At 44.6% G+C, this 249,587-nt stretch overlaps 1 protein-coding gene across 1 annotated transcript; it reads left to right on the top strand.

The window, feature by feature from the left end:
* Window positions 1-72,508: 72,508 nt before the first annotated feature.
* On the top strand, window positions 72,509-231,913 carry XPR1 (xenotropic and polytropic retrovirus receptor 1). The gene is made up of 15 exons (XM_056844010.1): window positions 72,509-72,582; window positions 97,583-97,634; window positions 163,881-163,982; window positions 172,323-172,546; window positions 177,622-177,771; window positions 179,378-179,461; window positions 181,296-181,377; window positions 193,856-194,043; window positions 195,959-196,138; window positions 198,796-198,952; window positions 201,548-201,742; window positions 224,235-224,401; window positions 226,395-226,534; window positions 227,932-228,153; window positions 231,620-231,913. Exons 1-15 carry the CDS (start codon window positions 72,514-72,516, stop codon window positions 231,678-231,680), a joined length of 2,073 nt encoding a protein of 690 aa, XP_056699988.1. The 5' UTR covers window positions 72,509-72,513; the 3' UTR covers window positions 231,681-231,913.
* Window positions 231,914-249,587: the final 17,674 nt, after the last annotated feature.

Raw genomic sequence — 249,587 nt, 5'->3', positions numbered from 1 at the left:
TTTCTGGCAGGGATATGAGCTTTCGTGAGCCACAGCTCACTTCTTCAGATACAGCTACAATGTGAGTCCATCTATCCTTAAGTAGACACACAGTGGCAATGTAAATATCAAAAGCAAGTAAATGACATTAGCACGCGTGTTGCTGTCTCTGTGATGAAAGCCCTGGTTGCTGTGGATTGAGAGAAATGCATTGTGTTTCTGTGGCGAAAGGTAATGTAGGGTGCAGAGGCGATTCCCACTGCAGTAACATAGGAGGACTAACTTGATGGCGTTGTTAGTTTTGTTTGCCACCCTGTTTCCAAGTGAACACAGCAGAGACTAGCACGGTTTATAAAAGTGCTATTTATTATACAGTGAATCAAAGTGCTTTGCCAGTATCCTTCTCCATACACCCCACACCTTTGTACAGGTATCATACAGTTATATACAATACTGACCCAGTCTATCAGCCAATCCACTGATAGCTGCCCAACTCCCAAGTAAAACCTGTTCAGTCCAGTTTTCTTGCAGAGTCATGATGAGCTGGCATTAGTCATCACTTAGTCATGTGATCCCAGCTGTCACTTAGCTGTCATCTGGATCACCACAATCTGCTTACTGTTACTAGTCTAATATGCCAACACTCCTCCTAGACTAGAATAGTAAGCCCCAAAGATTGTCTGCATTTTACAAACTTTTCAGCATTTAAACACTTTGTAAAAACATCAGCAATATTGTCACAAGATGCACAATGCATTAATTCCATAATCCCATTGTTTACCTCCTCTCTGACATTCTGGTACCTAATGTTAATGTGCTTACTCCTTGTTCTCACACCTTGATCCCCTGCTAACTTCTGTGCTGCAGTACTGTCACAGTAAACCCTCACAGGTGAATCCCATCTTACATGCAAGTCTGTTAGTAGTTGCTGCAACCATTCTATCTGTTGGTTCTTGTAGGTTATCCGGGCTGTGTGACCGTGGTCTTGGTATTTTCTTTCCTGACGTTTCGCCAGCAGCTGTGGCAGGCATCTTCAGAGGAGTAACACTGAAGGACAGTGTCTCTCAGTGTCAAGTGTGTAGGAAGAGTAATATATAGTCAGAAAGGGGTTGGGTTTGAGCTGAATCATTGTCCTGCAAAAAGTATCAAAGGTAATGTGCTAATCATTGTCCTGTAAGTATCAAGATAATGTGCTAATGAGGGTGTGGTATGTTAATATGGAACCATTGTTTGTGTCAGTCCATGTTCAGCCACTGCTGATTTCTCAGGTTGGCAGTGGCTGAACATGGCAGTGGCTGAACATGGACTGACACAAACAGGACACAGGGTCTTATTCCAAGACACTGAAAGACTGGACAATTCTACCAACTATTTTGTCAGATTGCACAGAGAAGCCATTGAAATTCATAAACATCAGCGCAACTTTAACAGAAATGAAGAGAGTTTAAGAATGATTAAGGCTTGGCTTCCTGTCCTTTTCTATGGGAAAGACCATAGAGATTGGGGAAATTCCTAGAGCACCATGGGCACAGTGACTAGAAGTGCTGTTGCTCCCTTTGCAACATCATCCGTCCCACAGGGTTTTCTCCTGCACAAACAGGGTAAAGCCAGCAGGGGGTCACCTGCCACAGTGGACATCCTGATAAACCGATAATGTGTGTGTGTAAAGTGTCGTATAATAGTGTTATAATAATAGCAAGAGGGATTATTTACCTCCCTCCATAAAGAGCTTCACCTGCCCATTTTCAGGCATGAAACCGCTATTAAAGAGGCGGCACTTTCCCCTCTCCTCCAGGTTGTTGGTAACCCTGTTTGGTACATCCTGCAGTACCTTGCTTTTCCCCCAGTTGATTCTCAGCAGTGCTTCTGAGGAATGAGTGGTTTACAGCTCATGGACTAATTCCAGTAGCCTCCTTAGTATGCTGGAACAAAGGGCCCTGCGGCACCCTCAGAATTAATCTTTATTGCAGCATGAGTTTTCCCAGGCAACAACTAACCATGTGTAGGTAATATATACATGTCATTTCAGGTACAGTGGGAGATAAATCAAGTGAACAAGGCAGGCAAGAACCAAAGATAAGGGGGGATAGAGCAGCCTAGTTACTGGAATACAAATGCAGTGCAGATGTTAAACGTTTGCTTGAACATTAAGGCCAAATGATAACTGAAGTCAAAGCAATGCAAGAACAATTAGGAAGCAATTACCATGACAGGATGATTCATCATTCTTCTTTAAGCCTTGAAAACACAGTCAGATCTGAGCCCTAGTTCTGAAGTCTTTCTGCTTTAGCAGACAAAGATCAGCCAGAGTGCCCAAAGAGACCAACAATGCAAACCAGTGCAAGGTTACTAGATAAGATAAGAGGAAAGGTTGAAGGAGCTGGGTATGTTTAGCCTGAAGAGGAGAAGACTGAGAGGGGATATGATGGCCATCTTCAAGTACTTGAAGGGCTGTCATATAGAGGATGGTGCCGAGTTGTTTTCTGTTGCCCTAGAAGGTCGGACCAAAACCAATGGGTTGAAATTAAATCAAAAGAGTTTCCATCTAGACATTAGGAAAAAAATTTCTAACAGTTAGAGCGGTTCCTCAATGGAACAGGCTTCCTCGGGAGGTGGCCCCATAACTCGGGACCCCCTGACCCAATCTTTACAAAACTTGGGGGTTCTTGCAAGAAGGGTCCCCTCAAGCTACACTGAAAGTGTGGGACCTCTACCTCCAAAAATGTCCCCCCCCCGGAGCTGTGGAAAGCCACGAATGTTTTTGTAATGGCTTTATTGCAATGGGCAGATGGGGGGACCCCTTCCGGGCCCCATATCTCGGGGGTCCCTGACCCAATCTTCACAAAACTTGGGGGTTCTAGCAAGAAGGGTCCCCTCAAGCTACACTGAAAGTTTGGGACCTCTACCTCCAAAAATGGGGAGTTCGGACTTCGGCATTTCCCGAATCAAAACGGGCCAAATTTTGCCGAATCTGAATTTTACTGAATTTTTTTTTCAACAGCCCTAGAAGCATCTGAAATATGTTTAGTTGGGTGAAGCCTTGATAGGGCTCAAGGACCTGAAACAAATGCAGTGCTTCTATCGCCCCCGAGAACAATGGAAGGTGACTTTGTGAGAGTGGTTTGGAAGCTGGCTTGGTGTAGGGTTGCAGCAATACGTTGTCTCTTCCCACACCCAGGATACAGTAAGAAGGCCAAGAATCATTGGGACTTCACCTCAGCCTGTTTTCAATGCCCAGTAATAGCCATGAACAGAACTACATGGCTAGAACATGTGCAGAGTGCATTTCTGTTGAGAGGAGGAGGTTTGTATACAGTATTTATTTATTTTTTATTTATATCCTGCCCTTCATCCCCAGCCAAAGGCCAGGGTGGCTAACATCAGTATTTAACAAATTGTGAAATACAGTTATTTCCAGTCCTAAACTTCCTGATCTAACACATAGTTAAGAACCTCAGCAGAATTGCCACCACCCCATTTGTTCATGAGGAAGCTTCAATTATTATTATTTTTACAAGAAAATAATTCCAACACTATCTCAGTTTATACTGATAGCATGAGGGGTAATATTGGACAGGGTGGGAAAAAGTATAGGATGAAAAATGGCAGGCACGGAACAGTTCAAAAGCCAGAATTGTGAGAGTGAAAGGAATAGATATTTACAGATGGAGTCAATCTTATAGCTTGGTTCTAGCCAAAGAGACAAGGAGAAGCAGTAAACAAGCACACATCTCAGAGCTCTTCAGTCTCTGGCAAAGCTGTTGGAAATCCAGGGGCTTCTCCTTTTTGATGGGGTAGAAAGAACCCTTTAGCCAATTAGGATTCAAGACTTGCCAACTAACCTCTCATAGAAAAACTAGGCAAATCCGATTTTGAAACCTTCAAAGAACCTTAAAATCAAGTGTCTGTGGAATATGGAGACTTTACTTTGAGGAAAGCAGGACATATACCACATCGCTTAGAAATCTTCTCACAGGAAGAAGGACATTTCTCTGAAGCATTTTCCACATTCTCGTGATGTGAGCATAACACGATCAGGATACTTCTGCCGGTATTGACAAACACAAAAGAGATTTCACATTCATATATCAGCAAGCAGGCAGTTTGAACTAGAACAGGGGAGGTCTTTAGACAACAAAAAAGACAAGAGAGATTTAGCTGACCATACAGACCAGTATAGTCCTGTCACTACTGCCTGCACCACTGAGGAACGATAACCAATTCCCAAGCATCTGACATGAACACACATGAAGCAATTTTATCCAGAGTAGGACTCTTGGTCTATCAAGGTCGGCATTGTCTACTCCAACTGGCAGCAGCTCTCCAGGGTCTCAGGCAGAGGTCTTTCACATCATCCCCTACCCGATCCTTAACTGGAGATGCTGAGGACTGAACCTCGGACCGTCTGCATTGAAAACAGATGTTCTACCACTAGGGTTGCCAACCTAGGTATCCAGACCAGGAATCAGTATGCTGTAGAGATTATGCAACTAGCCCATTTAGGCAGAAGGACTAGCACCTACCCTATGGGAGACTATACCAAATAAATGCTGCATGGCATAGATGACATACTAGAAATGACCATATGTATCTGAAGGGGAACTGATGAAGACATAAGAACAGAAACGGCCATCTTCCTCTTCAACCTGACATTTGTTGATTAATCAAGGAATTTCATTCCTGTAACAAGACAAGATTGTATTATTAGAAAGTTGGATTGAACATATATGGACTTGCCTCTATGTATACTCACCTTTGTAAACATGTTTTTGCATGATACTCTAGGACAGGGGTGGGGAACCTTTTTCCTGCCAAGGGCCATTTGCACATTTATGACATCATTCAGGGGCCATACCAGGTGTAGATCTCCCGGTGGGGGGGAAGAGGCTAGGGTTGCCAGGTCTCCAGCCACCACCTGGAGGTTGGCAACCCAGGGGAGGCCACACAGAGAAGGCCTGCAGGGTGCCCCCACTCCCCCCTCCCAGGCGGAAGGGCAGCTAGCAGTGGGCCCGAGAAAACGAGGTGCCAGGGGGCCGAGGCCCACAGTCGATCGGCAAGGGAGGAAGGAAAACAGAGAAAGAGGAAAAGGGAGGGAAGGAGAAATGGAGAGAAAGGGAGAAAGAAAGAAAAGGACAGAGGGAGACAAAGAAAGAGGGAGAAAGAGAGGGGAGAAAGAGTGACAGAAAAAGGAAGAAAAGAGAGAAAAGCCTTCCCATACACACACACCCGCGCACGCTGGCCCCATGCGACCAGGCCCCAGCCTCCCCTGCCCAAACACACCCGGTGGCGCACAGAGCCCCACGCAACCGGGCCCCAGTCTCCATGCCCTCTCCTCCGCAGAGTCCACAAAAGGGCCCCCCTGAAGCCTGATCGGCTCCTGCATGCATGCTCTGCTGCCGGGAGCTGCCAGCCTCTTTCCCCCTCCCTCTCGCTGCTCAACAGCCGACAGTCGGCGAGAGGAGGTCCAAAGGGCACCGCAGCGCCGCTGTAAGCCGTGGTGCCAGGAACACCCTCTGGGAGGGCCACCCTGCGCCCCGCCTCTGCAGCGGGGCCCCGGAGCTCCCGAGGGCCACAAAAAATGTCCTCGGGGGCCGCATACGGCCCCCGGGCCTGAGGTTCCCCACCCCTGCTCTAGGATATGAATGTATTTTCCAGTGAATGTATGTTGACTATATGGAAGAATTGTATTTTGGATTATAGAATTGGCTTATTTATATAATTGAGTTTCTGTGTGATTTGGGTTGAACTGTAAGGTACACAGAAGTGTCTATTTTGATATAACCTCCAGGTGCTAGCTGGACATCTCCTGCTATTACAACTGATCTCCAGCTGATAGAGATCAGTTCCCCTGGAGAAAATGGCCACTTTGGCAATTGGAATCTATGGCATTGAAGTCCCTCCCCTCCACAAACCCCACCCTCCCCAGGCTCTGCCCCAAAAACCTCCCGCCGATGGCAAAGAAGGACCTGGCAACCCTATCTACCACTGAAAACAGATGCTGTACTGCTGAGCCTACAGTCCTAACCTTTAAGAGAAGAGGTCATATGGGAACAAAGCTTAAGTAAGCAATGGCAACAGCTCCAGGCTCAGTTCAACTTTGGGCATCATGATATTGCAAAGGGAACAGGAAGCACACATTTCTCCATTTCCTGTCTTCCTGTATCTTCCCCACCACCTCCACATACACAACAAGCACGTGCTGTCTGTACATCAACAGCTGTCTCTATTTTGATGGGTGAAGGAGTTTAAAAAAATTATTTCTGACATGTCCTTTTTAGGATGTGCAAGTTTCATCATTCTTCGCATCCCACTCCAAGGTCCTGGTATGTTTGGCTTTTCAGCACAGAAGCCAACAATGAAGGGGGGGGGAACTTAACCCTAAAAACTACAGAATTAAGTAAATTGTTTGGTTGGGATTTTGTGTCTAATTGTGTTTGACGTTCATATTTAATAGAAGTATAGAGGCCATAGTAGGGCTGTATACAAGTTGTTGGTTTTTGTCGGTAATAAATTTATTATATATAATTACAGAAGATCATTAACCCTTGGTATTAACTTTGGCCCTTATGCAGGTTTGTCCTTGACCCCAGGGTACTTAATTCTGTTTTTCCATCGCAGAATACATGATGCATAAGAAGCCCTCATTTGCCTGGCCAGGGACCAGGGTGCTATGCTGGATGGTGCCACTTGAGGACAGTCAAGGCTTTCCGTGTGCCGCCTCACTGTTAAGCTGTTTCAATAGATGACAGCTTGCTTTCAGAAACACGGTAACAGCTGAACGCCACCCGAACCTGGGACATCAGCAAATCAGGATTAGGGGGTCAGTAATGCCAGGAAGCTCCAGGAGTTAATGGCCTCAGAGTGCCAACTGTCACTCCGAAGGAGCTGTCCAAAGAGCAAGTAATTCACTACCTGGGGTCAAAAGCCAAGCTGCAGTCCACAGGAGGACACCAGACCGATTGCAAAGGAAGGTAAGAAGTCAAACAAACAAGGCTGGGCTGGGCTCAGCTTTAGCCTGGAAGCATTTTATGATCAGGTCAGGTCAGACATAGCCGGTGGGACTCGGAATCACACTGGATCCTGAAGCAACAGAGGCAACAGAAATATGCCTACAGGAAAGCGCCAGCAACTGATTATAAAAGAAGCAGAAAATATAAATGCATAAAGCAAGATGCATATGCAGGGTCAGCAGGTAAAGGTCTTGAAATCACGAGGCCATAAAAAGCTTGTGGAACTAGACACGAGAGAGGAATGGACCCAATAACTAAATGCAGCTACACGCTAGAGCAGTCTCCATCTGGTGCCCAAAGCGCAGTAAGTTTGGTGCAAGGTGAATTGCTTAGGGGAGGGTATTCCACACCTTGGGAGTTACCACTGACAAGGCCCTGCTTCTGATCCCAGCATGTTTTGCCTCAAATGACTAGGCAAGTACATAACAGGAGTCCGTGGTTCTTAAAGTATCGTAGTTAATAGCCATTTAGGGCTCTAAAGGAAATAATCAGCACTTTTTTAATGCAGAAATTCGCAGCAAATTTTTAGGCCCTATTTTGACAAAAAAGTCAAATTCCCCTGATTTTCTTAATGCTCTTTTTTTTTTTAACTGAATAACCACTCTCCTGTTACATTGGAGAAAGTGGCACAGTTTGTGAGACTTGGAGAAAATGGCCGCTTTGGCAATTGGACTCTATGGCATTGAAGTCCCTCCTCTCCCCAAACCCTGTCCTCCTCAGGCTCTGCCCCAAAAACCTCCTGCCAGTAGCAAAGAGGGTCCTGGCAACCCTAGAGCTGATTGACCCCAGTGGGGCTGGCCTGTAACGTCATAGGGGCCTCTCAACGTGGCTTGCTCCAGGGCCTTTTTTCTTTCCCAATCCACTCCCCTCCCCACTCCCAATCTGTTTAATGATGGTGTGTATATACACTAGGTTTGCCAGCTCCAGGCTAGAAAATACCTGGAGATTTTGGGGCAGAGCCCGAGGAAGGTGGCTTTTGGAGAGGGGAGGGACTTCAGTGCCATAGAGTCCAATTGCCAAAGCGGCCATTTTCTCCAGGGGAACTGATCTCTGTCGGCTGGAGATCAGTTGTAATAGCAGGAGATCTCCAGCCACCACCTGGAGGTTGGCAAACCTAGTATGCACCCAACCGCTGAGGTCACTATTTCACACATCGGACCAAAGTGGACTTCTGACCGCAAAAGCTTCTGCTGCAATCATTTGATAAGCCATAAAACTAACTCTTTCTTGTTCTAGATTTATGGTACACTGCAGGCCACCAAGGACACGAAGCAGCTGAGGTTAGGGGGAGAATTCCCAGTGGGGAAAGTGGAGGAAGAGAAGGCATTGGTGTTGCAGTGTGAAGAGGAGAGGGTCTCATTGGTAACAGAGAAGCTACAGTGATAGAGGAATTCCTGGTTGGGGTGGGGGATGAAGAGATTGGGAGGATGGAGCAGGAGAGGGTAGAAGAGAAGGAATGCCCCTCCCACAGCAGACTTATTAATCTTTCAAATGTCTTCTTTGACATTTTGATTGTTTCTTCTGTCACCTCAGGTCACAGCCAGAGGTGACATTGGAACATTTAAAAAAATTTTTTTTTTTAAAGTCAGTGACTTCTGAACTAACTGTTGATGAAGTGCTGTGCTCACATTTGGGCCGTGCCATGTCAGGCTGCAGGTAGAACGCTCCTCTATTCCCCACAAAAAAGTACACGGAAAAAATCCCATGTCAGAAGCTAGTGTAAAACCTCTAGGGCCAGCCCATCCATCACTTAGGGCTCCAGAGGTGGAGGGGTGCCAAAACCACATCCTTGCGCTGTGCGGCTGCTGCTGCCAAAGCAACTGTTTAAAAATCTGCACAGCCAGCCAGATCTCCAATAGCTAGTCAGAAACCCTGCTGGGCAAAGGCCCCACCTTTTCCCTTTCTACAAACACTTGCCAGGTGCCAAGAAAGGTGCATCACATTGAGGAACCCGATACTAGAGCCTAATGTTTCATCTACGGGTTGGTGCGTCTCTCATTCACCGAGACCTGCCTAATGGGATGTCTCTGGTCCATGGGAGGAACTGCATGGTTGGATATACCCTAACAACATTCTGTTGTCAAATCTCTTCTGTCAGGGCCTGCGATTACAGATGCAGGCCTGTGCTAAGTGCTTTAGGTTGTCAGTGGGTTTTCTGTCGAGCACTTAACTTGCTGCTGCAGACAACGGCACAAGCCAGCCTTTCTGTAGCTTTCGAGTGCTCGGCGACAAGATCAGCCTCCAGTGCAAATGGGATAGAGGCAATTTATGGCCTCCAGAGTCCTGGCTCAGCAAGCTCTCCCTATGAATATTAATGTCTATTTTGGGCTATGGGCATTTATTCATTGCTCTCATGGAGAAGTGATTGGATTATATTTGGGACTGGTTAGAGCCAAACATGATTTTCCGAGTCTGAGTCAGAAAATTGGTTCCCCGTTATAATGAGAAACGGAACGGAAGAACAAAATAGAAATTCTATTTGCTTCTCGTTTTTTACTGTGTGATGTTTTGGGGTCTAAATTCTCCTTGCAGTGGTAAATCCAAACCACTTCAAGCTGGCTGTCCCACTCTGGAAGTCGCCTGTCCCAAGGAAGTTTACAGACAAGACAGGATGTCTTCTTTTATCTCCAACATCTGGTAATCAGAGATATAATGCCTCTGAATATGGAATTTCCACCCTTACCTGAAGTCTTTAATCATTACTTATCAATCTGCCCCTCGTGCATTATGAATTATTCTAGGCACCATCACAGCATCAAGAAACCCATGAAATCCTTAAGTCAATTAAGTGAAGTGTGGGCAATATTTGTTTCTGTCCATCTGGACTGGGGTCGCTTATGCATGGGAGTTTTACTTGAGGTTCATTGCTTGCTGGACCCACACTTTCCTCTTGCAAATCTACGCACCAGCAGCCTCCAAGCTCAAATCAAGAAGCATTTGAGTCCCCACACCTTGAAACACTGGTTGTAGTGCTTGCTGTGAGAGAAAATTCCCCACTCCTGCGGAAACCCACGTGCCATGTCAAAAAGCATTTTAAAAACGAAAACAAAAATGGAGCTCTCTAATAAAAATGGGGGGAGGGGGAGAAACCCAAGCCTCATTTTTAAAATCCTTTCTTCTGCTCAGAAAGAACTCCCAAAAAGCAGGAAGCATTTGAATCCCCACCCTTTGACACACTGCTTTGTAATTGGCTGTAGAGCTTTCTGTGAGAGAAACGTCACTCCCCCAAGCTTCCATGTCCCGTGCTTTGCCTTATGCATGATGATTTCACCCGGGATGATCTCAGGGGAGATCGAAGACTTGGGTTATTTGGATCGTTTATGCATGGGTACTTCCACTCACATTCGCCCCCAGTCTGTCTCGGTTGTTCCTTGGAGTAATGCATGAGTTTTCCGCCCATTAGAGATGACCTTCAGCCAGACCTGAAGGAAATAGCTGACATTCTGCTGAGTTAAAAAGGACCAGCCCCTACCTTTCCCAAACCCCACTCAATGTTTCTTCAAAACTACTCACAGATTTTTTTTCAAATGAAGCTTCAAGTCTTATTTTTTATTTCAAGGAAAAGTTTAAATTTCAGCTGTGCTCCAGCATCAGCAACCAGGTTTTAGATTAGAGATTTAAAGGTTTTATTCCACGCCATGCAGCAAGACATTCTGGAAAGGTTTCCACTAGGGATGCCAGCCTTGAGGTGGGACCTGGGGGGTCCCCTGGAATTACAACTCATCTCCAGACTACAGAGATCAGTTCCCCTGGTAAAAATGGATGCTTTGGAGGTCAGACTGTATGGCATTGTACCCCTGTCCTCTACAGGCTCCACCCCCAAATCTCCAGGACTTTCCCAACCTGGAGCTGACAACCCTATCCCCCCTCCCCCACTGCATCTTGCTCCTGTGAGAAAAAGAGGTTTCCAATCTCCTAGTGGGGTCTGGAAATCTCCTGGAATTACAACTGATCTCCAGATGACAGAGATCAGTTCCCCCTGGGGCAAATGGCTGCTCTGGGGGCTGTGCCTGGGGAGGGTGGGCTTTGAGGAGGGAGCTAAACAAGGGTGTAATTCCAAAGAGTCCACCTTCTGAAGTTGCAATTTCTTCCAGAGGAACTGATCTCTGTAGTCTGGAGATCAGTTGCAATTCCGAGAGAACTCCAGGTCACCCCTGCCGACTGCTCCAGCGCTTGGTTTTGATTGTGCATACCTTTCCTGACCGTCGGAGGTCGCCTCGCTCTCCCCGTGCATTTCCACGCATTTTCTCACTACACACCATTCAGAAAACATGGGCAAAGCACAAGCAAATGCGCAGGGAGAGCGAGGTGACCTCTGACGGTCGGGAAAGGTATGCACAAGCAAAACCAAGCACTGGAGCGGTAGGCAGGGTGACTGTGAGGGAGACAGCCCTGCATAAATGACCATATATTCAGCAGGAACTTTGGGGACGATGGGAAGGTTTGAACTGGAGGTTCCAGACTGACACCGGGCACTTAACATCTTAATTGCGTTAATGGTTAGTGATTGTGTAACATGTAAAAGACAAGACAGGGAGAGGCATCTTTGTCTTCTTGCCTGGCGTGGCTCAGTTGCTGTCATTCTAATGGCACGCCCGGATTTCTCCCAGAAAGACTTCCCTGGAAATATTTGCTGTACTTGTCCCAAGATCCTCTGCTGTATTCACCACTGCGAGAGTCTCTGTGAGACCATGTGCAATCTGCTCTGTGAGCAGTTGCTACCCATGTTCTGCATGTGCCTCATAGGACTTGCTCACAGTGTTACATTAGGGTTGCCTGGTCCCTCTTTGCCACTGGCAGGAGGTTTTTGGGGCGGAGCCTGAGGAGGGTGGGGTTTGGGGAGGGGAGGGACTTCAAGGCCATAGAGTCCAATTGCCAAAGCGGCCATTTTCTCCAGGTGAACTGATCTCTATCGGCTGGAGATCAGTTGTAATAGCCGGAGATCTCCAGCTAGTACCTGGAGGTTGGCAACCCTATCAATAATGTACACCAGCAAACAATATATATTGCATGCGTTTGATCCTGGCTGAATCCTGGCTGAAACAGGGAATAAAGGAGGCTAAAGCGACCGTGCTTTTTTGCCCAATGTCTATGTTTATAATGGAAACAAAAGAAAAATTGTGTTTATGTTGCATCAGCCCTTCACTGAGCAGGGTTATCGTCGGCCTTGGGGCTGGTTCAGAGGAAATGACTTTATCTCTTCAAGGGTGCAGCAAACACAGATCCAAGGGGATGTGGAGGCTGCTGCTCCCTCAGTTTCCACACAGCTACGTCGGGGGATTCACATTGGCCTTTTCCCCCTGGCATGTGCGTATCGGATTGTCGTCTTGCGATAAGCTTCTTACGATACCAGCTTTGCTGTATTCTGTGCACCCGGAGTATAAGTCCAGAAAAGCACTCCAATCTTCACTTCTATATATGTACTTTAACAATTGAAGGGATTTTATAATCCCTTTGTGATGTTGCTAATGCAGTTTTGTGTGCTGTGGGCATAGGGTTGCCAGGTCCCTCTTCACAACCGGTGGGAGGTTTTGGGGCGGAGCCTGAGGAGGGCGGGGTTTGGGGAGGGGAGGGACTTCAAGGCCATAGAGTCCAATTGCCAAAGCAGTGATTTTCTCCAGGTGAACTGATCTCTATCGGCTGGAGATCAGTTGCAGGAGATCTCCAGCTAGTACCTGGAGGTTTTGGAAATCAGCACAGGAGTGAATGAATATTACAAAGTGCAAATATTTATATAAATCACTACAACATATAACATAGAGTCACAACTATTCACTTACTGACTGCTACACATTTGTGTTACCCTACGTGGGAACTGGCTGAAATTTATCCTGCTTGAATTTTTAGCAAATATGCAATATGTAAGCTAGAGATATTACATGATGACTGATTTTTGAGGGACTGATGAAGAAATTTAAAGCCAAAGAATTCGAAACGGCCGTACCCCCTCATCAGTTTTTGGTATCATCTCATGGTAACGTCAGAAATACTATTTAAAAGCTTGGAACCAAGAACTTCCCTGTGATGACTGAATATGACCTAAGGACTATACCTATACTTTGAAACTTCAGTCTGGTTTGTTCCAGCCTGATTGTTGTAACATACATTGTATATAGTAGGATAGATTGCTTAGGTTGTTAGTTTCAGTAAGTGAATAGTTGTGACTCTCTGTTATATGTTGTAGCGATTTATATAAATATTTGCACTTTGTAATATTCATTCGCTCCTGTGCTGATTTCCAAACCCTCCAGGTACATGCACAGTGGTGTCTTTTTTTTCCCCAGTACCTGGAGGTGGGCAACCCTATGTGGGGTGGTGCCTTTGGGGGCATTTGGAAAGCTGCTAGCCAACCACAGCTGAAATCCTGTTCTCAGCGCTTGGCTCCAGCAGGAATATCGCAAGCTGTGGAATCAAAAAGTATGAGTGACAAATGAGCTTTCAGCGCCGAGCTCGGTTTCTTCTTGGTCTCCATGGTGAAAATGGCTTTGTTGCCTAGGTGCTTTACCTGTACAAAAGCACTTCTAATCAGCAGTGTCACACTGTTGTTTTCTCTAAATGCGTATTCAGAGCAAAGTCACGTTTCCACTGAAATTGCTGCATTGTGCATGCAGTGGCAACTGCTGACTTTTTCGTCCGCTTTGCATGTCGGGAATACACCCAGGGTCTATGCAAGGAGTGCCGCGTGCTCATGTGTGAAATGGATGGCTGGTGCTGGTACCAGAAGGAGGAATAAGTCTAGGAAAGGAGCCCATGTTCAAATAAGTTTGAGAGTCATTTGTCTAAATGTAAACATTGATCCTACAACCTGGGGCTGTGGTGCTCCCCTATGTTGGCTGTTTGATTTGAGGGGACAAAAAGAAACATTTGGGAGATAAGGCATCTCTGTTTATACAGGATATGGAAGGGACAGCCTGGTGTAGTGATTACAGATTATGGTCTGGGAAACCCAGGTTCAAATTCCCACTCTGCTTTGACGCAAAAACACTTTCCTGGGAGTAAGAACTATTGAACAGACTTGCCCAATCCAGCCGACAGATATCAGTTCACCGGGAGAAAATGGCCGCTTTGGGAATTGGACTCTATGGCCTTGAAGTCCCTCCCCTCCCCAAACCCCACCCTCCTCAGGCTCCGCCCCAAAAACCTCCCACCGGTGGCGAGGAGGGACCTGGCAACCCTAGTAGACCTAGCAAACGGCACCGAAAACATCCAAAGTCTGCAACATCAGATAAACCTGAAACACAGGATGTCCGGAAGTGACGTAACTGCGTCGGCACGGACGTGGCGCGCACAATCCCACCCCGCCTCCAACCTAAAAACCTCCCGCCGAAGGACAGGAGGGACCTGGTAAGCCTACTAATGGGTGATGTTGAGGAACAAACTTTCCCAAGGGGCTGGGGCCCAATTTGGCTCAGGGGCACTACAGGTGGGACAGGAGGGGCTCCGGCCCTTCCTCCGGCACCATTTTCTGGTGCTGAAACAGCCACAGGGGCATCAGAAGACCCCTGACATTTTGGGCCACAGGTAAAAATTAGGGTAAAGGTTTGTGTTTTTAAAAAGTATATATATACACACCACTATATATATAACCACGGGCTGTAACTAGGCATGAGGAGCAACGCATTCATCTGAGAGGAATGACAATACCTTGGTATAATTAAATGGCCCGCAAGTCAGTATTGAAACCTATAATTCGGCGTTACAGAGAAAAAGACAGAGATTTGTTCTGTGTTGTTTTAAATCCAGGACCGTTTGGGAACAGGTCAAAGCGGGGGCCCTCCTGTCCTTGCCTCCCTTCTATAAACGAAGGGATTATTTAAAACATTTCCCACAATCCGAAGCGGGTTGTTAGGGGAGCTTTTGCAATCTCTTGTTTGCCTCCTTCTCGCCTCCCGCCATCACTGTGTGCCAACGACAGACCGTGGAGAGGGTTGCCAACTGCCAGGTAGTAGCAGGAGTAGGGTTGCCAACCTCCAGGTACTGGAGAAGAAAAAGGCACCTCTATACTATAGCGTTGATCTTTAATAGTATCATCTTTAATCTTTAATAGTATAATTGAATGTACATTTTAACTAATAGGAAGGACTGAAGAAGGATTCCATATTATTGTGAATCTGAAACGGCCGTATCCTATGGAAGATTGTGGCTTCTTATGAAATTTTGTACCCAGAAACTGGATTGCTACTGTTACTCTGTTGAGACTCCTGAAAATTATTGCGGCTCCTGGCTGTATATATTGTACATATTGATTGTTAGTTTGTTGTGTGGTTACCTTGTTGAGTACAATATTGTACATGCTTTCAGTAGCTTTTATAAATTGCACCTTTTGTACATGACTGTTGCCCCGGTACTGTTTTCCTAACCTCCAGGTACTAGCTGGAGATCTCCCACTATTACAACGGATCTCCAGCCGATAGAGATCTCACCTGGAGAAAATGACCTCTTTGGCCATTGGACTCTATGGCATCGAAGTCCCTCCCCTCCCCAAACCCCGCCCTCCTGCTAATTCAACTGATCTCCAGCCGATAGAGATCAGATCACCTGGAGAAAAATGGCAGCTTTGGCAGTTGAACTCTATGGCACTGAAGTCCCTCCCCTACCCAAACCCTGTCCTCCTCAGGCTTCGCCCCAAAAATCTCCTGCCGGTGGCGAAGAGGGACCTGGCAACCCTAACCGTGGAGCATGTGATGGTGTGGGCATGTTCAGTGGTCATAGATGGGAGGAGCCCAGTTGCTTTACACAGATGCTCCAGAGCAAAAGGCCAGGCTGTTTGCTGTACTTATCTATCTGCTGTTTCAGCCGAGGTTAATAATGTATTAAGAAATCCTTGACCCGCCATAAGAAAACCCAATTTGCCTGTGGATTTGGGATCAAATATTTGCTGGATATTCTCTGACTTACTTAGATTTGTGCCGAAAGTGTATCATCCAGGTGTTCACATTGGATCTCTAAATTGTTTCCACACAGGGGTCTTTCCCTGTTCCCTGTTCCCCTCTCAACGCCAAAGCAAATCCAAAGGTCTGTTTTCTCCATTTTGTTCCATTTTCTACACTCTTTCCCCTCCTGCCTGCCTGCCACTCCCCCGCCACCCCACGATAACTAGTGTTGGTTATTGTGTTAGCTATGGTGCTAACACAATAACTAACACTAGCGCATAGCATATAAACAGCAACTGCGCATGGATTTATTTTTAGATATTTGGAAACTGTTTATAGAAACTTATGTGTAGATCTGCCACCACCATTGTTATATATTTGTCTTTATTTATATCCTTTTTTTAAAAAAGTTTATTTTCTTTTTTTCTGTTTTTTAAGGAAATAAAAAAAGAAATAAAAAAGCTAACACTATTTTTAAAAAGGGTAAGAAGACCACCATGGAATGTGTTGCAGCTTATCTGGCTATTGCCATAATAATAAAATCATTCACCATGGAATGTGTGTGGGGGTGGGGTTGGGAGTTATCCACAGTTCCACATTTTCTAAAAACCCTCTTTGGCTACAATCTTTTAGGAAAGACTTTACCAAAGCAGGTTTGGGTAAAGTCGCAATGCAGCTGCGAAAACCCAGAAAGGGGATGACCCTACACATATGAACACATGAAGCTGCCTTATACTGAACCAGATCCTTGGTCCATCAAAGTCAGTATTGTCTACTTTGACCAGCAGCAGCTCTCCAGGGTCTCAGGAAGAGGGCTTTCACATCACCTACTTGCCCAGTCCCTTTAACTGGAGATGCCAGGGATTGAACCTGGGACATTCTGCATGCCAAGCAGATGCTCTACCACTGAGCCATGGTCCCTCCCCACTGCCCTACTGCCATCTGGAGCCCTAAGCCAATGACATAGGTCCACCTAGTGGGCTGGTTTTTCAAATAACCCCATCCAAAGCAGGTTCTGCACCTGCCACATCAGCTCTACTCCCAGCTGACAGCACTTCCATCTTAGCATGGTGGAGAGCCACTGTGGTGTAGTGGTTAAGAGCGGTTGGCTCTAATCTGGAGAACTGGGTTTGATTCCCCGCTCCCCCACATGAGTGGTGGACTCTAATCTGGTAAACTGGGTTGATTGCCTTACTCCTCCACATGAAGCCAGCTGGGTGACCTTGGGCTAGTCACAGTTCTCTCCAAACTCTCTCAGCTCCACCTACCTCACAAGGTGTAGGGAGAGGAAGGGAAGGTGATTGTAAGCCGGTTTGATTCTCCTTAAAAGGCAGAGAAAGTCAGCAATAAAAACCAACTCTTCTTCATCATCTGGATTAAGTTTCAGCTTCTTTGGGAAGCCAGTTAAAGTACCTCCCAGATGAAGATTAATAACCCATTACAAGGATTGTTTGATGTGTTTATGTGTCATTTGAAGAAAGAGAAGAACTGGATTTTTGTCCTCTGACTTTTAGCCAAAGACTTTCCAGATGTGGTCAATTTTATAGTATGTTTGACAATTGCGTTCTTGCCAACTTCTGCCAGCTTCCAATTTTAGAGTGTTTCATTCGACAGTTCCTAAAACGCTGTTGTTACTGTACATTTGAAGACTTCAAATGCAATCTACAAAAAACACTTTCTTGGCCAGAGATAAAACATGCCAGCTTTCCCCAAAGAGGTGACTTTTGATTTTGGGGCCAGGTTGATAACTGCACACATCGTATATGAGAGACATATACAAACCAGTATTACAACTAGAACCAATCTGACCACATGTTTGAGTAATTGATAATAGATTTTACAACCTATACCCATGCCTGGTTTGATTTAAATTGTTTGTATATGTATTTATTTCTGTAAATGTGTGCAGCCTTAACATGGGTTTTAATTGACCACTGATGAAGACCCAATAGGCCGAAATGCATCTGGTATGTGATTACAGAGATCAACCCTAGGAAATGCCATTGTGCTATTTTAATGTTTTTAAATATTTTTAACCTTTACATAGCGCTTCGAATAAATTATATTTTCAGTGTGTGTGTGTGTGTGTGTATATATATATATATTCTTTCTACCCAACCTTGGGTACCTTTTTTCTTTCTCTCCAGAGCTATTGGTTGTTCAGTGGCAAATGGGGACATTGAATCCTGGGGTGAAATTCATACACTGGTCTCAAGCAGTTCAAAATGACATGGGTGATCGTGAAAGCAGCAGTTCTGCCTCTCTTCCTTTGCCTCTCCCTCAATGTCCACCATTGCAAAATGTGTCACGTTCATGTAGCATCATCGTTCTGGACTGTGGGGGGAGGGGGAGACAGTCCCACTCTACAAGTAGAAAACTTGCTCCCAGTGGTAAATGTCAGTGGGATCGAAACCATAGAATCTACAACTTAGAGACATTCTCTTATATTTAACAGTGTTAAGGAACTAGTAATTTGGGGGACTTGCACCAAGATTATTTGATCTTAGTTTTTTTCTATAGCAATATCGAGATTTAGCAACTGCAGTTGCTCTTCACATTAAAATTGCTTTAGTAGGGTTGCCAGGTTCCCCCCCCCCCCCCGCACACAACCAGCATGGGGTGGGGGCAATTGGGTTGGCAACTCCAGGTTTGGGAACTCCTGGATATTTGGGGGTGGAACTTGGGGAGGACAGGGGTACAACGCCATAGAGTCCACCCTCGAAAGCATCCATTTTCTCCAGGGGAACTGATCTCTGTAGTCTGAAGAGGAGCGCTGTAATCCCAGATCCTTAGGCCCCACTTGGAGGCTGGAAACCATAAGCGACCCCTCATTCTGTCAGTTTTCATATGTGGACCCAGTAGGGTTGCCAAACTCCAGGTACTGCCTGGAGATCTCCCGCTATTCAACTGATCCCCAGACAACAGGGTCAGTTGTCCTGGAGAAAATGGCTGCTTTGGAGGGTGGATTCTATGGCATTATGAGGTTTCTTCCCAAACCCCACCTTCCCCAGGGTCCACCCCCCAAATCTCCAAGTATTTCCCCACCCAGAGTTAGCAGTCCTACGACCCAGAAATATTATAGGTGTTATTGGGAACATCAGAGGAAAAGATGCAGGCCTGCTGAATTCAGCAATATTCACTGATGTTCTCAGATGCTTAGTTCTGTCCTGGCTTCCACATGTATCATTCCTAAATTGCCCAGGAATTATGAACTTTACATTCACAAATGGATTTCCTTGGGTGGACAAGTTGAACAAGCAGCTTGGCACAGGGAACCCCAGCTGAGAATGATTGACACAGCAATACAAAAACGTAGTATCTAATGATATTGGTTTTATAAACCCACATTCCAGTTCCTCATGTACAAGTTTAAATTGTGACCTTGAGTTTCTAGCCAAGCACAGAAAAACTTGCCTTTCCTGGCAAGAAGAAGAAGGAGAGGAGGAGGAGGAGAGTTGGTTTTTATATGCCGACTTTCTCTACCACTTAAGGAAGAATCAAACTGACTTACAATCACCTTCCCCTCCCCTTCCCACAACAGACACCCTGTGAGGTAGGTGGGGCTGAGACAGTGTGACGTGCCCAAGGTCACCCAGCTGGCTTCATGTGTGTAAAAGTGGGGAAACAAATCCAGTTCACCAGATTAGCCTCCGCCGCTCATCAGGAGGAGAAGGGAATCAAACCCAGTTCTCCAGATCAGAGTCCACCACTCCAAACCACCACTCTTAACCACTACACCATGCTCGCTCTCTTAGATTACAGCCTCTACTAATTTGCCTGGGACAGACGGTTGGCCATCATGGCTTGTAATTTCTTGGTTCCCCTCTGGATCCTTAAAAAAAAAAAAAGCATAATGTGTGCTATTCTCCAGTACTCTGGTACAGTGCCTCATTTTAGTGGCACATCACATATACCAGAATCAATATCACAATAATGCTTTACAACGTCTACCTTGCCATCCTTCTTTTTCTAACACTCCCCCCTCTCCTTTGGCACCAAAGACTGGCCATCTGTCAGTTCCCTTATCCAGGTTGGCAAAAAAAAAGTGACTTTGGCACCAGTTCTCAGCATTTCCTTCCTTAATTATCGGTGACAAGCCTGACGCAATTCCAGCAATTTCTAGGGAGAAGCAGAATGGGTTGGGGAGGTGGATAAAAGACACAGAAGAAATCTGACTGCAAAATGTATATATAAAGGGTTGCCAGGCTTCTGTTCTTTCTGTCAGAAGTCTAGTAACGTGAGTACTAAGTTGTTGCATCGGTAGCAGCTGCACATCAAAGCCACCCCTTTCTGAAAGAAGAAAAGAGCCGATGCTGTTGAGTTACTTCCTTTTGGCCTTGTGTTGTGAAATACAAGGCAATGCCATGTGATACCCCCAGTGAGAAACTCTGAGCACAGTCATGTCATAAGAATTCCCTCGCTCAATCAGACTAAGACCATATCTTGGCTAGGTTTCTGCCAGCTGACCCTGGGAGGCTTACAACTTGGGCATGATGGAAATACCCCCTCCCTTTGCTTGGTAATCCAGTGTATCACTTCTTCACATGGGGATTCTAGTCTTAGGGCCAAGCTACACATTATTTCTTATGCGTAGGATGTGGGGTTCTCCTAACCTGACTTTAATTGGGACAGTCAAGTAGAAGGGGTGCATTTCCCAAGTGTGTGGGCCCCTGGTTTGAATTGGGACTGCGGCTCAGGGGGAGAAGAGACATCAGCCTTCCTCTGAACCATTATCTTGATGCAAAATGGCCCCAGGGGGAGTTGTATTGCCCTTAAGGGGGCTATACATGATGGGCTACATGTACAAACTCCCAACAAGGTAAATAGTGCTCCCTGGGGGAAATATTTTGTCAGGGACTTCAGCTAAGTAAGTATAGACTTCATCATTACTACAGGATGTGGTGATGGCAATTACCTTAGATAGTTTTAAAAGAGGATAATTTCAGAAATGGCTATTAGCCATAATACCCCACCCCACAAAACCTTTACACTGATAGAGGAAGAACACTTCTAATGATGAAATACTGTTGATAATCTACAGGTAGGGCTATTTCCATCTTAAAGGTAAAAGTACAGGTCCCCTGTGCAAGCACCAGGTCATTTCTTGACCCATGGGGTGACATCACATCCCAACGTTTACTAGGCAGACTATGTTCACGGGGTGGTTTGCCAGTGCCTTCCCCAGTCGTCTATAGTTTACTCCCAGCAAGCTGGGTACTCATTTTACCTACCTCAGAAGGATAGGAAGCTGAGTCAACCTTGAGCCGGCTACCTGAAACCGACTTCCGTTGAGATCGAACTCAGATCGAGAGCAGAGCTTTTGATTGCAGTGCTGCAGCTGACCACTCCTCTTTACAAGCTTCCTAAAGGCATCAAGTTGGCTACTGCTGAAGACAGATTTACACATGATGATTTTTACAGGAATTGAAATCAATAATGTTGTGGTTGGTGACTTTTCTTATGCTACTTGGCCAGGATGGTGGGCTGATTGTTTCTATTCTGAGTACTAATTGTTAGGAAAACAGCCTCCACATGACTCTGGTCGAGGATCTATGAGATGCTAGAGAAGATGGCCAGGCTGGAGGGATGGGGAAGATGTGCATGTGTAAGAAAAGCAGGCAGAACTAGCGTTGACACTTCAAGTGTATGGGATCTCTTTCTGTGAATCTGAGAAGCAGTACTGGATTTGCCTCTGTAAAGCCCTGAGGGCCCAAGTTGCATCCCCTGTGGTAGGGTTGCCAGCCTCCAAGTGGCAGAAAAAATATTGGCACTGATGACTAAATGCATCTAGCAATTAAAACTGCATATATACAGTAATATCATAAAGCAATTGCATCCCAACACATTACACAATATGAATGACAATATGTACATTAAAGAATCTTTGCAAAATTATATGGTCATCGTGTATATGTATTGCAATATGCATAAGAACATCCAAATCAATTCATAAATGCTCATTGACAAATCATCTCAAACTCATCAATAAGACATCATGGAGACATCAAAAGCAAATAGTTCAACGAATGGCGATAGGGGAATCCGGTAAAAATCCCCTTTCAAAGACAAATTTCTTCAGTCGCCCAATCGTTTGCTTCAAAGAAGAAGAAGAAGTTTTTTATATGCCGACTTTCTCTACCACTAAAGACAGAATCAAACCGGCTTACAATCACCGTCCCTTCCCCTCCCCACAACAGACACCCTGTGAGGAAGGTGGGGCTGAGAGAACATGACTTGGCCAAGGTCACCCAGATAGCTTCGTGTGTAGGAGTGGGGAAACAAATCCAGTTCACCAGATTAGCCTCGGCCGCTCATGTGGAGGAGTGGGGAATCCAACCCGGTTCTCCAGATCAACTGCTCCAAACCACTGCTCTTAACCACTACACCACGCTGGCTCTCCAAGGACTCAAGAATGCTCAGTGTGGAGCGCAGGAACCACTGGATACATAATTGAGTAAAATTCACGCTAGCAGATCATCAGTCCTGTATGTGTCCTCAGATGGACAGCGTATTGTTTACAATCTTGTTACTTGGCACGAGTGCCCCTTTTTGAAACTTATCTTGTGTAACCTCCAAGGGGTGGCTGGAGCTCTCCTGGGATTACGACGGATCTCCAGGTGACAGAGACCAGTTCACATTCGGAGAAAACGGCAGCTTTGGAAGGTGGACTCTATAGCATTATACCCCATTGAAGTCCCTCCCCTCCCCAAACCCTGCCCTCTTGGAGATGGCAACCCTACCCTGTTGGAGATGCCATCTCCTTCCCATGGTGCCAAAGCAACAAGCCAGAAATGTAACAGCAGCACTTTAATTATTTTGCTCATTTGCAGCGCCAGCTCCAGTGGTTAAAGCCACCCTGTAGCCTGTGGCCAGTTCAACTCTCATCACCCCCACTTGCTCACCTGCAGATGCTAAGTTTTTCTCCCATCTCCTTAAGCTCCTGTCCTGGCCACTGCACCTTTACTGCAGGGTTAAGCCCAGGGGAGCCGGTCCGCTTGGGTCAAGTGGGAAAAGTTCCTCTTGGCTTCTCTCTGAGCCAGGAATGCCATCAGGATTGCCAAATGTCAGAAGACAAATGTCCTGTCCCCTTCAATATAGCCTTAACTTGTGGAAGTGGGCAGTTGAGGACTCTGATCTGGAGAACCGGGTTTGATTCCCCACTCCTCCACATGAGCGGCAGACACTAAGCTGGTGAACCGGGTTGGTTTCCCTACTCCTCCACATGAAGCCAGCTGGGTGACTTTGGGCTAGTCACAGCTGTCTTAGAGCTCTCTCAGCCCCACCTTCCTCACACGGTGTCTGTTGCGGGGAGGGAAAGGGAAGGTGGTTGTAAGCTGGTTTGATTCTTCCTTAAGTGGGAGAGAAATTCGGCATATAAAAACCAACTCCTCCTCTTCCTCTTCATGCCACAGAGGTAAATAACATCATCTGGTATTTGCTGTGCCTCAAGCTGATATTAAAGAGAAAACCAGAGGGACCAGTTTAAATGTCAGCTTCCCATGGGGTTGCCAACATCATATTGCAAAATTCCAGGAGATTTCAGGGTAGTGCCTGGTGAGGGCAGAGTTTGGAGAGGAGGAGAGAGCTCAGCATGGATGCGATGCCACAGAATCTACCCCCCAAAGTGGCCATTTCTTCCAGGAGGACTAGGGTTGCCAACCTCCAGGTGAGGCATGAAGTTCTTTTGGATTATACGTGATCTCCAGATTGCAAAAATTAGTTCCCTTGGAGAAAATGGATGCTTTATATGGTGGAATCTGTGGTGTTATACCCTGCTGAGGTTCCCCCACCCCAAACCTCACCCTCCCCAGACTGCCCAGGAATTTCCAAACCCAGAGTTGATAACCCTACTATATGGTACACTACAGATTATTTGGGAAGGGGGGGGGGACTTCAATGCCATAGAGTCCAATTGCCAAAGCGGCCATTTTCTCCAGGTGAATGGATCTCTATCGGCTGGAGATCAACTGTAATAGCAGGAGGTCTTCAGCTAGTACCTGGAGGTTGGCAACCCTAGTAACCCTTGACCAAGGGGACAGGCAAACATGGTCGCATATACTGCAGGGAGGGGTGATGGTGACACGGAGACGCCTCTTTGCTGTGACAAACTAGAGGGTCTCATCCAGTAAGCCATTTCTTCTGTGTTTGTTTTCAAATCCCCTCAAGCAGTTTTTTTTTCTCTCCGGCCACAGACAGAGATCTTAAAATCTGTTACTGCACAGTCTGCTTGTGGCTGGAAGGAAGGCAGTCTAATAGATAACATTGCTGGAATTACTGTATGACAAAAGCAGGCTGTAGAGAGGCTGCCTTGGATCAGACACATTCCCGACATATACGCGCACACATATAAACATGTGCTGATCCATAGTAAACAGATGCTCAAAAAGTATTATTTTGCCTCTTTCTCTCTCTTACCAGCAGCCTTATTAGTTGAGCAAGGCCCAGTACTGCCACTTTCCAATCTGAATTTGCAATTCTCTGGAGCATGCGGCAAAGCCCAGCCATAGCTCCCCCACACCTGGTCACAGAGCAGATCTAATCTCAGCCTTGGTGGCATTTCCGTCAAACAGGATGCCTGTCTCAATTGCCTCTAACCTTTCTCCAGTAAAATCCTCCTTCCGGCCAAGAATATTTTAACACAGATTTTTCTTTTTTTTTAATTTAATTTTATATAAGCATAACACTTCCCCTCCCAAAAAGATAACTTTCTCATGACTAACAGAAGTGCCGACATGGTATAGTGGTTAGAGGGTTCAGTATGCATCTGGGAAGGTGAGGTTCAAACCCCCATTCTGCCATGGAAGCTTACTGAATGGCCTTGGTTGCTCTTGCTCAGTCTAACCAACCTCATAGGGCTGTTGTAGTAAGGGCAAAAAAGAGGAGGTGAACAACAATTAGGTTGCCAACTTCCAGATGGGGTCTGGAGATTACCTAGAATTAAAACTGCTTTTCAGACTACAGTGATCAGTTCCCCTGGAGAAAATGGCTGCTTTGGAGGATGGACTCTATGGCATTATATTCCCCTGAGATCGCTCTTCTTCCTAACTCCTCCCTCTTTCCTTCATCTCCACCACCACCCCAAATCTCCAGGAATTTCCCATCCTCAAGTTGGCAACCCTAGACGATAATGTAAGCTGCTTTGGGTCTCCATTAGGAAGAAAAGGAGGGTTCAAATATCTAAATAAAATAATTTACTTAGGTTTCATAGTCATATTCAAGCATCAGACTCTATAACTACATGTCAAATAAATCAATAACAACAACCAGAAGTCACTTAGACACCAATCACTGAGAGACAAAAGAAGAAAAAGACTAAATTTTATCTACTGGATTCCTCTGATTCCAAAACTGTACAAAGGGACTTTTAGAGGGTAGCTGTGCTGGTCTACAGTAGGAGAGTAAAATTCAAGTCCAGTATCACCTTAAAGTCCAACAAGATGTCCAGGGTATCAGCTTTTGAGAGTGTTGACTCTCAAAAGCTTATACCCGGGACATGTTATTGGTGTCTAAGGTGATACTGGACGCGAACCTTGTACAAAGGGAGACCATCTTTAAATAAACCAGGTATTGTTTTGTATTTATTGATACGGTCTGTTTGACCAGTCAAAAGTTAATACATAAAATTATCTGACTTACTAGAACTGCAAAACTAATATAAATTACAAAATTAGATAAAAGATTAATGATATTAAAATGGAAAATATTAAAAGGTATCACGAGAATCAACTTAACGTCTTAATATTTCTAAAAGTATGGCAAAGTTTAATAATTTTTTCCATCCTATTTTTGCGAGTTTTAATTGCGATGGCACAAAATTTGGCAGTTGGGAATGAAAAGTGTGACGTTTCACCCATCAGGAGCCTCTTAATTAGGAACTCTACTGGCTTATCGGGGAATCCACTGATCAGGGGAGCAATAAATTTAATATGGGCCTCATGATAAAACGGACAGCTGAACAATACATGTTCGGTGGTTTCGATGTCTCCTGACCTGCAAGGGCATAGCCTTTCTGATCTTGGAATCTTCTTGTATTTTCCTTCTAGGACAGCCAAAGGCACAGCATGACATCTGGCCAGAGTGTAGGCCTTCCTATAGTTGATAAATTCCAAATGGGAGCAATATGCTGCAGGGGTAACTAGCTATCTAGATTTTTCTGGAGCCACGAAGAAGGGCGAATAAACCAGGCTTCTGCAACCTCTCTAGAGCCAAATATAGCTTTAAAAAAGAAAGAAAATAAACTCTTTAAGGTATAGTGGAGGGTTTTGCGGGATGCTAGCATAACCAGAATTTTGATGTCGTCTGGCTCATTAATTGTAGTACGCTGCTGGCCCCTGTGATAAACTATTCTTGAGATCAGTGTTTCCTCTCCCCCATACACTTGTAAGTTGTCAGTTTCGGTGTCTGTTTTTTAAACCAAGTAGTTCTCTCCTAAGATACATTTCTCCATCACTGGTTAACTATGTGGGGGTGTTATTAATGTCTCAGCAGCTGGGAAGACAAAATGTCTTTGCCATTGCTTGAGAAATGGGATTTAAGTTCATCTGATTGAAAGGTATGTCGTATCCTGGAACTGCCGGGAGGGGGGTGGGGGAACTAATTCTACCTTTCCTGATAATTTCAGATGTGAAAAGCGTTGGTTTCCTTGAATAAAACAAAGGGTGGAAAATGACAGCCAGAAAAACCCAGTGTTTACTCGCATGAATCTAAATAAAAGAACCAGCGGGCTGTCTTGCCAACAAACAAGGTCAAATATAGAATTGGCAGAAAGGTCTCCTAAAGAAAGGCAGTTCATATGTTGCATCAAGAGAAAGTATTCTCTGCTCAGGGGAGCTGTGCAAATAAGCAAAAATCTATGCTAACTGGTTTATTTTGTACAGCTCTTCTCTATTTGCATGCTTTATCATGGATATTGATTTCACGATGTGGAGAGAATGGAGACATAGGCACGGGCCCGCAAAGGACATTAAGGATTTCCAGTCAAGGAAACGTTAGTAGCATCTTCTTGAATACTGATGTCAGAATGACAAGACTTGAATTCAGAACCCCATGGCCTTAGGTTAGAACCTACCTGGTGGTGGTGGAAAGAGGTCTCAAGTCACAGCCAACTCATGGTGATCCCATAGGGTTTTCAGGACAAGAGACAAACAGAGGTGGTTTGCCATTCCCTGCCTCTGCATAGCAACCCTGGACTTCCTTGGTGGTCTTCCATCCAAGTACTAACCAAGGCCAACCCTGCTTAGCTTCTGAGATCTGCTGAGATCAGGATAGCCTGGGCCATCCAGGGGGCCTAACGCACTCAGTATATACTACGTTTAAAAAAACGTGTTATCCAGGTTAGATCGCACTTCAGACCTCCCATTTTGGCTTGGAAATGCTTTGGAAGCGCCAGACATCTGTTTTTTTCCAAAACGCCTATACCACGATGTATTTCGTTATGTCGTTTCAAAACCAGCAATCCAAGGGGTGCGTTCAGTTACATACACTATTCAGTTCTCCTCCCCTCTTTTTGCAACACCCAGTGAAAAGCCTTTCTCCTCCCATCCCACCTTTCCCCTCCCCTCCTGTTTGCATCCACCAATCATTATTGTTACTTAATCCCCCCCCCCCATAAGTGCTTGTGGTCTTACAAAGGAACACGGGAACGTTGGAACATTAGACCAACCATTTTTATTTGTGCAGGGTCCCAATCAAACATTTCCCTCATATGGAATGTCCTTGAAGTGGATTTTGTAAACGGTTCGTGGGCTTGAGGGGGAAGGAACGCAGAGGAGGGCGAGGGCTGGAAAAGTAGCGAAATTGCTGCGAGCAGCAGATGGGGGAGGGGGAAGCAGCAGGAGGAGGAAGGGAGAGAGACTGAGGGATAGAGAGAGCGCCCACCCGCACGCACACACACACACACATGTCAGGACTCTCCTGCCAGCACATAGTTTCTCCCCACCTGTTCCTCTCTTTCTCCTGCTGCCAGGGTTGAGGTGCCTCCCTGCTCTCAAAAAGTTTTTTTTTAATGTGCTCGTCCCAACGAAAAAATGCAAGATCGTTCGAAGAACGCCCGAAAAGACAGCAGCTCTGTGATTAGCACTGTGCAAGGAATGGCTCATTTTGTTTTTTTGTTTTTTTGGGGGGGGGGGAATGCCTACATAGGTTGTGATTAGGGTTTCCCTGCCATGTAAATGAAGCAATTCTTAATGGCTTACAGCTCTCCTTCGGATCAATGATATTGCGCACACTTGAAAAAAAGGGGAGGGGAGGCGGGGAAGCATCAGTGACGTAGACATGACGCAGTGCTCCCCCACGCTCCTCCTTGCGATATGATGATAAACCATCTTGAGAGCAGTCTTAACAGGCACGGTGCGATCGGAAATGAAGAATACGCATCCAAAACACACACACCGAGCACGGTGATAATATGTTGTAAATTGTTGGTGCGATAAGCCTCCAGGTCAGGACTGAAACCACCTATTACCTATTAAACATTTATTTCTCCTGCCCTACTTCCAAGGAACACTGGGTAGAATACATGGATTTCTTCCATTTCCAACTGCACCTTGTGAGACACTTGGAACTGTGCATGCTCAGGCTTTAGAGACCTCTTCAGGTACAGAAAGGAACATCAGCTCCTATGATTAGCCAGCAACATGAAGACTCTGGATTGGCTAGATTATGGGCCTTAACGCATGGCGGTTCCTGGGGTGGTTTGTTGCTGGTCCATTGCTTGCCTTTCAGTTCCGCGATCAAAAACTTGAATGCATGGCCTGAAGGTACACCAGTAGGAGCCGCCGCCACGCTCCCCCCCCCTTGGAAGGGTTTCTCTGATGGGTGGAGATGAGTGGAGGCGGTGTCAGGGAGTCTCCCATCACACCTTTCTTTTTGCCCCTTCGCAGACTCTCTGCCCATCGGAGCACCCCTTCCTAGCTGGGGGGCAGCGGCTCCTACACTCTTACAAGCTTACCTTTCTCTTCACCCCCTCGGCAGACTCTCCACCTGTCACTTCCAAGCCGGGGTGGGGGGTGGGGTGGCGGACACAAATGCTCCGATAAGAACTCGCAACTGATGCAAGTCTTGCCTTAGATTCGGGACAACCCAGGACCTGGAAAACCCGGGGAAGTTTTCAGAGGGAGGTGGGTTGATCTCACAGGCGGGGGGTGGGGGGGAAACAGGACCATACGTTCCGCCTGTGGAGATTCACTACATTTGCGGGAGAAGCCATGCGTTTTCGATTGTATAAATACTACAAGCTGGCCTTTTGTCCTAGTCTGGTTAACAGGGCAATATCTTCTGGCTCCTACAGACTGACTTTGGGGGTCCTAGACTGAAGAACATTCCAAGCTTGGAGTTGGGTGCAGATAATCGCATGGTTCTGGTACCTGGTGTTGTCCTCCTATGTTCAATCATTTTCTCAATCAGGTTAGAATATACTCTGCCCATGAAAAACATCAAACAAGAACTTCTTACAATCTTTTTTTCTTCTTCTGATAAGCACAGATCTTGAAAGGAAAATGCTTTTCACGAAAAATGGTTGAATAGCACAGGACTGATAACAAGGACAAGAAAATCCAGTATTTATTTTATTTATTTATTTTATTTGTTCAATTTATAACCCGCCCTCCCTGGCCAAGACCAGGCTCAGGGCGGGGAACATAAAACATATCAATATTAACAATAAAAGTAATAATTCTAAAACCAAACAATAAAACCCAATTAAAAACCCTTTAAAAACCCTTTACCAGAGAGATGCTGCATAAACCTGCCGGACTCTCTGCCCTGCTGATAAACAAGGTCAGAGGTGGAATCCTGGAATAAATGGGGAGGGGAATAGATGCTGGACAAGCCATGCTTATATTGGGCATGACATCATCTGGATGCTTCCTTTCTTTGTTCAGAAGATGACATCTTCTGAATAAACTGGCCAAGTTTATCTGTACCACATGAGGTCTGTGCATGCCTATCTACATGTTACGTTTCATAAGTTGGATGCTTGGGAGCTTCAAACTCCATAAGCAGTCAGAAGACCAGCCTTCCTTTCTGACCTGGTCATGTATCTTCCAACCACGTCATGGGTATTTTACATGGATCTGGATTTAGACCATGTTGGCATATATTCCTATCCTTCACATGAAAAGCCTGACATGACTTTATAACCCGAAGCTGCAGAAACAACTTGTTGGTATCGAAAGTACTATTTGCTAAATGGAACTGGACCTTGTTCAAAGTAAACACAACGGTATCTGTCAACCAAAGTGTGTTTGTCTGATAGTTCCTCCCAGCCTCAAGTCAAGAATTGCTTAGCTGGTTCAGACAAAAAGGCTTGTTATTTCGGCTGTTGTTTCGTGAACTCTGGAAGAAAGAGCCTGCTCAAGGAAGTCTAAATTAGGGTTAAAGGCTACTTAATCTTTAGGATGAACCATGCACTTCACATTAGTTAATAATTTGTACTCTGCTCTGGGAAGTTTGGTGTCAGCTACTTTTCGAACCAGACTGACTCTGGACTGGAACTCTGCGGAAATATGTAACGTGTGTAATTTTAACATGAAATCTGAAAATGGTCCTTCAAACTGTTGCCAGACCCACGCAGGGAAGCCAGGTTGCCCATTCTGTTCCTGTGCTCCTCCCCCCACCCCGCAGCTAGATGCAACAGCAAGAGCAATAATAGGGGGAACAATGTAACTGTATTCAGAGACGTTCTAGGAATCCCCCCAATCTTTATGGTATTTACCATAGAGATTGGGGGGATTCCTAGAGTGTCACTTGACACAGTGATGTCACTTCCAGATCTTCATTTGGAAGTGATGTTGCCATCTCGCACATCACTTCCATCCCCATGCGCCGTCCACCACGACTCCCAGGATTGCCAACCTGGCAATGCTGGTCACAGGCCAAGTTATCCAGGTGCTTTCCCTCCACAATGAATGGTTTCAGATAAAGATGTCCAAGCCTGCATCCACATATCACTGGATATTGTCTTATCGTTGTACCAAAGCAACCATTCATCTCCTTGATTTTCTTGTCCACACAGAAAAATCCAGTTGGAAATTATTGATTCAGCATATTAATAATGCAATATATAACAACATGCCGATGCAACCCAAGCTTTATCTGAATCACTGGACGTCTCTGTCTGAATGACTTACATCTTATTCCCTTCTTAATGACAGAACTGAGGGGGGGGCTGTACGTTGTGCAAACTGAGGACCCCTGGACTGTGCAAACATGCTATCTTTCAACATTTGATACAATATATCCTTTCCAGGTACTTTTTCTTGCCAAGTAGAAATAGGCCTTGTTGTAGTTTCAGACACTGCTTATTGAAATGAAGAATATTGATAGGTAAATCCCTGTTTGAATGGATCAATCAGAAATAATTTTAAAACTGGGGTGGCTTTGTAACCACTGCATATATGTAGAAGGCTGTGTTAATGGGTTAGTATTACATTAAGCTACATTTTTCAAACCCCTTTTTAACGAAACCAGTCCACTTAATTGCTCATAACAATAGTTACTCAGGCTGTTGAACCGGTAAGCTGACCAGTAGTATAGATTTTCCTGAGAATCATAATATGAAATTTGGAACACAAATTTGGAAATGTATGCATTTATTTTTGCATGCATTTATTTATTTATATCCCGCTTTTCTCCCCGCTTGGACTCAAAGCAGCTTAGAACATTGTTCTCCTCTCCTCCGTTTTCTCACAACAACAATCTTGCAAGGTAGGTCAGGCTGAGAGTAGGTGAAAGGCCCAAGGTAGGGTTCCCAGCTCCGGGTTGGGAGATTTTGGGGGCAGAGCCTGAGGAGAGTGAGGTTTGGAGAGGGGAGGGACTTCAATGCCATAGAGTCCAATTGCCAAAGCGGCCATTTTCTCCAGGTGAGCTGATCTCTATCAGCTGGAGATCAGTTGAAATAGTGGGAGATCGCCAGCTACCACCTGGAGGTTGGCAACCCTAGCCCAAGGTCACCCAGTGAGCTTCCATGGTAGAAGTGATGCTTCTGATGAATATGCACAGCAAAAGCAAAGGGCAGGCAGCTATCTATACAGCACAGTCCTATGCAGAGTTACTCCAGTCCAAGCCCATTGAAATAAATTGGCTTAGACTGGAGTAACTTTGCATAGGATTGCACTGCAGCACTGGGAGGACCTTAAAGTTACTGGATCTTCCTATGCGAAGATGTTTTACCAGTGCGAAGATGTTTTACCAGTTACAACCACCAGGAGTGCTGGTCACTGTGCGCCACTCATAGGGTTCACAGCTCCAGGTTGAGAAATACCTGTAGACTTTGGGGGTGGAGCCTGAGGAGGGTGGGGCTTGGGGAGGAGAGGGATTTCAATGGGGTATAATGCCATAGAGTCCATCTTCCAAAGCAGCCATTTTCTCCAGGTGAACTGATCTCAGTTGCCTGGAGACCACTTGTAATCCCAGGCGATCTCCAGCCACCACCTGGAGGTTGGCAACCCTAGATGGGGCCAAAGAGACACAGACTGTCAGCAAAGGAGAGACTGGAAGCTGCAAGTGCCAGCCACTGACACTAGGGTTGCCAACCCTTAGGTACTGGAGAATCTGCTTAGATTAAAACCTTTAGGTACTAGCTAGAGATCTGCTATTACAACTGATCTCCAGCTGACAGAGATCAGTTCTCCTGGAAAAAATGGCTGCTTTGGCAATTGGACTCTATGGCGTTGAAGTCCCTCCCCTCCCCAAACCCCGCCCTCATCAGACATGGGGGCTCTTCCCAGATGTCTGGGACTGAAAAGTGGCCCGATTTCTTCCTGCCCATTAAGATTACTTGGCGGGGGCAGGCTTAGATCTCTTCAATTTATCCCTTACTATTCCCCTACTCTGACAAAATGAAGATTATAAACTCCTTGGGGCAGGAACGCATGAAGCTGCCTCATGCTGAGTCCATCAAGATCAGCACTGTCTACTCTGACTAGCAGCGTTCTTCCAAGTCTCCGAGTTCTTTCATACCCCCTACTACTTGATCCTTTTAACTGGAGATGCCGGGATTGAATCTGGGACCTTCTCCATATAAAGCAGTACTTTATCACTGAGCCACACAACATTGTGGTGTTTTTTTTAACTGTTAGTCTGTAAGAATCGAGTACCATTGATGGCACTATATTACTTGCATTTCTGTTACTAACAACAATATTGATAATTATATAATCTTAGATTGCTAATCAAGCTCTTGTAGCCGGAATCAATATTTCTTTGGGTGTAATAAAATTGGATCCGGAGCCATATACATCAATGTGTCCGCTTAAAAAAAATCAATACAACATCAACTGGCTTCTTTCACCATCACCATGATTATTACAAATCATTTGCCATTAGAAGGGGGAAAATACATTAAACCATCAAAAGCACATAAATCCAGTCCTTAGCATATAATTAAATCTCTGTTTAAATAACTGTGGTTAAAGGCATCGTTCAGCTGCGATCCATCACCAGGAAAAAGAGCTTGGCATCGCTGTTCTCATGGGGCAATCTGCCAGCTCACCCACATGTCTGGTTACAACAGCTGGTTAAATATTCAGCTGGACAGAGGTCGTTTATGCATGGGTACCTTCACTCATGTTTGCCCCCGATCTGTCTCGGTTGTTCCTTGGAGTTATGCATGAGGTTTTCATCCACTAGAGATGACCTTGCTGCCAGCCCTTGCAATGTCCGGGTCTTCCCATTCCTCTGTTAACCCGACTCTTCCATCTTCCCTGAGCAAAGCCCGGGTGAAATCCCAATGCCTAAGGCAAGCTTGGTTTCACTCACAGCCAATTACAAAGCAGCATGTCCAGAGGCAGGGACTGAAATACTTCCTGCTTCCTTGGAGCTCGTTCTTTCTGAGCAGAAGAAAATCTTTTTTAAAACCGAGGCTTGGATCTCTCCCCCACCCCGCTTCCTTTCAGATCGCTCGGGTGTTTATGTTGTTATTTTTTTTCTTTATTGTTATGAAATTAAATCATGATTTAATCACTTCCAACATTTGTTGCCTAGTTAAAGAACCTGGCAGTCAGTTTCACACACTGGTAAAAAGTGACCATTCTGTAAGTCATGTAAAGTAGTCAGAATTACAATTCAGCATCCCTGGATCCCTGGATCCATTTGTTTTGTGCAAAACCTCCTTAAGGGGTTTTCCTTATCAAAACCAACTAACAGAGTGATTATTGCATACCAGCCCCTTATCAAGTAGATGCAGAATGATAAGCAAGGAAATGTTTAAACAAAAAATGGGCGGGAAGGCAAGCGACTGAATAAAACAAGCTGAAAGTGGTTTGAACTGTACAAAGAAATATGGATATAGAATAAATTAAATAATTAAAACAACAAGGTTTCCGTCGACACGTTTTCCATACACCCTCAGAGGGAAGACCTCGCAAGTGCCTTTTAAAGTCACACTTTCTCCTACTGTTCATATGGCATATCTGTATTACAGTTTGGCTTTGCTTCCCCTCCCCCATGGTTATGTTTAGAGAGGTAGGGTGTAAATAGGAAAAAGTGAAAAAAAATTGAATGGCTATCCCCCACTCCCAACAGAACATCCTGATTTGAACTACACAGAAAGAATGGAGTTATTTTTTAAATGCTTTTTTATGTGGCAGTTGGGCTTTGGTGGGGGAATTTTCTCTCCCAGTAAGCACTACAAGTAAGCCAATTACAGAGCAGCGTTTAAAGGGGCGGGACTTGATTTGAGCTTGGAGACTGCTGGTGCAGAGATTCCCGACAGGGAAGTGTGGGTCCAGCAAGCAACGAACCACAGGCAAAACTCCCATGCATAAACGACCAGAGTCTCTCGCAAACCCTCCTACCCCCATTCTCGCATAGAGATTGTCTGTAGAAACCTCCCTTCCTCTCTCTTGCGCTGCTTCTTGTTCAGCCGGTAGCATCTGTTATTGAACTGGCGTTGCAGGTCAAGGACAACCGGTTCATGTCGCTTAAAGTCTTGGAAAAGCATCGCCCATCAGCAAAGGATCCATCCCAGCCTTGCCATCTGATCGGTCACAGTAATGTAACAGTAGGCCGGGGAATACAAATAGCATCCCGAGGACAGGATTGGCCGGTGATTTCTTTAATTGCTCTACATAGGAAGAGTCGGGTTTCAGAGGTCACAGAGTTGTGCCCGCTCTGCCTCTGGCCACAGTGAATCACCCCGGCAGCAGCTAGATATTTCCTTTGCCTCAGATCAAAATCCTGCCGTCACTTGCAGAAGGTTCAGGAATAGTGGGCGTGTGCCTATGACTCCCACGTCGGGGCCTGGCCTAAACATTATCAGAGGTGAGCCAGTGGGGAACATGGGAGGGCAGCCATCAGTGATGGTGTGATGTCATTTCTGGGGGAAATCTGGAAGGGATGTCATGCCTCTCCAGAAATCGCCGGAAATGCTATGGCAAATGGCCTCATGACCTCAACGGCATTTTAATTTTTTTTTTTTTTTAATCAAGAGGTGGGGACAGGAGGCTCTGTCCTGGGGGATTGGTAGGGTTGCCAACTGCCAGGAGTAGCCGGAGATCTCCTGCTAATTCAACTGATCTCCAGCCGATAGAGATCAGTTCACCTAGAGAAAAATGGACGCTTTGGCAATTGAACTCTATGGCATTGAAGTTCCTCCCCTCCCCAAACCCCGCCCTCCTCAGGCTCCACCCCCAAAATCTCCTGCCGGTTGAGAAGGACCTGGCAACCCTAGGGATTGGCAAACCTGGGTGAACTGGCCCAGGGACCACTAACCAGGAGGGCTGCAGGCATCTGGTAGCAAGCAGCACCATAGGGGTTTTCAATCTCTAGCGGAGGTCAGTTGTAATAGCAGGAGATCTCCAGCTAGTACCTGGAGGTTGACAACCCTATGGTGCTAGTTTGCGCTAGATTTGGATTGGCATCCTGGCATTTGGCAATGCAAGTTTGAATCCTTCCCACTCGTTCTGTTTTCCTGATCTGAAATGGCCCCGACCCATTAGCCTTCGTAGAGTAGTAAATGCCTTGGTAACAACCAGCACGGATTTCTTTCTGTCACATAAAAGTGTAGGAGGAGGGAGGGGAAATGAAAAACAGAAAATGAGGGATTATAATTATAGCTGTCAGCACTACCAAACATTATTGGCGTAAATTGCTCTTTTCCAAGTTTTATTCACGTGCTATCAAAGTGAAGTTATCACATGCACTTTATTCACACAGTTCAGCTGTAAAAAATAAAACAGGACGGCACCAAATCTTCTCTGATTTTAATAATCACCTCAAAATTAACACAGCCAAATTAAATGCTGGGGATAAATACTAATCTTAATGAATATTTGCATTTTTCAAGGCTGTTCAGAAGTCTTTTCCCCATGGCTGCTGCCGTTTCTTTTTAGCACTGTTTTCTTCCTTCTTCTTAACCCTTACTGTCCTTGACTTCATTTGCCCATAATAATGTCATTAACAATTGTGGTGACTTGTATGGGTGTGTGTGTGTGTCCATGATTTCATCTTGTTAGACGTAACATTGTGACACCAATCACGTGGGTTGCCCCAACCGATCAGATTATATGACCGTGAGGGCAGTTGAGGGCAGGGACAGTGTCGGCAAAATGAAACGGGAAACAGTGCAAAGAACAACATCCCAAAAAGGAATTATGTTTTCATTAAGAGGCAAGAACACTTATTGATTTAAAACGTTTTAAAGCTGCCTTTCCATGCAACTTAGGTGGAACTGCTGAAAACAGGTTTTTTTTTATATTCTTATGAAAACAAACATGAAATGAGGTAAGTAGTTTGAGATCAGCCCAAGGAGGAAATACTTATTCTATAAATGACATTTATAAACCACACCAAAAACCTACGCAGAAAATCGTTTGTAGTAGAATACATTTCCTGGAATAGTCTACGGATAATTGATGGCAATGGATGGAGCAGGGGAACGATTGTAATTTAATACATGACCTTTCACCTTGCCTTTGCTTGCCAAGAATGTGTTTGGCTTTACGAATCAATGAATGTCATTAGCAACTGAAGGTTGCTCAGTGATCTATGTGAAGTGTGTGTGATCTTAATCTAGATCCTGGTGAACGGGTCTCTTGAACATAAAGATTGCCATAACAGCTGCGACCCTGGGTAGAATTCCTATCAAGGAGACCATGTCATCTCGCCCAGAAGTAAACACTTTCAAATATGTGGAAATAAATCAAGGATGCTGCCCCTTTCTCTGTTGTGATGGCGACTCTCCTGCATTTAAGAACAGTGGCCATTAGAAGAAACCCACAGGGGCCGTTTCCCCCCCACCCCACCCCATTGCTGCAGGACCATGAAAGAAGTGGTGGCATCTGATTAATTTCTCGGAGCCACAAATCTACAGGACCCTGGCCCTCCCAACCTGCTCTGCTGTAACAGTTTGGCTCATTAAAGCTGAAGAGAGAGCTGACTGGGCTAGTTATTTTTTGTAGGGAGGAGTTCAGTGGCTGGGGGACATAGTAGAGAAAGGCATGTGACAGGTAGCCATCCACCACATCTCAGGTGGTGGGAATACTTGTGTATTGAAGAACAAGAAGAAGATGCCTGCCACAGCTGCTGGCGAAACGTCAGGAAAGAAAATACCAAGACCACGGTCACACAGCCCGGATAACCTACAAGAACCAAGGAACTCTGACCGTGAAAGCCTTCGACAATACAAGAAGAAGAGTTGGTTTTTATATGACGACTTTTTCTACCTTTTTAAAGGACAATCAAACCAGTTTACCATCTCCTTCCTTTCCTCTCCCCGCAACAGACACCTTGTGAGGTAGGTGGGGCTGAGAGAGTTCAGAGAGAACTGTGACCAGCACAAGGTCACCCAGCAGGCTTCATGTGAAAGAGTGGGGGAAACAACCCTGTTCAGCAGCTTAGAGTCCACCGCTCATGCGGAGGAGTGGGGAATCAAACCCGGTTCTTCAGATCAGAGTCCATCACTCCAAACCACCGCTCTTAACCACTACACAACATGGATCCGGTATTCTTCCTGTTTCTATTGCAAAATCTTATTCAGAACACAACATGGACTGCTACGTAGCTTGTTCACATGTTTGTGTGAGAGAATCTCTCCAGGTGGTGGCTGGAGATCTCCCGCTATTAAAACTGATCTCCAGGTGACAGAGATCAGTTCCCCTGGAGAAAATGGCTGCTTTGGCCATTGGACTCTATGGCATTGAAGTCCCTCCCCTCTCCAAACCCTCCCCTCCTAAGGCTCCACCCCAGTTCACCAGATTAGCCTTTGCCGTTTATGTGGAGGAGTGGGGAATCAAACACGGTTCTACAGATTAGTGTCCACCGCTCCAAACCACCACTCTTAACCACTACAGCACACTGGGTCTCAGGTGCTTCTGGACTAAAATCTTGCTCTTCAACCGGTAAGGTTACTTTTAAACTGGTACCTCTAGCTGTCCCTGTAATATCAGTTCTACCTGCAAGTAATTATCAGGACACCTGTCTGCACTGTCTTTTCCTGTTTTATTTTACAAGCAAAAGAGATCTTTTCTTGACAGTTGTTCCTTTGCCCAGCGCTGAGAAGCGCTTCCTGCTTCTCACTTCTTCCATTTTTTAAAAATAGTTGCTGCCCTGCTTAGTAACTGATCTTTCTGAAAATAGTTTCTTATTTTGTTCTCTTGGAAAACAAAGTGACATGGAATCTTTAGCAGTACTAGCTTCTTTTCTTTGATCCTAAATTTGCCCTCATTACATTTTAATTACTGGCAATTGTTTGAAAAAACTGGACCCGGTGTATTGATTCCATCCTCCCCACTTTAATCAGGAATGTCACAGCAGTTACTGATGCCCAGAAAATGTGGATTAGGATAACCAGCTCAGGAAGGCTTGCACGCCAACGGTGGTGACTTTCTCTGCTGGGTTTTGTCAAGAGAGCCAGTGTGGTGTAGTGGTTAAGAGCAGTGGTTTGGAGCAGTGGACTCTGAACTGGAGAACCGGGTTTGATTCCCTCCTCCTCCTCCTCCTCCTCCTCCTCCTCCTCCTCCTTGCCACAGCCCTACCTCTCCAGGGTTCCTTTATACCTTTCTGTTTAATACCCTGCCCTGACCTGGATGGCCCAGGCTAGCCCGATCTTGTCAGATCTCACAAGCTAAGCAGGGTCAGCCCTGGTTAGTACTTGGGTAGGAGACCACCAAGGAAGTCCAGGGTTGTTACACAGAGGCAAGCGATGGTATGTTCTTGGAGAACGGCTGTGGTAACAGAGAGAGATCTCATGGTGACGGCCAAATTCTGGCTCCATCATCAACTCACTCAGGGCCAGCTCAAGCATTTTGGGTGCCCCAAGACTTTGGCCCACCTCCACGAGGAAGATGTTTCTTCCCACTCAGGATGCTTTTCACTGTGGGCCAGGGCTGTGGTACTCCCCCCCACCCAACACAATCCCCGGGTGCCTCAGTGTGCCATGGCTGTTCCCAGGCCCATGGCTTTCTGCAGCACTATACCTCCTAGGCCTGGCAATGGAAGAAAGCGGCACTTCGGGGACTCAGCACAGTGCTACCCACCACAGAATTTGGCCACAGCGCATCCTGTGATACCGCTGGAGGGCTGCCTTGATGCTAGGGTTGCAGCTCTGGGTTGGGAAATACCTGGAGATTTTTGGGGCGGAGCCTGAGGAAGGCAGGGTTTGGAGCGGGGAGGGACTTCAATGCCATAGAGTCCAATTGCCAAAGCAGCCATTTTCATCAGGGGGGTTGATCTCTATCAGCTGGAGATCAGTTGTAATAGCAGGAGATTTCCAGCTAGTAGCTGGAGGTTGGCAATTCTACTTGGTGACCTTCCAACTCTGGGAAAGACTGGCACCCTCGGCGATTGCGTAGGTCCGCCTAATGGACCGGCTCTGAATTCTCTGTTGCCATCCGTCCAGCAGATGCCCATCTGTTCCTATCACAGTGGTGACTGTGGTGGTAGTTCAACAGTGGGAATGTCAATAGGGACAACCTGCTAAGTGAAACCTCATGACCACAATGCTAACATCTACCATGTAATACCCTTTATTAAGACCAGCCCACTAGTGTGCAAACATCTAAGTTCTCCAAAACTTTTCATCGGGCTGGGTGTGAAAAAAGAAACCAAAACAAGGGGGAAAGGAGAAGGGGAAAGGGAAGGCTACTTCCCAGCTTCTTTTTCTTCCCATTGGAGAGCCTCTCTCTTTCTCTCTCTTGGCTAAACTCAGGTACTCAAAAGCAGACCAAAGTGTAAGCATAGCCGCATGGATCCATAGTAAAATCCAAAAACAAAAGCCATGTAATATATTTTATTACAACCTTTATCGTAGAATACCTTGACAGTGTAATACTTGTTATTACCATCAACCAAAATAACCTAGCACCAGTGTGTTATTTTGATGGCTCTGAATTGAGGCTATTGTACGGCTTTTGTTTTTGGAGTCTACTGTGACTCAATGCGGGTATGTACATTTTCCAACATTTGTCATGCACCAACAGTCTCAGCAGGAAAGACTGTCGGAAATTTTCCAGAAACCATTAAGGAGAAAAGATGCAAGGGGGTGCGGAAGAAGCCTTGGGGCTTTTCGAACACAGTCATCTGCGACAGCTTTCGTGGTCGTCGTCAAGATGACTTGCAAGAAGGCCTGCTGTGCGGCCGGTTCAATCCAAATCACGTCAGTCCATCACTGTGAGGGAAAAAGGCAGCCTGCCCATCACATAGCATCAATCCAGCAACACAACTGTTTTGATGAATCCAAGTGGGGGGGAAAGGGCGGTACAAGCCGCAGCTGGGCGTTTTGCAATTTTGGACGGGGCTGACCTGGATTAAACGCAAACTGCCTCAGGGAACCTCCTGAGTCACAAACGCTAAACAGAGGATGGGCTGTTTAGCCCTGTGGGCTGCTCAAGTCTCATCGCTGCTCAGCCTTAGAGTTTCTTTCAAGAGACCAGAGGCTAGGGTTGCCGGGTCCCTCTTTGCCACCGGCGGGAGATTTTTGGGACGGAGCCTGAGGAGGGCAGGGTTTGGGGAGGGGAGGGACTTCAGTGCCATAGAGGCCAATTGCCACAGCGGCCATCTTCTCCAGGTGAACTGATCTCAATCGGCTGGAGATCAGTTGTAATAGCAGGAGATCTCCAGCTAGTACCTGGAGGTTGGCAACCCTACCAGAGGCAGACCTGGCAATCGCCTGGAATCACAGCAAAATTCCAGATGACAGCGATCAGTTCCCCTAGGGAAAATGGCTGCTTTGGAGGGTGGACTGTATGCCATTATATATAGGGTTGCCAACCTCCAGACACTAGCTGGAGATCTCCTGCTATTGCAACTGATCTCAAGCCAATAGAGATCAGTTCCCCTGGAGAAAATGGCAGCTTTGGAAGGTGGACTCTATGGCATTATAACCCATTGGACTATATGGCATTGAATTGGACTCTATGGCATTGACATCCCTCCCCTCTCCAAGCCCCGCCCTCCTCAGGCTCCACCCCGAAAACCTCCTACCGGTGGCAAGGAGGGACCTGGCAACCCTAATTATATATAGGTTTGCCAACCTCCAGGTGGTGGCTGGAGATCTCCCGCTATTACATCTGATCTCCAGGCAACAGAGATCAGTTTACCTGGAGAAAATGGCCGCTTTGGAAGGTGGACTCTATGGCATTATAACCCATTGACATCCCTCCCCTCCCAAAACCCCGCCCTCCTTAGGCTCCACTCTCAAAATTTCTAGGTATTTTCAAACCCAAAGCTGGCAACCCTAATTATATACCAATGAGGCCCCTCCCCAAACCCCACCCTCCCCCAGGCTTCACCCCCTAAATCTCCAGCCAAGAATTTGACAGGTCTATCTGATGTGCCAGTCTGCCTGAAACGCCACTCCTCAGAGTTTGTGCTGGACTGGATCGGCATTTGTCCAAATTACTCTTTATATCTTTATTTTGATTGTGGTTATTGTTATGCAAATCAGGAGTTTTAGCAGAGCTTCATTGCAAGAAGGAGATGGAAACAGGAGCTTCTCTGAAGGGTATCTCAGTGTCTGAAAAGAACAGAAGGGATCCACAATAGTTGTGACAAAAAACTTTATTGGGAAGTAGGGCTGCCAACCGCCAAGTGGGGCCTGGAGATCTCCCAGAATTACAAGGATCTCCAGACGATGTGGATCAGTTCCCGTGGAGAAAATGGCTTCTTTGGAGGCTGGACTCTGTGGCAACGATCAGTTCCCCTGGGGAAAAAACCTAGGGTTGCCAGGGACCCGCTGGTGGCGGGCAAGCCCCCGGCAATTGCCCCCTCTGCCTGCCGACCACCTGAGGGTTGGCGGGCAAACGTGCATGCGCGCGGTATCTACTTACGGTTTAGAACCTGAAGTTCCGCCTCGCGAGGGGCCTTATACCTCTTAGTTTGAGTGGCAAAGGGCTGCTTTACCACTCAAGCTAAGAGGTAAAGGCCCTTTGAGAGGCGGCACTTCCGGTTCTAAACCAGAAGTGCCACGCGTGCGCCAACGCACACGCCCGCACGCTTAAACTCAAAAGCCTCCCGCCGGAGGAAAAGAGGGACCTGGCAACCCTACTTATACCCCACTCAGATCTCTCCCATCCCCAAACATTGCCCTCCCCAGGATCCTCCCCCAAGCCTCTACAAATTTCCCAACTTGGAGTTGGCAACCCGATGAGGAAGGTATGTTCTTCACTGACAGAGAGTGTCTTCTGGGCAGGAAATTGTCTAACAAACACAAATAAATGCAGACCTGGCCTATGATGCACCAGAATGAGGTGGTCAAGTGTTGAAGTGGTGGAATGGACTGTACAACTTCAGTCCGCAGGGGGGTATTTAGGGAGATCAGGGCTCCTGCTATAGCAGGAGATCTCCAGCTGCTACCTGGAGGTTTGGAAATCAGCACAGAGATAACAGTACAAAGCGGCCACATAAATAACGTGTTTAAACATATATTCAACCAAAGTGCAGTGATACATATAAGAAACACATACAACTATGTACACAAATGTATAATGCTTTCTCCAATGCAGTCTTTATGCAAAAAGGTTTTCTGTTGTAGCAGTAGTTGTAGAAAAATTCTTTAAAAAGTCCATAAGGTACTTGTAATAATTATTCAAATCTTCAGAAGAAGGCAATGGCTGGGGGATGGCCGTTTCAAGAAAATTTCTTCAGCTGTGAATGCTAGGTGGATTTTATGCGAGCTTAGCTTTTACGCTTGGGAGTATCCTACGGAAACCAGCTAACTTGAATGCATGATATATAATATTGTAAGATTGTAAGTATGAAAGTTTTGTATATTTATTGTATTTATTATGATATATTATAATGCTAGATTTTATATCAGCATATTGTATTAATATAGGAATGAATTGGGGCTGTTTAAACACGTTATTTATGTGGCCGCTTTGTACTGTTATCTCTGTGCTGATTTCCAAACCTTGTGGTAGTAGCGCAGGAGTGCTTCTTTTTTGTGGTTTACTACCTGGAGGTTGGCAACTGGAAGTGAAGTGTGTGTCACTAGAATGCTGTAGAAATCCCTTAAAACTGTATGGCTTACCATAGAGGTTCAAGGGCATGCTATAGCATCCCAGTGACTCATGATGTCACTTACGGTTACGCAACCAGAAGCGATGTCACGTGATGTCCAGGCCTGTCCCCAGAAGCTCCCAGGGGTTGCCAGCTAAGGAGGATCACATTTTTCAAAGTCCCCCCACTTTTATCATTCCTTGTATGTGGATCATTAAGATATTCACTGTAAACCATTTTAAGGTTCCGGCAGCTTGTGAGGGGCATCGCGGTCTCTGCCATGTAGGGAATGCTTAAAGAGTATTGGTAAGGAAAAATCCATACTGGAAAGGTATTTTTATCTCAGCAGACATAAAGAGGATTGAGCTGCTCCTGAAAAAAAGAAATATTTTAGAATGCTCTGTGACTCAGATGACTCATTTTCTATTTCCTTCTTCACACAGGGCAGGGTATTTTGTTTAATGTCAGAAATGCCTCCATACTTTGTAGGTACACTTTCCACACATATTTGCAGGCAAATAAATTTAGATTGAATATTATGGTTCTGTCACCTGGATCTTGACCCGGAAACACTGTTGGCCATTCTAAAAACCTAATATGCCTTCAACGAATCAACTGAAGAATTATGTTTACATGAATGAGCATCATGCCTTCTTGAAACATTTTAACTGTTTTGTGACAAAGTCTTGGTATGATATTTTTATGAAACATAAACATGTAACAGCAACCATCCATGTGCTTTCTTGAAACACATACATAAAATAACCCAGATCCTTACATTTAGGTGAGCAGTTGACAATATTGAAGAAATGTTGAATTTAAAGAACAGCCCAAAATGTGAACAGGCAGATTATTTTTTCCTGGAAATCTGCTTATCGAATTTATTTCTTTTTTATTTATAACCTGCTTTCCTCCTGGATCGGGACCCAAAGGGACTTTTCACCCCTCTTCTGCTCTTTCCTTGCAACAACAACCTTGTGGGGTAGGTCAGGATGAGAGACTGTGATGGGCCCAGGGTTACACAACAAGCTTCCATTTGATCCAAGTCGATCTAAGGGATTCGAACCAAGTCGTCCCAGTTCCTAGTCCATCCGTCCAACCACTACACCATACCAACTCTTAGGTCCAAGAAAAAGGAACTGTATGTGATAGTCAGAGAGCCAGCATGGTGTAGTGGTTAAGGTGTTGGACTAGTACCTGGAAAACCCAGGTTCAAATCCCCACTCGCGCCATGGAAGTTTGCTGGGAAACCCAGGTTCAAATCCCCACTCGAGCCATGAAAGTTTGCTGGGTGATCTTGGGCCAGTCACACACACTCAGCCCTGACCCTGGCTCGTATTTGGATGGGAGACCTCCAAGGAATACGAGGGTTGTGACCCAGAGGCAGGCAACGGCAAACCACCTCCAAATGTTTCTTGTCTTGAAAACCCTACAGTCACCATAAGGAGGGTTGCCAAGTCCGTCTTCACCACCGGTGGGAGGTTTTTGGGGCGGAGCCTGAGGAGGGCGGGGTTTGGGGAGGGGAGGTACTTCAGTGCCATAAAGGCCAATTGCCAAAGTGGCCATTTTCTCCAGGGGAACTGATCTCTGTTGGCTGGAGATAAGTTGTAATAGCAGATCTCCAGCTAGTACCTGGAGGTTGGCAACCCTAAGTCAGCTATGACTTGACAGCAAAAAAAAAAAAGTGACAGCCTAATCTGCCTTCTGATAACAGCCTTGCAGAAGTGGAGTATGAGATACCAGTACAGAAATTACTAATACATCTGCTTTCTGGCCAGCTCAGTTCTTCTGTCTGGTGACTTGTTCACAGCTGCCCTTCCAGAGGCGATGCCTCTGTGTGCCGAGAAGAGGGAATGTGAGTAATGGGGGGAAGGATGAGCACTTGTGATTCTGGGAACTTAATGCAGGAGCCACGTGCTTGCCGTGAGTCATCTCCTGCTACACATCTGCCTGAGTATTGTCTCAGTTGCCAGATTAAAGACAGCGACTTCCAGCAGATGTGTATTGCAGGGAGACGTATCAGCATCTCTGGGGATGCGGCCTTCTTGGGGATACTTGTGATTGCATGCACATGACTGACATCACTATCATGCACCATTTAACTATATGCACGATTGTATTTGGGAGATAGTTGGTTCCTGGCCTCTGCAGTATTTTTTATTGTACATCAGCTTGATTGTCTACATGCCTACAAGACACCTTTCTGGGCCACGCTAGGGAGGTGGGGTAGGTGGTGATGCCCATACTTACACCTGGAGTGAATGTTCTCCAACTTAGAGTTCTAAGGTAGAGTTGCCAACCTCCAGGTAGTGGCTGGAGATCTCGCTATTACAACTGATTTCCAGGCAACAGAGATCAGTTCACCTGGAGAAAATGGTTGCCTTGGTAATTGGACTCTATGGCATTGAAGTCCCTCCCCTCTCCAAACCCCACCCTCCTCAGACTCCACCCTCAAAATGTCCAGGTATTTCCCAACCCGAAGCTGGCAATCCTATTCTAAAGTCATCCTGGGACTGGCCAATCCAAAAGCATCATACTGCCTCCCAGTCATGGGGGCTGGTGTTGTACTTTCCTATTCCCTTCTGCGTTTAAAGGAGACTTTGAGACCTGAGTACACCCAGCCTCCGGCAGTTCAGTACTGGCTATGGATTCCTCTCTTCAGGCCTACATTAAGCAGTCTGCTCATGTAGTCAGAAGCCTAATGCTGCCATGCTGTTCATATCTATGTGGCTGAATTTTTTTTTAAAAAGATGATAGAATGAAACCTTCAGCAATGATTGACTAAGCTGCTTCAGTGTCTGAGAAGGGTTGGATATGCAACAGCAAAATCTCTGGCCAATACTGGCTGAACCCTGGGAGGGGCAGGAGGCTGAAGTTGGTTCCTTATTCCCAGTTCGTTCCCTATTCCCAGTTCCTTATTCACATTTCCTAGTTCCTGAATGATTTTGCGGACATTACAAAAGCTCTACACCCCAAGATATGGATTGGACCACCACATATGATACACCCCCACATTCAGGGGACCGTGCCCTTCGAGATGGCACATGCTGGGTCCTGGTCCAAAGTTCGGTTCTTGTGCCAGCGGCTCCCAAGTGGGGTGCCCCCAGGACAGATGCCCATACAGGCACTGCACCCCAAAATAATCTTTGGACCACCCCAAATGACACATCCCCACACTCCAGAGACTGTCCCCTCCAAGAAGACATGCAGCGGTGCCCGGTCCAAACACTGGTTCTGGTGCCATTGGCTTGTTTTTGGGTTCCCCCCCCAGAAACCTGTATTGCAAAGAGGTTTTGAATAAGGAACTGGAGCTCTGCACCCCAAAATATGAATTGGACCACATTAAACCACTGAGGGAACTACATTTGAGGATAGGAAAGCTGAGAGACAGAGCTTTTCACTCTAAACCACTGGTTCCCAACCAGGGGTCCGTGGACCCCCAGGGGTCCGCGAGAACTAAATTAAGGTCCGCGAAACAAAGTTCTAAACCCATAATAAATTAATATTTTCAATTAAAAGTTCTCTATCATAAAAATATATATATTCAAATATTATTCTAAATTTAATGTTTAACTAACAGTTATGATTAAAGTTTATTTTCAAATTCTCAGAATTTTTATTTTGAACTTTGGGGTCCCTGCACCGAACAAAAAAGTCCTAGTGGTCCCTGGTCAAAAAAAGGTTGGGAACCACTGCTCTAGACATTGCGACTGTTCTAACACAACCTTCACTGGCAACTAAACATTGCCAGGGACAATGAACTTTTATATTACCTTTGAACATTTAGTTAGAAAGGACAGGTGATAGAAACAGATGCAGAATACCCAGATTATTCGGAAAAAGTACTGTTAAGTATTACCTATACATTTCCAGATGAGTGAAATGGTTTTGGGTGGAGTTTTCCCAGGAAGAAGGAATGATTCCAAGATCCCTGAATAGAATAGTAATTACTTAGGTAACTGCTGTCAGTTACTAAGTCACCTGCAAGTGGACCTTTAACACATATGCTAAGGGGGCTGATAACTTCTCATTTGTCCTGGAGCCACCACACTTAAGAGCAGCTGGCAGAAGAATCGGCCTTTGTCCCAGGACCCAGCACATACCCCCTTGAAGTTCACAGTACTCTGAATGTATGATATGAGGTGTATGATATGTGGTGCTCAAAACTTAATTTTGGGGTGCAGAAGGCTCACAAATGTCCAAAACATTTCTTCACAATACAAAATTTTCAGGGGCCATCCACAAATAGAAACAGGTGGTACCAGAACCAGTGTGTGGACCGAGCACCACTGTATGTCCACTGTATGGCACAAGAATCGGACTTTGGACCAGGACCCAGCATGGGCCTTCTCAAAGGGCACAGTCCCCTGAATGTGGGGGTGTATGATATGTGGTGGTCCAATCCATATTTTGGGGTGCAGAGCTCCAGTTCCTTATTCAAAACCTCTTTGCAATACAGGTTTCTGGGGGGGGGGACCCAAAAACAAGCCAATGGCACCAGAACCAGTGTTTGGACCGGGCACCGCTGTATGTCTTCTTGGAGGGGACAGTCTCTGGAGTGTGGGGATGTGTCATTTGGGGTGGTCCAAAGATTATTTTGGGGTGCAGTGCCTGTATGGGCATCTGTCCTGGGGGCACCCCACTTGGGAGCCGCTGGCACAAGAACCGAACTTTGGACCAGGACCCAGCATGCGCCATCTCGAAGGGCACGGTCCCCTGAATGTGGGGGTGTATGATATGTGGTGGTCCAATCCATATTTTGGGGTGCAGAGCTCCAGTTCCTTATTCAAAACCTCTTTGCAATACAGGTTTCTGGGGGGGGGGACCCAAAAACAAGCCAATGGCACCAGAACCAGTGTTTGGACCGGGCACCGCTGTATGTCTTCTTGGAGGGGACAGTCTCTGGAGTGTGGGGATGTGTCATTTGGGGTGGTCCAAAGATTATTTTGGGGTGCAGTGCCTGTATGGGCATCTGTCCTGGGGGCACCCCACTTGGGAGCCGCTGGCACAAGAACCGAACTTTGGACCAGGACCCAGCATGCGCCATCTCGAAGGGCACGGTCCCCTGAATGTGGGGGTGTATGATATGTGGTGGTCCAATCCATATTTTGGGGTGCAGAGCTCCAGTTCCTTATTCAAAACCTCTTTGCAATACAGGTTTCTGGGGGGGGGCCCAAAAACAAGCCAATGGCACCAGAACCAGTGTTTGGACCGGGCACCGCTGTATGTCTTCTTGGAGGGGACAGTCTCTGGAGTGTGGGGATGTGTCATTTGGGGTGGTCCAGAGATTATTTTGGGGTGCAGGGTCTGCATGTGCCTTGGCCCTGGGGGCACCTCACTTGGGAGCCGCTGGCACAAGACCCGGACTTTGGACCAGAACCCAGCATATGTCATCTCGAAGGGCACAGTCCCCTGAATGTGGGGGTGTATGATATGTGGTGGTCCAATTCATATTTTGGGGTGCAGAGCTCCAGTTCCTTATTCAAAACCTCTTTGCAATACAGGTTTCTGGGGGGGGAACCCAAAAACAAGCCAATGGCACCAGAACCAGTGTTTGGACCGGGCACCGCTGCATGTCTTCTTGGAGGGGACAGTCTCTGGAGTGTGGGGGTGTGTCATTTGGGGTGGTCCAAAGATTATTTTGGGGTGCAGTGCCTGTATGGGCATCTGTCCTGGGGGCACCCCACTTGGGAGCCGCTGGCACAAGAACCGAACTTTGGACCAGGACCCAGCATGTGCCATCTCGAAGGGCACGGTCCCCTGAATGTGGGGGTGTATCATATGTGGTGGTCCAATCCATATCTTGGGGTGTAGAGCTTTTGTAATGTCCGCAAAATCATTCAGGAACTAGGAAATGTGAATAAGGAACTGGGAATAGGGAACGAACTGGGAATAAGGAACCAACTTCAGCCTCCTGGGAGGGGCAGAACTGGTAGAAGAATCTAAACTGAGCCCAATCAAGGTATTTTGTCATCCTAAACAAGGTACAATTTCGCCTTCCCCTCACTCCCATTAGTTCCTAAGGAGCGCAGCGTGGTTCATGGAAAATAACCTACAGCTTCCCAGGATCTAATGTTCTTTTCTTTTAATGTCTAACATTAAATATGTAATGCCTATTAATTCATTGCAGTGGATCATAGCTCCATGGCAGAATCCATTCTCAGGGATGTTACAATTCTCCTTCCTTATAAACAAAAAAAGAGAGAGTTTTGTGGCAACCTCAAAGACTGCAGCATCAATTATTGTTGAATTAGAATTTAACAACAGATGTCTGGTGCAGTCCTAAGCACATTTACACTCTTCTATTCATTGAAGTCAAGGGGTTTAGGAGGTGGTGGCCCTGTTGCTGTAGCACCCCAAGCACTTACTTGCAGATAACCAGCCCTGAGTTGAAGAAGGAATAGCATAAGGAAGAAGGTCATGGGGGCCTAAAAATGAAGGGGGCTTAAACAAAGAGAAATGGAGGAGGAAGTAGTCTAGAGAAATTGGGGGGGGAGAAGACCAGAGGAATGAGTCTGAGTGGAGGAAGGAAAAGTGATAGCACAAATGGGTAGAGAGAACAATGACACACTGGCCGAGAGTTGCAGAGATGAGGAAGGCAAAGATAGTGGTTGGAAATAACCTGACAAATCCTTGGCTAATGGGTCATCTAGTATCACAATACTGAATGTGATTCCCATTTCCTGGGCGTTAGTTCCGGATGAAATGAGTAAGTGGTGTGGATGGGTGCTGCCGGTTGAAAGCAGACAATGTCTCCAGCCCACAACAGCCTGTGCGGCTGACTATGGAATTTCCTTCTTCTTCTTCTTCTTCTTTGTGGGTTCAGAAGTTCCTTGGTGATAGCGCTTGCTAAATCCTCTCGTAATTCCTGGCTCAGATTGTCTGCTTTTTAAGATCAGCCCCATAATTACCGCCTTGCCTTTCCTTCAAATCTTTGTCAGTCTCTGGAACACCAGTTCTTCACTTCAGGCCAAGCAACAATTGTCTCAGCAGGTAAAAATCTCTCTTGAGGCTGGGCACATGAGGAAGAGTTGTAGCTCCCCCCCCCCTTCCTCTGATCCCTCTGGCACTCTTCCCCACCCCTTTGATCAACACAAAGTCTTCCTCGGCGGGATCAGGAGCTTCGAGGGTGGCGGAGTGCAGGCGGCTTGGTTGTCATGGTGGGCAACTACACAGTCGTGCCTTTTTCTTTGGGCTTGAGCGCTGGTGGTCTCGTTTTCTTTTGTTCTACCTTCAGCTGGCTCAACAGATGTCTGAACAAAGTCCTTCAGGATCAAGTCTTTGAAAACAATTCTCCATTAAAAAAACACAACAACATTCATGAGCTTAAGGTAGATAAGATAAAATGGAGACCAGGGATCAGCATTGTACAGATCACAGTACACTGTACTTGCTGGGGAGCCAGCGTGGTGTAGTGGTTAAGAGTGGTGGTTTGGAGTGATGGACTCTTATCTGAAGAACCGGGTTTGATTCCCCACTCCTCCACATGAGTGGCGGAGACTAATCTGGTGAACTGGATTTGTTTCCCCATTCCTACACGAAGCCAGCTGGGTGACCTTGGGCTAGTCACACTCTCTCAGCCCAACCTACCTGACAGGGTGTCTGTTGTGATGAGGGGAAGGGAAGGTGATTGTAAGCCAATTTGATTCTTCCTTAAATGGTAGAGAAAGTTGGCATATAAAAACCAACTCTTCTTCTTCATCATCATATGGTGCACAAGTTAATTTCTCTTTTGGCATTACAACATCTGGACCTATAGCTGCCAACAGATCATTCAGGTAACAGGTCTTGGACATTGTGGTTCGCCAGACAGCTCCACTACAGAGATGATTCAGGGATGGGTTTTGTGAAACCAAGAGACACCAAACTGACCCTTGATCCTGATCCCAAGGAGAACCTTTTGCAGGTCAGCAAGAGGAGGTGTCAAGATATAACCTTTGCCAGCCTCAGCATGGGATGAAGATCCCTCAGATCTCCCGAGGGAGGATCCCAACCATCACAGTAGCAGACTCCAGTTAAGGATCAGGAACTTATGAGCAGATCAGTTTGCCTTCAAAACCCCACATTCTCCCTTGGGGATCCCAGGATCAATGGTAACAGTGGGCCCAAGCAGAAGACTGGGCCAGGTGGAGAATGAACATCTGGCAACTCAAGGTGGATTCTACTTGGGAGGAAACCACTGCATTCTAGTTTCAGGATTAGAGCTGCTGCTATAGTGACAGAAAGAGTAGAGCTATACATTCCCTATAAAACTCTTCAGTTGGGATCTAACTCTGCTGTTTAGCATACTGTAAAATCAGCTCATGCACCAGCCTGGGTAGTTTCCTGCTGAATGTAGATCAGCTAGGGATGCTCAAACACCCACTGGTTCAGCTCATGTCCTCTTTGCCAGTTGCAAAATTGGGAGCTAATCTTCTAATTGACTGTTCATCTGTATGTCAACCCTTTTTATGGCTGTTCAGCAGGTTGCTTTGCCATGTTCTTTCCTGAGATACACCCATGAGATGCCAAGAAAGGCTTGAATGGAGGTCAGCTGAAGCATTACTCATTGAGAATCAAGGCAACAGAGACCGGATTTCAGGAAGATCAAGATAGTGGGGACTGGCCAAATTTTACAGGACCAAGGAGAGCTCTGAAGCAAGCTATACATTGCATAGACAGGCAACTGAACTCCACTGAATATTTACAAAAAGAACAAAGCTGTTCTGCTGAGTGTCCAAACACCGACCACTAGTTGAGAGCAAGCAGAATCCTGATGTAAAGGGTCAGAGCTTTGCAGAGAGGCGTTGCTGGATAGCTTCTGTGTTCATCCTCTGTCCCCTCTGCTGAGAGTTTATGGGGGAGTGGAGATCTTTGGGCAACTGGTGAGAAAGAGACTCTGCAGTTCATTGCAAGAATCATCATCATCATACTGGCTTACAATCACCTTCCCCTTCCCACAACAGATACCCTGTGAGGTAGGTGGGGCTGAGAGAGCTCTATTAGAGCTGTGACTAGCCCAAGGTCACCCAGTTGGCTTCGTGTGCAGGAGTGGGGAAACAAATCCAGTTCACCAGATTAGACTCCACCGCTCATGTGGAGGAGTGGGGAATCAAACGCGATTCTCCAGATCAGAGTCCACCGCTCCAAACCACCACTCTTAACCACTACACCATGCTGGCTCTGGAGTCCTCTTCCTATCCTGTTTTTCACCTGTGAGGGTTGCAGGTTGACAGGCAGGCAACCAAGACAAAGGAGTGCCAGAGCTATCTGCAGATCCAGGAGTAGGAACAGAAAAATACGGAGATGGAAGGGCCTGCAATTAGGGATGCTGACAATTTTTTGCTCTGAACGTATTTGTCCGTCGAACCTAGCTTGTTCAACTGTGATGATCAGGCACGAGTTGATCAGAGGTTCTGTTCAGTGTGACATTGAATGACTCAAAAGCCTGGCAAGTTAGTGTTCCCAGTCTGTGATTATTTACACTTGTAGTTTTCAACCTAGTAATACTTTTAGCACCAACGTTCAATCTTGAACCTACTTCATGTAGACTAGGATCTGGGAGACCCAGATTCAAACCCTCACTCTGCCATGACGCTTGCTGGGTGACCTTGGGCCAATCGTGCACTCGCAGCCTAACCTATCTTACAGGTTAGTGAGGATGCTGTGGGGGGAAAGAGCGCAATCCTGAAGGGGGGGTGAATCCGCATGGGAGCTGGCATGACCCCGTGCTGATGTAAGTGCTCATTTATCCCAGGATAAGGGGCACTTACACTGCCATGGGGAGCATTCACGCTGGCACTAGTATGCCACACCGCTGTGCGGGGCTCTGCCACTAGCACAGCCACACCAGGAGCAAAATCCCAGAAACGGGAGCCCGTGCTGGCATGGGGGGGAGGGGGGTGTTCCAGGGGGCGGAGCTGCCTTTGGGCAGCATTCTAACCCCTTCTGCCCCATGAACCCCCCCTAGAGTTGCAGAGTTGCTACACCACCTTTTTTGGGTGGCATAGCCTCGCTGTTTTCTACGGGGGCATTTTCCCCATTTTACATTGTTTTATTTTCTCTGCAGTGGCTCTGTGGAGGTGTGCGGCTGTGCCGCTCCCAGCTGCCACGCATCCACACACCTCTCAGGAATGTGCTGAAAATTTACGAGACTGATGTAAACCATTTTGGGTCCCCATATGGAGAAAGGCAGGCAGGGTATAAATGAAGTGAGTAAATTTTATTTACTATAAATGCATGTCTTTCTCCCTGTTTGTTTCCTTCTTTTCCTTGCTTTATTTCTTTCCCCTCCTCCATCCATTCCTCCTTTTCTCCATTTTTAAAATAGTCGGTAAATGAAATGGTGGTGGTGGAGGATACCTTTAGTGAGGATACAACCCTTGTGAATGTTGTGATCCATCAACTGAAGACCAGTCATTTCAGTTATAGATTCAGTGATACCTATATGGATCTGCCCCAGTATCCCATATGTGAAAATCAAGGGCATGTTTTTATATACATAACGGAAGAGAAAGATGTTTCTCTTTTCCTTTCCCATTTGAATCGGCTTGTTCGTAAACTGCTTTCCTCTAGCAGCATGAAATCCCTAAAAAGTGTAATTACTTTAAAGACCTCTTCTATTTATAAAGAATTCTATAAGCTCTTGACAAAACAGGTGTGAGACTTTAAAGTAGCAGGAAGCCAATTTCTGATAGCTCCCTGCAAATTCTTAAAATGCAAATGATTTTTTTTTAGGGTGGAAAATGATGCAGCTGAGAAATACAATGGAAATAATGTACTAGGAGAAAAAATAAAGCTGAAATGTGTGCGAGAGATCTGTGTTATTCCGAATGCCCCCTTCCTGCCAGTCTGCAAGCAGAAGGTCCTTGAAGTATGCCAGAACCTTTCACAGCAGCATGGAGGTGTCAGAAAGAGACCTTGCTATCTCTTCTGGTTTAGGGAATGCAAGTGAAATATAAAGAAAACATATGCCGGCTGAAGGGCCATGCCCAACCCTACAATCAGAAATGGATGATCACCTTGGACCATTTTGTATCCTCAAAGGCCAAATACAGTGGATGATGCCTGCAAGCTAACGTAAATGTGTTGTGGCAAATTTGTAGCAAATTGGAGGGTGTTGAAATGGACAGTCCAGGCTACCCCGATTTCACCAGATCTTGGAAGCTAAGCAGGGTCAGCCCTGATCAGTATTTAGATGGGAGACTGCCAAAGCAGTCCAGGGTCGCTATGCAGGGGCAGGCAATGGCAAACCACCTCCGAACATCTCTTGCAAAACCTTATAGGGTCGCCGTAAGTACACATTTTTGGATGAAATGCCCCATTGAAATCAATAGTTATGTTCATGGGAAGGGTTTTCCTACCTCCTGACTCCTAGTGCTTCTGCTGTAAGCTTGCTTCTGCCAAGGCAATTAAGATTAATTAAAAGGGAACCATGCTCTGAGTAGGAGTATACCTGGAGATTTTGGGGGTGGAGTCCCCTCTTCAAACCATGTGGACAAAATCGAGCGAGTGCAGAGGACAGCGACGAGGATGATCAGGGCCTGGAGACCAAGCCCTATGAGGAAAGGCTGAGGAACTTGGGAATATTCAGTCTGGAGAAGCGGAGGTTGAGGGGGGGATATGATTGCTCTCTTTAAGTATTTGAAGGGCTGTCACTTAGAGGAGGGCAGGGAGCTGTTCCTGTTGGCAGCAGAGGATACGACTCACAGTAATGGGTTGAAATTGTGGGCAGAAAGGTACCGGCTGGACATTAGGGAAAAATATTTTTACAGTAATAGTTGTTCGACAGTGGAATCAGCTACCTAGGGAGGTGGTGAGTTCCCCCTCACTGGCAGTCTTTAAGCAGAGGCTGGACAAGCACTTGTCAGGGATGCTCTAGACTGATCCTGCATTGAGCAGGGGGTTGGACTAGATGGCCTGTATGTCCCCTTCCAACTCTATGATTCTAAGAAATAGCCAAGGGCTGGAGGGCCAGCAACACTGGTGATGTCCACTGAGTCACTCCCACAAGAGCTGTGACCTGGGCAAAGGGCTCTTTCATCTTCTTCCCCAGTGGGAGAGCCTAAATCCTTAAGATGCCCCCTCACTCTTTCGCTTTTGAGTGTGAGCCAAGTAAGACACATGTAAGGGAAAGAAAGCCACTCCGTCAAAGCCTCTGAGCTTAACTACAAGTTATGTTTTTTCTCCTTGGCCTTCCCTACTGCTGTTTTCCTGACCTGAAATGACTCTGGGGAGTGTCATTTGCTTACTTGGGAGCTCCATATATACTGATGGTGTACTAGGTTTCTCCAGTGGGGCAAAGGGCGGCCTTCTAGGGCTGTATTGGGTTGAGGAAACAGCACAAGGTGCAAAGCTAAAGTCCCTTCTCACGCACTGTAGTCCCAATCCAAATCCGGCACTTTGGAATTGCGTTCCCAACATGAAACTCCAGGTGCACCATGAGGGCCTTGGGGAAAAGCCCCTAGTGCCTGGATTCAGCTAGCCAGCTCCAGGTTGGGAAATACCTGAAGATTTTGGGGGTGGAGCCTGAGGAGGGTGGGGTTTGGAGAGGGGAGGGACTTCAATGCCATAGAGTTCAATTGCCAAAGTGGCCATTTTCTTCAGGTGAACTGATCTCTATCAGCTGGAGATCAGTTGTAACAGCAGGAGCTCTCCAGCTAGTACCTGGTTGGCAACCCTAGATTAAGCCCCTGGGCCATCAATAGCCTAGGGAGCATTTGACTCCATCAAACACATCTCAATAGGATCTTGGGAAGGACCACTGTTTTTTAAAAATTTGCCCTATATCAACCTGTCTGTAAAGAATGATCTGATCCCAGGCAAGGCTTCCTTAAGATCTTTAAGGACCTGGCATAAGAAATACATTTGACTTTGTTTTCAAACAAACAGTGTTCTTCTTTGTTGTCATAACTAGCTGGGGAGGAAGGTGGAGGAACATCTTTATGGCAAGTGAATGAGATCTGGGCTGTTCCTCTTCATATTGCAGGTATTTAGCATTGACACAGCCAGAGGTATGATCCAAAGGGCTCTTGTCTCTTGTCTCTTAGCTACAGCTTGCAGCCTAAGACCCTAGGCGAGACTAGGGTTGCCAACCTCCAGGTGGTGGCTGGAGATCTCCCGCTATTACAATTGCTCTCTAGGCGATAGAGATCAGTTTCCCTGGACAAAATGGCCGTTTTGGCAATTGGACTCTATGGGATTGAAGTCCCTCCCCTCTCCAAACCCCACCCTCCTCAGACTCCACCCCCAAAATCTCCAGGGGCTGTGGCTCAGTGGTAGAGCATCTGCTTGGCATGCAGAAGGCCCCCGGTTCAATCCCCGGCATCTCCAGTTAAAGGGACCAGGCAAGTAGGTGATGTGAAAGACCCCTGCCTGAGACCCTGGAGAGCAGCTGCCGGTCTGAGTAGACAATACTGACTTTGATGGACCAAGGGTCTGGTTCAGTATAAGGCAGCTTCATGTGGTCATGTGTCCAGGCATTTTCCCAACCCGGAACTGGCAACCCTAGATGAGCAGGATTAACAGTCCAGGACTAGCCCAGTATGCGGTGAATTGTATAGTATCATTCTTTGTCCATTTGTTTATCTGAATTGGCTTTTCACAAATTGTATTTTGTAAGTTGCTTTAGGTGGCCAATGGAAAGCAGAATTTTTTAAAAAACAGGTAAATAAATTATTACAGAGGTTAGTCTAGCTTTGTACGTTTTTTAATTGCAACCATTCTTCTGTTCTCTAGCCTAGATTTAATTTTGATCCATGTAAGGCAGCTTTGCTTTCCCATGCGCTTGAGTGAGATTATTGACTGCAGTGTAGCCGTGTCGTTGGTTTGCCTGGCCTGGGTTTCTGTTTGCAAAAGTGATATATTAAAATGACATGTGGCCAGGAAACGTGCTTCAAATGGCAATAAAAATCCTGTTCCGTCTAAGCTCATTGCTTCTTGAACTGCTGACTCTAAAGTTCCTTTTGAAAGGCACTAAATCATCATTAATGAAATGTTTTCTGCAAACATAATAAACAGATAATATCAACAAACTAGTCTCGCACAAGCTAATCTTCCATTGCTGCCAAGTAATCCTACGGCAAGGGTTTTGCTCACAAATCAGAAGGAATGGAAATTGTGGCAGCATTTGACTAAATGCTTATAGCGTTTTTGCGGTTTTGATGAGACTCATTAAAGTCAATTGCTTTCCTTTGACATCAGTGGGAACAGAACTAGAATTACTGCCCTTGTACAAGGGCTTGGGGTGACTGTTTACATTGGTGGGGCAGTAGAAAATATTCTGCTGAATGGTAGCTCAAAGACAAATAAGGGTCACATCGTTCCTGGATAACCCAGGCCAGCCCGATCTTGTCAGATCTCAGAAGCTAAGCAGAGTCAGCCCTGGCTAGTATTTGGATGGGAGACCACCAAGGAATACCAGGGTTGTGATGCAGGCACTGGCAAACCACCTCTGAATGTCTCTTGCCTTGAAAACCCCACAGGTTAGCCATAAGTCAGCACTCTGTCTCAAAATTCTAGGGCTGTCGATTTGGTTCGGCCTGAACCGAAAAACAGCCGAATTTCCCCTGATTCGGCGGTTTTTAGTTCGGGACGAACCGAACTCAAAAATGGCGGGAAAACGGGGGAGCCAAATTCAGCGAGTTTGGGAGTTCACGAATAAATTCGGCAAATTCGGGGCGCAGCAGCATAACCGTCAGTAAGCAGCATTCTCCCCCGGCCAATCGGTGGCCAAGCTGGGTCTTCTTCTGGCCAATCAGTCAGGATTGAGTACTGGAGGAATCAGCTGCTGCGCGGCCCGGCTGGGGAGAGAAAGAGAGATAAATCCTCGTGTGTGGGGGGGGTGTGCATATTCGCTCCTTTCTGTGGCTGCAGGGGGCGCATTTTTTGGGGTAGAGACCCCAAACTTTCAGCAGAGCTTCAGACGAGCCTTCTTAAGAGACCCCCCAAGTTTTGTAAAGATGGGTTCAGTGGGGGCAGAAATATGGGCTCCCCCCTTTTCTCTTTCCGTGGCTGCAGGGGGCGCATTTTGGGGGTGCAACCCCCAAACATTCAGCATAGCTTCAGACGAGCCTTCTTAAGAGACCCCCCAAGTTTTGTAAACATTGGGTCAGGAGGTCCTGAGATATGGGCTTTCCCCTTTTCCCTATTGGGATGAATGGATCACCCGATCCTGTATGCATCTCCAGAGCGGAAAATCCAAGGCAAAACCTCCCTTGCTTAAATAGAATCGTATTGGATTACCCATTCCTCCCAGCCCCTCCTGATGGAACAGAAGACAGCTTTAATCTATAATTTTTCTCCTGTGTGTGTGTGTGGGGGAAGCATAGTCTGTGTGTGTGTGGGGAGGGAGCAGTTTCTGTGGGTGGGTGGGGGAAGCCAAAGGGGGCTTTCACCCGTTCTGCCTGGGGGGGGGTGCCCCCTCGAGTCTCTATGTTGATGCTTGCTCAAAACTGGTTTTCAAATGGTGACTTAAAGAATGCATTTGCCTGGTCCCGACTTGAGTCCGATGCAAAAGGGGAAATTCCACCCCCTCCTGCTCATTATGCATAGCTAGCTGCCTCTGTCCCTTTCCATGGTTTGCAAACTCCCAGGTGTCAGGTGTTGCTTTGCATGGTTGCAAACGTGTTGCTTTGCAGTTGTGTTGCTTTGCAAACTTCTTCGCACCTGCCCCACCCTTGCTCCCGCAGCTCAGCTGTTTGTCGGGGCTGGGAGCTTTGTGCATGGGCGGCAAGCTCTGCTCAGAGATGCACATTAAGGGTGGGGGGACCCCTTTCAGGGCCCATATCTCAGCCCCCCCGACCCAATCTTTACAAATCTTGGGGGGTCTGACAAGAAGGGTCCTTTGAAGCTCCGCTGAAAGTTTGGGACGTCTACCCCCCAAAATGCCCCCCCCGGAGCCGTGGAAAGGCGCGGCTTTGTTTTTAATGGCTTTATTCGGCCAAATTTTTTCCCCGAACTTTGAATTCGCACCCAATTGCACGGACCCGAAGCGGGGGAGTTTGGACTTCGGCCGAATTCGGCCCAATCTGAACTATACCGATTTTTTTTTTCAACAGCCCTACAAAATTCCAAAGGTGCCCGCAGGCTCAAAAAGGTTGGGGAATAGGGTTGCCAACCTTCAGGTACTAGCTGGAGATCTGCTACTACAACTGATCTCCAACTGATAGAGATCAGTTCACCTGGAGAAAATAGCCATTTTGGCAACTGGACTATATGGCACTGAAGTCCCTCCCCTCCCCAAACCCTCCTCAGGCTCTGCCCCCAAAAACCTCCCTCCAATGGTGAAGAGGACCTGGTAACCCTATTGGGGAATCCTGCGATACACTGTCTGAATAGTGGCAAAACTGGAGGCTGGGAGGAATATTAAGGGATAATAAAGTGGAACGCAGCAACTTGTTCCAAGTTCAGGTTGGTTCAATAAAGAATTAGACCCAGTGAGAATCCCAACATTATGAAAAGATGGGGTTCAAACTAGTAAACCTACCTATCCAAAATCTTACAAACCTAGCTAATGTTTCAGGATTCTAATTTGTTACAATAAAATATAGTTTGCTCAGTTAAATTTAACTGCAGGCTTATAATTTCTGCAATGCACAAGTAACTTCATCTATAAAATGTTTTAAGGCTAATAATTATAATTATGCCTTGCCATACCTTCTAAAATTGGAAAGGTACATGACCAGGGCCCAATTCCATCATGAGTCAGTGTTACAGGCAGAACAAGCCTGGCAGATAAATACTGGAAGATTTGCAGCTATGTTGTATTAATGGGAATCGGAGACAGAAGAACCTAGCCCATTACCGACTTTTGAATAGGAGTCCGAGAACCTAAGTATTTTATCGGCCTGCCTATATAATTCTGCTGTCCTAAGCAGAGTTACACCCTTTGAAGCCCATTAACTTCAATGGACTTAGAAGGATGTAACTCTGCTCAGGATGGCACTGCAAACTGCTAACCCTTCTTTTGTTTCCCTGGATTACGCTGCTAATAGAAAAAAAGTTTGTAAAGCTAAGCCCAGCATTAAAATGCAACAATGTAAGAAAGAACATAGATGTAAGTGATTTGAGTCTTTCCCCCCTTTTAATCTTAACATTCCTGCCATTTAGTGTGTGGGAGGCTTTCTGCTGAAATAAAAAGAAATCTTTGCAGTTTGGCTGTTTCTTCTTGGATGGATGAATAGCTAGATAAGAAAACGTTTAGGATCCAGTCACAATTATTTGGGAGGTTTATTGTATTGTCTGTGTTTTGAGCTTGACTTTGTAAGCTACCTTGAGTCATGGGGAAAGGCAGGGTATAAATATGTTAATAAAATAAATTAAAATCCGCCAAGTAGGTCTTTTGTACAGTGACAGGCTTTGAAGGAAATTAGAACAATACTGCTGAACCAGTTCAAAGGCCCTTTTAGAACAACATCCAGTTTCCCATTGTGGTGAACTGTTCCCTACAAGGGCCCAGGTCGCCATGGGCCAAGAATAGGGTGGCCAGCCTCCTGGTGGTAGCAGGAGATCTCCTGCTATTTCAACTGATCTCCAGCCGATACAGATCAGTTCACCTGGAGAAAGTGGCCTCTTTGGTAATTGGACTCTATGGCATTGAAGTCCCTCCCCAAACCCTGCCCTCCTCAGGCTCCACCCCAAAAACCTCCAGCCGGTGGTGAAGAGGGACCTGGCAACCCTAGCCAAGAAACAAGCTTTCCACAACAAATGTCCAAGTGATTAGGAGCAGCTTTTTCAGTAGAAGAATGAACAGCAGTGGAAAGAGTTTTCTTCCTCACATTCAGGCTATTCAACATGAATGTGATCTCAGATTGGAAACCGGACCACATTTATTTGTTTATTCTTAACGTTATTTATAGTCCGCCTTTCTCACTGGGACTCAAGGCAGATTACACAGAGTAAGTGAATATAATCAACAGGATGGGCCATCACTTGGGGCCATCCAATAAACAATGCAATAGGATTGGGATTGAGAAATCTGGAGCCAACCAGAACTGATTGAAAGCTTAAATATTAACACGATGCATAGGGTTGCCAACCTCCAGGTACTTGAGCAATCAAAATATACACCACCACACTATTACACACAGTCAGGAACTTAGTATGGAGTCGGCTCATTAATTTCAAGTCAATCACAGACACAAAGTAATCCAGAACTTGACAATTTATCACATAGGTGCAAAAGTGCAAATGTGCAGTGAAAGACTTACAACATACAATTCTATATACAATCCTATGTTCTCAATCCTATAAGGTAACAATCTCCACAATTTTCTCTTGGGTAGGGCTGTCAAAAAAAAAAATTCGGTACAGTTCGGATTCGGCCGAATTTGGCCCTTGTGGGTTTGGTACGTGCCGAAGTCCGAACTCCCCCACTTCGGATCCGTTCAATTCGGCGGGAATTCAAAGTTCGGAAACAAATTCGGCCGAATAAAGCCATTAAAAACACAACCGCGCCTTTCTGCGGCTCTGGGGGGGGGCATTTTTGGGCTTAGAGGTCCCAAACTTTTGGCAGAGTTTCAAAGGACGTTTATTGAAAGACTCCCCAAGTTTTGTAAAGATTGGGTCAGGGGGGGCTGAGATATGGGCCCTGAAAGGGGTCCCCCCACCCTTAATGTTGTGCATCTCTCAGCAGAGCTTGCCGCCCACGCACAAAGCTCCCAGCCCGACAACAGCGGAGAAATTAGCAAAACAACTGCAAACACAACCTTGTTAAACAACACCTTTGCAACACACAACTGAAACCTCCCCCCTCAAACCAGGGAGCGAGAGACTTGAGGGGGAACACACACCCCAGGCAGAACCGACGAAAGCCCCCTTTGGCTTCCCCCCCACCCACAGAAACTGCTCCCTCCCCACACACACACAGACTCTGCTTTCCCCCACACACACACACATACACAGGAGAAAAATTATAGATTAAAGCCCCCAAAGGGGTCTTACTGTGGCTGTCTTCTGTTCCATCAGGACGGGCTGTAATCCAAGATGATTCCAATTAGGCACGGAACGTTTTGCTCTGGAGAGATGCACACAGGATCCGATCGGCTGCCCCATTCATTCCAATAGGGGAAAGGGGAAAGTCCATATCTCGGGACCCCCTGACCCAATGTTCACAAAACTTGGGGGGTTCCTTAAGAAGCTTAATCTAAAGTTCCAGTGAAAGTTTTGTGTCTGCACCCCCAAAAATGCGCCCCCTGCAGCCATGGAAAGAGAAAAGGGGGGGAGGCGATATTTCTGCCCCCACTGAACCCATCTTTACAAAACTTGGGTAGTATCTTAAGAATAATTCACTGAAGCTATGATAAAAGTTTGGGGGCTATATCCCCCAAAAAGCGCCCCCTGCAGCCACATAAATGGAAAAGGGGGGGAGGGAAAAGGGGGAGAGCCCATATCTCGAGACCCCCTGACCCAATGTTTACAAAACTTGGGGGGTATCTTAAGAACACTGGTCTGAAACTCCGCTCAAAGTTTGGGATTTGTACCCCCAAAATGCGCCCCCTGCAGCCATGGAAAGGAAAAGGGCGGAGCCCATATCTCGGGACCCCCTGACCCAATGTTTACAAAACTTGGGGGGTACCTTAAGAAGCTTCATCTGAAGTTCCAGTGAAAGTTTTGTGTGTGCACCCCAAAAAATGCGCCCCCTGCAGCCACAGAAAGGAGCGAATGTGCACAAGCACCCCACACACACACACGAGGATTTCGCTCTCTCTCTCTCTCTCTCCCTGGCCGGGCCGCACATCAGCTGATTCCTCCAGTACTCAATCCTGACTGATTGGCCAGAAGAAGACCCAGCTTGCCCACCGATTGGCCGGGGGAGGAGAATGCTGCTTACTGACGGTTATGCTGCTTACTGACGGCCGAATTGGCCAAATTTATTCGCGAACTCCCGAACTCGCTGAATTCGGCCCCCCCGGTTGCCCGCCAGTTTTGAGTTCGGATCCGTCCGAACAGAAAAGCAACGAATCAGGGGAAATTCGGTTGATTTTCAGTTCGGACCAAACCGAATTGACAGCCCTACTCTTGGGTAATCTTCACAAAGGTAACTGGAGAGCAAAATTCAAAAAGTCCCGTGAGGGTAAGGTTTCAATAGTATTTCTAGAAGAATGAAGAGGGGAGATCTCCTGCTATTTCAACTGATCTCCAGCTGACAGAGATCAGTTCCCCTGGAGAAAATGGCCGCTTGGCAATTGGACTCTATGGCATTGAAGTCCCTCCCCTCCCCAAACCCCGCCCTCCTCAGGCTCCGCCCCAAAAACCTCACATTGGTGGCGAAGAGGGACCTGGCAACCCTAACGATGCATTCAGTGATGCAGAAATTACATAGTAGGATCCTACTAACGGCAAGTGACAGTACAAACTATACACAGTCGTACAGACCATAGTCCCTAACCCCTTACCCAAGCATCTTTCTAACCATTTACACGCATAACATGTCCAAGGAACACAGATCTTTAGTCCTCACATGCTAATAGAACCAGATGTCTCCAGGAAACCCACAGGCAGGGCAAGAAAACAATAACTGTTCTTTGGTGTTTCCCCTGCATCCGCCTGTTTTCAGAGTTACTCTGCCTTTGAACACGGAGGCAACATTCAGCCTTCACTGCTAATGGGAGTTGATAGATCACAGATTTTCCCAGCACCCTTTTAAAGCTGTCTAAACTGGTGGCCATCATCATACTCTGGAGCTGTGAATTCCATACATGAATTATGCATTCGGGAAGAAGAACTTCCTTTTATCTGAACAGTTTCCAATGCCAATTAATTTAATTGGGTGAACACAAGTTCTAGCATTATTTATTTATTAACAAGATTTTTACCCCGCCTTTCTGCCCTCATAGAGCCACCAAGGCGGCTAACAGATTAAAACATGCAAATTAAAATGTCATTTTAAAAACCATTAAAACCAACACAAAAATTCATCATAATGTTTTTTAAAAAAACAGAGCTTAAAATAAGTACAAAAGATAAAAGCATCAGTTAAAACATTGGGGAGAAAAGGAGGGATCGCTGTGGACAGGTGAAGCTCCCTCAGGAGAGAGTTCTAGAGTTTTGGTGCCACTGTTGAGAAGGTCCTCTCCCAGGCTGCCACCCACCTAATCTCAGGAGGCAGAGGGAGGCACCTAAGCAGGACCTCTGGAGATGACCACAGTGGTCAGATGCTTCATAAAGGAGTAAGTAGTCCTTCAGAAGTAGTAGTAGAAGAAGAGGAGGTTTTTATACCCTGCTTTTCTCTACCAAAAGGAGTCTCAAAGAGCCTTACAATCACCTTCCCTTCCCCTTCCCCACAACAGGCACCTTGTGAGGTAGGTGAGGCAGAGAGAGTTCAAAGAGAACTGTGACTGGCCCATGGTCACCCAGCAGGCTGCATGTGGAAGAGTGGGGAAACAAACCCAGTTCACCAGATTAGAGTCCGCCGCTTATGTGGAGGAGCGGGGAATCAACCCCGGTTCTCCAGATTAGAGTCCATGGCTCTTAACTACTACACCACACTGGCTCTCAGATATGCTGGTCCCAAACTATATAGCACCAGATGACATTATGGGAGAGAGGTAGAGTTGCCAATCTCCAGGTGGTGGCTGGAGATCTCCTGCTATTACAACTGATCTCCAGGCGACAGAGATCCGTTCTCCTGGAGAAAATGGCCGCTTTGGAAGGTGGACTCTATGGCATTATACCCAATTAAAGTCCCTCCCCTCCCCAAACCCCACCATCCTCAGGCTCCACCCCAAAAATCTCCAGGTATTTCCCTACCTGGAGCTGGCAACCTGGAGAGAGGGAAAAGTTATCTTTACCCACTTCCTCCATCTTATGCCTGAATTATCTCTCTCCTCCAGCCATCTTCTTTTTAATGAGCCCCCCACACACAAATGCACTGAAGGGGTCTGAGTGGGGGGTGACCAACCAGAAAGAGATCATATGTCCCTGGCGGGTGGTCAATGAAAACATCTGCTTAGTGTGCAGTGTTGGCAAAAAGTCCATGCTAGGGATTATTAGGAATTGGACTACACCAGTGTGATGTAGTGGTTATACTGTTGCACTAGGATTTGAGAGACACAGGTTTGAATCCCTATACTTCCATGAATGCTTGCAGGGTGACCTTGACCTAATCACACACTGTCAGTGTCACCTACCCCACAGTAGGTTGTTGTGAGGATAAAATGGGGGCTAGGACACTGATGTAAGCTGCATTGGGTTGCCACTGGGGACAAAGGCTGGGCATAGATGAAGAAAATAAATAACTCTCAGCATTGTTTACATAAATCTATGGTGCACCTGTACTAGGAATACTGTGGACAGTTCTCGTCGCATCATCTCCAAAAGGATGCAAAGTCCTTTCCAAGAGAGTGGGCAGGAAATCACCACAGCAATAATAAAACAAATGCCACATGTTTGCTGGTAAAATCGGAGAGCCAGCAGTTTGCTGGACATGATTTATATATTGCCCTCTTTATGGCAAGCCGCACGTATTTGCATACAATCCTGCCAGCTTTAAGTAGGTCGAAAAGAACCACTTGGCAATCCATTAGTGGCAGTGAAGAGCCAGAAAGTGGTGGTGTATAGTGTCGTCAAGTTGCAGGTAACGTATGGAGAACCTGTGAGGTTTTCAAGACAAGAGACATTCAGAGGTAGTTTGCTATTGCCTGTCTCTGTGTAGCAACCCTGGACGGTCTCCCATGAGTCCTATATGCATGGGAGTTTTACCTGAGGTTCGTTGCTCGCTGGACCCACATTTTCCTGTTGGAAATCTATGCACTGTCAGTCTCCAAGCTCAAATCAAGTCCCGCCCCTTTAAATGCTGCTTTGTAATTGGCTTACTTGTAGTGCTTACTGTGAGAGAAAATTCTCCCCCCAAACCCAATAGCCACATAAAAAAGCATTTTAAGAACAACAACAACAACAACAACAAATCGGAGCAATCTGAAAGGGGGGGAATTCAAGCCTCGGTTTTAAAAAGTCTTTCTTGCTCTCAGAAAGAGCTCCGAGGAAGCAGGAAGTATTTCAATCCCCTCCTCTGGACATGCTGCTTTGTAATTGGCTGTGAGCGAAACCAAACTTGCGTGTCCCGCACTTTGCCTTATGCACGGGGATTTCATCCTGCTTTGCTCAGGGAAGATGGAAGAGTCGGGTTAACAGAGGAATGGGAAGACCTGGACATTGCGAGGGCTGGGCACAAGGTCACCTCTAATGGACAAAAAACTCATGCATAACTCCAAGGAACAACCGATTCAGACCGGGGGCAAATGTGAGTGAAAGTACCCATGCACAAACGACCATGGAAATTGTTAAGTCCGCATGGGGAGGACACACGAGGTCGAGACGGAGTTCCAACACAACACGTTTATTGTAGTACAGAACAGAACAAATGGCCCTGCTTATATGCCCCCCTGGCCACCCGCGGCCACTCCCCCCCTGATCCGTAATAGGGGGGAAACAACCCTGGGTCACCAATGGCGCGTGCCGGCTTAGGGCCAATGGCGCGTGCAGGACTTAGGATCCTTCGTTCAGGACTCAAGCGCCTAAGTTCCCCCTGCATATCGCCTAACTATATACATACATAACAGAAATACTAGCCAGGGGCGACCCTGCTTAGCTTCTGAATCTGCCAAAATCACGCTATACTCAGCCATCCAGGTCAGAGCAGCTGGAAAGTACCTTGCTGTATTCTCACATCAATCATGAATTAATGGCCTTTGGTTAGTCCGTCTCTCAGGCCAGAGGGGTGCCAGGGGAGTTCTGTGTTCCTAGCTTGCAGAGATTTTTTTTACAAAGTTAATTCTCAGCTGTGCGGGAGCCCAATTTGAATAGGGACTGCTAAAGTTGAGGGGTTAAGTCTCTGCCCATTCCATTTAGCATAGGGGAGGCTTCCCCCCCTCTCCGTGGTCATCATCCAAACTGGACTCTGCATGCCTGAAAATTTATTTTTCTTTAATGGCTGGGAACTCTGAATATATAACTTCCAGCACGTGTCTGGTTTGGCTCTCGGCCTCAGAGCTCACATTTGCAGTGTGGGAATCATAACACTGACCAACTTTACAGGACTGTTACAAGGTTAAGTAATCTTGAGATAGTGTATGTGAAGTGCTTTGGATACTCAAACCACAGTCCATAAATGTTAAGTAATATTGTTGTGGAAGAACTGGATGAGTCACTTTGAGAATGCAAGGACGATGGCATTGAAGAGCATTTCAGCTTTATGAAACTGTGCTCTTAAATGTACTAAATCTTCTACTCTTCCCCAACACAGAAAACAGATCAGGATGCTATGGTTGGCTCTGTTGGGTATATTTGGTTAATACTGCAGTTTTGCCCAGCCATGGAAGTGTGATATTGAGTGCAGTAAATAATCCTCCCAAGAAGTAAATTGCAAAAAGTAAAACTTACATGCATTCAAGTAGGTTCTGTTCACAGAGAGAGCCAGCGTGGTATAGTGGTTAAGAAAGGTGGTTTGGAGCGGTGGAGTCTGATCTGGAGAACCGGTTTTGATTCCCCGCTCCTCCACATGAGCGGCAGAGGCTAATCTGATGAACTGGATTTGTTTCCCCACTCCTACACACATGAAGCCAGCTGGGTGACCTTGGGCAAGTCATTCTCTCTCAGCCCCACCTACCTCACAGGGTGTCTGTTGTGGGGAGGGGAAGGGAAGGGGATTGTAAGCCGGTTTGATTCTCCCTTAAGTGGTAGAGAAAGTCGGCATATAAAAACCAACTCTTCTTCTTCTTCACATTCAGGTTGCTGTTATGTATGTATATAGAAATATAGACACCTAATCTAAAGAGAACATTTCCCTGTAACAAATGGCCAGCTGGTCTGACATAATTCGTGCGCAAGTATGAGATATTGTTTCTACAAGAGAGGCCTGCAGAAACGTCTGTCTCCATTGCAGTCCATGTGGACAGGAGAGAAGCAACAACGCCTACTGAGAGAGGAGGGGTCAGACGGCAGCTCCCAGGTTCAGACAAAAAGAGGGACATCCTATGCAAGAGATTATACTCTTAGGGCGAAAAAGCATGGGAGGTTTTGCCTTGGATTTGCCACTCTCTAGATGCACGTTGTCCCCATCTGAATTCTCGAAACTCTGCATGGGGGCTTATTTTTGAGTTTTGAGAATTTGGCTGGGGAAAATGTGCATTTATGGAGCGGCAAATTCAAGGGAAAACCTCCCTTGCGTTTTTTGCTCTTAGAGACACCCCCCCCCCAGTCCAGGCATGCTGAGTTGCTCACTCCAACAGGCTCAACCATGCTCTACTTTCTTGGAGAGCCAGCATGGTGTAGTGGTTAAGAGCGGTGGTTTGGAGCGGTGGAGTCTGATCTGGAGAACCGCGTTTGATTCCCCACTCTTCCACATGAGTGGTAGAGGCTAATCTGGTGAACTGGATTTGTTTCCCCACTCCTACACAAAAAGCCAGCTGGGTGACCTTGGGCAAGTCACACTCTCTCAGCCACACCTACCTCACAGGGTGTCTGTTGTGGGGAGGGGAAGGGGATTGTAAGCCGGTTTGAGTCTCCCTTAAGTGGTAGAGAAAGTTGACATATAAAAACCAATTCTTCCTCTTCTTCCCCAGCCACCTGTGTCTCTATGCCACTACAAAATTGGTCAGGGATATATATTTGTTTATTTAGATATTTATACCTTGCTTTTCTCTCCCGGACAGGGTTGCCAACCTCTAGGTAGTAGCTGGAGATCTCCTGCTATTACAACTGATCTCCAGCCAATAGAGGTCAGTTCGCCTGGAGAAAATGGCCGCTTTGGCAATTGGACTCTATGGCATTGAAGTCCCTCTTCTCCACAAACCCCTCCCTCTCCAGGCTCCACCCAAAAATCTCCCACCAGTAGCGAAGAGGGACCTGGCAACCCTACTCCTGGACCTCAAAGCAGTTAACAGCCTTGTTCTCCCCTCCTTCATTTTATCCTCACGGCAACAACCCTGTGAGGTAAGCAAGGCTGAGAGAGGCCGACTGGCCCAAGCTCACCCACTAAGCATCCATGGCAGAATGTGGGTTTGAACCCAGGTCTCCCAGATCCTATTCTGATTAAAATATTGTCGAAGGCTTTCACGGTCAGAGTTCATTGGTTCTTGTAGGTTATCCGGGCAGTGTGACCGTAGTCTTGGTATTTTCTTTCCTGACGTTTCGCCAGCAGCTGTGGCAGGCATCTTCAGAGGAGTAACACAGTGTTACTCCTCTGAAGGTGCCTGCCACAGCTGCTGGCGAAACGTCAGGAAAGAAAATACCAAGACCACGGTCACACAGCCCAGATAACCTACAAGAACCTATTCTGATTGTTTAGCCACTACACCACCTGACTCTCTATAAACCACCGGGGCCTCTTGCATAGACTTTCTTAAGCAGAAGCCACTGGAAATATGACTTACGTTGAAAAATATATCTTCCCTGCAGCTACAGATTCTTTTCTACATACAGCACATCTCACAGAATTATGACACCAAAGATGACTAATGAATGAGCACACCAGATGTTTAGCTATTGCTTTGGGTAAGTGCCCTTACCCAGTTCCATAGCAATTCTGATGCAGAATTGAAGTGCTGGTATTCCACTGTCATGGTTTAAAATGGACATGCACCAGATCCTGGGAAAACAGGATCCAAAAGGGTCTGGAATTACAGCTGATCTCCAGACTGCAGAAATTAGTTCCCCTGGAGGAAATTACCCAACATGAGATGGATTGACTCTATAAAGGAAGCCACGTTTTGGATGATATTAATTCATGAATCGGAAGCAACTTGACAAACAAAGGTGGTGATTGGTTCTTGTAGGTTATCCGGGCTGTGTAACCGTGGTCTTGGAATTTTCTTTCCTGACGTTTCGCCAGCAACTGTGGCAGGCATCTTCAGAGTAGTAACACTGAAGGACAGTGTCTCTCAGTGTCAAGGGTGTAGAAAGAGTAATATATAGTCAGAAAGGGGTTGGGTAATATATAGTCAGAAAGGTGGTGATTGTTTTGGTATTTTTGCTTTGGGCCAACATGGCTACTCACAATCTCTTTATACACTGGTGGAAAGTGCCATCATTTCGCACCCAAGTTATGGTGACCTCATAGGGTTTTCACGGAAAGAGATGTTCAGAAGTGGTTTGCTATTGCCTGCCTCTGCATAGAGTCCCTGGAGGTCCTTGGTGGTCTCCCGTGCAAGTACTAGCCAGGACTAGGGTTGCCAATTTCCAGGTGGTGTGAACTCAAAGTTATGCACTTGCCGAAAGCTCAATAAAGCAGCTACACACAAAAAATAAATTGCAAATAGAATCTATTCAGAGGGGCAAGCCTCTAAATAAAAGGGACAGAGTCCAAGAGGTACAAAACATGATACAAGAGCAAAAGAACATGAAAAATTCACAATTCAGACATCCAGATACAGGTGTTACATAAAGCAACAGAATTATTTACAGGTGCTTCAGCGCTTACAACGTGAAAGTCCAGGAGTGGTAAAATTCACACAAAGCAACGGAATAATTTTCAAACGCAATGGGCTTCCAGTAAAGTCCCCATTTCATGAATTTTTTCAAGCTTCAAGTGCTTCCGTATGCCTGTAAAACCATTTTAGGAGTAAGAAGTTTATTGGTTCTTGTAGGTTATCCGGGCTGTGTGACCGTGGTCTTGGTATTTTCTTTCCTGACGTTTCGCCCGCAGCTGTGGCCGGCATCTTCAGAGGAGTAACCCTGAAGGACAGTGTCTCTCAGCGTCAAGTGTGTAGGAAGAGTTATGTATAGTTATCTATAGTTTATTCTTCCATTAAATCTGGACAGCTTGGTAAGGCGTCTTAATGATTTAATGGCAGAACAAACTTCTTACTCTTAAAATGGAGTAAAATTCATGATAACATCTTATAAAACATTTTGCGCTTTTATTTGATTCTACAAGACATCTTGTTTTTCAAAACTGGTTAGCAATTGGGGGGCGGGGGGGGGGTTCACAAGTCGTTAGCCTTGCCTAGGGCACACCAATGACTGGCACCCGCCCTGGCTGCGAGTGTGTGTACACGCACATATCAAAACCACATATATTTGCATGGTGCACAGCTACACGCATACTCCTCTGCAATGCATGAATTGCCATCTTTATATTCATTGAAAGGACGAGACCTAAAGGGAGACCCTCCCGTCCTCCCCAAGGTCGACTTCCAGAGCTTTCCTCCGCGGTTCCCCAAACCGCTACTGCAGAGCCCGAGCAACAGGGGCGTGTCGCCCTCTAGGATCCCTTTGAATAACAGGGACGCCGGGGGGCGTGGCGTGGGCGTGGCTCACAAAGCACGAGCCCCGCCCCCTCCGCGCTCCCCCCTTTCCTTTTTTGCTTTGAATCCAATGGGAGGGAAGGCGGGGGCAAGAAGAGGGTGTCACGTTGCCAATTTTCTAGCGGATGCGATGAAAGTTCAAAAAAGCCCAAAGTTTGTAATTTCTACTTTTGGAATTTACTGGCCTATGTTTGTATCTTAATGAATGCATATTTTATGTACCTTCTACTTTTGTATCTTAATGACTGCATATTGTTTGTATCTTAATGACTGCACATTTTATGTACCTTCTACTTTTGTATCTTAATGACTGCATATTGTTTGTATCTTAATGACTGCACATTTTATGTACCTTCTACTTTTGTATCTTAATGACTGCATATTGTTTGTATCTTAATGACTGCATATTTTATGCACCTTCTGCAACAATTGTAATATCGCTTATGCCATTAAAGGTTTTTCATTCATTCCAGAAGAGGGGGTGTGCGTGCGGGGGGGGGGAGGAGGATGGGCGTGGCCAATCGCAAGGTTCTCTCGCGCTCTCCTCTCCCCCCCCTCCCCTCTTTCCTTTACGTCTCCTTCTGGAGGGAGGCGGTTACCATGGCGATGACGTCGAGCCCGGCTGGTATGGGAAGTGGGGGGGGGGAAGGAGGAGAGGAGGGGAAAAAATGGCGGCGGGAGCTGCCGCAGCTGCAGGCGCACCGGGAGAAGCGGCGGGGCCGCAGCGGGCGGCGGAGGCGGCGAGGAGCCCCTGAGGTGGGGCGGCGGCGAGGAGGGCCCTGCGTGGAAGGAGGGCAGGCGAGGCGAGGGGGCCCATGTGCGGTGGGGGCGGCGGCGACGACCCCCCCGGCCGGTCTGCTCCCCCCCGCAGAAGCGCCGCCAGGAGGCACCTCCGCCGGGTCCCGCCTCCGCCGAGCCGGCTCCGGGGCGGCCGAGTGAAGGGGACGGGCGAGGAGGCCGGCGAGGGCTGGCCGGCGAGGCGGCGGCGGCGCGATGAAGTTCGCCGAGCACCTCTCCGCGCACATCACCCCCGAGTGGCGGAAGCAGTACATCCAGTATGAGGTGAACTGGGGGGGGGGAATAACCGACACGGGGGGTAAGGGGTGGGTGAGCTTTTTTAAAAAAATAATTTTAAACATTAAATTTATTACAAATTAATTTTAATTTTGTTATTAATTTGATATATTGACACATCTGATATATATTGACATATGGGCTTTGTGAGGGGGGACCTCTTGGACCGAGAGGGGCGAGGGGTGTGGTGGAGGTGAGGCGACTGTCGTTTGAGGGGATGCTCCAGTGTCGGGAGGGGAAGCCGAGAGGAAGGAGGTGGGCGGTTTTTTTTTTTTGCGGGGGGGGGGAAAAGATAAATTGGGGGGCCAGCGTGGCGTGGTGGTTTGGAGCGGTGGGCTCTGATCTGGAGAACCGGGTTCGATTCCCCGCCCCTCCACCAACGCGACCGGTTCTAATCTGGTGAGCTGGATTTGTTTCCCCGCTCCTGCCCCCCAGCTGGGCGACTTGGGCAAGTCGCAGCTCTCTCAGCCCCACCCACCTCACAGGGTGCCTGTTGTTGTGGGGAGAAGAAGGGAAGGGGATTGTAAGCCGGTCTGATTCTCCCTTAAGTAGCAGAGAAAGTCGGCATATAAAAACCAGCTCTTCTTTTTAAACCCCCCCCCTTTCTCTCCTTCTGGGGTTCAGCCTCTGGGGCAGGTAGGAGGGTCGGGGGGGGGATGATGATCGTGGACCCTGCCTCGGTTGGCTCTGCTCCTCCCGCCAGCACCTGTCTGGGCGCCGCATTCTCCTGTCACCTGGTTGGGATCCGCTGGGGTCCCTCCCATCTCTCGGTGTTGTTGTTGTTATTCTTCGTGTCCCCTTCGCCTGCATTCCTCCAAGTTTGCAATGCTAAATTGGAGCGATGTAGCAGGGTTTTTTTTTAACCCTGTTCACCTGTCCCCATTTTTGTCTTGTCTTAACTGCCACCAGATTTCCTAAAAGCCCACCACCACCACCCCAGCACACACAGCCCTGGTTGCTCTGCTTTGGGGGGGGGGAAGTGCAATCTGGGGTGCAGTGGGTGTGCTTGTCCAGAAGCCCCTGCCCTTCCCTGAGCCAAGCTCTTCCTCTTCCTTTGTTGTAGGCTCAAGCTAGGTCTTTTCTCCTGGACAGAGAATGTGTGTGTGTTTAATAGATTCAAGGTCCTTCGATTGGAATACCATTGTTACCAGCGGGCTCCGAACAAATACCACCTTAAAGATTATCTGTCAGGCACCGGGGAAGGAAGCTAGGTGGCATACCATCCCTGGATTACTCATGCACTCTTGTTCTGACACTTGGATTTTCTGGATTAATTGTACATTGCTGCCCACAGTCTTAATCAGGGGTCTGGTTTCAGTATTCCAGTACTTTGCTGCCTCTTCTGAAGGCAGGGCTGCTGAGAGTCACAGTGGGCACCCAGACAAAGAATCCATCATCTCCCCCACTCACCACACACACTGTCTAGATCAATCCCAAACATCATAGGAAAACAAATAATGTGATTTTCCTGTCTCCAAGGGTCCCCAGAATTTTGTTTTCCTATTCTCTACCCCACATACTTCTCAGCCACTGTGCTTAGGCAGTTTTTGAGGATTTTGAAATGAGATGTCCTTGCTGGTATGGGGATTTTACAATCCCAGAGACAGAGAGAGAGCTTGTCTACTCTGTGGTTTGAGTATCCACAGTTTCCCCCTGGGTCTTTCTCTGGGTTTGATTAATGTAGTTTTTCTGTAATTTGTAGGGCTTTCATTAATAGCGTAATCTTCCTTCTGTCCCCACTTGCTGTTGCAGTCTTGAATGTTTGCTCTGCTGTATCCCTTTGAGGCTTCTGCTAACATTACTCTTCCATTTTTCATGGAATATTGTGGCAAGTTTTTCTCTCCTCCAGGTCGTAGCTTATATGCGCATCTTGAAGATTCTCAATATCCCCTGTTCTTGTGAATCAGAACTGTCATTTGTTCCTATCATTTGGGAGTCACCCTCAATGGTTGTTCTGCCTGCAGCATTTTTTAACCAGCTTGGACACTTTCTATGATCAGATGGTTCCTGTTGCTCCATAGATATTTCCTTTTGCAATGCCCTTGCTGCTTATACCTGTACTGTCCTAGTAAGCCCATATAACAGAAATAGTTGCTGAGGGGAGTGATTTTTATGTGTGCATTTGGGGAAAAAATTGCCCGTTTTAAGTAAGAGAAATGATAGAAACCATACTTAACTATGGATACCTAGTAGAAAAGGGCAAGAGTCCAGTAGCACCTTAAAGACGTTAAGGTGCTACTGGACTCTTGCCCTTTTCTACTACTGCAGACAGACTAACATGGCTACCCACTGAATTATCTTTATGGATACCTATTTTGTCATCTCCAGATGTCTTAAAAACTATGTCTAAAATTAAAATTTCTGTTAGTGGGTTTTAAAATCAGGTGATCTGACTCATTCTAAACATGTTCACATATATTCAGGTCAGTTCTCCCTGTTTAGTGATGTGTTTTTCCCCTTCTTTGGCTTTGTGTTGTGTTTCCTTAGGACCAAAAAAGAACTCCAGAAAATACCTGATGAGTATTGGAAACACAAAGTTTGAGAGTTTGCTGTGCAGTACTTGAATTTTAGTGAAAGCAGATTTTGTGTTTTCCAGTTTTATTTACTACGGTATTTCAGGGATTTTCATTTAGTTTTCTCTGGAGGAGCACTATGGTCAAATGTATGTCTAATCTAAGTAGCAGCTTGAATTTTTTTGCTGCCATTGGAAAGTGGGGAACAGAAATGCTGTAAGAGCTGCCTTTTATTAAGGAATAGTACTGATGCTTTGATGTCAACATGTATTGTAGCAAATGCCTATGGAAGCAATTGGTACATTTCACAAATTGTAATTATTCTTAGGCAACTTCATGGTTTGTGTTCTCAGTTTACAGCATGCATAGGTAAAACTGATTCAAGGGCTGTAAGACGGGTGTTTTTTCTTCTTCTTCTGTTTTTGAGATGATCTTTCAGTCAGTCTAGAGACCCAGCTGAATTTTGCTAAACATGGCAGTAGTTTTCAGCACCACTGTCAGTTCTCTGCACTCAGCAGCCTGGAATCGTTTTGTGTGTGTGTGTGTGTATTTTTTTACAACTCACTGAGCAAGTTGCCTCTATACTTTTGGCATAACTTCCTCCAGAAAGGAAGTGATTAGAAATGGGAACGAGGAATAGAATTCAGAACTGAAAATATTTACCTTATTCATAGTAATGCTGCTGTCCAAAGAAAAAGCTACATGTAGTAGATTGTAAATCAGGATGCATTCTTCCAGTGCCCTAGTTTTCCTGAAGGAAAGGTGGTGGGTTGGTGCATGAATGATTGCTGCCAAGTTCTTTTTACGTTTCAAGGCTGCCAGTTTTTTGGGGAGGGGGGTATTGGGAGGTTTGATTCCGTAGTTGCCAGTTGTTGATCCCTGTTTTAGACATTTTTGGGTACAATGGTTTGTTAATTAGAATAACTTATTTTGGCATCATCTGCATTAATCTGTAAACTTTAATATAAAGTTTCAGAATCTTACTTGAAGGCCCAGCTCTGACATCCTTCTCATATGTTTATCATCAGTTGTTGAAGAAAATGACATTTTCTGTTTTCTGGTTTGGAAGGGGGAAATCAGTGAATTATTACAGTGGGTTATAATAAAGCACATTATAGGAGGCCCCTGTTAGGTCTTTTTTGATATGTCTGTCCAAAATTTAAAAACTGAATTTACACCAAAAGGCCTTCACAAAGAAAAGAACTTAAATATCAGTATTTGATACGTCTCTAAAAGTGCATCAAACACAAAACATTGTTCATAAAGCCTGTTAATAATTTTCCTGTACATAGTACTCAGATTGCTGTGCAACAGTGGTCCAAATGCTGTTCCATGGAAAACTGATTTCTGCTGCTTTTACACACCTTTTGCTTCATTAACACCATTCCTATTTTGCTTATTTCTGTTGTCATGGGACGGAGCATCTAGTCCAGCATTCTGTTTCCCATAGTGGCCAGTTAGATGCCCCCAGATGTCCTACAAGCCAGGCATGGAGTCCAAAGCCTCCAGGGGTAATGCTTCCCCCAGCACTGGTATTCAGAGGGTCACTGCCTCTGAACCTTCCATTTACAGAGCAATCCACAAGAAGGGAGCCGAATGCCCTTAGGAGACGGAGTGACCCCTGTGCTGGCATTAGTGCCACTTGTGCCAGCTAAACTTACACTAACGCCAGCACAGGTCCACTTACGCCAGCACTGGGGAGCAATGCAGTGGCCGCATATCTCTACTGCAAGGGCTTGCGCTGGCACCAAAGGGTCTCTTCCTGGGGGCGGGGCTGACTAGTCAGCTCTCTAAGGCCTTTTGCCCCAGGAACATGCCCTTTTGCTGGTGCGAACTTGCACCTGCAAAAATCATGGCGTAGTCCCATGAAATTCTGTGGAGCAGTTTCACAGGGCTTGGGGGTGGGGATTTATTTTATTTTACCTTCTGCACTGTTGCAAGCCGCTCAGGAGGTGGTGCGGCAGCACTGGCCCCGGGCACTTCTTAACAACCCCCCCCCTTAGGATTGCTCTGTAAGTCATCAAAGCTAATAGCCCTGAGGTTGTGTTTAGTTCATTAGGGCAAATAGCCATTGATGGGCCTGTCCTTCATGAATTTGTCTAATTCCTCCTTAAAGCCAACTAAACCAGTGGGGATCACTACACTGTGTCGCAGCGATTTCCACAAGTTAACCAGTCTTTGGCTGTTACCGCACTAGGTATTCCCAGTGATGTATTAAGAGTTTGAAAACGTTATAAAAAATACTGTTCGCACTTTGTTTGGCCCCTTTAGCTGTGAAGACGTCTTCCAAACATTTTTTTTGCCGTGGCATCCAAAAACCCTTTTAAAGCGATGGGGGTTACTGCACTTTGTATTCCCAGCAATGTATTAAGAGTTTGAAAATGTTATAAAAAACATCGCTTTAAAAGGGTTTTTGGATACCACGGCTTATAAATGGTTGGAAGACGTCTTCACAGCTAAAGGGGACAAACAAAGTACGAACAGTATTTTTTATAACGTTTTCAAACCCTTAATACATCGGTGGGAATACATAGAAAGTGCGAACAGTATTTTTTATAACAGTATTTTTAATAACATTTTCAAACTCTTAATACATCACTGGGTATACCTAGTGCGGTAACAGCCTTTGTCTATCCTGCTTCTATTGCCAGTCAATTTAACTGGGTTCCCATGAGTTCTAGTATTATGCTAGGAGAAAAAAATTATCTATTTTCTTCACTGTATGCATAATTTTAGGAATTTCTCATCGCATTCACCCTGAAGCCATCTTTGCTCTAATATAAAAAGCCCCAGATTCCTTAGGCTTTATCTGATCTCATCAACCTCTTGATAGATTTGCTTGCAATTTTGAGCACATCTTCAGGACCAGTCAAATCCTTTGAGCTATGGTGACCAAAAGGGTGCACAGTGTTCCACAGCTGTGCCATAGATCTGTATGGCAAAGGGGATTTTGATGCTGAATTTTTTTGTTTTGTTTTCAATCTCTGTCTTAAAAATCGCTAGCATAGAATATACCTTTTTGTTGCTGCCATGTGCTGTGTCTACATTTTCATCGAACTCTCCACCATGACCTCAAGAGCTCTTTTCTGGTCAGTCACCACCAGTACAGACCCCATCAGTGTAGATTCAATGTCAGGAATGTTTGTTGCCTCAATATGCCTTGATTACACTCACATGAAACCTCATTTGCTATGTTGTTTCCTGCTGTCCCAGTTTGGGGACATCTGTACAATCTATTTTGGTTCTTACCATTTTTAAATTATCACTGACACATGGGAGATGAGTAGAATTCATGGGGTCAGTGCTGACTGTTATAGTAACAGCTTCAACCTTCCAAGGTCTCGGGCTTTCACATGAAGCTGCCTTCTACTGAATCAGACCCTTGGGTCCATCAAAGTCAGTATTGACTACTCAGACCCGCAGCAGCTCTCCAGGGTCTCAGGTCTTTCACATCACCTCCTTGCCTAGTCCCTTTAAGTGGAGATGCCGGGGATTGAACCTGGGACCGTCTGTATGCCAAGTACATGCTCTGCCACTGAGCCATGGCCCCTCCTGGTTCACCATTGAGCAGGCTTGGCGACTAATGCAAGAAATGGGGCAAGACATCCCAGAGATGTGACAGTGGTTTCCTTGTTTTGAATTTGCTCTTGCCTCACATATGGTGGTGTTCAGATAGAAATCAGAATAATTTATATGGACCATTGACACCATAATCTACACAGGTGGCCTCTGCATGAAGTGGCCTCTGCATGAACATTTATATTATTCCAGGGGGGTAGCCTGGAACTCAACAAAATCAAGGCTGTGAGGCCATTTGAGTGAGTTTAGCCTTGGTTCTAAGGAAGGCAATACCTAGTTTGGTCTTTAGTTTCCATCAAGAATATAGTGTCATAATCTGAAAATCTGTGTATCCATCAGGAACTGCCCTGAGCCATCATTGGTGTGGCATGCCCTCATTCAGGCAACGGGCTAGTGGCACCTCTGGTGTAAGACTCCCCAGTTAACAGTTTGACCTCTGCTGGTTCAACATTCTTGCAGATCAGCTTCTGCTTAGAGAGCTGCACTGCCAAATAGTCTTTAGCTGTCCAGGACCTTGTCTGCTTTACCAGTTCCTGATTCCCCCAGACAGATCCTGCACTGATCCAAACCACTTGCTAGCCTTCAACTTGTGACCCCCTTTTCTGAGCGACAGTATTGTCAAGTTTAGAAATCAGACAGCACCTGATACTCCATATTCAGTAAACCTGGAATGGGTGGCCATGAAGGAGCTAGAAAAGCTTCTTAAGTGTAAGGATGTGTCACTGGCAACCAAGATCAAATTAATTCATTCCATAGTATTCCCTATTACTATATATGGGTGTGAAAGCTTGGCAATGAAGAAAGCTAACGGGAAGAAAGTAGATTCCTTTGAAATGTGGTGTTGTAGGAGTGTTACAGATACCGTGGACAGCCAAAAAGACAAGTGGGTTCTAGATCAAATCAAGCCTCAACTGTCCCTAGAAGCCAAAATGACTAAACTGAGACTATTGTACTTTGGTCACATTTTGAGAAGACAAGAGTCACTGGAAAAGACAATCATAATAGGAAAAGTTGAAGGCAGCAGAAAAAGAGGAAGACCCAGCATGAAATGTATTGACTCTATAAAGGAAGCCATGGCCCTCAGTTTGCAAGATAGGCTGTTAGCGATAGGATGTTTTGCAGGTCATTGATTCATAGTCACCATGAGTTGGAAGCATCTTGATGGCATGTAACACACACACAAACCTCTAAAACCAAGTGCTAGGAGGCAACAGTGGGAGGAAGGCCTTGGCCTCTGTGTGCTGTTCTTTGACCTTCCAGGGCAACTGGTTGGCTGCATCCAACAGGATGTTGGTCTAGATCAGTGGTTCCCAACCTGTGGGTCGCGACCCCCAAGGGGGTCGCGAAGTGTTTTCTGGGGGGTCGCCACGTTATTTTCGCCTGCCTCTCCCCGCTCCCGTTTTGTGAGTTGTCTACGTGAAATGTCCGTCCCCCCCCCACCTACCATGCACCCCCCCCCCAGTCGGGCGCTCCGGCTGTCCCCGGCGCTGGACCAAGCACAAGCCGCCGCTGACGCACCGCCCACCCGTGACCTCACTGCAGAGACAGAGGAGGAGGAGGCGGCGGCAGAGGAGGAGGGGAAAAACCCCACCATGACTGAAACGGCGGTGGCAGCAGCAATCGCGGCGGCGCGCGGGCACGAACCCGCCAGAAGCGCGCGCCTGGCCGAGCCCTCCTCGCGACAGTCCCCGCCCACTGTCTGGGTAGGCAGCTGGCTGGCGCTGGCTGGGAATGTGTGTGTGGTGTATTTTTATACACGCAGGAGAAATGTATATACTGAGTCTGTACATACACGCTCATGCGATAAATAAAAACTGCTGGAGGTTTTAAAGCAGAGGCTAGATGGCCATCTGTCAGCAATGCTGATTCTATGACCTCTTGGCAAGAAACAGACTAAATGTTGAGGATGACAAATGTGGCGGGGGTCGCAGGTTACTTGGCAATTGTAAAAGGGGGTCGCGACTCGAAAAAGGTTGGGAACCACTGGTCTAGATGGACTGCTACTGTCATGCAGCAGGGCTCTTCTGAAGTTCTTATGCTGACAAAGGGGGGAGAGTTGTTGCTGATAATGATGATTCTGCCTGCTTGGCCCCTATTCCTACTTTGCTGTATCACTGAATTGAGTCTTTGTATTATTTATTAGCACCCCCTTAGCAACATCCAGCCAAGTCTTCGTGAGGCAAGTTGACGACCTCATCTAGAATTAAATAATTGATATTTTATTTGATCCTAATCTCCTTGACCATTCCTGGTCTTAATTTTGGCATTATTTTAAGCCTATGATTTAACCTTAGAATATATAAAGTAGAAATAGGTAAAAGTAGATGAAAGGGATTAGACTGCATTTCATTCACCAGTGAGTAACTACAGATCCCTATACTTCAGAGTTTAGGGGAAAGGTCTTATAGATAAGAGGACACAACAGCTAGCATAAAAATCCCCTTGTATAGACAGATTTAACCCCCCCCCCAAAACCAATTAAGCCCTACCCTATATCTAGTGTTGACTGTCTATATTTTATTATGGTTGTGATAGTGTAGCCTCTGACGTTTGACTTTCAGAGCTGGTGTGGTGGCAGGGAATATTCAGGAACTGAACTACACAATCTACAGTCAGTATTTTGTCAAAGATGGTTTAAATAGTTTTCTGTTTAAGATACATTATAATCCAAAGTTTATTCATCATGAAATAAGGATTAGTTTTAAATTATGTAGTATGAGACTGTATATTCATGTAATGTTTAATTTTTTTGGTAAATGGGACAGAAAAAGTGGACTGGGAACTTTTTCTCCCTTTCACATAATGCCGCATAATACTATAACTCAGGAGCACCCAAAGAAGCTGATGGGTTATAGGTTTAAAACAGACAAAATGTTTCTGCCCCATCCATAATTTTATAAATGTCTATCTAGTCTTCCTTTGGCTGTCTTTTTTCTGTACTGAAAAGTCCCAGACTCTCCAGGTGCTCCAACCCCATAATCATCTTGGTTGCCCTCTTTTGTACTTTTCTAGCAGTTCAGTATCTTTTTTGAGATACAGTGACCAGAACTGCATACAGTTTCCCAAAGGAGGCATCATCATAGCTCTATATGCATTACAGTATTGGCTATTATAGTTGTAATGCTTTTCCCTAACAGTTCCTAGCATGGAATTCGGCTTTTTCACTGCTGCCATATACTGGGTCAATATTTTTGTTGAGCTTTCCATTACAAAGCCAAGATCTTTCAATCTCAGCCAATTCAGCATATATTTAAAATCAGGATTTTTTTTTGTTCCAGTAGCCATCACCTTACAATCATGTTGAACTTGCCACATTGTGGCCCACTCACCCAGTTTAGAGATTTCCTACTGTGTGGTAGTGGAAAGGGTTGTCAAGTTGCAGCCGACTTGGGTCATTCGGTAGGGTTTTCAAGGCAAGAGACATTCAGAAGTGGTTTGCCATTCCCTGCCTCTGCATAGCAGCCCTGGATTTCCTTGGTGGTCTCCCATCCAAGTGTTAACCAGGGCTGACCCTACTTAGCTTCCGAGATCTGATGAGATCAGGCAAGCCTAGACCGTCCAGGTCAGGCATATCCTCCTGTAGCTCTTCCTGTACCCTCCCTGAGCCTGGTTATGGCCGGGGAGGGTGGGCTACAAATATAAATAAATTAATTAACAATGCACCTTGGTTTTCACCATCCTGAATAATTTGGTATCATCTGCAAACTTGTCTACTGTACTGCTCAACTCCAATTCCTTTATGAATAAACTGAACAGCAACAGTCCTGCTGTTTGTGGGACTCCACTGCCTTCCTTCCATTGCAAGAGCTGTCCATTTATACCCAGCGTGGGTATGTGCCCCACAGTTCCTACAGTGAAATCAGATGCAAGAAGTTAATTCCAGTTTCTCTGCCATGTCATCTTCCTCAAGCAATCCTTTTATTTCTGTGCCATATATTTGAAGAAATGTTATTGTTTGGCCATCTACTCCTCAAAATCTTTTGCTCACCTCATTATCTTTTGCTCATTATCAACTTATTTTTGTTCTCCTAGAACCTGTCCTCCTCCTTGTTTACCCCTTTAGGTGAACTTTCCACTTTTAAAAATGAGCATTTTTGCCTTTTATGCCTTGGTGGTGCCTTTCCTGATTTGAGGTATGCATTCTATCTGGGCCAGAGTTAGTATAGTTCTGAATACCGTATATACTCGTGTATAAGCCGACCCGCATATAAGCCGAGGTGCCTAATTTCACCCCAAAAATGGGGAAAAATTAGGCACCCGCGTATAAGCCGAGGGTCGGCTTATACAACGGGTCGCCCTCCCGCCCGGCCTCCCGGGCCCTCCAGACCAACCCCAGTGCCACCTCCTCCCGGGCCCTCCAGACCCACCCCGACCCCAGCGCCACCCTGGGGGGGGGAGGGGGAAGAGCCCCTGAACCCCCAACTTACCAGGAGAGGTGGGAGGAGGAGGCCCGCTGATCAGCTGGAGGCGGCAGCGGAGCCCTTCCAGCGCTGGAGCCGGTGGCGGCGGCTGGCCACTTCCAGGCGCTGGCCACTTCCCCACTGGCCACTTCCAGGCGCCCAGAGAGCGCGCCGGCCGGCGGCGGAGGCGGCGGCGGGGCCCAGCCTGCGCGCAGGCAGGCCCCGCTGGCCGCTTCCAGGCGCCCAGAGAGCGCGCCGGCCGGCGGCGGGGGCGGCGGCGGGGCCCAGGCTGCGCGCAGGCAGGCCCCGCTGGCCGCTTCCAGGCGCCCAGAGAGCGCGCCGGCCGGCGGCGGCGGCGGGGCCCAGGCTGCGCGCAGGCAGGCCCCGCTGGCCGCTTCCAGGCCGCCCAGAAGTCATGCGGGCCAGCGGTGGCGGCGGTAAGTTCCTCTTCCCTCCTTCCCTCCTCCCCCCTCCCCCCTCCCACCGTATTGACCCGTGTATAAGCCGAGTTTGGTTTTTTCAGCCCTTTTTTTGGGCTGAAAAACTCGGCTTATACACGAGTATATACGGTAGTTTCTATGCATGCTGGAAGGATTTGACTCTTCTAATTTTCCTCATTAACTTTGTTCTGATTAGTCCTCTCATTTTAGCAAAGTTCCCTAATTGAAATCAACAAAGTCCAGAGTTGTTATCCCTCTATTTGGCTCTGTGCCAAAATCTAACATCATCTTAACTGTGAGAAGGTTGGTATGCTGGCAGTAGAAGGGAGTGGGGAGGGAATATGAGGTTTGCACTGGGCGAGGCACACTAGGAGCAAACTGAGCCCCCACAGCATTGCTAGTGCCTCAGGGGCTTGCCTTGTTTTCTCAGTCAGAGAATCTGTCCTGCCCACCAAGCAAAATGGTGCAACGTGCTTCTGTGTAGTGTTCATATTGGGGTTCCCTCTTCCCTTCTAGGCTGTGAGGAAGGAACTGTGCAAGATGTGGCTTTTACAGTCAAATGCATCCTTTTGACTTGGCAACCTTAAGGAGGCTATGAGAGCTGGGAAGCTGTGTGAGAGGCCAAATTTCAGATTGACTGAAACTAGTTGTCCTGGGTCGCCCTCAAGTCCCATCCCAGGACTACGCCGGGAAAACCCCGAGGAGACTCCCGCCGCCCCGCTTACCTCCTGGCCAGCAGGGACGGCGGCGCAACGAGGAGAGCCCCGTGGGACCCTGGACCAGGCCAACGCCCCAGGCACATGGTGGCAGCTCGGGGCCAGGAAGCGGACGCCTCGGCGTGCGGCCACAGACGGGGGGCCGTGGGCGGGCAAGGCGATCCAGCGCTGCCCACCGCCGCAGCTGAGGGGCGTGGCCGCGAGGATGGATCGGGGCACGGGGGTGCGTGGGCAGGGGAGTGCGGCCATGCCAGGGATCCCAGTCCGCGGCAGCCTCTGCCCCAGGCAAGCGGCAAGCAGAGACTGGGCGAGGGGACGGCCACAGGACCGGCGAGCAAGGGGGCGTCCCAGCAGGGAGGCCGGGCTCAACCGGGGCCGACAGGCGGCGGGCGAGCCCAGCAGGACAACCTCCTTGGGGCGCGGCCCACACTGCCACCAGGGACGGGAAAGGCGGAGCCCGAAGGAGGCACGCCTACTTATAAGGTCGGAGGGGCGGGGTGAGGGGGGCGGACGGGTAGAAAAGGGGGGAGAGAGCGGAGGCCGAGGAGGAAGTTGGAAGCCGAGGCGAAGGAGCAGCAGTGGCTGGAGTAAGCGCTGCAGGCTGACACGCTGGCTGACACAGCAGGCGAGGACAGCTCAGACTCTCCTGCTGAATGGTCTGAGGCCGAGGAAGCTCCTCCCGGGCAGACCAAGGGACCCGCAACTAGGGAGGAACCCCAGGATAAGGGCCGCCGTCCTCACACTAGTCAACAACTTGTTTGGCTGCAGGCTTTAAATTGCCAATGGCAGGGAATGTGTCCCTTTAGTTAACAAGGTGACTTCTTATATTTTGTTCATTATTTCATAACAAAACTTTGCTGCTTAAGATCTTTTTGGCAGAATACTAGAATGTCCCCATCAAGTACTATTTCGTAGTTCTTTGATCAGAAAAAAATCTCATCCCACTAAATTATAATTGTCAAATTGTGCATATACCTAGCTTGATTGACTTGAGTGTTTTTTAAAAAAGGGCAGCCAAGTTACTTATCAGTGATAATTTTTGTTAACAGAAAGCTTCTGGAAAAATCAAAAGTTTTTAGAATTCCTAGCAGCCAACTAATCAAATAATTTTAGTTGTAGTTGCCCAGGTTGAAAATCTGTTACCTGTTTGCACCACTTGAAATTGTGTCCCATCCTTTCAGGCTCCCAGCCATTCCTGCTCAGATAATGGATATGCCAAGATCTGCTTAGTTCAGAGTGGATGCTACACAAGATACCATTGGATGCACCCTGCCTAAGGAACAGTGTAGACCGGGGTGTCAAACATAAGGCCTGGGGGCCGGATCCAGCCCCTTGAGGGTTCTTATCCGGCCTGTGAGCCAGTCAATACAGCCACACACACCCCGACCCGATCTGGGCTGGCCAGCACACTCACCAGCCGGGGCAGCCCCGTTCCCGAAGTGTCAATTATCAAACACTGTTAAATAAAAGAATATTGTAAAAGTGTTATTGTTTTAAGCATGTTTGTATTGTAAGTAAAAAATAAAGGAAAATTAATATAATTAATTGGCTTTGCCTGTGTCTTCTATAAAGTTTGTATCTCTGGTACCTGGCTAAGTGACTTAAGACTCGGACTGTAAACCTTTGTCGGTAAGACCATTTTAGTCCATGTATCTTGTTTTATCTGGTCAAGGGCCGCAAATAAACTAACTATCTATCTATCTGGTACCCATGGCCTGGCCCAACCAAGTGACATTTATGTCATATCCAGCCCTTGTAACAAATGAGTTTGACACCCCTGGTGTAAACTTGACAGCAGAGCTATACAAAGAATTGGGTCTACTGTTGAATCCTTGTTAAGCTTCAAGGAGGAGTAACTTAAAAGCACAGCATGGGCAGGCTGAACCTGTACTTCCCCCTCCACCAAACTGTTTTTAAAGTGATTTAAAGTAAAGTTGTTGTCAGACCTCAGCAAGTCGATGTGTTCCTGGCAATAACTTTCCTCCAGACGATGCAGCGAGTTAAAAGTTTATTTCAGAAGAACAGCAGGTCAAAGACTTAAGGCTAGCAAAGACTTAAGGCTAGGTATGGGGGAATATTGACACATATATAGGGTGGATACAATGGGGTTGATTGGACATTGGAAACAAAGACACAATACCGAAGCAAGCTAACGGTAAAGACTTGAGCAAAAGTATTCAAAGTTAAATGCGTGTGTTAAGTGGCTGATCTTCCCGGGCTCCCAGTATTGTTCTGCGGGACCCGGTATCAGATCAGCCATTACCGGGGCGGGTCTCCATTGAGCTGCAGATCTTGGGCAGGAGACCAGGTGCAAACGGGGAGGGGCGGAGTGCAAACGGACTCCATTTTGTCCGTGGGGGAAACCATCTTGTTTCTACCCGGGGCCGGTGGAGAGCCTATCTGACAGTTGTCCTCCCCTCTCCTGTAAAGTTTAAGATTTTTGTTGCCATAAGTCAAGTCACATCTGACTTATGGCAACCCCTGGTGGGGTTTTCAAGGAAAGAGATGTTCAGAGGTGGTTTGCCATTGCCTGCCTCAATGTCACAACCCTGGTATTCCTTGGAGGGCTCTCATCCAGGTACTAGCCAGGGCCAACCCTGCTTAGCTTCCAAGATTTGACGAGATCAGGCTAGTCTGGGCTATCCAGTTCAGGGCAAAGTTTAAGATATACCCTTGAAATGGAGCTGTAAAGCTCAAAATATGTTGGGTCATTTTTGAAAATAAAGCTACTGTAGGTTTGGATGTTCTCCCCCAAGGTTCAACCTCATCTGGGTAATAGATTCAGTCACTACTGTTTAAGGGTACAAGATGTGTAGTATTAGGGCTGCTAACTAATTAAATAACTTGTAGTTGATTACCTTTTCACTGATTGATTACAGTTAAATACATTTGCATACCACCAGCACACTGTTAAAGTTTCCTTTTTGGGACATTAACTTAAGAGAACTTACAGTTTAGTAAGGAAAGCTCCCTGTTTTTTTTGGGAGGGAAAAATCTTCCTCAGTATTTTCTGTTTTTTATTGTCTATTATGTTAAACACTGGTAGTAAAATAGCATGAAAAATGAAGACCCCTATGCTTAACTCTAAGCCCCCCCCCATTCAAAGCTACTAACATCAATTAAAATAGCCCTCCACTGGACTATTTAAATCTTCAATTGGTGAAAAAATTAAAGCTTATGCCTTTAGGTAAGAATACATAGGAGAGATTTGAGAACAAAGCATGTTGATTTTTATGAGAATAGGACTCGGGGGGCAGTCAGGATACTAGTTTTGAAATATCTTAAAAGATTTAATATGTGGATTATGGGAGGCTATGGTAGGGTTTCATTGGGGCCAGTATGGCACAATGCTGGCTGTATATCAGTTGACTACCCTGTGAATGGGGTTCTGTGATGCTGTATGAGCGGCATTCAGTGAGTGGTGCTCATTCTTTCTAACAGTGGTGCCTACCATCATCACAAAGAGCCTTACTTCAATGTGGGAGGTGTTCCACTGTCAGAAGGCTCCTTGCACTGAAAGAAGGCTCTACCAGGTAGCGCAGCTTTCCTAGGACCCAGCTATTGAGTACAGGAAACTATGAAGACTTAGGTTAATGATTCTGTGAGATCTTAGGGCATGATGAGCAGTGGTGGTGGAAGATCAGGAAGTGCTACAGCTACAGTCCTATAACTTAGGCCTATCAATGACTGTACAGATGACAGTAGTTAGTTATTTTGTCTTAAGCATGTCAGATTGATTTTATAGTAGTAGCAATCTCAGTATTATCTTTATTTTTTGTTCATTTTTGCTGTCATTTGTATCTTTCATAATTAATTTTTTTAAATAATAAATATTAAAAAGGAAATGTTTGAGTATCTTTGCTAAAGTGAAAGGGTGTGTGTGTGTATGCACATGTGCAGTTCCTATGCAGTCGTTCTTTGTACCTTTGTTAGAGAAGAACATGCATTTGCTGTGTTTCTTTTATGTGCTTGTAGAAAAGGCATTTATCTTGACTGAATCCATATGGAGACAACAGATTGTAGGGAAGAGACAGAAGGTTTCATGAATGTGTTGACTTATTTTGACATAAAGAAAAGTTGGAAGGGAGAAAACTCATTCTTGAAAATCATGACTTTTATAATTGCCCTTTATCACCAATTCATACTTAATTTTAGCTCATTAGTAGTTGATAACTCTGCCTACAGGCTACATGGTGAATTCCTAATGCCAAATTAATGCCACCTTGTCAAAGAAATAAATAGTTTAGTGAGTTGAATCTGAAGCAAAGAAAGTAAACCAGGCAGGCTCTTAGCCAATTTCTAGTGTAATGCGTAGACTGTTTATATCACATGTTATTACAAGTGAAAAATAGTATGATATGTAATGTCAAATTTGCTAAAGATCTGTTTTGATTGGTGACGTCAAGCATGGAATTTTTACAATACGGGGAAATAAGTAAACCAGATTATGCATTAGTTTGTCAATTTAGCTAAGTCGTCCTATCATGAAAGGTCAGGGTGGATTTACTACATCAACACTCATGAAAAGCACTAAAAAAGTTTAAAGCCCCGTTATAGAATCCCACCCAATCTTAGCTGCCATGTCCTGCCCTGCCCACAGGGCTGATGGGATCACTGATTATGCCAGTGACCATATGTGTGACTCTTTTGCCTGAGGTCCTAAAAAACGAGCTGATGTGCTAATGAATCCAGAAGTCATAGGCTGCTAGCATGTTTTCTCACTCTCTGTTTTCTCCTTTTAAAGGGAAATGTTCTTTCTGGCCCTTCTTCCTGCCGCCCCTTTTTGTTCTTGATTGGGTAACCTTTTGCAGTCCTGATCATCCCCATTCTTCTTTCATGCATGAAAACTAAATAATTCCGTGGGCTTAGCACCCTTCCACTTCTAGTATTGCTTGATATTTGACATTTCATTAAGTGTCATTTACAAGTAATTTGAGTATGGGGACTGGCAGTGTAGCACGTATCAAGCTCTGGTACTGGATGAAACGTTGGAAATTAAAAACCTTTCATCGTAGTATGTTACATATTCTGGAGCAGGTAATTACCAGAATTGTGGCAGGAAGTGAGTTAGCGTAGCATTGGGGTACAGGAAGCTGGGGTGTGGGGAATCTGAAACTGTACAGAAGGATAAGGGCATTAGAAAGGTAAAAGTCCCCTGTGCAAGCACCGGGTCATTCCTGACCCATGGGGTGACGTCACATCCCAACGTTTGCTAGGCAGACTTGGTTTACGGGGTGGTTTGCCAGTGCCTTCCCCAGTCATCTTCCCTTTACCCCCAGCAAGCTGGGTACTTACTTGACCGACCTCGGAAGGATGGAAGGCTGAGTCAACCTTGAGCCGGCTACCTGAAACCAACTTCGGTTGGGATTGCCCTCAGGTCGTGAGCAGAGCTTGGACTGCAGTACTGCAATTTACCACTCTGCGCCACGGGGCATTAGATATTCCTTTTCCCTGGCTGCTAAAAATCCCACTTAACACCTTTCTTATCCCAAACCTTATTGTTTTCTAGTGTCTTAGCAGATACTGCCTGTTCAAGGTTTTCTTCAGTTACAGAGACTAGATTTTCATTATTTTTTTTTAAGAACAAAATTCAAGTCTAGTAGCACCTTAAAGACCAGCGGTTTTTTCTGGGGTATATAAACTTTTGAAAGTCAAAGCTCCCTTTGTGAGATATCTGATGAAGTGAGCTTTGATTCACAAAAGCTTATACCCTGGGAAAATTTTGTTGGTCTTTAAGATGCTACTGGACTTGAGTTTGGTTCTTCTACTATGTGTGTGTGTGTGTGTGTGTGTGTATACAGTGCCTCCAAGTCATAGCTGAGTTCAGGCGACCCCGTAGGATAGGGTTTTCAAGGCCAGTGAAGTTCAGAGGTTGTTTGCCATTGCCTGACTCTGCCTAAGATCACCCAGCAGGCTTCACGTGGAGGAGTGGGGAATCGAACCTGGTTCTTCAGATTAGAGTCCGCCGCTCCTAACCACTGCATTATGCTGGCTCTTGTTGTTGTTCTACTACTATCCACCTAAAACTTAAATTTTTAATAGTTGCTGTAGATTTTTTATTATCTGTGACAGGCTTTGTGATCATAATTGCCTATATTACATGAGTCTTTAAGATGCTTGGCAAGTCATACTACAGTGCAACCAGTTTATTGCATGGATACTTCTAAAGGTAAAGGTCCCCTGTGCAAGCACTGGGTCATTCCTGACCCATGGGGTGACGTCCCATCCCGACATTTACTAGGCAGACTTTTGTTTTACGGGGTGGTTTGCCAGTTCCTTCCCCAATCATCTTCACTTTACCCCCAGCAAGTTGGGTACTCATTTGACCGACCTCGGAAGGATGGAAGGCTGAGTCAACCTTGAGCCGGCTACCCGAAACCGACTTCCGTTGAGATTGAACTGACGTCGTGAGCAGAGCTTAGACTGCAGTACTGCAGCTTACCACTCTGCGCCACTGGGCTCTTTTATGGATACTTCTAGTGAAGGTCTATTTAACAAAATAGCAATCCAGCTGTACAAATATGAATGGAGTTCTGCCGTTTACTTCAGGAGGTCATTCCTTATTCTCTTCATATTCTGTCCTTAGCAGAAAGGAGATTAATAAGAAAATTATTTAGCAAGGTTTTTTTAGGTTTACATTGTCTCATTAGATGCAGCTTTTAGGGTTTGACATTTCAGTTTTAAAGCAAGGAGGTAGTACTCAGTGTTGTTGTCTTTTATATAAAGGATTATATGTTGTCTTTTTCTTCTTCTGAAAAAAAGTCAGAACAGTGATGTCTTACTTGAGCTTCTCTAAATCTATATTCTTAGCTCACATCAACACATTGAATCGCCTGGTTCCCTTCTACCTGCACCTAAGCAGCTTCAGTTTAGTGTTTACTTAAGTAAAAGTGAAGAAATGAATCTATTTATTGCACAACTTGATCATAGAAAATGCTGCTTGGAATGTGACGGATTAGTGCACCCCTCAGCATGAGCAGTGTGAATGCAGTGCTAGTTGGAGCTAGGCAGTGTGAATTGCTGTTGCAAGGTGTGAAGTTAGCAATACGCAATTAAAAAAAATAATCTTGCTATGGTGTGGACAGCAGTTCCAGCTATCCTTGCTCTTGCCCTTTTAGTATTCTAAGTGGTTTGTCTGACTCCGTAGAAATGTAATAAGCAGGCAATGAGGTGTTAGGGCTTGGAGCATCGGCGATAACATTTCTACCATTTGGGAAATTAAACTGGAATCCTGCAACTTTTTCTTTATGTAATGCAGCACCGTTCTCAAAATACAAGTTTGCTGGGAAGCAATTAAGGTGTAAATTAGTAAACAGGACCTTGGGGCAATGCTATAACTCCTTTTGGCCTGGAGCATTGTCTGTGGATTTAGCTGCTAACCCTTTGGGAGATACTTGTCATCCTCCAGAGCACTGGTTCCCAACCAGGGGTCCGCGAGAACTAAATTAAGGTCCGCAAAACAAAGTTCTAAACCCATAATAAATTAATATTTTCAATTAAAAGTTCTCTATTATAAATATGTATATATATTCAAATATTATTCTAAGTTTAATGTTTAACTAACAGTTATGATTAAAGTTTATTTTCAAATTCTCTGAATTTTTATTTTGAACCTTGGGGTCCCTGCACCGAACAAAAAAGTCCTAGTGGTCCCTGGTCAAAAAATGGTTGGGAACCACTGCTCCAGAGTACACTAACATATACAGACATGTCCTTTTAGATGGTTGCATTAATGTAGCAAAACTGTAAAGTCAGTCAACAGTGTTCTAACTTTGAGCTTTGACTCTTGAAAGCTTATGCCCTGAAAGTTTTGTTGGTCTCTAAAGTGCTTCTGGACTTGAATATAGTTTTTCTACTGCAGGCAAACACGACTGCCTTCTGAAACCAGCTTTTAATTTATTTATTTTTGCATGCTTCCCTCTAGAAGTATGGCTGTGAGACATTTGTGTACTTGTTTTTCTTAAAGGACAAGAGTTCAGGTATGAAAGGTGGAGACTCAAAACATGGGTTTGCCTAGCTGAAATTCATAGTTCTAAAATGGTTAAAAACGAGCAACACTGAATCTCCAGTTTCCCCCTCCCCTGGCGTGAATTATTGGTTTCAATAATGCTTGCAACTAATTCAGTGGCAGCCCTTTTCCAGTTTGTCAGCTGACTTTGCTCCATCTTAATCCAGACATTTTTGGTCCTCTTCTGAGGCTCGTCACAAGACCTAGGTAAAGGACACAGATTCTTGGAAACTGTAGGAGGGGGGCATAATTTTCAATGATTTCCCCCTTCCACTGTAGATCTCTGTATCACATTCAGCCCTCTTCCTGTTGGTCCCATCTCTTGGGCATAGCATTTTGAGAGGCACAGTAGGCTGCAGGAAAGGGGAGGCTGGAAAACTCCCGTTTCATAAGCACAGCTTGTTTGTAGCACTTTGGATGCAGCCTCTAGCATTGAGTCTAAGCAGGTGAAGGATAAGTCCTGCATAGAAAAAAATGAAAGTGTCCTCCAGAACAACAGGCAGCTGGTCCATTTGTTGAGTAAAGTTGGGCTCACATATCTTAGTTTTTGTAACCTGAGAGGTAGAAAAATTAAAAAAATAGAAAGCAGAAATTTTGTAGCAAACGAAAGAAAACATATTCTTTGGAGAGAGGCAGGAATGGTGGGGGAGGAACAAAGCAGGGGCTGGGGGGGGGGGAGAAATTATATTTCCCCCTCCTGCAGTTCTGGTGGATCTTTAGCTTTTGGACAAAATGAATCGTATTTAAAATAATAAATACATGATTGAAACTGAATGGATAGACAACATGCACAGAAATTTTAGTTCTTGAATGCTGAATGTTAAAAAAAATCTTCCTATTACTCATTTAAGAGCCTTATGTTCAAGCATTTTACTCATGCTAAAAAAGATATGTCAAGAGTATTTTTAGTAATCCCCTAGATCTCAGATTTTCCATATGGGAAAAATTAAAGAAAGTCTGAAGTGGGGGGAACTGCATGGCCATTTCTTCATTTTTCCTGGTCCCCCCATCTCTAGGATTTCATATTGCTCCTGAACTTTCTTCCAGCAGTTTGAAAAACTGGCTTACATTTGTCGAAGGCTTTCACGGTCAGAGTTCATTGGTTCTTGTAGGTTATCCGGGCTGTGTAACCGTGGTCTTGGAATTTTCTTTCCTGACGTTTCGCCAGCAACTGTGGCAGGCATCTTCAGAGTAGTAACACTGAAGGACAGTGTCTCTCAGTGTCAAGGGTGTAGAAAGAGTAATATATAGTCAGAAAGGGGTTGGGTTTGAGCTGAGTATTGTCCTGCAAAAGTATTGTCCTGTAAGTATCAAGATAATGTGCTAATGAGGGTATGGTATGTTAATATGGAACCATTGTATCCTGAAGTGATCTGTTAATGTGTGTAATCCAAAACTAATCTGTATGGCTATTGTTGAATGTTGTCTTTGTCTGGAGGTTTTTCAGGGCAGGAAGCCAAGCCTTATTCATTCTTAAACTCTCCTCTTTTCTGTTAAAGTTGTGCTGATGTTTGTGAATTTCAATGGCTTCTCTGTGCAATCTGACAAAATAGTTGGTAGAATTGTCCAGTCTTTCAGTGTCTTGGAATAAGACCCTGTGTCCTGTTTGTGTCAGTCCATGTTCAGCCACTGCTGATTTCTCAGGTTGGCCAAGTCTGCAGTATCTTTCATGTTCTTTTATCCTTGTTTGTATGCTGCGTTTTGTGGTCCCGATGTAAACTTCTCCACAGCTGCAAGGTATACGATATACTCCTGCAGAGGTGAGGGGGTCTCTTTTGTCTTTTGCTGATCGTAGCATTTGTTGTATTTTCTTGGTGGGTTTAAACACTGTTTGTAGGTTATGTTTTTTCAAAAGTTTCTCCATCCTATCAGTGACTCCTTTAATAAATGGCAAGAATACCTTTCCTATGGGAGACTGTTTTTCTTGAGTTTTCTGATTTTTGTTTGGTTCAATGGCCCTTCTGATTTCATTCTTGGAGTAGCCGTTTGCTAGCAGTGCGTGATTTAGATGGTTAGTTTCTTCCTTGAGAAACTGTGGTTCACAGATCCGTCTTGCACGGTCCATTAATGTTTTGATTATTCCTCTTTTCTGTCGGGGGTGGTGGTTGGAGTTTTTGTGTAAGTAGCGATCTGTGTGAGTTGGTTTCCGGTAGACCTTGTGACCTAACTGAAGGTTTGATTTACGGATGACAAGGGTATCAAGAAATGGGAGTTTACCCTCAATTTCCTTTTCCATGGTAAACTGAATGTTTGGATGGATATTATTAAGATGGTTTAGAAAGTCCATTAATTTTTCTTCACCATGGCTCCAAATGGTAAATGTATCATCTACGAACCTGAACCAGACTGTAGGTTTGTAAGGTGCTGATTCTAATGCTGTCTTTTCAAAATATTCCATGTAAAAGTTTGCTATTACTGGACTGAGTGGACTTCCCATAGCTACTCCATCAATCTGTTCATAAAATTCTTGATCCCATAGGAAATAACTTGTTGTCAAACAATGGTGAAATAAGGCTGTTATATCTTCTGGAAAAATCTGGTTAATCAATGAGATTGTGTCTTTTACTGGAACCTTGGTAAAGAGGGATACAACATCAAAACTGATTAATATATCCTTTGGATTGAGTCTTAACGGACTGATTTTGTTGATGAAGTGAGTTGAATCTTTGATGTAAGAAGTGGTTTTTCCAATGTGGTCTTAATAATATCCATCCAAACATTCAGTTTACCATGGAAAAGGAAATTGAGGGTAAACTCCCATTTCTTGATACCCTTGTCATCCGTAAATCAAACCTTCAGTTAGGTCACAAGGTCTACCGGAAACCAACTCACACAGATCGCTACTTACACAAAAACTCCAACCACCACCCCCGACAGAAAAGAGGAATAATCAAAACATTAATGGACCGTGCAAGACGGATCTGTGAACCACAGTTTCTCAAGGAAGAAACTAACCATCTAAATCACGCACTGCTAGCAAACGGCTACTCCAAGAATGAAATCAGAAGGGCCATTGAACCAAACAAAAATCAGAAAACTCAAGAAAAACAGTCTCCCATAGGAAAGGTATTCTTGCCATTTATTAAAGGAGTCACTGATAGGATGGAGAAACTTTTGAAAAAACATAACCTACAAACAGTGTTTAAACCCACCAAGAAAATACAACAAATGCTACGATCAGCAAAAGACAAAAGAGACCCCCTCACCTCTGCAGGAGTATATCGTATACCTTGCAGCTGTGGAGAAGTTTACATCGGGACCACAAAACGCAGCATACAAACAAGGATAAAAGAACATGAAAGATACTGCAGACTTGGCCAACCTGAGAAATCAGCAGTGGCTGAACATGGACTGACACAAACAGGACACAGGGTCTTATTCCAAGACACTGAAAGACTGGACAATTCTACCAACTATTTTGTCAGATTGCACAGAGAAGCCATTGAAATTCACAAACATCAGCACAACTTTAACAGAAAAGAGGAGAGTTTAAGAATGAATAAGGCTTGGCTTCCTGCCCTGAAAAACCTCCAGACAAAGACAACATTCAACAATAGCCATACAGATTAGTTTTGGATTACACACATTAACAGATCACTTCAGGATACAATGGTTCCATATTAACATACCATACCCTCATTAGCACATTATCTTGATACTTACAGGACAATACTTTTGCAGGACAATACTCAGCTCAAACCCAACCCCTTTCTGACTATATATTACTCTTTCTACACCCTTGACACTGAGAGACACTGTCCTTCAGTGTTACTACTCTGAAGATGCCTGCCACAGTTGCTGGCGAAACGTCAGGAAAGAAAATTCCAAGACCACGGTTACACAGCCCGGATAACCTACAAGAACCAATGGCTTACATTTGGATGACCAAATTGGTCCTGGTTCCTTAAGCTTGTGTACTCCCTTCTGTCACATTTACAAGCCAGTATTATTCCAAGTCACAGCTTCATCCTGCTTGTAAGCAAGAAATAAACTGTGATTTGTCATGCCATCTGATCCAGCAAATGCAAATTACTGACCAGAAATCTGTGAGCTGCATGGGTCATGGTAAGAAAAAGTCTGGGAGCCCACAGAATTCTGTTGTTGGATCAACCTATCTTTTGAATGTATCCTGGGTAGTACAAGTCCTGGTCAAGGTCTTAAAACACAAGGGCAGGTCTTCATATAACTGATACAGTTGCAATTTTCTTTAAGATGTGTTTTCTTGTCAGGCACTAGAATCAGAATAGAATCATAGAGTTGGAAGGGACCACCAGGGTCATTTAATCCAACCCCTTGCACAATGCACTAATTCCAATGTAGTATTTCAGCCTTCTGGTTTGGAGGCGCAAACATTGTCTGACTCTGCTGAAGCCATCTCTGAGGAAAGTCCTCTTGCATGTTTAGTGCAGCTTTGAATTACTAGCCTGTTCCATCTTCTTATACGTATCTCATATTTCAAGTTGTACTTTACTTTTACTGATCTTTACTTTTAACCTGTGGTGTCTAAGGCTGGCCTGTTTTAAAAATGTTTGCATTTTAAGCATTGTTCCTGGGACTTTTCAGGGGAGCAGCCACTAGGTTGAAAGTTGGCTTTCTGAGGTATCTATGTGGCCTTTCAGTTGCCAAGCCAGAAGCAAAGGATGGAGGCAGAGGACCTATTGCTGGGGCAATAACCTCCTAGCAGGCCACTTTGGAGGATGCATAAGAGCTTCCAATACTTGCTCCCTGCACAAAACTACTGACTAGGGAAAGTCCTTAAATTAAAAAAGCATGACAGATTTTTTGATAAAGGAATGGAATCCGTTTCATTACATACTTTTCGTAGTCCAAAATGTGGCACTTAATTTTGCAAAACGATTCTACATGTTATCAGAAGTTTTGGAATTCAGGTAGCTGTGAGTTTTACAAACCTTGGTTGCAACATTGTTAATTGAGTCCACCTGCTTTTGTTGTAATTCTTTGGCTGTCAGGAAGTAGTAGTAAACTTAATTACTTGTATAAAATCAGAGAAGCTGTTGTGTCTTTCTGGTAACTAATTCTGCAATGGTAGCAATTCCTAAACGTTTACTTGGATAAAGATACAGAGAAATTGAAGATTTTAGAAAGCTAGCAAAGGTGTGTCTTTCCACAGAGATCTGTTGCTTGTTCTAAATACTTCAACTAGACATGCACTACTTATTGTATGTGCTTTGATGTTGCAAATAAGTGTAATGGCTTTGACTTCACATTCCAGAGCCTTCTTCAATTGCTACTCAGTTTTTAAAACAGTCTTATCAAAGTGACTTAATGTGTTTGTGCTGACATTTAATTCCTCCCTCTTTCTTTTTGATAGGCTTTCAAGGAGATGCTGTATGCAGCTCAGGACCAGGCACCTTCGATAGAAGGTACGTGAACTATAAATTTGTTACCTGTTGGACTTTGAGAACCCTTCCCAGATTGCCCTTCTCTTTGAATAAAGTGCTCTCAAATTGGTTTATTAAATAGAGGCAACTCTGTTTTGTGTTCATTTCTTTCCTTGCTTGTTAGTTTATCATGTCTTACTTCCAGGGCTCAATTTAAAGTTTGCTTTGCTTTTTACATTACTCTGTCTGTATTTTCATATTGTGTGCCAAAAGTCTTTTATTTCTGATACCACGTACCTGCAGAGCTAGTATTTCACTAAATACAGAATGTCTGAACATGAAATGATGGTATCTAATTCCTTTTTCACCTCTCCATTGATATATTGATTTTTTTTAAATTTAGATGATTGAGTGTGACGGAATTAGATCAGTTACTTAGCTCTTTAATTCTGCCCCTCTTCTTCTCTTTCCCCACAATCCTAGGAGCTTGTATATAACACCTGTTTTTGTTTGTTCACATCAAGTTGGTCCTATGAACCACAAGGCCAAGACTGCTTGCAGGACACAGATCTTTCCTGCCTTCCCCATAGCAGCCCTTGGGGAGTGAGGGACGTTGTATGGACATGGCAGCGCTGCAATGATGAGGGAGAAATGGGTGAAATTGACCCCCACCAATTCCACCTGTTTCTTCCTCCTCACTTCAGCCCTCCCCATACCAGTTTGTCCTCAAGGATCCCCTAATCCCCAGGGGCTCCTAGGGGGATACGGGAAAGGTTCATTAATGTCTTGTGCTTATGGTTGGTATAGTCTAGCCTATTTAGTACAATTGGAAATCAGTGAAGGGGATGAATAAATTGGTGTATATAACCAACAATGTATATGCCAGAGGGGAAAGGGGCAGCGTGGTGAGAAGGGAGACAAAGAAAAAAGGAAAGAGGGGTAAACAACTTCGTGCACTTGATCACGTGACCTCTAGTACTTGCTGAATGTCCCAGCAACTTTTTTTTAAAAAAGCTTAATGCCTATAAAATTTCTTGTTTGGCTGTGTTATTTCTTGTTTATCAACCAGGGAGCCAAGCGCAGTTTCTCTAGCAGGAGGAGTTCGGCTTCTTGATGCAATCTGATGTTGAGCTCATTGAGCTAGCACAGTATCTAATTCCATGCTCCTATCTCTGCAGTAGCATCATTTTGAATTAGACTATGCCACATGTGGAAAGCCAGGCATGGGACTTACCTAGGTCCTCTGTCTCATAGACACTGGTAGTAAAAAGAAAAGGAAAATCAAGTAACCATAAGGTGGAAACAAACGCCTGCTTTTCTTCTTGTGGTGGGTGGAGGGTCATTCTGACAACTGGATCCAGAATTTTTTTTGTGGTATGATAGTGTGCTAAAAGTGAAACCTTACATAGACTGCTGTACTAATACTGTAACAATCTTGCCCTGTTGCTGAAGGTAAGATGAGTTGAGGTGAGCGACTGTTAGAGGGGAGGAAGCCCGCAGCCAGACAAATCTCTATCGTTCTTAACTCATCTCAGCTGAAAATCCCTTCTCCAAGGAACTGTGGTATTAAATTGCAAGTTTAATTATTATAAGATTTGGATTCCTGTGAGCTACTTTAGAAGAAAAGTGGGATAGGAATATAGCCAGCGTGGTGTAGTGGTTAAGAGCGGTCGTATGGAGCGGTGGATTCTGATCTGGAGAACCGGGTTTGATTCCCCACTCCTCCGCATGAGTGGTGGAGGCTAATCTGGTGAACTGGATTTGTTTCCCCACCCCTACCCACGAAGCCAACTGGGTGACCTTGGGCTAGTCACACTCTCTCAGCCCCACCTACCTCACAGGGTGTCTGTTGTGGGGAGAGGAAGGGAAGGTGATTGTAAGCCTTTTTTTAAAGTTTTTATTGTGTTTTGAGGAATACAGAAGGGGAAGGGGGAAAGATTTGCATCCGTTTGCAGTGAGCGATATTGTCTCAATCAATAATATACACACATAGTACCACGATTATACTTACTACTGCTGATTCAGAATATTAATTTCTATTCTATTTTTGCTCGATAAAAAAGTAATCATATATATGTTTATGCATATTAGACAGCCGGTCTAAATAAGATAGTATTAAAGATAAACCGTGGTCAATTTCTCTAAAAATAATCATCGTTAAGGTGTTTATACATAAAGAGAACTTTTGCTCACATAAAAAGGAGAAAGATTAGGCTAGAGTTAAATATTTGAAGACATACAGATATACCATGGTAACCATTTCTCATTAAATTGCTCGGCATTTTGCGTGTCGTCTAAGTTCATCAAGTAAGTCATCTTAGCCATATTTGCATATTCCAGCATCTTTTTTTTCCATTTATCTATTTCTCGTAGAGCCATTTGTTTCCATCTCCTTGCAAGAACTACTGTTGCAGCCGGTTGTAAGCTGGTTTGAGTCTCCTTTAAGTGGTAGAGAAAATCAGCATATAAAAACCAACTCTTCTTATTTTGGCACCAGCTGGAACAAGAGTAGTATGAGAGGATCAGGGTTGATCTGGAGCTATCAGGGGGAGGTGGGCAACCGTCAACCCTGAGTCTGGCACTTTCCATTTTCTCAGTAATGACTGTAGTACAGAATGAGCACTTGCCAGATCCTCGAATGCTACAGGAGTGGGAGGACTTGTGGAAAGGCCAAATGTTCAAAGTGACTTCTGCTAAAGGGAGCGCTGAGTGAATGACAAAATGAAATCTGGCAAAGGCAAAAACGAAGTGTTACACATAGTATAGAACAGTAATCCTTCGCTGATTGGTGTGACTAATCAACTAAAACTTTAATCACAGATTAGAAAGGCATATTGGTTAATTAGGAAAGTTACCCTGGCCTTCTGGAACAGTTGCTCTTTGTGTTCTCAAAAAGAACGAAGGAATGTGAAGCTTAAACACAACCACTCTTGAACGTTTTCACAAATAGCTTTAAGAATCAGTATTTGGGGTTTTTACATCTGTAGATGGAATGAAAGAGTCATGGTGCTAGAATATACATTTGATTTCCAAATGGTTCTGTTCTACTTTCTGTACTGCAGCAGCAGTCTCCAGAAGTCACATATTTTAGGCTAAAATGGATTCTTGGTATCTTAAGTTGAAAATGCCCTCTGTGTCAGCCACATTGTGAAATTCTGTTAAGAGCAATAGTGTGATACGAACAAATTGTGCAAATCTTGCAACTTGGGTAAAATTGGAGGATAGAACCCAAACATTGTCAGCTTCAGGTGTCTGAGGGAGTTACCACTCTTTGTATTCTCAGCAATGTATTAAGAGTTTGAAAATGTTGTAAAAAACATCGCTTTAAAAGGGTTTTTGGACACCACGGCTTATAAATGGTTGGAAGACGTCTTCACAGCTAAAGGGGACAAACAAAGTGTGAACAATTTTTTTTATAATGTTTCAAACTCTTAATACATCGGTGGGAATACATAGAAAGTGTGAACAGTATTTTTTATAACATTTCCAAACTCTTAATACATCGCTGGGAATACAAGTGCGGTAACCCCCTGTGTTTTGTGGATAAGCTCATAAAATACAACTCCCCCCCCCCTATTCTAAAAGTAGAATTTTAAGAAACTATTATGAATTGCTACCTTTGTTTGGAATCTTCAAAAAGAAGAAAGAATCATTTCTTTGGATGGGATGCAGTGTTTTAATGGAATTGATTTACCTGTCTGGCTTTTGATGTGACCAACTAAATTATTGCTTAAGTTGCAAGAAAAAGTACAAAGAATAAATCTAGGTAAAGATGCTAATGTTTCTGAGGAAACCTAGGCACTTGTAGCTGTCATGGTATTAAGTAACTGCAAACTGGATAGGGACAATGTTTGAAGTGCTAGTAAATGTGGTCCACTGCTTTGTTTCCCAGCTCTTTCACTTTGTTGGATAATCTGTATGAGAGGGAAGTAAGTCTCCAAGAGTTTCTCTTCTTTCAGAAATAGAATTTGTTATATGAATAATGGTGAACATTGCAATAGATCCTATGACTTCTTTCTTCCAAGTCTTCCTCCAGCGAAGAACAACTATTTTAAATGAAGAACAACTATTTTTTTTTAAATCAGAAGAAGCCTTTCTCCATCCCCCCAAAAAGCCATTCTCCTTTGGAGGAAGTCTTTCCATGTTGAAGGAAAGTAGAAGATAGTCACAGGATCCAGCCCAGTGTTTGCTGGGAATGTACCCAACCAGGACTTTTGTGGTTGTACATCCACCAGTGATGCTTCAAAATGGTAAACATGTGGTATTGTTGGAATGCTTTATATGCACAGTGGGTCTCTTGTCTAATGTGATATTTGTTTTTGTGTGGATTTAATAAATTATGCATGAATTAGATTTTTAACACAGTGCATTCCTAAGGAGAGTTACTCCAGTCTAAGCCTATAGAAATGAATGGGCTTTTTAACCAACATCCTGAAAGAAAGAATGATTGATGACTCACAGAAGAAATGGGAATGCTATTTTGAATATGCTAACTGCAAAGTGTAGAATAAAAATTTAACAGAGATAGAAAAATAGTCATATATTTTAAACAAGTTGTAAATAAGGATAATTTAGAGCATAAATGTAGACAAGTTCAATAATGTTAAAGTAAATATAACAATAGAACAATGTTTATGTAAACTGATTCCTGAAGTAAGCGCAAAATGTATGAATGGAAGTGTATGTATATGTTTGTTATCTTTTCTTTTGAAAATGTTAATAAAATATCTTTTTTTTTTTTAAAGAAATGAATGGGCTTAGACTGGAATAACTCTCCTTAGGAACACACTGTTACTCCATGACAGTGTGCTGGCAACTAGAAGAACTATATCATCTGGTCCTCTTGACAGCTCCAGAGTAAAAATTGCAATATCTGTACCTTTTCCACTAAGTAATATGAGGTTACTAATTCTGTGATCATAAACTGGAGGCATTAAAGTAGTACACAAGTTCGGTTAAATGCTTTGAAATTTACCACTTTAGTTTTTATGAAGAAATGACACTTCTCGCCACATAGTAAAACATTCTTTAATACATAGCATTTTAAACTTTAGTGTCACATGTTGCTGAGCTTATGGATCAAAATTTTAAAAGCTTGTTGTCTTTGAAGTGAGTGAAACCATAACTGAGATCTGTCTATGAAGCAAAGAGGATAAGAACAGATCATCTTGCTGCTTGTCTTGGGTCTGTGCTGTAAAGCCTTGATATCCCAGTAATAATCACAGGATAATTTGAGTCTATTATCATGACTGGCTGTCGAATTCATTGTGACATCCTTTGTCCAAGGACTATCAATTCTCTTTCCTTGTTCTTCTTGGTTCTTAGTACTTGGCTTTCTGAAATGTTATTGTTCTTTTTTTAAAAAGGATGCTCACAAAGGGTTCTGTTAACATATCTTTTAAAAGTCTTTAGAACCATTCCAGTGAAAGTGTTTCTGAAACTGCCTTTCTCAGAGAAATGCTCTGTCCAGTGTTTCTTATAAAAATACTCTTTTCTCATGCTCCCACCGTCACCCCTCCCCAAAGTGTAGGGCCCAGCTCAGTGATGGGGAACATGCCTTTTGTGCATAAGGTTCCAGTTTCAATCTCTGATGTCTCCTGTGAAAAGTATTGTAGGTAATTGGCCTACGAGGAACCTCTGCCTGGGATTTCGGAGAGCCTGAAGGAGAGGAGCATATGAAACCAAGGAAATATTCCTAAAAACTGTGTTGAATAGGAGCTAGCTTGTTTGAGTGCATGCATTTCCATTGACTTTCAGGAGAGCTACTGCAAAGTGTGTCAGTAGAGCAAGTCCTGATCAATACTTTATTGTTGCATGAGTAGTACTGGGCTAGATAGAAGAACAATTTCTTTGTATCAAACAAATCAGCAAGAACATCTAAAGACTCAACTTCTAGTTTGTGGAGAGAGAAAGCAAATTGGCACTATAGCATCTTATTCTCTTTTTCAAATGCTGATGACTGCATTAGCTAGCTGGTACACTTGCACACGTTGATCCCATATGGCCTGCGCTGATAGTTGCTGCAGGGGGCTTTCCTACATTTCCTAAGGGATTTTCCGGTGTCCAAGGTTGTCTTAATGAAATTAGCATAAATCTTCCTTCTGCCTTCTCAAGCTTGGGGGCTTGTTGTTGTAATAAGGCTGTTGGTCCCTTGACTCCTCTGGGCATGCATGAGTCCTGTACTGAAGCCAACATAACCATTTAATGGAAGTGAATCCAATGACTTTGCTCTGAGAACTCATGTTTCTAAGAGCAGCTCTTTTTTGCTTTATGTGACAAGAGGGTTAGAATGTTAATTTCTGAGCCTGCATGGCAGCGTAACTTTTCCTTGGAGGTGCAAATGGCTCTGGAAAAAAAAAGAATGAAATCCCATTCCTTCAAAGCAAATAGTATTTTGTTGTTTTGCCCCTCAGTAAGGCAGGTTGCTGGCCGCGGTCTGATTATTTCTACTTGGTTAGCAGATGTATTGGTATCTCCCCAAGCTCCTTAGAATTCAGCTCTTCTCAGTGGCAGTGAAGATGAAAGCGTGCCTGTAAATTATTCATTCTGATTATCTGCTTGAATGGCCAGAGTCCACACTTGATATTTTCCACAGAATCTTTGCAAAATGGGTGGTGTTGAATGTTTTAAAATGATCTTAAAGGGGGAAAAGGTGAACTGTCCTTTGGAGTTTGTTGTCAGATAATGCTAAATCTTGTGATCTTCACTCACTACACATAAACATCAGTGGTGTTTATGCTTGGTATTTTTCTGCTGTTGTCTTTATGTAGCGTTCTATCTTTCCTTTGTTAAAAAAATCAGGATCTTTTTATTAAATTAAGATGACTTATCATCCCCACCCCCAGTTTACTTCCAGCATCACTGTGTAATTGTTCTCAAAGAGATGGAAATAGACTGGCAAAGGAAATTGTTTCTAAGTATTATAAGATGGCACCTATGAAGGTTTATCTTAGTATCTGTGCTGGAGGGAATGTTTTTCAATTATGTGTTTGCATTTCCATTTGCACAGGCTTTTGTGCTCATTTGCAATTCACTTTTGACTCTAGGGGAATTTGTTCCACCATTTTTCAAATGGGCTTCAGAAGCATTGAAACTTGATGGATTTCTTAGACCAGGGTTTTCAGTTTGATTAAAAAAAAAACACCTGCCTCATTTGTGATTCTTTTCCTACCCCTATCCTTAACTCACAAAAGAACCTTGTGTCAATATATTAATAATTCCTTTGCTAGAACGGTAGAACATGCTGAAGCTGCTTCTGTGCTGGCACAGAACCCATGTATGTGACTGCAAAGATGCCATAAAAAAGTGAATGTCATTGTTAAGATTTAATGATAGGGGACTGCACGATCAGATTTCTTGCAAATCTTCTACACCTCCACTCAACAGTGATCAGCTTACATGTGCAAAAGCAACTGTAAGGTACAAAGAATTTAGCAGTGTTTCTAATTAATTTAATCTGACTTTGCCATTCCACTGTATCAAACATAGAATGGGCCTAACACCACAAAGCAAAATGCATGACTTATTCTCCATATGTCCCTGTTTGTTTTAACAGTATTTAATCATCAAACCAGCTAGCCAAATGCTTTTCTTGGCAGCCTTCCTGCAACAGCCACCATGTGATGCAACCTTTAAGCAGATTAGCCAAATGAAGCTGGTATCAATGTCAAAGAGCATCATAGTAGAATTCAGTTTGTTTGTTTTTCATTACACTACAAATAGCCTGGGTTTCACAGGTGAGCGAATAGGAATATTCATACCTGGCCAAACAAGGTGACTGTTTTGCTCTCCTCCTCACCATTCAGAGAGAGAAAAAAGAACAATATCACACATTGACACTGACCAAACCATGTGTGTGACAGAATTATATTTTTAAACATTACAGCAAAGGAACCTATAACCCAGGGGTGTCAAACTCAGTTGTTAAGAGGGCCAGGTATGACATAAATGTCACTTGGTTGGGCCAGGCCATGCCTCGCCAGCCCAGATTTATAGTGGAGGGGTGGCTGCCTTGGCTGGCTCATGGGCCGGATAAGAGCTCTCAAGGGGCCGGATTTGGCCCCTGGCCCTTATGTTTGACACCCCTGATATAACCCATTCAGAGAGATGGGGGACAGAAAACTCTGTGGAAAGTTTTCCAGTGCTTACTTTTTCCACTGAAAATTTTCCATTTCTAAAGATCTATTGTTCCATGAACTTAACAGTGAGTAAATGTCACTGTCAATAGAATATTAGCCATGTTTGGCATTTTCAAAGTTGCAGTTTAATGCTTTTCAGGTAATTCTTCTGTATGTTTTATTGACTTATTACACCAACATTTTTAAAAATATCATGAATTTGCCTAGCTGGCTGTGCAGGTTAAATCAAAACTAACACTATCAGCACATTCCTGACCTTCGAGGGCAAAAGCGCTTAGGAGGCCAGGAAGTGACTGTGCTGGCGTTAGGGCCCCCTGTGCTGGTGTCTGGGCTACTTACTCCGGCATAGTGGCCCCAACGTCGGTGGGGAGGCCCAGATGCCGGACTCCGGGTGCCGCCGTGGCAGCACCGCCCTGGGATGCCGGCAGGGCCTCCCGCCAGTGTCCCACTGGCATAAAGGCCCGCACCATCGTGTCCTGGGCGGCGTTCCCAGGGTGGGCTGGGGGAAGGAGCTGCCATTAGGCAGCCTCCTGTCCCCTTTCGCCCTGGGTACGCCGGCAGCAAGAACAGCAAGGCTGTGCCTGCTTTTCTCAATGGGGCGAAAACCCCCATTTTAAGAGAAAAAAGACTTTGTCTTTTTTCGAGCTGCTGGTGGCTGTGGAACAGCTTAGGAGGCGCCACAGCAGCGCCTCCTCCCTACTGTCTCCGGCTTCCAGCAGCTCAGACTGCGCTGTAAAATTTGTTGTTGTTTGTAAAAACAAACAAAAACAGCATACATATAAACCCATACATACACTGTATTAGGCCTTCCAAAGAGCCTTTATAACAGCTGAGCGATTGCATCTTATTCTTGAAAGACAATATTATAGATAAATTCATTTGCTTTCAATCTAAAGCTATCATTCTTGGTTACATATTTGTGTGGCTGCTTAGCAAATTTTTGATTATTATTTTATAACCATTTACCATACATTTAGACAAATTATTCTTTATTTTTCCTGCATCTTAAAAACCCACTATTAGAACAAGAAAGGATTAAACCAGTGATGGTGAAATGGATGAAGGAGTTAGGATATAATATTGATTTGGAAATATGGGAAAATTTGAGGAAAAAAGAATATAAATTTACAATTACTAATGAAATAAGAGAGAACCTATATAAAATGTTTTATAGATGGTACATAACCCCTGTCATAAGTAAAATGAAAAAAGGCGGTACGGACCTATGTTGGAAATGTGGAAAAGAAAAAGGAACATTTATGCATGCATGGTGGATGTGTAAAAAAATTAAAATTTTTTGGAGAAAAGTATTAAATGAAACTAATAATTTGATTAACTTTAAAGTAAAAAAGGACCCTGCCTTTTGTTTATTGGGAATCCCTAAAGATAAAATGGACAGAAGTGATAGAGTCATATGTCAATATAGTTTTGCAGCAGCAAGAATTACAATAGCTAAAACCTGGAAGCAAGTAAATAAACCTTCAATTAATGACTGGAGAGAGAAATTATGGATGTATATGCGGATGGCCAAATTAACAGATTCTTTACATGGAAAGGATATGGAAGAATGTAAGAAAACATGGTCAAAGGCCGTCGCATTTTGGGACAAACTGGCAAAAATGAATTTTACTAATTTAGTTATTGAGTTATAGATAATTGTTAATATTTTTTATAATATTGTTAGTATACTAATTTTAAAACTGTTAAAACACTTATCCGGAAGTTCACTGTGGTGATGGGACACTGTATTAAGGTGGGTGGTGGGTTTTCAGGGCACTGTGAACCTTGTAATTTTTACTATATTATGTAGTTTCAACTGATTTGTAAGTGCTCTTTTGTATTTTCTATTTTTATCTGTTTGTTATGTTTTGCTTTTCATTATATAAATAATAAAAATTAAAAACCCACTATCTACTCTATTGTTATCTATTCTATCAATAGCTATTGTTCACATTTGAATTAGTCTAGTGCACAGTATCAGAACTGTAATTGAGCATACTCATAATAAAGTTTCCATTTCTTCTGAAACTCCCCCTCAGGTCTTCTATTAAGCAAATGTGTCAATTTTGCCATCACTGCATATTCAGCCATTTTCTCTCTCCATCTTTTATCTCAGGAGTATCTTCTTGTTTCCACATTGATGCCAAAACCATGCAGGCTGCCGTAAAACTAACAGTAAAATTTGTATTTATGAATTTGTATTCATTCACAGCCCCAGAAAACCAGTATTTGCCACCATATAGCATGCAAAGGGCTAGAATAGAACCTCTTTCCATGATGTGCAAATATTTTTACATGGGATAACATAAACATTGAACACTCCCCACCGACTGTCTGAAATGCTACAGCCCATTTTGCCACCTCCAGATTCTACTATTTCTTTCTGCTGTAAAAGTATACGCCAGGCTTTAGGCACATGCTTCCAAATACACACCAGGACTATCTCAATTTCCTTTTCTAACTTTGAATGTAACACGAGGAGTTAAAGACACTCTCAAAAGATCAAGCTGCAGTCCCTCCTTTCAGGAGATAACAAAGCATTAGAGACCTGTGCCCATATTTTCCATCTTCTTTAACCTTGTCAAAATAGCAGGGACTTGTGTGCATGTGTGTCAGACTGAAACTGTGGTGCTGTCTGAGGGGAGAAGAATTTAACTCTTTCCCAATAATGTAAAGTGCCCCCCCCATGGTTTTGTTTTGCCCCAGAGAGAGGGTCCACTGACACTACATGAGAGGGTCCACTGACCCTTCCCTTCCAGATACTTGCTATCTTCCACTGAGTTCCTCTCCTCCAGTGTGATACGGAAGGGGGCTTTCGAAGGTACACTCAGTTATCCTCTCTCCTCCTTCACCCTCAGGAGTATGGCACATCCTTCTTGGCCTGCTCCCACTTGCCTTTAAAGGCAGCCTCACAGGCCACACATTGCCCCCCTTCCCACTCTCCAGCCTCCCCTGCAAGAGGCCATGAGCCTGGTTATTTGTGAACTTCGTTAATACACCGCTGGGGTTTTTCTGAACTCTTCAGCAAGTCTTCAAGTGGTATAAGCTTTCAGGATCAAAACTGAGTTGAGTTCTACTGCAGGTATTAAAGCCACAGCTTCAGCTTACAGTTCCTGGTTTTTGTACATGTTTGTGGTCCTGATACTTAAAACGGGGCAATCAGTCCCTGACTGGGAGCACATGTCAAGGATGATGTGGTCCTGGCAGCTACGCTGTGTGTGAAGAGCACTCACTGTACGATGTTGGCATTCAGACAAATTCCAATGCTGAACAGAAATAAGAGGGCACTTGCTCTCTGGGTCTCTCATCTTCAACAATGATGGTGTAAGAAAACACCAGCCTTCAAAACTGTTGAGAAGTATGTATCTCTGCATCATCAAAGGTCTGGAATCCATGCCCTATGAGGAGAGACTTAAGGAGCTGGGTTTGTTTAGTCTGGAGAAGAGAAGGTTGAGGGGTGACATGATAGCCATGTTTAAATATTTGAAGGGAAGCCATATTAATGAGGGAACAAGCTTGTTCTCTGTTGCTTCAGAGATTAGGACACAGAGTAATGGATTCAAACTAAGAGAAAAGTGATTCCACCTAAACATTAGGAAGAACTTTCTGCTGGTGAGGGCTGTTCGACGGTGGAATGTGCTGCCTCAGAGGGTGGTGGAGTCCCTGCCTTTGGAGGTCTTTAAGCAGAGGTTGGATGGCCATCTGCCGGGTGTTCTTTGATTGTGGGATCCTGCATGGCAGGGGGTTGGACTCGATGGCCCTTGTGGTCTTTTCCAACCTTGTGTGATTTTGTGATTTGTGATCATACATACTGTATTTGCAAACGTTTGCAGTGTGAGAGAAGATTCCAAATTGGCCTTGCGTTTACTTCCAAAAACTAGTGTGATCCTGGTGACGAGAGCACCCTGGATTTTATATGTGATCAGTCAGTCAAATTGGTTCTTCTCAAACTGCCCCCCCCCCCGGGTGTATTATGAACTAATAAAAACTGTAGAAGGGAACAGCAAGTTTGCTTAGCTTCCTTAGAAGTCCTTATATTTTTTAAAAATGGGTCCTGTTACAACCTGATATTTCCTGTGCCTCAATCTTTCAGATATTGAAAACTGAATACTGGTTTATGAGGTGGGCTAAAAGTGTTGCATCGGTTTTGAAATGCAAAACAGTGTATGAATCACCAAAATTGTGTTTGCGCAAAGAAGTCTTAATTATAAAGATTTCTTTTTGTAGGAAAAAAGGCACGGCATGCATTTTTAATAGGTGGGTGAACTGTCTTTCTTCTCCTTTAAAAACACAGGTAGTAGTCGGATCGTGATCCACTGTGGACAGGAAGTAAGTTTTTGTTTCCCTGTAAGTCAAACCACTGCTTAATTATGCAAGTTAGGATGGGAAGTTTTAAGAGTTGCTTAAAACAGACTGAAGCTGGAGTCTGCCTGCTTCTACTATAGCACGCTTACTCTGGCAGTGTTTGAATTCTGTTTGAACACCATTAGTGATTAAGCCACTAGGATGCCAGTCCTTGGTGTGAAAGGTAAATGTGAGATAATTAAAGCAATGGGTGGCTGGGTTTTTCATCCTGCCAAGAGTTTGGATTATGGGTGTGGTCCAGCCATTCCGGAAAGGTTGGTACCATTTTCACTTGACTGGCTTTGATTACAGTTTCATGCATCCATGATATTTTGCATCTGGTAGTGTCATTGGCTGTCCACTGCTAAATTTGATTTATTTCTTGGTTAAAGTGGTGCTTGTTTGCCATTGATGAATGTAAACAAAATGTCTTGAAGATGAGACCTAGTCATATTAAAAGCAATTCAAGACTATTTTTGGTTCTAGCTAATTTTGCCATCCTCAGAACAGAGTGCTTCGTTACCATGATAGACTGACTTTTTTGGGGTGTCAAGTTACATCTGACTTATGGCAACCCTATAGGGGTTTCAAGGCAAGAGACGTTTGGAGGTGATTTGCCATTGCCTGCCTCCGCTCCACAACCCCAGTATTCCTTGGAGTTCTTGCTCTGAGGAAGAGGGCATCTTGTAGCTTTGGATTATTCCCGCCCATTCCTCAGGGAGGCAGGATCTTTTTTCTACTTCCTGTCTCCAGCGTGGGAAGCCCCCAAAGTCTCAGTTTGTTTCCTGCCTCAATAGGGAGTGCATGGAGTAGAGAGCTCTCCTTTGCGATCTCGTTATTTGTTACCTCTTGACTTTTTTGGATCCTTTTTCTCTTAACTCTGCAACAACCTTTTCTGTTCAGTCCTCTCTCCTCTCTTAATTGCACTGTAGTTTGTCTTTGTTTCCCTCATTCTCCCCTCCCTCTTGGACACGACTTTCTTCCCCCATCTATCTATGGAGACTTTGGAGGATTGAGAGCAACCCAGCAGGGACAGGTTTCTCTCGGAAGAGGACGAGGATCTGAATCTTTTGTTGGCTGTTAGATTATTGGGGGAGAGAACGGAGGGCTGGGAGAGAGCCAGAGAGCCCAAAGGGAGAAACAAGGGGGAAGGAACAAGGAAGCGCCAAGCCACACAAAGTAAACATGGCACGAAAAGGACCCTCAACAACACAACAGCCCAAATGGCCACCAGTTCGGCTGTGCAAGGCAATGATGGTGAGCCAAGCCTGCAGGAGGAGATCCCAGCCTATCAGATGCCATCCATGGAGCAAGTAGGAGGTAACATAACACCTTCCCCCTTTCTCTGAGGCTGTGGGCGGCTGGCCATCTTCTTCATCAGAGCTGATGGGAGAGGTCAAAATGGTGCTGAGGGAGGAGCTGAGATATAGCCATGCCACATCTCCACCTATCTTCTCTAAGGCCTCCCATTACTCCCCACGTAGTTCTTCCCCACGGCCTGCCCTAGCAAGGTGCAGGCAAGGGAAAGGGGAAAATACCAGAGAGTCCTCTCAACAATGGCTCGCTATCGCCCTGAGAGGTCTGATAGGCCTGCCAAACAGTGATACCAGTTCATACTGGTGGGAGGAAAACTTCAAATGTTCCTGAACCAGTGGGTAGCATCTTGACCAGACCTGTGGGTTCAACAAGCCATACAATTTGGTTATTCAATAGAATTCATCAGTCTCCCCCCAGACTGGTTCATTATATCTCCCAGATCCATCAAGGAAGAAAAACATCTAAGAACAGTGAGGGCAATAGAACATCTACAAAGCATCAGAGCAATGGAACCTGAACCAGCTTGCGAACATTGCTCAGGCGTGTACTCCATTTTCTTCACTGTTCCCAAGAATAACGGGGACTGAAGAGCCATCTTGGACTTAAAGTATGTCAACAAGTTCATCAAACAGAAATGCTTCAGAATGGAGACACTGAAATCCATCACAGAAGCCTTAATTGCCTGGAGTCTTCATTACAACCATAGACCTCACAGAGGCATATCTACGTATTCCCATTCACAAGGGTCACTGCCCGTTTTTCTGTTTCACATACATGGACCTCCATTTTCAGTTTTGATCTCTCCATTTCAGACATACCTCAGCTCTGAAGGTATTCTCAAAGGTTCTAGTAATATTGGTTGATGTAGCTCACAGGCAAGAAATACAGATCCATCCTTACCTAGACGACATCCTAATTTGCTCCACAACTTGGGAGCAAGCCCACAGGGACACAACCTGCATTATACAAATTCTGGAATCCCACAGTTACCATATAAACATGGAAAAGAGCAGCCTAGTTCTTTCCCAAAGACTGACGCATCTGGGAGTCATCATAGACTCACAAAAGAATAGGTTGCTCCTTCCAGAGGACAAGGTCAACCAGATCTTTTCCATAGTCAGGTCACTAACCAAGGCAAAGGCAACCCAATTAATGGAGTCACTCAGATTCAAGGCCTTATGAGAGCCTGCATCAGCTCGGTACCATGGGCACGTTTCCACAGCAGACCACTACAGTGGTGCTACAGTTGAAAACGACTGCATTAAAGCTGAAACAAATCTGATAAATTTAGTCAAGGGTGGTCTGGATAGCCCAGGCTAGTTTGATCTTGTCAGATCTCAGAAGCTAAGCTGAGTGATCCTTGGTTAGTGCTTGAATGGGAGACCACCAGGAAAGCTCAGAGTTGCTACACCGAGGCAGGTAATGGCAAACACCTCCGAACGTATCTCGCCTTGAAAACCCTATGGGGTCGCCATAAGTCAGTTGCAACTTGACGGCAGTTTACATACAGACAGAACAGAGATTTGAGAGGATATGCAGTTATGGATCAAAAAGCAAGTATTTACTATTCAGTTACTTTGAAGAATGGCTTAAAGAGTTTTTCCCACTCTGAATGTTCTGCCCAATAGTCTGGGCTTCTGAGGAATCCTCTTGCTGAGGGCATAACGAATTAGATGTTAGGACCCAAAGACTACTTGGTAATTTCTTTCATTTTCCATAATCTTCGAATTTTGCTGTCAACTTTATTGAGTGATTCACCAGTCTTTAAAGTAAATGGTTAAGTGAGAGAGAGTTGGTGGTCTGAGTAAATAACTAAAGTTAAATTGGAAAAGACAGGTTGGCTCCAGACAACGAAGGATCAAAAGGCTGATCATTGTACCACAATGAAACAGTATAAAAACTCAGGAGATAAAAAATAACAAATTTTATTCTGAAATACAATTGTGTTTAAGGTCTAGTCTCACCTTTCCGGTGCCAATAGAAGGGATTAAATCCCCCCTTTTGCGACTGCCCGGTAAATGTTTTATCATCTAAGCCATTTTCGCAGAAAAGTACATGAGAAATGTGTCATTTATATTCCAAATAAAACTTTTTATAGTTTGTAGTTTTCACCATTTCTTCATGTCTGTGGTTTATGGCCCTTATTCGGTTTGTTCTCTTGCTCTACCGCTTTCCTTGTAGTACTGTACATAAACAGAAGAAATCTACATTAAGTAAATAGAATCATGTGCATCATTTGCCAGGGCTGGCCCAAGCAGATGTGATATTTAATCTTCTGGTCTGTTGGGGATTGATAAGTAAGATTTTCAAATGGTAGACCTTAGTAAGCAGCTTTACCTAATGACTGCATCTCTGGCTGCAGTCTCTCAGAGGCTTTGGGCACCAGCAGCTCCTGAAGAAATCTCCATAGAAGGAGGCCGTGAACCCAGGGAAGAACTCTGCCATTGAGGAGCCAAGCCTGGAGGCTGTGGTCAGTGGACGAAGACTCCCCCAGCCCTACTGGTCACCCACAGGAACTCCCTGCCCCAGGATGTGGTGATGGCTGCCAACTTGGAAGGCTTTAAGAGGGGAATGGACATGTTCATGGAGGAGAGGGCTATTCATGGCTACTAGTTAAAATGGATGCTAGTCATGATGTATGCCTATTTTCTTCAGGATCAGAGGAGCATGCCGTATATATTAGGTGCTGTGGAACACAGGCAGGATGGTGCTGCTGCAGTTGTCTTGTTTGTGGGCTTCCTAGAGGCACCTGGTTGGCCACTGTGTGAACGGACTGCAGGGCTTGATGAGCCTTGGTGTGATCCAGCATGGCTTTTCTTATGTTCTTACGTTCACAGAGTGAGGCTGGACCTTATCCTGCTCTCTTAATTTCAGACACAGTACTAGCTGAACTAACTGAACATTCAGACACATCACTGGAAAGGACATATGTGCAACAATAATAGCTCTGTGACAATAGCCACTTACAATTTTTTTGCTGTATTTAGCTGCTTCCAGGAATTGTGTATTCGATGGTATTTGGTTTTTAAAATTGTAACTGATACTCTCTGATAAAGTTAATCTGTTCTTAACAGCTTAATGGCCACTTGTTTTGAGAGTTGAAAATGAAGTTGTGTTTTTGGTTCTGCCATTTTATTGCTGCAGGCCCACTCAGTTTCCCTTCCTTTGCAGAGAAAAGCGCTGACATGAGGCAACCCTAAGGTCACCACTTATCCATTTCTTTCTACAAGTGAGATGTCTGTATTAGTTGAGCACAGTTGCATGTGTGAGTGTTTGTTTTAGTTCTTGAAGAGCTGGCAGTCGGCATATTTATCGCTGTGAACGCAAACAACAAAAATGCAGAACATTTGGCAAGTCTTTCAAGACAAGCAAAAATAGCAGTATAATTTACTCGGCTGCTGTTCTCCACTTTGGGTATGGGATATGCAGCTGGGGTGGTATATGGAAATATCTTTTGATTTTTGTGGCAGAAGTTCAGACAGCCTGTTGAGTTTTCAGTGCGATTCAGCTCTCGTAGGTTCATGGCCCACTAAGCAAGGCTGCTAAGTACACAGGAACCAGGGAGTTTGGTTTATTTATTTAATTTGAAATGTGTTTAGGCTGCCTTTCTCCCAAATGTGGGCTGAAGGCAGTTTTCAAATGTTGCATGCAGCATAAGCAGGCAACAAGGTAAGAAACACACCACCTCAGAAACAAGAGTAATAAATGGAAGCTTAGAATAATAAAAAAGGAGTACAGAATTGGCAGGAAGCCTTCTGTGATAAAATTGCCTTACAGACTCTCTTGAATGCCTGCAACACGGGGAGTGGAATAGCAAAGTGAGCAAAGGTTCTAAGGTGGTGTGCCAATTTTTAGCCTCTGTTCATGTTTCTAAACTTTGGACTATAGCCAGTGTGCTTATAGTTGAGGTTGTTTAGTATTCCAAGCTTGTGATGTTGAAACATCGTTTTGTGGATTCAGTAAATGACTTGGTTTTTTGATTTGCAAACTTCCAACATCACACATTGAACAAGCTTCTGTAAAAAAAAATTCCACTCCTTTAAAAACATTTTAAAAACTTACATTTGGATACGTTGCAGTGCTGTTTAGAGGTGGCTTGTTTTCCACAGGCAGAGATTCTGATTGGAATTTTACTGACATTTAGAATCCCAGTGTAGAGTGGGCGATGGAAGACTTTGCCAAGGTCCCTCCATTTGGAGGTCATGTTCTGCTATGAGACTTGGTGGATAATCTTGGGCTTCTAGTGTATCTCATAGCATTGTTGTGGAGATAAAATAGGGCCATGTAGGACAGGGGAAAATGTGTTAGAGAAAAAAACTGGGAGGTTTCAGTCAGGCTCTGTTCTGTGAGGAGAAGGGAAGAAGGGGACCATACCAACATGTCAACAAGCTGTTTGTGCCCAGCTGCTGTTTAGTTGGAGCTTGTTGTGGCATCTGAATGCAGCCATTCTTTCAAAAATCAAAAAAATCAAAATTGTTGTGTGAGTGAGTGTTGAAGCACTGGAAAGGCCAAGCTCAGGCTGCCAGCTTTTGTCATGTAGGCAGGGCGAATTCCCAACAAAGGAAAGAGGACAGACACCATATGCATAGAACAATCCCATCTCTCTGCATTGCATGCCATTTTTGCCAGAACATTTGACTTACAACATCTGTAATAAACAAAATGATCTTTGAGGAGATTTAGGTCAAAATCACATTGTATGCCATCATTCCAACCGACACGGTGACCCCAGCACCATGGGATTTTCAAGGCAAGAGATGAGCAGAGGTGGTTCTCACTCTGGAGAGGAGGGCATCTTGCAGATTGGGTGATTCCCACTGGTTGCTCAGGGAGGCAGGAACAGGTCTTCCACTTGCAGTCTCCTACGTGGGAATCACCCACTCCTCCTCAGTTCTTTGCACAGGGAGAGCAGCGATAAAGTAGCTCTCTGCTGCTTCTAGCCCCCCCTTTTTTAGGAAACCTACCCTTTGTCTTTCTACCCTGAATGCCTTTTTTCCCTCTTTTTCCTCTTCGGAACCTTGTCTATTGCCTTTGTCCTCTGATCTTCCCATCTGTGTCTTTCCCTCCATTTCCCCCCCTCCCTTTCCCCACCATAACAGAAGGCCGGATCAGGAAACCGACGGATATATTTCTGAGGAGGATTTGGACCCGGGACTGCTCTCAGCTCTGCCGTGGCCAAATGACCAGCCCTCCTGCAGTCACTCTCATGGACTAACTGTGGCGGGGAGAGGGGTAGAGCCAATCGCATCTAAATAAAGAAAAACAGACGCCACACATAAAAGGCACAAAAAATGCTCACCTGGAAAGAACAGCTCCCAGGGCTACCGATCTGACTTCTGGCTGTCAGGAGTGTATGCCCAACAACCCTGAGGGGACTTCTTCAGTCATAAGAATGTCCAGATGTAGAAGACTGGAAAGACAAACTAGCAGAGTATGCAGCAATGGCTAAGTTGATGAATCAAGTGTATAAAAAATTTAGTGAAGAGTTTCAAACAAGCTGGAAGTTATATTATTCATACTTTTGATAAGCTCTGAAGTATGTATGACTAGAAAGGAAATTGCTTAACTACAGGCTGTACTGGAAATGTTTAATATGGAATTTAATTATTATAAATAAGTTTATATGCATTATAAATGAGATAGCATTCAATTCTGGTCAGAATTATTAGGGCAAAGCATACATAGTAATGAAATTGGTTAGATATAAGAGTATTATGGAAAAGTTTATTATGGCTTTCTCCGAACTTAAATAAGTTTGTTAGCAATTATAAATGGATTAACCTGATTTAATATAGGCTAATCTAATTATCCAAACACAAAGCATATGCATTATGAGATGAATGATCATATAAAGACCAGTATGTACAATATTTTTTAAAATCAGAATTGCATATTATAGGGTAGAATGGTATAATATAGGAGAAACAAAACTGATATTCACCCAACAGAAGCTTGTTGTGGTAGATTGTAGTGTCAATGTTTGTATTGTTTTTGTTTTGTTGTTATGTATAGTATGTTGTGTGTGTAGAAAATAAAAATTTAATTTAAAAAAACCCCTGAGGGGACTTTTTTGACACCAGCTTCTTTATTGGGTCTGGCAGCGAGGGGTAACATACCTCCCCTCCGCTGGCTCAGGCAGCTGGGGGGCTTTCTACCCTACGTATTGAAATTGCAGGTATTGTTAAAAATGCCTTAAAGGAGGGTCTGCCAGCTCTCCCTTCCACTACACGCCATAGTTGCCATGCAGAGTGCACCTCCTCACCCCACACCTCGGGGGATGAGGAAATTCAGAATTGGGACATTTCAACAGAAAACCCCCTATTTTCACTCACATGTCCTCTGAGGGTGGGGGCACACAGAGAAGGGCTTCTGGTGAAGGTCTTAGTTGATAGGAAGGAGCAGGTGATCCTTTAAGTGCCCACGACACAGGGCTTTAACTATACTGAAGGCAGAGAGCTAGACCACCTTTCACACACAGAGAGATTGCTTTTTAAACAGAACTGCTCTGTAAAGAAATCGATGGCCATATTATTAAGCTCCTTTTTTTCAATGTGTCACAGTAATGGAAGTGGACGTGTGAATGCTTTCTTGTAAAGTTATGCTGTACTTTCACTGACAAATGGAGAGGAATGTTTTCAGGAACTCCGTAGGGGTCTGTTTCCATCCACTTCCAACGCTCATTGATCCATAACCAAAAGGAATACAGTATCTATCTTCTGTATTGGGGAATTGTCTGAGATGGTCCAGTTCCATTCATCCTCAGACTGACTTGGATGGAAATCCAAAGAAAGCTGCTTGGCAAGGGGGCCAAGCAGGAGATCCAACAGCAACCCCAGGCAGTAAATCCAAAGAATAAGCGAGGCTGGGCCTGATCAGCATGGCAGAACCCAGGACACACTGATAGGAAGCGAGCAGGTGAGCGGGCACGTGTGCGAAGTGGCACGCACAAGTTGCCCGTGTGTGGGATGGTGTATGTGTTGGCCATGTGCTGACAGTGCGCAGGTTGGCACTGGGATGGGGGCTCAGTTACAGCAATCGAAGACAATAGCAAATCAGAGGTTAACTTCAGCAGGCAGGAGGGGGGAAGGTCTGGCAAAGTTAGAATTAGCACTTCTGATTGGCATAAGGAGGAGTGCAAGGCACAGCGGCAGCTTGCTGCTTCTACAATCAATGAAGGAGGGGAGGAATTGGAGGCATAAAAGCGACTGCATTGCTCCATTTGACCAAGAGCTGCTTGTGAAGAATTTTATTGGCTTGTTTGAATGAGAGCTGGTGTGAAGCAATGGTATGAGGGGAATGCTGGTAGCTGTTGCCTTTCTATAGCCTCGAATACTTGATTATGCCAAAATACACAATATAATAGCTGTGGTTGTGCTGGGTTGTGTCAGCTTCCTGCCTACCATAGCTCCTTCCTTGATGAGCCAGCCATTGTCCTAGGGGGCTCAGAGCCAATCATGGTGAGTGCCTAGTCCCAGCCTTACATTCCTTTTACCAGCCCACCACCATCTTTGTCTAAGAATGCTGTAAAATCTGGTAGACAGTTCCAGATCTGGTGAAGGAAATCCGGCTGCCTATCAAATGGTAGGAAGTGATGAAAACAAAATGGAGGCATATTGGTCTTGGCAAGAAGATTACTATAAGGACTACAGAGATAGTGCATGTGGACCGTTGCAGTGTTTACTGTGCCAAAGTTTACATACATGTAACATCAGTTACATACATATTATTACTGTACAAAGAAATCTTACAGAATGAGTGAATGGATTGATGGCTGTTAGTCAGATTTATAGTCAAAATAGCAGAACAAAATGCAGCAAGACCAGGTGATCTTGTTGTCTCCGAGTTTTGGCACTTGAAAGTGTGCATGGGCAGGGGGACAAGATTACCTGGCCCTGTTGTGCTATAGGGCCCAGCCATGATGGGGCTCTCACGGCATTTTTAAATGGCTAACTTCAGCTCTAAATTGGTGTCGGCATACATGAGTTGGTCCCGCGGATGCCGTAAAATCTAATTTGGCCCTTGATTTCCTGCATATTGCTGTCTTTTTAAGCCTCCCAGAATCATTAAGTTGATTGATTGCTAGAATCGTTTTGCCTCGTTAATCCCCCAAATCGCCAATATGTATTGTGCAGTAGAAGCCACTAGTGTGACATCACCACCTGCTGAAAAAATAAGTGTAAGCTCTAGTCCTGTGACAGTTCCATAAACAGACTTCAGCAGACAGGCAGTCCAACAAAAGCTGATTTATTAGGAAAATCTACAAGTATCAGAAGCCATAAGTCAAATGGACACTAGTAAAAGCTATGGGTACAGTACAGGGCATATATAGAAGAGCAAAAAGCAAATCTGGGTAGATCTGGATACCATGGCATACCCCCCTCCCTGGAGCTGTCAGGGTGCTGGGAGGGTTCCCACAGAAAGGAACTTCTGTTGTTTGAACAGATTAATTTTATTGGTTTTGTTCCCAGGCATAAGGTTGCAAGCTGTGGGAGGGGGGAAATATCTGTAGGACTGAAACAATTAACTGTCTATCAAGCAGCCCCCCTTCCCCCCAAATAAAGTGCCAGCAGTAACATATTTTGAAATCTAGGCCTTAGAATAAATTTTATTGTTCCATTTTATTCATCTCTGTGAACTACGTGGTGATAGAGCCAGCGCGGTGTAGTGTTTAAGAGCAGTGGTTTGGAGCAGTGGAATCTGATCAGGAGAACCGGGTTTGATTCCCCACTCCTCCACATGAGTAGCAGAGGCTAATCTGGTAAACTGGATTTGTTTCCCCACTCCTACACATGAAGCCAGCTGGGTGACCTTGGGCTAGTCACACTCTCTCAGCCTCACCTACCTCACAGGGTGTCTGTTGTGGGGAAGGGGAGGTGATTGTAAGCCTGTTTAATGCTCCCTTAAGTGACAGAGAAAGTCGGCATATAAAAACTAACTCTTCTTCTCTTCTTCTTCTTCTGATAATTGGAGACCATAGCGGTTATTGGTGACAAACTATATCAGTTGGTGAACCAAATGCTAGCCCAGTAGCACCTTAAAGACCAACACATTTTTCCAGGATCTTTAAGGTGCTGCTCAGACTTTAATTTGGTGCCACTACTACAGACTAACAAGGCTACTCACCTGAAACAATTTGGCTGTTTATGCTTGGTAACTAGCAGTCCGTTCCAGGCTGAAGTGCCCCACATTTTTTAAAATTTCTTCACGTTGAACGTTTTAATTTCTTCACGTCACTCCATACGTCACTGCGAAGCCAGTGCATACTTGCTTCGCATTTCTTAAGAGTCCCTTTAATGCAACCTTTTGTATTTACTCCGCACCCGCATCGAAGCACTGAAGGAAGCATGCAGAATCACATCCTTGGCTTAGCTATGCAAACGGCTATGCGAACGAAGGAGCAGGGGAGTGTGCGGGGGTGGAATTTGTTTGACTTTCTCCTCTTGCGTCGGGTCCTTGAATAGTCATTTTAAAGGTCGGATTTTTAAAAAAGGAGCTTTGAGCGAGCATCAAAATCGATCCTGCATAAATGGCCTTTGACTTGGTGGCAGATCTGGATTACTGCAGGTTTATGTATTTTCAAAAGGAGAACACTCATAGATTGTCCTAGTCCTGAGTGTCTTTGGTACAACATGATCTCTGTTTTGTACCTAATATGGCCTAATTTTATTAAGTCAGTCTAGTCCCTCCTTTACTTCATTTTAAGTTTATTAATACCAACTATAAAGTTTTTTTTTTTTTTACCATGATGGAAATGTCTCCTCCTTCCCCTCGTCTTAAATTTACCAAACCTCTAGCCTGAAGAAGATTGTTGGTAATTTCAGGCTTATTCTCTCCCTGTTTCCTACCTCACTGTTGCCTTTGGATCCCCCCCCCACTGGACTAGTATTATAAAGACTACTAGTATAGCCTTCAGTTTTAATCAATGGTGGTGTTCACCCAGCTGAAGTTCCTCCTTCATGTTTATGTGCCTGATTTGCACCCATGCTTTAGGAATCCCATTAGCATACCTTCCCTTTTGTGGCACTCCATACCCACTACAAAATTCCTGTTCTCCTGTTTCTCTGGGCAGGGGTGTGTGGGGGTTATCTTCCCTTGCTTTTTCCTAGATTTTGCAGAAAGCATTAAACAGCAGGAGTCACTCTTACTGATATGTACCTGTTTTAGTACTCAGTGCAAAGTACTGCCAAAATAACTAGCATTTCTGCACATGTGAGAAATGTGCATCTTGGCCATCTTCTAGTCACTGGGTGTGTGTGTGGGGGAGGTAGTTGTGAATTTTCTGCATTGTGCAGGGGGTTGGACTTGATGAACCTTGTGGTCCCTTCAAACTCTATAATTCTATGTGAGAACTTGGAGGAGGAGATGAGATTGGTGGGAACCTCGACTGGTTTTTGAGAAAGCCAAAATGTATGGGCTCACTCTGTGTTTGGGTAGTACAAAAGTGGTCTTTGGACCAATGAATTAACCCCAGAGTTTTAAACATTACATTTACCAGTGTTATTTAATCAGTTACAGCTGCAACTATAGCTTAAAAAAAATCCCAACAACAACGCTGGTTAAACTGTGTGCTATTACCCAGGACCAGTTAAAATTACTTCATAGAGATTTTAGACTTTATAGGGTCATGGGGGGGGGGGGCGGATACTATCGCGAGTTCAGGATACAACCTTCTGGATACAACCTTACCTTTCCTTTAGTTTAACTTTCTGAAGGGACAGTTTCAGGGAGCCGTGCTTTGTAGAGCAGTACTTTCAAAGAATTAAACTTAAACTTTAGGATTTTTTTTTATTGGTTGGTTGAACTTCAGCTTTCTTTAGAAAGCCACAGAAAGTGCATGGAGATTACGTTCAGCCATCGGTGCATTATTGCGAGGAACACCAGTGCCAAATCTTTCATTTGGTAAGACTGGAAGAAGCTAAAAGTCTAATGCCGAAAAGAGAGCGTTTGTGAGCTCAGTTGAGTTTTTGAAGTAATTTTTATCTGGTTCTTGGCAGTGCTGCTGAAGTTTCACTCAAAGGGAGAATGTAATTTAAAAAATTTTGGGGTTGCACTTTCGTAATAGTATCTGTCCTTAAGGCTGATGGCTACTTTGAGACTTTATTATAGAGTCTGATCGTCAGCGGGTGGGTGTTGGGGAAAAATAAGATTCCAGCACTCAGACTGAGGAATAGAGTGGCCCCCGATATTTGTAATTGGTCATCCCTGATATAGTATTGCTTAAGAAGAAGAAAGGAGTACATGGTTGGCTAATTCAGCAAGGCACCAATTGCATTGTCCCACTGGAATAAATGCAGGTGTCAAGTTTTGGTTTATTTATCAGACCTCACAGATGTAATTAATTTCCTGCTAGGCATTGTTAGCAAATCGGGAGCCAGCTTCAGGAACACATGCTTCTCCTCCCTGAAACAAGTTTCCCTGTTAATTGTGGCTAAGCAGCTCATTGGTGCCCGGGTGAAGAAGAAGTGTTGGTTTTTATTGGCCGACTCTCTCCCACTTAAGGAAGAATCAAACCGCCTTACAATCACTGTCCCTTCCCCTCCCCGGTGAGGTAGGTGGGGCTGAGAGAGCTCTAAGAGAGTGTGACTAGCCCAAGGTCACCCAGCTGGCTTCATGTATAGGAGTGGGGAAGCCAACCTGGTTCACCAGATTAGCGTCCGCCGCTCATGTGGAGGAGTGGGGAATCAAACCTGGTTCACGTTAGAGTCGACCGCTCCAAACCACTGCTGTTAATCACTATACCATTCTGGCTCTCAAGGGTATCTTGAACTAGGACCTGAAACTGTTAATAGTTTTATAGGCTTATTCATATACATGGCTACAGATTCAGTAATTTTGTATAAAACCATTTAGAGCCACAAAGTATGATAGCACTGTAAGGGCATGAACTGCTAAATTAAATTTCAGGTCATTTTTCTCTCCCTTCGTTTCCCATTCTTTGTTGTAGGAAATTGTGTATAAAATCTTCAGGCAGCAGCAGCTTCCATGAAAGTTAAATAATTTGTTCATCCTCTGGCATGTCGGCTGTTATCTGACTCGGCAGCCTCCAGTCAGCAGAACCCAAAAGAAAAAAATCCTCCCTTTCTATTTTTGAAGATCTTCAAATGTTGCATTGATGAAGATATTTGCTTGCAATTTTTTGCTTATCTCTTCCTTTCAGGCTTTGAGAATGTCTCTGCTGATGTAAAAAAGGGGATATAGGGAAGTAAACTTTTCTTGTAGTTGATTCTGTTTTAATACCCATATTATAAATGGAGGGAATATATTTACTTAGGATAAAAAACTATGGATACTCTGCTACAACTAGAAATTTATTTCTTTGTAAACAACAAATGGTGACCTTTGCTACTGGTTGAAAAGTAACTGACATAGCTGTTTGTGAAGAATGGTTTAAATCAGCATATTTGGGATTCTGACACGGTATGGTGGGCGCAGCAACAAAACAGCTGCCACAAAATGACTTCCCCAGGAGCCAGCCCCAAAACAATTGCCACAGCTTAACTTCAGTAACACAGTGCAGATCCTTGTGCTGTGGTGGCAGCTACTGTCAAAGCAATGTTTTAAAAAAATCTGCACAGCCAATCAAATGTCCAGTCATCAATCAGAAGCCTTTGCTGAGCAAAAGCCCTACCTGGCCCCGCCCACTTCCTAAAAACACTTAAAAAGGTAAAGGTAGTCCCCTGCGCAAGCACCGGGTCATTCCTAACCCATGGGGTGACGTCACATCCCGACGTTTACTAGGCAGACTGTGTTTATGGGGTGGTTTGCCAGTGCCTTTCCCAGTCATCTTCCCTTTACCTCCAGCAAGCTGGGTACTCATTTTACTGACCTTGGAAGGATGGAAGGCTGAGTCAACCTTGAGCCAGCTACCTGAAACTGTCTCCTGTCGGGATCGAACTCAGGTCGTGAGCAGAGCTTTTGACTGCAGGTGCCCACTGTCCTGATCTGGTTCCACCTGATCTACTCAGGCTCCACCCAGATTGGTGGGCTTTGCCATTAACCTCTCTGTTTACTTTAGTCGACCTAACAGGTCAGATGCCAGATGCATGGTTAAATGCACTTATAGTTCCAATATATAAGAAGGGAGATCCCACTTCACCGGTAAATGATAGGCCCATAAGCTTGCTATCCATAATAGGGAAACTTCATGCAAGACATCTCTTAAACAAACTTTCTGCTTGGATGGCAGATCAAAATATTCTTGGCCCTGAACAAGTTGGGTTCCGACAGGGTAAGTCTACCTTAGACCATTGTATTGTTCTTACCCATTTAGATGACAGATATAGTGGAAAGAGTGGTACCAAACTTTATACTACCTTCTTAGATCTCAAGGGAGCTTTTGACTCCATTCCTAGAGAACTTCTCTGAATCAAATTAACTAAAATGAAGATCGATAAGAGGTTGCTCTTCCTAATTAGAAAGCTATTTTCTAAAACCAGCTGCCAGGTCAAATACACTTCAAAATGGAATTTAACCTCAAAAATTCTAACTAACAAAGGGGTCAAACAAGGGTGCATTTTAGCACCTTTTCTTTTTAATCTGTATATAAATGATTTGGCCCCAATATTAGCAACCATAGATGGTCATAGCTCCAAACTTGGCTCACTCCACGTTCCACTACGTTTGTACACAGATGATACGGTTTTACTATCCCGTTCACAAATTGGTCTAAAACGTCTGCTACAATGCTGTTTAAATTATTGTAATGCTAACAAGCTTCAGTTAAATTATGAGAAATCTAAGGTGCTGGTCTTTTCGAAGTCATGGAAACCCTGTTCGTGGACTTTTGGTGGCAATAATATAGAACAGGCTAGGCACTTTAGATACCTTGGATTACATTTTAACTATAATCTAAGCTGGGCTGTACACCAAAAATTTGTCACAATGACGGCAAAAAACTCAGCCCAGGCTATAGCACGTTTTTTTAATGGGAAAGGCAATCAATACGTGCCCGCTGCACTCAAGGTTTTTATTTCTAAGTCTTGTGTTCAACTGTTATATGGTATCCCAATATGGATTAATTCGTTAAATCAAAGAATTGAAAGTCTATAATCTTCCTTTTTTCGTAAAATCCGAGGAGTGCCAAAATCTGTCCCATATGCTGCATTATGCCTGGAACTTAACCAAAAGCTGCTGTCAACTAGAGCTTGGTTGAGCACAATTAAATTTTGGTTGCCTCTAGTGTTTATATCAGAACCCACCAGTCTCACACACATGATGCTTTCAGATGGTCAAAACTTACTGAACATAAAATTAAATCTATGGGGATTTCTTTAGATGGGTTCACCCTAGACTCTGCAAACTCGATATTTGTTAGAATTAAGAGCAGATTGTTGGATATGGAAAGACAAGAACTTATGAGTGTGGCTAGGAGAACCTGCTCCCCGCTGAGTATGGAAATTCCCTTTTGCTTGAACAAAGTTGCTTCGTATTTTTATCATTTAACTAATCCACATCAACGAAGAGCTTTTATGCTGGCCAGGTTTAACGTTTTGCCCTCAGCGCTGAGAGAGGGGAGATATAGTAAAGTTCCATATATGAACAGACTCTGCCCTTGTGAGTATGCTCATGTTGAAACTGTTATTCATGTTTTGTTATACTGCCCTTTGTATGCAGAAATCCGGGTCAAATTTTTATTACCCTTGCTAAGTAAAAGAAGGAGTCATCTGATAAATATAAATTATTGTTTTTATTGAATAACCAGAACCCAGACTTAACCAATCGGGTAGTAGAATTCTTACAACGTGCAATAAGCATAAGGGAGCTTGTATCTTAACTGTGAAAATTTTAAACTTGATGCTGGATATATTTAGACTGTTCTGATTATTCCTTTTTATGCCAATAAAGGTGATGATTGATTGATTGATTGATTGACTGCAGGACTGCAGCTTACCACTCTGCGCCACGGGGCACTTAACAAGAACACTTGGCAAGTGCCAAAAAAGGTGCCCACGGGCACCAAGTTGGGGTCCCCTGGTTTAAATGAGTGATGGTCCTGACTAAACTACAACTTTAAATTATGTCTGGTTTTGAATTGCGTAGTCTTTAATGCAGCAAGTGATTGCTGTCCATACAAAATACATTTGTTAGACCTGGCTTCACCTTGGTGACAGCTTTGAGAACCAGAAGCAATCAGCTTATTTTTGTTTAAGCCCTTCCTCATTCTTGAAGCTGTAAGCTTACAAAATATAACAGTTCTCTCCAAGTAGCTTCCTGGCTATTCCAATGTGCATAGCTTAGCTTTTTTGTAGGATCACTTTAGGCATCTTCTTTATAAAGAACTCATTACTTCTGCTTACAAGAGCATTGATATCATGAGTCCATTGGAATTCTGTGGGTGCATTCTTAAGAGAGTGCATCTCTGCTAATAAGGGATTTGTAAATTTAAAAAGTTTCCATGGGAGAAGAAGCAGGCTCATCAGATAAACACCCCACGCTCTCATTTAAATTGGATTGTAATCCTCAAGGCAGTTAAGATCATAAAATATTATGCTAGTGTTAGAAATTAACTAAAACTTAACAATATCCCAATCTCAACATAAGTAGGAGAAAAGGGTCTCACTTGCACTGATTGGTCATACTTGTACCAGGAGACTTCCATAGCCAAGGTGCCACCACCAAAAATGTCACGATGTTTTGTAACCAGTCTTGCTTGTCACAGCAATGACACTCTCAGAATGGGTTCAGTTTCCAGACTTGCCATATTGGGGGGTTGGGGGAGGAAACTTGAATATTTTTGGCCACCAGAATAATTTTTTTAGCCCTACATTTTAACGGGAGAGGGAAGTTGGCATGGTATAACCCATTCTTGTCAGAGCTCGGAAGCTAAGCAGTCAGTACTTGGAAGGGAGACCAGCAATGAAGGCTCTGCCGAGAAAGGCAATGGCAAAGCACCTCTGATTCTCACTTGACTTGAAAGCCCCTTGCTGGGATCACCATAACTCACCTGTGTCTTGATGGCTCTTTACACACACACGCGAACACGCACGCACACACACGCACACACATGTTAACAGTTGACCACCAGTCAAAGTGCAGTGTTCTCCAATGCACTAGAACAGGGGTTCCCAAACTTTTCGGACCACTGCCCCCTTGGTTCCACAAACTCAACCCCAGCGCCCCCTACCCTATTTTATAAAAAGCATTATTCAATAGGGGTTTGCATTACTCACTTAATAAGATAATAACAATAACATTTCAAAACAGTAACAATTAATTGCACGTCTGTTCAAAATCTAATTAAAACTTTTTAGTTGAAATTTATTCAACAAAACTGATGAACTTAATCCAGTGGTACCAGCTCTTCAAAGTATGGGGGAAATTTCCCACTGCCCCCCAGGGGGTGGTACTGACCACTTTGGGAACCACTGCACTAGGAGAGTGGGAAGGTTGGCAACAAAATTTAACCTCCTATCCAGGCACCAGAAAGATCCATGGACTAATTGACTGCAAATGATGCCGTGATAATTTTCCATCTTGGGAACCTTATTTGCATTTTTTCATCAGCTTGCCAGGTGGAGGAATCCCCACTAGAAGTTTGTGCGGGCTCCCTAAAACATATGCGAGCTTTAACTGTAATGGATAAGGGAATGTAGATTTGCAGGAGATAGGCCAGTCGCTCTTTCAGTGTGGCAAGGTGTTAGTGCATAAATAAAATAGCCACTCATCAGTTTTCTTGTAGGCGTTTTTGTATCTCTTAAAACACAGAATTTAAAAATGGCGATTTTTCACAGCTTTGCTTTTAAAAATGTGTTAACTCTCCCGTAGTAATGCTGTCATGGTAGGGACAGGTGGAACAAATAAGAATAAAATGCCAGTAATATAGTCTTAACTTCTTCTTTTTTTTTTTTAAAGAATAAGTGTGAATGTCCAGGGAGTACAGGTCTGAAATTTTTGGTCTTCTAAAAATGTGTGCAGGTTCCTCTATCTGCAGGTTGCATAAATTATATATTTAGGGTTGCCAGGTCCCTCTTTGCCACTGGCGGGAGGTTTTTGGGGCCGCTTTTGAGATCCAGACAAGAACCTTTTGAGGTCCCAAGATATTTGCCTATTATGGAATTACATTTGTAGAAATTATTGTATATTTGGTAAGTTTTTAATGTCCATGTATAATGCTACAGTCAACTATATCGTTGTAATTTTTTGTAATATCTGCAATTTTGTTACATGTTATTTCTTGGCTGGTCCCACAGTCTCTTTTTAACATGGTTCTGCTCGCCTACCTTAGGTTGATGAAGCCCATCGCGAAACGTGTCAAAACGATCTAGACAACACATTCTGGCTGCTCACGTGTCTTCGCACCTGGATATCTTCTTTCTTCATGGCAACATTGGAATGTTACTATTTGCCTATGTACTTACATGGCTGTTTTTGATTATTTTCATCATTTTCATTCCTATTGTCATCATTTCTGAGTATATTGTTGACAGGTCCGAGGCATAGGGGCATACACTCGTCGTATATCCCCCCGTTATTTATTTGTTGTAGGCGTTACATAGTGTGTGGTTTGTTGTTGTGTAATTTTGTACATATAGTCAATTACACTTCGTATTTTTCTTGCAATTTTGCATTTGGGCATTTCCCCCCCTAATTCTATTTTACAGTACCTTGCCTTTCTTGTTTTGGGAGTACCTGGAGGTTGGCAACCCTATATATATTGGTTACTAACATATCTCACTTTGGACCATAGAGAGATTAATTGAAGTTGCTCGATAAGTAAGGAGGTCATGTATTGAAATCATTTGCATTGTTAATCATTTGTACAACACAAGAATTGGTAGCCACTGTGTTACGCATGGAGAGTACAGATAATGAAATGAGATGCATTAGGTGTTTGAAACAGGTGGCAATTGCTAATCCCTTTTATTATCCATGTGTTTCATGTTGTTTGGGAATTTCTGTAGCAAATGCATGTAGCAGATCTCTCTGTGGTGTGATATGAACCTTAGTCCCTTTTCAGATTAGAAGTAAAATATTCACAGATGAAATAACCAATGCTTCAGCTTCCTTATCAGAGGGAAGGCTTCGTTTTCATAGTGTCCTTACACCAGGCGTGGTGAACTATCCCAGCTCTTCTCCTCCCTTCTCCCCCCTGCCCCCAGTTGATTGCTGCATGTTTATGCACAGGCTCAAAATGATTATTTATTTGATACTGTTGTCAAAGAATTTGAAAAACCTGTCCAGTTATGTTTAGGGCCATTGCCTAAAAAAAGTGAGTCTGGCTCTTAAAAACAGAAAATATTTGTCCATTGCTATTGTCTTGTAACATCTACTATGATAGCATTGAAGCAGTGTCCTGCTTATATCCTGCCAGCACCTGCCCGCCTATGGCAGATTGATTATGCATGCATTGAGCAGGGTTCCTTTCTAAAACGGCAGCTAGTCTCTCAGCCATCTGTACTGCTTGGCATTAGTGACAATGTGTTGGTGCAAGTATGAGGGCTTGTGCCAAATTGAAGACGTGTAAGGTTGTCGCATGGACTTCTTGGGATGCAGAAGAGACAGGAAATACCCAATCTCAGAAATCCTGTGAAAAGAAGGTCTTTGCCATTCACTTGTGTGCATATATTGATTTCCACAATGCTATGTAAGAATGACCTATGTTTTTCATAGGTGTTTGGGAAGGGGTTGGGAATCCAGCCCAAGTGGAAACAGCAAATAATATTTACTGTTGAGATGAATAAATCTAAGTTAGTGGTAAAAATTTTGCCAATGTGACGTGGCTACTACTTCCTCCATTTTTAGTTGTGTTATTTTGATCTTCACAGCATTTAGTTTGGAAAGTGCATTTTTACCATTTTTTCTCTTCATCTTGGTCTAAAAAAAGGCAGCATACTCTTTAATTATCTCACCTGCTCAGTGTAAACTACTTCAGAAAACCCCTTCATTTGGCTGGGAAAGTAGCTGCTAAAATTCCAAATCAAGTAAGTAAATGCCTAGCATAGATCATACCTGGCATGTTTACTGTAGAGTTGGCTTTTTTGGCTGGGGATATTATGATTTCTGGCGCCAACTTCAAAACTTAGCTGCCCAGTTTGTCTACCTGAATTTTTCCAACTAGTAATTTTAGTGCTCTTAATTGGTAGAGTGCAGCGAATCCTCTCTATATTTGGCTTCTGCTTATTCATGTTAATTATAGTAAGTTATGTCAGAAATAAAATGAAGAACTGTGCTGTGCGTATTGCCATTTTAATGATAGTGAGCCCAACGTACTCATGTCATGGCCAGAACAGTTAATAGATGTGTATATTCAAGCTGAAAGCTCAAGTTTCATTGCTAGGTTTCAGAAATCCAAATCTGCAAGAGGGTAGTGGTCATGCCTTGGCTTTTAATCTACATGTCATATTGTGGCTTAACAACAAAAGTGTTAGAATCATAGAAACATAAGAGCTGGAAGGAACCACCAGGGTTATCTAGTCCAACCCCCTGCACAATGCAAGAAATTTACAACTACCTCCCCCCACACCCCCAGTGACCCCTACTCCATACCCAGAAGACGGCCAAGATGCCCTCCCTCTCATGATCTGCCTAAGGTCATAGAATCAGCATTGCTGACAGATGGCCATCTAGCCTCTGCTTAAGAACCTCCAGGGAAGGAGAGCCCACCACCTCCCAAGGAAGCCTATTCCACTGGGGAACCGTTCTAACTGTTGGAAAGTTCTTCCTAATGTCTAGATGGAAACTCTTTTGATTTAATTTCAGCCCATTGGTTCTGTTCCGAACTTCTGAGGCAACAGAAAACAACTTGGCACCATCCCCTATATGACAGCCCTTCTTTTGGTAAACCTGATGCCTGATTACGTTTAACTCCGTATTGATTAAAATGTGGATGGATTACGAGCAGTCTGACCCTAAAATGTTGTCCAAGGACACCTTTGCTAAAACTAAGGAGGGTCTAGCTTTGGTCAGTACCTTAATGGGAGATGTCCTAGGAACCCTCTGCATGCTGCCCAGGTGGAAGAAAGATCAAATATAAATATAGGAAATAAGTAATCATACCGGTAGATAATTTTCCCTCATGTGCTTGATAAAAGCAGAGCCTTGTAGTTTATGATGAACATATTTAAAAAGTCACACTGGTATGAGTCTTATCTTGGGAGAGAGGTTATTGCTCATTCGTAATGCTGTATAAATATGGGCCCTGGTCCAAGAAACTCTTTCATGTTCATGCAAGAGATCGCACAAAGGTTTTTGATTTACTTTCCTCAAATAGCCACTGTTGTGCATCACCTTGCGCACTGCTGATTGAACTTGGCCTCTTGATGCAGTTTGTGACATAGCATTTGATTTCCACTGTTCTGAAGAAGTAAACAAAATACCCCATAGTCAGCTTCACCACTGTTCTGTCACTATATAGTGCTTAAGATAGTCATGCCTCTGTGACCTCCAGATGAGATTGCTGTAATGATCTCTTTGAAAAGTTCTCGAAAATTATAGCTGGTCCGGAATGAGTCAGTCATACTATTGACGAGCAAAATTCCAATGATCGTGTTAACACCCGCTTTGAAACAATTTGCACTGGCTCCTAGTTGGCTGTCACACACAATTCTAACTGCTGGCTTTGACATTTATGGATCTTAAGAACTTAAGAACATAACAAAAGCAACGCTGGATCAGACCAAGGCCCATCAAGTCCAGCAGTCTGTTCTTGTATACTTATTTATTTGAATGACCCCGTTTGATGTTCTACAGTTCATGGAGTGGGAAGGTAATTTCACAGACAGAGTTTTCTTAGGAGTGGCTCTGAAGCTATAGGGCACTCCTCCTTGAGACCTGCACTTCCCCCTCCCTCTAGGCAGGCAATCAGGGCCCAGGGCAATGCTGATCACCACTTTGGGATCAGGAAAGAATTTTCCTCCAGGCCAGATTGGCTAGGGACCCTGGAGGTTTTTTGCCTTCCTCTGGACATAGAGCAGGGGTCACTGGGGAAGTGGGGGGGCGGAGGTAGTTGTGAATTTCCTGCATTGTGCAGAGGGTTGGATTAGATGACCCTTGGTGAAGGGCTTTTATTTTAATTGTGCTTCATTGACTGTACAACACCTAGGGCAGTTTCACACAGACCAAATAATGCACTTTCAATCCACTTTCAATGTACTTTGGAGGTGGATTTTACTGTGTGAACTGGCAAATTCTACTTGCAAACGATCGTTAAGGTGCACTGAAAGTGGATTGAAAGTGCATTGTTTGGGCTGTGTGAAAGTGCCCCTAATTTAGTGATTATATGTGTGAGGTGACTTCAACATGCCTTGTATTTCCGTATGTTTTAGGTCGAACTGTAGAGTTTCTTATTCTGTTGAGTCTGTTAATTTGAAAAGTTCTTGTTCATCTTCTGTCTTCGGTGCAGCCCCACATGTGGAACTGCGCCTGCACGCAGGCCTACCGCCGGAAACTTTAATAGCCTTAGACCTCAAGCTGGGGATGCCCCTCCCACCGCAGGCGGGCCCGGCCTTCACGTCGAACAGCCCGCATGCTCCTGGGCGGGTCATCCCCTTCCCTCCTCAGTTCCTTTCTTGCCGCCGCTTTGATCGGAGCTTTTTTGCCTTACCTCAACTCGTCGCGATTTTCGTAAGTCCTTCGTTGAGTCGCGTCCTCCTGACTCCCCCGTTCTTCTTTCTCCGTTCTTCCTTAAAAAAAAAAAGAAAGAAGAGAAGAGAGAGAGAGAGCAGTTCTTTCCTCCGTATTTCGGCCTACCCCGTTTCTCCTCGACCTAGTGTTGAAATCCGCGATGGCCCCCAAGACCCCCTTCAAGATCTGTAAGACGTGCCCGGCTAAAATCCTGCACTCAGATCAACATGACCTATGCCTTTCCTGCTTGGGCGAGGGGCACAACGTGTCTAAATGCTCTATTTGTCAGGGCATCTCTACCCGGTCTCGCAACGCTCGAGCGCACCGGCTGAATGCTGAGCTCTGGAAAAAGGCCCTCTTGGCGCCCTCCCCCTCGACGGGTTCAAGGACCCCGGGAGACGCACATTCGACACGGTCGGTACCGACCACCGGTACCAGTTCGACGCCAAGGCCCTCGGATCCGACGCTCTCGGACCCATCCCACGTGTCTAAGAAACACAAACATAAATCGAAACATCTAGAAAAACGACCCGGTTCCAGCCATTCAGCACGTAAGAAGTCCGCTCCGACACCTGACCCCTCGGTCCTGGTCGTCCCTATCTCGGTACCATCCTCGGTCCCGGCCGTCCCAATCTCAGTACCACCCTCGGTACCTACCCCGGTACCGAGAACGCCCTCTCCATACTTGGGCTCACCTCTTCATTCATACTCGGATGTTGAACTGGATCCACTCGAAGACCCACTACTGATTTCGGATCCGGATCCCCTGGACCCAGCCTCCATGGTACCGACCCCTTCGGTACCACAACAGATTTTCCAACCTGCTCCTTCCAGTTCAACTACACCTGCCATATCACCAGAGATGGTCAAGGACTGGATCGAATTCCGCCGATTTAGGCAACTCTCCTTCCATGGGGAACCAGTTGTTCTGCAGACACCTCAACCCCCCCTCCCCTTGACCCCTCTCACGCAACGTACTCCTAGAGGGGATTCAGAACAAGAGGACCCTGAGTCCAGAGAGGGGAGTTCTGAGGGAGTTTCAGAACCCTCTCCAGACGAACTAGTGGGGGACACAAATGCTATTTCTCCATCTGAAGACCTTAAGCTCTGGACGGAGCAGATGATAAGAATGGCCGAGGCTCTTGACATTAATATTTCCACAGCCGACAACAGGCCTAAAGACAAGATCCTGAGTCGACTTTACCCCGACACTCCTGGTATCGCCGCCTTTCCCATTCTGGAAGGTCTCTCAGAGGTAGCCATGTCGCTCTGGAAGAAACCTGCATCTCTCCCAGCATCCTCAAAGAAGGTTGAGAACCTGTATAGGATTAAACCGGAGTCAGCCGAATTCCTTACAGTCCACCCTCCTCCTTCTTCTATAGTGACCACCGAGATGCATTCTCGGCAGCGACAGGGCCCACATTCAACTCCTGGTGAAAAAGAAAGTAAAAGACTGGACCAGTTGGGTAGACGAACCTACACCTCGTCTGCTTTGAGCTTCCGCATCTCCAACTACCAAACCATCATGGGGGGGTATCAACTCTTCTTATGGGAGAAGGCCGCCTCCCATATCGACCTGCTTCCTGAGGAATCTAGGAATGCGATGCGTCTCATCCAGGCGGAGGCCACCCGTCTATCAAGACAACAAATCAGTGCTGGCAAGCATGCAGCCGATAGTGCAACTAGGGCAATGGCCTCGGCGATCACCCTACGTTGCCACTCCTGGCTCCGTTCCACAGCCCTCCCTCTAGATACGAGGTCGCACATCGAGGACCTTCCTTTCGAGGGGAACACCCTGTTCGCATCCACCACTACTGATTTTCTCATGAATTTGAAGAAAGATCGTCAAACAGCACGATCTCTTGGAATGGCTCATCCCTTTCACCAACAGCAAAGAGACAAACCTCAGTACCATCAGCAGTCCTTTGGTCCTTCCTTCAACAGATACCAGAGATTCCAGAGATTTCATCCGTATCCTCAACAGGGAAAATTTCATCACCACAGCCAACAGCCCCAACAAAAGCACAGTTTCAAGCAGTGCTCAACTCCTAGCTCTCAGAACAAGGACCAGAGACAATCCTCCCAAAAATTCTGACTAGCACCTCAGCTCTCACGGGAGGAATTACCATTCCTAAACAGGTTGACCAAGTTTTATGAGGCCTGGCAAGCTATATGTTCTGATGCTTGGGTCCTCAAGGTTGTTTCCCAGGGTTACCGCCTGGAGTTCAAGTTCATCCCTGCCTGTTCCCCTGCAAGTTCTGCTGGGGATAACCCCTTCCCAGATTTTGCGCCCCAACTGGAAGATCTCTTCATGAAGGGTGCTGTTCAAACGGTTGACCCCCCATGTTCTGGTTTCTTTTCTAGGATTTTCATGGTTGATAAAAAAAGATGGAGGCTCCAGGCCCATCATTGATCTCAGGTCTTTAAATAAATGTTTACGAGTTTCAAAGTTCAGAATGGTTTCCTTACCTTCTGTTATGGAACTTATCATACCTAACACCTGGTTTGTAGTATTGGACCTCAAAGACGCATACTTTCATGTGTCTATTCACCCCGATCATCGACGCTTCCTGATGTTCCGTTATGGGTCCGCATTCTTCCAGTACTCAGTCCTTCCCTTTGGTCTTGCCACAGCTCCCAGAGTTTTTACAAAATGCATGGCAGTGGTCATGTCATTCCTCAGGGACCAGAGTTGCATCATCTTCCCCTACCTTGATGATTGGCTGCTTACAGCCACTAGCTCAGTGTCACTTTCTACCAATTTACAGCTGTTCCTCTCTACATGCGCCAAGCTGGGCCTCATGGTCAATCTAAAAAAGTCCAAACTAAGCCCTTCCCCCAGGGCACAGTTTATTGGAGCGGTGTTAGACTCCAAAGCTGGACATGCATTCCTCCCTAATGAAAGGGTAGCCTCTATTAGGGGTCTCATTCACCATTTTCTGAGATGCAGACACCAGCCAGTGGTTTCTATACAAAGCTTGTTGGGCCTTATGGCCTCGACCACGGCAGTTACCCCTCTAGCTAGACTACGTATGAGGGAACTGCAGAATTGGTTTATCAGGTCCTACGACTTCTCGCCCCACTCTAAGTGGCATAGACTGTCCATCCCCAGGGCTATCCTAAGATCCCTACTGTGGTGGCTCGCTGAGCCCAACCTTCTTAAGGGCGTTCCCCTCGGCTTCTGGAAACCAGACTTTACTCTCACCACAGACGCCTCCCTGGAGGGTTGGGGAGGTCATTGTGGGGGTCTCTCTACTCAGGGTAGATGGACCTCTAGTGAAGCATCAATGCACATTAATTTCCTAGAATTACGAGCTGTATGTTACGTTCTTACCTTCTTCACAGATATCCTCCAGAACTCGAGAACGCTTCTGCAGTCGGACAACTCCTGCACAGTGTTCTATATCAACAAACAGGGGGGCACAGGGTCCATCCCTCTCTGCAGGGAGGCCCAGAGAGTTTGGGAAGTAGCTTTGGTGCACAATATAGAGTTACGGGCCATACACATAGCGGGGTTTCACAACACATGGGCAGACTCCCTGAGCAGGGACTTTTCAACAAACCACGAATGGGAGCTACAGCATCACTTCCTCCTACCCATTTTTCAGGAGTGGGGTACCCCCCAAATAGACCTATTTGCAACCAGAGACAACAAGAAAGCCGCACAGTTTTGCTCGCTAGCAGGGAACGACCCAGCTTCTCTGGGGGATGCGTTCCAACTCCCCTGGTCCAATCACCTGTTTTATGCCTTTCCCCCATTCCTGTTACTAGCAAGGGTACTGGGAAAGATAGTTGCAGACGATACCGACTGCATCCTCATAGCTCCTCGATGGCTGAGGCAAATTTGGTTCTCGCTGCTGATGAAACTGGCGAAAGGGAACTGCAGGCCCCTTCCCAATCATCCGAACCTGCTTCGCTGGGGCGACCTAGCACACCACGATGTACAGAGACTACACCTCATGGCCTGGAGAATTCTTCCCAATCATTAATGGGTTGTTCACAGTCAGTCCAGGAGGTCCTTTTACAAGCAAGACGCCCTTCCGCTCGTTATTCCTATGATAGAAAGTGGGACAGGTTCCTGTCCTGGGCGACACAGGAAGGTCATTCCCCCTTTGTCTGCCCTCTCCCTAGAGTTTTGGATTATTTGTTACAGTTGACCAAGAGGGGCCTGTCGGTCTCCTCAATGCGAGTACATCTCACAGCTATCTCAGCCTTTCATGATAGAGTAGAGGGGTATACAGTTTTTTCCCACCCTCTCTCGAAACGTTTTTTGAAAGGCCTTAACAATCTGTTCCCACCACGCCCCATGTTAGCGCCCCAATGGTCCCTATCCCTGGTTCTAGCTAAACTCATGTTGGAACCCCTTGAACCTTTGGCTCAAGCCCATCTGTCCAGTTTATCTGCCAAGGTGGCCTTTTTGGTAGCACATCAACCAGAAGGGTAGGAGAACTAGCAGCTCTGCGCATAGACAGTCCTTTTCTCAAGATTTATAATGAAAAGGTGCTCCTTCACCCCAATATTAAGTTTAAGCCTAAGGTGATATCTACCTTTCATTTGGCGCAAGACTTAGTTTTACCTGTGTTTTTTCCCAATCCTTCCTCTCAGGCAGAAAAGACACTACACACCCTTGATTTAAGGCGTGCCATTCTTTATTACATTGAGCGAACCAAACACTTTAGAAAGTTGAATTCACGTTTTGTGTGTTATCAGGGACCCAAAAAGGGGAAGCTCACATCTGCTCAGTCCATAGCAAGATGGGTAGTCTCAGCGATTAGGCTGGCGTACAAACAAGCAAGGGTTCCTTACCCGTTAGGGATTAGGGCCCACTCCACTAGGGCACAGGGTTCTTCTGATGCTCTCCACAGAAGGATTCCGATCGGCGACAGCTGTAGAGCAGCGACGTGGTCTTCTGAAGATACCTTCGTGAGACACTACGCTCTGGACCTGCAGGCCAGAAAGAATGCAGCAGTGGGCAGAGCGGTTCTTCAGACGCTGTTTTCCTAGTCGACCCCACCTCCTGTTGGGTAAGCTTGTTAAAATCCCACATGTGGGGCTGCACCGAAGACAGAAGATGAAAACAGAGTTGCATCTACCTGTAACTGCTGTTCATTGATGTCTTCGGTGCAGACACACATCCCTCCCTTCCGACCCCGCTGTAGACCTAGTAAAGAGAAGAAAGATTGATTAAAGTAGGGTCATAGTTATTTAGTATGCTGCTGTGGTACTTACCTGCTATTGTCTTGGTCGGCGGCGGAGAAGGAACTGAGGAGGGAAGGGGATGCCCCGCCCAGGAGCATGCGGGCTGTTCGGCGCGAAGGCCGGGCCCGCCTGCGGTGGGAGGGGCATCCCCAGCTTGAGGTCTAAGGCTATTAAAGTTTCCGGAGGTAGGCCTGCGCGCAGGCGCAGTCCCACATGTGTGTCTGCACCGAAGACATCAATGAACAGTAGTTACAGGTAGGTGCAACTCTGTTATTTTTGTAAGGAGAATCTGGCATAAAAGCACAAGTCCTGAGAACCAGTGTTCTGTTCATGTACTTTGCTTTTCTGATCCTACTTCACATGGCAGCTTTTGTGCTCCCTCTGGAGCAGCATTCAATGTGATAAGTGAAGCTGTGGCCTGAAAGGGAAGCTGACGCACTCCCCTGTGCATGCATGAAAACGCTTTCTGCTCGCACACCGGATTTAATTTGCAGATCCTGACCAGTGTCCAGACATAATAAGGACCAAAATATGGGTTTGCCAGCTCAAAGGGACCTCTTTCACACAGATGCAGTTAATCCTGTATTCAGGCTGCTTAATTCTGAGTTCAGCGAGATTGATCAGCTTGGTTATGTTCTTTGTTGCTAGTGTAACCCACATAGTTTAGGAAACTAAAACGAAGATGAAGCTGGCCAGAACAAAGGCAAAATTGTCTAAAAATATGTAAGATTGCAATTTCAGATTATCAGTTGATATAATAGAGTGAGCTTTTTCTTAGTGACGATGAATATTAAATCATGCTAAAAAGATTTGACAGTTACCATTTTCATACTGCCTCCTTCTGATGTACATGAAACAGAGCTAGGAAAATAATTATTTAATTCCTTGGTGTGATTTTGTAAGTAAATGCAAGAGTTACAGAACTTTCTCATATCTGTTAACGATGTAGGAACATACAAGACCATCGTACTCAAGATGCTGAATTACTGAACTCGTGTGAAAAAACAAGATCCCGTTTTTGTTTTGGTTTAGTACGCTGAGCTATTGAAGCTGGACGATTCAGTGGAACAAGTTGCACTGAGTAGTATATGTTTCAACATGTTACAGTGAGATTTGCTAATGGTCTAAAGCCCAAAGCAAATAATTTGTACTATACCCTGTTATTTTAACACAATTATGATGATTGGAAGAACTCGATTATATAATTTTATAATAATGCTGTGGCTAAATTGGCTTAAATTTATAGCCAGAATTAAAGTAAATTATTACTTTGGGTACAGAATATATCATATTGACAATTATCTTATTTAAATTTTTATAATTCACACTTTAAGTACCATATTCCAAATTGGTTTGCACTGTCTGCATAATTTGTATCTTGTTTGTCTAGTGTAACCCTAGGAACATCAGATCTTCAGAAACTATTCTGAGTGGAAGAGAGCAAACATCTACAAGATGAAACTCTTTGTACGTTTAATGCAATGTTTGGCAGTTTCCTCAAAAAGAAAAGAAACCAGAATCTTCAATTTTGCTTTCTAGTTGACTTTCTGGAATGCATCCTTGAGCTCAGTTGAATTGCCTTAGGACATGGAGATCTAAAGTCTAAGTGTTATTCATTTGTATGAATAGATATTTCCAATCATTTGGGGTGATGTTTGTTTGTTTAAATTCCTTCTAGAGTTGCCATGCAAGAGCTGTCAGCCTTATTTCACTCTGTTATTTCACTGCTGCTATCACTGCCCTTGTACAAATCTATGGTAATACCACACTTGGAATACTGTGTACAGTTCTGGTCACCAGACCTGAAAAAGGATATTGTAGAGCTTGAGAAGATGCAGAAAAGAGCAACTAAAAGAATCAGGGGATTAGAGCAACTGCCCTATGAGGAGTAGTTAAAACGCTTAGAACTATTCAGCTTGGAAAGAAGGCAGTTAAGGGGACACATGATAGAGGTCTATACAATTATGCATGGCATGGAGAGAGTGGACAGGGAGAAGCTTTTCTCCCTCTCTCAGAATACTAGAATGCAGGGTCATCTGCTGAAGCTGGAGGGTGAGAGATTCAAAACAGATAAAAGGAAGTATTTCTTCACACAACGCATAGTTAAATTGTGGAACTCCCTGCCCCAGGATGTGGTGATGGCTGCCAACTTGGAAGGCTTCAAGAGGGGAGTGGACTTGTTCATGGAGGAGAGGGCTATCCATGGCTACTAGTCAAGATGAATACTAGTCATGATGCATACCTATTCTCTCCAGGATCAGAGGAGCGTGCCTATCATCTTAGGTGCTGTGGAACACAGGCAGGATGGTGCTGCTGCAGTCATCTTGTTTGTGGACTTCCTGGAGGTACCTGGTTGGCCACTGTGTGAACAGCCTGCTGGACTTGATGTGCCTTGGTCTGACCCAGCATGGCTTTTCTTATGTTCTTGTGTTCTCTTGTAAAGGAAATGAATTATAATAATTGAACATTGTGGCTGTGTACCAAAAACCATTATCTTTGTCTTTTCATAGTTTATCTCCAGCTGTTCCCTAGAGCAATATTGGGCAAACTCTCTAAGTGCTCTTTTCAACCCTATTTGGGTCCTGGACATCAGCATATAACAATACAGTTATCTTGCGATGTGCAAGTTTGGGATGATGAAAATCTGAGTTTTGTAAGCAGCTCATCAAGTTATTTATATAAAAAATAAATAACAAGGGACTAAGAGGCACCCTTGTTTAACACCTTTATAAGTATTTGTTAAACTAGAGAGGTGCCATTATGAGTTCTTTTGTCAGTTCTTTTCTCAAACCTCTGTTCCACTCCTGTCCTAATGTAAAAATGGGGACAAGTGACAAGAAATGCTGCTGTTGCAGAGTAAGTTCCCTGAAAAATAGTCATTTCCAAATAGCACTAGAGTGAAGCTGGAGAAGTGAGCACTTGGCAGTGCAGCATCGAAGACATTCTTGGAGAGAATAGAAAATCTTTTGAATATCACTTGGAGATCTGAGAACAAACTGTTCCCTTTGGGTAGATCTAGTTTCTTGTGACTAAGCTCTTATATGTTTCATGGCACAAGGAAGGACCAAATCCTGTGATGATGTTAACTTAGCCCTTAAATACCTCGTCTGCTTTCTTCTATATACTTTGGAGTTGTTATTGTAGTTTATGAAGCAGACAATTTATGTCTCTCTTTGGGGAAAGCAGATGTGCACGTGCACTTGTTGTATTTTATATAAATAAATGTATGATGCTACCTAAATAATAATAGCCAACTAAAGAGTTTTTACTGAATCTGTGTTTAAGAATGTTCTCCCTCCTTTTATCCTGTTTCTGTGATGTGTGCCTTTTCCTAGTGTAGGGGAAGGTATGATTGAAGGAATGTAATGAATTGAAGCAAAGGACATTTTAAATTGAGACTTAAACCACACTGTGGCCTTGTTGTTCTCATGATTCTACAGGGTTGGGTTAATCAAGAAGAAGCCTGACATCCTGACACATTTTAAAACCTTGTTTTGTAAGTGTAGTATTAAATTATATTTTCGTTAGGGGCCTGGTACTTTGGAAAATGTCCTACGGTCTCTGTTCCACCAGCAGTCAAAAGCTTGAAAACTTTAAGAGCAAAACACTGGGAAAGAATGTTTTGTAGAATAATTATTGGCAGCCTACTATTGTACTATGAGTTCAGGTTGAGTAGAGCAAAATAGGGATCGCCTGATTCAGCTTCTTACTTGTGTTCTTGGGCCCATAACAAATGGGTTTAGTTTTTAAAAAATAAAAAAACCCAAAAATCGCAACTCCTGATCTGTGTTTATACAGTGCAACAGACTTATAGAGGCTCCTGGTGGGGTTTTCAAGAGAAGTGATAAAGCAGAGGTGGTTTGCCATTGCTTTCCTCTGCAGAGTCTTCTTTGGAGGTCTTCCTTCCAAGTACCGACCCAGCTTAGCTTCCAAGAGCTGACGAGATTGGGCTGTACTATACCATTCCACATCCCAACTGCTGATTTACTGTACATCCTGTTTTTTTTCTCATTCGCTTCCAGGTCAGGTACTCAGCATTATTAGAATGGGAAGGCAGCTTTTTTGGTAGTGTTATATCTTGGCATAGGCTCACATGAATTGGCCTCAGAGAAGCACATCAGATTATGAATGCATCCTCGTCTTCACTGTTGAGGTTTTTGCATCACTCTCTTGTCAGGACATTATTAAATAAGCAGCATGGCATCTGCCTTCTCGGTTGTGGCCCCCACCTTATGGAATGGCCTGCCTGAGGTGGTCAGGAAGGCTCCCACTCTCCTGGCTTTCAGCTAACTATGCAAAGCTGAATTCAAGAGGGCTTTTCTACACAGGCAATAGGGTTGCAGTGTACTAAATGTTTCAGTTAATTGGATAAATTATTAGGGACTGTGGTCTATTCTACTGTGTAGAGCTTGCTGAAACTAGGATCCTATTATGTAATTTTTGAATCACTTAATGTTGAATGATTGATTGATAGATTGATTGAATCACTTAATGTGTCATTTTAATACTTATGCTTTGCTTCAGTTTTGTTTGTAGACTTCTGGCTGGTTCTACAACCCTAATTCCTATTGCATTGTTCATTGAATGTCCCATCCTGTTGATTGTATTGACTCACTGCATTGTAATCTGCCTTGAGTCCAAGTGAGAAAGAGATAGATAACATAAATAAAATAAAATAAACATACCTATATGTAAATCGGCCTGTGCTGTTAATTTAACAGTGCGTTTATCTCTAAGGCGGCTCTTTTCCTACACAGCCTTGCCCAGCTGTTGGGACTAAATCAAAATGTATTATGCGTTATGAACTACTTGAAGTGATACACCACCACCTCATTATGCATGTTTGAATGAGTCCTGACCATGTTGGACAACCCAGAATTGATTGTAGCAATTAACAGTGCCCCAGGGGTTTTGAGATGTCAGTTTGTTTCTGAATGCATATGTTACTTGAAGGCTAATGTCACAGGTTTTTGAATGTCTTTTATTATACCTCCCCTCTTATCCATTAGGATTTTTGGTTATTTAACAAAAGTAGACTTGATAGTGATGAAAGTGGCAAACAAGCAATTAAGGAAAGCAGGCTCAGCCTTTAATGCTGATGTGGCTGAGACATTTGTTAGCCAGCCATTGATTGGATTGGTCAGAAGGCAATATTAGGGTGGGATGAACTGGAGTGGGTCCCTTTCTTCGTGGAACCTCTTGACCCGCAAAACATCCCTCCCCATAATGTTTATGCAAACGGGGAAATGATCACAATCCCTTCCCTCCTCTAGTTAATTAGTGTTTTGCCAAGAGTAGGTGGAGGGTTGAGAATGCGTGTCATCATCTCCTTAAAAAGTAGAATGCAAATGCTTTGCCACATTAAAAAAGGTGATCCTCCCCCTCTCCACATTTTGCAAACCCTTTGCCAGCTGAGAGAAGCAACACTTTCCCAATTATGTAGAGTCATACTAGACCGGATCTATGGGGGAGCCAGGGGGAGCGGCTGCCCTGGGTGGTGCCACAGCTAGCGGGGGGCAGCAGTGGCTGCCAGGAGCAGGCTGTGGGCAGCTGCCCGGCTGCTGCACGCTCTGCGCCCTGACCCACATGATGCCCTTGGTCTGGCGCTCACAACCTGGGAAGTAGCAGCATTTAATGAGGCTGCCCATGCTGGGGTGCTGCACAACACTATGCACACACACAATGCTATGCACACATGCAGAACTGTCGCAGCTTCCAGTGCATCAAGGCAAGCATCCCGGGCCCGGCAGGTTAAGGCAGGCGGATACTTCAGTGGCTGGCGTGACTGCCTGTCTCCAGCGGCTGCCTTTGTGCACTGTGGCTGGGCTCAGGGAACAACAAGAAGAATCCCAGCCCTGCCGCCTCCTTGCTCTTTGTTTCAGCGGTTGCAGGCAGGTCCCTCCTCCCCAGCAAGTTAGTAGCCACTCAGATCACAGGTGGCAACAGTGGGGGGGAAGCCCAACATTTTCACAAGGCATTATGGATACATGTGCACTGTCCTCTTTTCTCCAGTCCCATTGGGTTTGCCATTGCCTGCCTCTGTGTAGCAACCCTGGACTTCCTTGGTGCTCTCCCATTCAAGTACTGGGGCTGTGAGGGGTGGGGGGAGCCTGACTGTTGCCACTGTGGCACGTGGAGCAAAGAAGTGGTCATGTGAAATGGTTTGTGTAATGGTTTGGCAGGAGGCGGGTGACTGAAGTTGGCAAAAAGCTGGGCACTCTCCATTGCACCAGTCAATCTTGATGGTCCTTCTATTATTTGGACTTTGCCCATAACACACTCATGTGGTGGTGGAAACTGCCATCAGATTGCAGCCGACTTATGGTGGTCTTGTAGGGTTTTCAAGGCAAGAGACATTCATAGAATCATAGAGTTGGAAGGGACCACCAGGGCCATCAAGTCCAACCCCCTGCACAATGCAGGAAATTCACAACTACCTCCCCCAACACCTAGTGACCAGAAGATGGCCAAGATGCCCTCCCTCTCATCATCTGCCTAAGGTCACAGAATCAGCTTTGCTGACAGATGGCCATCTAACCTCTTCTTAAAAACCTCCAGGCAAGGAGAGCTTACCACCACTCAGAAGTGGTTTCCCATGGCCTGCCTGTGCAGCAACCCTGGACTTGCTTGGTGGTCTCCCATCCAAATATCAGTATCCAAGTCATGGCAAAATACATGTATTCATGGGTCATGACAAATAAGGTAGATATAACATCAAATATATATGTCTGGCTATGAACGCCCTTGGCTCCCAACAACAAAAGGAATTATAGGAGGAATTAATAGATAATAGATAGGTAAGGTAAAAGTGTAATTATTCATTAACAATTCCTAGAGGTCAGCACAATTTATTCTATCGTTTAAAAGAGTTGTTTATTATACATGTATATTACATTGATAATATATGTATGTACAAAGAAAAATATGTATATAATATATAGGGGTGTCATTTTGTACTTTTTCTCCCCCCTTTAAAAAATGTAGATCCGACCCTGGTCTATACATGTGACTAGCCCATAGTCTTTAGACTAATAGCTGTTTTTGCCTTCAGTGATAACATTGCACCTACTGCATTACCCCTGGATAGCTGGCTGGGTTTACTCCAGGAAGTAGAGATGAGAAGGAAAAGAATGGCATTAAGGGTTGGATCCAGCCAGCTTTACACTTGTGAAAAAGGAAGGAGGCTAGCCCTTTTCACCACTCAAAACGGCTGTGCTGAGGATCATGGGATGGGGTGGGGAAACAAATCCAGTTCACCAGATTAGCCTCCACCACTCATGTGGAGGAGTGGGGAATCAAACCTGGTTTGATCACTGGAGTTCACTGCTCCAGACCACCGCTTTTAACCACTACACCACGCTGTAGAGGATGCACTGATTCTAGGAGAATCCTAGTGCACCAGATAGGTCAGTTATTTGACCTGCTAAGTGGTTCCTAATTTGTCCGGGACTAGTCTGCGTAATTAAAAATAGAGCTCTATTCTGAGAACAGGGTACATTACTTGACAGTTCAGACAAGTTCGTTTGTGTCCATTGGATTTTTAATCCTGCTTCTCTTTCTTTGTCAGCCCATTTGTAGGATTACTCTTCCTTAAATTGAGAATTGTCAGCTTTTCCCTTGGAAATTTAGAGATGGGGCAGTTTTCTTTTATTACACTAGATACCAGTACTTCTAGAGGGGGTTCCTTAGTGACCATGTTGAAATTAGGGATGTAAATTTTATTTTAAAAACCAACCGTTTAAACTATTACAGCAAAGAGCTGTTGAGGAAGAGGAATGAGCAGATCTCCTTTCTGTCTGTTAGACTACCTTGGGTGTGTTTAGCTCCATGACTTATGTCAGACCACTCTTCCATCATTTCCACTGAGCAGTAAGTTATCTGCGCATGCAGCAAATCGGGTGCAGGCACAACAGCTGCAAGGAACGTGGTTGACCCTCCACTCAGCCAGGTCTGTCTTTAATGGGACCACTATGATTAAATATTATAATCCCCGATCTCTGTTTGGTTCAAATGGAATATTATCTAATCTTGTCAGGCTACCCATAATCCACCTGTGAACCCTTCAAATGAATGCAGATTTGGAGAAAAGAAATGGAGAAGCTGCCTCATTGCTTCTGTTGGCTGTTCTCTAATTCATTCCTAAATGTTCCACTGCACAGTATAATGTGCTTCCTGTTGCCTGATCAGTCATTAGATGTGTGAGTGTGTGTATGGGAAGGGGGGTTTAAACTATGTTAAAACTTGTCTACTCAAAATCTCATCTGCAAGTAGGTGCATTTCAACATGGACAGCCCATTCCTGGGGGAGCAGATAGGCAACGGCTGGGAGCCGCCCAGCCACACCTCCTCCACAGAGGCTTCCCGGACGCCAAAAATAAGAGGCATTTAAATTGGGAAATAGGGAAAATGCCCCAAATTGAAAAGAGCGAGGCTACACCACACAAAAAGGTGGCGTATCCACACTGCAGCTCGAGGGGGCTTTCCCGGGTCCAAAGGGGTTAGGAAGCTGCCTAACGGCAGCTCCGCCCCAAGAACACCCCCCATGCTGGTGTGGGCTCCTGCTTCCAGGATTTCGCTGCCAGTGTTGCAGCTCCAGCAGCGGAGCCCCCCAAAGCAGTGTGGCTTCCGGGCGCCGGCGTGTTTGCTCCTTTGCTGGTGTAGTTGCCATTTTATTCCTTGCTAAAGTGGCACCTATGCCAGCGTGGGGTCATGCTGGCTTCTGAAAACCTTCAGCCCCCCCCTTTTCAGGATTGCAGCGTTAATTTTTTTATAATGACCTTTCCCGTGCTGGAAAGGACACTGTAGTGGTCTTGTGGCCACTTTTGCTGGGCTTTCTAAAATCTGGTGAGGCGGCTGTGACGGAACTGGAAGCTACTTAGAACTTGCAAAAAGGCATCACAGGTCCCTCGCAGCTCTGCGCAGCACATTTCCATGCTTTTAATGTTTGAGGAAGCATTAAGAACAAGTTTGTCCATAGAGATGATATATCTGTCTGCAGCTTGTAAAAGTATCCGTTGTCTCTTTTGTGTTTAAGGTTCTATCCAAGCGGAAACACCTCTGATTAGCAGGATAGGCTGTCAGTTTCCATTAGAACTACTGTCTGGTGCTGGGTGATAAACCGGAAAATGTGATTATTATATCATGAAGGCTTTTCCCTTCTCCAGCCTTTTGCTCTTATTTGGATTTTCCTCCTGCTCTTAGCTGTCAGATCTTTATTTCTGATTAGCAGTGTAAGCAAACAAAATCTGTTTGTTTCCTGGAAAGTCTGTCTGGATTTAAAAGTGTATTGGTGTTTTTCCAGTCACACTGTTCTTCCATGCCCTGTGTAAACCCAAACATAAGCCACAGAACTTCCTTCCTCATGCTAATATTTATTTTATTTTATTCAAGGTTTTGATTATTTTCCTTTCACCAAGGATATTTAAACAATTACATTGTAAAAGTTAGAACAGAAACATGCTTTCGGTGCCAAAATTTTGAGAGCCAGCATGGCATACTTGTTAAAATGTCAGACTAGGACCCGGGAGACCCAGGTCTGAATCTCCACTCTGCCACGGAAGTTTGCCATGGATGCTTAGGCCAGTGATCCACATTCTGCCTAACCTACTTCACATGGTGGTGGTTGTGAGGATAAAATGGAACAATGTAAGCTGTACAGTAAGAAAGGCAGGGTATAAATAAAGTAACTATTGCCTCTGTGAGAGAAAAATATAGCTGAGATATCCAATTTTCTCACACTTGTTGTGGCGCTCTGCCTTGACGCCCCCTGCTGTCAGCGGGTCCACGGTCCCTCAAGACCCCACTCAGACTCCTTGGCCTCAGATAGGGGCTGGTCTCTAAAGGCTGCGAGACCTGGCTTCCCCTCTAGTTTACCGAGCCTGACTTGCCTTCTCAGGACTCTGCAGAACCCTCCTCCTCGGCCTCAGCCCTCTTATTTACAGTTAGCTCCGCCCCGTTTCTCCCCCCATCCCGGGTAACTTGGCCCTTCCAGAAGGCATATAAGCCTCGTGAAGGTCAGCTGGCCCTTGCCAATACTCGGGCCCTCCCTGCCTCTGCCTTCTCAGTCGGGGATTGCATCAGGAGCCTTTGTGTCCACCGGCCATCGCCCAAGGGCCTCAGCTGTTTGGTGATGGTGTGGCTACCCCTGGGGGCTGGGAGGGGCCTCACCGGCATCCCCGCGCTGTGCCTGCTATTCCTGGGCTCGACACCTTTTCCCTGATCCTCTCGGCACTGGGTAAGACAATGGAGTGGGTCTGCCTGTTGGCGGCGTGAGGAAAATGTTCTACGGGGAGCCCCTCTGCCCCTTGGGTACCTGGGTTGTCAGCTGCCTGTGGGAATGGGGGTGGCTTTCATCCCAAGGTGTGGGAGCACGTTTTGGGACACTTCTGTTTTTAATAAGTATGTCAAATGAAGCTTTATTTTTCATCTATTAAATTATGAGAAGCAAATGGGATTGGTGACCAAAAGAGACCTCTGGAGTGACCTACCATTTCTTATGCCCCCAACTGCTGTCTTTAAAAGGTGAGGAAACAAATCGGATTAAATTTCCATCAGCACCCAGTTAGCACCACTACCACCATGAGCCAGCCTCCACAATTCATGACCACAAAGAACGTGTAGTTGTATGACACTCCGCTGTCACCTTTAATGGATCCTATTTTGGCAGGTTTGCGCCCTGCCTTGGCACTGGAACTTCAGAGCATTATATTCTTACTAGTATCTTAAGGACAACAAGTTAATTTAAAAAATGCAGGGCACAGTTATGCTTCCCATGCTGTTATGCTCTGAAGTCGGCAGTTTGGCACGCTGAAGAGTTGGAATGGCTGCTGCCAAAAGTCTACTTTATATGAAATGATAAATGTAATCTTAATTGATTCAGAGCCCTGTGGCGCAGAGTGATAAGCTGCAGTACTGCAGTCCAAGCTCTGCTCACGACCTGAGTTCGATCCCGACGGAAGTTGGTTTCAGGTAGCCGGCTCAAGGTTGACTCAGCCTTCCATCCTTCCAAGGTTGGTCAAATGAGTCCCCAGCTTGCTGGGGGTAAAGGGAAGATGACTGGGGAAGGCACTGGCAAACCACCCCGTAAACCAAGTCTGCCTAGCAAACGTTGGGATGTGATGTCACCCCATGGGTCAGGAATGACCCAGTGCTTGCACAGGGGACCTTTACTTTTTTTACTTTAATTGATTCAGAGGACCAAGCCATGCATTCCCGGAGCGGTGTCATTGTTGCATTGGCCCAGTTATGTTCCCAGACTATTCTGATAACATTTGAAATGCAGAGACTTCATAGGTGGAGTACATAATATTGGCACGAGGAGTAACCACACTCCCTCATCCCATCATACACAGTCTCCACATTTGAAGGTTTACTGTGGTGATATGGGTACAAGTACACTGAAGCAGCATAGCACTGCTTAAGTAACATAAAAGCTAAACTTGTATTAAATAATGGCTGGCTTAATAATTTTTGAGACCCATGCTTTCTTAGTTTTGTCTGTCCTGTAAAAACAATGTTGTACTTACCTGTAACTGTTGTTGATTGAGTGGTCCTCTATGCAGGCACACATCCCATGTGGGACTGCACAGAGGCCATGGCAATGAACACATCAAATGTTTTCAATTTCTGGATTGTCTTTGATGGTTTGTGTCGTAGTACTAAGTCATTTTGTAAAGAGGGTGCCATGAATGAAGTTGGTGAAATGAAAACCCCTCTTGAAAAACCTACCTGACAACTTATTTTCAGGTGTGTAGCTGGGTTGGTCTGTACTAGAACTGCAAGATTCGAGGCCGGTGGCACCTTAAAGACCAAGAAACATTCCAGGATTATAAGTGTTCGAGCATCAAAGCTCCCTTCATCAGATGTGTCTATGTTCAGCTAGACTTTAGTACAAGTTAAGTCTCTGGTGTTTGAAATGGTATGAAGAGTACAATTGCTAGGCTGCCATTAGAGGCATTTGTTGAATCCTGGTGGACAAGAGTTAGGTCAAATGCAGTGATGGCTCTGTATGACATTTGTGCCTTTGAAATGCTAAAATTTCCATCAGAGTAATCTGCTGGTAACACTTAACTGGCAGCTGATCAACAGGCTTCATTATGGCAGTACTATAGCAGGAGCTTGATGAGCACAACTCTGCTTTCCAGTTTGAGTAAATGGGTTTTGTTTTTGTTCCTTATCACTCTTAGGGGATTACCGCACTTTGTATTCCCAGCGATGTATTAAGAGTTTGAAAATGTTGTAAAAACATCGCTTTAAAAGGGTTTTTGGATACTACTGCTTATAAATGGTTGGAAAACGTCTTCACAGCTAAAGGGGCCAGACAAAGTGCGAACAGTATTTTTTATAACGTTTTCAAACTCTTAATACATCGCTGGGAATACAAGTGCGGTAACCCCCTGTGTTACAAAATTTGTGACTACAGAAGCAAAAAATAAAACAAATCCACACAACAGTGCTGGATGAGATTTGGATTTGATAGGTCCTCATGTAAATAGGTCAGACAGTCCTAAAATTGCTTGTAGAGATAATTCAAGGAGAGTTTAGAGAGAAAGGCCCACTTTTCACGGAAGATTTTGATTCTCTCTTGCCGCGGAGCAAAAAAAAAAAAGCGATTTAAATTTATTTTTCATGGGCGCGATTTAAATTCATGTTTTTATATCCCTGTCAATCCAGACGTAGTTTTGGTTTTTCATGGGAACAAAGCAAGCAGTATTCTACAACAGTTTGGTCTGTCCCCTTCTGAAAAGCTCATGGTTTATGCCCGCCCCCAACTCCACCCAGCGGATTACCCAGTGCAGTTCACCTCTGTGGACACAGCCACAGCCCCCAAAAAAGGACCAGTCCCTCCGGTTTCCTTATATAACTTTTCTATTTACTATGCACCCCGTTTCCCCCCCCCTGTACTTGGCCACCACCACCCTTTCCCAGACTTTGACAGACGGTCATCATTGTGCCTCCCCCCCCCCCCCCCCGTAGAGCTCTGGCCATCCATTGCCAGGAATTTCCATCCAGATAGAGAAGGAGACCCAAAGCAGACTGGCTGTCCCTCTTCAGAAGGGTGACAGGAGTTTTGGCTTTGATTTGCCGCTCTCAGGATGCCCCTCCTAACACACACACACAGGATCACACCAGCAGGAGGGAGATCCAGAGCAGACTGGCTGCCCCTCTTCAGAAGGTTAACGGGAGTTTTGGTTTTGATTTGCCACTCTCAGGATACCCCCCCCCAACACACACACACAGGATCGCACCGGCAGGAGGGAGACCCAGAGCAGACTGGCTGCCCCTCTTCAGAAGAGTGATGGGAGTTTTGGCTTGGATTTGCCGCTCTCAGGATGCCCCCCCAACACACACACACAGGATCGCACCGGCAGGAGGGAGACCCAGAGCAGACTGGCTGCCCCTCTTCAGAAGGGTGACTGGAGTTTTGGCTTGGATTTGCAGGAGGGAAATCTGTCCTGCCTTGGAGGGAGGCTGTCACCCGGGCTTGAAACTCTCCCAGCCAATCGCCGTTCATAGGGAAGGAGAAATTAGCTGACATGGGCGGGGACAATTGGTCCAAACCCAGGAACGTTTTTCATGGAGCGAAAAAAAACGCGTAGCAACCACAATGAACGGACCAACACAGGTTTGAGAAGACGTGGAGTTGACGCGGTTTTTCTGCTAAAACTCGAAGCTTTCATGAAAAATCAAAAATTTGAAGCGGGGCAAAACCATGCCAAACCTCCGTGAAAAAATGACCACAGAATCCTTTTCTTTGGATGATTCCCCCATTGAGACTGTGTCAGATTTGCTTTAAGTGCAGTTTCCATCTAGCATTATAACCTATTTAAACTTTAAATAATAAATGTTGAGTATATCCAGATACACTGCAAGGAAACACATTGTAAACTTAGGATGGCTGATGCTGGACATTTTTAGTCCTAGAATATTATATACAGCGGAAATTAGTAGTAGAGCAGAGCTATCATTTTCCACTGCGCAGCAATTTCATTATTTTCAAACATTTGGGTGGGTTTTTAAGTGTCTCCTTGAAATGTCATCTATTTTTCATTTAAATCCTGGATATCGGAAGGAACTAAAGGTTAGGTTTTTAAGGTTTTGTGGAATCGTACCATTCTGAACTAGACCACTGGGCACAGCGAGGAGCGGTACAATCCCTTTATTTGCCTGACCAGATTGTTTTTTAGCCCTGACCTGGATAGCCCCAGGCGAGCCTTGATCTCATAAGATCTCAGAAGCTAAGCAGGGTTGGCCCTGGTTAGTATTTAGATGGGTAACCTCCAAGGAATACCAGGGTCATGACATGGAGGTAGGCAATGGCAAACCACCTCCAAACGTCTCTTGTCTTGAAAACCCTATGGAGTTGCCATAAGTCAGCTGAGACTGGAATACACACACAAAAATCTGTTTTGGCCTTCCGCCAGTCCATATGACTAAGGGTATATGATGCGGTTCTGTGTAAGCTTTAGCTCAATGACCTAACAAAGAGCCCATTCCTAAAGGGAGGGGGGCGAAACTCCTCTGGAGCTGGCTTGACCCCGCATTGGCGTCTGGGCGCCACTGGCCCCTGCCGCCAGCGCAGCCACTCTGGCAGGGCTTTCCCGACTCCTGGCCGCCGCAGAACTGCCCCCCCCCTGCAGGATTGGGTTGTTTGTGCTGGGAAGCATTCCCAGCCAAGTTCAGAGAGTGCAAGGTTCTCTTGCTAATGCCCTTGAGCTGGATCAGGGACTACATGCCATCCCTGGAACATTATCAAGGGCTTTTGCACAGCCCTCTCTGAACTGTGACTAGAATGGAAGAGTGGGATGAAAAGTGGAGGAATGCCTTGCATCGACTGGGAATTAGCTTAGCTGTTCTGCAAAAAGGTTTCTTGAACATTAACATTTTGACATGAAAACCAAAACTGAAAATTTTGCTCTGCCCTGATCAGTTGATGCTGTAATTCAGTCTGTGTTGCAGTTTAGCTGTCTGAAGACTTTGAGAACACTGTTTTAATTCCTAGTAACAAGAATCCACATTTCCAGCATGGAAATCTTGTGCTCTTCCATTGCAGCTGATCTGTCAGGCTATTGTCAACATTTATTGACAAGATAATGAAATGTGATATTTTAATTATTGCGCTTTGTTTATTTAAAATATATCCCATCTTTCCACAAATATTTGTGCCAGACACTTAAATCTACCAAGGGATAAGCTTTTTTAAATTGAGAAGCTTTAAAGGCCAATCCTGAATGTGGCCGGACTGTCAGATCCATTAGGTTTGTGCAAGGGCAATAGTAAGAATAAGCAAGGACATCACAAAACGTGTTTTCTTTCATTGGATAGCTGTTAGCTTGTTACCTTATGGTTTACATTTCTTTTAATAGTTGGTAAAATTAAAAAAAAAAGACAATTTGGGTAATGATTGCTCCCTTAAGTATGTTTAAGCTATCAAGAACCAAGTGAAAACAGACCTGTCTCGTTGCAACCTGCTCTTTTTATTCTGCGTTTGGTTCACCATAATCGCTCTCTTGTTGCCTCACTGCTAATTAAAGAAACTCCCAGAAGACAGTTTAAGTTAACTGTCTTGCTCTTACCTCCACTTCCCTCCTCATGAATATATTTCTACAAGAAAAAAAATAGAATTGGGCTTCTGATACTGTATTGTATAATTGTGAAAGGCAGACTGACAGCATTAAGGAAAGCAGTATACATGCTGTAAAACGGACAGGAGAGGACTCTTGCGTTCCATAATAATAATTATGGACTTTGCACGAACCTCACAGACACCATCAGCTTTTTAGCTGTCTAATTATCTTGGCTACATAACTGGCCATTATTTACAGTACTTACAACATGATTGGTGTACCGCTGATGCTATGAACTCCTGTCTGTGGTTAGTACCTTGCTCACCACCAGCAGTAAGGAACAATGTGCTGAAGAGCTAAGGCCAGGCAGTGTGTCCTTGAGGCAAAGCCTGCTTAAACAGAAGAAACAAAGACCAACTTTTGTGTGTGTGTTTCTACAGGAGAACAGATTGGCAGAGAGCCAATTGTAAATTGTGTTTTTACGAGAGAACAGATTGGTAGTGAGCCAATTGTAAATTGAAATTCAATATATGATTAATGTATATAAGTGCATTGTTTGCTGCCACCCTTGCCTTTCTCTTTTCCTGTCCAGGAAATGCATCTATTCAGGAGCAGAAATCTTACTGAGATGATAGAGGCGTGAAAGTGTGAGCCTAAAGCCAGTGGGTTGTATCCTCTGCATTAAATGGAACCTGTTGGAAATGGATCTTCCTGCCCTTTCCCGCAGCAACTTCTTGTGACACTCCCCAAAAAAGGCATTATCCGGTTTCTTGTACAGTTAGAAATCAACATAGGTCAGGGGACTGAAATACGGAGGGACCTCAGGCAAGATTGGCTCTCTCCTCCCTCTAACATCAGCTCAGCATCCATAGAATACAACCCAGTATTGTTAAACGGGGAGGGAAGGCAGTATGGTATAGCCTGATCTCATCAGATCTTGGAAGCTAAGCAGAGTCAGCCCTGGTTAGTATTTGGATGGGAGACCATCAAGGAATACCACGGTTGCTATGCAGAGGAGGGCACTGGCAAACCACTTCACACACACACATTGTTAAACAGGGTTAGTGGAAAAGAATGTGTCCTATAATATCCTGTCTCCTATAGAGGGTAATAACTTTTATTTAGTATCCCACTTACCTTCAACTGTAAGGTATACTAGTGTATTTAATAATCAGAACTCAAGGCAGTTAAAGGTCAAAAAACAAAACCTGTGAAAATGTGTACCAGTAAAATAGACTTAAAACCAGCATAAAATCTCAGTTAGCAGGTAGTGTAGCTTTCTGTTCAAACAGCAGTAGATAACAAAGACATCTTTAATCATAAAAGCATGGTGGAGAATTAACAGTTACTGTGGAGTCAGGTTAGGTCGTTTAGGGGCGGGCTCCCTACGTATGCAGACAAGAATTAGCATCTGATTCAAGAGATGTTTGGAGGTTTTTTGCCATTGCCTGGCTCTGTGTCATGACCCTGGTATTCCTTGGTGGTCTCCCGTCCAAATACTAGCCATGTCCGACCCTGCTTAGCTTCTGAGATCAAACGAGATCAGGCTAGTCTGGGGCTATCCAGGTCAGGACTGTCCTAGCATAAAGGTTACAAAAATAGTAGAGCAGCAGTGACTTGCCTTGTATTTTCTCTTAGGGAACCGAAGACTGTGGCACAAACCCATATCCATTATTATTACATTGTAGAGAGAGCCACAGTTTTGGGTAGAGGCCATTTTACATGTTGGAGGAGCCAAATTTTTAAGAAGTATGTAAGAAACTGTGTTATCATATTACTCCTGGTACATTTTTATATAAAGTTTGATTTCCCTCATGCACTGTGTTTTTACCAGGTATATGATAAAAAGTGCATGTGTTAAGTGCCATCAAGTTGCTTCCAACTTTTGGCGACCCTGTGAATTAATGACCTCCAAAACGTCCTATCGTTAATAGCCTTGCTCCGGTCTTGCAAACTGAGGGCCATATATGATATATTCCTAGGATGGTGGTGGAATTATGCACATTCTCATGCTGAACCTAACCACAGAGTGTAGATAATCTGCTCAGTGGGGCTCTTGCAAACCCTAGACTTGCAGGAAAATCTTGTTTTGTTATATCCGCCTCTTTTTATTTTTAAAAAAAGTTCTACAATGCTCCAGTCTCACGAGAGTACAATATGAGACCATGGCAGCCTCATCAGCCACAGACAGTATCACAAATGTTTTCTGTGGTTACCTAGGCGATCCAAAATGGCTGCTGAATTTTCATTTTGAAATTTGAGATGTGTCACGTGGGAAGGCAAGAGGGACAAAAAAAAGGAAATGCGTGGGGAGTAAAACTGGAGGGATTGTGGTAGGAAAGATCGTTTTCTATGAGTGATATAAAGGGGTGCCATATATTAGACAGCCAGTGTGGTATATTGATTAGTGTGTTGGGCTTAGATTGAGGCTCAAATCCCTGCTCAGCCACTGTGTTTACTGGGGATCCTTGGACCAGTCACTGGCTTGGCATATCTTGACCGCTCTCAAGATTGCTGAAAGGATAATGTGGGTATTGGGCCATATATACTGCTCTGAACGTTTTGGAGAGATTGTGGGAAGGGCCGTGGCTCAGTGGTAGAGCATCTGCTTGGCATGCAGAAGGTCTTAGGTTCAATCCCCAGCATCTCCAGTTAAAAGGGACTATGCAAGGAGATGATGTGAAAGACCTCTGCCTGAGACCCTGGAGAGCCGCTGTTGGTCTGAGTAGACAATACTGACTTTGATGGATCAAGGATCTGATTCAGTATAAGGCACCTTCATGTGTTCATGTGTGTTCATTTATGCAAGGTGTTTGGTTTGGTCAGTTAACCAAGCAGAGCAAGTGGATAATCTTTTCCGTAAGATGTATCTCACTGGTAAAAAGATTTAAAAGATAAGAAACATCCATTACATATGAGAGATTCTTTATACATTTGTCAACATTTTGCTGAGCTTGAATCATATTGCTGAATGTGATTGTCAGCTGGCTCTTTTAATCTGTTTTCCCACTGGCTCCTTGGGTAGGAATAAGCTATGCTTTGCAAAGCATGCAACACAGTGATATGATAAAACAATGCTTGTTCATGAGCCAGAATTAGAGCACAAAGCTCTAAAGCTTTCTAAATTGTCAGTGTCTTAGTCTGAAGACAACAAAATGAAAAATTGGCACGTTGTGCCTATAGTCGTTCTCCTTAAAGGGAGCAGCAAGCATAGTTGAAATGAAGGTACATTGCCAGAAGTCTCCCTTTGCTAAATAATGTAATAAGGATACAAAATCCTGGATAGCAACCAGTATGAGAATAATCAGTGCAGCCTCCATGGGTGTATTAATTGTTCAAACTGCTTAAGCAGCAGCCTTGAAACCAAGTAGTAGATATTTTAAATGACCCTTAAACAGCTCTCACTTTATTGGAGCACAGGGCTGGAATAGTTGTAATGCACTGTGCCCTTTAATCCCATATGTACCTTACTAATGAGTATGTTGAAGTGGTGTGTGTGGGTTATTTGTTTGTTTTACTTGTCATATTACCAAAAACACAGTTGTTATTTATACCATGGTATAGGATAGGTAGACACTGAGACAGTGGGTAATGAGAACGTTTATTAAGTAATTAAATATTTTAAAGCATAGTACCGGTATGCATATTTAACTGGGCGTTTGTTAAGCAGATACACTTTCTTATTGCTTTCTTTGGTGTTAATGTGACTGCGGGAGGTGACAATCCCTGACCCAGGGCTCTCTCCCAATCAATTTCATGTAACCAGTTTCTCTTTCTCCAGTCTCAATCCCTAGTTTAGTTCCCTCAGAGCTTTGTTTCAGTTCCTCCAAAGTCCTCATGTTGGCCAGGCTGTTCCTTGGGTTGTTCTCGCTCTGAGGAGAGGGCATTTTGAAAGCTGGGTTGTTCTCACCAGTTGCTCAGGGAGGCAGGAGTAAATTCATCACTTCCTGTCTCCTGCATGGGACCCTGTCTCTCCCCCCCCCCCCCAGTTTGTTTCCTGGCTTGACAGGGAGAGCATGGAGAAATAGTTCTCAGCCCAATTGAATTTTTTCTTAGAATTTATTTTTCCAACTTCCTTTTTCTCTTCATCTAGCCCACTCTCTCCATCGGTCTTCTTAATTGCAGCTTGAGCCCAATTTTTTTCTATGCTCTTTCCTCCTCTCCCTCCCTCCTTTCCCATGGAGGGCTTTGAAGAGCAGCAGGAATCCAGTGTTGATGGGTTCCTTCAAAAACCAATGCTGATTCCAGGCAGGTCTCTGCAATCCCAAAAGGGGAGACATCAGAGCCGAAAGCTACAGCAACTTCAGAGCTGCAGGAGAGAGGAATGGTACCAAAGGGAAAGCATTGGCTGGAGCAGCCTAAAAATGGCGTGAAAAGGGTGCATAAAGGAATCCTAGATCTCAAGTTTGTGGCACACAAGTGTTCTCGCATGGAGTCACTACGATCTGTCACAGAAGCCCTAACACCTGGGGGTCTTCATGACCTGCACAGATCTGACAGAGGCCTACCTGCACATTCCCATCCATGTGGGTTATTGCAGGTGTCTCCAGTTTAATAGCGAGACCAGCATTGTCAACTGAGAGCACCCCCCTTCGCTTTCGTCTTCTTCATCAACATCTAATCAGCAAGTACCACTTTTTTTTCTCCAAGTATCACCATCCCCTGTCGGGATCTCATTTTTCCTGTAGGATGCAGTCCATCGGCACCTGAAGGTTTCCACATTGTGGCACTAAGTAGCAGCCATCGCAACAATTATACTTAGGATCACTGGGTGATCCCTGATGAGACATCCTCATAGTGACCAGTTCCTCAAGGGGTTGATTTAAACCAGCCCTCCCATAGTAATAGATTCCTGTTATGGAGACTACACATAGTACTTTCAGCACTTACATCCACACCATTCGAACCCTTGAGGGAGGTGTACCCAAAAATGGGTGCGTGTGAAGACACTGTTCCCAACTGCAGTAACTTCAGCCAGGAGAGTATTGAAGTTAGCAGCCCTATCACCCAGGAAAGGACTTCATGTTATCCACAAGGTAAAGTTGATGCTACAGCCTGATCCCACCTTCATGCCAAAGTTAACTCTCTCTTCCATAGGAGATAGGAGACCCACCTACCATCCTTCTGTCCTCATCCTGAGAATACCAAATTTTTTAAAAATCAGATTATGTATTCATTTTGCTGATGGCACCGAACAAAGGCAACAAGATGTTTAGGGCAGCGATCAACTCTAACCTAAGGCAGACCATCTCTGAAGACTACAAGGCAAGGGACACTCAGGTTCCTCTGGGTGTCACAGCCCATTCGATTCAATGCACGGCTACCAATGCAGCATTCAGCCACCAAGCTTTGTTGGAGAGATTTGCAAGGCAGCCACATGGTCCCCCATTTCGACCTCGTAAGATGTTACAGCCTTAACTCCTCTTCTGCCACATGTTTGGTCACAGGGGGCTACACAATGTGGTGGATGACATATAATATCCGCCCGGATGAAGGGACACTGCTTTAGGAAGTCCCTTTCAAGATGCCCTTGGTGTGAGAACGGAATCCTTGTTTATAAGAAAAGCAGTAGAGGATTAAATTAGGGGGGGGGAATCATGATGATAATTCAGGAAAAAGGGAGAAAAGGCTCCCCGTAATTCCTTTTTGAATTCCCTGTTTTTAATGCTAGGGGAAGTTCACTGTACCTGTGTGCATACCTTGTTTGAAAGTCGGCTGTGTAAATTAATATGACTGTCATAACCTGCACTGATGAGATCTGAAATGCTAATGAGCTTTATTGGCATAAAAATAAATAAATACATATTGAGGTTAAAAGGAGGTTTTAAGATTTTGAGCAAGTCTCTTCCTTAGATCATATACAAGGTTTAATTTTTTAAAAAATAAGTCCCAAGAAGCTAGCAACCCCTGCAGTAACCTGAGGATAGCTGTCATTTAAAAGAAATCTAACTAGCTCCTTATCGGTGCCACCAGGGCAATCCTTCAAAAGGGGTTCAATGATCTGTTCCCGTAAGGGTGAGCCATGCTCACAGTGTAGCAATACGTGGGCCACGGTTTCGACTTGTCCAGAGGCACAGGAACATAGCCTTTTCTCGTAGGGGACCTTGGCATATCTGCCTATGGTCCAGGCCGTGGGGAGGAAATTTAGACGAGCTTGCATAAAAAGGCGTCTCAAGAAAGGGGGGGTCAGAGTGTAAAAGTAGCCAGGTAAAGAGCTCGGGGTCATATAGATACCATAAGTTAAAGGTGAGCAAGAGCTTGTAGCTCTAGCAAGGAGCATTTGTTTCCCAATGTCGGTGATCCTTAGTTCTAAGATTCTGAAGGCTTGCGCCTCATTTAAGGGGAGTAGTGCCTCAAAGGACACCCTATGGATTTAATTTTATCACTGATGGTCTTGCTCCAGGGTGAGACAAAATGGTCTGATAGCATATGCCACATCAAACTCAACGGGGGTGGCTCTATAGTGGAGCCTCAACCAGAACTTAAAAATAAGCAGCCAGGCCCTGGTTTCTAAAAGATTTAGCCCTGTCTCTAAACAAAGAGCGGGGTACGAGACACAGTTGGGAATTCCCAGTAGTCGTCGCAGAAAAGAAGACTGGGTGGACTCTAGCTTCTGGTTGTGGATTGCCCCCCAAATAGGGATTCCATAGAGTAGCAAGGGGAGCAGCTTCGCTTTATAGATTCTAAGAGCGGCTGGCACGTATTGACCACCCCTGGAATAAAAAAATTTCACGACAGCGCCAGATCGAAGTCTCATGGTATTAATAGCCTGGTTGGACTGTCTGTTCCATTTTAAATTGCTCTGGAAGTTGACACCTAGGTACTTATTTATTTCTATGCCAATAAAGGTTTGATTTGATTTGATTTGATTTGAAATGCTAATGAGATTTCTCTTGGATTGCAGCTTCTTTGCCTAGTTATTTGGACACTCTAACAACCCTCAACGAAGTTTGCCTTAGGCTTGAATAAACCCGATGGCGTTCTCTGAATTATGTGTTGGTAATTTAGGATTACAGAGCCCTATGGCACTGTTCATCCTGTTACTATACCTTCCTGGAAAAAGATTTAGAAGGATTTTTAGCAGTCACTTCTTAAGTTACAGCATTAATAATAAACACATGCTGTCACCATTATCAGTAGAGTCAAAGTAAAGCTGCATGTGTTTACTCTTTAACAGCGAAAGTACAATCGAGCACTACAATTTATTTTGCATTTCCCCTCCTTTGCTTGAAAACATGTTCAGTGTTTAAGCTGGTGTCTGAGTTTTAAACACAGAATTATGGCATGGCCATAATTCAAAGGTGCCACATGCTGTCCAGTCCTGTACATATGTGCAATCTCATGAGTCACAAAATTTTAACAATCTTTATTTCTGAAACGGCATAAACAAGTTTGCATATTGCAGTCTGGATTGGGCCCTTCATGGTTGGGCCCTGATGTAATAGTACATTCTGAGTTTCTTTCTGATTTCCCAGCGCTCAAGGCAGATATCTTATAGTTGCATTTGTCCTGATCTTTGAATTATTCAGTTAGCTGTGAAACATCTTCTAAAATGGCTTAGCCAACAATTGGGAAAAGTCCTCTTAAATAATCCTACCTTAAGCAGCTTTTGGAACTCCTGGGCTGTGTGGAAGGAAAATTCTGTTGTGTGGCTGCTTGCTATTCTTCTGTTGCCCTCTTGTAGGATGGGCAACACAAACATAAGAAGTTGACCCAACTTGGTTCCTCTCAGGTACTGCCCCAGTGGCATGAGAAGGATCCACATTGCAAGAACTCACAGGATACCAGCATAATGTGAGAGAAGAAGGTCAAAACTTTGTCGATACCTGCAGAATGGTTTGTTTGTTTTTTAACCTGGATCTTTCTTCACCCTCCCCCATCCACTAAACTGTTTCCAAATGCTGATCCACTGGGATATAAGAGCCTGCAGCTTTGATTGATTTCCTTAGATGCCCTATTTGTGGGCAAGCATTCTAAAGATTTGAATTAAAATTCAGGGGGGGGGGGGAGAAAATGTAGCCTTTCTTTTGGAAGCTGTAACTAGGTGCCTTTTGAAAACTGTTTCCATTGAACATGGAGCTGTTTTAACCCAAGGCCAGTTTTTTGGCATTGCAGAAAGGTTTTTGCATGGCAGAAAACCTTGTTTTTGCTCTGAAGAAAATAAATGCACAGTAGCCTTGGGTGGCATTATTCCACTAGAGTTAAAATATTGAGCTGGAGAGAGTGTGAAGGGAAACCTTTTGCAGCTCTGAAGTCCGTAAATACGAGTCTGTGTGAAAACAGATTAAAAACTATGGATTATTAAGAGGCACTGTGTAGTTTAGTTTTAGTTCGTCCCACCTCTGTTGAGTGTTTCATGGGTATTACGGCAGAGCAAATTTTTGTGCAGAATTTGAGCTCTAATTTATGTTCAAATTTTATTTTTCTCTGGGTTATCAACAGTCAAATACTTCTGGATATGTATATATTTATAGAGCTCATCTGGCTCTATTATCTCAGTCTTTGCCCCAGCATTGTGGGAAAAACAGTATTGACCTATCTTATAGGGTTGTTAGGGTAGCTGCATGTCAAGGGTTAACATATGTGAAGCACTTTACCCTTCTAAGGTGGTTGACGGTAGTGTTATGTCTCTTGTATATTGAAACCCCTGAATTTTTGCAGGGTTCTGTCTAATGTTTCAGTAGTAGATTCAGTCCCTTTAGATACAGAAGTTAGTATTTAACTGAGGAACCTACAAGTCTGAAAAACTGCACTCTAACCTTTCTTCCTATGTCAAATAAACAAGTGCTGTGCATAGCCCAACAATGCTGAGTAGGCCACAGAGCTGTAGGTTGTTTTCAGAATTTTATTGAGACCAAGACTAACCATGCACACTCTGGGTCAGATTTAAGCCAGTTTACTATGCGCAATAGCACACTACACCAGCAGTGCCAAATAATGAAGTCACGGTGGCAAATAATGAAGTCACAGCATACAAAACAAGTCATATTGCTTCCTCCATGGGAATTAAAGATACTAACTGAAGCGATAGGGTGGTCAGCTGGTCTCTTCAGAGACAGAGAGCATGTCTGGTCTCAGGGATGGCAAGGACAATTGCTTCTGCTGTGGTTGGGGAGTGTAGAAATAAGCTGGGATTTTTGGGACTGTATCTTTTTCTCTTGGAGGTCATTGAGCATGGGTCCATACATTTGGTGGACCTCTGGCTGGCCACTCACTTGGGAACAACGTGCAATGTGTCATAGGTAGACAGTTCCTTTTGAGTGACCAGCAGCGAAACAATACCTTATTGACCTTTCTGCGGTCTTAGATGTTGTTGGTAATGTGGTTTGTGCAGACACTTGCTGGACTGCTCCGTACCTTTCTTTTTAGGGACCAAAAAGAGTACAAGTAATAGTTTTGCATGCAAAAGTTGATGCCTCATATTAAGAGATGGTGGAGTTATTGTAGTGGACTGGTCATCTTGTTTTATCATGGCAGTTCTGCATATTGAATGATTCACAAGATGGGTTGCTTCTGCACACAAACACGTTGTGGTGATTAAAAAAAACGTATCAGATCTACCCATAGCACACAAAAAGGTTGGCAATAATTTTTATGCTCGTGCAGTTTTATGGAGGAAACCTTTGAATAATATTATTGTAAGCTGCCTTGAACCATAACGAAAGGCAGGGTATAAATGTATTAATAAATAAATAAAATACACCTGCTTTTCAGCCACCTTGGCTTTGCTTTTTGATGAGGTAAGCCAGATGGCAGGTATTTGATTTTTGGTCTTTAAACACCTTCCAGCATGCACATCAGGTGAGGCAAAAATAAAATAGTACAGCTGAGAAGAACTACCTGGTGTCCTCACAGGTTACCCTTGTTTATGTCGCTGTTCTTGTTTTCCTGTGTCATGGGCACTCGCTAAAGGGCTGCAGTTAAAAACTGTAAAGAGAAATACCAATTCAAATTCTAAGGCACTTTATCCCTCAGGGAGTTATAGGATTTTATTTTTCTTGACATTTTTGCTTGTTCCAAGGGATGGCTTCTCCTCAGGAGAAATGTTTTACAGTTGTTACTTCAGAAGACCAAGATTAAACATGGTGCAGATTCCTGTGTGTCCTTTCTTTTGTTGTTTACTGTAGCATAAATTCATATTTTTTTTGTCTTCCATTTCCGCAGTCACCGATGAAGACACAGTGAAGAGATATTTTGCCAAGTTTGAAGAGAAATTCTTCCAAACCTGTGAGAAGGAACTTGCCAAAATCAACACTTTTTATTCAGGTAAGAGGTTTGCCTTCAGTTACTGAGGGGAGAGTGAAGAGCTCTTCTGTACTTTGTTTTAATCTCACCTCTTCCCAAGCTCTTGGCAGCAATTGCTTTAGAAAACAACGACAATAATATATGCCATTAAAACGTACATTTTATAGAAATCAGTTTACACCCAGTAAACCATGAAATTAAAAGCCCACCTAAACACCTTACAGTGCTTCTGGAAATTATTCGTGTTCAAAGTAATGGACCCCCAGAGCCAAAAATGCTCCTCATTTGTTGGGAGGGGAATACCTCCATGTGCTCTCTGGCTGGGAGGTTTTTTGTAACAAAAGATTGCAGGTGGCATTTGAAATGAAATGGGCTGAAAATGAATTATTTATGGAGCAAGATCTCAGGGACTGAAGGTTTTGCCTGGTAGTTGAATTTTCCAAGTATATGTACACTTTAAAAATATGTCATTGTACAACATTTCTGGCTGCAATGTTGATTAAAAATCTGGTAAATCTGCCAGTTGCAGAACAAAGCTTTCAGACATCCAGAGCTATATGCTCCATGACAACAAGCCACTCTCAAGTCAACCCCCCCTCCCCTTTGTCACTTTACATCTTTGGTCAAAACCATAAAAACTGCTGGTCAACATTTTTTTTAATTACTACTTTCATTGGACTTTATACGCTTTTTCCAGTATGTTATCTAGGATTTCCATTAGGGTAAAATCTCTTGTACTTCCATGGGAAACTTCAAAACGTAAAGAGTTTAAGTCTGCTTGATTAGAGAACATGCATTTTCCTCCGGTGACCGGAGGGTAATTTCCAGCTCTGGATTTGTGCTTTCTTTCTGCAAGAAGACATGGTTCAATGGTGAACACCAGTGGGAAAGGCTTTCTATCTTTGGGGGCAAGCAGTATGATTCATTAGGAGGTCTGTGAAGTTCCTATTTCTTTTAATCAAAACTTTTCTTATCTTTCTTATCTTTTTTTTAATACAAGTTTTCAATCCATAGCTAGGAGGAATAATTCTTTTTATTTTTCTTTGACAGGCAGGCTTCTTTTAACAAACAGAAAATGATAGGGGAAGCATGATGCCCCCCCCCCAGCCCTAAAGTCAGGGTTGAACAGGTGATCGGTAGTTTTTAAAGAAGAGTTCATAGAATCATAGAGTTGGAAGGGACCACCAGGGACATCTAGTCCAACCCCCTACACAAAGCAGGAAATTCACAACTACCTCCCCCACACACCCCCAGTGACCCCTACATGCCCATAAGATGGCCAAGATGCCCTCCCTCTCATGATCTGCCTATGGTCATAGAATCAGCATTGCTGACAGATGGCCATCTAGCCTCTGCTTAAAAACCTCCAGGGAAGGAGAGCTTACCACCTCCCGAGGAAGCCTGTTCCACTGAGGAACCATTGTTCCCCTCCCTCATCCTCTTATGGAAATACAGGACTTGAGAAACTGCACAACTACCCTTCCTCCTTCTGGTAGGCAAGCAAGAAAAATTGGGTCAGTCAGAGGAGAGCCTTCTATCAGCCCCTTAGTTCCAGGAGAGGTGCCTCTACAAAAATGCGGCTGCTGAGTTGCAGTGCTCTTATCAAGCCCAGCTGGTTGACGTGGCCAGGGTGGCAAAGCATGTCACATCCACATCTAGTCAGGAGTGAGTAAATTGCTGTGGAGCTGGGCATTCCTTTCCCACCCTGGCCACTCTAGTTCTCTCAGTGCAACAAGGCAAGCTGGAACACTTAGGGTAGTTATGAGAGTGCTGGAGCCACCCAGAAGAAGAAGAGTTGGTTTTTATACCCCACTGTTCTCTATTTTAAGAAGTCTCAATGCGGTTTACAATCCCAATCCCTTCCTCTCCCCACAACAGACACTGGGTGAGGTAGGTGGGGCTGAGAGAGTTCTGAGAGATCTGTGACTGGCCCAAAGTCACCCAGCAGGCTTCATGTGGAGGAGCAGGGAATCTAACCCGGTTCTCCAGATTAGAGTTCGCTGCTCATGTGGAGGAGTGGGAAATCGAACCCGGTTCTCCAGATTGGAGTTAACCATTCCACAACGCTGGCTCAAGAGCACAGTTGCAACAAAGAGCCATTCAGTTATGAAATTCAACCTTTCTTAGCTATAAAACAGAAAAAGGTAAAATATAAAAAATCTTTTTTTAAAAAAATGGAATATAACTTTTTCTAACACTTTTACATCTTCAGTCACAACTCATGGGTAACCATCTTTATGTAATGGACTTTTTGAAGACTTTCCAGTAAAGATTTAGAAGCATATTTCTGTAGATAGATTTATGTATGGAACCAGGCAATACTATGATTCCCTCTTTCCAATTCTGATTCTGCAGTTCTTTGCAGAAGATACTCGCGGGTTTTCCAGAGCACCAATATCAGATTCGTGTGCAAGTCACTGATGAGAGCGCGAGCAGGATGTACCCCTGCCGAATCCGTTTCTGATACATTGTAATGTAATAAAGTTGGTTGCACTATTAAAGCATTGCACCTGTTATAAACTATGAAGGGCAGTTAAGGAACTTTCCAAGGAAAGGTTAACAAGGCATCTGCCGAGGATGATTTTGAGAAAGGTTGCCGTGTCCAGAGGCTGGAATTACAGACCATCTACTATGTCTAAGCAGAATCTGAACCCAGGTTTCTCCCACTCTGATTCTTGCATACGACATTGCCTCCCTCCCGTGCTTTTTCGAATTTTGTGGCCAACACCGTTCTTTAGTTAACATCTCTTTTCTCATTTTGACTCATAGGAAGTGGTAGAGGTGTGATACTGACAGCTAGGAACCTGTCCATAGCAGACCTGGAATTTTAATCTGGGTGTCTCAGGTTCTGATCCAGTATTTTATTCAGTGGGCTGTGATGGTGACTCTGGCACAGTAAAGAGAGAGGGCATTCCCGTTTAACAAGGAGTTCTCACAGCCAGGATGCCAATATAGAACACAGGACTCCTTGACCCTCTAAACCATGAAGCAAACCTGTCAGTAGCAGCAAAGATTTTTTTATTGGAAAACAACAATAACAATAAACAATAACAGCGACTAAAAGAAGCAGAAAAAAGGCAATCTTCATGATTTAAAATACAATATATCTATATACACAATAAAATAACAACAGGATTCCTATGCTACAGCTTATTTCTTTGTCTTCATATTCATCGTTCCGTCCTGACTGAGCACAATGCATTCCCCTTTCTCGCCCTTATTTATAAAATTCTCTATTTTATTTATAGTTTGTGACCATAACTCATCTAAACTTATTGTATCTCTATTTTTCTTTAACTTTAACCAGCCATTCCTCTATCTTTGGAGTCGATTTTTGTTTCCAATGTCTGGCAAAGGTCGTTCTAGCAGCAGTTATCATATGTAACCCCATACAAAGTTGGTCTTTAGTTAGATTAGGTACCAGATTTAACAGGAATATCTCGGGTTTACATGGGATATAGTAGCAGCAAATTTCAAATACCTTTGTTGGCCAACGTACTTCCACTTGTTCCAGCATCCACAAATGATATCCACTGCCAAGACAACTAGCTTACCTTTCCTTTACCTTTACACCCAACTCAACAAGGTGAGGAGAAATTGCAGGAGGTGGCTAGTACACCTGGATATGGGGGAGGGAACAGAGAGCTGCTCCAAACCCGTACACAGGTAGAAATCAAATGAAAGCTCAGCCTGACCCACGTTGTTGTAGCCTCTGTTAAAACGCTTGTGCACTCTTCTGCATTTCATAATCTGATCTAAGATTACAGTCCTTGACAAACCACCAAAAGGGCCATGATTTTACAGATCAAATATCAACACAACTGCCAGATCATCTAGGAATGCCGAACACTATCCAGAGGTAGATAGTTACTTAGCTGGCCACTGTACAAAAATAAATGTGCTCTGCCTGCAAGCTTGTTATCTAAAGTAAAACCAAGATAAGTTTGTAAAGGAACAATGAAACGGAAAGGAGACATGCTTTATGAAGGCGATTCTGGAGGTCACACAATTAGCTTCAAGATGCTATAGTATAGTAGTCTTTACTGGAAGTAAATGCCTTCATGGGGTTCATATGAAGAGAAGAAAAACATCAAGACCATCCTATCTTGCTGGGGATGAAATGAATATGCAGCCTTAAATGTCTCAATAAATAAAAAGGCAAAGGAGAAATACTAAATCTTTTAAGAGTGACTGGAAAATGTTTAGCAAGGGGACAGTTGTACATCTCTGAACTTGCTTTCTCATAATCCAAGTATGACACAAGTTATTTGTTTATTGCTATGCAGCCAAAAACATCTACTTCCTCATTACGGCCCTTAAAGGAGACCACATACAAGGCAGAATGAAAGTAAAGGTTTCTCATGGGGCTGGCCCGACCACATGAATGTGGCTGCTAATCTGTCTGACTGCTGTGAAGGATTTGCACTATTGGGACATAAATATTGCCACGTAACAAGCTGTACTTCCAGAACGAACCCATATGTTGCACTTCAAGATTTTAACTGCTTCTCAGAATAGGAAAAAGGGATCTAAAATCCAAAGCAAGCTTAGTGTTTGTTATTTACTACATACTGCGTCACTTGCTGACTATAAGACTAAAAGGGAAACCTCTAGCTAAGACAGTGGAGAAGTCCTATCTTCTAGGATACCTGCCAGATTTTGTCAGTGTCAGTCACATTCTCAGACTTGCCCTGTTATTTCCTGATCTGGCAATTGAGCTGTCAACATTACAATGATGGTTGTGAATCTGTGAGGCCACCTATGCAAACAGATAACTCTGTACAAACAAAAAGGCAGGCATTGGGAGGAACGGGTCACCAAAGCATGGCTGAGATTTTGTAATGATGAGCATATGTCACGTGAGAAATCCTTACACTGAAAAAACTGCTCTTAAACATGGCGGATTGACTGGCCTGTGCACAGCTAAAGAAAAAGGGGGAACAAAGAAACTCAACCTAAAAGTCAGGGGAAACCAAAGGGGTTGAGCTAAACACTATCTAATATAACAACCAGTAAATTTCACTATATATTGTGCACAATTGTATTTAAAAACACGGGGCTAAAAATACAGGCTTCCTAAAAAACACAAACATAGTTACAAATATTACCAACGCATAACAGTTGGTATTAGTACATAAAATGACCAAAATCTGAGCAGACGTGTTTCAGCCTTTTACAGGCCTTCCTCAGTGGTCATACATACACAAATTTACAGTACACATCCTGACATATACACAGATGTTGTACAAGGTAAAAAATATGTAAAAGCCTTTTATTCTGTGTGGCTTTATGTTAAAATAGTTAGTCCAAGTGCCTTAAAATAAGGCTCACGGCTCACACCGTGTATATATGGTGTCCAGCGTTTCAGGATGTGTATAATATCAACAAACGTGAGGAAAAGAATGTTCTGGGACTGACTATGCTTACTTGGTTGTCAGAGGAAAGCATTTTTCACATGTTCAGAAGTACTCCCACCTTAATTTACAGCTTCACATCGTCCGCATTTTAGTGCTAGAATTGCTAGCAGGTCCCATGGCTGGTCCCATTAGCTGTGCATGGCAACTGACACTTGGAAACTTCTGTTCCTGCTGTTTCAGCACAACAGGAAAAAGAAAGAGCCAGGGATGAGGCCCTCATTCTGGAAACAAGGGGTGGATTAACATGAATGAATCAGTGCCAGCAACGGCCTTGGGCCAACACAAGATGCCAAGCAGGCAACCCTGCTCTGGTGGTCAACTCTGTGCAAAAATCAGGTTCCTTTAACAATATGAAGCTAACCCATATCCATAGGGAAAAGAATCTCATTATTAGTGCTCTTTTAAATCATTGTGCATGTAGTGTGCATGTGTGCATGGAAAGCAAAACTTGTTGCCTCTCCCTTTTTGGATGTTTAATCCAGGTTTACCTTGGTCTGGTCCTGCATTGATCTACTGATGATAATAATTTGAGCTGAATGATTTATACACAAAGCAGGTTCTACATGGCAATTCAGAGACTAACCCCTTCCTACAGGCAAATATCTGGAGACGTTTTAGATGTGTGGTACTCCTTTGCAAGACCAGTAATGGGAGGGTTGTTTTTTTTTCCCCAACTGAAAGCCCTTCAGCTACCTACTGGAAAAGTCTCAGCCCAAGGCTGTTTTTGAAAACGTGGACCCAAATAGGTTATGCGGTTTCAACCAAGGACAGATGCAGTTCCTTGAATCTCAGAGCAAACATGGTTTAAAATTATTGGCTTCAAAAGGAGAGAAGCAACACAGCACACAAATAAAACATAAGCAACCGCACATTACAGTTCAGTCAGTTACAGAATAGATATATATGCTGTCTGCAGAAATAGTAGGTTGCATATTAAAGGCACTTTAAAATTGCTCTTAGTGTCCCAAAGTTGCTTGCCTTCTCTGCTGGAGGAGGTGACTTTGGTTTTCTTCATAGAAACCTAACTTGTTGAATAAGTGCCCTGTCGTGGCTCATAGTAATAACTGATGTGTTGATGTGGCGCAGGATGTCCTGACGCCTTGTCCCACATTCTCCTGGACTATCACCTATATGACACCGCAAGAGAAAAACTCATAAAACCCTCAGTCTTGAACTTTGCCCCAAAAAGAAAATGCTTCATAATCTACTAGCAGATCGGGATCCTGAGATCACAGGAAATGTGGCTAGATTCCTGCTGATAGCTGCTACCCAAGGGGAACTCAGTCAGAAGACAGACTATAACACCAAGGAATGAACTACATCCCAATTTTTAACCTGATTTCACTCCTTGTATTTTAAAACTGTATTATGTCATTAAAGGTATTTGTACTGTATTATTATTATTGTAACTGATGTGTCTTTCAGAGTGAAAATAGATTTCCTATGTAATTTTTTCTGCGTTTGCCTTATGGAGGGGGAAACATTGACTATGGTTAATATCAGATCAGTTTGAAACAGTATTAGATTTTTATCCCAGAAACCTATTATAACTAATTTAAATAGTACCTAGGTACTATAGGTATTGAATTAGACCTTTGAGATAAGCGCTGACAGAAGATCTCTATGTGATGATGTCAGTGTGACATCATCACATAGAGATCCTCTGTCAGTGCTTATCTCAAAGGTCTAAGTCAATACCTTGAATTCCAGGATAGTTGTATTTCAAATATTTTAGAAAATAGTTTTAAAATAGACTTGGGACAGTTGTATATTGAATTGTTTGTGGGATGTGGTTGTATTTGATTGCTTGGAAGCTGATATGGAGGCAACAGTAGGGTATAGCTGGAACTAGAAAAGAATTAAGAGAAAATTTAATTAATTAGGAAGAACAATTCCCTGAGAGATTTCAGTGGAGCAATACATGTTAGATGTCCAGTTTCACATTGTCTTAAAGAATACATTCAGTGAAATTTTGCCTTTGCTACAGCTAAATGATATATAAAATTATTTCGAAACTGAAGGGGAAATTACTAATACTCTAATTATATTTTCCCTTGATTTTACTGCCTCATTCATTTGCCAAATCTGAACATGTGTAATGATGTCCTTGGAACTGCACAGAACAATTTGTATATTAAAAAATCCACAAGTAATTTTGTTTTCTGTCATGGCCTAACTACGTGACCTAGGACAGTAAATGAGAACTAAGTTTCCTATTTAAAGTATACAGAACCACAGTCACTTTTCACTTGTAGAGAATAAAAGCAGGTCTCCCTCCTAGACCAAGATGAAGGCTTAAGTTGAATCAAGGTCAACACAGCTTTTCCATATATGTTCATTGATAGTGGGTAACAGGGTTTGCAGAAGGTTTGAGCCCAAAGGGCAAACATGTTCTGCAAAAGCATTGGACCTCTCCCCAAAAAACATTCCTATTTCCTGATTTAGCAGTTGTTCTGGGGTTCTCTGAAACAGTATGAAAATGTTCTATTCAGAGTGAGGGCAGGATTAATTGCCCTCACCGTTATTTAGGTTGGTGATTTCATCTCATATATATGATTTGCTGCTTGACAGCATGACACCATTACATTACATATGCATTCCCTAACTGACTGTGATCACTCAAAGGGGGGAAAAACCCTTTTACAAAGTTCCGGAGCTTCAAACTACAAGAAGAAGCAGTGGCAAACGATACTTGAGAAAGCAGGGGGTTCATAAAACTTCACCCACCCTCCCCTTTAAACCCCAAATTCTCTCGGTGACAATTTGGCACAGTCATAACTATGTCATAGCTAGTAGCAGACACAATTGGCCTCTTGCTGGTTTTACTGTCAACATGGCTAGAAAGTAAAGTGGTATACTCATGTTCAGACGGTATTCCTCAAACATTTGTTGTAAGTTCATTTGTAGCATTGTAATAAGATAATCTTTCTTTCGTCTTATATAGAAAAGCTTGCAGAAGCTCAGCGCAGGTTTGCTACACTACAAAATGAGTTGCAGTCAACTTTGGACGCGCAGAGAGAAAACAGCGGTCTTACCACACTGCGGCAGCGTAGAAAGCCGGTCTTCCACCTGTCCCATGAGGAGCGTGTTCAACATAGGAACATCAGAGACCTAAAACTGGCCTTCAGTGAGTTCTACCTCAGCCTCATCCTGCTGCAGAACTATCAGGTACCAGTTCTGTTCCTTAATGTACAGAGATCTCTTGTCTGCTTGTCTTTTTCCACTGAAGCTCATGTTTAATGACTAAGTCAAGGGGGTCTCGAGTATTAAACTAGCGAAGTAGGGGACAGTTAGATGAATCCCAATCAATACTGTGCTGGTTTTCAGCTTGCAGGTAATTTTTCCTTTTTTATTTCATGGGAGAGTTTTTAAAATGTGTTTCCTCTCCCTGCATTCATTAATGTTACAGTCTACAGAGTGAAAATGCATGGCCACTTTAGCCTCCTTTATCCCCTTTTCAGCCAAGATTCAGCCAGGATCGAATGCACGTTCAGCGAAACACATGATTTCGATTCTGGCTGAATCCTGGCTGAAACAGGAAATAAAGGAGGCTAAAGCGACTGTGCGTTTTTGCCCTGTCATGCCAGGGGTCTTGATTCTGCTGCCAGCATAGACCAGGTCTTAATCTTTCTGAAGCATAATGGAATGTTGGAGCCACTTGATCTTTCTCAAATTCTCTGACATGTACAGTGGGCTTGGTGGAGAGGCAGGACTTCTTACTGGCATTACTACTTGGGGAAGCCAAACTAGGACAAGATTCTTTATGGCAGCTATGGAGAAGCTATGGAGTCTCTCTCCCGTAACGCAACCAAGAGGTTCAGGGTTTGGCCAGTAACTTACATCAAATAAGCTGAAATCGCTTTATTGAATAGAAAAATTAGGAAAAAAGATTTAAAAGCACAAGTTACAGTTCTGTAACAAGATGCAACGATAAAACAACAAATCTGGCTAGCTACATACTTAGGTTCTTGCAGTGCATAGGTATTACTTAAGGCTTGAGTCTAACTGGCAGCATCTCTGGCAAGAAGGAGGGAGGTGGTAGGAGGAATGCCCTAACTTGTGAATAGCTAAACCTATGAAGGGGGCCGCAAACAGGTGATCACGAGCAATCATAGGGTTGTTAGGAAGAAAGTTTCTAGCTGGCACAAGCTGGATCAGAGTTTCCAAGGAATGAGCAGAGTTACCCCTCCCATCCTCTCAAATGTAGCACATAAACTAATTAACGGAGGCTTAAGAATCTGTCCTTCAATCAATCTGCTGATAAGACAGCTGCGAGCAAAAAACAGCTAGGCCTCTGGTGGAAAATTACAAGTAAGACAAGATGGATTCTGCCTGTCTTGACAGCAGCCTAAATGGAAGCTTGCCTGAGAGGTGTGTGCCATTGGGCTTCTTTTTCAGGAGAATATTTGGTGATCTGGGAAACGTCTTTTTGAAGGCCTATTGAGAAGGAGGCATGACAGAGAGAACTGCTTAAAATATAATGTTATCACTGGAATGGTTGTCTTGCTGATGCTTGAGCATAATAACTCTTTATGTGCAAGGACCTTTCAGAAGATAACATAAACTAACCAGTTTCGATAGTCCCATAACTTGGGGAAAATGTCTAGAGAGCCATTGGATGAAAAGGCTGGGCAAAAATAATGATGATTAAATTAAAGGTTTAAGAAAATCAAAATATAATCCTGATGTCTAATTTTTTTAATGATTTATATTCTGCCTCTTCTGAATTTTTTGACTTTTTATGCCTCCAGATCTGAAATTATGCACTTGGGTTGAGAAGGCTCTCTTGTAAGAATTCAGCCGCATATGATGTAGTAATATTAGGCTTTTGCAATAGCTTTGGCTTCCTGAAGCATGTAAAAAGCTGTAATTACTCCCACAGCAAGCAAAATTATTTGGTGCAGGAAAATCCATGGCTGAAATTATGACTTTGTTTCATTTTTCATTTCAACTTTATGAAACAAGGCATAACTATTCCGAGGGAGGGAAAGGTTGCGTTTCTTCAAGAGAAAGTAATTAAAGGTTCTCATTGGACGTAATATAGATCATTGATACACTGGCTTCCTCTTCCCATCTCCCTGTCCTTTTCCTTCCCTTCCATGCTCCTGAGCTACAATATTAAATCACTGCAGGCATAATTAAATTGAAAATCGTTTCAGCAGAGCTGTTGTAACCTCTCCCACAGGCACAGTATACTTCTATCCTTTGTTTTCTTTCAAATTTTGGCTTGCATTTGTGTGGCTGCCTTAAATAGGGTCACTTTGAGCATTATTAACAATACTTGGATGTATAACCTGAATGGAACCAGTGAGCAAACAAAACATATATGTATATAATCAGACATCTCTCTATCTATTAAAAATATGCCGTGGTATAAAACTACTTTACATTGAAGGCTTTTACCCATTACCAAGCTAGCAAATCAGTTCTATGCCTTACAGGAAAATGAACTAATGAACAATGGAAGGTGCACATAGCCTTGACTTTTGCCTTTTCTGATAGGCTTGGTCCCAGGTATTCTGAATTCTTGGAAAAATGAATTTTTAAAAGGCGCTTGAATTACAAGGTTGACTAGAAAAGATCCGATTCAGGTTTATTGTGGAGTCTAATAGCTTTTAAGGTTGTCAGAGTATGTCACTGTATATTGTACTTTCTTATTATATCTGGGGTTTTTCATTGAGTCCAAAGAAGAGAACTTTGAGAGCTGGCGTGGCATAGTGGTTAGAGTGGTAGACTAAGACCTGAGACAGCTAGGTACGAATCACTGTTCTGCCATATGAAGCTGCCTTATACTGAATTAGACTGTTGGTCCATCACCATTGTCTGCTCAGGCTGGCAGTGCTCTCCAGAGTTTCAGGTAGAGGTCTTTCACATCACTGACTGCCTAGTCATTTTAGCTAGAGATGCTGGGCATTGAACCGGGGAGACTCTGCAGGCAAAGCAGGTGCTTTACCACTGAGCCATGGCTCTTCCGGACTCACCAGCTGACCTTGGGCCCATCAAAATCTCTCTGCCTGACTTAACTCACCAGGTGGTGGTGGTTATGAAGATGCGGAAGGGGGAGAATAATGTGAGAAGCGGCTTTGGGTCCCCATTAGGAAGAAAAGTAGGATATAAATGAATAAGCACAAAATAGTATTGATATTTTTGCAAAAGATGGAGAAGAGAGCAAAAGCATGGTTTCTCATTTTTAGTTGTGCCTGTCTCCTGGAGTGAGGGTTGTTCAGATGCTTTAAAAAGATTCAGAGTGCCTTTCCCTGTAATGGCTTCTTTGCACATTACGTATGTGAGTGATCTTGTCATGGCTTCTCTTCCCTGCCAGCCCATGTCCTAAGACAAGTTTAGCTCTTACTGAACCCAAGCGGAGTTTGTGCGTGTAGAGAAGGACTGCGTCCAATTGCGGCTGAGTATGCTGTGCAGTGTGCTTCCAGTTCCTAAGAGCTGACTTAGAATAGAAATGGTAAAGATATAGGTCCTACAATGTCACAAATCAAGGTCCTATTATCTAACAAAAATGTTGTCCCATAATATTAATGAACTGTATGTTTTCAGTAATGCAGTTGAGACCCCTTCTCACTGCATGGACCTGATTAATATTTGCCTTTGGAATAAATCAGACTGCTCATTTGCTGTCCAGGTCTCCTGTAGGAATAGAAAATCATAATTCGAGTGGAAAAGGGGGCTATTTAGAGTCCTAATACGAGCCCAGCCGGCTATGTTCCATGAGACTATATCAAGGTGGTTCAGTCTCCCTGAATTATGCTGAATTTGCCGTCATACTTTTGGAACTTTGGTATAGAGGGAAGGGATAATATTTTCCTCTGCACCAGGCTTTCCTGTCTGTTCCTTGCATTTCGTTCATGCGAGAGAGGTGCAGATGTGTGATTTAGCTCCCTTCACTTTCTTCAGTTAACTCTTCTGGCATTTTGCCTTGCAGTCTGCATTGGGTTAAAAAAAAGAGCACTTCCTGTGGGTTGTGCCCTCTGAAATCCACCCCCAGCTGAGTTGGTAGTATTGCAATACTAACCTGACATCTACCGTATATACTCGCGTATAAGCCGAGTTTTTCAGCCCAAAAAAAGGGCTGAAAAAGCCGGCCTCGGCTTATACGCGGGTCAATACGGTAGGGTAGGGGAGGGGGGAGGAGGGAGCAGGGAGGAGGGAGGAGAAAGGGGGCAACTTACCGCCATCGCCGCCGCCACCGTTGCCTGGCCCATGCAGCTTCTCCCGGCCAGGAGCGCCCTGTGAGGGCCTCCTGCAGCCGCTAGAAGGCTGTGCAGCCGCCGCCGCCAGGCGCGCCTGGCTCCCCCCGCCCTGGAAGGGCCAGGGGAAGCCGGCTGCGGCCTCTAGAAGGCCGCGCGGCCGCCACCGCCGCCGGGCGCGCCTGGCTCCCCCCGCCCTGGAAGGGCCAGGGGAAGCCGGCTGCCGAGCGCGCCTGGCTCCCCCCGCCCTGGAAGCCTCCTGCGGGGGGCCCGCCACCACCACCACCGCCTTCGCCGGGAGCCCTGTCAGGTAAGCCTGCGGGGGGGGGAGGGGTTATAAGCCGACCCTCGGCTTATACGCGGGTGCCTAATTTTTCCCCATTTTTGGGGAGAAATTAGGCACCTCGGCTTATACGCGTGTCGGCTTATACATGGGTATATACGGTACATGTCCACCTCTCTGCCCCTGCAGAATGCAGGAGTGGAAGGAACTGTTGGTTTCTTTAAGGTAATGATCCAGGGAAGATTTCTCCCCCCCCGACCAAGACTAATTGCCTGTTAATAAATTTATTAGAGAAAAGAATGACTACTACTTCATTCTGAGAATCTGGTTTTATTAGTATCGGAAGAAAATTAATCATTTCAGTCTGAGTTGGTCATTGCTGTCTCTGTCTAGCCTGCTGCATCTCCCGGGAATATGATGGCATTTCTGATACAGAAAGGAGGATTACTTTGGCTGTAGGTACTAAGTAGCCTGCATCCTATAATAAGGCGGAGTGAGATACGTGTAGGGCTTTTTGCTCAGCTTCAGTATATTCATCTGTGCTATTCAAATGATTTCTTTTTTCCTCTTTAAAAGGTATTCGGAATAGATTGTGAAGCTTTCTTTCCTCCCCACCCCATTCTGGAAGTCTAATTAATTTTTCCGTTTCTACCACATGAAGTCAAACAAAATAAAAAATGATAAACAAACAAAATAAAAAATGATAAAATCTCAAAAGGAAATAATATTGTGTGTGCTTATTTTCTCTTTGTCTTCAGAATCTGAATTTCACGGGATTCCGTAAGATCCTGAAGAAACATGACAAGATACTGGAGACACCCCGAGGGGCAGATTGGAGAGTGGCGCATGTTGAAGTGGCACCGTTCTATACCTGCAAGAAAATCAATCAGCTCATCTCTGAAACAGAGGTAGAATATGTTGACCTTCATGTATTGGCCTTGCTTAGACAGACGAGCAAACACTGGCTCATTGTCTTTGCTTTGTACAGCGATGCTAATAACCGGTTTACGTACAAGGTCCTTTCAGCATAGTGCACTTTAATATGCTACTGAACTCCTGGAGAACTGCTACTCTTAAATCTGCAACAGAATGTCCTGGAAGGTTGAAATGTTCACCCACTGGTTTTTGAATATTGTGGTTTCTGATGTCAGACTTATGTCCATTTAATCAAAAACCAGTGGGTGAACATTTTAACCTTCCAGGACATTCTGTTGCAGATTTAACAGTAGCAGTTCTCTTACAAAGGAATTTTAAGGGGAGATTGGAAAGAGAAACTGCTGAATTACAGTTGATATTTAAACTAAAGTCAATGCATTTACCTGGGCTGAATAAAGACCTTGCATTCATGGCCCATTACCAATGCTGATTTCTCCACACCCATCTCTCCCCTGGACATCACAGACTCTTCTGCATATCACACCTAATCCCATCAAGCCTGCTATTCACATTTACATACTGTTCCTCTACTTAAAGACCGATGGATTCACATTCTAGCTGTATCTGAAGAAGTGAGCTGTGGCTCACGAAAGCTCATACCCTACCAGAAAATATTTTGTTAGTCTTTAAGGTGCTACTGAACTCTTGCCCTTTTTGACTACTGCAAACAGACTAACACGGCTACCCACTGTGAATTATCTAGATTGTACAATGTCTCTCAAGTCTGCCACAGGGATGTGGTGCCGTTTTAGAGCTCGTTTTTAACTTTTCAGAATATCATGGGGGCCCGATTTTGCAGTGGAACACTAGAGCAAGGGACTGAGGGGGGCTGCTATCTCATCTCCACCCCCCTGCCCCATGCTGTTTTCAAGTGCTGAAACACCACACTCTTTTGGCTCTTGAAAACAGTGTGTGGTGGGAGCCCCTCATTGTGGGAAGGTCCCCAGAAGGATCAGGCTCCTGCAGCATTTTGAAAAGTTAAAAACAACAGCTCTAAAATGGCACCACATCCCCGTGGCAGACTCAGGGGTGTGATGTTGGCTGGTTTGGCCCCAGGCTTCCCTCTGGTAGACATCTTGTACTAGAACGCGGGGTCATCTGCTGAAGCTGGAGGGTGAGAGATTCAAAACAGATAAAAGGAAGTACTTCTTCACACAGCGCTTAGTTAAATTGTGGAACTCCCTGCCCCAGGATGTGGTGATGGCTGCCAACTTGGAATGCTTTAAGAGGGGAGTGGACATGTTCATGGAGGAGAGGGCTATCCATGGCTAATAGTCATAATGGATACTAGTCATGCTGCATACCTATTCTCTCTAGTATCAGAGGAGCATGCCTATTATATTAGGTGCTGTGGAACACAGGCAGGACAATGCTGCTGCTGTCGTCTTGTTTGTGGCACTCCTAGAGGCACCTTGTTGGCCACTGTGTGAATAGACAGCTGGAATTGATGGGCCTTGGTCTGATCCAGCATGGCTTTTCTTATGTTCTTGTGTTTTGCCAAAATCCTTTTATTAGGTAGGTCTGGATTTGAATTATGATTTTGTTTTACCTTTTGTGTATGTGTGTGTGTATCTTTAGACGGTGGTAACCAATGAGTTGGAAGATGGAGATCGACAGAAAGCCATGAAGCGGCTACGTGTCCCGCCACTGGGAGCAGCTCAGGTGATGGGAATGGGTGTTTGAAGAGATCCAAGTTCCCCCCCCCCCAGATTAATAGAACAGCTTGATAGTTTTAGACAATAGTTATGACAGAAGTGCAGAATTAACGCTTATGGTGTGGCACTGCAAAATTCTGACGCCTTGGCTCAGTTCGCATTTAAAAATCTGATTTTGTCTTTAGAGGACTTAGAAGTACAAATATTAATATGGCAGACTAAAAAGAGAGTGTTGAGTTGGAATCCTGGAGAGCATTGAATGCCATGTTAGCGCCTGCCCCCTAGATGCACAGTCTGCCGTTCCTAAAAACCTCCTTTATTATTGAACATCTGCCTGTGGGCTTGCATAGAAATAAGGAGCAAAGAGCTCTGTAATGGTCCCTTAAGAATGAACAGCAATAGAGTAGTTCTATTATGAGGCACTTCAATCACTCATTCCGAGGCACAGGTAAAAGGCTCTTTAATCCCTCTCATTACCTCCCCCTCCCAGTATTATCAACATACTTAGTTGTTTCAGCATCTCTATGTAGGAGAAGGTACCTGTGTTTTGCCCCCAGCAGAACAAACACCAGATGAGCAGGGATTGAGTTAGATTGGGAGAAACTGCCTAGGGTGAAAGGATTCGATCCCTGCTTCCCTAGCACAGCTGCTCTAATCCTACTCGGTGTCCCCTGTGGCTGGTTTTAAGTGATGATAAATGTGTTGGGAAGTCTGATCACAAATCTCCTGCTTTAGTGTATGTATTTATTGATACGGTCTGTTTGACCAGCCCAAAGTTAATACGTAAAATTATCTGACTTAATAGAACTGCAAAGCTAATATAAATTACAAAATTAGATTAAAGTCTAATGATACTAAAATGTAAAATATTAAAACATGTCACGAGAATTAACTTAACATCTTAATATTTCTAAAAGTATAGCAAGGCTTAATGATTTTTTTCCATCCTATTTTTGCGAGTTTTAATTGTGATGACGCAAAATTTGGCAGTTGGGAGCGAAAAGTATGGGGTTTCACCCATCAGGAGCCTCTTAATTAGGAACTGTACTGGCTTATCATGAGCCCCGTGGCGCAGAGTGGTAAGCTGCAGTACTGCAGTCCAAGCTCTGTTCACGACCTAAGTTCGATCCCAACGGAAGTTGGTTTCAGGTAGCCGGCTCAAGGTTGACTCAGCCTTCCATCCTTTCGAGGTCGGTCAAATGAGTTCCCAGCTTGCTGGGGGTAAAGGGAAGATGACTGGGGAAGGCACTGGCAAACCACCCCGTCAACAAAGTCTGCCTAGTAAACCTCGGGATGTGATGTCACCCCATGGGTCAGGAATGACCCGGTGCTTTCACAGGGGTCCTTTACCTTTTTTTTAATTGGCTTATCGGGGAATTCACTGATCAGGGGAGCAATGAATTTAATACGGGCCTCATGATAAACCCCTGCTTTAGTGTGTAGTTTGGCCTTTGCAGATTATCCAAATGAACATGTGAGCTGCAGAAGGAGTGAACTGTGTTGTAGTTTGTAGGAAAGGGCATCAAAAAGTGATTTGCCTCTACTTTGGCTTACCCAGGCATGCATCAGTGGGCTCTCCTATGTTTGGAGACAGAAGGAGTCAAAATTTGCCTGCTGAAAACCTGGCCCCTGTTTAAAAAAAAAAAAAAAAGGTGATGTTTAAAGAATCTGTGTCAAGTTTACATGATGATCTTGAATGTCCACTAAGCTTCTACTTGAGAGAATGACTTATTTTTAAAGCCCGCTAAGATGAGATGTTTGGCTTAACGGCGACTTGACTACTATTCTTCAGCTTTCGACCAGATCCTTTGATTTGAAAGCCTTTTTCTGTCTCTCTGCAGCCTGCGCCAGCATGGACTACCTTCAGAGTTGGGCTGTTCTGTGGAATATTCATTGTCCTGAATGTCACCCTCATACTTTCAGGTTAGTATCCCCTAACTAGGGTGCAAGAGCAAGATGATAGGGGTGGGTTTGGGTGACCTGTTTACATGGCGGTTGACTTCTCAGTGAAGTGAATGGTGTTTAGTAGGAAAAATCATTTGTGTGTGTGTGTGTGTGTGTGTGTGTGTGTGTGTGTGTGTAAAGTGCCGTCAAGTCGCAGCCAACTTATGGCGACTCCTTATGGGGTTTTCAAGGCAAGAGACTAACAGAGGTGGTTTGCCAGTGCCTTCCTCTGCACAGCAACCCTGGACTTCTTTGGTGGTCTCCCATCCAAATACTAACCAGGGCTGACCCTGCTTAGCTTCTGAGATCTGACGAGATCAGGCTAGCCTGGGCCATCCAGGAAAAATCAAATGCATAATTATAGGATGAGGGAGACTTGTCTGAGCAGTAGTGTGTGTGAAAGGATCTTGGGATCTTAGTAGACCAAACACTGAACATGAGTCAACAGTGTGATGCGGTAGCTAAAAAGGCAAATGCAGTCTTGGGCTGCATCAACAGAAATATAGTGTCCAGATCACGCGAAGTGATGATATCGCTTTACTCCGCTCTGGTTAGACCTCAACTAGAGTACTGTGTTCAGTTTTGGGCACCACAATTTAAGAAAGATGTAGACAACGTGTCCAGAGGAGGGCAACAAAGATGGTGAGGGGTCTGGAGACCAAGTCCTATGAGGAAAGGTTGAAGGAGCTGGGTATGTTTAGCCTAAAGAGGAGAAGACTGAGAGGGGATATGATAACCATGTTCAAGTACTTGAGGGGCTGTCATATTGAGGATGGTGCCGAGTTGTTTTCTATTGCCCAAGAAGGTCGGACCAGAATCAACGGGTTGAAATTAAATCAAAAGAGTTTCCATCTAGACATTAGGAAGAATTTTCTAGCAGTTAGAGCAGTTCCTCAGTGGAACAGGCTTCCTTGGGAGGTGGTAAGCTCTCCTTCCTTGGAGGTTTTTAAGAAGAGGTTAGATGGCCATCTGTCAGCAATGCTGATTCTGTGACCTTAGGCAGATGATGAGAGGGAGGGCATCTTGGCCATCTTCTGGTCACTAGGTGTCGGGGGGAGGTAGTTGTGAATTTCCTGCATTGTGCAGGGGGTTGGACTTGATGACCCTGGTGGTCCCTTCTGACTCTATGATTCTAGTGATTGGAGGTGATAAAAATGCTTTCATGGAACCAGCAGACATTGCAGTTTCAGACAGCTCCGGCTAGCTTAAGCACCATATAAAGTTGCATAAATCTATGCCAGCTCTTGAATATCTTATTACCTGTGAATCCAGATCTCACTTGGAAGTTTGAAAGCCTGGGATTTTTTTTCCCAGTCACACTAAATTAGAGCTGTTTTTAACTACACATTATTTTGAGGAATGGGTTAGCACTTCGTTGCTGACTTGGGTTGTTGAAGGACTTTGATTCATTCCTACTAGTGCTTAAGGCATTCTTCGAACTGTACACAAAACTATTGGGAAAAACCTATAGGCTGTTGGCACTCCTGTTTTGATGGGAAGGAATTTTATCACCCCCTGCAGTTTCAGGAATGATAGCAGAGCCAGGGTCTGCTTCTGTTACAGTAGAATAAATTCTACTGATTTTAAATTCTTGATTTTTAGGTTCCTGTGGAACGTACTTTTCTTTGAGTTGGGGTGATGATAGTGCCAGAAACCTGAATCTCCTACGCATTTTGAACATTGCTGGTCTTTTAGTACTTCACACCAAAAGTTGAAAATGCAAATATCCCCCATATCTGCATAACTTATTGGAATTAAGTCTTGTTTCACACAGCTTCATAAATGCCATTTGTAAATGCCTGTACATGAGCCTGCCCAATCCTGCAATCATAGGCATAGATCAGTAATGCTCAGTGACTTGGGAGCCACATGTGGCCGTTTGACATGCCACTCTGTGGTTCTTTTTGAGCACTGTTTCCCCAATGTGCCACCATGTTCCAGGAGAGTGAGCAAGGGCTTGTGGTTTGGCAGGTGGTTCCCCCGAAATTGCCACCACTGTGGGGATTGGAGGATGAGCAAGCTGGGAGATCTCCCTGTGCTGCATGCCTCATGCACAGGATGGAAGTTACTCCAGCATCCCCCACCCTTCTTCCACGATCTCTGCACTCTTATCCCATCACCAAGGCAGCTGCCAGGAGGAGAATAGGAAGAGAAGAGAATAACACCACCAGAGCAGCCACCCAGAAAAATAGCAAACTGGCCACAGTGGGGTGATGGTGGTTTTACTTTTCTTTCTCCGTGGCTAGCTTGCTGTCCTCTGAGAGCCTTGGCAGTCTTACAGTGTGTTGTAGTGGTTAAGAGTGGTGGTTTGGAGCAGTGAACTCTGATCTGGAGAACCAGGTTTGATTCCCCACTCCTCCACATGAGTGGCGGAGGCTAATCTGGTGAATTGGATTTGTTTCGCCACTCTGACACATGAAGCCAGCTGGGTGCCTTGGCTAGTCACAGCTCTTTTAGAGCTCTCTCAGCCCCACCTACCTCACAGGGTGTCTGTTGTGGGGAAGGGAAGGAAAGGTGATTGTAAGCCGGTTTGATTCCTCTTTAAGTGGTAGAGAAAGTCGGCTTATAAAAACCAACTCTTCTTCTTCTTCCTGAGATGCTGTGCCTCATATTGGGGAGAGAGGGGGAAGGCAGATGAGGAAGCCCTTCTCCCAACTCCAGATACACAAGGACCTGCTAAGGTGCAACGGTAGTGGGGAGAGACAACAGTGAATGCTAAGGTGTAATCTGGTGATTGAAAGGATCATAGTTCTGTGTTTAATATTAATAGTCACATCATGTGTGTCTGGTGGTATGGCACACAGGCATACAGTAGTCATGCGGCTCTTTTGGTTGACAGTATTTGTAAGTGTGGCTCTTCACAAACCACAGAGTGAGTACCATTGGCATAGTTACCCCAGTCTAAGCTCATTGGTTTGTATCTTGCCAGGTGCTGATTCCCCCACATGACAAACTTTCAAATCCCCTCCTCCAGACTTTTCCTTGGGGTTCCCCCATCCCCCAGGAGCAGCGTCTCATGAGACATTTTTGGGTGCAGCGGGACAGGAGAGGCAGGGTCATTTCACTTCTGTGGATGGAAATTCTTCCATCTGTGGAAATTTTAAAGGGCTTCTAATGCATTGACCTCAGGAGCCAGTGTGGTGTAGTGGTTGAGAGCAGTGGACTCTAATCTGGAGAACCAAGTTTGATTCCCCACTCCACATGAGCAGCAGACTCTAATCTGGTGAACTGTCTTACAACCAGTAAGCCAACTGAGTAACCTTGGGCTAGTCACAGTTCCCTCTGAACTCTCTCAGCCCCACCTACCTCACAGGGTGTCTGTTGTGAGGAGAGAAAGGGGTTGTAAACTGGTTTGATTTTCCTTAAAAGGTAGAGAAAATCAGCAAATAAAAAGCAACTCTTCTTCTCAACAGATTCAGGCTAGAGTAACTCAGCATAGGATTGCACTGGATGTATTTTGTATAGGAGGTTGTTAAAAAAACAGCGCCTGATGGTTTTTGTAGAGTACATAGTGGTTTAAGGTGTTTTATATATAATATAATCACTTTCACTCATGGTAGGAGGATACGTATCTGTCCCCCATGATTTTTTTTACATCTGTGTCAGAGGCTGTAAATGTTTAGGTGTCAAGGATCACTTTATCTGGTCCACTGGAGCCTTGAGGCCCACCATGTGGCTTTGAAGAAGAAGAGTTGGTTTTTATATGCCAACTTTCTCTACCACTTAAGGGAGAATCAAACCGACTTACAATCACCTTCCCTTCCCCTCCCCACAACAGACACCCTGTGAGGTAGGTGAGGCTGAGAGAGCTCTAAGAGAGCTGTGACTAGCCCAAGGTCACCTAGCTGGCTTCATGTGGAGGAGTGGGGAAACAAACCCAATACACCAGATCAGAGTCCGCTGCTCATGTGGAGGAGTGGGGAATCAAACCTGGTTCTCCAGATCAGAGTCCGCCGCTCCAAACCACTGCTCTTAACCACTACACCATGGTGAGCAGCAATAAATACATAAACTAGAACCATGTCCCTAGGGGGTCACTTATCTGCTGCTGCATAGACCAGCCCATGACCAACAATGCCACTTCCCCACCTTCCAAGCCTGCCTTGCACCTGGCACAGCTTTCCCTGGCCTCCTCAGCCCACTGCCATTCTCCTCCGCCATTCTGCTTGGCATGCAGAAGGTCCCAGGTTCAATCCCCAGCATCTCCAGTTAAAGGGACTAGGCAAGTAGGTGATGTGAAAGACCTCTGCCTGAGACCCTGGAGAGCCGTTGCTGGTCATAGTAGACAGTACTAACTTTGATGGACCAAGGGTCTGATTCAGTGTAAGGCAGCTTCATGTGCTCATGTCAACCCCTGAACGTCCTTTTGGCTTTAATCCAATCGCGTCATTAAGAACAGTGCTACTCGTACTTCTCTGCTCTTCCCCAGTAGCTGAGTGCCATCCGACCTGGGGGTCCCATCTTCCAGCACTATATCTTTTTTTCATTTTGGATTGTCTCATCATAGAGTTTTCAAGGTAAGGGTTGGTCAGAAGTGGTTTACCATTGCTTTCTTCAGCGCAGTACTAACCAGGGTTAGCTGTAGTGGCACTGCCGTTGTCTATAAAAGATCCTCCTCTAGTGTCACCTTCCACTACTGCTGCTGCCCAGTAGCTAACCTTCAAGGATTCCTCTGCCCCATCACCACTGGAACTGCCTGTTCTCTTCTGCAGATGTGGCCATTGATCCCTGAAGTGGGTGAACGCATCTTCGTCTGGTGGCTCAGTTGTGACCATTCCATCTCAAGTGACTCTGCTAAGAGTTTAGTCTCTTGATAGCATCTAGATCCCTTACGACATTGCTCCCAACTTCACTGACAAACACAACCCCCCTCACCACGTTAAGGTGTGCATCCAAAAGGGGGAGTAGATGTAACTTAGTTTCATATTAGAAACTGGTTCAGTTCAGCATGATCTAGCATGATGTTACTTGTGTTCAAAGTGTGTTCTGCCCAAAAGAATATTTTATTTATTTGCTTCATTTGTATACTGCGTTCTCCTCTCTTCCAGTTTATCCTCACAACAGCCCTGTGAGGTTGTTTGGGTTGTGTGGGTGTCACTGGTCCATGGTCACCCAGTGAGCTTCTGTGGCTGAGTGGAGATTCGAACCAGGTCTCCCAATTCCCCATGCAACGCTCTAACCACCACACAACTTATTGCATCCATTTCAATAACTGGAATATTCTACCTCCTACTTGCCTTTCTGTAACGTTCTGTTTCCATGTTGCGTATTTGTGAGTGGCCTTTTAAAATCTGTGTTCACAAATATCTTTTCATATTATGGAGTTTGCATATTTGTGAGCTCCGGGTGTCCTTCTAACCATCTGTATGTTTGTGTTCACTTGCTAATTTGAAACTGGAAGAAACAGAAGTGTTCCGAAAGGGGAAAAATTGTAAGCCAAGTAAGGCTTGTGCTTAACAAAGTTTTCATTCTCAAACACGCCCAGCAGAATCTATATCTGTAATCTGTGAACTCTGGTGAGCAGTCAGGAGCTGATAATCTTTCCAGTTTTCCAAATAACTAAATAACATTTTTAAAACTACTTGTGTACAGTTTTTGGTGCATTTGGCATGCATTGTCCTTTGAATACTCTGAATATTGGTCTGATGCTCTCCTCTAAAGTAGGTTCCCAATATTCCAGTAGAACTTGCTCCAAAGTGTATTGTCAAGTTTGCAGTCTTAGTAGCATTCCTATAGCAGCCTTGCAAAATAAATATGAAGAAACCTAGAAGAAGAGGAGTTGGTTTTTATATGCCAATTTTCTCTACCTCTCAAGGAGAATCAAACCGGTTTACAGTCTCCTTCCCTTCCTCACCGCACTACAGATACCTTGTGAGGTAGGTGAGGCTGACAGAGCTCAAAGAGAACTGTGACTAGCCCAAGACCACCCAGCAGGCTTCATGTGTAGGAGTGGGGAAACCAACCCAGTTCACTACCACTCATGTGGAGGAGTGGGTAATCAAACCTGGTTCATATTAGAGTCCATTGCTCTTAACCACTACGCCATGCTGGCATGCTCAACAGCTTTACTAAATATAGGGGTTTTATAAAGTCATGCATGCATCTAGCTTGTGGACTTGCAGTTTTTCAAAGCTCTAGTGCACTGCACATCCATTTTCCTTCTTCCTTTTCATAATGATCCCAAACAAAGGGGTGAATACTTGCATTCTTCCCATCCCATTCCTAAATGTTTGTTGCTGTGTCCGCCAGATAAATGAACTGGTAGATCAGTAAAGGGAGGATTAAGTTCAGGCTGCTCCAATCACTAGTGTGTACATGCATGGCTTGCAGTAATATTGGCTTCAGAAGCCCAGGAGAGGAAAAGATAGTGGTGGGGCAGATTTCTACACCCCCTCAGTCTTTTCAGTGGTGCTGTTGACTTTGAAGGGGGAGCAAGGACAGCCAGGTTTCTTTGCTTTTCCCTTCCACCCCAGCATCACACTAGCGGCAGGGGGAGGGCAACCAAGATCTAGAGCAGGGGTGTTATGAGGGCCGGATATGACATAAATGTCACTTGGTCGGACCAAGGTATGCCTCGCCAGCCCAGATCGAGAGTGGGGGTGGTGGCTGCCTCAGCTGGCTCATGGGCTGGATAAGAGCTGTCAAGGGGTTGGATGTGGCCCATAGGACTTATGTTTGACACCCCTGCTCTAGAGGCTTCTATGGGTGAGAGTGTCAGGACTTCAGTACCTCGTTGCATATCAGTAATAGTAAACTTCACTCCAGACGGTGCAGCGAGTTAAAAGTTTTATTAAGAAAGCAAAACGAGTTCAGTAGGTCCATACAAACTTAAGGTCAGAATACAGATGGGGGAAATACTGGTCATCTTTATAGGGAACATACAATAGAATTGATTACACGTAATGGAGGAACACAAAAGGATGAGATGCAGCAGAGCTGTCCTGAATGGGAAAGGATACAAGTTTACAATAAGGAAGTATTTGCCGGTGATTACCCATTACGAGACATAGTGGTGAAATTGACTAGTAAACGACTGGGCGATCTCTCGGGCTCCCAGGCATAGTCCTGCGGCTCCAGCTAGCTCACAGCGGATGTCTATTGAAACGCTAATGCCGAGCAAGAGAAAGAATGAGCGGGGCGGGCCGGGGGTGGGGAAGAGAATGGAGCTTGCTTATCCGGGGCCCGAATGGAAGCCCTTGCTGACAGAGAGGGATGTTCCTGGGAGCTGTACTTACTGGGATGTAGGGGGTGGCTGCTTTCAGCAGCAGCTTGGCATTCCCAATGCCCTCGTTTCCATTCAGCCAAAAGCTGTCACTGAGTTGGCTGGCTCTGTGTGCGATACACATCGTAATTTTCAGAGCATTGATCCTCTGTGGACTGCACCCTGCGCAAGCACGTGCGCTCAGCTTGGGATGGACTGCACTGACACGCCTCTCTCCTGAAAGCAATCTTTACTCACACTGGTGAGACGGCAATGTGGAATTTAATGGCAAGGCTGTATGTGGCTGTATTTAGTTACTGTGAGATGGTAGCTCATTAGAAGGAGGACTGATGCTGGGATTGCTTAGCAACTTAATGCCGAACTTAGTGTGGGAGGACCCAGGGAAAGGAGGAGGCAGGCTAAATCAACATGATTGCAGGAATAATCCATTAGCATTCTGCAGGAAACTAAAGAATGATCTTAATTTTTCCTGGAGGAGTAACAGTACAACCTGCCAGGCAAATCAAATGCAGTTTGAAGAGCACGATTCGAGTCCAGTATATCCTTAGAGCACATGAACACATGAAGCTGCCTTATACCGAATCAGACCCTTGGTCCAGCAAAATCAGTGTTTTCTACTCAGACTGGCAGCGGGTCTCCAGGGTCTTAGGCAGAGGTCTTTCACATCACCTACTTGTCTAGTCCCTTTAACGAGATGCCGGGGACTGAACCTGGGACCGTCTGCATACCAAGCAGAGACCAGTATACAAGCTTATACCCTGAAAAATTTGTTGGTCTTTAAGGTTCTACTATACTGGAAACTTGCTTTTCTAATGCAGTCCCAACACACCAACCTGAAACAAAATGTGGTTTGATGTTTGTTTGTTTTTTTAAAAAAAACTACCTATGGCTTCTGGAAACTGTCAGGAATAAATGCTGTGGTTTGGGGGTCTAGATTTTTGAGGGAGGAGTTTGTTCTGCACTTGCCACCTATTTTGGGCAATAGTTAACAATTTAGTAGCTCCCATAACCAACTGAAGCAGGGGCACAACGAGATGCTTGCTAACAGTGCCAAAATCCTTACACTGTCCTGGCAACAACATTTGTCTTCGTTTATCAGAGGCAGTGGTAATGCAGCCTAGGAACTGATAACAGCATGAGAAGCCATGTGTAAGCTCTAGTCCTGCGGCCCCCTTAAACAGACTTCAGCAGACTACCAATCCACAAAAGCAGTTTTATTGGGTAGAATCAACAGGTTTCAGAAGCCATATTCAAATGGACAGTAGTAAGGGTCAAAGGCAAGGTGCATGGCATATATGGAAGAGCAAAAGGAGATAACTGGTTACCCAGGCACCCCCCCACCCTCCAAGAGGCAGGAAGGAGTACTTGGCGATTCCCACAGTATGGGAATCTATGAAGACTAAACACGGGGCATAGACTGGCCTTGGACAGAATAGCACAACAGCACCTGGAAGCAGCACAATCGCACTACCGCATACCATCCTCATGGCCTGCTCCTGACACCATGTGGATTTTCTGTGTCAGTGTGTGCTGTTAATGCTGAAAGATACTGAGCCTGCTAGCCCTGCAATTCGTTAGTCTTAGTCTTCAAATAATGAACGCCCTGCTCCCCAGTACTGAAAGCAGCTCCATTTAAGTACATGTTGTTTGCAGCAGCAGACATGCAAATTTGGGTAACATGCATCCATATCCCCGGATCGCTCACGTCCGAGATCCCCAGAGTGTAGCTCCTCCCACAATCTGTTAGTCCTCCGGCCTCATTCCTTGTTCTCCTATCCCTGCTGCCTCTCTCACATCATCAGCCACTTGCTGGTGGTGACTCTGCCTAAGCCAAAATGTTTCCCTGTGAAGCATCCCTCAGTATCCTGGCCAAGGCTTGATCATTGGCAGTAATCATAAGCGACAGGTGCATTGGAAAAGTGCCGACTCCTGGCTTGGAAAGCAATGTTGTTAGCTGCGCATCGCGTAATATAACACTGAAATGCTGAACGTTAATGTATGCCTGCTTTTACTGAGTTGAAGCAAGGATGCTTATAGAAATTACTTGGCTCTTTCTTTCTTTCTTTCTTTCTTTCTTTCTTTCTTTCTTTCTTTCTTTCTTTCTTTCTTTCTTTCTTTCTTTCTTTCTTTCTTTCTTTCTTTCTTTCTTTCTTTCGATCATGCCGCCCATTCCTGACTTGGTCAGGCTCTGAGCAGCTCCCAACAAGAATATCATACAGTAAAACACAATTTAATACAATTTAAAATTAACTTGCATCAGTTAAAGCATCAAATACAATAGTCGCCACCAACTATCAGCAGAAAACAGTGTTGGGCCGCCATCCAGGGGAGATCTCAACCAACAAATAACCCTAATCAAAAATAAGGGAAGGGAGGGGGAGGCCAGCAGAATGGGAAACCATGGCTAAATCTCAGGATACTCCTTCTGTTTCAGGCCCCCTTTTCTCTGTATCTCTCTGTGTCTTTGACACCCGCCCCACTTCTTTGAAACCAGTTTTTATGCAGCATTTGAAAAAGCGCTTCTGACCTCTGCCTTTCCTTCTCCTTTCCCCTTCCTTTAGTGAATCTTCCCCATTAATCCTCTCATCATCTTACACTAAGCTTGTGGGCAGAGCTTTTCATTTGAACAATTGTTATGCAGTGCCTAGAACATGAGGTCCTTTAGCATAGTCAATAACAGTAATTGTAAAACACTACTTAATAGCTAAAAGAAAAATAGATCCTGGTAATAGGAAGGAAATATTTGTTGAATTGCTTGTATTTTAAAACTGCTCAGGATTCATGCTCCTTTAAATTCATTTTTTTAGCATAACTGTAGGAACCTTCTGCCTCTTTGCTTGGTTATCACTCTAGGGTAGATTGTTTTCCCCTTCCATTATCCATTTCCTTCCATTTTTAGAGGCTGGGGAATCCTTCTTATTACTCCATGAGCTTTGCCTTTCTTGATATTCTTCATTTGTAACTTGGGGAGGGGGATGAGTGAGAGGATTGTTGATTAGCTGAATTAATTAATGCCATTTAGATTTCCCATAGCTGGGATGAGTTGTTCCTTGAAGCATTTTAATGTTATCTTTTCAGTTACAAAATGTAAAATGGCTGCGAGTATAACCGTTCGTCTATAATTTTTCAGTCTGTAGTGCCAAGCACTATAAATTACGAACAAATGAGAATTATTTCAGATGTGAAAAGGGTTTGGAAGATAAGGGCTGTTCAGAATGTTGAATCTGAGAATCTGAGCATGATTGTGATTAGAAATTAGTCAGTATTACAGAAGGTCTGGGCATATTTCAAAACCTTTTTACAATATGCCTCCCTGATTACATTTTCCCCTGATTTACTGTGCATTCCTGACCGGCATGCCTGCCCCAGGTTTAGGAGGCAACACAGCGGTGCTGCCTCCTAAGGAGGTTTTGACCCGGCGCAAAAAATCTGTGCACCCCTCATAGGGTTGCACAGGAGATACGCCATGTAAAAGGTGGCTTAATTCTGGAAAAAAAAAGGGCCGTTCCAGAGCCATAACGGCTCAGGAAGCCGCCTAGCTGCGGCCCTGCCCCCTGGCCAGCGCCAGGACACCCCGGGAACGCCTCCCGGGACGAAGATGCAGCTTTTGCCGGCGGCCCGGTGCTGCCGTAGCAGCGACTGGTGTCCAGCCCTGCACGCTGGCACTGGGGTCACTGGCACATCTCAGGAATGCGCTGTTAGTGAGTCCAAAGTTCACTGTACGCTGGCTTGACACCTGGTGGTTCGCCCCTTGATATCTCTATACTTGATTTCTGTCTGTTGAATGGAAAGCCTTATGTTAAGAGATCTTCCTTTAGGGGCAGATCTGTAGTGGCCCGTTCATGTATACAAACCAAAACTGGATATTGCAGTAATTGAGCAGTGAACTTCCCTGCACCTTCAGTCAGGATCTGTGAGGGTAGTGAAATTCCCTCGGTATAAATGTATTCATAGGTCAGGACACACAACAGGTTTTTAAAAAATGAGAAGTTTTGCTCAAGGTGGCATAACACTGTTTATGATTGGTTCTACAACCCACTGCCCTGACCTGGATAGCCCCGGCTAGCCTGATCTCGACAGGTCTCAGAAGCTAGGTAGGGTTGGCCCTGGTTAGTATTTGGATGGTCAACCTCCAAGAAATAGCAGGGTCGTGATGTGGAGGCAGGCAATGGCAAACCACCTCCATCTCTTGCCTTGAAAACCCTATAAGTCACCATAAGCTGTGACTTGATGACACACAAACACACACACAAACCCCATTACAAGTGTGCCCCCCAGGGGCTGCTCTGAGACTTTTTTTAAAAATCAATTTTTGTGTGAGATCTGAGGAATTTTGCTTGCTCCAACAATTGGTGTTTGGGGTATTGCATTTTGTTAGCTGTCATGTAACAATAGTTTCTCACTTCAATAATGTGATAGTACTCAGATAGTACCACGGTTATGAATAGAAGTGTGGCTTTTGATCACTCAAGTACCACAGATGCCTATTGTCCAGTGCTTGTGACACCAACAGCGGTGGTTGACACTAAGGCTGTGAGTTTGAAAGCAAGGTTTGAGTTGCAGGGACGGAGGTCTACGTTGCATTGTATATGCAAGGGGTAGGGGATGGAGGTAAGAGCTTCAGATCTTTGGTGGACCACTGTAAATACAGATTTGGGGGGTTGGGGATGAGAATCATTTTCACAGGTCCATTTGTGTTGAGCGAATTTCATATCAATCTAGCTTCTCATGCCAGCAAGGATACTCGGTAGTAAGTCTGTCATGGAATGCTAATGGACATTATGGAATATTGTCTCTGAAGCAGGATCTACTGGTTGAGCACATCCCAGTTTCCTTATTTCTTTTTTCAATCCCCTGTGAGCATTTCATAGTCCTCAGCGTTTTACAGATGTATTCTGCATCTTCGCTGTTTCCTAGCATAACAAAAAAAAAGAGAACACAATAGAGTGAAAGAAGCATCCGTATTGCCAGTTTGACGCGATGCCTGTAAAAAATAATTTGTTTTGGAATTTGGGTTTTCTGGTTCCAGAATGATAGGCCGAAGAAAGGTTGGGTAATGGATGCTGACTTCTCATGGCTTAATTGAATGGCATCATGCTCTCCAGCTTGTATCAGTGGGTCGAATGGGTCGGAGGAGAGGTCCTCTTTGTTGCAGAGAAACAGCCAGCTAACCTTCTGCTTTAAGTGGCCCATCTTGCATACAGCTGATGTCTTGAACTTTACTGTCTCTCCTAGGTGTGTTTAATGTGGATATACAAAATGTGTGGCCGCTCATAAGAATCTATCGAGGTGGCTTTCTCCTGATTGAATTCCTCTTTCTCCTTGGCATAAACACATATGGCTGGAGGCAGGCTGGAGTGAATCATGTCCTCATCTTTGAGCTCAACCCTCGCAGTAACTTGTCGCATCAGCATCTCTTTGAGGTAAGGTGCGCAATGGGCACGGTGGGGTAGTGAAAGTCTTAATCTAATCTCCTTAGAAGAGAAATCTAGATCTTGGGCAAGGGGAAACCATGTATAGTGATCCTTAGATCTTGGGTAAGGAGAAATTGCTTCCCATATCCGTCTGATGTGATTGTAGTGGTGCAGCTATATTGTCTTCAAAATAGGTATCCCTTTTAGATGTAGAATTATTCAAGATGCCAAGATTCTCAAGATTTTTCATCTGGAAGAATGGAAAAGCAGATAATTCCTCTGCTTAAGGGGTAGAGCAAGGTTTGATTACAAATGCAGACAACATTTATGACTTTGCAAAGCCAGAAGCTGAAAGCTTTTAACATCCAGACAGAAATGCATTATCCAGCAGGGGGCTAAAGGAAACCCACTGCCTCTTGTCTGCATGAGGGAATTTTGCATTTTAATTTGCAGGCTTCCCTTTTCAGAGTGTCTGAATTTCCTCTTATGTCAAGGACTTATACGTTTGATAGGAAATGTCCCTGGAGGAATGGAGGAATGTTCACCCAGGTGTGACATGATGCTCTTTCCGGTACAGGTTCATTTGCAATTCCAAAGGCTGTTGGGTAACATAGTTGTAACTGGGGCCTGTGCTGCATTGTATTAAATTTATGCTAGTTCAAGTGCCATTTTATTATGAGCTTTCCCGCCATTTTGAATTGATAGTTTTCAGAGTTCTTAATGATCATTCTGGAAGATGTATATGTTAATCACACAGAAATGAGAAAGACCAGGAATGTTTGGAGGGCAGAGGGACATAGTTTTCTGTTTTGTTTTGTTTTTTTGGGTCTGAGTTTTGAAGTAGAATAAAGGAGCACTTTGAGAAAGAGTGAGCAAAACCCTAGGAAACAGCATCTGCCAGAATGAAATGCTTTTTAAGCTGTGCTTTGAAAAGTATTATTACAGCTAATCCATACTGCTGCAGCACCTTAGAACTAAAAGGCAATAATGTCAGTGATGGATCATGATGGGTAGCCATGTTAGTCTTTCTGTAGCAGTAGAAAAGAGTAAGAGTCCAGTAGCACCTTAAAGACTAACAAAATTCCTGGCAAGGTATGGGCTTTCGTTAGCCGCCTTCTTCTGGCAAGGTATGAGCTTCTTCTGGCAAGGTATGAGCTTTCTGAGCCTTCTTCTGAAGAAGAAGTGAGCTGTGTGGCTTGCAGAAGCTCATACCTTGTCAGAAATTTTGTTAGTCTTTAAGGTGCTACGGGACTCTTGCTCTTTTCTAATGTCAGTGATGGTGACACTGCTTCTGCATTTTTTTGGACAGAAGCAGCTGTCGTAGGCCTTGATACTAGAAAAATATTGGCTGTTGTTGGAGTATACTGAGGGATCTTCAGGAATTTGGTCCAGGGACGCAGTCAGGGATTGTGTCAAGCACTTTGCTCACACCATGTGGTGGCAAGGCTAGTTTATTGTAGCCTTGGACGGCTCTTGGTTCTCACTTGGCTCAGTTCCTCCACGTTCTCCATCAAATGAAAGACATAGGATGATCCGTGATTTCATTCTTGTCTAGTTTGACCCCACGATATACTTAAGTATTTTTAGGATGCAGCAACTTACAGCTCCATCACAAGCTGTACACCTGTTTGTAAGGAACACTGGAATAAAATCAAGGCATTTCTACATATACGTTTCAGAAGAATACCAAACAGCACAATTTTGTGTGCTATGCTGATATAATTACACTTCAAGTTCTTAGAGTAGTAAAGTACATTGAAATTGGATTTAAAAAAAATAACAGTGAAGTCCTGTGCAGAGTTACTCTGGTCTAAGCCCTCTGAAATCAATAGGTTTGGACTGGAGGAACTCTGCATAGTTGCCATTTTGTGGGTATGTTGCATATAGAATTGAATTGTTGTTGTTTTTCCTTTTATCCTAATAGATTGCTGGATTCCTTGGGACATTGTGGTGCCTGAGCCTACTGGCATGTATATATGGTAGAACCACTCCTATTCTTATGCAGGTGAACCCGCTTATCCTTTATGGATTCATGTTGCTGTTTCTCATTAATCCCACCAAAACCCTCTACTACAAGTCCCGTTTTTGGCTGCTCAAACTCTTGGTAAGTGGAGAACTTGATCGAAGCACTCAAACTTCTGGCTATGTTGAACAGTAATTCAGATTGCAAATGAATCTTGGTGCACAGCACTGTTTGCCCAGAATACTTGTTATTAATAGTGATGAATAGCATACACCGTGGGTGCATTAGTGAGCAAAGACAAGTTGATAGAGTACGCTTGAAAGGACTCTTAACAGGCAAAAGAGACACTAGCAATCTCTTAAGCGAGCAAAATCATTAAAATGCCTAGGAATAAAACAGCTTGTCCAATCACTGTTAAAATAGGCATCGTTTTAGCTGCCAGCTGATTCATCTGCACTATTACTTTTTTTTCTTGAATGGTTAATACTCTGGCGTATAAATAAACTCTTCAGTGGTAAATGTCAAAGATTTTTGTATTGTTGGAATGACTGCGTGTGTATTTACACTTGGCACCTTGTGCATACATTCTGATGAAAGAAACAGCACCTCTAAAATGTTCTGTCCATCATATAAACCCAGAATATTTCTGAGTCAACGAACAGCCCATTCCTGCTCTGGGAGGGCGAAAGTTGTTAGGAGGCATGGAAGGGCCCGTGCTGGCATCCGCGTCACTTGCACCGGCATCCGGGCTACTTGCACCGCCGCACCCGGAATGGACGCCGGTGTTGAGGCACGGATGCCAGCCTCCCAACACTGCCGTGGCAGCACAGCCCTGGGGCGCCGGCTCAGCCTCTCACCAGCATCCTAGGGGGAGTTCCAGGGGCTGAGCCACCTTTAGGCAGCTTCCTAACCCCCTTTCAGGCTGGGAACGCCCCCTTTGCCCTTACTTGCATTTACGCCACCTTTTTAGGTAGTGTAGCCCCATGGAGCACTATGGAGCAGTTCCTCGGGGCTTGGAAGTAAGGGCAGCTTCCTGGCTTGGCGGGGGGAGCTGAATCCTCCTTTGGATTTGGCGCCGCTGCGCTGTCTCCAGCCACCAGCGCAGCCCCTCCCCTCAGGAATGGGCTGTTAAAGTTCATTTGATTTTAATATTACTTATGTCAACTAGTCTTATATTCAGGATTGCAGCCTAAACCAGTTTAGACCATATAAAACACTTACCCTGCACAAAATATCTGTGCATTTTAAAACACTGGTTTTTCTTCTGTCATTAACCACATTCATTCTATTTGTTTTGTCTGTGTTTTGGCTCTGAATGTGGTAAACTGGCCCTTAAAGCCTCATAGGAAAAGTTTTCTGAGCCATATGAAAGATTATGTTAGAGCCAAGCTACGTATGATGCTGGAGTTCTGGGACTCAAACTCAAGACATATCCTTTGGTCCTTAAGAGAGCCTGTAGCAGCTGCTGATCTGGATCAGGGGCTGCAGCACTATATGTGTCTAACCCCCCAGCACTGCATCAAATTGCCTCAATAGGCTACTTTAAGCCCTGGGTGGGGGGAAGACTGACATAGTGCAGTAATCTGTCTTTTTCCTTGTACATAAAGTAGCCTGAGTTGGGAGTATTTCTAATTGGTGAAACAGTACAGGAGGAACACTTAACACACACATTGTTCCCAAACCCTGCAGCCCCAGTCACACATCCCACCGTTATTTTTTAGGGCCAGATGACATGTGTGAAGTTCCAAGCATGGAACTCCGGTGTCACGTGTAATTTTGACCATTAATTATGTCATAGTTTGTGCGTAAAACAGATCCCTGTAACGCTATAAAATGGATTAATTTCACAGAGTAGCAGTTAGGTGTTCCTCACGGGAAATTGCCAAAGCTTCTAGCTGTTTGGGATGTAGGCTCTGAATGAAGTCATTCCCTTCAATTCCAGTTTGGCAAAATGTATTCAGGGATTCAGTCTTTAGTGTGGAAAACTGTGCATCCTGAGATAAGCTGCCCGATACAGTATTTTGCAGCCCCTGCATTACAGATTATAAGGAAGTGTGAAGGTCGATACTTCTATAATGCTTCTAAAATCTGAGAATCAATAACTAAATAATCCCGGCGCTACCCTTTTAGCATTTGAATGTTAGTTGTTACAACTAACCAGCCAGGAACATCTGTAATCCAAGGTAAATGGAGCATGAAATGGTCTAAGCTGAGAGACACAGAGCTGATTCCAGGCCTGGAGGGGAAATGGGCTGGGACTGAGAAGTGTCTGTTTACTAGTGGCTCAGATTTCTTCCTGCTCTCCTGGCTGCGAAAAGCTTTGAGCCCCAGAGACAAATATTTCCATTGGTGGCCCTGAATGCCCAATAAGTTTCCTATACCTGGTGTGGCATGGATAAACCATACAAGTGCTTTATCATCTATGTTTCATCCACACTTGTAAAAGTGAGTGACGGTGGGTTTCCCACTGTGAAGCTGGTGGCAAAACTCACACAAAATTTTAATTTTGGTGGCTGATATTTTCATAGCAAAGCAAATAATTGAATCTAGCGACCCAGTCAAAACTCTCTGACTTCTGATTTTACATAAAAAGACAAGAGTTTCTGTAATAGATCCATTTATTAAAAGGCATTTTCCCAAGAGCTGTGAGTAACCCAAGGGTTAGGCAAATTAGAAATGCAGAATAAACTGAGACACTGAGCAGTGGATGCTATGTAAACTGAAGAGCAGGACAATTTCAGTTATGTAGTTCTTGCATTAAAGAGCTCGTGCAACGTTCATCTCTTATTTTGTTGCAGTTCCGGGTGTTCACGGCCCCTTTCCATAAGGTGGGCTTTGCGGATTTCTGGCTGGCCGATCAGCTCAACAGTCTTGCTGTGATATTGATGGACCTGGAATACATGATCTGTTTTTACAGCTTTGAGCTCAACTGGGGGGACAAGTGGGCAGATCCAGGTATGGCAGGGTGTGGGGAGCAGATACAGTAACCACCATCTGTGATCACGTTTGCACTGTACATATTGAAAGGTCTTTGCTTGTCCACAGAGTTTCAGCTTTTTGATCAATGGAAATAATAGTGATATTATGATGGGGATTATGATCCGGAGGCTATAGCAACTGCCCTATGAGGAGTGGTTAAAACGCTTAGGGGTGTTTAGCTTGGAAAGAAGTTAAGGGGAGTTATGATAGAGGTCTATAAAATTATGCATGGTATGGAGAGAGTGGACAGGGAGAAGCTTTTCTCCCTCTCTCATAATACCAGAACCTCGGTGTCATCTGCTGAAGCTGGAGGGTGAAAGATTCAAAACAAATAAAAGGAAATATTTCTTCACACAACACGTAGTTAAATTGTGGAACTCCCTGCCCCATGATGTGATGACTGCCAACTTGGAAGGCTTTAAGAGGGGTGTGGAAATGTTCATGGAGAAGAGGGCTGTCCATGGCATACCTATTCTCTCCAGGATCAGAGGAGCAGGCCTGTGGAACTTACTTAGGTTCTGTGGAACACAGGCAGGACAATGCTGCTGCAGTTGTCTTGTTGGTGAGCTTCCTAGAGGCACCTGGACTTGATGGACTTTGGTCTGATCCAGCATGGCCTTTCTTGTGTTCTTATGTGCTTATCGGGGTCTGCTATAGATCACCAAACCAGGCAGAGGACTTGGATGAGACACACCTAGACAGGTTACAAAGTTCTCAAAGAGACAGGACACAGTGGTCATGGGAGATTTCAATTACTGGGTATCAGTTGGAAATCCAGCTCTGCTCAAAGTGAAAGGTCAAATAAATTCCTGACTTTTCTTGCTGACAACTTCATCGTCCAGAAAGTGGAGAGGGAAACAAAGGGGTCTGCTATCTTGGACTTGATTCTCACCAACAGGGAAGAAGTGGTTGACGAACTGAAAGTAGTAGGCATCCTGGGTAGTAGTGACCATGTAATTTTGGAATTTACAGTCTTGGGGAAGAGGAAAGCTGTACGTATAGGTTGGGCTTTAGGATGGCAAATTTTAACAAAGTTAAAGTTTATTACTGGGTCCCATGGTCAGAAATACTTAAGGAGAAGGGAGTTCAAGAGGGGTGGGAGTTTCTTAAAGGCGAAATATTGATGGCACAATCCCAAACAATTCCTATGAGATGGAAAAATGGGAGGAGCCTCAAGAAGCCAGGGTTTCTAAAGATTTGAGAAATAAAAAAAGACTCATTTAGGAAATGGAAGGACGGCCTTATAACCAGGGATGAATATAAACAAATATGCTTGTAGGGGGAGTGTTAGAAATCTTAAGCTTAGTATGAGCTTTGGCTAGCAAGAGATGCTAAACACAACAAAAAAGGGAGGTGAGGAAGGGTTGCGTCAGTGTTTGGCTCTCATTACCCTTTCTTACATGCCCGGGAAATGCCAATTGCCACTTTGGGGTCAGGAAGCAATTTTACACCAGGCCAGATTGGCCATGGATCCTGGAGGGTTTTTGTTGCCATCTTCTAGGCATGCAGTAGGGGCCACTAGAGGTATGGGGGGAGGTAGATGTGAATTTCCTGCATTGTGCAGGGGGTTGGACTAAATGATCCTGGTGGTCCCTTCCAACTTTATGATTCTATGAATGGAGAGCCATAGTGTATTGCCCAGGCATTTAACATACCGCCACTTGGATACTTTTTAAAAAATTTCTTTACAGTGCCTATTAATGGCTTAGAACTGCTGGTGAAAATACATCTGACAGGAAAGCTTCCGCATCCCAGTTAAAAAACAGCTTCTGATGCGGTTAAGTTTTCATGCAGAGAAATTACCAGTCTGCTTAGCCAAATTCGAAGCCTTCCTCTGACAAGAGGCTTCTATCAGATGATGGGTCCTTGGTCCAGAGGAAGACTTCTGACTTGGCCAAGTGAACATAAGAACATAAGAAAACATAAGAACATAAGAAAAGCCATGCTGGAGCAGACCAAGGCCCATCAAGTCCAGCAGTCTGTTCACACAGTGGCCAATCGGGTGCCTCTAGGAAGCCCCCAAACAAGATGACTGCAGCAGCACCATCCTGCCTGTGTTCCACAGCATCCAAGATAATAGGCATGCTCCTCTGATCCTGGAGAGAATAGGTATGCATCATGACTAGTATCCATTTTTTAACTAGTAGCCATGAATACCCCTTTCCTCCATGAACTTGTCCGCTCCCCTCTTAAAGCCTTCCAAGTTAGCAGCCATCACCACATTTTGGGGCAGGGAGTTCCACAATTTACCTATGTTTTGTGTGAAAAAAATACTTCCTTTTATCTGTTTTGAATCTCTCACCCTCCAGCTTCAGCAGATGACCCTGCGTTCTAGTATTAAGTGAAGTGGCAGGATGACCCATAAACAGAATATGGTGCCTCGTAAAGGCACATACACCCAGCTGTATTGAACGCACAAGATTCAAAACTGTTGCTTATTGGAATATCACTTCTGTCAATTTCACATGACCACCTTTCTTGGTGAAAATGGAATAATTTGAAGAGAAACGGAGGGATTTTCCTCCCCCTTCTTTCTCTTTCCCTTGATGTTTGTCATCTTATTCTTTGCAGGTCCTAAGATTTGCAACTCGTACGCCTACGGTGTGCGAGCTGTTGTTCAGTGCATTCCTGCTTGGTTGAGGTTTGTCCAGTGCCTGCGCCGATACCGTGACACCAAACGGGCCTTTCCCCACCTGGTCAACGCTGGCAAATATTCCACCACCTTCTTCATGGTGACGTTTGCGGCCCTTTACAGCACCCACAAAGGTACTGATGATCAGCCCAGTATTCTCCCCTACAGAGAGCAACATTTTTCGGGCCGGTCAGTTCTACGTCTTTAGGGCCTACTAACATATTACCTTGGAAACTTTTGTCGGACCTCTCCGTGAATTTTTAAACCTTAAAAAACAGCTGTGGGGCACAACTTGGATTAGGTTAAGGGGCGTTTGAGAAGGGGGAGATTTGCAGCAATAAAACAGGGAGATAACTCAGATATAAAAGCCAGCTCTTTCTAGAGCTAAGAGGGTTCCCCCCTCCCATTTTGATTAATTGCTTGGTACCAGAAGTTGGAGATTAATGGGGCAAAGTCCAGCAAGGAAATGAACTCACTGGGAATCACTGTGTGTTGTTTTCTTGTTTTATTGCTGTAAATCTCCCCCTTCTCAAACTCCCCTTAACCTAATCCAAGGTTAAGGGGCATTATGGGGAGGGTTTAACTCCCTGTGTGTTTTTCCTGGTAGAAATCATCCCTCCGAGTTGCTGTTAGCTCCAGTGGGTTGGGGGAGGAAGGGTACAATAAGGATTCTCCCCCCACCCCGCATCAGCATCTGGGGAAAGGATTACATCTCCTTTCCCCTAGTGCTGTGGTCTCAGGCAACAATAGGGGAGGGGTCTCTTTGGCTGTTTTTTGAAGTTCAGAAATACATTGGGAGATTGTATCCGGGATCACCTGTGCCGTATGTAGTTTGACCCTTATATGGGAGGAGGGGACACAGGTTGAGTTTCAGTAATAGCTTTTAGAGAAATAGCTCCCTCGTTTTGCAGCCCACTCCCGGAATCTGATGAAACTTTACGTAGTGAAACCAAGTCAGTATGGTGGTCTTTCATGCCCATTCCCTAAAGCTCTTCAATAAAATGAACTTTTTTTTTGGTGTTTGTTATACAAGCACTACATGTTGTTACGTGAAATTAGAATAGGAGTGATGGAATAAGTTTGGAATCTGGTCCAAGAAAGGGGGGGGTTACGTGCTTGTGTCTAATGGAATAGTCCAAAGTTATAGAACCTATTCCATCATAAGCATTTCAAGACTTTGGGGTGAAAATTTTTAAAAAACCTCTCTTTGCCCTTTTACAGGTCCTAGCTTTAGGAACGGTTGTCACAGTGGGAAGTATTAGCTGTAAAAAAATTTCCTGACAAGATGGGAGAGAGTCACATTTCCCCTCCCCCCCCCCACCATTTTCGGTATGAGCAGAAACCTTTGGGCTGCTAAATGAGTAAGAAAATTAATAGTGTTTCACGGCTGTGTAACAATTAAAGTCCTTTTGCTAGTGACTCGCTGGATCAAACCAAACCATGAAATGTGTCCAGTGCTAGAAAACTGCCTTTTGACTTTCATGTTGTAATTTTTATTTTTCCACAAGATGATGGGGAGTTATTTCCAACCCATTAATCTGCACATTGGACTCTCTGATCCTTCATGTTCCCCCATCTCCGTGGAAACCAAAATGACTTGATTTTTTTTTTATTGTTGCTCTTCTTGCGAAGGAGTAAAGCTTTCTAGTTCTTTGCGCTTCAGGCAGTCACTGTGTCTGCCTTTGTTCTTTTTCCCTCCAGTCTCATGTCAGTCAAGAGGTTTTCGTCTGTTCCTGGAACCGCATGACTGATCTGTCACACACATTGGCAAAAGCAAATGTTTTGAGCCATTTTCTCACTTTGCGGGTACAGCAGCAGTTTGAGGAACTGCAGATTTGGATAAGCTGTGATTGCCTTCTTGGAAGTTCATCTTCCTCGTCCGGCTGATTTATATTTTCTGCAACATTAAGAGAACACGGGGTCATTTGCCTGCTTTGGTGCTGCTCAGCAGAAGGCACTGCTAGTTTAAAGTGGGATTAGAATCTGAGGAGACTAGTTTGAGATACTGACATAAGAACTATGGTTCAAAATTAACACTAGTCATGGGAGACACGGCATTGCATGGGGAGCAATGGATCACTTACATTAAGGATGGCAGAATTGGGTGAGTGTATTGCCTTAGATTTCTTATCTCATCAACACCAGACTTGCTTCATTTTGTAAAACATTCTCAGGGCTTCCCCCCAAATTATGACTGCAGGAAAGTTTAAAAATTGCCAGACCAATTTTTTAAAGTGTATATTTGTGCATGTGTGTGTATGTGTGAAATAACACAAATATCTTTTTTTCTTGGTAGTTTTACTAGGGATAAGATCTTTTGAAATTTTTACTCCCTTATCCCCCCTTCCCTTAACAGATTGTTTTAGTTCACACTATTTTGTGGTTACCTTAATTTGTTCTACTAGAAGGGAATAGGCAAGATTCTTTCCTTGAACACTAATTTTCTCTTTTCTCCTGTGGTCTATTTCACATACTACACAGCAGCAAACACTGGTTTGCATCACTCCACAGGAAGACGCAGCTGATCCCAGAGCCTGCACAATTCTTGTGCTTGTCATATTCACACACCACCTTTTAGAGGGTATTGTGCACCTGGGACTGAGGAGTAAAAAAAAAAAAAATCACAGAGATAGTGTTGAATATTCACTTGCTTTGACTTAAACATGAAAGGGTTATCAATCCAAAAACTTACGTTTGCCCTAGGTTTGCCTCCAACATTCGAGGGTGTCCTTTTCACACAGATATCCAGTCCTCTTACAGGATTGTGGCTGCTGACCCAGAAAGTGACACCAATGGCTGTGCACAAGCTATGTTTGCGCACACTCAAGGCCTTCCCCGTTCATTTTGAGAGGCAAGGGGCTGGGGCAGCTCTGTTTATGCATCCCATTGCATGCCAGCAAAGCTGCCTGTGTCATTGAAATGAACGGGGAAGCCTGTGCGATGAAACTCTTGTGGTCAAACATGTTCTGTTTTACCCCTTTGCTATAAATAATGAAGAATCTGGTTAACTCAGGGAAGGCTAGGTCAGGGGTCGGCAAACTCATTAGTCAAAAGAGCCAAATATCAACAGTACAACGATTGAGATTTCTTTTGAGAGCCAAATTTCTTAAACTTAAACTATATAGGTAGGTACACTGTTTATTAACTTAATAAACTTTAATTAAAGTTTTAAGTCTTAATTAAACTATAGGTACACTGAATAAAACTTGATATCATACTTAATAGTGATCTTATTTATTGATAAAAATTAAATTGTAAGTCCCTGCCATTTCCCCCTCCCCGTCCAGAGTCCTCGTCTGGAGGCCTGGTCTACAGCCATAAAAGCCTATTGGTAGACCTGGCCTCCGGCTGAGTCCCATTGGGAGGCCAGGTCTACCTGTTGGCTTTCTTGGCAGTAGACCAGGCCTCCGGAGGCCCATAGAAGACCTGGCCTCTCAAGGGGGACTTTTTTCCCCTCCTCGGAGTCCAGGTCTACTGCCAAGAAAGCCAGTGGGTAGACACGGCCTCTGAGGAGGGAAAAAAGTAAGGCATCCATAAAATTAAATCATGACAGTGACTGACAAACACTGTACATTTTCCCCATCTGCATTCTCAAAACTCTGCAGGGGGGCTTATTGTTGAGTTGTGCATCTGTGTGGCAAATACAAGGCAAAACCTCCCATTCATAAATGGCCAATAACCCCCCATGCAGAGTTTTGAGAATCTGGATGGGGAAAATGTGCATCTGAGTGGCAAATCCAAGGCAGAACCTCCCATTCACAAATGGCCAATAACCCCCCATGCAGAGTTTTGAGAGTCTGGATGGGGAAAATGTGCATCTGAGTGGCAAATCCAATGCAAAACCTCCCATTCATAAATGGCCAATAACCCCCATGCAGAGTTTTGAGAATCTGGATGGGGAAAATGTGCATCTGAGTGGCAAATCCAATGCAAAACCTCCCATTCACAAATGGCCAATAACCCCCTTGCAGAGTTTTGAGAATCTGGATGGGGAAAATGTGCATCTGAGTGGCAAATCCAAGACCTCCTCCTCCTCGCCGCCGCCTGGTCTCCTTCCTACCTTCCCTCAAGACCCGACCCAGGACTGCCCTGGGCGGACACTGACTGGCCCCGCGCCCCACTTACCTCCGAGCCCGGGGAACAGGCAGCGCAGCGCGGCGGGAGCACAGCGTGGACGGAGCCAAGCCGCGGTGCCGGGCCGAGGAGGGAGGGGCGAGCGACTGGGGCCCCGACAGCCATCCCCGACGGGAGGGCGGGCCAGAAAGGCATTCTCCCAGCCAGCATGCTGGGGCTGAGAGGCGAGACCAGGAGCGACCCGGGGCAGCTCAATGCCCCAGCGGGCCGGCGCGCAGATGCCAACGGCTCCAGCACCAGGCGGCCCTTACAACAAGGGAGAGGGGAGCCAAAGCGGGGCGGCCTAGATGAGGCCCCGGGGGGAGGTAGCTCTTGGGCCGGCCGGCGGGAAGACGGGCCCGGACGGACACCAGACGGCCCCCTGACCAGACCACCCGCCGGAGAGGAAAGGGGCGGGGCTGGAAACCGGGAGGGCCCTTGGAAGTTCGGGGAAGGTGGAAGGGGCGGGAAGCTCTTCAAACCCCCGCCGGCCAGCTGGGTGGGACTGGAAAGAGCCGCACTCAAGGGCTCAAAGAGCCGCATGCGGCTCGGGAGCTGCTCTTTTGCGACCCGTAGGCTAGGTAAAAGGTAAAGGTAGTCCCCTGTGACCCATGAGGCAACGTCACATCACAACGCTTACCAGGCAGACTGTGTTTACCAGGTGGTTTGCCATTGCCTTCCCCACTTTACCTCTAGCAAGCTGGGTACTCATTTTACCAACCTCGGAAGCATGGAAGGCTGAGTTAACCTTAAGTCGGCTACCTGAAACCCACTTCTGTCGGGTTTGAACTCAGGTCGTGAGCAGACTACAGTAGTGCAGCTTACCACTCTGCGCTATGGGGCTCTTGTTTCCACACATTAAACCTCTATTAAAAAGACAGGGTGTTTTCTTAAGGCTTGTTGACAACCTTAATTATAACTAGTGTAAACATTAAAAAGGTAAGGTGCAAGCAGAGCATTCGACTGCAGGACTGTACCTTACCACTCTGCGCCATGGGGCTCTCTTGGGGAAGGCCACATTTTGATGAAAATGACATCATGTTTGAAAGAACAACTCCCAAGGTTTGGGCAGCACATCACCTCCGAGACCTGACCTGTCCTAGCCCTTCTTGGGAAGGCAAAATACCTCGAGCTGGCCCCGGGATAGTCCTCACTTTAAGAGCATCTGTGTAAAAGTGGCAGTGGTGAATCTACTGGAGTGGGGGACTTCCTACAAGATTTGTCCTCCCAGTCCATACTCTCTTCCAGGGCAGCCTTATGCACGTTTACTGCACCTGATCTTGTCAGATCTCAGAAGCTAAGCTGGGCCGGCCCTAGTTAGTATTTGGATTGGAGACCACCAACGAATACCAGGGTTGCTATGCAGAGGAAGGCAATGGCAAATCACTTCTGTTAGTCTCTTGCCTTGAAAAATACTACTGCATCGCCATAAGTGAGCTGTGACTTGACGGCACTTTACATACACAAATGCGCATAGGATTGTAGTCTTTTATAACCAGGAGTTTTGTGCATGAAACAGTTTGATTTGCCATTTTGGAAAACCCTGGTGTAGCATAACCAGCGTGGTATAATGGTTGGAGTGTTGGACTGGGGTCTTGGAGATCCTTGCTCAAATTGCCACCCTGCCATGGAAGCTCACGGTGTGACCTTGGACTCTCTCTCAGCCTGAACTGGTTGTTGTTGTGAGGATACAATGGCAGAGAGGAGAACAGTGCTGTGAGCTGCTTTGGGTTCCCTGTTGGGGAGTAGAGCAGGGCATAAATATTCAAATAAATAAAATGACATGCTTTCAAAGGGAGGGATGTGTGTGTGCACCAATTGGAGATGGAATGAATGTGGTAGCAATCATAGCAATCTGTAAAGCATCATCGGGCGTCTGTTGTGATAACTGAAATACCCAATCATTCGTGTGTCTTTCATGCTGTGCCCATCAGAACTTCATGCTTCCCTGCCTTTTGCATTAGCTACAAACTAGGTAGCATCTTGCACAGCCTGGTTCAGGGCTAGTAGAGGTTGGGAGGGGGAGAGAGAGCACACCTATAGAGGCAGCATTCCAAGGCAGCCCAGTATTTTGGAGAGACAGAGAATGAGAACTCAGTCCTTTGCTCTTAAGAATGGGTATTCTTCTGAGGGGGTACAAACGTAAGAAGGAGAGGGAGGGTACCTTGTTGCTTACCGCCTGAATTGTGCAGAATGGAGTGATAATAGTTGCCACGGTAACAGAAGTATGTTCATTATTTTTTCAAAGCCTTCTTCCTTCTCCCCCTTCCCCAGCATGTTCCTATATGCCAGTCGTTGACTTCAGGAAGAGATGGAGCATGGGGGGGGGGGTTTGGGGAGGAGGGTGTCTCTGAGCCACCAGCCTAGAAATCTGTAATCCTCTCTTAGAAGGTGAGGCTGTTGTTGGCTGCTCTCATCTCTTTGTGTAAGAATCACTGAACATGTTACAGCTGTTTTGTTGGGCTTGTTTTCTTTCATTGATTTTTGTAGTCAAATTTCTGGCTCTCCTCCAAAGTCTGAATCACATCCACACAGTTATGTAGATTATGCTAGCTGCTGACCCCTGCGGGACAGAATTTTCAACAGCTGCATCAAACACTTCCACATAGGCAAAGTTATCTGTGGCTCAGGTTCTAAGTGTACTTATTTAAGTAATTTTGATTAAAAATTGTACGACTTCTTCCATATAATGTGTTCAGACTCGCTGTATTAAGAGTCCTTTCTGTGGATAAAGCTATAAGGTATTCATGGCTACTAGTTAAAATGGATTCTAGTCATGATGCATACCCATTCTCTCCAGGATCAGAGGAGCACGCCTATTATCTTGGGTGCTGTGGAACACAGGCAGGATGGTGCTGCTGCAGTCATCTTGTTTGGGGGCTTCCTAGAGGCACCTGGTTGGCCACTGTGTGAGCAGGCTGCTGGACTTGATGGGCCTTGGTCTGATCCAGCAGGGCTTTTATTATGTTCTTATGTTCTTAAGAGAGATTTTATCTATTATTTTAGGGAATTTTCACCCCACCTTTCTGTTTTCATAAGGGCCACCAAGACAGCTAACCAATTAAAAACATACATAATAAAATCACATATTTAAAACCATCAACACTAATTAAAACATAACATTAAAACCAGAGCTAAAATACATACAAAAACATAAAAGCAACAATTGAAACATTGGGCAGGAGAGATCACTGAGGGAATGCCAAATGAAACAAAAAAAGACTTTACCTGCTGGCGGAAGGTGGCAACAGAAGGGGCATGCTCCCTGGGGATAGAGTTCCAGTGTTTTGGTGCCATGACCGAGAAGGCCCTCTCTTCAGTTGCCACCCACCTAATCTCTGAAAGCAGGGAGCACCCAAAGCAGGACCTTGGAAGATGGCCACAGTGCTCAGGTAGGTTCATAGGGGAGCAGATGGCACTTCAGGTTTGTTGGTCCCAAACCATATAGGGCTTTAAAGGTCAACAGCAGCACCTTGAATTGTATCTGAAAATAGATAGGGAGCCAGTGTAGATGGGCCAAGACTGGAGTGATGTGGTGCCTACAACCCATTCCAGTCAGCGTCTTGGCTGCAGCATTCTGTGCCAATTGAAATTCCTGAGCACTTTTCGAGGGCAGCCCCCACATAGGACGCACCGTAGTAATCTGATCAAAATGTAAATCAGGGCATGTGCCACAGTGGCCAGATGTTTTCTGCCGAGGAAAGGCCACATCCAGCTAACCAGTCAAAGCTGGTAAAAGGCACTCCTGGCCATTGCTGCCATCTGCTTACCCAGCAATAGGTCTGGGTCCAAGAACACCCTTAGACTACAGACCTATTCCTTTAAGGGGAATGCAATCTCATCCAGAACGTGTGACACCTTAAATCCCAGGTCAGACTTTCCACTCACCAATAGTACTTTCATCTTGTTGGGATTAAGGTTCAGTTTATTAGCCCTCATCCACCCCAAAACTACCTCCAGGCATCCATTTCAGGGTTTCTGCATCCTCCTTGGTATCAGCCAATGGTGCAAAATAGACCTAAATATTATCCACATGTTGGGGACAACCCAGCTCGAGCCTCCAGATGACCACACCTAGGGGCTTCATGTAGATGTTAAAGAGCATAAGGGGACAAGCTAAAACCTTGTGGGACCCCACAGGCCAGAAGCCAAAGGGGCTGAGCAGCAGTCCCCCAGCATCACCTTCTGAAACCTCCCCTTTAGGTAGAACCAGAACCACCACAAAACGGTGCCTTCCAATCCCAGCCGAGATAGGTGCTCCAGAGAGATGCCGTGATTGATGGCATCAAAAGTTGCCGAGTCGTCCAGGAGAATCAACAGAGTTGCATTCCCTCTGTCCATCTCCTGGCGCAGGTCATCATCCATCAGGGCAACCAAGGCAGTTTCAGTCCCATGACCAGTCCTAAAACCAATCTGGGAAGAATTAAGACAATTCATTTCATCCGGAAAAGCTTGAAGTTGTCCAGCCACCAGGTTCAAACACCTTGCTCAAGAATGGAACATTTGAGAATGGCTGATACGTTATTGAGATCTCCTGAGTCCAGGGTAGTTTTCTTTAGAAGTGGATGCACCTCAGCCCATTTCAAGGTGAGGGTGACCACCACCTCTCTTAAGGAGGCATAATAATCTATTGTCTGTCTGTCTGTCTGTCTGTATGTATGTATGTATGTATGTGCGCTTCTATTAGTCTGTTTTTCAAGCTTCTGTGTTCCATAAATTCGTTAATCCTTTCTTCTGCAAAAGCTATTTGTAACCAAGTGCATACAGCACCTGTTCTTTTATTGAATCTTGTGGTGAAAGTGTTTATTTCAACAGAGTTGGATATGTAGCCTAAAGATGTCTCTCTGTGTGTGTTGCTGTGCTCCATTACTTTAATCAAATGTTTCCGCCCCAGGTTTTACTGTACTGTACTGTTTCGCAGCCTCACTACCCCCAAGCAAGTAGAAAATTTAAGAGGAGCTTCACAGCTTAAGCTTCTTTGTGAAGAGGAAGCATTGGAGACTTCGGGCATTTTTGAAATATCTGCTTGGACAATAGACAAGGGAGCAGGTAGGAAGCCAGTAAACATGCAAGCAGATAGTACTAGCTCCAAAGCAGTATCCCTTCAACACCCCAAGATCTTTTTGTTTTAAGCCTTTTTCAGTTCTAACCTCGGCAGAGATATGGTTTATATATGGTTTATTGCAGGAGCTCATCCATCAGACCCCCTACCCCAGCTTGCTGTTATATTCCAGGGTTTACAAAAGCCGCAAGAGAGAGGGCTACATTGCAGATCTGACGACAAAGGGGTGCAGCAATCTTAAAAGTGAGAACTGTACAAATATACTGACACGCCTCCAGCTGGAGAGCCAGCACGACGTAGGGGTTAAGAGCGGTGGACTCTAATCTGGAGAACCGGGTTCGAGTCCCTGCTCCTCCACATGAGCAGTAGACTCTGATCTGGGGAACCAGGTTGGTTTCCCCAAACCTACATATGAAGATGAAGAGTTGGTTTTTATATGCCGACTTTCTCTACCACTTAAGGAAGAATCAAACTGGCTTACAATCACCTTCCCTTCCCCTCCCCACAATAGACACCCTGTGAGGTAGGCAGGGCTGAGAGTGTGTGACTGGCCCAAGGTCACCCGACTGGGTTAGTGTATAGGAGGGGGGAAACGAATCCAGTTCACCACATTAGCGTCCACCGCTCATGTGGAGGAGTGGGGAATCAAACCTGGTTCTCCAAATCAGAGTCCACCGCTCCTAACCACCACACCACGCTGGCTCTCTTTGGTGACCTTGGGGTAGTCATAGTTCTCTTAGAGCCCTCTCAGCCTCACCTATCTCACAAGGTGTCTGTTGTGGGGAGAGGAAGGGAAGGAGATTGTAAGCTTATTTGATTATCCTTAAAAGGTAGAGAAATTCGGCATATAAAAACCAACTCTTCTTCGTCTTCATTGTCCTTATAATGTGCTATGTTCTTGCAATAGTTCTGCAAAGGCTTATCCAACATCTCTGCTGTCCTAAATACTAGTTGCTGAGCCAGCAGATGTGGACAATTGTCAGGCAAGCCAACTCATACTGTCCCCCCACTTGGTCTGATTATGCTAGGAAAATAGTGAGTTGCTCCCATTTTTGCTGCTTGGCTTCTAAAAATGCACAAACATGGAAGGACTTATATATTCCTAAGACAGAAAAGGGTTGTGGCGGGGGAGGGGGAGGGGGGAGAGCTTGGAAGAGGCCTGGAGGCCCCCCACCTAAAATTCCAGAATCTGGGGCCGGGCGTGAGAGCCAGACTTTCATTAGTATGGAGCGTTGACTTTTGGGGTGCTTTACGGCTTTGGCTTCTTCCTCTGGAGCTCCTTGCCCCGTGGCACTGCAGTCTGCCTTCTCATTGTCTCTGTCCTGCCCACAGTCCTTTTCAAATAATTCCAGGTTCTTGTAAAAGGCTCATCGATACATTCTCCCTCTGAATAATTTCTTAGCTGTAAAATGAACTTTTCCTTCCGCCTGTTGGATAGGAGTACTGTCGTAAGTTCAGCTGTGATAAGTTGGTTGGTATCCAACGCTGAGCCTCCCTGGCGTGCTCCTTCCTAAGTTAATCATACAGCCTTTGAAAACTGAAGCCATTGCTTTGACTTCTGTGCCCTTTCCAGATGATCCAAATAGGAGTAGGGAAAGGTGAGCTGTCAGCGACTTGAAAAATATGGTAAACCGTCAGATCTATTTCAGGCTATTTAATTACCATCTATTTCTCTCACTAAATGAGTTTCAGCAACAGACGTTAATTAAAAGGAAGGGGGAGGGATCTGTTAGCCAAACAGCTTGATCAAGGCAGCTGTTGCTACATGTAGAAGTGAACTGGGTTCCCCCGCCCCATTTCTTAAGTAGTATGGTCTCTTGTGAACAATTGTACCTGTTGCTGTGCATTTATAAAGACCAAATTGGAAGGCTGCATCATCCGAAGCAATGGTTTTCAGACTGTTCTGCTGAAACCTGGAGTCACTTAGACGCTCGTCAGGGCTCCTCAAAACCAAATAAGATCTTGCTCACCGCTGTCAGTCTCCTGAAATACACTGTTGTGGAGGAGCATTTAGTTCTAAGGCTCCCTGTCAGTTAATGCAGGGCCATAGCAATACTAGGTTTGGTTTGCCTTTGAGGACCATTTCACATATAGGAGGAGGAGGAGAAGAAGAGTTGTTTTTTATATGCCAACTTTCTCTACCACTTAAGGCAGAATCAAACCAGCTTACAATCACCTTCCCTCCCCCTCCCCACAACAGACACCCTGTGAGGTAGGTGAGGCTGAGAGAGCATGACTGGCCCAAGGTCACCCAGCTGGCTTCATGTGGAGGAGTGGGGAAACAAATCCAGTTCACCAGATTAGCCTCTTCCGCTCATGTGGAGGAGTGGGGAATCAAAACTAGTTCTCCAGATCAGACTCCACCCCTCCAAACCACCGCTCTTAACTACTACAACCACACTAGCAGCAACCCTGGTTTTCTCCAAATAAACCACATCTACTTGGCAAGAAGCTACACCCAGTTGTGACTCTATTTGCTTGACATGGTTTTCAAGTGGATGTTGCTGTTTTCCCAGTGTAAACATTCTTAGGTGTATCTTTTTTTTGTGGGGGGGGGGGATGTATGAAATAGAATTGAAAGACCTATTGTGTAGGCACAGCTATAGCTGTATTCTGACATCACGAACAAACCAGATTACTCAAATTCAATGCAAACATCATGTGGAAGCAAATCACGTCTTGCCTTGTTTCATGGGTCACTGGCATTTTATCATCGTCGTTCTCCCCACCCCATTCACCCCCTGTCCACCCTGTTGGTCTTCAGTCTACCTCAAATTTGTTGTGACATCTGACTCTGAATTTTGTCCCTTCCCCATAGACCAGGATTTAAAGCTAGAGTTAAATCATGGCTTTAGCATCCTCGTTCATGGGGAAGAAACAAAATTCTGATTTGTCCAGTCACCTGCATTCAGATGTCACAACAGATCGGAAATATACTGAAGACTTGTGAAGATAGATTTGGAAAAACAGAGCAAGTAAAACAGAAGCAAGAGAAATAGCCGTAAATAGCTTTCCCTTCTCTTTCCTCTCATTTTGGCCTGGGATCAACTCCCTTTAATGTTTTCTGGAACTATATGACCTCGATGCTGCTGTGCCATAATATCTAGTCTACCAAAAACATCTAGTGTTTTAACAGATGTTTAGCTCAAGGTATCAGGATAATAACTTTTAGGAGAATTGAGTGCGCAATTGGCTATTGATAGTGCAGCATACCTTAAGAAGGATATCTTTCTCATTTGAGGTATTCATAAGCAGAAAGTTACAGAAGATGGTATTCATCCAGCATGCAGGCATGATGTCATATGCCTCAAACCCCAGTTTGATTCAGCTTACCAACAGGTGCTTGTTCTTCCATTTTAAAGTATTGCTTGACCATGATAAGCTACCAAAATGGAAGAGAATCAGGTGGTCAGGGTTGGGTGGGGGGTTGTACTTGTCACGTGATAGTATGCTGATGTGAATCTCAATTGTTAAAGGGACATATTGTGCACTGGAATTTTCCCTAAATATCGTAGCATTGTTTAATGTGATTTTGTAGGGTATTTAATTGCAATAGCCAATTGAGTGAGGGACAGTAATTTCTTCCTCTTTTCGTGAAGCGATTTGCAGTGGTCTTAAAGCTCAGCCTTTAAGGCAGCTGATTTTTAATAGCTGTGATTTCCAGGGAAGTTTGATAAATGCTGTTTTTATATTGCTTAATGGGGGTCTGCCAGTAATGGAAACCAGGAAGCACTAAGGAACAAAGTCTGAACAAGGAGGGCAGTGTTTTCGTTCTTAGGAACTCAAGAGGGAAAAGGTTTAATCCTCAGTGAAAATAAAAAGAAAACCACTTACTGGATGTAGTAAGTTACTTTCAAAGACCTAGAATTATTGAATGTGCAAATGTATCTTTTTATGATAATGGTTTTTGAATGGCAATTGAATGTTTTATTTCCATTTCTGCAGAATGTAGTGTTTATGAAGTTAAGCTAATATACACACCTGAAGGAACAGACTCACTTGAAAGGACAGACTCAGAAGTTCTGATAGGTTGGGAAAACCCTACTGATGCCCCAAAACTCCTTGATGTCAACCACTTTCCCCTTGCTCCAGAGACACCAGAATTCTCTCTGGATAGTAACTGCTGTTACCAACAAATCTGAAAGATATTCCTTGCTAGACCGATTTGTACCTCTAGCACTCTGCATCTGTGTTGGCATTTAGAGACTCTGCCTAGTTACTGCATCTCCTGCTTCGATTGTACTAGCTAGTGCAGGGACAGTCAATTGTACTGTCGCAATTTCCAGTGATCACGTTTGTAAGCTGGTTGGTGTTCTTTGCCGACATAACAGGACTGCAAGTGTAGTCAATGTTGAATGATGACGCCTTCTGTACAATGCTGTGAAATTAGCAGGGTGTAGCAAAGGTGCTTCCGTCAAAGAAGAGGCAGAAGTGAAAGTGCCGTGTGTGGGGTTTTTTACTTAACAGGAGCCTCCAGGTCGTTCATCCATGCTCTGCTCTTCATCTTGTTGTCTGAGACGCTAATCGCATCACGTACGGCTCAGTTGGATTCAGCGTGGGATCTCGAGGTAGATGCATTGCTTCTAGTTTGGTAGGTGGCAGGTAATGCTAAGACTGAAGTCAGGCGGCCTGTATTTTACCGTAGTGCTTATCTTAAGATTAAGGCAGCTTCTTGATAACCTGCCCAGGTTTCCTGGCCCTATTATCGTGGCTTTTGACAATCAGCAGAAACCACAACTACCAGCAGCGGCTGACTCTCCCAGAATGCTTATCGTCTTATCCATTGTGCTTCTGAGCCAGGTCTTCAGTAACACATGGCATTGATTTTTTTTCCCCTGAAGCTGCATTGAATATATTGTTTGCCTTCTCAGGGATAATTCAAGAGGGTAAACAAAGAACATTTGATAGGCAGCAAATTCAACATTAGCTGTGTTTGCTGGAGAAATAGTTCTGTTGTGGACAGTTTTCATTTTCCCAAATGCATAGAGTGAAAACCTGAAGCAACCGCTTGGTAATAGTTTGTTATTTCTTTCATGAGGGGCATGTTAAAGAGGAAGGTAATTTAGCTATGTAGTTGTTCTGACCCCTTTTTTAAAGGGTATGCCAGTTGTCAGCCGTATCTTGCCTCTTCCTGAGAGAGAAAGAATTATTGGCTTCAGAGATGAGTATCCCTTTGGTGACTTGGGCTGCAATCCTAAGGACACCTTCCCGAGAGAAAGCCTCATTGAATAACATGGGACTGAGTTCTGAGTAGACCTGTTTAGGATTGTAGCCTCTGTTTTCTAGTCGCCTGTCCAGAGCTTGCGTTGTTGAATTTATCAACGTTGTAGAAGACAATAAGCGATAAATGATGGGATGTTCAGTACCATGAAGATTGTATCTTCCTTACATCGACTGCTTTCTCACAAATAATCATGCAAAAAGATAGTTGCTGGAACAGTATCATGTGGATCTGTGCAAGATACCAATCTTGCATTAGAAGCCAAAATGTGTAGGGGTAATGGGGAAACAATCTGAAAACCAGAGAAATTAATATTGAGGACAAACCAGCATGGTGAAATGGTAGTTTAATAGAAAATTGCCAGTGCATTTTGCAGATTTTGTTCATGGCTCTTTAGTAGGTCAACAAACACAGTAGATTACATTTTCTTCTGCTAAGAAAATCTGTTGCCTCTAAGCATGACCATGAATATATTCAGAGGAACGGCTTCTCTTAAATTTTACCGGAAGAAAATGCAATATAATGTGTCAATCTAAATACTAAATCAATTACTGCGATGACAGGGGGAATGCATTGGGAATGTACTTGTTGAAGGGCTATCGATTTTGCCCTTTGTTTCCCCCTCTACGTTTGGACTTCTAAGCTGGATCCTACCTTCTGTCACCAGGAACATTTCACTGACAAATGAACCATGGCCACTTGTGCAAGGAGAATGCTTCTTCTGCCAGAGGAATATGCCAGCACCAGTGTAACAGACCAGTAGAAACCATTCCAGTGTCTTTAAATATCTGCTCACATAGACACATGAAGCTACCTTATTCTGCGTCAGACTATTGGACCGCTATTATCTACTCAGGCTGGCAGTGGCTCTCCAAGGTCTTAGGTGGAAGTCTTTCGCATCACCTACTACCTGGTCCTTTTAACTGGAGATGCCAAGGATTGAACCTGGTACCTTCTGCATTCCTCTACCACTGAGTCACAGCCCATTCCCCCTCCTATGGAGACCAAGCTTCTAAATTTATCAGCCATCCTAATTCAAATGTCACCTCGGTATGACTCAGTTTTGCCAAAGCGCTTAAAATGTTAGAGAAACGAAACCGTTGTTACTAAGCTCTGTGTCTTTTGTTTTACTTTCATTTTCTCTTTAGTTTTTATTTTTCTGTGTTGGCAGACTGCAACATCCTGATTACATTTCAGGTTTTTGACAATCTACATTAAAAAGCGTTGTAAAATTTAGCAGTTTGCCCATTTTGCATACATTTGCTTCGCTGTAATAGACTGTAATAACTGTGAGGTTCGTGACATTTTTTTGGTATAGAGCTAGAAAAGCTTCAGTAAGCGAAGGAGAAAAAGGGTACAAGTGTAGAGAGGGCAGTCCTAAATGTCCCTAAGAAGAGCTATATCGCCATGAAGTGTACAAAAGCTCTACTCCTAGCATAATAATGCAGCCTTTGAGTGGTTGTGCTTGTACATGATCCATTTTGTGACTTTCCCCTACTAGCAATATCTGAAGGGAGACAAGCATGAAAACAATTACTTCTTGAAGTACGCTGTAAGTTTGTACTCAGGTTTGAGGATGCTGTGCCCACTTATAAAAGTAAATCTGCTCCTGAATTCACATTCTTTGGGCAAAATAAATACACCGTAGTTCGGATATGAAGTTTTTTATTCTATGGAGGGAGGTACAGGAAGTAACGTAAGAAACTTTATTGCTTTCCATAACATTCAAGTCTAGAGACTTTCAAAAAGAAGCTTAGAGCAAAATTTCATGATATGTGTAATGTTAGTCGAGTGCCCCAACCTAACTTGCCGTCATGTGTATGATTGGGGAACTCGCCTTCCAAAGTGCACCCTTGTTTGATGTGGCTCAGGAGTACTTCACGGAGGAGGGGCTTCAGCCTTCCCTCCTCTGCCATTTTCCTGTGCTGAAATGGCCACAGGAGAGAACATAAGAAAAGCCATGCTGAATCAGACAAAGGCCCATCAGGTCCAGCAGTCTGTTCACACAGTGGCCAACCAGGAGCCTCTAGGAAGCCCCTAAACGAGACAACTGCAGCAGCATCCTGTCTGTGTTCCACGTCACATAATATAATAGGCATACTCCTCTGATCCTGGAGAGAATAGAACTGTTTGCCCTACTGTGGTGCTCCAAGCATTCTGGGATCGTATGATTGAGTACACGTGGAGCCTAACAGCAGAGCAACCAGGGACCTCCCACAGCCATTTCCACGTAGGAAAACAGCGTAGCAATGAGCCACGTTGAGCAATAGAGTACTTTGGAAAGTGAGTTCCCCAATCATACATGTGACAGCAAGTCATGTTGGCCGACCCCAGTGCAACCCCCTCTCCCAGTCACATGTATCGCATAATTTAGCTCACAGGTTCTCTGAAATCGGTGGCCAGTATGAGCTCAGTTTTGTTTTTTTGCTGTACCAATGACAGCAACGACAAGTTCTTGAAATAGGCAAGAAAGGTAAAAAAAAATCCCATTTTTGTTTCACCTACCATTGATGACGGGTAGCAGGTGTTTAAGCACACCAGCTTCTCCTCAATCTGCTTTATACGCTTTTTAGCTTTCTAATGGCTTCATTACATGAAAGTCCACTGGCAAAAGCTGTATTTGTTTGAGGTGCACACAGATGTTAGCATAACCATGCGCAGCAGGTATCTTTTCTTGTGTGTGGATATTAAAGGCGCATTGTGCTCGGGGGCTGTGGCTAGAATACCAATACCCTGATTTTCCAGCCTTCCAAATATTACCGAAGAGGACTACTAGGAGTCACCAGTGGAGATTGAGATATAATTGCTCGCCTAAAGCAACAGCATCTTTCTGTTACACCCCCTGAATACTGATCAGGAAACCAGATAGGGAAGAAAGGGGTCAAAGCGAATCCCAGAATCAAGAATTGGGGGTGAGGCCAGCGACACCACAGTGGGCAGACATTTTAAGGTGCAAGACCAGGTGGTGTGTTTGGGTTTGGGGGAAGATCTGTAGCGAAACCTTGACATATAAATGTTGAATCACTGAGGTGTGTAAACATCAGGAGGGCACAACCCAACCCAACTGCTGTGAAAAAGAACCATGGCCTCTGGGTACAGAGGCAGAAAGATCTGCTTCCGCAAATGAACACTTTCTGGCTTGATTACTAATGCGGCACAAGAAGTTAATAGAGTTCTTTGTGTCACCGACTCCCTTTCTTACAATCACTTGCTCTTTTGACAGCCCTAAAATAATGTAAAGTTACCTGGAGATGGCCTTTGAAGTATGATGGTTTTTCGCTCTAGTGTGTGGGTTTTTTTTTTTTACTGTCCTTCTTATTTAAATATTTCTACAGTTCTAGGGCTGCTGTATATGCCAAAGCTCTCATCCATACAACTTGGGGAGTGTAGATCAGAGTTTTGTGGCTCTGAATGACTGAAGATACTCCTTGGGAGTTTGAGGGAAATACCATAAACTTGAGACCAATCAATGTGTATAATATATAAGAAGAAGACTGTGCCATCAAGTCACAGCAGGCTCACAGCAGGACCTATCATGGGGTACTGAGAAGGCATCTTTTTAAAACATATGGTAAAAAGAATTCTCCCACAGCTGCGGCCTGCCCCAATGACTCTGTGTGTCATGTTGTCCAAAGAAATATATATTCTCCTAGTGATGTGTGGTAAATGCCCAAATAGCCCACGCAGGCTTTTCTCTGGATGTCAGAAAACCGTACCGTGCCCTAATTTCAAGCCATGCCCATTGGTACTACAGTCACAGACGATAACAGAGGCTGCTTCTTGTGTACCTGGGGCATGGTGGCTTTCCCGCAGCCTGTCAAAACAGTCCAGTGGCATGAACAGTTTATTCCAGCCTAAGTTTTTGCTAGCAGGGGCTTGTTTTGTTGATTCATGATTTAGTGTGCATCCAAGGAAGCGAGGCGCTTCCACTGGAATAACTCTTGCTAATCTTTTAGGTGCCACTGAGCCCTATTCTATTTTGCTGTGATAAACTAATCCCCTCGGGAACGATCTCCTTGGCAGCAACTATGCACATGACTGTCTTCCCTTTCTGTTTAACAGTAAAACACTGTGACTGCTGTCTTATATTTGGATTCCAGAGTATCATCATCAGGGCCCATCCGTGCATGTCTCCCATTAATAAGAGCCTATCGGCTGGATGTTCTATCGATAAGGCTGTAATGTAGTGTTCCAGAGCTGCCCAGTTACCCTCAATAGCTGCTTTTTTTTTAGATGTAGGAGGGAAATAGACATTTACCAGGACCATACTAAGCCCTTGCCCAATCAAAAGGACCGCCATGGCCAACTTATCTAAGGAAGGTAGTTTTTCACCTTTGGCCTTAATTGAGGTTGATATAAGTATCCCCAGGCCCCTCCTTCTTTCTCCCCTTCCCTTTCCCAGATGAGGCCTCCAAGTTAAATGAATAAAAACCATCTAAGATTAACTCATCAGTCCAGGTCTCCTGTAACGCTATACAGTCAAATTTCCCGTGAAAAAAACAGTGTCAGCATCATTTGATAGACAGTGTACCCACCCTGCCACATTCCAAGATAAAATTTCTAAAGAATTAGTTATGCTCTGACTATTATTTCTTGTGGGTAGTAACACAGTGACTGAAAAAAATGGAAGATCCCATGTAGCTGTGCCCTGCTTTTCGCCATTATTGTTTTCTATTTCCCCAAAATACAGGGAAGCATCTTGGATAGTGTACGTGGGGGGAGGGGGGCAGTTGCGAAGCACAGAAATCTAGCAATGGGAAACCAATTAACAAATGCAATTAGTGCTCTTGTCTCATCACGCCATCCTTTTTTATTATGAACTAATTTACAGGCAACCTGCAGCTGTTTTCTCTAGGAACTGCTTTGATTAGAGGTTGGTTGGTCCCTACGGCCGCATTCACATGAAGATAAACAGCACTAGTGGTTTGAAGCGACGTGGCTCATCTCTTTATGTTCACACATGTTTTAAGAACAAGAATACATGATACATTCTGCCCCCCCCCAAATAATACTCCATTCACTAAGTCGTGTTACAGATACCCCAAGTTTTTGTATTTCTTGCAAACCGACTGCCTATACTTCCTGTACTATTGCCCAGGAAAAGGAAAAGTTTGCTGCATTCCAGTAATGTTAACACAGAAAGCTATCTGAAGAAATGGAGTGTGCCTCCTAAAGAGGAGCCTGTGTTTAGAGTCATGGAGCAGTAGATTTGGAAGGTACCTTAGAGGACATCTAGTCCAACCCCTTTCCTCAGTGCAGAAAGACACATCTAAAGCATTTCCAAAAGACTCTACCTAAAGACATCCAGTGAGAGCCCACCACTTCCTGGGGCAGTCTGTTCCACAGCTCTTACCGTTAGAAAGCTTCTGCCAATATTTAACCAAAATCTATTTCCTTGTACTTTCCAACTTAACATTTGTTGCCAGAAGTTCAGGAGCCTTGAGGTTGTGAAGTACCTTTCTGAGTGTAAAATAATAGTTCATATGAACATGGCAGTTTTCAGACTGTGTCCCATAAATATGGCAAAATGCTAGCTTGGATGGACACACATGAAATAATGGGAACATGCAGTGGAAGGTGTGTACATGGGATGTAAACAAATGACAAAACAGGATTCAAAATCTTAACCTTTAAAGTCTTTTAAACCTTTCTGTTCTGTTATCGCTTAATTACAGATATTGGATTGGATCCCACTGAAAATACCAACGACAGAAGGATTTCTGTTAGCAGAGTATGACTCTGCATGGTGTAGTGGTTAAGAGCGGGGGTTTGGAGCGAGGGAGTCTGATCTGGAGAATCGGGTTTGATTCCCCACTCCTCCGCATGAGCGGTGGAGGCTGATGTGAACTGGGTTGGTTTCCCCACTCCTACACACGAAGCCAGCTGGGTGACCTTGGGCTAGTCACACACACTCAGCCTCACCTACCTCACCTACCTAAACATAGCATAGTAAAGCAATATTATCACTTCGTGTGATCTGGACACTATTCTTCTGTTGATACGGCCCCAAATCGCATTTGCCTTTTTAGCTGCCACATCACACTACTGACTCATGTTCAGTGTATGGTCTGTTAAGACCCCTAGATCCTTTTTGGACATACTACTGCCAAGACAGGTCTCCCCCATCCTATAATTATGCATTTGATTTTTCCTACCCAAATGCAGAACTTTACATTTATCTCTGTTGAAATTCATTTTATTAGTTTTAGCCCAGTTTTCCAGCCTGTCAAGATCATCCTGTATCCTGGCTCTGTCTCTTTCTGTATTTGCTATCTCCCCCAATTTAGTATCACCTGAAAATTTAATAAGCATCCCCTCTATTCCTTCATCCAAATCATTGATAATAATGTGGAACAACATAGGTCCCAGGAAAGATCCCTGAGGCACTCCACATGTCACTCCTCTCCAAGAGGATGAAGAACCATTAACAAGCACTCTTTGGGTGCAATCTGTCAACCAGTTACAGATCCACCTAACAGTAATAGGATCCAAACCACATTTTACCAAATTGTCAGCAAGAATATTATTATTTTATTTCTGAAATCTTTAGAAAGCTGTTTATGGAGCCACCCTGACTTCTTTAGGCTCCTGTGTTCTCCACTGAACATTTCGTGTTCGCCACTGAACATTGCTTCTAAATCTTCCTTTATATCCCAGCATTCACTTCCACCTACTGGACAAAATTAGAATGACAGCATATTTGAATGATTTAACAATTTTTAATGGATATAATAAGTCATCTGTGACTTAACAGCAAAAAATGTGTTTTTAAGTTGGTTAAAATGTTCTGTCAGTTCCTGTAAGAGAGGCTATATTATCGATTCTGTCAGGCAGACCAGTATTACCCTCCTTGCTACAGAAAGAGGAGAGTCTGGTTTGCCAAGGGTCACTTACTGTGTTTCTGGCTAAGCTGAGATTTGAAAAGTGGGATTTCCAGCTCATGGAAGGCCACACAAGTTTTTTTTTTTCTTATCTTAATTTATTTTTTAGTGTTTTAAATATAAAAAAGGAAAATAGGGCTACTAGTATGTATCTCACACTCTTTACAGTATTCAAATCAGATCATCAGCACAGGCACAGACACAAAACCAGGGGAACCCCACATGCCATGCAAAACATGAGAGATTTGTCAGTACAGCACAGCAAAATGAAAGCATTCTGAATATGCCTATATAGAACAGTAACTTGAGTCATTTAAGTTCTGTTTCAGAGGCCCTGTTCCTTATGGCCTCACCTTCAGAGATGAGGTGGGTGATTACCATAGGTGGGGACTTCTCTGTGGTGGCACCTTGCTGTGGACTTCACTCCAACGTTGGCTCATCCGGTGCCATGCTTTTTAAGGTGCCAAATGAAAGCATTACCCAGCATTCTGTTGAGTAAAAGGGTGGGGGAGGGGGGGCGCTAAGAATCTGATGCCCTGTGCTTACATCTGTTCGAGTTTAGGTACTGCTTGTTTCTAGGTTGTTTTTAGCTGATTTAGCAGCTTGCTTGCTTGTTTTTTGCTGCTGTTTCGCTTGAACTGATACTTTATCTTTTATTTTTACTGTTCGTTGATTTTTCTGCTGCTTCTGTTAGTTTTAAGTTATTGGCATGTATTCCAATGCCTTTGTGGGGTGACTGACAAATATTTTAGATGACCATTCTCTTCTATAACATTATTTCCCCCCCAAATCAGAATCCTTTCTCACATGTAAAAAGCAGTGCAATAATTTGCAGTAAATCTGTCATCTGGGTTAAGAATCTGCTCCTTTATTAAGTTTCATATTCGTATCTTTTGAGATGCTTGTTCACATGTGAATAATGGGGAGGGGGTAGATTTTTAAAAAATTGCTCTTGAGTCTCATATCTTGAAATTTGCATTACTTTCATTACTTTATTTAATCCCAATCCTCCTCCCAGAAGGTCAGAGAGAAACGCATGATTCTCTTCCTCCATTTTATCATTGTAATACCTCTGTAAGGTAGTCTACGAGAAGAGGTAAATGGCTCAGTGCACTGTGGTGAATTCCCTGGCTGAGTTGGGATTTGAACTGAGTCATTGTTGAATGTTCCAGCCACTACACCACACCATGTTGGCTCTAAAACTCATATCTGTGTGGTTTAAATGCTTGGAATGTATGCGCTACTCCTGTAAAAGGTCATTAATGCGTCTGCCAAAACGAATCCACTGAGTCCATATTCCGCTCCACTCTGCTCAGTTTTGTACAACATGGTTGCCTTCTTTCTTGTAGATCAAAAACACATTGACCATCGAGTGTTCTTCTACCTGTGGATCGTCTTCTATTTCATCAGCTCCTGCTACACTCTTATCTGGGACTTGAAGATGGACTGGGGTCTCTTTGACAAGAACGCTGGTGAAAACACCTTCTTGCGGGAAGAGATCGTCTACCCACAAAAAGTGTGTATGCAAACCGCTTTTGCCAAGATGCTTGAAAGTGCTTGAGAAGATGGATTTGCGGATAGGGTTGCCAACCTCCAAGTATTAGCTGGAGATCTCCCACTATTACAACTGATCTCCAGCTGATAGAGATCAGTTCCCCCTGGAGAAAATGGCCTCTTTGGCAATTTGACTCTGTGGCATTGAAGTCCCTCCCCTCCCCAAACCCCGCCCTCCTCAGGCTCCGCCTCAAAAATCTCCTGCTGTTGGCGAAGAGGGACCTGGCAACCCTAATTGCAGGAACTTGACTGTGTCCTCTAGATGTTTTTTTTTTTTCTTTCTGGTCTGGACATCTGTTTAAGCCAAAGAGTCTGATCTGTGCTTTACAGGGAAGAATGAAGCCTGATTTACACATGCAGGAAGATGAGATGGTAGAATGCTGAGGTGGTAAAATGAGCTGCCAGTGGTAGATCATGTTGGTTCACAGCTTGAAACTTCCCCCGTGGTTAAAAATTCCCTGCAAAACAGTCCAAGACAAACAGCACAGCAAACTGGGTGGGGGGGATTTTCTTCCTGTTGTTTGTCTTTGTTGGGAGGGTTGTTTTTTAATACAAAGGAAAAGATGTTTCAGAACCAAAGCAAGGTATACAAATCAGCTTGCTCCAGGCCAAATGCAGGCTGCCAGGCTTTGTGTTAATCTTTCTGAGTTGTCTTCAAGAGCAGCCTCATGTAGAGTACATTACAGCCGTCGTCACCTGCATGAATCAACATAGGCAGATCAGCTGAGTCCAGTATGGGGTGGAATGGTTTCCTTTCGAGATGTAGCTAGAATACGGCACTCTTTGATACCATGGCAACCTGTTTCTCCATCTGTACGTCAGGCCACAAGAAAAAATCAGGATTTTACTAAATTTGATAAAAATAGACTCACCCCATCCAAGGTTGACAAAATGAACACCAGCTTTCTGAGGAGCATCATTTTCATATCCATTCATCTTCATCTGTTATTCCTTAGCTATTTGACCATAGCAATTGGATGAAGCTCAAAAAAATGTAAACACGTCTGTCTTGCTTTATGATTTTTTTTATTATAAACAATTCACAATTGACAATAACAATATTTGATTAAAAGAGAGTACAAATATGACTTACCTTACAATGGTTGGACCGTATGAATGAACATAGTACGCCAATTTAAGTCTAATTCTGATCATCTTCATATAAATAAAATTCTTTTACTTTATCCACGAATTCCTTTCTTGTTTGAATTTTCCTTTGCTCCCATACCTTAGCAAAGGTTAATCTAGCAGATATCCAGAGCAATTACCTGGAGCTTCCTCAGGATTACAAAAACAAATATATTTCTGGCTTAATCATATTTACCCCTAATCCACTTGTCAACATTATAGTTACCATCTATCCATATTTTTCAGCTCTAATGCATTTCCACTATATGTGTATAAAGTCAGCATGTGGTTCCCTACAGTACCAACATACATCACTAACTCCTTGGTACATTCTAGCAATCTTAACAGGTGAGAGGTAGGTTTGATGGAGCATTTTTAAACAAAGACCAATAAAGAAAGACATACCCGCCACCTTGTTATCTTCATACAACGCATAGTTAAATTGTGAAATTCCCTGCCCCAGGATGTGGTGATGGCTGCCAACTTGGAAGGCTTTAAGAGGGGAGTGGACATATTCATGGAGGAGAGGGGTATTCATGGCTACTAGTTAAAATGGATACTGGTCATGATGCATACCTATTCTCTTCAGGATCAGAAGAGCATGCCTATTCTATTAGGTGCTGTGGAACACAGGCAGGATAATGCTGCTACAGTCGTCTTGTTTGTGGGCTTCCTGGAGGCACCCGGTTGGCCACTGTGTGAACAGACTGCTAGACTTGATGGGCCTTGGTCTGATCCAGCAGGGCCTTTCTTATGTTATGATTTTATTTGAGAACGGGGCTTTTATCCGTATAACTGTTTGTCTCTTCCGCTTGATATTCCTTCAGGCCTACTACTATTGTGCCATTGTTGAGGATGTGATACTGCGTTTCGCATGGACTATCCAGATCTCTATTACCACCATGGAGATTTCCCCATATGCCTCAGACATCGTTACCACTGTTTTTGCACCACTTGAGGTTTTCAGGTAAGATGCGATGACCAAATCATTGATTCCCGGTTTTGCAGGAGGCTGTGCCTGTTTGCAAAAGGTTCAATGTGGCATGTAACCCCCGCGTGGGACAAACAGTTCAAGGACCACCTGAACCCCAGTGCACTCCCCGACCCAGCATCGTCAGCACCCAGTATTACAGCTGAACGTCCTGCTCAGCCTTATAAATGCAAATATCTAGCTTTGTGGAGGTTTAGGAAATAGCCACCTGCATGTATCCGAGAGCTAGAAATCAAAGGGGATGTTGGGCAAGGTCATGTGAGCAGTCACGTGAGCCTTCATTGACTTCTGCGGTAGCTTGCCCTTCTCCCCGGTTCCAGAACGTTCCTGTACAACCACTCCTGAAATCCAGGCATCCTTTCTTTCTTGCCCATTCACATCTCAAATGTGCCAGAATGTTGAGAAACAAATTCTCAGTCCCACACTCGGAAGTAAACTTATTTGTCGAATATGCCTACTTTTTGCCTACTTTTTATTCCAGTTTCAGAACCAGTGTTTCTCTAGTGCAAACTGCACTCAGCCCTGTTGTGTAATGCTTTCAGCAGGGTAGCATTTTAGTTCCTCTTTTTCTTTCATGGAGCATGCATCAGCACATTCTCACAGTGTCCCAGTGAGGTGGCAGATTAGGTAATGAGATGTTGACTTGACAGGGACCGCCCAGCAATCTTCATGCCCAAGTGAGGATCTGAATCTGGGTTTAGCACCCCCAAGCTATACTTCATTTGTCTCATTACACTGGGAATCGTCTATAGGTTTCCCCCCTCCTCCAGCATCTGATGTGCTAAAGAGTTGCTTTTAGAGAGAACAGGCTGTCAAATACAACCCAGAGATCCATCTGTCAGCTTGGGAAGCAGTGCAGCCAGCATGGTGTAGTGGTTAAGAGCAGTGGACTCTAATCTGGAGAACTGGGTTTGATTCCCCACTCCTCCACATGAGCAGCGGACTCTAATCTGGTGAACTGGGTTGATTTCCCCACTCCTCCACATGAAGCCTGCTGGGTGACCTTGGGCCAGTCACAGTTCTCTCTGAATTCTCTCAGCCTCACCTCCCTCACATGGTGTCTGTTGTGGGAAGAGAAAGAGAAGGAGATTGTAAACCAGTTTGATTCTTCTTGAAAAGGTAGAGAAAGTCAGCGTACAAAACCCAGCTCTTCTTCTTCTCACCTGCCTTTGCTGGCCACCAGGTTTTCAGAGAATGGGAAGATTTTTAGCCCACTTGATGACTTTCTTGTTTCAGTTACCTAATCTGTGTAGCTTCTGGTTTACAACAATTGTGAAGAGGCCTTTACACTTCCGTTTTTTACCCCCCTTTTTTTAACCTTCCCCCCCCCTTGTAAATCTTTTTTTTACACCCCCCGCCCCTTTTCCTTTAAGGCGGTTTGTGTGGAATTTCTTCCGACTGGAGAACGAGCACCTAAACAACTGTGGCGAGTTCCGTGCCGTCCGGGACATTTCGGTGGCTCCGTTGAACGCAGACGATCAGACTCTGCTCGAACAGATGATGGACCAGGAGGATGGTGTCCGAAACCGCCAGAAAAACCGGGCGTGGAAGCGTAGCCAGAGTGTGTCCTTGCATCGACCCCGTCTTGCTTCACAGTACGTCTTAATTGCTCTGTAGCATCTCAAGATTTTCTTTCTTGCATCAGGAGTCCCATCTGGACAAACATGAAGCTCATATTGTGTAAATAAGGCTAGGCTGGGACAGCTGTTATTTGTATGCAGCTTTGCACCATGTCTAGCTTACCTAGCTTTGCACCATGTCTAGCTTACCTAGGGCTTGAAGGAAGGTAAATGTATTCCCCACACACCCACACAGCTACATAGTGGAAGAAGAAATGGGTGTTAACACAGAAAGCTTAGAAATCCAGTGTGAGTGTGCAAAGCTAGTGTTATTTCAGGGACACCTGTGATTCCTTCCACACTGAGAAGTAAGAGCAAATTCATACATTCAGGGCAGACAGTAGATGCTGGTCTCTCAAGACACGCTACTTCAGAAGGTGGGTGAGGGAGTTGCTGGTTCGGTTGCTTCCTCGCATTAAAGCTAGCAGTTAAGGGAGAAAAGTTGTAAGCAGCTGTGTCACTCCAAAGAAAAATCCAAATGAGGAAAAAAAATCCATGTAATATCTTTTATTAGGACCAAACAAAATGATACAAAAGAAAAGGTTGTCCATTTGTTAATATATGGCTCCCAGAAAGCTCAGGGTACTATCTAACACAGCACCATTTAAAATCTGCTCACTTACTCAGAACTGCGTACAGAATGCTGGCGAGATCAGGTCTTAAGACCATCTGCACCCCACCAGCCCCCTTTTTGTAACATCCACCCCAATGAAGAGGTCTGGTGAACTCAAAAAGTTCGTATACTTTTTTGTGCTATTTTGATTGGAACCCTTTCCCTTGCTGTTCACATGTTTTTAATCGGTTATATGTCTTGGCTGGTAATGACAGGTGTGTTACTTTGCCTATGGGAAAGTTTATATTTTGTGCCCTCAGAATTATTTGTTTATTTATTTCTAGCCCACTCTACCTGGCCAAAACCAGCCTCAGGGCGGATAACAACAGTAAAGTCACAAATTATATAGATGTACTAATAAAAAACGCACAAATCACTGGGTTATAGATCAAATCAAGCCTGAACTGACCCTAGAAGCTAAAATGACTAAACAGGCTGTCGTACTTCGGCCAAACTATGAGAAGACAAGAGTCACTGGAAAAGTCAATCATGCTAGGAAAAGTTGAAGGCAATAGGAAAAGAGGACTCTACAAAGGAAACCACGGCCCTCAATTAGCAAGACCTGAGCAAGGCAGTTAAAGATAGGACGCTTTGGAGGACATTGATTCATAGGGTCGCCATGAGTCAGAAGCAACTTGATGGCACTTAACCCATACAAAAACATCTAAAACAATAAAATACCGACTCATGAGTTAGACAGGCATATGTTAAAAATCTCCCTGGGGTGAAGTGTTAGTGGGGCTGTTGTATAATAGTTTCGCCATGGTGCTCTGGGGCATGCAGGCGCTCTGATTTTAGAACAGGAACTGAACCCATACGGAAGAGCAGAGAGTTGTGGGGAGTGCTTACAACTCTAGTGACTTACATACCAGGTCACTTCTGGTAACAGAATATTTAGCACCTTTTATGGGTTTTTTTTAATGAATAATGAGGATCAGACACTTTAATTTTTAAACAAAAGGTAGAATTCTTTGGATGCAGTGAATAATGTGCTGGAAACCAATTTTTCTGGGTCAGTGTGCCATATAACGCGTCATTTGGTGAGTCCAGGGAGACAAGGTGGGATAAAAATGATCAAGATAAATAAATACATAAACCAGGATTCCTACCTCCAAAGTGTGGAACTAGACTGTTTGCTGGCCCCATGTGCCTGAAGACAGATTTTAAATAAGCATTGTTTCATCCATCTATTGCAAATTGCTATAGTTTTTGTATAAGCGGTGTTTTCCATTTCAGCGCTGCTCTGTAAAACCTATATTATTTACTAATTGGTTAAATTTGCCTAAGCGTTGTTGTACAGTATATTTGGAAATTGTTATACATAGGTTTTTGTTATATTAGTGTGTGAAGTATTTGCAACCCTATTGCATTTCATTGGGATTTATAAATATAAATATAAAGAATCTTTCTATGTGAATGTAACAACTCGTGGATTCTTGCATTTGAAATAATTTATTAGCAGTGATTATAGGTAGGTACACTGTTTATTAACTTAATAAACTTTAATTAAAGTTTCAAGTCTTAATTAAACTATAGGTACACTGAATAAAACTTGATATCATACTTAATAATGATCTTATTTATTGATAAAAATTAAATTGTAAGTCTCTGCCATTTCCCCCTCCCGTCCAGAGTCCTCGTCTGGAGGCCTGGTCTACCGCCATAAAAGCCTATTGGTAGACCTGGCCTCCGGCTGAGTCCCATTGGGAGGCCAGGTCTACCCACTGGCTTTCTTGGCAGTAGACCTGGCCTCCGGAGGCCCATAGAAGCCAATGGGTAGACCTGGCCTCTGAAGGGGGACTTTTTCCCCTCCTCGGAGTCCAGGTCTACCGCAAAGAAAGCCAGTGGGTAGACATGGCTGAGTCCCAGTGGGACTCAGCCGGAGGCTAGGTCTACCAAAGAAAGCCCGCCCCGCCCAACAGCTGATAGGCAGGCGGGGGGGGGGCAGGAACCGCCGAGCCGCCTGCCCAGCAATCGCGCGGCTAGAGGGGAGGGGAGGCTTTAGCCTCCCAACCATTGAGGGCAAGGAAAAGGGGGACCTGGCCATTCTCCATGGCGGGGGTGGGAGACAGCGTGCCCGCTCGCCTGCTCTCTCTCTCGCGCTCTCTTTCTCTCTCTCAGGTGTGCCGGCTCCACAGCCCGGCTGCCGACGCTAGCAAGCGCGAGAGGAGGGGCTCTGAACTAAGTTTGGAGAGCCGCACTCAACGGGCCAAAGAGCCACATGCGGCTCGGGAGCCGCAGTTTGCAGGCCCCTGGCCAGCCCCATACCCCACCCCCCCCAATGTCAATATTTCGGGAGTCTTTTCCGTTGTACCAGCAGAGGGAGCTGGTAATATGCGCTGTTGGCTCCATGCTGTAAAGAGTACAGCACGGAGAGCAGATCTTTGCTGGCATATTGCAACCATTTCTCTGATTGGCTTTCTTTTTAATTAGAGTACAGCACAGAGATCAGATCTTGTGCTGTGCTGGCGTATTGCAACCTCCAGCGTGGTGTAGTGGTTAAGAGCTGTGGTTTGGAGCAGTGGACTCTGATCTGGAGAACCGGGTTTGATTCCCCACTCCTCCACATGAGCAGCAGAGGCTAATCTGGTGAACCGTGTTGGTTTCCCCACTCCTACACACGAAGCCAGCTGGGTGACCCTGGCAAGTTACAGCTCTGTTAGAGCTCTCTCAACCTCCCCTACCTCACAGGGTATCTGTTGTGGGGAGGGGAAGGGAAGGTGATTGTGAGCCAGTTTGAGTCTCCCTTAAGTGGTAGAGAAAGTCGGCATATAAAAACCAACTCTTCTTCTTCTCTGATTGGCTTTCTTTCATTTTGTGTTTTCCCAGGTCCAAGGCTCGAGACACCAAGGTGTTAATAGAAGACACAGACGATGAAGCAAACACATGAACCATCTGCAGAGCCCAGTTCCACATCCCTCGTTCTCTCTTGCTTTACTACCCTCCCCGCCCCCAACCAATCCAACCTCTGGTACAGTTCCAGCTGAATACAGAAGAAAAATCTGAATACACTTTCTGAGCTCTTCCGGACCGGATCCTATGGACTCCAACAAGCTCACTGTGTTTTCTTTTATTTTTCTTCTGGTTTTTTAAATTTGATTTCCTGGTGGTGTTGTTTTTTTTGTTTTTTTTTTTCAAATTTAAAAAAAAACTTCGTTTTTGCCAATCAGAAGGACATTTAAGGAAAGGAACTGTCTTAAAGATTGTGTACAATCTCAACAAAGGACAAATAATCTGGATGAAGAACAAGCGTCGTCGTAGGGACTCCCCTAATGGGACTCTGCCGAGAACTCGCTCGGCCTCTGCTCCGTCCAGTTTTGACTGGTTGAAACTGGACCTGCGTTTTTAACTCTGGCTCATTCTCTCTCTCTCTCTCTCTCTCTCTCTCTCTCTCTCTCTCTCTCTCTCCTTTTTTGTTGGTTTTCCTTCTTTCATATCTAGCGCCAAGGCACTCGCTGCACTTGCCGGAAAAGTGCACTTAGAGCAGTACCTTCATTCACGAAGCTACTTTTTAATTTGATGTAACTTTCTTAAATAACTTTTTTTTGAAAATACGATATTATTTGTTGCACATAGTTTCCACCATTATTTATGATAGTTAACAACCCGATTCAAGAAAGGTTTTTGAGGTCCCGTGCAATGAAGGCAGTAACCCTCTATAAAGACCAGGAGAGTGGTGGGCGGAGGGGAGGGGAAGGAGGCGTAAGCCCCGGATCGCTCTTGTGAGTGTCATGGCCTCACCTGTGACTTACTCGGAGGCGGTCAGCTGTTCCAGCTCTTCTGTTGACCCCTCTGAGTCAGTCACAGGTGAGGCCATGACAGTGAAGTAGAGCCCTTTAAAATACCTCTTGGACGAGAGAACTTGCACTGGTTTGACCTGGCATATTGTTTTATTTCATATTTTTTTAAAAGCCAAAGTTTATCTGATGGGTTTTACTTGCTGCTGCTAGTCCTCCAGGAACCTGGGCATCTTTTATCTTTTTTCGCCAGATCATCCTCGTCTGTCTCTTTTTCTCTCTCTCTTTTTGTAATGTGGCTGTGCAGAAAAAAATATATATACCAATGACCTTTTTAGATTCCTGGCGTAGAAAGGTTAGTTACAGTTAAAATCCTGTGCAGTCCCCCAAAGCGGAAAAGAGCCTTAGTTTGGTGGCCGAGAGTGGCTTTCGTTCCAACGAGCTGAGTCTCTAGGGCATCCTCCATCCGGTTTTTAAAATAGGGAGCGACTGCATTGTTCCATTCACTTCAGCTCGATCACCGATGAAAACCTTGGAAGTGAGTGAGGGAACGGCGGGGGGGCTGCCTTGCTTGGGGGGGGGGTATTTGGCGAGGTGCATGGCAGCCCCGTTCGGGGGCTAGGTGGACCCCTCCAGAGTTTGTCACTTAGATAACTTAGACGTTGCGTAGTGTCTACAAGATCGAGGAAGTTGGTATTGCAATAGAAAGGGCTTTTTACTGCTTTTTTTAAAAAAACAAACAAAAAACAAAGAAAAACTCTTTTGCCTGACTTTGGCAAAGACTTGTCTGACAATCACTGGCCAAGGACATCCTCAGGTTTAGCTTTTGTTTCCTTTTTAAAAAAAACCTATCTCCCCATCCCCCCCATCCTAATTTTCCAGTGTAGTGCTAGGTTTGTCTTCTACAAGCATGACAGCTCAGACGTCTAATTGGTAGGCAACAGCTGTACAGTTTTAGCAAATTCAGTAGGAAAAAAAAGTGACAATTTAAAAAATCCCAGAGCCCGTAGGATAGAACAGCAGCATGAATGTCAAAGGTGCCCGTACCCTACCCCACCCACCCCACTCACCCTGCCTAGTCGCAAGCCTGCGTTGTGTATGCTAAGCGTTCGTGCTTAACGTTAGCAAATGAAATCTTATTTGTGCTCTGTTACACAGTGTGTGCGTGTGTGAAGTTAACACCATATACTGGGGGGAACTTCTTCAGGTTTCCTTAACTCAGTCTATAATCCGGGGTTTGGTATTTGCAGCAAGGACTGCGGTGTGTCTTTTTTTTTCTTTAGCAGGTTGCAGGTTCATATCTCTCAAGAAGACCTCTCGGGCCTGTCATCGGGAGGCAACCTATCAAACAAAGAGGGCTCTTTGTTCTTATAATCGGGTCCCTACTCAATTAGTTATTCCCCACCTATCTTCCCAGACCATTCACGAGACTTATTCTATGGGGCGTGCGCCTGTGTATGTATATATTTTGTTTCTTCGACCATAATGTGCATAATGTGCCTCTATGGCCCAGAGGAACTGAAGGAGATCTACCTTATTTTATTCTGAACAAAAGCAAAAGAGTGCAAATCTGAAGAGTGACCACAGGTCGAGGCTTCTGCTTAGGCAAGAGAGTCAGAAAGTGAATCTCGGGTTCACTTGTAACGTGTTATAGTCCACTAAGAAGCTGTATGCTGGTGGCGTGTCATTCTGTTCCAACCACTGAGCTTTTGACCCTGCAGAAAGATAATGGCATATTATAGATTATTGGGAGTTACGTGGTATTAGTCCTTTCTGCTCAGAGCCGTTTAGTATTCCTAAACCAGGCTGTCCCACTATCTAAATAATAGACTGATTGTGAATCCTGAATACCCACCCTTCTTGGATGTCCTCAGATATTCTTCCATACTTGATTCCACCAGAGCTGTGCATTTTTTGCTTGGGCAAGAACAGATGCGCCTGCGCCATGGCGTCTGCAACGAAGATAGGGTCACTCTGTTCCCCACTCTGAAGTTTTGTTTTTTAAACTCATGAAATTGCAAGTGTTTGCAAGCAGCTTTCTGGTTGGCAATGAATTGATAGTTACCCATAACTCTTGAAGAATAAAAAGCGCCCGCCTGTAAATTTAATAAGGGCGTAAAAGGAACGTCGACTTCACCGTGGGGCGCCAATCAGTTGAAGTGACGTATCACCTGCAGCTTCTTCTGGCCCAAAGTATTCAGTGTCGGTTATTTTCATTTGGTACAAAAGAATGGGACAGAATTAGGATCAATCAGAAGGATCATCCTGATAGTAGAAAATCCTACTATCCACTGAACTCAGGTAGGATAAAGAGAAGGGACTAAGGCTGGAGATAGAGTAGAAAATGGCATGTGAGGGGTATCATTGACTTTTGGCGTGCCTGCGGGATTTTTCTGTTTTGTATTGATCACTGCTGGCCCTTCTGGTCAATAGGTTTGGAAGTACTACAGGAATTGTGTTCATTAGGGGCAACGGTGACAGAATTACATGCCAAGGACACAATAGTACCTGTTTCATTACACCATGAGCGCTTTGTAAAAAGCTATTGTCTGTCTCCAATCCATATGATTCATTTAATACCATTGAACACGCTGGTAGGTTCAGACATTGTGTCTCAGGACAATCTAACTGGCTGCCCATTACCTTCATTTCTGTAGGAGTATCCTATTCCAATAGGGGTATCCTGCACTCTACAACCTTGATCAAAGTTCTAGAACAAAATAAGAAATCCCAAAAATCACTGTCAACGTGTTGATGTGGAAGACGTTATGGAAGACCTCAAACTTTGGGAGGCAGCTGCCTCCTGTCAATGAGTCGCTCTGCAATGTGGAATATTCTCTGGTCTCGACAGCCAGTGCAAACATTCAGAAGAATGGGAATTACAGTGTCCAGTAATTCTTACTGTCGTACGTTTTGGCTGAAGTTGGGATTTGCAGGTGTCACCAAAGTAAAGGTTTGCATTATACAGAGTTCATTTCAATTGCACCGATGATGGGCATGCCAGATTCAGACATTCCGTAACAAGCCGCTCTGACTTATCAAGGATGTTTCTTTAATGGTGTAAATTTTTTTGTGCTTGTATCACTGCTCTGTTTTTAGCCAAGATAGCTCGGGAAGCTGTATGGTTGTCATAGGGGATGGTCATTGCAGAACAGGAGTTCACCATGTAGTGATCTTTTTTCATTAATACCAAGAAAAGGCAATGGTTTCTGCATTCAGGGTACACTAAGGAAAAATTACAGCCGGAACACTGAACCATTATTCCCAAAAGTGAAAACCAGGGAAAACGTCATCTCTTTTATTGTTGGAGACAGACAATCGTTTGTTATTTATGGCATGTACACATACCCCAGTTTCACATCCAGCAAATAAGGTTTTGCAGGTTTTTTATATTGATTCAATAACGTGCAAAACCTGATTGTCCCACAAGTGGTAGAAAAATAAAAAAATCCAAGGCATGCGATGCCTCTCAACTACTTTCAGCTCATTTAGAAAATACTGGAGTGGATCCTAAACAACAAGGATTTCTGGCCCACATCACAACTTTCTACCCTCCCACTGCAGCCCCAAATGCCCCACCCTGAAAATGCTGTCCCCCAGGAGCAGCATTTTGGGCTGTAGGGTGAGGGAAAGGTGATAAAGTCACACTCCGCTGATGAGTCCTTCCAAGCCAAGCAATCCACGCCACTGCTATCTCCAGCCCTTGTTTCAGCAGACTGTCTCTTGTACTTTCTTTTTTCCCAATTGTCTTCTTTATATAATTAAAAGATTATTCTGTGTTTTGATAAAATGGATATCCAAGGTGGCTATGGGGGGGAGTTGTGTCTTTTTAGCTTAGATGATACCACTATAGGAGGATTTGTGCTCTGTCTCCCAAAGAGAAGCATCTTGGGCAAGAATGCACAGTAACACCTCAATATTATGTTTTTTTTTAAAAAAAAACAATCTCCCGATCTGCCAGGGAGGAAAGATTCCTGTGGTCTTAGTTCAAGGAAATACTGCATTTATCTGTCTCCACTATGCTTACCAGATTACAAAGATCCTGCATCTCTGGCAATCAGCCATAATTCTGATCATAAAGAGAATTCTGTCAGTGGCCCTTTCACCCCTTATGAATCATTACTGGTAACAAATTACCTTTCTTGAAAGATGCAGCAATTTTCAGATTGGTGCTGCAAGCTTAAATCCTGTATTCTGGAGTAATTGCATGGTTGTGGTCTCTTGGAAGAGGAATGCTTTGTTGCCATCCTTGTCGTGTTCTCCATTTTGAATCAGTCCAGGGTTATCTTTGATAATGATAACAAACTCAGGGGTGGGGGTAGCCTTCAGTTTCTGTGTAGATCAGTAGTATTTGCAAATTTCCAAGAAAACCCGAGTTTCCTTGGAAAATTAGGAAACCTTCAAGGAGACAAAAAGAAATGGCAGACACAATGCAGTGACAGAGAATTTATCCACTGTTAACTGAATATCTGCAATGTACAGCTACAGGGGGACATTGGACGTGTGTATGCAGAGCAACAGTGATGCCCAGCGGGTCTGGATGTCATCCTGGGTGAATTGACTATGCACCCAAAAAATCCTCTACAACATACAAAGATTCTGGTAGAAAGTTTGATAGCCATCAGATCAAGATCTTCCCCAGCCTCTTTAAAAGGTTCACGTACTTCAATTTCAGTATGAATGTGCTGTTTTCCCCTCCCATGAAAGCATTTGCCAATGAGGAGCACTGTTCGTCATGGCTATGAGTCTGGTGGGACATGGACGGTTCAGGAGGGGCAGATGCATTTGTTCGAGTACCCCTACGTGACAATCACTCCAGAGCATTGAAGAAGCAAGCCAAAAAATTCCAACCAGGACTCATTCAAGGATTGAGTTGAAATACCTGGTTTTAGACGGTCCTGATTGCTTCTCTCACTTTACTAGAAGCTGGTTATACTTTGTGGGGGGGTCTTCACTCCCTGGTATTTTATTCACTGAATTAGAATTGGGTCAGTTTGATTATCCTGCTTTGCCTCCCCAGATAAGGCACAGCTGACTTCTGAGGCCAAGGCAGTCCTTTACAGAAGTGCTGCAGTTTAGGTGACCGTGTCTGAGCCCTGCATCCTTTTGCTTCCCTTTTGGTAGCTTGGAGGAAGATCATCTAGCAAATCTTGGAATCCTTGACTGAAATGGATGTTGAACTGGGCAAGGAAATGACAATCTCTTGGTATCTGGAGGAGAGGGGTCATTTTTCATGTTAATACCTTTCTCCGGCATGTTTCTTAGATTAGAATTCAGCCCAGCAGTGTGACTCGGATAAGGTAACAGGTCCGAAGAAATGACTTGTTATTCATCTTTGGGCAGAGTTTCGGACATTGCGTAATAAAAAGAAACCTTTTAAAAATTATTTTGATGTATTTCTGGAATGGGGGAGGGAGGTAGTCACAGGGTTTAAAATTAGGCTATAAAATAGCTCCTCTTTTAAGTCGGTACAGAGCTGAAAGGTGAGCTTTTTTGTTGCTCTAGACCATAAATCTTTCCTCTCCAGCCTGCTTAGTAGTCTGCTTCATGCCCTGCAGATTCTTCTGGTGCTTGGAGTGGGCGAGGACCATTGTCTTTTTCATACACACCCCTGCCCTGCTGCTATCTTGACTCATTCCCATCCTTCCAGTGTTGGTCTACATGATGAGTATATACTATAAAGCCCTGAGCTGTAGGTGTCAAAAGTAACTATGGAATGTGATTTTAGTCCTCTTGTGGGTGCTTTATTATCTCTTTTTTTTCCTTCTTCCTTTCTCTATCCCCTTCTCCACTCTTCTTTTTGCTCAGTGGAAAAGGTGAGGACAAAGACTTGCCGCTTGCTTGGAGTCATGATGATGTTACCCGTGACTGCGCTATTAGCTGTCTCCTCCTCCCTAACCCTTCTCTTCCCCCGCCCCTCCAATGGATATAAGATTTTCTGAAGTGTGGAATTACCTTTCTTGATAAGTAGGTTTTTAAAAAATGCACAACGTGGTACTGTTTCATAGTTCCTAGATGGTTGTATTACAAAAAAAAAAAGTTAATGTGGTTTCTGTGTTTTTAAAAGGAAAAAAAGTGATTGGTTTATTAATCTGTCCTTTTTCATTATTACAAGCTTTGTTTTCCAAGGACTTCCTGTCTGTTTTCGTGTTCCGGATGTTGCATCTGTCTCCCCTGCTGACTTTGCAGATTTTTCTTCAGTATACAACACAACACGAACCTCTCAGATTACTTAGTTTACTCTGACGGGATTTGCACAGTTCTCCGATTTCAGTGGCCTTGCACGAAAGAAATTCTCGCCCTTCAAGGACTTATGTCGTAACCTAAGATGCCTTGTGTCGGGAGAAGGCAGGGGAGGCAGGGTCTGTAGTACCTTATTGTTATGGTCATAGACCAGCACATATAGGCAGGGTCTGTAATTTCTGTGGAATTCCCATTCAAACTGCAGCTCCTTCCTCCATCCTCAAGAGCAACTTTTTGAATGGCATGGAAGACTGCTGAAGGAGAGGTGCTGGGAACCAAAGCTAGAAAGGCGTAGCTACTGCTGGGCTCCAGGCACACTTTCACACTTCCCTGCTTTTCACCTGCTTAGAACTGCCACAAAACCCTACATATTGGTGTAAGAATTGCGGTCCCTAGAGCAGTTGAGGATTTAAATCAAATTACTTATTCACTGGTTACCCCTAAAGAGAGTTAACCTCAGATTGTAAGCTGCGGAGGCAACAAGTAGCTTTTGAAAATGCATCAGAGAGCCCTGAGCCATCTTTTGGGCATGGAGTAGGGGTCACTGTGTGTGGGTAGGGGGGAGGTAGTTGAAATTCCTGCATTGGGCAGGGGGTTGGACTAGATGACCCTGGTGGTCCCTGCCATCAATATGATTCTGTGATTCTAAGTGCATGTTTAGGAAATTGAACTTTACCGCCGTGCCACTTGTAAAATGTCCCTTAGCACAGGTAGATAGATCCAGTTCGGGCAGGTGAGGTAGAACATAATTTCCGTGACATTCCTGTTTTATTCAAGTGCTCCTTTACTCATGAAAAAATAATGGAAACCATGTTCTCGGCATGAAGTGGGCACTGGAAGTAAACCAGGAGTTGGGGGAACAAAAACGTGTTAGGCCTTACTGATTTCCTGCATAGGTGTTTTTTTTTTACAAACAAAAGGTTGATTTATAGCTGCTGCTGGACCTCCAGGGCAACTGTTTAGCCACTATGAAACAGAATGCTAAACTAGGTGGCCTGCTGGTCGGCTCTAGCAGAGCATCTCTTCCAATGTATGTAAAGGCAAAGGCCTAGCACAAAGAAGAAGAGTTGGTTTTTATATGCCGACTTTCTCTATCACTTAAGGAAGAATCAATCCGTCTTATAATCACCTTCCCTTCCGCTTCCCACAACAGACACCCTGTGAGGTAGGTAGGGCTGAGAGAGCTCTCTAAGAGACCTGTGGCTAGCCCAAGGTGACCCAGCTGGCTTCATGTGTAGGAGTGGGGAAACAAATCCCGTTCACCAGATTAGCCTCCGCCGCTCATGTGGAGGAGTGGGGAATCAAACCCGGTTCTCCAGAGTCCACTGCTCCAAACCACTGCTCTTAACCACTACAGCACACTAGCTCTCCACGATTAACATCTATTCCAGGGGCACAATCTATTCCAGGAGCATGATCTATTCCAGGTCACGATTAACATTATTCCTACTCCACGATTAACATCCATTCCAGGAGCATCTAAGCATCACCAAATGCACACTCAGGGCTGGCGTTGGCATAGTCTGAAGTAGGGCAGCTGCCATGGCCCCTGCTTCGTGCAGGGACCACTGACGCTGACTCCCTATTCACCCCTCTCCTCTGGTGCCTGCACTCACACCCTTACACGGCCTGCTTTGTCACCTGTGCTCCCAGTTTCATATGCTGCCTAGCAAGGCTGGAGAAGACCGTGTGGGTAGCACACAAAGCATCAGCATTCCTGGCAGCCATGGCACTAGCGCTTTTAGCTGCACCCACTACCTAGCACCATCTGGGAAAGGTAGGGTAGCCAACCTCTAGGTAATAGCTGGCGATCTCCCGCTATTACAAGTGATCTCCAGCCCATAGAGATCAGTTCACCTGGAGAAAAATGGCTGCTGTGGCAATAGGACTCTATGGCATTGAAACCCCACCCTTCTCAGGCTCAACTCCAAAAACCTCCCGCCGGTGGCAAAGAGGGACCTAGCAACCCTAGGGAAAGGGCATGCAAACCATGCGGGCAGCTATTACTGCAGGTGCTGGGAGAGCTTGCAAGTGGGCAGGGAAAATGATGTGCAAGCAAGTGGGGGCATGTGGGTGGATGGCAAGAAAAGGTAGGCGTGGGGGGAGCTGGGCTTTCCCCCAAAATGTGGAACCTTCCCTGTACACACTCTCCAATCTGTACCCCATCTACAAGGAGAGAGGACCATTGGAGCTTACACAAAGTTGCAGTGTTTTTGAAGCAAAATGTGCTGCTTAACCTAATGCGCAGAAGCAAAACCATCATTTGCACATTTGATGGATTCAGTGTGCACACGTTTTAAAATATGGATTGCCTAGCGTTTAGCCTGCTAATATGGAGAGACCAGTATAACAAATGCAGGCTAGCTGCAGGCTTATATAGGATGTTCATTTCTTGAAAGCTGTAAATGTTCACAGTGCCAGTATTGCAGGCCCAAATTGTTGGATAGTTGTTTTTTTAAATACCATCAAATTTTGCCAGTGCCAACTTGAAATTATTTAGCTGCAGCAATTCCAATCACTGTTATAAGCGCTCCCCTCCTTTTTTTTTTTTTTTTTTTTTTTACAAAAGGTTGATTTATAGCTGCTGTTGGACCTCCAGGGCAACTGTTTAGCCACTGTGTGAAACAGAATGCTAAACTAGATGGCCTGCTGGTCGGCTCTAGCAGAGCATCTCTTCCTATGTATGTAAAGGCAAAGGCCTAGCACAAAGAAGAAGAGTTGGTTTTTATATGCTGACTTTCTCTACCACGTAAGGAAGAATCAATCCGGCTTCCCTTCCCCTTCCCACAGCAGACACCCTGAGAGGTAGGTAGGGCTGAGAGAGCTCTCTAAGAGACCTGTGACTAGCCCAAGGTGACCCAGCTGGCTTCATGTGTAGGAGTGGGGAAACAAATCCCGTTCACCAGATTAGCCTCTGCCGCTCATGTGGAGGAGTGGGGAATCAAACCCGGTTCTCCAGAGTCCACTGCTCCAAACCACCGCTCTTAACCACTACAGCACACTAGCTCTCCACGATTAACATCTATTCCAGGGGCACAATCTATTCCAGGAGCATGATGTATTCCAGGATCACGATTAACATTATTCCTACACCACGATTAACATCCATTCCAGGAGCATCTAAGCATCACCAAATGCACACTCAGGGCTGGCGTTGGCATACTCTGAGGTAGGGCAGCTGCCATGGCCCCTGCTTCGTGCAGGGCCCACTGACGCTGACTCCCTATTCACCCCTCTCCTCTGGTGCCTGCACTCACACCCTTACACGGCCTGCTTTGTCACCTGTGCTCCCAGTTTCATATGCTGCCCAGCACGGCTGGAGAAGGGAGTGTGGGTAGCACACAAAGCATCAGCATTCCTGGCAGCCATGGCACTAGCGCTTTTAGCTGCACCCACCACCTAGCACCATCTGGGAAAGGTAGGGTAGACCAACCTCTAGGTAATAGCTGGCGATCTCCCGCTATTACAAGTGATCTCCAGCCCATAGAGATCAGTTCACCTGGAGAAAAATGGCCGCTGTGGCAATAGGACTCTATGGCATTGAAACCCCACCCTTCTCAGGCTCAACTCCAAAAACCTCCCGCTGGTGGCAAAGAGGGACCTAGCAACCCTAGGGAAAGGGCATGCAAACCATGCGGGCAGCTATTACTGCAGGTGCTGGGAGAGCTTGCAAGTGGGCAGGGAAAATTATGTGCAAGCAAGTGGGGGCATGTGGGTGGATGGCAAGAAAAGGTAGGCGTGGGGGGAGCTGGGCTTTCCCCCAAAATGTGGAACCTTCCCTGTGCACACTCTCCAATCTGTACCCCATCTACAAGGAGAGAGGACCATTGGCGCTTACACGAAGTTGCAGTGTTTTTGAAGCAAACGTGCTGCTTAATCTAATGCGCAGAAGCAAAACCATCATTTGCACATTTGATGGATTCAGTGTGCACACGTTTTAAAATACGGATTGCCTAGCGTTTAGCCTGCTAATATGGAGAGGCCAGTATAACAAATGCAGGCTAGCTGCAGGCTTATATGGGCTTATATGTTCATTTCTTGAAAGCTGTAAATGTTCACAGTGCCAGTATTGCAGGCCCAAATTGTTGGATAGTTGTTTTTTTAAATACCATCAAATTCTGCCAGTGCCAACTTGAAATTATTTAGCTGCAGCAATGCCAATCACTGTTATAATCTCTCCCCTCCTTTGCTGTAGCTTCAGTTCTTTGTCAAAAATAGGTTGTGTTCAAACTCCAGCAGCAAATCAGTCCTTGGTTCTCTTCTCAGGCCTGATGAGATTTACTGAGTACCGGAAATTGAAACGTTGTGTTTTGCCACTGCAGCAGCTAGTAAGGGGGGCTCCTTTTTCTAGCACCATTTCCTTAGACTTCTCTGGAAGGGTCGGTGCTTAACGGAGCATTTTCAGACGCCAGAACTGAAAACCGCATTTAGTATTGCAATCCTATGTATGAGGCAGGAACGGATTAAAACAATTTCATAATCCCTCGTGATTTTCTTTTATTTTCATCGGGATTATGAAACCAATCGCGGATATCAAAAGCTCCAGTTTAAACCAGCAGTTTGGGGAACAGATGCCTTGTGGCGATGGGTGCGGCGGTCCAAGCACAGGACTTCGTAAGAATGAAGAATGAAGGTTCCTGTTTCCTTTAGCGAGATTTTCCTTGGCCTCTCTTTCCTGTCCCCGCTCCAGCATGTTGCTGGTTTTAGCCAAGATGGCTGCATGATAGACATCCAGGTAAGATTTGCATCTTAAAGTACCCATAACTCTGTGGTCTGCTTACTGCAAAGCCAAGGTTAACGATGAATGTCGGTTGCTGAGCCCTCGCTGTCACACTAGCAAAGGCACGAAGAGCTATTTCCTGGGCCTGGGGATGTCTGCTGTGACATGGTTTAAGAATTTGCTGGTGTAGGCAGATGATGCTACATTGATCCCAGAGCAAAAGACGTGGACAATGTAAATGCTGGAATGATGCAGATGTCTTTGTCGGGCAGAATACTGACGTATTCCGTACGATTCAAAAGTCTTGTGCCAACATCAATTCACATTGGTGCAGTAAAGCTGCCTGTTTTTCTATAAATTAACGCACTTTTTAAAGTTTAGCTTTGATATTCAGCCCTGGCCCCATATACACAGCTCCCTGACATTTTGCAATTTAAATCCAAGACCCCATCCCGAGTATCCAATGTATGCTTAGCCAGCGTGGTGTAGTGGTGGTTTGGAGCGGTGGAGTCTGATATGGAGAACCGGGTTTGTTTCCCCCCTCCTCCAGATGAACGGCAGAGGCTAATCTGGTGAACTGGATTTGTTTCCCCGCTCCTACACACGAAGCCAGCTGGGTGACCTTGGGCAAGTTACAGCTCTCTTAGAGCTCTCTCAGCCCCAACTACCTCACAGGGTATGTTGTGGGTAGGGAACGGGAAGGTGATTGTAAGCTGGTTTGAGTCTCCCTTAAGGGGTAGAGAAAGTCGGCATATAAAAACCAACTCTTCTTCTTAATTTCAGCATGTGCCCCACTGAAAGCTATATCTGAGTGAAATGAATGGGGGAGGTAAGAAAGTGGGACTGTCCATATACATACATGGTTGCTTCTGTTTTGAAATGACAACTTGAATGCTATTTATTTAGCCTCTGTTAGCAGAGTTATGTTGAATTCTCAGACCAGCTGAACCCTAAAGTAGATCTCATCTCTCATATGAAGAGTGTCCTGATCAGAATTGTTGGATTTGACTGATGCTGGTTTGATTGAAGCTGGTAAAACATATTACAAAGAACTGTGCTTAGGAAGTCTAGAACTTTATCTGGGTTCTGAATTGCGCCGGCGTGGTGAGGTGTTAAGAGTGTTGGGCTAGAATCCGGAAGATCCAGGTTCAAATTGGTGCTCTGCCTTTGACACTTGCTGGGTGACCTTGGGCGAGTCCCACACTCTCAGCCTGACCTACCTCGCAGGGTTGTGGTGAGGATAAAATGGAGGAGAGGAGAACAATGCCGGCTGCTTTGAGTCCCCCTTGGGGGAGAAAGACAAAGTATAAATGAAGTAAGTAAACAAACAGCAACATGGCTAAAAGGCTGAGCTATAAACCAGGAGCTTTAAGAGGGAGGGGGCTGTGGCTCAGTGGTAGAGCTTCTGCTTTGCGTGCAGAAGTTCCCAGGTTCAATCTCTGGCATCTCCAGTTAATGGGACTAGGCAAGTAGGTGATGTGAAAGACCTCTCTGCCTGAGACTCTGGAGAGCTGCTGCTGGTCTGAGAGTGAGAAGACAATACTGACTTTGGTGGTGAAGTGCCTGGTTGTCATATAGAGTCCAATAATAGACAACAAGGAGGAGGTTAAAGTTAAACCCAACAGTTCTTTATTTAGCTAAACACAGACCTGGGGTGAAATAACCCACAAATAAGATGCAGAGTTACTCACCAGAGAACAAAGGAAGCTCAGTATCATTTATGCATTCAGATGGGGCAGGCCTATAGCTGCTGACAAGCAGATTGATACACAAAAGCACCAATACACGTTAGGTGTCTACTCCACATTAATTAGCATAGCCTATAGATATTGCCCGAAGGCGTCTCTAAGCAAGTGCTAGGTCTTGTGATCTAGGAAGTAGAAAACACATTCCTGAGGTTTGAAGTTATTCAGAGTTCTCTGCTGGTGCAAGACAGCACCAGGCACAGAGTATGATTTGTTGGCTCCTGGCTTCTGGATGCCAACATCCCCAAAGCTTCCATGTGTGTGCATATGAATGCATAGTGTTCTATACCAGCCCTTATATCTGGGCATTACAGTGGTCCAAGGGTCTGATTCAGTATAAGGCAGCTTCATGTGTTCAGGAATCTATCTTTGCCCTCCCATAAATCCATGCAGCACTCTTGGGCAAGCCAGAATCAGTTTCAGTCCCCTTCTCTCCCAAAAATGGAAATCATAGTACCCTATCTGATGCAGATGGAGGAATGGGGCATTAAAATGGCAAATGAGATTCAATGTGAGCAAATGTAAAGTGATGCATATTGGGGCAAAAAATCCCAACTTCATATATACAGTGATGGGATCTGTGCTGGCAGAGACAGACCAAGAAAGGGATCTTGGGGTGGTAGTGGACTGCTCGATGAAAATGTCAACCCAGTGTGTGGCTGCTGTGAAAAAGGCAAATTCCATGCTGGCCATAATTAGACAAGGAATTGAGAATAGAACTGCTGCTATCATACTGCCCTTGTACAAATCTATGGTGAGGCCACACTTGGAATACTGTGTCAGCAGCACACCTAAGAAAGGGTATTGCAGAGCTTGAGAAGGTGCAGAAAAGAGCAACCAAAATGGTCAGGGGACTAAAGCAACAGCCCTATGAGGAGCGATTTAGCTTGGGTGTTTAGCTTGGAAATAAGGCTGTTAAGGAAAGACATGATAGAGGTCTATAAAAATATGCATGGTATGGAGAGAGTGGACAGAGAGAAGCTTTTCTCCCTCAAAATACTAGAATGCGGGGTCATCTGCTGAAGCTGGAGGGTGAGAGATTCAAAACAGATAAAAGGAAGTATTTCTTCACACAGTGCATAGTTAAATTGTGGAACTCCTTGCCCCAGGATGTGGTGATGGCTGCCAACTTGGAAGGCCTTAAGAGGGGAGTGGACATGTTCATGGAGGAGTTCATGGCTACTTTTAAAAATGGATACTAGTCATGATGCATACCTATTATCTCCAGGATCAGAGGAGCATGCCCATTATCTTAGGTGCTGTGGAACACAGGCAGGATGGTGCTGTTGCAGTCATCTTCTTTGTGGGCTTCCTGGAGGCCCCTGGTTGGCCACTGCGTGAGCAGACTGCTGGACCTGATGGGCCATGGTCTGATCCAGCATGGTCTTTCTTATGTTCTTATGGGAATGTTGTAATTGCAAGAAGAAGAGGTATGAGACATGCTTCAGATACTCTGCAGTTCTAGATAAACTGTGATTCTTAAGTGCAGCCATAGTGGCCACATCAGGCTAGTCTGCCCCACTGACTTGTCAGAGGTACTGTGCTTTAGCTTCTCCTTTAGTTACTGTGGATATTCTGTGGCCACACCTGCAGTCACTCCTAGAGTGATGTGTGACGCTGGTTCTTCAGCCAGAAGTGAACATGGAATACCTCCATATGCCATGCACTCGTTCCTGTGGGAAATGGACTTGATCTGTTTGGAGTTAAAGGAGAATAATATGAATTCCTTGGAAGAAAACAAGACGTGATTTTTGTGGCCCCATTTCAACATATCTGCCAAGCTCCTTCACACCAAAATCCCAGTCTGGGGATTCAATGCTTGACATCTTACATCAAATTTGGGGAGATAAAAAAAAAGTGATTTATGTATGTTAGCCTTGGTTAAGTTCAGCATGCACCCAAATGTTGATGCATGGAAGATTGTCCTAGAGAGTAACTCTCACTGCTCCTTAGCAAATGCTTCTATGACATGTAGGTGTATTATTAGCAGAGGGACTGCTTCTGCTTGGGACAGGGCAGACGTTCTTGAAAAAGAGCTGTCAGCTTGGTTCAGAATTGTCAGGCAGAAGAACAGAACATTATTGATCTATTGGGTAGCCAGCACTGATGTTTGAAAGGTCAATCAATTCTAGATTCTGCCAATATGAAACCATGACAATCCCAATTCCATTCTAACTCTGCTCGTGACCCATCTTTTTCTGCCCTTGCCAAAAGGGACCAATACTTTTGAACTCAAAACTTGGCCACCCTAATGCAGAAGATTAGCTGTTAAGCATCTGGAATTATTTTTGAAGTTAAAAACTTTTAAGTAATTTTCAAAGCTGTGAATGTACAGTCGAAGCCATCAAAGAGCAGAGAAGTGTACCCATTTTCATGTAGCCCTTGGAACAGTGTTGTTAATTTATCATCTCAGATATCTAAGGTTGCCAGCTCCGGGTTGGGAAATACCTGGATATTTGGGGCAGAGCCCGAGGAGGGCGGGGTTTGGGAGAGGAGGGACTTCAATGCCAAAGCGGCCATTTTCTCCAGGGGAACTGATCTCTATCGGCTGGAGATCAGTTGTAATAGCAGGAGACTTCCAGCTAGGACCTGGAGATTGGCAACCATACGGATGTCATGTACAGTTCCCAGCTCCAAGTTGGACAATCCCTGGAGATCTGGAGGCAGAGCATGCGAAGGGTGGGATTTGGGGAGGGGAGGGACCTCAGCAGGGAATAATGCCATAAAGTCCACCCTCCAAAACAGCCATTTTATCCAGGGAAATTTAACTCTGTGGCCTAGAGATCAGTTGTAAGTCTGGGAGATCTCCAGGTCCCACCTGGAGGTTGGCAGCCCTAGCTCTGGGTACATTATGTGTATACTCTCAGCACTGTGGGTCCATGCTGTGAATAGGGTTGCCAGCTCTGGGTTAGGAAATACCTGGAGATTTTTGGGGCGGCACCTGATGAGGGCGGGGTTTGGAGAGGGGAGTAGGGTTGCCAGGTGGGAGTAGGGTTCACCACCGGTGGGAGATTTTTGGGATGGAGCCTGAGGAGGGCGGGGTTTGGGGAGGGGAGGGACTTCAATGCCATAGAGTCCAATTGCCCAAGCGGACATTTTCTCCAGGGGAACTGATCTCTATCTCTATCGGCTGGAGATGAGTTGTAATAGCAGGAGATGTCCAGCTAGCACCTGGAGGTTGGCAACCCTAGAGGGGAGGGACTTCAATGCCATAGAGTCCAATTGCCAAAGCGGCCATTTTCTCCAGGGGAACTGATTATTGGCTGGAGATCAGTTGTAACAGCAGGAGCTCTCCAGCCACCGCCTGGAGGTTAGAATTCAAGGTGCAAGCACCAGCAAAAGTAAACCTAAAATAAGGTAACTACAATACAAAATTGCTCTTAAAATGTATATTAAAGGTAATTACTAACAGGCACAACCTTGGTTGAGCACACAGGAAATTTACAAAAGGTTTAAAGTGAATTCAATATAACAGTATACAAGCTTTACACAAAGATAAATATAGGCAAAAGTGCTCAATGCATATCATAATTTCAGGTCCACGCATGTAGATTGCAAAATTCAAGCAACGGAGACAAGACGTGGTGCAGTGGAAATCCGGTATAATCCCATTCCATATGAAACTTTCTCAAGCTCTTAGTCCTTCCGTGCTAAGTCCATTCAATATATGAAGGCGTGTGCCTTCCTTGTATACACGGACGGCAAAGTAAGACGTCTCCCGCTAGCCTGCCTTTGCAGACCAAAAACCCGCAGGCCAGTTTTGCAGGCCCAAAACCTTGGGCAGCTGTGTTTAAAACTCTAGCCGGCTCCCTCCCAAAAAGGAGACGCAACCATTCCAGAGGTGGCCGGGCTTCCTTGCTCCTCCTTCCGCTCTCGCATCCTTTTCTCCACACTTCCCTCCAACCAGCAGCCGCCTCGAGGTGTAGGGTTACACGGCCTTCGCTCCCAGCCGGGGTTTTCAGGCCGTTTGCCCCAGATGAATCCAGCCTTTCCCCTCTTCCCCATCGCCTGAGCCTCTTCCTGTAGGGCCCTGCAGTGTGGTATCCATGGCAACCCCACGGTCCCTCTAAACACGGCCCGGCTTCTGCGAGCGGCCTGTTCTTGTGGTTAGCGTGAGGGGTTTTTTTGGGGGCCTGGCGTCTCTGGTATGCAGCTCCCAGCAAGCCCGAGGCCGGCTCCAGCTCCCTGGCGGACGCTTGGCTTCGTACACAGCTGGCTGGCTTAAGAAAGCCCAGAGGGAAGCAGGGGGGTGGCGGCGGCGGAGGGGAGCAGAAGGGAGGAGAGGTCCCGCCGTTGCTGAGGAGCGTTGCTCCAACTCCGGCCCTCCTCCCTATCCCTTCCCTCCCTTCGTT

Source organism: Euleptes europaea, chromosome 2 (genome assembly GCF_029931775.1).
Source record: "Euleptes europaea isolate rEulEur1 chromosome 2, rEulEur1.hap1, whole genome shotgun sequence".
NCBI lineage: Eukaryota > Metazoa > Chordata > Lepidosauria > Squamata > Sphaerodactylidae > Euleptes > Euleptes europaea.
The sequence above is the reverse complement of the archived record's forward strand: the minus strand, read 5'-3'. Positions and strand labels throughout refer to the sequence as shown.

Excerpts from the sequence above, each read along its gene's own strand:
- XPR1 (XM_056844010.1), top strand. The coding sequence starts at position 72,514 with ATGAAGTTCGCCGAGCACCTCTCCGCGCACATCACCCCCGAGTGGCGG. Across the intron at positions 97,635-163,880 it reads CCAGGCACCTTCGATAGAAG|TCACCGATGAAGACACAGTG; the intron begins GTACGTGAACTA and ends CCATTTCCGCAG. Across the intron at positions 196,139-198,795 it reads TTTGGCTGCTCAAACTCTTG|TTCCGGGTGTTCACGGCCCC; the intron begins GTAAGTGGAGAA and ends ATTTTGTTGCAG.